General features: G+C 45.4%; 5 protein-coding genes, 1 long non-coding RNA gene and 1 pseudogene across 112 annotated transcripts; 4 read left to right on the forward strand and 3 right to left on the reverse strand.

Annotated features, from left to right (window-relative positions):
• The first annotated feature begins 6,353 nt into the window (after positions 1–6,353).
• Positions 6,354–38,912, forward strand: LOC127913675 (mucin-5AC-like). Of its 50 annotated transcripts, XR_008086395.1 has the most exons (15): positions 6,354–6,569; positions 8,317–8,568; positions 8,786–8,905; positions 9,005–9,058; positions 9,236–9,315; positions 9,502–9,595; positions 10,222–10,293; positions 21,346–21,561; positions 22,677–22,768; positions 34,911–37,647; positions 37,906–37,948; positions 37,992–38,077; positions 38,272–38,314; positions 38,358–38,400; positions 38,599–38,912. XR_008086395.1 is itself a non-coding variant. In XM_052486785.1 (10 exons), exons 1-9 carry the CDS (start codon positions 6,524–6,526, stop codon positions 22,727–22,729), a joined length of 987 nt encoding a protein of 328 aa, XP_052342745.1. In that variant the 5' UTR covers positions 6,354–6,523; the 3' UTR covers positions 22,730–22,768; positions 29,967–31,827. The 50 variants fall into 50 exon arrangements, 1 of the variants encoding a protein (XP_052342745.1); XR_008086385.1 differs by having other exon boundaries at positions 37,906–38,077; positions 38,272–38,323; positions 38,367–38,400; XR_008086400.1 differs by having other exon boundaries at positions 37,906–38,077; positions 38,272–38,323; positions 38,367–38,400; positions 38,642–38,912.
• A 15,420-nt stretch (positions 38,913–54,332) lies between these two features.
• On the forward strand, positions 54,333–119,682 carry LOC118375841 (FRAS1-related extracellular matrix protein 2-like; annotated as a pseudogene).
• A 111-nt stretch (positions 119,683–119,793) lies between these two features.
• Positions 119,794–134,786, reverse strand: LOC118363039 (SWI/SNF-related matrix-associated actin-dependent regulator of chromatin subfamily A member 5). The gene is made up of 23 exons (XM_052486788.1): positions 134,492–134,786; positions 133,524–133,634; positions 133,273–133,439; positions 133,033–133,133; positions 132,461–132,561; positions 132,062–132,241; positions 131,519–131,674; positions 131,229–131,360; positions 130,952–131,020; positions 130,542–130,651; positions 130,208–130,434; positions 129,863–129,984; positions 129,491–129,643; positions 129,113–129,245; positions 128,844–128,992; positions 128,418–128,645; positions 127,845–127,958; positions 127,422–127,544; positions 127,102–127,234; positions 126,815–126,933; positions 121,000–121,212; positions 120,718–120,831; positions 119,794–120,468 (listed from the first exon to the last, which is right to left on the reverse strand). Exons 1-23 carry the CDS (start codon positions 134,564–134,566, stop codon positions 120,400–120,402), a joined length of 3,099 nt encoding a protein of 1,032 aa, XP_052342748.1. The 5' UTR covers positions 134,567–134,786; the 3' UTR covers positions 119,794–120,399.
• On the reverse strand, positions 121,153–123,914 carry LOC127913676 (neurogenic locus notch homolog protein 4-like). 5 transcript variants are annotated; one of them, XM_052486793.1, is made up of 3 exons: positions 123,736–123,914; positions 121,564–122,025; positions 121,153–121,298 (listed from the first exon to the last, which is right to left on the reverse strand). In XM_052486793.1, the coding sequence occupies exons 1-3, from the start codon at positions 123,896–123,898 to the stop codon at positions 121,285–121,287; spliced, it is 639 nt and encodes a 212-aa protein (XP_052342753.1). In that variant the 5' UTR covers positions 123,899–123,914; the 3' UTR covers positions 121,153–121,284. The 5 variants fall into 5 exon arrangements, with proteins under 5 accessions (XP_052342753.1, XP_052342752.1, XP_052342751.1 ...); XM_052486792.1 differs by having other exon boundaries at positions 123,637–123,914; XM_052486791.1 differs by lacking the exon at positions 123,736–123,914 and having other exon boundaries at positions 121,564–121,629; positions 121,828–122,570.
• A 112-nt stretch (positions 134,787–134,898) lies between the features above and the next one.
• Positions 134,899–144,559, forward strand: LOC118363040 (ubiquitin carboxyl-terminal hydrolase 38-like). 2 transcript variants are annotated; one of them, XM_052486786.1, is made up of 11 exons: positions 134,899–135,262; positions 135,805–136,540; positions 137,165–137,300; positions 137,459–137,588; positions 138,248–138,349; positions 138,940–139,098; positions 139,357–139,550; positions 139,741–139,840; positions 139,971–140,077; positions 140,664–142,026; positions 143,549–144,559. In XM_052486786.1, exons 2-11 carry the CDS (start codon positions 135,859–135,861, stop codon positions 143,711–143,713), a joined length of 3,138 nt encoding a protein of 1,045 aa, XP_052342746.1. In that variant the 5' UTR covers positions 134,899–135,262; positions 135,805–135,858; the 3' UTR covers positions 143,714–144,559. The 2 variants fall into 2 exon arrangements, with proteins under 2 accessions (XP_052342746.1, XP_052342747.1); XM_052486787.1 differs by having other exon boundaries at positions 135,838–136,540.
• A 4,278-nt stretch (positions 144,560–148,837) lies between these two features.
• On the forward strand, positions 148,838–225,699 carry LOC118361876 (GRB2-associated-binding protein 1-like). Of its 50 annotated transcripts, none has more exons than XR_008086428.1 (17): positions 148,885–149,580; positions 149,691–149,820; positions 204,531–204,659; positions 205,003–205,168; positions 208,207–208,423; positions 211,145–211,815; positions 212,951–213,045; positions 213,292–213,604; positions 216,731–216,820; positions 218,037–218,130; positions 218,531–220,426; positions 220,467–220,706; positions 220,747–220,826; positions 220,907–221,066; positions 221,106–221,185; positions 221,460–221,579; positions 221,658–222,272. XR_008086428.1 is itself a non-coding variant. In XM_052486794.1 (13 exons), the coding sequence occupies exons 2-13, from the start codon at positions 149,749–149,751 to the stop codon at positions 223,752–223,754; spliced, it is 2,244 nt and encodes a 747-aa protein (XP_052342754.1). In that variant the 5' UTR covers positions 148,884–149,580; positions 149,691–149,748; the 3' UTR covers positions 223,755–225,699. The 50 variants fall into 50 exon arrangements, 1 of the variants encoding a protein (XP_052342754.1); XR_008086433.1 differs by having other exon boundaries at positions 220,467–220,666; positions 220,707–220,786; positions 220,827–221,066; XR_008086437.1 differs by having other exon boundaries at positions 220,467–220,626; positions 220,667–220,826.
• LOC127913677 (uncharacterized) lies at positions 214,138–215,214 on the reverse strand. 4 transcript variants are annotated; one of them, XR_008086475.1, is made up of 5 exons: positions 215,109–215,214; positions 214,849–214,978; positions 214,604–214,733; positions 214,409–214,473; positions 214,138–214,278 (listed from the first exon to the last, which is right to left on the reverse strand). It is a non-coding gene; the product is annotated as an uncharacterized LOC127913677 (long non-coding RNA). The 4 variants fall into 4 exon arrangements; XR_008086476.1 differs by having other exon boundaries at positions 214,144–214,278; positions 214,604–214,668; positions 214,914–214,978; positions 215,109–215,202; XR_008086477.1 differs by lacking the exon at positions 215,109–215,214 and having other exon boundaries at positions 214,144–214,278; positions 214,604–214,668; positions 214,914–215,044.
• Positions 225,700–288,358: the final 62,659 nt, after the last annotated feature.

A 288,358-nucleotide genomic window follows, 5' to 3' on the forward strand; every position in this document is an offset into this window, starting at 1 on the left:
TGTGTGTGTGTGTGTGTGTGTGTGTGGTGGGGGGCGTTCTGGCAGGGACGGAGATGGGCACAGTTTTAATTAGTTCTGTATTGGAAGTGGAACAGTGGGAGCGTTGTGGAGCGGGACGGAACAGCTGCAGCGGGGTGCAGGGATCGCTTGCTGGCCGACTGGCTAGAAGTCTGGCTGGGCTCTCCCTCCCTCCATCCCTCCATCCATCCCTCCTCTCCTTCTCTGCTGTGCCAGCTCAGGTGTCTGTGTCTGCCTGGGGAGCGCTGGGTGGCACGGTTGTGTGGCTTTGCGTTGGTTGGCAGCGGGTGGGTAAAGGCCTGGAGCTGGGGGCGGTGTGGGGGAATGTATGAAAGGGCTGGTGGCTCGCTGGGCAGGCTGCCCCGAGGGGATCACTGTATGAGAGAGGCTGGGAGCCAAGGGCCTGTCACCGGCCAGCCAGCCCGGCACTCTGCCCTGCTCTTACAGGGCCAGGGCCCAGGGGCCGACACAGACAGGGAGACTACAGTGCATTCGGAAAGTATTCAGACCCCTTCCCTTTTTCCACATTTTGTTACGTCACAGCCTGATTCTAAAATAGATTAAATTAAAACAAATTCCTCATCAATCTACACACAATACACCATAATGACAAAGTGAAATAAGTTTTTTTGAACTTTTCCAAATGTATTTCAAGTAAAAAAACAGAAATACCTTATTTACATAAGTATTCAGACCCTTTGCTATGAGACTCGAAATTGAGCTCAGGTGCATCCAATTTCCAATGATCATCCTTGAGATGTTTCTACAACTTGACTGGAGTCCACCTGTGGTAAATTCAATAGATTGGGCATGATTTGGAAAGGCGCACACCTGTCCATATAAGATCCCACAGTTGTCATTGCATGTCAGAGCAAAAACCAAACCATGAGGTCGAAGGAATTGTCCATAGAGCTCCAAGACAGGATTGTAGAGTGGCCAGAAGGACTTTTACTCCTCAGTAAAATGCACATGACATTCTCTTTGAGTTTGCCAAAAGGCACCTAAAGGACTCTCAGACCTTGAGAAACAAAATTCTCTGGCCTGATGAAATCAAGATTAAGCTCTTTTGCCTGAATGCCAAGCTTCACGTTTGAAGGAAACCTGGCACCATCCCTACGCTAAAGCATGGTGGTGGCAGCGTCAAGCTGTGGGGATGTTTTTCAGCGGCATGGACTGGGAGACTAGTCAGGATCAAGGGAAAGATGAACGGAGGAAAGTACAGAGAGATCCATGAAGAAAACCTACTCAAGAACGCTCAGGACCTCAGACTGGGTAAAGGTTCACCTTCCAACAGGACAACGACCCTACAATCACAGCCAAGACAACACAAGGGTGGCTTCGGGACAAGTCTTTGTCTTTGAGTGGCCCAGCCAGAGCCTGGACTTCAACCCGATCAAACATCTCTAGGAAGAGACCTGAAAATAGCTGTGCTGCGATGCTCCCCATCCAACCAGACAGAGCTTGAGAGGATCTGCAGAGAAGAATGAGAGAAACTCCCCAAATACAGGTGTGCCGAGCTTGTAGCATCATACCCAAGAAGACATGGGGCTGTAATCGCTGCCAAAGGTGCTTCAACAAAGTACTGAGTAAAGGTTCTGCATAATTATGTAAAATGTGATATTTCAGGTATTTGAATTTTTTTGAAAACATTTCTAAAACCTGTTTTTGCTTTGTCATTATGGGGTATTGTGTGTAGATTGATGAGGGGGAAAATCAATTTAATCAATTTTAGAATAAGGCTGTAAGGTGGAAAATGTCAAGGGGTCTGAATACTCATGAATGTTGTTCTGGAGGCAGCTCTGCAGAGTGGTCACTATCTGGCGCAGCCACAAAGTCATGACATCTGATTTTAAACCGAACCTTAACCACACTGCTAACCTTAATGCCTAACCTTAACCTTAAATGAAGACCAAAAGGCATATTTTTGTTTTCATAAATGTTTACAATGTAGCCAATTTTGACTTTGCAGCTGGCCTATCTAGCGGATATCGCTAAATTCTGTATTCATCCCAATAAACGGCAATCTGCCACGCACACACGCACACACGCACACACGCACACACGCACACTCCTTCACACTGCATTCCTCCACCCATCAAAGCGTTTCTATACACAGGCACAGCAACCTATTACATCTAGACACGTTTCGTTATTTTTTTATTCTGCCCTGTGTCGCTGTTGTTAGCCTATCAAAATATCATATCAAAGCCTATCAAAATATCATATCAAAGCCTATCAAAATATCATATCAAAGCCTATCAAAACATACATTTTTTTTATCTTTAAAATATTTTGGCATGACAAAAGAACATGAAAACTAAGCTTACAGTAATGAGCCCTAAAAGGTTAACTAGTATTCCTCCATGTTATAGCAACCAGGCCAAATAGAACCTCAACTTCCACTCAAGTCTAAACCCCAGGAACAACCCACAACCCGAGACCTCACCTCGACCTAACCACATAGCACCACACTCGCACTCCGGTCCAATGTTGAGATCTTATGAACCAATTGGTTTAGATATTATTTTACTTTAGGCCTCAACTCTGTCTACTTTGGCTCCGTAGACATCAACACTGGCCTGTACTGACTGTACGTTTAGCTACATGAATTACTAGCACATTATTTGAGATTAAAAGGGTTTCTCAGAACTTTGGCTTGTTTTAATGGGGAAAGTGTAAATCATTTGGTGTAAATCATTTGGAATGTTTCTTGAGGACTGAGTCAGAGTCCAACTTTCCGCCCAAAGGTACCAGCAGCGTCTGTCTCACTGTTGGGTCAGATGTTGCCAAGACACTCTCAAAAGCTCCATTGACAAAGCGTTTTGGATTTAGAGGAGAGAGCTGTGGTGATGGTTTTATTTGCCTATGCTGACCTCTTGTGGATAAAAATAAAACCCGCATTCTGATCTCCAATCCAATCAAATCACATACACATGTTTAGCAGATGTTATTGCGGGTGAAGCGAAATGCTTGTGTTTCTAGCTCCAACAGTGCAGTAGTATCTAACAAGTAATATCTAACAATTTCACAACAATACACACAAATCTAAAGTAAAGGAATTGAATTAAGAATATATAAACATTTGGACGAGCAATGTCAGAGCGGCATAGACTAAGATACAGTAGTATAGAATACAGTATATGATGGCCAGTCTGATGGCCTTGAGATAGAAGATGTTTTTCAGTCTCTCGGCCCCAGCATTGATGCACCTGTACTGACCTCGCCTTCTGGATGATAGCGGGGTGAACTGGCAGTGGCTCGGGTGGTTGTTGTCCTTGATGATCTTTTTGGCCTTCCTGTGACATCGGGTGCTGTACGTGTCCTGGAGGGCAGGTAGTTTGCCCCTAGTGATACATTGGGTAGACCGCACCACCCTCTGGAGAGCCCTGTGGTTGTGGGGGGGTGAAAATCAAAATATTATTTGTGCATCAGCGCATGTGACAAATAATATTTGATTTGATTGTATCTGACATTCACGCCCTGCATGCGGTTTTGCGCATGTGTTAGGTGATAGAAATGCCAGTGTTAACAATTATATTGCCTCAAATTTCAAGCAGTTGAAGGACCAATCGCATAGGATGTCACGCCCTGATCTTAGAGATCCTTTTTATGTCTCTATTTTGGTTTGGTCGGGGCGTGAGTTGGGGTGGGTATTCTATGTTTTGTGTTCTATGTTTTCTATTTCTGTGTGTTTGGCCGGGTGTGGTTCTCAATCAGAGGCAGCTGTCTATCGTTGTCTCTGATTGAGAACCATACTTAGTTTATAACTGTTTCGGTTTAGTTTGTTCTCGTTGTTATTTCAGTGTTTCAGTTCAAATAAAAGTATGGACACGTACCACGCTGCACCTTGGTCCTCTCCTTCCAACAGCCGTTACAGAACTACCCACCACCAAAGGACCAAGCAGCGTGGAAGAGAGGACTGGACATGGGAAGACATTCTGGATGGCAAGGGATCCTACACATGGGAGGAGATCCTGGCTGGAAGGGATCGCCTCCCATGGGAACAGGTGGAGGCACCCAGGAGAAAGGAACCAGCGGTATGAGGGAACACTGCTGGCAAGGAATCCCAAGAGGCAGCCCCACATTTTTATGGGGGGGAGGCATACGGGGAGTGTGGCGGAGTCAGGTTGGAGACCTGAGCCCACTCCCCGTGCTTACCGGGGTGAGGATGTGACTGGTCAGGCCCCGTGCTATAGGGTGATGTGAACTGTGTCTCGGTCGAGCATTCACAGGCCGGTGTGCTCGGTGCCAGCGTCCCGCATTTGCCGGGTGGAACCTGGCATCCAGACAGAACGGGTGGGGCCAGCTCTGTGCTCGAGACCGCCAGTGCGCCTCCACGGCCCTGTGTATCCGGTGCCTCGGCCAAGGAAGAGGCCTCCTGTATGTCTCCCCAGCTCCTGTGCTGCCCGCCTGTCCGGAGCTGCCGGAGTCGCCCGCCTGTCCGGAGCTGCCGGAGTCGCCCGCCTGTCCGGAGCTGCCGGAGTCGCCCGCCTGTCCGGAGCTGCCGGAGTCGCCCGCCTGTCCGGAGCTGCCGGAGTCGCCCGCCTGTCCGGAGCTGCCGGAGTCGCCCGCCTGTCCGGAGCTGCCGGAGTCGCCACCTAAGTGGGCCAAGCCTGCCTAAGGTGGACCGGGGTCCACGTCCCGCACCAGATCCGCCACCGCGGATAGATGCCCACCCAGACCCTCCCCTATAGGTTTAGGTTTTGCGGCCGGAGTCCTCACCTTTAGGGGGGGTACTGTCACGCCCTGACCATAGATCCTTTTTATGTCTCCATTTTGGTTTGGTCAGGGTGTGAGTTGGGGTGGCATTACACTCTTAGAAAAAAGGGTTCATCTGCTGTCCCCATAGGATAACCCTTTTTGGTTCCAAATGGGTTCTACCTGGAACAAAAAAGGGTTAATTCATGGGTTATCCTATGGGGACAGCTAAAGAACCCTTTTAGGTTCCAGACAGCACCTTTTTTTTCTGTGAGTACTGACTACTGCTATTGTAAGTAAATATTTAGTTATTTGTCCTTAAAAAGATTGCATGAGCTCCATCGTCGCTGTATGTGCCTGCTGTCTGTTGCCTTCAAAGGAAAGAACAGAGGTTACAAGGAAGTTATATATATACAGCTTGATGACTCAGATCAACAACAAGTATCTGTGGCAACCTGATAAAGACAGACATGACCCAATGCAGTCATAAGATGAGGTAAGATAAGGGTGTTGTAAGGGTACTGTATTACACACACACACCACAACACACAACACAACACACACACACACACACACACCACAACACACACACACAACACACACACACACACACACACACACACACACACACACACACAACACAACACACACACACACACACACACACACACACACAACACACACACACACACACACACAACACACACACACACACACCAACACACACACAACACACACACACACACACACACACACCACACACACACAACACACACACACACACACACCACAACACACAACACACACAACACACACACACACACACACACACACACACACACACACACACACACACAACACACACACACACACACACACCACACACACACACACACACACACAACACACACACACACACACACAACACACAACACACACACACACACACACACACACACAACACACACACCACACACACACACAACACACACACACACACACACACACACACACACACACAACACACACACACACACACACACACACACACACCACACACACACACACACACACACACACACACACACACACACACACACACACACACACACACAACACACACACAACACAACACACCACACACACACACAACACACACCACAACACACACACACACCACACACACACACACACACACACACACCACAACACACACACACACACACACACACACACACACACACCACACACACACCACAACACACAACACACACACACACACAACCACAACACACAACACACACACACAACACACACACACACACCACAACACACACCACACACACACCACAACACACACACACACACACACACACACACACACACACACACACACACACACACACACACACACACACACACACACACACACACACACACACACACACACACACAACACACACACACACACACACACACCACAACACAACACACACACACACACACACACACACACACACACACACACCACAACACACACACACCACAACACACACACACACATCAGGAATCAAATCCAGCGTCCACTTTTGTATAAAAATGTGTCATTTCCCCCAGTACTTTTTGAGCAACGCAATTTCTCTATTATACATCCTGTGGCGGTGAATGTTCTCTGTGGCTTCATGGCCCAGCATCCTGAGAGGGATGCACTAGACTGCACTGCATTTCCTCACTCTGTTAATGACACAGTCTACAGCAGGCTACTAGAGTGACAGGGAAAGAGAACTACACACAAGGGTTACTCAAAATGGACAAAATGCAGTTGACTTTTCCCTGTCTGACTGTCCTTTTGGGTAAGCTGCCTCTCTGCCTTTCTCTGTTTTTGTGACATTTCCAGTATGTTTACATTTGAGTCATTTAGCAGACGCTCTTATCCAGGGCGACTTACAGGAGACGTGTTGATGTGCCCTTGTGCAAGAGCACGTCACCCTGGTCGGCTCGGTGATTCGAACCAGCGACCTTTCGTTTACTCTCAAAGTTATTTTTTTTACCTTTAAAATAATAACAAAAATAGATTTCATTTTTTGGGGCCAAACACTCTTAACCACTAGATTACTTGATGAATTTTTATCTAGTATAATATTACTTTGATGTACTTTGCTTGTTTTTGTATAGTTAAGATCAAGTCTTTGATTATTTTGCACAGGTTATTGTACAAATACGAGATTGTTTTCTCAACTGGTTTTGTTTTCTCAACTGGTTTTGTTTTCTCAACTGGTTTTGTTTTCTCAACTGGTTTTGTTTTCTCAACTGGTTTTGTTTTCTCAACTGGTTTTTGTCAATTCAGTTTATCTGCCCAAAAAAGCTGCTGATGTAATCAATGCTCTATCTATGCAATGATTTCTTCTCTCTATTCTAGACAGTGTTGGGGAAGCTACTCTGATATTATAGTCTACCAAACTCCCAATTACTTTACATTGGAAGAAGATGAGCTACACTAAAGCTACCCCTACAAATCAAATCACATCAAATGTTATTTGTCACATACACATGGTTAGCAGATGTTAATGCGAGTGTAGCGAAATGCTTGTGCTTCTAGTTCCAACAATGCAGTGATAACCAACAAGTAATCTAACTAACAATTCCAAAACTACTGTCTTATACACAGTGTAAGGGGATAAAGAATATGTACATAAGGATATATGAATGAGTGATGGTACAGGGCAGCATATAGTAGATGGTATCGAGTACAGTATATACATATGAGATGAGTATGTAGACAAAGTAAACAAAGTGGCATAGTTAAAGTGGCTAGTGATACATGTATTACATAAGGATGCAGTCGATGATATAGAGTACAGTATATACGTATGCATATGAGATGAATAATGTAGGGTAAGTAACATTATATAAGGTAGCATTGTTTAAAGTGGCTAGTGATATATTTACATCATTTCCCATCAATTCCCATTATTAAAGTGGCTGGAGTTCTACGAGGAGCATGTGTGCACCTAAGTTGAAAAATGCAGGCGCACACAAATACATTTAGAAGCACAATGAAAGATATTTGAGATATTACATCCTTGATTTTTCTATTCCAGGTCTCACAGCAAAATAATTAGGTGCATATGCGAGTTAAAAGGTGGTGCTGTAGAGCCCTACCTCAAGGGAACTATAGTTTACTTAAACTTGTTGTGGATCGGTGTCCCGTCTACGGGACAGTTGCTGCTCAATATGCATAATGTGCCTACAACGTCGTTTTAACTTAAAAAAAAAAAAAGTTGTTCACTACATCGAAGCTACTTTGTGAAAATGATCATTTCTAAATTAAAAAAAGAAAAAGAAAGGAGATTTATTTCCTACTTCACCCATACTTAATTTTCTTATTGCAAAAACAAGTAGTGTGTAGTTCCAGTAGTTAGCTACACCACTACATGTCAACAAAGTAATGAACTACTGAAAACACTACCAAGATGTGAATTTAGTTAAACTACAGTACCACCAAGCTACAGCAAAATGTCATTAATAGGACCAGTTGAACTACATGTAGTTCACTACTCCCCAACACTGATTCTAAACCATACCCATGTCTTTTTCCAGGTCTCGTCCTGGCTTCTACCACCACAGCCCAGACACAGCCAGTCAATCCCACTGTAACCCAGCCCACCTCAGCCTCCAACCCAGCCAACAACACAGCCACTCCAGGACACACCACAGTTGTAGACAACAATAATTTAACATTATCCGCCATAACCCCAAACTTTACTGATCTCATTTTTGATAACGTCCCTATAACCAATTCCACCGGGAGGCCTAACCACACGGTAACCACACCACTGAAGACCAGTTCAGGTAGGTTGGAGTTGCTGCTTTCACTGTATGGTCAGTTTATGGTCAGTGGTCGATACTGGAGATGGAGTCTTGACCTCGTTGTCTTGGGTCTTGAGACCCCTCAAGACCAGTCGATACAGTCTCGGTCTCAAGGGGTCTAAGTCTTGGCTCCATCTCTGATCGATGCTAATTTCCTACCTGCTTTGGTGGAGGTAAAGTAACAGCCATTTTTCTCAAGATGCCTCTCCAGGACCGACATCCTGGCCCTCACCAATGGACGTCTCTACATCAAAGCTCCCAGCAGAGGCCAGGAGCACAACTGCTAGCACTTCTGCTACTAGCACCACCGAGAATAGAAGTGAGTTGATCTCACCAGAGTGAAGTGAATCCACTGTGAAGTGAATCCACTGTGAAGTGAATCCATCAGTACACAACTTATCTTCTCTTTAATCAAAAGGTTTGGCGGGAACTGCTCAACCAAAACCCTCTGCGAGAAAATCGCCCCACATTGGTAACATGATTGCATTTAAAAAATGTCTCAAACTTGCCCAACGGTGTGTGTTCTGACACCAAATCTGAATTGGTTATCATTTGTCAGACTAACCTACATTATAAATGACATGAACATTTAGGTCCAGAATGACTTATCTTGTTGCTCAACAATTGATTGTTTTCTGTTTCTTGATAGGGTTGATCATCTTTCTTGTGCTCATCATCGCTGCCTGTGTGCTTGGAGCAGCATGCTTCTTTACTAAGAAGACATCAAGGGTGAGTAAGGTATATGCTGTTTGTCCAGTTCAATTCTGTGATTTAATCCATTCTAACATTCTATGATATATCTTCAACTTCACTTTGTACAAACACCAAAACGCTAGCATTCAATGATTGTCTGTAGATGCCTGTCTGTTTTCTAGCCCGTTGAGGTGTGTGTGTTGTACCCTGCTGTGTTTCCAGAGGTACTCCGTAGATCTCCGAGACAGGCATGAGGATCTGCCTCTGAGTACTGCGGATCCCGATGCCGTGTTTGACAACTCCTCAACACAGAAGGGTGACAACAGAATTACATAGAATATGTATAGAATAAAACATGCAGTATTATACATCTGTATGGATGAGAATACACTACATTCATTTACATTACATTACATTTAAGTCATTTAGCAGACGCTCTTATCCAGAGCGACTTACAAATTGGTGCATACACCTTATGACATCCAGTGGAACAGCCACTTGCATCTAAATCTTTTTGGGGGGGAAGGGGGGTGAGAAGGATTACTTACCCTTACTTACCCTTTACCCTTACATTCATTTACACTCTCCTCAATAACGATAATTTACTACACATTAATAGGGAAACTTAGACATCACCAAAACACTTCTGTAAATGTTGATTTAGATTTGATTCATCCCATGCTAACAGTGAAATGCTTCCTTATGGGCCATTCCTAACAATGCAGAGAGAAAGAGAAACTGAACGACCCCAAAAATAATAATGAGCATCTAGCTAATGTACATTAACTTGTGGTCAAACTGATAATACGTGTTAGACTAGTAGTAACCATTTTTTTATTTAACCTTTATTTAACTAGGCAAGTCGGTTAACAACAAATTCTTGTTTACAATGCCGGCCTATAAACCATGGCTAACGCATGTTGTCTTTGATCACCACTCCAGGGATGGACACCTTTACCGTCGTGGATCTCAACAGCACCGAGGTCCTGGTTAAGGGAAGTGAGGGAGAAAGAGGTGAGCTTGATGAAGTAATGGACAAGTGCATGTACTGTCCTCTCGTAGGGTCACTTTGCTGGGTCTATGACAATGTGCCCCCAAAAGAGAAACAATTCTCTATTGAGAATTCTATATTTGTAGTGTTTATGAGTTGAGTTGTTGCACAGTGATCTGTCAGGTGTAACGTATTGTTTGGTTACTGGAATGGATTTTGTGTTCAGAGTGGATTTCCTCTTTTGCAACAGAGAAGAGAGAAGGAAGTCAATGTGTGCTGATAACTATACTGTACATTCATAGTTATCTACGTTTTAAAATGGCCAGAGTCACAGCTGAAATAATACATTTTTTCAACTTAATTTTAAAACTTCATGATGTCTTGTGTGGGAATAGTGAGAACTTCAAAGAAAAGAGAAACCCACACACTGCTCTCGCCGGCTCTTGCTCATATGACTGTTTTTAGTCAAGTTTGATTCAAAACAGTGAATTGAGCACTGTGTGAGGTTTAGAGTCCCTAAGAGCTTACATTTACAGTCACGACCGAAATCATTGGCACCCTTGATAATGATCAAAAGAGTGTAAAACTGTGTAAAATAAATAATGCAAATACTTTTTAATTGTTTTATTTAACCAGGTAGGCCAGTTGAGAACAAGTTCTCATTTACAACTGCGACCTGGCCAATGTATTAGTAATATAATGTTCCCATACAACTGCTCACAGAAAAATTATTTGTTGAACAAGTAATAAAACAAATTTTTAAAAATATCAATATGATCAGCACCCCTAAAGATTCTTATAAATAAAATCAAACAAAATTGAATCAGCAGTAACTTAGTATATATATTTTTTTATTCATCTCAGTTTAAAGGGGAACTCTGGTTTTGTTTTTTCTTTAGTCCAATGTTGATACAGTCCCAAAATGTTTAGCATGTTAAGCAGTCAAGTTTTGAAGATATTTGTCCTGTTACACACGTGTGTTTTCTTGCATATTACAACTCCCCCTGAAGCAAAGTGTCCCTGGCCACTTATTCATGGTGACAAAAAATTGCATCATTTAAAGAACTGTATTGTGGCCTTTCATGACTTCCTGTTTCACTGGGGTAAAAATTAGGTAATACACATGTAAAAATCCATTTGTCATCCATCACAATGGGGAAAAGGAAACTACTGGGCAACATTTACAAAGTTTAAAACCACTGGAACAGCGGTTAGCATGTCTGGTAGAAGACTCGAGTGTAACTTGTCCCCAATCACAGTGAGGAAGATGGTTAGACAAAGAAAAGACCAAGGGTCACCGTTGGAGAATTACCGAACTTGGTCGCATCCTGGGGTCACCACCTGGGTGTCTGTAGTGCCTCCAGCACTGAGATGCAGTGCCTTAGACCGCTGCGCCACCTGGGAGCCCGAAGTTACAGTACATCTTTACCAAAAACCTGATTGCTGCTACCAGGAGGCTGAAACTTGGCCGCAAGTGGATCTTCCAGCAAGAGAATGGACTCAAGAATACATCAAAATCCACAAAGAAATAAAACATTTGTGGTAGCCATCCCATCTCCGGACTTTCAATAATTTTGATACCCATTTTTTAAATTATTACTTGTTCAACTAAATATTTTTTCCGTGAGCAATTGTATTAATATAAAATAATATAATTTCCCCAAAATGTTGAACATACAATATACAGTGGGGCAAAACAGTATTTAGTCAGCCACCAATTGTGCAAGTTCTCCCACTTAAAAAAGATGAGAGCCCTCATCATAGGTACACTTCAACTATGACAGACAAAATGAGGAGAAAAAAAATCCAGAAAATCACATTGTAGGATTTTTTATGAATTTATTTGCAAATTATGTTGGAAAATAAGTATTTGGTCACCAACAAACAAGCAAAATTTCGGCTCTCACTGTCCTCCACTCGTTATCTGTATTAATGGCACCTGTTTGAACTTGTTATCAGTATAAAAGACACCTGTCCACAACCTCAAACAGTCACACTCCAAACTCTACTATGGCCAAGACCAAAGAGCTGTCAAAGGACACCAGAAACAAAATTGTAGACCTGCACCAGGCTGGGAAGACTGAATCTAAAATAGGTAGGCAGCTTGGTTTGAAGAAATCAACTGTGGGAGCAATTATTAGGAAATGGAAGACATACAAGACCACTGATAATCTCCCTCGATCTGGGGCTCCATGCAAGATCTCACCCCGTGGGGTCAAAATGATCACAAGAACGGTGAGCAAAAATCGCAGAACCACACGGTGGGACCTAGTGAACCAAAGTAACAAAGCCTACCATCAGAAACACACTGCGCCGCCAGGGACTCAAATCCTGCAGTGCCAGACGTGTCCCCCTGCTTAAGTTGGAGTTGGAAGTCCGTGTTGCCCAGCAACAGCCCCAAAACATCACTGCTCTAGAGGAGATATGCATTGAGGAATGGGTTAAAATAACAGCAACAGTGTGTGAAAACCTTGTGAAGACTTACAGAAAATGTTTGACCTCTGTCATTGCCAACAAAGGGTATATAACAAAGTATTGAGAAACTTTTGTTATTGACCAAATACTTATTTTCCACCATAATATGCAAATAAATTCATTTAAAAATCCTACAATGTGATTTTCTGGAGAAAAAAAATTGTATCCCACTGTATCTCAGTATTTATGTTATTTATACATTCTTTTTTTCATCTTTAGCAAGGGTGCGAATTTCGGTCATGACTATACATTGTTTAGATAAGAGCTTCCCCACTGGGCAGAACTGGTTGAATCAACATTGTTTCCAAGTAGAAAACTGATTGGATTTGAAAGAAGTCATCAATGTTAGGGATTTTTATATTTCTCCTTACTTTTTAACCTAAATCCAATGAGATGGTGACATTTTTTGTCACATTGAATTCACGTTAATTAACAACTCAACCAAATGCACTGTAAATCAAAACTAGATGTTGAACTGCCTAGTGGGTCAGCTCTCATTGTCCACTCCTTTGGGACACCATGGTCACCATCCATCCAACACATTTGATTTGTTAAATGTTTTCTCACACCCCAGGCTAACTCTGTCCGGTGTCAGATCATTCTTTGAATAACAGAGCCGCATGACTCATGGAGGTTGATATGCGAGAATAGACTATATGACACGTGTATGTCTGTGTATGTCTGTGTGTGACTTCAGTCTGATCTCAGTGTGATAACCTCCAGATAAGGGGGAGACTGACCTCTATGCAGCAGACCTGGGTTCAAACAGTATTCATTTTCTTGCCAAAACGTTAAGCGTTAAGCATTTGACCGAGCTTGCCTGCCAAATGGGAAGGGTTTACGCATTTGGGACTTTTACAAAATGTCAAATGATTAGCTTTTCAGTGCTTTCAATCTGTTGAATGTATTACAAGAGACACTAGAAAATGGAATGTCCTGTCTTGCTCCATTGAATGACAGCACCCAACGTACTCTGTGTAATGTCATCTTTGTGGTGAGGTGCCGTACCAACGTCCGCCACTGGATGGAAACAAAACCCTAGAGAATGAACAGGAGAGTCAAAGCACAGAGCGAGTTGTTCATTGGTCTCTGATGGATATGTAACTCCACCTTTAATATGTTATTGTGTTATAAGACATTACCTTTTATACTGTGGTCTATTGGTCTCAGTGCTTTAAACAGAGGACATTTCAAAATAGTGACAGGTTTTGTGTCAGAAAATCCCATAGATCTAATATGCTGCTCAGCTGGTTGTGGATGACCATATCCCCTTTTACCAGAGTGCTATCTTGTCAAACAAGTGTATTGTCCTCAACCCCATCTTATCTGCAAAGTAAACATGTTTAAATAGGGATGGCTTTACACAGACCTTTTTTTTTTAGTAAGAGCACGTGTGCACCTATGTTGAAAAATCTAGGCGAGCTCACGCAAGAACATTTAGGAGCACAATGAGAAATATTAAAGCTTGAATGATATTTTTTTTAAATATGTGCACTGTTGTTCCTAAATAACAAGTCCAGGTCGCACAGCAAAATATTTTGCCACATGTGAGAAAAATGGTGGCACTGTAGAACCCTACTAAAGAATCCTGGATGTCAGGCATCAGACACCTGTGTAATAAAACACACAGTGAAATAATGGAAACATCAACCGTTATAGTAAGAGAAGAGAACACCATGCAGCATTAGCTGTTTTAATTTATTCTCAATCTGTGATAGCCCTTCCTTTTGTCGTAACTTTTCATTTAGGTTGAAAGTGGTTGAATTCTTATTTCTCTCAGAGGTCTTCCCAGGCTTTGTGACTGTTGTGGACATGTCTGAGCCTGTCTTTCTCTCTTTGCTCTGGGTCACACTTTGTGGAAAGGGTCAGTTTTGATTGGCCCTTTAAAAAGTAACTACCTCGAGTAGTTTTTTTTCCCCCTCTCCTTTCTTTAAATCATCAACTCAAGACGTTGCACTGGCATCATGTGTTACTACTGTTTTGATACAGCTCAATAGCGACAGACGTCTGCTTCTTTTTGAAGTTCTCCCGGCCATGACCTTTCACCTTTACTTTTTTCTGTGCTCTTTCTAAAAGGGATACAAGTCAAACAAATGAAACCATGGCCTGGAGAGGTGTGAATTCCACTGTTGTGAAAGCATACTGCTGCCCCATGACTATAAAGTCAGTCTGTTAAAAATGATTGACAACTGTCACTAGAACTGGGTTTGAGATGGACACAATGGAAAGGATAGACAACTGTCACTAGGACTGGGTTTGAGATGGACGCAATGGAAAGGATAGACAACTGTCACTAGGACTGGGTTTGAGATGGACGCAATGGAAAGGATAGACTACTGTCACTAGGACTGGGTTTGAGATGGACACAATGGAAAGGATAGACAACTGTCACTAGGACTGGGTTTGAGATGGACGCAATGGAAAGGATAGACAACTGTCACTAGGACTGGGTTTGAGATGGACGCAATGGAAAGGATAGACAACTGTCACTAGGACTGGGTTTGAGATGGACACAATGGAAAGGATAGACAACTGTCACTAGGACTGGGTTTGAGATGGACACAATGGAAAGGATAGACAACTGTCACTAGGACTGGGTTTGAGATGGACACAATGGAAAGGATAGACAACTGTCACTAGGACTGGGTTTGAGATGGACACAATGGAAAGGATAGACAACTGTCACTAGGACTGGGTTTGAGATGGACACAATGGAAAGGATAGACAACTGTCACTAGGACTGGGTTTGAGATGGACACAATGGAACGGATAGACAACTGTCACTAGGACTGGGTTTGAGATGGACACAATGGAAAGGATAGACAATTGTCACTAGGACTGGGTTTGAGATGGACACAATGGAAAGGATAGACAACTGTCACTAGGACTGGGTTTGAGATGGACACAATGGAAAGGATAGACAACTGTCACTAGGACTGGGTTTGAGATGGACACAATGGAAAGGATAGACAACTGTCACTAGGACTGGGTTTGAGATGGACACAATGGAACGGATAGACAACTGTCACTAGGACTGGGTTTGAGATGGACACAATGGAAAGGATAGACAACTGTCACTAGGACTGGGTTTGAGATGGACACAATGGAAAGGATAGACAATTGTCACTAGGACTGGGTTTGAGATGGACACAATGGAAAGGGACTGTCACTAGGACTGGGTTTGAGATGGACACAATGGAAAGGATAGACTACTGTCACTAGGACTGGGTTTGAGATGGACACAATGGAAAGGATAGACAACTGTCACTAGGACTGGGTTTGAGATGGACACAATGGAAAGGATAGACAACTGTCACTAGGACTGGGTTTGAGATGGACACAATGGAAAGGATAGACAACTGTCACTAGGACTGGGTTTGAGATGGACACAATGGAAAGGATAGACAATTGTCACTAGGACTGGGTTTGAGATGGACACAATGGAAAGGATAGACAACTGTCACTAGGACTGGGTTTGAGATGGACACAATGGAAAGGATAGACAACTGTCACTAGGACTGGGTTTGAGATGGACACAATGGAAAGGATAGACAACTGTCACTAGGACTGGGTTTGAGATGGACACAATGGAAAGGATAGACTACTGTCACTAGGACTGGGTTTGAGATGGACACAATGGAAAGGATAGACAACTGTCACTAGGACTGGGTTTGAGATGGACACAATGGAAAGGATAGACAACTGTCACTAGGACTGGGTTTGAGATGGACACAATGGAACGGATAGACAACTGTCACTAGGACTGGGTTTGAGATGGACACAATGGAAAGGATAGACAACTGTCACTAGGACTGGGTTTGAGATGGACACAATGGAAAGGATAGACAACTGTCACTAGGACTGGGTTTGAGATGGACACAATGGAAAGGATAGACAACTGTCACTAGGACTGGGTTTGAGATGGACACAATGGAAAGGATAGACAACTGTCACTAGGACTGGGTTTGAGATGGACACAATGCAAAGGATAGACACCTGTCACTAGGACTGGGTTTGAGATGGACACAATGGAAAGGATAGACAACTGTCACTAGGACTGGGTTTGAGATGGACACAATGGAAAGGATAGACAACTGTCACTAGGACTGGGTTTGAGATGGACACAATGGAAAGGATAGACAACTGTCACTAGGACTGGGTTTGAGATGGACACAATGGAAAGGATAGACAACTGTCACTAGGACTGGGTTTGAGATGGACACAATGGAAAGGATAGACTACTGTCACTAGGACTGGGTTTGAGATGGACACAATGGAACGGATAGACAACTGTCACTAGGACTGGGTTTGAGATGGACACAATGGAAAGGATAGACAACTGTCACTAGGACTGGGTTTGAGATGGACACAATGGAAAGGATAGACAACTGTCACTAGGACTGGGTTTGAGATGGACACAATGGAAAGGATAGACAACTGTCACTAGGACTGGGTTTGAGATGGACACAATGGAAAGGATAGACAACTGTCACTAGGACTGGGTTTGAGATGGACACAATGGAAAGGATAGACAACTGTCACTAGGACTGGGTTTGAGATGGACACAATGGAAAGGATAGACAACTGTCACTAGGACTGGGTTTGAGATGGACACAATGGAAAGGATCTGATGTGTATGAAGCAGAGTAATGAGAACAGTTGAACTTCTTTTAGAATGAATTACACACGCACACACCAACACACAAAGACACACAGATACACAATTAGACATGGTCTCTATTTCTTAACCTCTCTATGGTCTTTACGGGTGTCAAGATCCTTGCAGTGCAGTCCGTCTCCTTTTTTGAAATATTTTGGTTGTTGTCGGTCCTTTATGTATTTGTTCCTTTTTATGGTTTTGCTTGACCAAAATGTCCTACATGTCCTGATCGATTTGGTCGACTTCCACTTTGTAGGATTGTTTTTCAATACCATGATGTAAGGGTTAGATTGCGTTACTATGTACTTGGTATGATGTTGTAAGAACCTCTTGTTTAGGGAGATATGTTCTCTGCAGAAAAAGGGTAAACTTTGCTATTCTTGTTTTCAAGAGTGCTCTGCTTGCGGAAGTACACACACACACACACACACACACACACACACACACACACACACACACTACTGGTCAAAAGTTTTAGAACACCTACTCATTCAAGGGTTTTTATTTTATTTGTACTATTTTCTACATTGTAGAATAATAGTGAAAACATCAACACTATGAAATAACACACAGGGAATCATGTAGTAATCAAAATATATTTGAGATTCTTCAAAGTAGCCGCCCTTTGCCTTGATGACAGCTTTGCACACTCTTGGCATTCTCTCAACCAGCTTTACCTGGAATGCTTTTCCAACAGTCTTGAAGGAGTTCCCACATAGGCCGAGCACTTGTTGGCTGCTTTTTCTTCACTCTGCGGTCCAACTCACCCCAAACGATCTCAATTGGGTTGCGGTCGGGTGACTGTGGAGGCCAGGTCATCTGATGCAGCACTCCGTCACTCTCCTTCTTGGTCAAATAGCCCTTACACAGCATGGAGGTGTGTTGGGTCATTGTCCTGTTGAAAAACAAATGATAATCTCACTAAGCGCAAACCAGATGGGATTGGCGTATTGCTGCAAATGCTGTGGTAGCCTTGTTGGTTAAGTGTGCCTTGAATAATATATAAATTACCGGCATTGTCACCAGCAAAGCACCCCCACACCATCACACCTCCTCTTCCATGCTTCATGGTGGGAACCACACATTCAGAGATCATCCGTTCACCTACTCTGCGTCTCACAAAGATACAGTTAGAACCAGAAATTGCACACGGACTCATCAGACCAAAGGACAGATTTCCACCGGTCTAATGACCATTGCTTGTGTTTCTTGGCCCAAGCAAATCTCTTCTTGTTATTGTCCTTTTAGTAGTTTTTTTATTTTATTTAGAAATTCGACCATGATGGCCTGATTCACTGTCTCCTCTGAATAGTTGATTTTGAGATGTGTCTGACTTTAACTCTGAGGAATTTTTTGGGCTGAAATTTCTGAGGCTGGTAACTCTAATGAACTTATCCTAACTCTGGGTCTTCCTTTCCTGTGGCGGTCCTCATGAGAGCCCGTTTCATCGTAGCGCTTGAAGGTTTTTGCGACTGCACTTGTAGAAACTTTCAAAGTTCTTGACATTTTCCGCATTGACTGACCTTAATGTCTTAAAAAAATGATGGACTGTCGTTTCTCTTTGCTTGTTTGAGCTGTTCTTGTCATAACATGGACTTGGTCTTTAACCAAATAGGGCTGTCTTCTCTATACCACCCCTACCTTGTCACAACACAACTGATTGGCTCAAATGCATTAAGGAAAGAAATTTGACAAATAAACTTCTAAGGCACACCTGTTAATTGAAATGCATTCCAGGTGACTACCTCATGAAGCTGGTTAAGAGAATGCTAAGAGTCTGCAAAGCTGTCATCAAGGCAAAGGGCTACTTTGAAGAATCTCGAATATATAAACAAATATATATAAATAATAAACAAATCAAAACATATATAACACCTTTTTTGGTTACTACATGATTCCATGTGTTATTTCAGTTTCGATGTCGCCACTATTCTACAATGTAGAAAATAGTAAAAAATAAAGAAAAACCCTTGATTGAGTGGGTGTGTCCAAACTTTTGACTGGTACTGTATATATGTGTAACCATATTTGACAAACTATGAAAAACCCTAACATTATCATTAATTCTTGCTAGCATGCAGAGCAATACCTTGGCCTCTAATTAGTCAGGCACTCTCAACTTGTACCTCTGCCTGTCACTCTCTCATTCTTAGCTTTGGCTCCAGCTGTGAGGGATGACTTGAAACGACCTTAATCTCTACCAACTGCTCCGGCGACCGACCTTGACACTTTATTTTCTCAATTATGGAGTCTGGTCCCAGAGACTGATTTTTAGCTCTCATCAAGGCTAATTACAGATCTCACTCTCCATTCCCACATTCCTTTGGACAGTATATTAGCGTGTCAGGGGCCTGGAAGAAACTGAACTAATGACGGGGATTAGCTTTAGCAACCAGCCACTGAGTGCATTTTCAGGACATTTTCAGGGGTAAAAATGTATTCCCGTTCAAAATCCTATTTTCCTAACCTTAACCCCAGTCCCAAAACCTAACCCTTAAGCCAAAAATAGGATTTGAACAAATTCAGGACATGAAAAGGACATTGTGGTCCTGATATGGTAGGAAAACATGTACACACACAGTAGCCAGAGGTGTCACACCCGCTCCCCCTCCCCCTCTCTGGCGCTCGAGGGTGCCAAGCTGCCCATCATTACGCACGCCTGTCACCATCGTTACGGGCATCAGCGCTTCATTGGACTCACCTGGACGCCATCACTTTATTGATTGCCTCCTATCTATATATTCAATCAAATCCAATCAAATGTATTTATAAAGCCCTTCTTACATCAGCTGATGTCACAAAGTGCTGTACAGAAACCCAGCCTAAAACCCCAAACAGCAAGCAAGGTGTAGAAGCACGGTGGCTAGGAACAACTCCCTAGAAAGGCCAGAACCTAGGAAGAAACCTAGAGGAACCAGACCATGAGGGGTGGCCAGTCCTCTTTTGGCTGTGCCGGGTGGAGATTTTAACAGAACATGGCCAAGATTTTCAAATGTTCATCGATGACCAGCAGGGTCAAATGATAACAATCACGGTGGTTGTCGAGGGTGCAACAGGTCAGCTGGAGTAAATGTCCTCAGGAGTAAATGTCAGTTGGCTTTTCATAGCCGATCATTCAGAGTATCTCTATCACTCCTGCTGTCTCTAGAGAGTTGAAAACAGCAGGTCTGGGACAGGTAGAACGTCCGGTGAACACGTCAGGGATCCATAGCCACCGTTTGATCCCTGTGTCAGCAATAACGTTATGTTTCCCTTGTCCAGACGCTGTCCGTGTTTCATGTCTGTTATCTATTAAATATTCACTCACTGTACTTGCTTCTGGTCTCCCAGTGTCTGTCCTCACAAGAGGTAGCAATGGTGCTTAACAAATAGTGGTTTACAGATCTGAATAATGCTGCAGATATGTCCAGAACAGCAGTGGTGTTACCCTCCCCCTCCCCAGCCTCCCCAGCCTCCCCAGCCTCCCCAGCCTCCCCCCCTCCCCAGCCTCGTAGCACCCCTGTCCCCACCATCCCCCTCAGCCCCCCTAATAACGAGGCGGCCATACTTTCCCACAGCTCTTAACCAGCTGTGTGGTGCTGCTCTCCCAGCAAGGCCTGGTCAGTAATCAGGACCTCATTAGGCGACCAACCAGAGGCCTGGGCCTGGATCAGCTGGTTCAGTAGAGGAGAAATCCCCCAACAGTCAAAGTGAGCAGAAACTTTCTTGTAGGAACAGAAAGAGAAACACTGCCGGCCAGGAGACTCAGAGGAAATGCTATCATTATAGTAATGCTTAGGGGTAATGACAAAGCACAGTCTTTCAGAGCAAGGTAAATATGCCTTTCTTAGCCGGAATTTGGGTGAACATGTGTTAAATACAGGTTTATGCATTAATGGGTGTGTTGAAATGTGCTGTGGCAAGCTCTTCAGAGATATTAAACTCTGTACTCTCTCTGCAGCAGATAGTGAAAAAATCTCTGACTACCCACCTCCTGCCAGCCCTGTGGACGAACCTGATGATGGGGCCCCTGGAGATGTGGCCCCTGAGGCCCCAGCGGGGGAGACTGATGACGAGAACACAGTCTCCAATAAGACCTCAATGGAGTCAGTGGAGGCCAACAACAACAACAACAACACCATCATCACCGCCAGGGTCGCTTCAACAACTCCAAGAGGTTGGTATAGTTCAATATCTGCTACAACCTCTGTGTGTATGTGTGTCTTTCTGACGGCTTGGGGTAAAGAAGACACATTTCCGTTGAACATTTGTATACATCTTCTTCTAACGTCATGGTATCTATGTCTATTGATGCCGTTAATTGAAAACTGTTCCTTGCTGTTTAAAAAAACTGGCCAAAAACAAATCGCACCTCTTTTCGCTTCTTTGCGTCATTTGAAAACACAACGAGACAGATTGGTTTATCCACTTCCTCTTTCTCTGTAATTGACTCAGGGATACAATGTTGAACAGAAGTGTTCTACTATGCCTTGAACATGCCTCTCCTGGGGAGAATGTAATTAACACAGCATGGTGATAGCACCACAACTCCCAGACTATGTCCATATCTCAGCGTGGAGGATTCTTCTATAATTGGGTGGTGAAGACTGAACCAACAACTCAACACAACAGTTAGTTCAAGCTGTCGTTTTCTAAAGCAACATTCAGTTGGGCTCTAATAGCAGTGGCGTTTCTCACAGCAGTGGAACATAAATGAACGCTGGGGACACTTGAGTCAGTTTTCAATGTCTGGTCAAAACCGATGGAAAGCATTACTATCTGGTCAAGCCATGGCAAGTGAAAGGCAGTGGTTAGCAGCAGATGTGTGTGTTTGACCCTTCCCCTTTACTAAGACATGTCGCAGAGCTCAAACCAAGAGAGAACACCAGTTGTCCTTTCAGCCGTTCAGCGGTCCAAAAATGCATGAAACATTTGTAAACTGTGGCTGTAGGATTCCATTTTTTAGTCCCACTACTGTCAGATGGTTCCACAGTATATGATTCAGAACACATGTTCTACCATCGCATCAGTATTGAATGTTCTACTTTGGCAGGGAACCTGACTGTAGGTCTGCTGCCATTACTCAAGCATCCTTCAGTAACCATTAGCAGGTGAAATGTAGCCATAGATCTATGGTTAAAACTCCCCACGGTCATCACTTCATCTATGCCCTGTCTCCTCATTATTATTTTTCTCTCTCACACACTTCTTCTCTCTCACACACTTTCTTCTCTCTCTCACACACTTCTTCTCTCTCACACACTTTCTTCTCTCTCTCACACACTTTCTCAGGACGGGCAATGACCAGCAGCTTCTCTGAGGTTCCTCTGGACAACCCGGCCTAAAAGAGATCCTCCTTTATCTGCAGCCCCTTTACAACCACGGTAAGCCCCCATCGAACCCCCAACCTCCCCCCTGCAGCTGCTGAACTACTTCCCCAGCTCAGGTGTTAGTAAACGGATCAGCCCCCCCCACCCCCCCCTACCAGCCAGGTCAGCAGGCCGCAAACGACTTCTGCTGGAAGTGCCAGATATGTTACTGAACCGGTCTCCCTGAATTAACATTGCAGTATAAATAGGACGTCATCACCACCAATCTACTGGTACCGCTGGCCGTTATCTATCAGTCTGCATTAGATTATGGGTTCCCATCTTCCTAAGTCTTCTTGACGTGGCTAATCCACATTGATATATATATATATATTCCTTGAAGGAATGTTTGTGGTTGTTGATGCCTCTGGACTCAACTCTCCATTGGGTTGGAGAGTTGCAGATATAAGATATTGCAGCATATATCAAAGTTGAATTTTTGGTGTAGGGAGGATTTATATAGGCTCCAGGTTGAGTGAGAGGGACACATGTAGGCGTATTTGTTATACCTCTGCAATTTTATAACTTATTTATTGGACAGAGGTCGTTTAGCCTCTACAAGAACAAGTCATGCAGTTAGAAGGAAACGACCACAACTTGCACATCAAATCTTTCACAATCTAACAAACAGCTCCCAACCCTCTTCAAGATCTCCTTGCCCACTTGCCACTAAACAATGCATTTCCGATTTCCACTCATCCTCTCTCATACAGTTGTTCTGCTCATAACTCTGCCTCTTATCTCATTTCGATCAGGCAATCCAGGGAGATTCCTCAGACAGACCCCAGCAGCTTGGGTCCTCTCAGCCAGTCAGCTAGCCAGTCAGTCAGACAGGAAGTTGTAATTATAGCCCCCTGCACCTGTGTCTCTTCTCTCTGAAGCCTGCCGCCACAGGGCCTGGACCCGGAAGACCTGAGAAATCCACCGCTCTTAGCAGCCGATGATAGGCCCAGATCTTAGGCCCGCTGCCGAGACGCAACTTGTTAACAGTCACAGGTCGCGTCGAATTTCACAAAAAAGCAGACCCCCATAAATCTCTGTTATGTCACGTCCATCAGGGGTTGTCAGTCCTTCACTTTTTCTCACCTCTCTCTTCCTCCCCTCTTTCTCTATCGCTCAGTCAGTAGTTTTGCTTGGCCTGGTTTTTTGGGTGACCCTTAAGATGACGTGTAGTGTTGACATTTCCTCATACAGTATAGTAGAATCACATAATGTAGAAAGATGTCTAGTGACCATCCCTCATAAAATTACATTTACAGCAGAATGAATTAAGTCTCATAAAACTACATTTACAGCAGAATGAATTAGGTCTCATAAAACTACATTTACAGCAGAATGAATTAGGTCTCATAAAACTACATTTACAGCATTTATAGCAGAATTAATTAGGTCTCATAAAACTAAATTTACAGTAGAATGAATTAGGTCTCATAAAACTAAATTTACAGCAGAATGAATTAAGTCTCATAAAACTACATTTATAGCAGAATGAATTAGGTCTCATAAAACTACATTTACAGCAGAATGAATTAGGTCTCATAAAACTACATTTACAGCAGAATGAATTAGGTCTCATAACTAAATTTACAGTAGAATTAATTAGGTCTCATAAAACTAAATTTACAGCAGAATGAATTAAGTCTCATAAAACTACATTTATAGCAGAATGAATTAGGTCTCATAAAAACTACATTTACAGCAGAATGAATTGTCTCATAAAACTACATTTATAGCAGAATGAATTAGGTCTCATAAAACTACATTTACAGCAGAATGAATTAAGTCTCATAAAACTACATTTACAGCAGAATGAATTAGGTCTCATAAAACTACATTTACAGCAGAATGAATTAGGTCTCATAAAACTACATTTATAGCAGAATTAATTAGGTCTCATAAAACTAAATTTATAGCAGAATGAATTAGGTCTCATAAAACTACATTTACAGTAGAATGAATTAGGTCTCATAAAACTACATTTACAGTAGAATGAATTAGGTCTCATAAAACTACATTTACAGTAGAATGAATTAAGTCTCATAAAACTACATTTACAGCAGAATGAATTAGGTCTCATAAAACTACATTTACAGCAGAATGAATTAAGTCTCATAAAACTACATTTACAGCAGAATGAATTAGATCTCATAAAACTACATTTACAGCAGAATGAATTTGGTCATGTAGGAGAGTGCAATTAGAAGAGAAGGCTACTGCCTAGCACCACTGACAAACCTGTCCCTTTTGGGTATTTAGGAAAGGCTGGATAAGAAGCGTGGGGATTTGTAACGCAGCCCGTTGCTCCATCCCGGTGGGAAGAATAATCAGGGTCTCCCCTTTTTCTCCCTCTCTCTTCCTTTATTTCTTCTTTCTCTCGCTCTCCCCTCTCCAGGATGGTTTGAGCAGGAATGAGGGTCAGTAGGGGGAGAATAGAGGCAGTGGACTAATGGATACATTTTTTATGAGCATTTTTATGTTTTTGCAGGCATGCATGTGTACACTATGCATGTACACAAATATGCAGTGTAACCATAGTCATTCTTAAAGACTACTGACATGTCTCCAATCTCAGTCTTTAAGGTAGGAGAAAACGTGAGAGAAAGTCTTGCTAGCTTCAAGTAAGGTGGCTATGCTGTGGCTGTGTATATAATTACAATCATTGCCTTCAGGCTGCCATAATTAGTTCATTAGAGGATTGGATAATTGGTCCAGACAGAGCCACTCTCTGAAGAAATGACTACATTGGTTCAGAGTATTTTACAGTACACAAGGCCCCATGCACCTCATCGTCCCGGGATCCATTTCATGTCATTTATTTACATACGTATTTAACAGAATCGTTGGAGACAGAGTTGACCATGTAGATGGAGAAGAACTAACCGTAGATAATATATGATGACGTTAATAATCCCACATATGTAATGTAGCAAAATACAGCTGTTAAAATAACATGTTTTATGCTAGTTTCTATTTACCTATGTCACAGTTGTATATTATCACATATACACACCGTTTAACATTTTAGTTCCTGGAGATTCTGGTACGTAATTGCTCCTATACCATTGCCTTCCAGAACTTTCGTTTGACTTACACAAACAGTGAGAGCTGAGTCTACCAGGGCTACCTTCTAGCAGCAGGTCATTGATATGGTTTAGAGTTTCACACTGGGGGAGTGGTATTGGATCACGGCAACTAAAGCGACATGATTTATATTTCGGCAATGGAAAGCAAGTATGCCCACTGATAGGCTTGGTAGTTACACTCATAAAAAAAGGTTTCCAAATGGGTTATTTGGCTGTACCCATAGGAGAACCCTTTTTGGTTCCAGGTAGAACTCATTGTGTTTTCAGGTAGAACCGTTTTGAGTTCCATGTAAAACCCTTTGTGGAAACATTCTACATGGAACACAAAAGGGTTCTTCAAAGGGTTCTCCTATGTCACGTGTCAAACTCATTCCACGGAGGGCTGAGGATTTTCGCTCCTCCTTTGTACTTAATTGATGAATTAATGTCAACCTGGTTGTCTAGGTCTTAATTGAAAGGAAAAAACAGCAGACACTAGGCCCTCCATGGAATGAGTTTGACACCCCTGTCCTATATGGGGACAGCCAAAGAACCCTTTTAGGTTCTAGATAGCACCTTTTTTCTAAGAGTGCAGCCTATTATTCTCACTGAATTGTAGTTATTAACTCTATATTCTCAATACAGTGGAAAAGACTGGATGATACAGCTGCTTCAGTTGTGGATTTCACATTTAGCACGAGGAGAAAATGCCCTTCTTGGAAGGCAAGCTGGGCCTTGCTCATAAACAATAACAAAAGCGGTCTATTTTGTGCTTTACATACATAGAAAACAGAATGAATCGACCTTGAAGGAGACATAAAGAGAAAAGCAAGAAACAACCAGTCCTTTCTTCCTTCCACCTGGTTTAGGTAGTGATGAGCAAGCTGGAAAGCCTGAACTTGAAAGGTCTCTTGTCTCCCCCATCCAGGGGAGATAATGGACATGACCTGACAGCTCATGAAACAGCATAATTAGCTGGTTAGGCCGGCTGTGTTATTTTCTAATCGGGTTTGCTTTCATGCCGTCAGCTCACAGGGGTTATCTTAAATTTGACTGGAATAGACCTTCGGTCCAGAGAGCAAGTGGAGAAAATGTGGACAAGCCTAGCTAGTAATTAGTGTGGCCTGTTTTATTGTTCGAGAGGGGATTTTGTTCGATGTGATTGGACACACAGGTTCAAAGACAGGGCAAGGCTGTGTAAGACTCAGAGGTCAAGGGTCAGATTATATCTCATGTGCTGATGAACAGGTCTAACTTTGCTTAGATATATTTGTCATTCATCGGCTCCAAAATAAATATTTTTCTTGTTTATGTAGTGGCAATGCTGTCCCCAGTAATAAAAAAGAAACCAGACCTCCATTTTGGGGTTTGAGACCACCGTTTTGGACGTCCCAATGGCTCTATGGCAGTGTGAGAGGGGGCCTGGTCTCAGTAATAACAGTGGCTGGGTGCTGCTGGGTGGCGTTTCCTGCATGTGTGTTTTGATGTGGTGATGGAGATGACAGGGCTCTGTCATGTCACCTGACTGGCTTGATGTTTTATCACAGGGAGGGACTAGTGGAAAGGCAGGCTGGAAAGGTCCCTTACACACACACACACACACACACACACACACACACACACACACACTGGACAGAAACATCTGGTGTCAGCTAATCCCAAATCTGCCTCGTGTCCTGCACAACACAACAATGTTAGCCCACTAAGCTAAAGGCCTAAGCATTCGCATGGGGAGCTAACACAAGTCTTCAGGCCTCAGACAAGCTTGATTCCCCAAACCATGACATAAGCAGTGTACTCTCTGCCCTGGCTCACCAACTGAGTTAGACATTGTGCAGGGCTCCACACTGAGAATCATTCAACAATAGACCAGCTCAGGCTGTGTAGTATGACAACAGCTGCATGTATCTACAGACTGATATTTCTAATGTTATATCAGATTAGATTAGTATTAGGTCGTATTGTGTGGCTCACATAGCACGAGTAGTCCTCTACCCTGACAATGATCTAGTTATTACAGTATATAGCCATGAAATGAAACACTTATTGTGTTTGAATGAGATTAAAACACACACACGTTTGTGTTAGTGGTTGACTGCTGCCTGTGACCGAAGTTTGAAGGTGGAGAGCGTGGAGTCAGGTTTCAGTGTTGATGGTACTTAACTGTCTGAGGGTCCCAAAAGCCCTATGACAAAATGGCGTCTCTGGCGTCTAGTTTTTAATGTGATACATCCAAAGGCTGTATATAAAAGTAACTGTTAGCTAATGTTCTGTCAAAACACATTTCTTTGATCATGAAATGCATGCATCTGGTTTGACATGCATTCCTGACTTGATGTCAACTTGTAATCCCTAAATTCCATTACTGACTGAAATACCACATAATGAGCATCTTCATAGCCATTGTTTATCACACAACACTGTCAAATGACACCCCACATCTCATTTTGTAAAGCCATTACCCTCAACATTTCGTACACCCCTTCTTTAATCCCTTGTGCCCTACTTATTTAAACCAGCGCAACACAGAAGGTCTTGAATTGCCTCCCTGTCTCCGTGGTTATACTCAGCCAGTTGTGTTGAGAGATGCAGAGTAAAGGTTCCCTTTGATGCTCAGATAATGAGTTAAAGGCCTTCAGACACGCCCTATGCTGGCTGGGCTCCGCAAACACTCTCTCACACACACACACACACACACACACACACACACACACACACACACACACACACACACACACACACACACACACACACACACACACACACACACACACACACACACTGGCCTGGGTCCCCTCCTACGTTGAAGTCACTGGAGGCTGCTGAGGGGAGGACGACTCAAAGTAATGGCTGGAATGAAGTCATTTAAATGGTATAAACCACATGGAAACCACGTGTTCGGTACCATTCCATTGACTCCATTCCAGCCATTATTTTTGTGCCGTCCTCCCCTCAGCAGCCTCCAGTGCTTGACGTTGCTGTGCTGCATCCATCACAGATTGTTGATTTCTCTGTAAGTCCTCACACCTTGTTTGTTTGCCTCTATTTGTAGTGCTGATCCAGGCCGGATTGTAACAGTGGATCTATTGACATATACAGGACCAGACACACCTACTCATTCAATGATTTTTCTTTATTTTTGCTATTGTCTACATTGTAGAATAATAGTGAAGACATCAAAACTATGAAATAACACATATTGAATCATGTAGTAACCAGAAAAGTGTTCAACAAATCAAAATGTATTTTATATTTGAGATTCTTCAAAGTAGCCACCCTTTGCCTTGATGACAGCTTTGCACACTCTTGGCATTCTCTCAACCACCTCCATGAGGTAGTGACCTGGAATGCATTTCAATTAACAGGTGTGCCTTGTTAATTTGTGGAATTTCTTCTTAATGCCTTTGAGTCAATTAGTTGTGTTGTGACAAGGTAGGGGTGGTATACAGATATAGCCCTATTTGGTAAAAGACCAAGTCCATATTATGGCAACAACCGCTTAAATAAGCAAAGAGAAACGATAGTCCATTACTTTAAGACATGAAGGTCAGTCAATACAGAACATTTCAAGAACTTTGAAAGTTTCTTCAAGTGCAGTCACAAAAACCATCAAGCGCTATGATGAAACTGGCTCTCATGAGTTACCTCTGCTGCAGAGGATAAGTTCATTAGAGTTACCAGCCTGAGAAATTGCAGCCCAAATAAGTGCTTCACAAAGTTCAAGTAACAGACACACCTCAACATCCACTGTTCAGAGGAGGCTGCTTGAGTCAGGCCTTCATGGTCAAATTTCTGCAAATAAACCACTTCTAAAGGACACCAATAATAAGAAGAGATTTGCTTGGGCCAAGAAACACGACCAATGGACATTATACCAGTGGAAATCTGTCATTGTGAGATTTTTGGTTACATCCACTGTGTCTTTGTGAGACGTAGAGTAGGTGAACGGATGATCTCTGCATGTGTGGTTCCCACCGTGAAGCATGGAGGAGGAGGTTCGATGGTGTGGGGGTTGCTTTGCAGGTGACCCTGTCTCTGCTTTACTTAGAATTCAAGACATACTTAACCAGCAAGGCTACCACAGCATTCTGCAGCAATACGCCGTCCCATCTGGTTTGTGCATAGTGGGACTTTCATTTGTTTTTCAACAGGACAATGACCCAACACACTTCCAGGTTGTGTAAGGGCTATTTGAACCAGAAGGAGAGTGACGGAATGCTGCAGCAGATGACTTGGCCTGATGTCTTCACTATTATTCTACAATGTAGAAAATAGTTAAAAAAAAAAAAAGTTGGTGTAGGTGTGTCAACTTTCGACTAGTACTGTACATATACAGTGCATTCGAAAATTATTCAGACCCCTTGACTTTTTCCACATTTTGTTACGTTACAGCCTTATTCTAAAATTGATTACATCGTTTTTTTTGTCATCATCAATCTACACACAATACCCCATAATAACAAAGCAAAAACAGGTTTGCAAATAACTGAAATATCACATTTTACATAAGTATGCAGACCCTTTACTCTGTACTTTATTGAAGCACCTTTGGCAGCGATTACAGCCTCATGTCTTCTTAGGTATGACGCAACAAGCGTCTGGTACCAAGAGATCTGGTACCATTCCCCAGATCTCTGCCTCGACACAATCCTGTCTCGGAGCTCTACGGACAATTCCTTCTACATCATGGCTTGGTTTTTGCTCTGAAGTGCACGGTCAACTGTGGGACCTTATATAGACAGGTGTGTGCCTTTCAAATCATGTCCAATCAATTGAGTTTACTATAGGTAGACTCAAATGAATTTGTAGAAACATTTCAAGGATGATCAATGGAAACAGGATGCACCTGAGCAAAGTTTTGAGTCTCATAGAGAAGGGTCTGAATACTTATGTAAATACATTATTTTCCTAATACATTTCTAAAACCTGTTTTCTCTTTGTCATTATGGGGTATTGTGTGTAGATTGATGAGGGGATAAAATGTAATCCATTTTAGAATAAGGCTGTAAAGTAACATGTGGAACAAGTTAAGGGGTCTGAATGCTTTCCGAATGCACTGTTTATTCAATTTTTGACACTCTTACTGACAGTTGTGGCTGCTTTGTGTGATGTATTGTTGTCTCTACCTTAGCCTTTGTGCTGTTGTCTGTGCCAATAATGTTTGTACCATATTTTGTGCTGCTTCTATGTTGTGTTGCTACAGTGCTGTGTTGTCCTAGGTCTCTCTTTATGTAGTGCTGTGTTTTCTCTCTTGTCGTGATGTGTCTTTTTGTCCAATTTTTCTTTTTAATCCCAGCCCTTGTCCCCGCAGGAGGACTTGTGCCTTTTGGTAGGCCGTCATTGTAAATTATAATTCGTTCTGTAGTGACTAGCCTGGTTTAATAAAGGTTAAATAAATAAATAAATAAATATTCCACGTGGGAGTATATTCACTTTTTTTGGTAGACAGAAACACTTCTTATAACTGCAACCCAGCTGTCTTTTCCTTTGGCTTTAGCAGTCAGGCATGTTTCGGACGATCTAAATGTGTTTCGAATGCAAGAGGGTAAATTTACAAGAGGGCCACTTACAGGTGCTAATTAATGTACTATAAACATTTGGCTCACCCAAGGCTTCCTGTTAGCTTTGCATCTGTCATGACCTGGTCGTAGCCCTTTCGCCCTTTTCCTGTTTTTTTATTATAATTTGTTTTTACCAACACCATTAGTGTATTTAACCATTACTATATTTAAACGGTAGGATGCAGCCCTGCCTCACAGTACCGTACACAGCTGCTGGTGTGGGTGGAATGTAGCGAATGTAGCGAATGTAGCTAGCGAGCTGCTCGCTATTGAAACACTTACTTTCTGTGGCAGAGGTCAGAGCAACCTGGGTGTCAAATTCATCTTGTGAAAAATCCAATAACTGAGTGAAAAAGACATTTGCTAGTTCAGCCAGTTGATTTAGTGGCAGTTGTTTGCTGTAAAAACCCTAAGTATACAAGTCAATCAAAGACTAAATTCAGATAACCCCTTAGCTAGTTTAGATACCGTTAGGCTCATTGACTATTATGGAGCTCCACCAATGTTAACACCATGTCAACCTTCATGTGTAGCCTATGCTAGAGGACATGGCTTTCCAAACAATTTAGAGGCAGGTTGTTTTGAAAGCAAGCCCCATTATGTTCTCACGGCTTGCCTTTGTAGAAGAAGCTGAAACCTTGACAAATGGGGTCAAGTCAAACAGATTCTTGAGAGCTATCTATAACCAATGAGGAACTACAACCTCCTCCAACCACTGTCTCTTTCTCGCTCTCTTTCTCTCGCTCTCTCGCTCTCTCACTCTGTGTTTGAATTATAGTTTAGCTGTTTAATCATACTCATATAGTCGCCTAAAATATAGCCTTCCGTTGCTATCAAACTCTTGTTGCGTAGTAAGCTGATTAGCCTTGTTCATTAGCTTTCTGTAGAATATAAGGGATTATAATTGAGACATTTATTTGAGTATCTATTGCTAGCCCTGGTCTGTGATATTTTTTACACACTATCTACTGTGCCTCTCTTTATGAAAGGAAGTATCTCACCTTTATGTGACCTGAAACCTTGCCCCAACCCATTAGTCATATCGGCAGTGTGTTTACCACTGCTATCTGGTCCAGAGGTCAGTCAGATCTAGTTTGTATAATACCACACACATCTCACGTGTTCACTTCCTGAACTTGTCTCCACATCACAAACCGCTAGGTGGGGTCGGTCCAACTTCCTGCTTGGGTTCCTTGACCTCCAGTGACCCTTTGCGGTGAAGCTAAATGAAAAGGTCAGAGGTCAGCGCAACCTAATTAAAGGGTATACGCTGACCACAAGGAGGAGAGTGATGTACTCCCTGTGTCCTAGGAGACACACCCACATTCTTTAGTGGTCACTGAGACCTGTCCATGCAGAGGTTGAGCTAGAGGGAATTGTCCTCAAGGAACATCTAGACCTGCACACACTTAAAGTTGCAATATGTAACTGTTTGGGGGACACGACAAAATTCACATTGAAATGTGTCATTCTCAACTCTAAGAAGTGGTAGATATGTTCTAGGTGCATTATTTCTATGCTTCCCGTTCTTACCTTTTCGTTGTTGCGAATTTTACTTTCTGTTTCATACACCAGCTTCAAACAGAACATATTTTTTTGTATTTTCACAAGATATTTCACAGCGGTTTAGATGGTATAATGATTCTCTACACTATACATTGCTTGTTTGGTCACATAAACTAAAATAGGCTAACTATTAGAATTTTAGCAACCAGAGAATTTCTGCTTATTGCACCTATAAAATAAAAAGATGCCACACACACACACACAAGCCAGGTAAAGGAAGATAATTCTTAAGAGCTCACTTTTACAATTTCACTGTTCACCATACCCTCTACCTTACCCATCTTTCATGGATGTCAGAGGACTGTGACCGCTGACCTTTTTTGAGTGTTTATTTTGGACTCTTCCCAAGAGTTCCACCGTAGCTGTCACATTTTCCCTTCTCTCTCTTGTATTCCCGCCATGCTAGCAGACCGCTGGTTGCCAAGTGCTGTAAGACACACACCATTATTGACTTCGCTTATAATAATAATAATAATAATACCGGTCTGTCAACAAAGGAAAGCAGATGATAGAAAGGCAATGGCAATAAAATAATATGGCTATAAGTTTGATATGCTATATGGAAATGGTATTTACACCTTGGTAGCTTAGCTTATCAGGGATCGCCCAGTTCTCTAAATAGGGGCCAGTTGTTCGACACAGGGTTTTCCGAATAGCACCTACCTTCATTGCGGCTAGCAGTAGCCCTTGACATTGTGTGTGTGATCTGGTAGTATGCTATGATGTGATGCCCACTTTGCCCAGACACTATTCCTAGAGATAGAGGCTACTACTCTATTCTATTATTGCATCCGGATGTTCCATTGAGCTTTACAAAGGAGACCAGGCCAAAGGGCAGTCTATTGCAGATGTAGGATCTTCATTTGAGACAGTTTGCAACAGGAAATGTGGATTATAATTCATTTTTGTAGGGGTAAATACATATTTCGTAAGGGAAAATCAAGTCTGAAATTTCATCGTGGAATTACAAAACCTTTTTGAACCTCAAATAGTCCACGAGTTTTAAATGTCATGTATTGCAGGAAAGTTCTCCTGCAACAGGGTGATCAAATTAAGATCTATACTATACGTATCTATACTCTGAAGTTGAAATCTGGTATCCTAGACTAACAATGAAGGACAATAATCCAGCCATTGAACAAAACCCTTACAGTTCCTCTGACCAACACCATCTGTCACTTCCAGTTGTTTTACAAACAGTCAGTGCTCTGAGTACCTACTAAGAGTTCAGAAAATCATTTGTGGGGAGTTGGAAGGTGCAGTTAGTCAAACGTCTCTAGTAGTCAGCAGAACTAATGTCAGGCTTTGTTTACTGAACAGAATTCCCCTGGGGCAGGATTATCCAGATAATCTCCGGGGAATTGAGTCCGCCTGCCAAATGCCGGATTAGGGAAGTGGCCGATCCTTTCAGCTCCTCTAGAGTCCCTAGGCTCAGTTTTTCAAAAGTTATCTAGCCGGATTTTGGCAATCGGATACCATTTAAATTAATAGAACGGGTGTCCCAATTCAAGTCAATAATTACTATGTTCTATTCATTCTATTTCTATGCATTTAATCCTATCCGATAGGTGAATTGTAGATGGATAACTGGGCCCTGGTGATGCCTTCTCCACACTCGTTCACAAATACTGTCACCTTTCTATGTACAAAGCAATAAGTACTGTGGATGGATTTAGTCTTAGTTCCTTAGTTCATGAGCCATAACCAAATATCTACATCTGTCAAGAGAAAGCATGGTATTTCCAACTATCTTACTATCTCTGGATGGACTGACGTCATAGTACCAAACCAGTCATCGTTCTGATCTCATTGACAGTCCCCATGTGGTCAGATTCTGTCCTGGAGGCACACTGTTTGGAAGGAGCAGCAGCCATAACAGTTTAATGCCCATCCCCATAATGTTATACTGTCTGTGACTTCAATAGTATGTATAGACCTGTCACCATCTTCTGCTTGTTGTATTTTCAGCCGGTGTCCCCATCCAACAAAATTGGTTGTTTTAGCATTCCTGTCCACTCCTCCTGGGTCGAACCTACTCCCCGGGCCTCTGGGCCTACTGTGATCAGAGACTTGGTGAAAGATGGACATTCACCTGCTGGTATCGCCTCAAGCATCAGCTCCAACCTCCAACATTCCTTCCTCAGGCCCAAACTGACGAGTCACACCACGGCTTAATATGCCTGTGTCTTTCAGTGTGTTAGTCATCTCAGTTGGGGGACTTTTTTCCCCACTCTCCAGGTGTAAGAACAGTTTACTTTAAATTAACGCTTTAGGTATGTTACACTTCTGCCACTATTGCTACATTTTGATGTGTGTTTATGGTTTTAAAATGGAGATGTTTGATAGTGAAATGTTACTAGTTGAGAAATAGTCATGCGAGTTGACGCAGGGCTGTGCATATTCATGACTATGATGAATTTGGCTTTTGTTGTTGTTAATGTAATGCACTATGTTTATATTACACATAAACCTATTAGAAGAAACACTGTACCTTTAAATAAACTTGCGGCTGTGTTCTTCCTCAGCAAGCTTTCACATTGATATTAACAACTGCATACTAAATATGTAGGAAATCGCTGCATTGCTAAAAGATATTACGATTAGCTATTAAACTTTTCAGCACTTAACCTTTCAGTTGTTAATCTGTCAGATCAAACAGGTTTTGCGTCCCTAGTTATTTTCTCTCATCGGTTATTTAGCTGTTTTTACATGCCCATACTAATAGGTAGGTAATTAGCTTAGACACATGCATTGCTCTTTCATTCAAAGTGTTTCCAAAAATGTCTTTATGGAAACGTCTTCTGACAAAATGGACAATTACAGTTCTATTGTATTCTACCATGCAGTGTAGGAATATTGACTGCGTGGAACAGGTAGTTTAGAGGAGACCATTGTGATGACGAGTGGACGTTTCCAAAAGGCCAGATCTGCTTTACTGCACGCTGTAAAAGCCCAGAGGAGATGGAAAGAGCGGTGATAAATTGTCATGTTTGAAACTTTCCCTCTGTGATGTCATAAAGCAATAATAAAACAGGTATATAGTCAGTTTAGGACAAAGGATTTTGGATTTCACTTAGTTTCCAGACGGTTTTTAGAGGGGGTAAAGGTGAAGGTAGTAAACAGGTTAATGCAGGTTGTAGGTAATGAGACTGAAAACCGGCTGAGGTTTTGGTCTATTACTATCCGTTAACAAAATGATAGGTGGAAACTTACCTCCGCTACAGTTCAAACACTTGACTCCTAGGCCTTACTACAATGTGAGCAATCTAATCAATTGTAATCACTACTTTTGTAACCCAGCATTTGAGCTCTTGTTCAGAGACCAGATTGAGGAGGTGGTAGTCTCTCGCTGGACTCAGGTTAGCCTTATTAGCATTTCCCCCAGAGTCACTAAATCCCCAGTGGAATGTCAAGCCTTTCAGTGACTAGGTTTCTCCTTCACTATAGTAACTGCCTAACTGGGGGTTCTCTCCACACAGATCCCTATCTGTTCCTATATGGCTCAACTTTAGCTCAGTTTAGCCCAGCCAGAGCTGTGCGAGAGCTCACCTGACCTGCAATATGCAATCAGACCCTTAGTAATCACATAAGCTCTGCAATATGCAATCAGCCTCTTAGTAATCACATAAAGCTGTTCTCTGTTACCTGGTCTCCTTTTTATTGCATGCTTTTGAGATTACCGGGGGGTCACATTTTAAAGTGCAATGGCAGGATATAAGAGCTGTGCGGATGAGACACTCCTACAGCATGGTCGGTTTCCATTGATTTGGTCATGTACTCCACTCCATAGATATCCAATAAGCATCTGTTAGCTGCCTTCAATTCTTATTTGGGTATGTAGGAGTTTTATGTATGAAATCTGTACACGCAGCTTTTTGTCAACCTTGAAGTTGATCTAGTCGTAGTCATCAATGTCTTTTTAAGGAGTTGAACCACCTCAACTCCACGGTCTTCACACCTAGGGGGCATACACCAGATCGAAGAATCCATAAAAGGGTCATCATAAATCAATTCAATAGTTTCCCCCCCCCCCCATGTCCGCTATCCTGTCCCGCAAACAGATGTTTCAGCACAGGTGTCAAAGGTCAGAGGCCACGTAAACATGGTCAAAACAGAAGGTATGGCAGGGGGTTACAGTTGACGAGAGCCAGGATAGTGGTGTCACAGGATGACTAAGGACACAACTTTCCAGGAAAATCCAGCCAGGTAGAAATATAGATGGAGAAAACTGAGGAGAAAGTTAAAAAGCCCTGAAAGGTAGCCCAGTTTGATCTCCCCATCGTGACGCTCCCATCGATTACAAAGCAGGATTAGCAAAGGTTGAAGCTAAGTGCTTTACAGATGAATAACTGTTCTGCACAACAAAATGAATCATAAGTGACCCAATGACTTCATGCTGACTTCCACATTGTTTTCTTTGTGTTCTTTAGACTGAAGAAATTCATCGGAAACGCCTGAAAACAAAGTATTTCTTTCAATTCATATATATAGGCTAGTTGATGTTTTCTCTGTCTATAAACAATTTAGCTAAGAAGATAGCAGTGTTGGTTCATGATCCAGGGGAAATTAAAGTGATACTGTTATATAGCTTCGCTATGACAAAGAAACAGCTGGGAGAGGTGTAATAGGAAGTATGTCTTTAGGGAGAAAGAGCTGGGAGAGGTGTAATAGGAAGTATGTCTTTAGGGAGAAACAGCTGGGAGAGGTGTAATAGGAAGTATGTCTTCAGGGAGAAACAGCTGGGAGAGGTGTAATAGGAAGTATGTCTTTAGGGAGAAACAGCTGGGAGAGATGTAATAGGAAGTATGTCTTTAGGGAGAAACAGCTGGGAGAGATGTAATAGGAAGTATGTATTTAGGGAGAAACAGCTGGGAGAGATGTAATAGGAAGTATGTCTTTAGGGAGAAACAGCTGGGATAGATGTAATAGGAAGTATGTCTTTAGGGAGAAACAGCTGGGAGAGGTGTAATAGGAAGTATGTCTTTAGGGAGAAACAGCTGGGAGAGGTGTAATAGGAAGTATGTCTTTAGGGAGAAACAGCTGGGATAGGTGTAATAGGAAGTATGTCTTTAGGGAGAAACAGCTGGGAGAGGTGTAATAGGAAGTATGTCTTTAGGGAGAAACAGCTGGGAGAGGTGTAATAGGAAGTATGTCTTTAGGGAGAAACAGCTGGGAGAGATGTAATAGGAAGTATGTCTTTATTGGGGAGAAACAGCTGGGAGAGGTGTAATAGGAAGTATTTAGGGAGAAACAGCTGGGAGAGGTGTTCATGGGAGAAACAGCTCGTGTCAATAGGAAGTATGTCTTTAGGGAGAAACAGCTGGGAGAGGTGTAATAGGAAGTATGTCTTTAGGGAGAAACAGCTGGGAGAGGTGTAATAGGTAGTATGTCTTTCTGGAGAAATAGCTGGGAGAGATGTAATAGGAAGTATGTCTTTAGGGAGAAACAGCTGGAAGAGGTGTAAAGGAAGTATGTCTTTGGGAGAAACAGCTGGGAGAGTGTAATAGGAAGTATGTCTTTGGAGAAACAGCTGTGTAATAGGAAGTATGTCTTTAGGGAGAAAGAGCTGGGAAGGTGTAATAGGAAGTATGTCTCCAAGAAACAGCTGGGAAAGTGTAATAGGAAGTATGTCTTTAGGGATGAACAGCTGGGAGAGGTGTAATAGGAAGTATGTCTTTAGGGAGAAACAGCTGGGAGAGGTGTAATAGGAAGTATGTCTTTAGGGAGAAACAGCTGGGAGAGGTGTAATAGGAAGTATGTCTTTAGGGGGAAACAGCTGGGAGAGGTGGGACATGGGCAACAACTGCAAACTATTTCCTTTAAAGGATAGTTTATCCTCTTTCTACACACTCATTCACAAACATCCCAATGTAGTGTGTCACTTTTTTAAGTCTGAAATCTTGACACAAATAAAATGTAAAAGCTAAGTTGTCTAGAAGACGTTTTCAATAAATAATGCTCTGTCTAGAACACCTGTTTCTCTTGTTTGTACATTTTAATAAATCTATCAAAAAACATCTGCAGCATCTAGTTGTGGTTTTTCTAAAAGCGTGGAGACAACACTTCCTTCTCTTAGATTATTCAAGGGGGAAAAAACATTTCAAGAAACCTTTTTAAAATAGCTGTCATTGTAACAAGGTTCCCATAGTCTCAAACATGTCATTTCTTCTTGCTGACCGGCCAACTGTCCAGCATCCCACCTCCGGTCCAGCCGGTCAGGTTTTGGTAAGTGTAAACACGGGCCACAGGTGCAAATGCGTTCGCTTCAAAGTGACAGCGTTAAAAGACAGGAATTCCCTGACACTCTGCCACACATTCCTGGGACTGCAGTGCAGCACTCCCTCAAGTCTCTAGCAGGGCTCTTTTAGCTGGACTGGCATTCAAGAGCTAGCTCATCATGACCTTGAATATAGCCTTGGAACATGGATGGACCAGGACATTGTAGCTACAACTCCTCCAGGGTGAACTCCTTTGGCCCGTGTGCCTTCTCACACCACTGGAGGTGTAGTTATTCCCTGACAATGCACAGTCTTGTGCATTAACGCTTATGACTATCGTTATCATACATACTTTTTAAAGTCTTATGTAATGTAGTTATAGTACCACCCATCTAGTGCCTAGTTTTTGGGCCTGTTCAAGGTGCTATATGAAGCTTGTCTCCAGGGCTTCTGTCCTGTTCTGCCTAGTGACAACGCCAGGTGATAACACCAGTCCCTACAGCCAGCGGACCAATCGGGTGGTTTTTACATCTTAATCCACCATTAAGAGCTGAAATGCTGCGTTGGGCCTTGTGGTGAATTCGTGACGGCAGGAGAGGCACTGGAATGCAGGCTCATACCCTTCAAACCTGACCACAGTCATTGGGGCCTCGCGCCAACCAGCTAAAGGAGGTAGAATACTACCCTCCTCCTCCCATCCTCTCCCTGAACTGAACCGGATCCAAATGTATTCGGATCCTTCTTGGTATCCCCTATTTATATGCTGTTTATTTTTACAGGAGGGCCGGATGATTCGGATGCTTGCGTCAAAGGGTGAAAGCAAAGAGAAAGGGGTTATGGTGGACCCTCTTTCTGGGTGCTATTCTGAGGATGTGGAGGGGGGCTTATCAGAGGTGATCAGGGCAAGAAGGTGGCCACTAGAACTTCTCCCTGTTCAGAATCTGGTATATTGGACCTTCTAAACATACACTACATGACCAAAAGTATGTGGACACCTGCTCGTTCGAACATCTCATTCCAAAATCATGGGCATTAATATGGAGTTTGTCCCCTTTTGCTGCTATAACAGCCTCCACTATTCTAGGAAGGATTTCCACTAGATGTTGGAACATTGCTGCGGGGACTTGCTTCCTTTCAGCCACAAGAGCATTAGTGCGGTCGGCCATTAATGTTGAGCAATAAGGCCTGGCTCACAGTCGACGTTCCAAAGGTGGTTGATGGGATTGAGGTCAGGGTTGTGCAGGCCAGTTAAGTTCTTTCACACCGATCTCGACAAACCATTTCTGTATGGATCTCTGTTTACGAAAGGGGGCATTGTCATGCTGAAACAGGAAAGGGATTTCCCCAAACCGTTGCCACAAAGTTGGAAGCACAAAATGGTCTAGAATGTAATATAATAATAATAATATATGCCATTTAGCTGACGCTTTATCCAAAGCGACTTAAGTCATGTGTGCATAATTCTAATGGGTGGTCCGGGAATTGTCGCCCAATGTCATTGTATGCTGTAGCGTTAAGATTTCCCTTCACTGGAACTAAGGGTCCTAGCCCAAAACATGAAAAACAGCCCCATTACCATTATTCCTCCTCCACCAAACTTTACAGTTGGCACTATGCATTGGGGCAGGTAGCATTCTCCTGGCATCCGCTAAACCCAGATTTGTCCGTCGGACTGCCAAATGGTGAAGCGTGATTCATCACTCCAGAGAAAGTGTTTCCACTGCTCCGGAGTCCAATGGCAGTGAGCTTTACACCACTCCAGCCAAACGTTTGGCATTGCGCATGGTGATCTTAGGGTTGTGTGCGGATGCTCTCCTATGGAAATCCATTTCACGAAGCAGTCCCGTTCTGTCAGCTTGTGTGGCCTACCACTTTGCGGTTGAGCCGTTGTTGCTCCTAGAAGTTTCCACTTCACAATAACAGCACTTACAGTTGACAGGGGCATCTCTAGCAGGGCTGAAATTTGACAAACTGACTGGAAAGGTGGCATCCTATGATGGTGTCACATTGAAAGTCATTGAGCTATTCAATAAGGCCATTCTACTGCCAGTGTTTGTTTATGAATATTGCATGACTGTGTGATTTTATACACCTATCATCAACGGGTGTCTGACAAAAATCCACTAATTTGAAGGAGTGTACACGGGTTCAAAATAGCAGATTTGGACACTGATAAGCTTTTAAATTGGATGCGATGGCTGTACAGTAACATGCTATACATGGAGTCAGAGTTCAAGGTCTACACTTCACAGTTCAGTATTGGTTTTGACTGACAGCGGTTCTGAATTTGAACACTGCACGCAACAACAACAAAAATGGTGTTGTCTGAGTGAGGGAAATGCTGTAAATAAAGAGGACTCCATGTATTTTGAAAGACGAGGTGATTAGGATTATAATAAATATACCGGTTTGATGTCATACAAGCCAAACACCAGTTAGTCCAAATGTGTACTTCACACTTCCATATCATAAAACTCATGTCATATACAGTGTCAACGTTTATGATCACTAAGCTTGATGTACAGTTACAAGATGACATGGCGTCATACCCTGGGTTGTTCTGAACAGAATGAGCTTGTTTCTACATCTATTGATGATATCTTCTGATTTTTGGGGAAACCTTGCTGAATACGTATTTACCATGTATTTACCGTTTTGAACACTACTCGTGTTTTTAACAAGGAGGATATAATATGTTACTATTGCAATGATAACAAGACCATTGAAATGATAGTGATTTTTAAAAATTCTTGTTGCCAAATACTTTATACACAAACAAAAATGACAAATAATTTTGATTGAATTTAATCATCTTGTTAAGACATTATCCATAGTGAATAACAAAGAATAACATCTTACTGAATCATTATAATGCCATTTTTTTTTCAGTGAATACAATTGCACTTTAATATATATATTTTTTAAATTTTAATGTATTTAGTTTTTTCTTGTTTACCTGTGTTTTGTTTTTGTTAGACATGTTTTATGTAGAGATGTAAGTTGTTGATAATTGTGTATAATAATTAAAAATATATATATGTTTGTCATGTTGTTGTAAGGACGTCCCCTTCCCGTTTGTCGAAAGAGAGTCGGCCTAAATGCAGCTGGTTTTTCCTCCCCCTCCTTATGTATTTAATGAAGTGACCTGTTTTGAGTTAGGTAAAAAGGCTTTATACAAATACAAAAACAACAAACGGTTTCCTTGAAACCTGATTAAGCCTATCTGTGAAATACGTCTGTTTGGAACAATACACGAAATGTGTGAAACCCAGGCTATGGGTTTTGTGTTTTCCCATTTGTGGGTTTTTTCCTGGACAGTTTAAGCTCCCCTGTTTGGGGCATTTGTTCGTTCAATACAGCAAGCCTGTGTTTTTGTGAGGGTTGGCTTAAAAAACCCGTTTCTCGACAATAAAATAAACCCATGTCAACCTCTGCTGAACAAATGACTCCTCACCCAAAACACAAAATACTAAGACCACTGTTTTGTCATATTGTGAAGAAATTTGGAGTGGAACAAGCATCCGAATGCACTCGTGACTATTCTATGCACACCAAAATTACAATCTGAATTTCCTTGTGAAAGCCTAACACTGTAAGATCGTAAGAATGGCTTACCAAGAAAAACCCTCCTAAAGGACTCATTCAAGATAAAAAGGAGTTGGAGCACTCAACAACAAAAAAAGGCATTTTGTAACTTAGTCATGTTGGCAACAGAACACACTTTCAAATGATGCCCACCTGACCAGATGTGGATTCATAATGGACCTTTTTTGGAATGTGTAAACAACAGTACTTGTGATGCTGGGAAACCGGGGCAGTGTACAACAAGTCTTCTTGTTCCTCAACAGCAGCTAGGAGAGCTGAAAAACAACAACTTATAGGTAAAGACTCTTTGAGTCATAAAACTGAAATTATTTAGGAAGTGTGTACACTTTGGAGAGGGGTGTGGGCGCTTGGAAGGGTGTGCATTACTTTGGAGAGGGGTGTGGGCACCTGGGGAAAGAAACCATTTAGTCCCTCACTCAAACACTTTGGGGTCTTTTTGTTGTCTTATGTTGTACCTACCCCAAATGTCCCATGAATATTCTTATGTTACTGAATGTGCCCAGAGTGTTTCAGATTTCGTTATCAACAAATGTGGGGGAAAGTACAGTAAATGTCAAATGCACATAAAATCAACACTAATTTTTGGATTCAGTCTTGTGTCAGATTGACTGTTTTGTCCTTTAGTCTAATTTAGTCTAACATATGCTTTCCATATTTCTTCTGTAAGAAACATCTTCATTTTGCCCGATCCATATAGGCCAATTCCCACGAGTGTAAGCCATTACAGTAACTTTATACCTGACAGAATGGGGACAGCATGGACAAGTGGGCTAGTCTGGTCATTCAACGACACAGTACAGTGTAACATTCCTATGTAATATACTGTAACTGTGGCAGACAGCGTCCTGGCAGGGTGCATGGCTCTTGCCTGGACAGCAGCTGCAGACCCAGCTCTGCTATATAGGACACTCCATGCACAACTAAGAAAACATTCCACCCCACTGCAACTGTACTGTCCCCTTCCCTCTTCCCCCAAGATGCAGGGTTTGACCCTCATGTAGATTACAGTTCCAGGTTTTCCACTAGAAATGCCAGGGCCCATAGGTTCACTGATGTAGGATTTTCTATGACAAGATCCAAGTATGAGGCGACTGAATTTAGTGTGAAGTAGACACAGAAACAAATGATTGGTTTGAGAAAGACTCTTTATTAATTGTCACTGCAATGTATCGCCAAGAAGTAGTAAAGCTTCAATTCAATATTTTTATCAAATAATGTTTGTTTTTTATAGCTACAAGGGACCTAAAATTCTAAATCAAATATCTAAATGATCCTTGGTATGACCATCTTAAAACAATTCCATATGTTATCTTAGTAGAACCCCCAATGTGTCCATGTGAAATTATGGAAAACCGTTGTTTATGATATGTTGGGATGTCCATGTGAAATTATGCATTTGTGATAGAAAGGTATTGTGGGCTATCATGTTGGAACATTCCTGAAAGGAGTTCCTGGAGTACAGGCTGGGCAGGCATCAGGTTAGCTAGAGTAGAGCCATACGTGAGTTTTGTTATGGGCAAATAGTTGTTGCCTGAATAGTTTTTACTGAGAATATCTTTGATAAAATAAAAAAATTCAAGTCTTTGTCAACGTCCTGTTTGTTATTTTCTGTACAATGTATATTGGCCAGTTTGTCCTGCACCTGTTAATATTGTAAATAAAAGCCTCTGAGTGGTGAGCACCAGAACATCCTGTCTGTCTCCTCACTGTCCGATCCCCCACCTCAGCATCTGCTTCACATTTATTAACAGACCTGACTAAGCTTGCTCACTTGAGTGCAAAACTGTGGGTGATTAGGGCTGCGTTTACACAGGCAGACAAATTCGGATCATTTTCCACTGATTGGTCATTTACAAATCACATCAGATCTTTTTCAGAACTAATCTGATTGGTCAAAAGACCAATCAGTGAAACACAAATCAGTATTGGGCTGCCTGTGTAAAGGCAGCCTCAGCTGGCGCAAAGGTGACAGCCAGAATGCTGCCATTAGTCACAGCAGCTGTTGCCATTCATCAACACCATGATGTAGAGGTTTTGAGATGTTCAGCTATAAAATTTACAGACTTGTTGAGAATGCAAAGAATGTTTTTAAACACGGCGTGAACACAGTGTGACAGATATGACCAGACAACCTACACGACTACACAACAGACAGAAGTAAGTGGTGTCATGGACATGGGGATACAGACATATATCCTAAAGTAAAACAAATGTTTATGTCCTTATATGGTAGCCTAACAACCCATTCATCAACACCATGATGTAGACACTTATGGTGTTCTAAGTAGCTAAAAAAAAGGTTTAAAGGACTTGTTCAGAATGTCCCCAATAGGAGAAGCCTTTTTTTAGGTAGAAACCTGGGTGTCATCTAGAACCCTCTGTGGAAAGGGATATGGAACCTAAAAGAAAGGGTTATCCTATGGGGACAGACGGAGGTGCTTCAGCACCTTTTTCCACAGAATGTAGATTATATAATTAAATGATTTTTCATGGACATTGCTAGGTTATTTATGTCATTTTCGCTAAGAATAACTTTGTCGATACAAATTTGATTACAAAGTGGAGAAAGTCATCTTGGGTCAAGATTTGTGGTTCTGCCCTGGGCACACAGGTGTATTCCCCATACAAAACAGGAGAACACCTGCTTTTCCATGACCAGGTGAAACTATCTCCTTTATTGATGTCACTTGTTAGAACCAGATCTGTGGAAAGGGTCTAAGATTTGGAACCTGAGACATGGATTGTGTATGTGTGCCATTCAGAGGTTGAATGGGCAAGACCAAAAAGGGTTATCCTATGGTAGTAGCTGGCAGGCGCACAGGTTTGTGTCAAGAACTGCAAAGCTGATGGGGTTTTAGCACCAACAGTTTCCCATGTGTATTAAGAATGGTCCACCACCCAAAGGACATCCAGCCAACTTACACAACTGTGGGATAATTAGTCAATGATGGGCCAGCATCCCTGCGGGAACGACCTTTATAATCTTTGCCCTGATGAATTGAGGCTGTTCTTAATATCCCAACTCAATGTTAGGGAGGTGTTCCTAATGTTTGGTGTACTCAGTGTACATGATAGATGTTTGGCAATGTATATGCATGACTAGTCATTTATTAGGGACTTCTGTAAATCAAATTCATTGAAGATAAAGACAAAATTATGTGAGCACTTGGGATTATCAATCAATCAAATGTATTTATAAAGCCCTTTTTACATCAGCCAATGTCACAAAGTGCTACACAGAAACCCAGCCTAAAACCCCGAACAGCAAACAATGCAGATGTAGAAGCACAGTGGCTAGGAAAAGGTCCCTAGAAAGGTCGGAACCGAGTAAGAAACCTAGAGAGGAACCAGGCTCTAAGGGGTAGCCAGTCCTTTTCTGGCTGTGCCGGTTGGAAATTATAACAGAACACGGCCAAGATGTTCAAATGTTCATAGATGACCAGCAGAGTCAGATAATAATAATCACAGTGGTTGTAGAGGGTGCAACAGGTCAGCACCTCAGGAGTAAATGTCACTTAGCTTTTCATAGCCGATCATTCAGAGTTAGAGATAACAGGTTCGGTAGAGAGAGAGAGTCCAAAACAGCAGGTCCTGGACAAAGTAGCACGTCTGGTGAACACGTCAGGGTTCCATAGCCGCAGGCAGAACAGTTGAAACTGGAGCAGTAGCACGATCAGGTGGACTGGGGACAGCAAGGAGTCATCAGGCCAGGTAGTCTTGATGCATGGTCCTTGGGCTCAGGTCCTCAGAGAGAAAGAGAAGGAGAAAAATAGAAAAAGAGAGAGAGAGAATTAGAGGGAGCATACTTAAATTCACACAGGACACCGGATAAGACAGGAGATAAAACAGACTGACCCTAGCCCCCCGCACAAAGCATTGCAGCATAAATACTGGAGGCTGACACAGGAGGGGTCGGGAGACACTGTGGCCCCGTCTGACGATACCCCTGGAAAGGGCCAACTAGGCAGGATATAACCCCACCCACTTTGCCAAAGTACAGACCCCATACCAATAGAGAGATATCTTCAACCACCAACTTACTACCCTGAGACAAGGCCGATTACAGCCCATGAAGATGTCGCCCACGGCACGAACCCAAGGGGGGCGCCAACCCGGACAGGAAGATCACGTCAGTGACTCAACTCACTCAAGTGACCCACCCCTCCTAGGGACAGCTTGGAAGAGCACCAGTAAGCCAGTGAGAGAGGGGAACCGGCCAGGCAGAAACAGCAAGGGGCAGTAGTCGCTCCAGTGCCTTTCCGTTCACCTTCAAACTCCTGAGCCAGACTACACTCAATCATAGGACCTACTGAAGAGATGAGTCTTCAATAAAGACTTAAAGGTTGAGACCTAGTCTGCATCTTTCACATGGATAGGCAGACCATTCCATAAAAAATGAGCTCTATAAAGCCCTGCCTCCAGCTGTTTTCTTAGAAATTCAAGGGACAATAAGGAGGTCTGCGTCTTGTGACCGTAGCGTACATGTAGGTATGTACGGCAGGACCAAATCAGAAAAATTGGTAGGAGCAGGACCATGTAATGCTTTGTAGGTTAGCAGTAAAAACATTGAAATCAGCCCTAGCCTTAACAGGAATCCAGAGTAGAGAGGCTAGCAGTGGAGTAATATGTTCAAATGTTTTGGTTCTGGTCAAGATTCTATCAGCCGTGTTTAGCACTAACTGATGTTTATTTAGAGCTTTATCCAGGTAGCTGGAAAGTAGAGCATTGCCGTAGTCTAATCTAGAAGGGATAAAAACATGGATACATGTTTCTGCATAATCTTTGGACAGAAAGTTTCAGATTTTTTCAGTGTTGCGAAGATTAAAAAAAGCTGTCCTTGAAATATTCTTGATATGTTCGTCAAAACAGAGATCAGGGTTCAAGAGTAACACCGAGGTCCTTCACAGTTTTATTTGAGACGACAGTACAACCGTCAAGATTAATTGTCAGATCCAACAGAAGATCTGAGATAATTGGATTTAAAGTACCGAACCCTCATTGGCTTGAATGGTGTCAGTGATTTGTATCTTGTATTCTTTGGAACTTAACAACATGAATTGGGGTATTTAGAGTACTATATAGGCAGAGAACATTGAACAGAACAAGGCTATGGCAATAATTCAATTTGGACTAAAATGCAGATAGAACCTTAAAAGTCCTAAAATCTCGATGGTTGTAATGGGAAAATGTGGAACATGGGGAAAATATACATTACCGGAAAGCATGAGTCATGTAAGCTTCTGCCTGGACCTCAATTTGACTTCACCTTAGTGGAACGAACAACTGCTGCAAAAGTCAAGCATGACATAGACAGTAGGAATCCCCAATCTCTTCTAGGGAGGAAAGAGGGGGATTTGAGAATACACTTCGGCTTTGTTCTCCATCCATCATGGGTCATTAAGGGTCTGTCATCGTGTGCCTGTCCCCAGGATGGTGAAGTGAGACCTGGCAGCAGCAGGAGCTGAATGCCCTGGCCCCTGCCCAACCTCTCTCTGTTTACCAAAGGCCATCATTAAGAACATGGTTCCAAGGGAACAGAGAAGGTAAACCTCACAAAACTAGGCCATTGATACAGTACAGTCAAGCTAATGAGTCAGTCAGCACTATGCCATGTGTTATATACTGTTACTGTACTGTGACTCAACAGCTATGGCTAATGCTATCTCTAGGCTAATGCTAGGCTTGTGCTAATGCTAGGCTAATGACCCTTATTAGCAGCATCCACAGGCAGCACATATACTCAGCGCAACTCTTTTGGCAGTCACTGCTAGCATTTTCTACTTAGCATTTAACCCCTGGAACAATCTAATGGTCCATAATGAACTACAGTACTGCCTGGGTTGGATGACAACTAGAGAGGAAACACTATCCTGCTTGGAGCGAAACAGAAATAGTTTCTTAAACCGTAGAAATAAAGTAAATAACCATTGGGGTTATACAGTTATATAAAAAGCTTGGTTTGTTTGTTTCTATAGTTACACCATTCGGACACACCCACCGTTCCATTCCTATAACTGTCCAGACGAGCGGAGGTAATGCAGGACTTATTTAGGAGATGTAATGAAAGGACCTAGATGCAGAATGAATGCCATGCTGGGTATTCGGCACACGTTAGGGGCGTTTGTCACGGGAGGAGGTTGCTAATTACCATGCAGTGTTGTCCGAAACGCGGCATCTCCAGAAACAGTACAGACTTTTATTTTTATCTGCGTTATTTAAGGTATAAGTTCAGCAGCTCACCCAGAGTTCACCCACTCATGCGTTGTTCAATGGGCCCCCATATAAAAATCTCATCCCGGGGGACCGAGTGGCGCAGAGTTCTAAGACCCGGGTTTGATCCCCGGCTGTATCACAACCGGCCATGATTGGGAGTCCCATAGGGCGGCGAACATTTGGCCCAGCGTCTTCTGGGTTAGGGGAGGGTTTGGCCGGGGTAGGCCGTCATTGTAAATAAGAATTTGTTCTTAACTGACTTGCCTAGTTAAATAAAGGTTAAAAAAAATACATTTTAAAAAATGTACAAAAGATTTATGACCAGTGCATCCTATCCGTATTAAAGAGATTTATAGATTGAGCCCATTTCACCAGAAAGTGATTCAGTGAGAGAAGAGCCATATTAATCACTTGAAACTGTATTTCATTTGTACCAGCTGTGGTAGATTGAATGAATGAGAAAGTATTGCTACACTTACATTTCTAGAACAGTAAGTTTGGGTTTCTGCAATAATAATTCCTTATTCTCCTTGACTATACTTGGTAATCATGATAAAAGAGAAAGAAGTATAGAAGACTTGCGTTTTAAAAAATTGAAACTGTGTGGACCAACGTCATCATGATTATAGCTTAATAGCTATCATACACGTATGTTACTCTATAAAAGGTCACTAAGTATATTTATCTTAACGTGACCTTGCGCCGCGCCATACCGAGGGTGCATTCTCACATTCTCCCTGGATTCCCAATCTGACCGCAACACGCCTCTCTGTGTCATGCTGTGTCATCGTGACCCACCGTCATGAGAACCCAGCGAACCCTCAGGCTTACTGTCGTCCAATCATGGTTTAGGTGAAAAATATAATAATCATTAAAAATCTAAGACATTGACGTGAGAATGCTGAAGACTTGGCTGCTGGCATAGATGCCTAGATCATGTGTCGCGTCAACTCCTCTCCATCTCTCCATATCCAGGGAGGACGGGCCTCGGAGGGGGGTTTCCATCATTGCATGGCTTTAAATCTGATGCCAGTGACAGCCCACCGCAAAGGATATATTTGGACGTTCTACTAATCATTTATAGGAAAGGTCATCCAGTGCTTTTTCAACTACAGTAGAGACATGGTCTATCGAATTCTGCAGGTCACTTCCAATCATCAGTAATATAGCCTAGCTATAAACAATTATGACAAGAATCATAAATATGATATTTACTCATTCACATATGGAAAGCCTGGTTCCTCTCTAGGGTTCTTCATACCTGGGAGTTTATCCTGGACACTTTGGTTCTGCTTCTGCTTGGACTTTGGGGTCTAGGACTGGTTATTGTAATTTATAGATTGACTGACTGATTGATTGAAATGGCTTTTTGCTTACTGTATCTGTCTGATTGTAAAATAAGCTGTTTCTAGTCTAGTGTCATTAAAGGAAGGGGTTTGTTAGGCCAGTGTCCCAGGGTCACTGTCACCCCACCTGTCCTGCTAGGCCAGCTGATGCCAGGTGCTGGGTGGTTCTCAGTGTGTGACCGAGAGGAGTTTGGTGCCGAGTTGTCCCAGAGACCTGACCCTAAAGGGCACCAACCCCTTGAACAGATCATAAACCGCCACATGACCAGGTCACACATGTCACATTGTTTAACTTATTGAAGCGTTCAATATTTGCCCTGTAGGCCTGTAAACCTGGTGCCATTTTGTTTTGCTGTTAACAGTTGCAGTTGAAAATGTATTTTGCTCAAGCGAGTGTTGATGTTGAGTTAGGTCAATGTGTACTGTTTGAGTGGACTAAGAGGCTGAACATCCGTTTTGTAAACTGATCCTCCAATCTCTACTGTTGTCCATGTCTATTTCCCAGGGATGAAGGATAATGTTAAAACATGGCTCATGTTACCAATAAAATCCTCTCCCTTATAGTTCATGTTATATTACACAGGGGTCATATGGAGGACTACATGCAGTGCATTCAGAAACTTTTGCAGACTCCTTCCTTTATTCAACATTTTGTTACATTACAAACTTATTCTAAAATGGATTAAATAAATGTTTTTCCTCATCAATCTACACACAATACCCCATAATGACGAAGCGAAAACAGATATTTAGACATTTTTCCAAATGTATTAAAAAATAAAACAATTTAGACCCTATGAGACTCGAAATTGAGCTCAGGTGCATCCTGTTTCCATTGATCATCCTTGAGATGTTCCTACAACTTGATTAGAGTCCACCTGTGGTAAATTAAATTGCAAAAACCAAGCCATGAGGTAGAAGGAATTGTCCATAGAGCTCCGAGACAGGATTGTGTCGAGGCACATATCTAGGAGAAGGGTACCAAAACATGTCTGCAGCTTTGAAGGTCCCCAAGAACACAGTGGCCATCATTCTTATTCGGAAGAAGTTTGGAACCACCGATACTCTTCCTAGAGCTGGCCATCCGGCCAAACTGAGCAATAGGGGAGATGGCCTTGGTCAGGCAGGTGTCCAAGAACCCGATGGTCGCTCTGACAAATCTCCAGAGTTTCTTTGTGGAGATGGGAGAACCTTCCAGAAGGACAACCATCTCTGCAGCACTCTACCAATCAGGCCTTTATGGTAGAGTGGCCAGGACATCCCCAGTAAAAGGCACATGAGAGCCCTCTTGGAGTTTGCCAAAAGGCACCTAAAAAAAGATCACCTAATCTGGTCTGATGAAACCAAGATTGAACTCTTTGGCCTGAATGCCAAGTGTCAAGTCTGGAGGAAACCTGGCTCCGGCCCTACGGTGAAGCATGGTGGTGGCAGCATCATGCTGTAGCAATATTTATCAGCGGGAGTTACTGGGAGACTAGTCAAGATTGAGGGAAAGATGAACGGAGCAAAGTACAGAGGTCCTTGATAAAATAAATAAAAACTGCTCCAGAGCGCTCAGGAACTCAGACTGGGGCGAAGGTTCACCTTCCACCAGGAAAACGACCCTAAGCACACAGACAAGACAACGCAGGAGTGACTTCGGGACAAGTCTCTGAATGTCCTTGAATGGCCCAGCGAGAGCCCGAACTTGAACCCAATCGAACATCTCTGGAGAGACCTGAAAATAGCTGTGCAGCGACGCTCCCAGTCCAACTTGACAGAGCTTGAGAGGATCTGCAGAGTAGAATGGAGAAACTCCCCAAATACAGGTGTGCCTAGGCCCCAGCTTGTAGCATCATACCCTGTTGTTATAATCTAGAAGTCCCTTTAATAACTCTACCCTACATTTTTACACCACCGCTGACTCTCTGTGGTTATCATCAATGCATAGTCACTTTAGTGTTAACTCTACCTACATGTACATATTCAAACCCCGAGCTGACAAGGTACAAACCGGTGACCCCTGAACAGGCAGTTAACCCACTGTTCCTAGGCCATCATTGAAAATAAGAATTTGTTCTGAACTGACTTGCCTAGTTAAATAAAGGTAAAAAATAATCAAATCAAATTCACACTATTGTTATTTTACTGCTGCTCTTTAATTACTTGTTACTTTTATTTCTTATTCTTATCTGTATTTTTTTTAAACTGCATTGTTGGTTATAAGTAAGTAAGCATTTTACTGTAAGGTAATACCTGTTGTATTCGGCGCATGTAACCAATAACATTTCATTTGATTGATTTGATTTGTAGCGTCATACCCAAGAAGACTCCAGGCTGTCATCGCTGCCAAAGGTGCTTCAACAAGTACTGAGTAAAGGGTCTGAATACTTATGTCAATGTGATATTTACGTTTCTTTATATATACATTTGCAAAAGCTTCCAAAACCCTGTTCTTGCTTTGTCATTATGGGGTGTTGTGTGTAAATTGATGAGGGATAAAACAATGTAACGTGGAAAGTCTTTCTGAATGCACTGTATAGGATGTCTTGGGAACAACACTTCAAGGTTTTCCTTGTGCATATGTTATCTAGTGTTTTCTGCTGTATTACACATGAATGCTTTGTCTGATGATATTCTAAACCTTATCAAATATCATCCCATGCAGCGAAAAATAGAATAGAAGCTTGTTAACCCCAAGGTGTGAGGGGTTGTGGTATGATGATACACCAGGGCCCCTGAACACAGGAATAGAGTAGATGGGAGGAAGAGGACATTACGTTACTGACCTTGGCTTTGGGTATTCTCTGGTAGCCTGTCTGTCAGGCCACCGTATGATAAGAGAGATGTCATGGTTCATTAGCATTGGACCTGGCCCTTCTGAAAGACCCCACTGTCCATGTGAAGCACGATGTGAAATTACCATGGCGATCGCTGATGATATAGCCTATCAGAGCACCGAGTTGACTTCAAAGTGTCTCCGGAACTAATGGGGCAGGTTATCTGCCTACCAATACCTCATAATATCTGACAATGAAAATACCCTGAGGACAACTTTATGTATGTGATATTTTAAAACTCGTATTACTTTGTTTTTTGCATCACATATTTAACTGATCATGTTAACTGACTAAATGGGATTTTGGGGGGGTTTCTATTTTGGTTGCAATGTAGTTCAATAACCGTAATTTGTGTAACCTGCACCAGGTGACCCAATAGAGGGCACTATCGTCAGTGTTTCACAGTGTCATTGCCTTGCACTTCAAACACTCCTGTTCAATGTGTGATCATGTTTAATGCACAATGAAAGCGAACCTCTAAATCAGCACTGGTGTTTGAATCTGAAACATTTAACGTAATACTCCACAAAATCATCACATCCTCCTTAATCTGAGACTCATTCAAAATAAATATGCATTAATCAAACTGTGTCTTTATTTAAGGTCTATTATCAATGTGTTTAGGCCAGGGGTTCTTCAACTTTTTCAGCTCGAGACCCAAATAAGAAATTGATGTTCCTCCCGTGACCAAAATCGTCCTTCATCAACTCAAATTAAGAATAAATAGTGTGTGATTATTTTCATAACCCTTCTCTCACGTACATGCCCAGGGCCCACTTTGGGTCTCAACCCACATTAAAGCCAATTCTGCATGTGTTGTCTTGAAAACCTGGACACAGCATTTTTGGAGGTCTTCAACTGATGATTTAGGTTTCTTTTGGAGAGGGGGAGTTGTTTAGGTAGTTTGTTGGGGGGCAGAGGAGGATGGGGGCTAAGACAGGGAAAGCTGGGGGGGTATAGAGGAGGAGGGAAGGCTGGGAGGGGATAGGCAGGGGGAAGAGAGTGGGGAGGGAGGGGATAGGCAAGGGGGGGTGGGAGATAGGCAAGGGTACTGGAGGGGCTGTCCAATGTGCTTTCTTAAATTAGCTGTTGGGGGCAGGAGACATTCTCTCCGTGTTGTCAGAGGGAGGAGTCTGGGGGCGCTGTCACTGTCTCCTGCTTCAGTATTACCTGCACCATAAGATCAACTACACTTTTCCTGTGTGAGTGGACAGAGAGAGAGAAAGAGGGAGCAGAGAGAGAGAACCAGAGACCCAAGCTTCAACTTTTCAACTGCCAGAGTGGAGTTGACTTTTTCTCATCTTTTTTCTTCTCAGGAGAGATTTGATTTGAAGGACATTTATTTCTGCTGAGTTATACAAAGTTGCAGGGCAACTGGCAGTGGACATGGCTGGTTGTCTGCAAAGGACAGGACTTTGTAAAGGGCAGGCACGTTTGTTGAGATGCCTCTTTGTGCTTTTCACTCTTGTCTTTTGCTTTTCCTCTGTGGACGCGGAGCCCCACCAATTCGATTCGGCTTTCCTTTACCGACAACGACAAGGACATCATGCTGACAGCATCATTGTGGCCAACAATGGCCTCCGTGTTCCCTTCGGGAAGTCTGTGTACCTGGACGCTGTCAATGACCTGGTGACTGAGGTGCAGCCCGGAGACCGCTGCTCCATCACGGTCCTGGAGAATGACCCACTGGCCCAAAAACCTGGAACGCTTAGCCCTAAGAAGTTCCCCTGTGCGTTTGGCGGTGATGAGGTGAAATACACTCATTTTGGTTCCCGGAGCCCCAGTAAAGACAGGGTGAAGCTGCAGCTACGCTACGACTCCCAGACGGACACGGTGGTCATCCCCTTCATGCTGGAGGTGGAGGTGGTCTTCCAGCAGCTGGAGGTCCTCACCAGGAACATGCCCCTGGCTGTGGACAAGCTCAACGGCAACAGTAACCCCATCGACAAAAAGGGCCTGGACTTTTCCTTTGAGGATGGTGTCACTCAGTGCAAGGTCGCCACGCTGGTCGGTGCCGGCGGTCTCCCCAGGTATGGCACCCTTTTAAATAATTCCACTAATGGCCAGATGATGGACTGTGATGAGTTTCTTAAGCAAGGCATTCGCTACAAGCACACATCCACCACCAACTCTCCTAACAGAGACTATATCCCCATGTTGGTAGAGCTGCAGGATAATGAGGGAAACACCATTATGCAGGAGCATTTCCAGATCATGGTTAGAATCAGAGAGGGTACAGAGAACACCCCTCCTAAGCCTAGTTTTGTTGCTATGATGATGATGGAGATTGATCAGTTTGTGATGACAGCTATCACCAGTGATATGTTGGCTGCCGAGGATGTTGAATCTGATCCAGACGACTTAATCTTTAACATTACTTCCCCCCTGGGCCATCAGCAAGGCTACATCATCAGTACAGATGATCAGAACCTCCCCATCACCTCGTTCTACCAGAGAGACATTCAAGATTTGAAGATAGCCTATAAGCCTCCGTCCGAGGATTCAGAAGTAGAGAGGATTTTCCAGCTCGAGTTTGAAATTGTAGATACAGAGGGCGCCGTCTCTGATACGTTTGCCTTTATGATTGTGGTGAAGCCTATGAATACTCTTGCTCCCGTAGCAACCAAGAACACAGGGCAGCTTTTGTTTGAGGGCCAGTCCAGAACTCTCTCCAGCTCTCACAACTTAGAGATCAGTGATGAAGATAACCTGGACAATGTGAAAATCACAGTGGTGGACGGCTTGAAGCACGGCGAGCTGACGGTGCTCGGCGCGCGCAGGAAATTCTTCACACCGGCCGATTTAGATGCCGGCATCGTGGTTTACCAGCACGACGGCAGCGACACCTACAGCGACAACATCATTTTTAGAATGACTGATGGCAGCAATGAGGTCGAGTTTTTGTTCCCTATCACTATAGCCCCCACTGACGATGAACCCCCTATTATCAATGCAAACACCGGCCTGGTGCTCTTCAAGAATGAAATCATGCAGATTTCCCCCTTCATTCTGAGCGCCACAGACATAGACTCAGAGGATTCTACCATTAAATTCACCCTTGAGGCCCCATACTCCACTGTAGGGGAGCTTATCCTCAGACAAGTGGAGCTTCCCTCTAACCCCTCTCTCTGGAAGTTCAGTGAGACAGATGAGATGTTTGAACAGGTGGTAACCGAATGTTTCCAGCAGGACATTCTAGATGGGAAGCTCTTCTACCGCCACATTGGGCCTCACAGCACCACCACTGTGATGGATCAGTTTGTGTTCCGCGTCCAAGATGACAATAACCCACCAAACCAGTCCGGTGAGCATACCTTCACCATTAAAATCCACCCGGTGGATGACCTCCCACCAGAGCTCTACCCAGGGACCACGCTTCACATGACAGTGCAAGAGTATGAGCTGACTCACTTCAAGAAGACGTTTTTGCGTTACACAGATTTGGACTCGGATGACAGGGATCTAAAATACACCGTCACCAAGCCCCCCACTGACACAGACGAGAACAACCCAGCCCCCCTGGGTGACATTGTTCTGACTGACAGTCCCGACTCTGTGATCAGTGAGTTCACACAGGCGCAGGTCAACCACCACAAAGTGGCCTACAAGCCCCCAGACCAGGAACTGGGTATCACTCCAAAAGTCCTTCAGTTCACATTCATTGTGGAGGATACTGCTGGGAATACAGTAGATGGACTATTCACTATTTTCTTACAGCCTGTTGACAACAAGCCTCCCTTTATCACCAACACTGGTTTTACTTGCCAGGAGAGAAGCACGTACATCATCACTAAGAAGGAGCTCGATGCCACTGACCAGGACACAGAATATGAAAATATTCTATTCACTGTGACCCAGATTCCTCGCTATGGGCAGTTGCAGTATTTAGGGATCGATATGTCGAACAGTGAGACATTTGTCCTGGAGGACATCGAAAATGGCCATATTGCCTACATCCATGGCGGGGAGGAAAGCCTCAGTGACGTTATCAAGTGTGACGTCAGCGACGGCTTCCATGAGGTACCTATCATCATCAAGATCTCCATTAACCCAGTTGATGACAAGACCCCAACCATCATGCTCCCTGCTGGCCTTCTAGGGGCATCCATCGATGTCCTGGAGAACGGGGCAACTGAAATCACCAGCAACGTCATCCAGGGCCGTGACGAAGACACCGACGACCTCATGTTGACCTTCATCGTTGAGGAGCCCCCCAGGCTCGGTGAGATCCTGGTGAGCGGTGCCCGAGCCGAGAGGTTCACCCAACAGGACATCATCAACGGCGTGGTGATGTATGCCCACACTAGTGGTGAGATCGGCTCCTTCAAAGAGCATGACTCCTTCAACCTCACCATCTCCGACATGTCCGATGAATGGGTCGTCGGGGGCAACAAGGTCCAAGGAGTCCGGGTGCTCGTCACCATCCTGCCTGTCGACAGCATCCCACCCATTGTCAGCGTCGGGGAGCAGTTTGTGGTGATAGAAGGGGAGAAGAACGTCATTACTCTGGATCACGTTATGACTGAGGATATGGACACAGACAACAATGACATCCTGTGCACCGTTATTGTCCAATCAACATCCGGGTACGTGGAGAATATCTCCCCAGCTCCAGGTTCTGAGAAGTCCAGAGCAGGCACCGCCATCACCGCCTTCAGCTTCAAAGATGTCTTCCTCGGTCATATCTACTATGTCCAGAGCATCCACAAAGGTGTGGAGCCTGTGGAAGACAGGTTCACCTTCCGTTGCTCCGACGGCATCAACTTCTCTGATCGCCACTTTTTCCCCATCGTCATCATCCCTGCCAATGATGAGAAACCAGAGATCTTCATCCGTGAGTTTGTTGTGATGGAGGGCATGAGTCTGGTCATCGACACACCCATCCTGAATGCGGCCGATGCAGACATTCCAGGGGACGAACTGGAGTTTGAGATCATAAAGAACCCCAAGCATGGCAAGATAGTTCAGCAGCTTACAACGGGCACAGTCCCTGTTGTCAGGTTCTCCTTGGAACAGATCAATGAGGCCTCCAACATCATCTATGAACACGACGACTCAGAGACCAAAGAAGACAGCTTCGAAGTTAGGCTCACAGACGGGAAACACACAGTGGAGAAGAAGATTCTCATCATGGTGATTCCTGTCGATGACGAGACACCGAGAATGGCCATCAATGACGGACTGGAGGTTGAGATCGGAGAAACCAAAATAATTAACAACAGGGTCATGAAGGCTACTGATCTGGACTCGGAAGACAAAGAGCTCATCTACGTTGTGCGCTACGGCCCAAGCCAAGGCTATCTCCAGCGTATCACCAAGTTCGGACACGTTGTGGGTAACATCACCCTCGACATGAACTTCACTCAAAACGAAGTCGACAAAAACCTGATCCAGTATGTGCATACGGGCCAGGAGGGTGTCCGTGACCTGCTTAAGTTCGACGTTACCGACGGCATTAACCCCCTTATCGACCGATACTTCTACATCAACATCGGGAGCATCGACATGGTTTTCCCCGATGTCATCAACAAAGGCGTGACCCTAAAAGAAGGGGGCAAAGTGACTCTCACCACTGACCTGCTCAGCACCACTGACATCAACAGCCCGGATGAGTTCCTCAGCTTTAGCATCACACGTGCCCCTAGCAGAGGCCACCTTGAATGCACTGACCTCCCAGGTGTGCCCATCTCCACCTTCACCCAGCTGCAGCTGGCCGGCAACAAGATCTACTACATCCACACCTCAGACGATGAGATGAAGATGGATAGCTTTGAGTTTGAGGTGACGGACGGCTACAACCCGGTCTTCCGCACCTTCAGAGTGTCCATCACGGACGTGGACAACAAGAAACCTGTCCTGAGCGTCCACAAGCTGCTGTTGGGAGAGGGCGAAAACAAGCTCATCACCCCATTTGAGTTGACGGTGGAGGACCGTGACACCCCAGACAACCTGCTGCGCTTTGTGGTCACCCAGGTGCCGGTTCATGGCCAGTTGCTGTTCAACGGCACCCAGCCAATCAACACCTTCACCAAACAGGACCTGAACGAGAACCTCATCACCTACAAGCACGATGGCACCGAGTCCAACGAGGATAGCTTCTCGTTCACCGTCACCGACGGCACACACAACGACTTCTACGTATTCCCTGATACCGTGTACGAGACACGTAAGCCTCAGATGATGACCATTCACATCAGCACTATTGACAATGGGGTCCCCCAGATTGTGGTCAACAAGGCTGCCCCGTCCCTAAGGGTTCTGCATAGCGGTCACCTTGGCTTCCTGATCACCAGCAAGGCCCTGAAGTCTGAGGATCGAGACAGTCCTCACAAAGTCCTCAAGTACTCCGTGGCCGAGGCCCCACAGCACGGCTTCATCATGAACACCGCCCTGGGCAATGACAGCATCAAGGCCTTCACACAAGGTAAGACTAGCATTTAATATTACATATATACAAATTAAAAAGACAATTGAGGAAAAAGTGAACAAACATTCAATACAATCTAAATCTGAGAAATGTACTTTTTTTTCATTTTATTTTAAATTGATTGAAGTTCTGTACTTTGGGAAAATTATGTTTACAATATCAGTAAGACCAGTATTCACACTCCTGCCAGAATCAGTATTGTAATGCCTTTGTCTTTGACATAATCTAAAGTGATGCCTGAGGGCTGTAAGTAACCTTCAGTAGAAAGTGGAGTAATCATCTCAGATGTTCTAAAGAATGTACAGATTCTCCTCCTTACATTTCCAATTCACCCTTTCATGTCATCAGCTGATATCGACGAAATGAAGATTTGCTACGTGCTGCTTGATGGTAGCAACGCCACAAGTGATATCTTCTACTTCACAGTAGAGGATAAAGGTAAGACCCTCTTTTTTAATATTTGAACCTCATGCTCATTGACGTTGTCGTGTCCCATTACTGCAGACTTATATCACATGGCCTGCAGGCATTCTTTTCGGCTTCAGCCTTCTTTTAAGATTGAATCTCTTTGAGATTGAATCTTCCTGCTCTCTGTCAATCTCCAAAGTGTTTGCATCACAAAGACTTAAACGCAGTTCGCCATGACTGACAGCTAGCACAGAGCCCCTTCTCTCTCCTCGCCCCACTGCTGAGGGTGGCAGGTTTAAAGAAGGGGTGGAAGAGGTCAGTGGGGACATGGGCCGAACAGTGTCCCTGGGTGTGTTAGGAGTGAAATGGATGGAACGCCCAGCAATTAAAAAAGCTCTGAACTTTATTGTATCATGAACAATGGGGGTTTTCCTTTGTGGTTTTTGTCTTGGGTTTGCTTCAGTGTTTGAAGTGATAGCATGAAACCAAATTTGCCACCTCCAATGCCTCCAAGGCATTCCAAGTATTCATCAAACCATATGTCCGTTTTTATGGAAGTCGATCCTAGATAAGTGAGAACAGCATGAGCCTTTGACCCTGTGTGTAGAGGAAACTACACATTTTGAACAGCAGTTTTGTAAGGATCAAGGTGACTGTTAAGGTCATGACCTGCTTCATTGCTTCTCTAGGTTAGTGGAACAGAAACGTGTGGCTTCTCAGACACACGTAACTGTTTCATAGCGAAGTTAGCAAGTTTTGCATCACAACCCAAAATTCTCATGGAATCGTTTTAAGTGCTTCTATTTTTTGGATTCTATTTTCTGTTTGACTTGTCATCACCATCCGATATGGTCTTCTGCGTTTTGCTGCCAGATCCATTCCTTACCTTCTCTAGGGATCCTTTGCCTGGGAGGCTTTGGATTTCAGTAGCTGTGTGTATTTATATTCCCCTGGAAATGATCTTTTGGTCCGATGTCATATTGGATTTCATAACTATCCACACAGGTTGCATTTCTATCGTGACAATCCTATTGGTGTTTTCAGTATACAGTAATTAATATGCATGATTATGATGTTAGTGTTTATATAACGTAGCTTTTCTATCGTATTGTCGGTAGATTTCAACTATTGGAGTAAAGCATGTATACCATAAAATATGTTTTTGGTATCAAAGTATATTCTACATATTCTACACTTTTGTTGTATCACACACAGGTTGTAGAGTTTTGAAATGAATCAATTGTTGGATATTTGTTTGCGCTTTGTTATGGTTCACTTCGTCCAAAGTACCATTGTGGACCTAGTTTATCTGCATCACGGATATATATAGCGAATGCAAAGCAAAGGATCAAAATATAGCAGGTGGGGATGGGGACATGCTTTGCTATTTTAACATCTGCTGTAAATGCTTAACACATTCTGAGGTTTTGAAATGCATCCCTCCATGACACACTGTAAGAAAAGTTTGGGCTATATTTATGCTGGATTGAGGACTAGCTAGCTAGCACAATATCATCGTCATCATCATCATCACCATGTTTGATGGCCACGGAGGGTTTAGGTGTCATGGCCTTTTGGTCAATTCCTCTTGTTGTTTTCACCAAGTTGAACCCCTAAATTAACCCTTTCATCTTCATGTTAGCGTTCACGCCCAGTAATTAACTCTCCTGTTAGGACAGAGAATTGACTGTGAGAACAGAGTGGGAGAAAGGTTGTTAACTAGTTTCTGAAGATATTGCACAACAAGGAATTACATTTCCTGTCCTGTCCCGATCCACACATGCTGAAATACTGAGACTTATTTGATTAATTATTTATATTTTTTAATGCATGTGTCTTCCCAAAGTGTCCATTTGTTTTGGATGGACACGTCCTCTTACTCTGCTAAAGCAGAACATGCTGAATTCCAGTAGGCCATAAATGGCTGTCGCTCTCAGACAGTATGGCCTTAATGGATATAACAGGGCTTTCTTTCTCAGGGCTGTCTGTAATTGAGGGTCTGGCTACAACAGGAAGGGGACACAAGGGCTTCAATTAGCTCCACAATCCCCTGTGTTTGTAGTGTAGTCTGTCCCACTGTTCTGTTTGAGATTCCAGCCAGCACATCTGAACCAGGTGCAGGGTTGGCTCTATACCTCTCTGCCATCTGTCTCATGTGACTTTGTTTCTGTCTGACTACGTTTAACATGTGCAGAGCACTGAGTCAGGGCTGGTAGGACACACACCACACACACACAAACACACACACACACACACACCGAGTAACATCAAATAAAGGCATGAAAAGGCAACAATTGCCTGAGCCTGTTACTGGCATGTAGGTACAAGTTGACACAGCATTCTGTTGGTCAGCGAATATGCACATAAAAGTTTAGTGTTTTTTATATGTGTGTGAGAAACACCACTGGACGTTCTAGATTCTATAGAGTAAATGTCTGCAGCAGAAGTGACCATGAACAATACCTTAAAATTAATACTATTTACAAGTGTGCAAAATTCACATAGAAAATAGTCCAAATGGCTGCATTGTCTCCCTGTAGAGTTGTATTGCTGTACTGAAACAACATGTCATAAATAATGTGTTATGGGTAAGAGGAGAAAGAGCGAAGGGTCAGGGTATTTCCCCTGGGTGTTGGTCAGGAGGGGGTGTTGGTCAGGAGGGGGTATTGGTCAGGAGGGGGTGTTGGTCAGTAGGGGGTATTGGTCAGGAGGGGGTATTTGTCAGGAGGAGGTGTTGGTCAGGAGGGGGTGTTGGTCAGGAGGGGGTGTTGGCCGGCCCTAGCCTTTTGGGGGCCCTATGCGAGAGTGTAGAGACTGAATAGTATGTTGAGACCCTGACTGAATTCCTTTGAATGAAGCTCTCCCCTCATCCCTCACCTTGATGGGAATGTAGTGATATAGCATAGCAAAGTGTTAGCATAACCTGTATGTGTGAAGTGGTGATGTAGCGTTAGCATACCTCGGTGCGTTAGCATACCTCAAGAGAAAGGAGATTATTGTAGACTACAGGAAAAAGAGGACAGAGCACGCCCCCATTCTCATTGACGGGACTGCAGTGGAGCAGGTTGAGAGCTTCAAGTTCCTTGGTGTCCACATCACCAACAAACTAACATGGTCCAAGTACACCAAGACAGTCGTGAAGCGGGCACGACAAAACCTATTCCCCTCAGGAGACTGAAAAGATTTGGCATGGGTCCTCAGATCCTCAAAAGGTTTCACAGCTGCACCATCGAGAGCATCACTGCCTGGTATGGCATCTGCTCGGCCTCAGACCGCAAGGCACTACAGGGGGTAGTGCAAATGGCCCAGTACATCACTGGGGCCAAGCTTCCTGCCATCCAGGACCTCTATACCAGGCGGTGTCAGAGAAAGGCTCTAAAAATATACCAGCCACCTTAGTCATGGACTGTTCTCTCTGCTACGGCACGACAGCAGTACCGGAGCGCCAAGTCTAGGTCCAAGAGGCTTCTGAACAGCTTTTACCCCTAAGCCATAAGACTCCTGAACATCTAGTCAATTGGATACCCAGACTATTTTTATTGCCCCCCCCCCCCTCTCCACACCACTGCCACTCTCTGTTGTCATCTATGCATAGTCACTTTAATTAACTCTACCTACATGTACATACTACCTCAACTAACCGGTTGACTAACCACATTGACTCTGTACCGGCAACCCCCTGTATATATTGTTATTTTTTACTGCTGCTCTTTAATTACTTTTATCTCTGTATTTTTTGAAACTGCACTGTTGGTTAGGGGCTCGTAAGTAAGCATTTCACTGTAAGGTCTAAACCTGTTGTATTCAGCATATGTGATGAATAAATTTTGATTTGATTTGATTTGCTGAACTGTGTCATGAGCCAGGCAGGCTCAACTGGCTGCAGGCAGGCTGTACTGGGTCCAGGCAGGGTGGCGGTGGCTCTGGTCCTGGGTGTTTTGGAGGGAGAGACCAGAAGAGAGAGGGGGTTCAGCTGAGTCAGATACTGTGTGAAATGTGCCTTTTACTCTATGTGGTACCACACCTTTTACACTTTCTAGCTGCACACCAAAATGAATACGTGTCATTACTGAGTTGAATCCTTTCATCATTCAGATAAACGTGTTTCCAATGAGGAAATAGACCTGCAGATACAGTACATTGATAGTTGCAGCTGTCTTTAACCTTTTACTGCAGTGGGCTAAAGTTGCAGCTGTCTTTAACCTTTTACTGCAGTGGGCTAAAGTTGCGGCTGTCTTTAACCTTTTACTGCAGTGGGCTAAAGTTGCGGCTGTCTTTAACCTTTTACTGCAGTGGGCTAAAGTTGCGGCTGTCTTTAACCTTTTACTGCAGTGGGCTAAAGTTGCGGCTGTCTTTAACCTTTTAGGGTCATACAGAGTGATTCTTGGTAGTCTTAAACAAATATACTTTGAAACAAAAGTATACACCTCACACACATGGTTATGGGCTTAAAAAAGAAGATATCTGTACCATGTCAGATATAGAGTTGAAATGTGGGGTGGGGGGGGGGGACACTTCCCAGTGTCTCTACATTGTTCAAGGAAGGGGTCAGCAGTTGCCACACTGCGGGAAGTCTTGTCTCTTGAAATGGACAGTGGCCACATTCCAAGTCCTGATAGCATATGCTGTCCTTTTTCTGTCAGGACCCCAGAGGGAGGCCCTGCGGAGTGCCTGATTAACTCTTCACCCTTCGGGGAGATCCAATGGATGGAGGAATGTGTAAATCATCAGTCAGCCCTGAGGAGTAGCAATTAAAAAATGTAAATGCATTTTGGAAATGGTTGTTTAGAAACAATAAGCAGACTGACTGAATCATAAGTGACATTCAAGCCTTAATGTATTATTTGATGAGGGAATACCTTACCTTGAGGCCCATAAGGACCCAACCAGCCCACTGGTTCTGTTCTGAGGGGCGATTATAAGGTACTCTGATGGATAAAGTGAGCAGAGGTATAGACCTACTCCCTCGTCTCCAGGCATACGGCCATGTAGAGATGTCCTCTTCGTTGAGTGATGGACTCAAGTTGTTAGAACAGGTTAGAACGGTTAGGTTTAGGAGGACGGGGTATTATTACCATCACTACACAGATAACTGATTATTGATCTAGTGTCAACCCTCCGTCCCTTCACCTAATCCTGCTGAAAGACACAGCAAAGTCCTGACCTGGAAGTGAGGGAATTCTGCCTCGCTCAAAATGGCCACCTTTGAATGTTTCCTCAACACTGTTTTTGTTATTGTTGGCTATCCCTGTGTGATAATAGGTTTATGACAAGGTGCTTGGATGAAAGGCAGTGTCATTCTATCATAAAAAAGGACAGATGTATTTTTCAATTTCCATATAGCCTCTTCAAAGGAAACTAGTCTAACGGCACAACTATTATTAGCCTCTGAGCTCTATCCCAATAATGAATAAGTTCAGTGTGTCAGTTGGGGTTACTCCTCTTCTGTCATCCATACAATCAGCACAACAATACGATCCAATCAGTACAACAATGCATTACAATCAGCACAACAATGCATTACAATCAGCACAACAATGCAATACATTCAGCACAACAATGCAAGACAATCAGCACAACAATGCATTACAATCAGCACAACAATGCATTACAATCAGCACAACAATGCAATACATTCAGCACAACAATGCATTACAATCAGCACAACAATGCAAGACAATCAGCACAACAATGACAATCAGCACAACAATGCATTACAATACAATCAGCACAACACAACAATGCAATACAATCAGCACAACAATGCAAGACAATCAGCAACAACAATGCACAACAATGCAAGACAATCAGCACAACAATACACCAGCAATACAATCAGCACAACAATGCATTACAATCAGCACAACAATGCAAGACAATCAGCACAACAATGCAAGACACAATGCAAGACAATCAGCACAACAATGCAAGACAATCAGCACAACAATGCAAGACAATCAGCACAACAATGCAATACAATCAGCACAACAATGCATCAGCACAACAATGCAATACATTCAGCACAACAATGCAAATCAGCACAACAATGCATTACAATCAGCACAACAATGCATTACAATCAGCACAACAATGCAATACATTCAGCACAACAATGCATTACAATCAGCACAACAATGCAAGACAATCAGCACAACAATACGATAACAATTTACACTCCTCCTGAACAGAGTCTTGCATCAGAGTTTTAAACTCATCCAGGTAGTTGGATAGATATGGAAAGTCTACATCAGATTTTTTAAAGAGCGCTCATTAAGAAAATGATAGGCTATTGAGTAGATAGTGAATATTAGCTTCCAGGCAAACTCTGCCAAGGTTAATACGTTATGCAAGAGGAAGTTGTGCCGTTTTAGGTTTCATAGCAATAGCAATGATACAAATGTACATATATAGTCATGCTAATTGGTTGTATTTTGAAAGTACCCTCCCTGTGTTGAATCATTCTTGGTTTTATAATCTTGTAGCTTCCCCTTTCACTCCAGGCTCCTGCTGCATGGGGAATGACAGTAGACCAGTGGCAGAGGTAACAGTGTTATTCGATCATTCCCTGGGAACAAGGAATGTGCTTCCTGCCTTCAAGACTCCCGTCTCCTGCCACACACACACAGACATACCTGGAAGTGAAGTGGGAACCCTAGTAGACAGGTGTATGGGACTGGGAGAGTTCCAGGACCGGCAGTATCCCCTTTCATAGTCCCCCACAGACCCCACTCACAACCCCCAGAAATCAAAGCCAATACTCAGATAGGAACGTTTGACTGCATCACAGCCCCTGCTCTGTTCCAGAGGGGTAGAATGGCACTTTTTCAGAGGAGGGGAATAGTCTTTTTTTTAGAGAGAGAGAGACAGAGAGACAGAGAGACAGAGACAGAGAGAGAGAGACAGAGAGAGAGAGACAGAGAGAGAGAGAGAGAGAGAGAGACACAGAGAGAGAGAGAGACAGAGAGAGACAGAGAGACAGAGAGACAGAGAGAGAGAGAGAGAGAGAGAGAGAGAGAGAGAGAGAGAGAGAGACAGAGAGACAGAGAGAGAGAGAGAGAGAGAGAGAGACAGAGAGACAGAGAGAGAGAGACAGAGAGAGAGAGCATGTATGATGTTCCATAGTTGTTTCCATGCTAAAACATTTGTGGCAGTGAGAGACAGTGAATGAGGCTTGAGTGGGTCGCGGCCATTTTACACAGCAGGCACCATGACTTCCTAAGTGTGTGTTCGGATCTAACCTGTCAGCTATGTCAACAGCCGGCCAACGATTTACTGTCCCCTGGTGCCAGTTGAAGGTCTACCTACATGTATACTGTGACTGTGAGGCGGAGGCTTCTTCCTCTCCCTCTCTCTCGCTCTCGCTCTCTCCTTGCCTCCTGACACGGGGCAGATAGATTTATTGGGGTTGGGAGAATGTTGGTGTTATGATGTCTGGCCCCTAGAGGTTATTCATGTCTGCTTCCATATGGCAAAGCTGTCTGCTGCTCCCCATACTTTCTTTTAAACCTGTCTTTATATTCTATACTTTACATTATATTCTACTCTCTCGCTGTCTGTTTAAAGACATGTCACTTGCACTTCAGAGTGTAAATGGCAAATTTCAGAAGCATTTTTCAAACCTCAAATACACTACATGTTTTAAATGTCCTACATCGCAGAAAAGTTCTCCTGCAACAGGGGGATCAAATTAAGATCCCACATCTGTATGTCTTCCACTTAAGCTATCCTCTCCTTCACTTATATTGACATTTTAGTCATTTAGCAGATGCACCTTTCCTTTCCTCTCTCTCTCTTCTATCATTCCCTTCCCTCAGTCTATAGGTTCTGTGAGGATTCACTAAAAATCCTGACACCACTTAGTCGTTTCATTGAGCTCAGTTGGTATAGCATGGCTCTTGCAATGCCAGGATAGGGTTCGATTCCCGGGATCACCCACGTTAAATGTATGCAAGCATGAGTGTAAGTAGCGTTGGATAAGTGTCTGCAAAATGGCATATAGACTGAGTGTGCAAAACATTAGGAACACCGTTCTATTATTGAGTTGCACCCCTTTTGCCCTCAGAACAGCGTTCCACAAGGATGCTGGCCCATGCTGACTCTAATGCTTCCCACAGTTGGCTGGATGTCCTCCCGGTGGTGGACCATTCTTGATACAGACGGGAAACTGTTGAGCGTGAAAAACCCAGCAGCGTTGCAGTTCTTGACACACTCAAACCAGTACCCCGCTCAAAGGAATTTTTTTCTTGCCCATTCACCCTCTGAATGGCACACATACACAATCAATGTCTCAAGGCTTAAAAATCCTTCTTTAACCCGTCTCCTCCCCTTCATCTACACTGATTGGAGTGGATTTAACAAGTGACATCAATAAGGGATCATAGCTTTCACCTGGATTCACCTGGTCAATCTATGTCATGGAAAGAGCAGATGCTCTTATTGTTTTGTACACTCAGTTTTGTGTATATATATGATTAAATTATTCATTTTGGCCAGTTGCCATGGACAGTTAGGTTCGTTTTCTCCAAAATGATGCAATAAGCGCCAGTGGCACCATTGGGGGTGTCCCAGTCTCTCTGTCACCTTGTGATGTGCGGCATGCTGCCTTTCCGGCCCAGATCAGGTCACTGTTCTGGAGTCAGTGTTATTTTACAGTGCACGGCAGTGGCCAATAGGATCTATTAATATGCCTGGCTCCTCCAATCCAAAATCCCAACCATGGGATCTTCGGAATGCCCCAGAGGAAACTAAGTTGAGCACTCTGGCATTTGAGAATATACTTTCTGTACTGTAGCGCCAACGTTAAAAAAAGAGAAAGCTGTTGTAATTGAATAAATTGTATAAAAATTCTGATCATACACCTCAATATAATGACTAAATGAATGGACCACATGTGAAATCTATATTCACACAGGTGTTGTTGATGGTTTTAGCTGTAGGGACTGTAATAATAAGGGCCATAGGTAGCCGAGCGGTTAGAGTGTTGGGCTAGTAACCCAAAGGTCGCTGGTTTGAATTCCTGAGCTGACAAGGTGAAAAATCTAGCGATGTGCCCTTGTGCAAGGTACCTAACCCTTATTTGCTCCAGGGACGCCGTACTACCCTGTAAAACAACCACAGGAGGTTGGTGGCACCTTAATTGGGGAGGACGGGCTCATAGTAATGGCTGTAACGGAACAAATGGAATGGTATCTAACTCATCAGACAAATGGTTTCCATGTGTTTGATCCCATTCCAGCCATTAATATGAGCTGTCCCCCCCAATATGAGCCGTCCTCCCCTCACCAGCCACCAGCCTCCTTTCACTGCACCTATCCGGTGTATGTGACAATAAAACATTATTATTGTTTTTGTATATATGTGGTTGTTTTGCCTACTTTAGTTGACTGCAAATCACTCTGGATAAGGGAGTCTGCTAAATTACTAAAATGTACATTTCTGCAAGTTTATACCGGGCCATGTTGCAGAGTGCAGAGTGCAGTGTGACCCAGTATAAATAAAAAGAGGAATGAGGAAATGTAATAATCATGGTCCTCATTCCTGTCACTCAGCAGGGATATACTTACATGGGCGCCGCTTTCTGTTGCTCACCCTTGCATCATTCACTTGGCTGTCAAAACCTCATTCTGACCAATGATACCCCCCCCTCCTCCTCTTGAGTCCCACCCACTATCCTAAGTATATCTATGTATGGCTATGAATACTGTAGCAATGTAAATAGGACCTGATGACCTGATGAAGAAGGTGGGATGAAAGGACACTGGGGGTGGGGGGTTCTGTAGTGCTGCTGGTTGCTGACCATGGTCGAGGTTGAAGATGACAAAGGTTAAAACAAGGGTATCTAATATCCCATAACTCTTTGCAACAATGGGACCTAGTTAGCTAAGTGTGCTGGTAGTTAGCAATGGCGGACAGGCTCATTGTAATGCCTGGAATGGAATAATGGAACGGTATCAAACACATCAAACATATGGAAACCACGTTTGACTTCGTTCCATTTATGCCACTTTAGCCATTCCAATGAGTCCGTCCTCCTATAGCTCCCCCCACCAGCCTCCTCTGATGTACAGTCAGGAGATACAATCAAACATGTTTGGAAACGGAATGAACCTAACTGATGTCTCCATTATATCCTTAGTCATCGAGGCTCACAGGAGACCATCTTGAGAATCTTGGCAAATCCCCTGACAGGTCATTAAAATGACAGTGGTAAATTAATTTGACCTGTTAGCCACTAAAGTTACATGTTGTTGGAGCATAGGGAGGCAAGCTAGCTAGCTACCGTGTGAGTTAGTTATCCAAAGATGGATGCACCGTAGGGAGCCCCATACTTGGAAAACATCCAGTCTTCTCACTCAGGTCGAAGAACATGAAAAATGTCCAGGGGCCAACACTTAGCAGTGGCTGTGATATACTGTCCGTGCTTACTGCTTACTCAAACGATTAGCCTCGCATTAATAAATCACTCTAAGGATAATTGTATTAAGAGTCTGAAACAGGGGCGTTTCAAAATGCCGTCTTCTATAAAACATTTCATCTGATGGTGAGAACTAGTATTATTGTCAGTTTGAAACGCAAAAGAAATGTGAGCTGGGAGTGTGGTTGATATGTTAGTTGTAAAGATTGTAATAAATGAATTCGTAAATCAGTTAGAGACATCAGAACCCCTCCATTTTGATCTATTCCTGTAACTTTCTGAAAGTCCCAGCAGAGACACCTGGTTCAGAGGGAATGTGGCCATTACTTAGCCTTACATACTCTATCCACGTTATTGCTCTCATAAATACCAAGGAAGGCGTCCCTCTCCACTTCTGCAAGACGCCTCAGTTCATTTAAATAGGGAGAAGCGCTGAGCACTAATCAGTCTATATATCATTTGAAATGGAGTTTTATACAAACACTGGAAGGCTACCACTCAGTTTCACTTTAGGTTTATCTGAATCAGTGGTATTGATGTGAACTTCTCTAATGGAAAGCAGAAAGTGTATAGTGTGCTTGACAAGACACCACTGGATCAGTGTCTGGTGTGGTTGGATTCCATGCCAGGTCTGGACACGGTATCTGACAGGATTCACAAAAGGAGCCAGAAGAGGATCCCCTCCTCTGAGTTTGAGAAAGGAAAGCAGGCAGGCAGGGAGGGAGAAAGAGAGACATGCCAGAGCAGTGGGCTGTGGGCCACCCAGACAGTGGCCTGCTGTCCCTTGTTCATCCTGGAGGGACAAAGCCAACATAGGGACAGAGGTGATGGGGTGGGAGGGCGCAGCTGTCACTCAGCTTCTTTTTCCAGAATCTGAAGCTCTGGCAGGAGTTTTCTGAGACAGAGACAGAGACAGAGACAGACAGAGAGAGAGAGAGAGAGAGAGAGAGAGAGAGAGAGAGAGAGAGAGAGAGAGAGAGAGAGAGAGAGACAGACAGACAGACAGACAGACAGACAGACAGACAGACAGACAGACAGACAGACAGACAGACAGACAGACAGACAGACAGACAGAGAGAGAGAGAGAGAGAGAGACAGAGAGAGACAGAGAGAGAGAGAGAGAGAGAGAGAGAGAGACAGACAGACAGACAGACAGAGACAGACAGACAGACAGACAGACAGACAGACAGACAGACAGACAGACAGAGACAGACAGACAGACAGACAGACAGACAGACAGACAGACAGACAGACAGACAGACAGACAGACAGACAGACAGACAGACAGACAGACAGACAGACAGACAGACAGAGAGAGAGACAGAGACAGAGACAGAGAGAGAGAGAGAGACCATGGCTGACTGAAGTGTCACACCGGCCGGATCTGAAGCCCCCTATCTCACGGTCATGTCTATGGCTCTGATCATGTCCACCTGGGGGATGGAATGTGATATCAGTGTAATCGATTATACACAGACAGCTCAGATTGTAATGATATCACCTTGTCATTTTTTAAAGGGTATGTTTGTGTGCTTGCATCATCATTGTAACAGGTGCTGATTTGTTTTTGAGGCCTGCCCGCCAGCCAACTCTCTTGGACGACACACAAAATATATGGTATGATGACGACATTGCCTTTGTCATAGTCGTCATAGAGTTTTCAAAGGCTCAGATATCACACAGCCAGGCCTTTGAGGTCCCCTCCACTGGCTGTGCGTCTATGTATAACATGATGTATGTAACATTGACTCCCATCCGCCCCCCCAATCCCTCCCAATCCCCCCCCCCGGTCGGAAATCCAACTCTGTTCTTTTAACAGGCGCCAGGTCAGGTGGTAAATGCTAGATGTCCTTAAATCTCATCTGTCCTATTTTATCGGCCTGTTGATTTAGGTTATTCTGAGGATTTCAACTCAAATGAGCTCCAAGTTCTTATTATCACCCTGATAATTGAGTGACAACTGAGAAATAACAGCAGCTGATCAATTCAATTAAATATGGTCATTAGCGCATTAATTAATTTCCCGAGTGCAGAATGGTCTGCTTCTAATTCTTACATGTCAATTGACTCCTTCGTTTTCAATATTATTTTACTTACATAGTCTCATCATCTACAGTATTTCACCAGACAAACTACACCATGTTAGAAATTGAAGGTATTTCTATGCAATACTCAAGACAAAATGGTATTATTATATGTCTTGAGGGTAACAGTGTCAGAGCTGAAACCAGAAGCTGTCAGATAGGCTGCCAGTCTGGATGCCAGAACGATAGTCTTTTTGTTGCTGACTATGTTCATATGACAATCTTATCTATCTGACACACAATACAGGCTCACTAAGCTCAATATCAGCTCTGTGTAAACTGGGCAGCCTGCCTAGGAACACGTGCCTTTCTGAACAGAAACACTCCTTCAGATTCTGTGGGTTTGAGGAGATATGAGCAGAAATGTATACAGGTTTGATAAATCAAGTATCTTCCTTGATAAGTGATTATTATACTTTATGTGATGGACTGAGGTGTGACTAATGTGCCATGTAGCATTTAGTTGATGTGCACTGTACGTTATAGGTACAAGTGACGGACGAACGTCAACAGTCACTGCACTTCCATTTTACATTTCAAAGATGCTCAAGAGGTGTTTGATATTTCCACTCAGGCTAAATGCAAATACACTTAATCAAACACTCAAATCTTCTTTGGAAGTTAACTGGCTCATCTTGTCTATCAATTGGCCACATGCACACTCATCAAGCGTGGTGGAATTTGTGGCAGGCAAAGACAAACATGATGAATGCTTCCTGTATTTTTAGCCGGAGCTGTCAGAAACATGAGCCTGGTCAAGGATAGACACCGTTTGGTGCTAGGGGCTCCTATGTCAAACTGGGACTCCATGGCTACTATACTATAGCATTGGGGGATGGCTGGGGTGGGAGGGTGGCGGGTTCTGTGTGTGTGTGTGTGTGTGTGTGTATGTGTGATTTACGTGAACAAGTGTGAAACGAGTGAAACGATCCAATTTAATCAATCCCCCGGAACAATCCACTAGTTGGTATCAGTTCAATTCAATCCACCGTCATTGACATCCAGGCTTGGTGGAGTGTGGTTTATCCCTGGCCCTGTTATGGCCCGGCGCGCCATGTTGACATCCAGGCTTGGTGGAGTGTGGTTTATCCCTGGCCCTGTTGTGTCTCGGTTATGGCCCGGCGTGCCATGTTGACATGTGGGTTTGGCGGAGTGTGGTTTATCCCTGGCCCTGTTGTGTCTCGGTTATGGCCCGGCGTGCCATGTTGACATCCAGGCTTGGTGGAGTGTGGTTTATCCCTGGCCCTGTTGTGTCTCGGTTATGGCCCGGTGCCATGTTGACACCCAGGCTTGGTGGAGTGTGGTTTATCCCTGGCCCTGTTGTGTCTCGGTTATGGCCCGGCGTGCCATGTTGACACCCAGGCTTGGTGGAGTGTGGTTTATCCCTGGCCCTGTTGTGTCTCGGTTATGGCCCGGCGCGCCATGTTGACATGTGGGTTTGGCGGAGTGTGGTTTATCCCTGGCCCTGTTGTGTCTCGGTTATGGCCCGGCGCTCCATGTTGACATGTGGGTTTGGCGGAGTGTGGTTTATCCCTGGCCCTGTTGTGTCTCGGTTATGGCCCGGCGTGCCATGTTGACACCCAGGCTTGGTGGAGTGTGGTTTATCCCTGGCCCTGTTGTGTCTCGGTTATGGCCCGGCGTGCCATGTTGACATGTGGGTTCGGTGGAGTGTGGTTTTTCCCTGGCCCTGTTGTGTCTCGGTTATGGCCCGGCGTGCCATGTTGACATGTGGGTTTGGTGGAGTGTGGTTTATCCCAGGCCCCCTGGCCCGGCGTGCCATGTGGGTTTGGTGGAGTGTGGTTTATCCCTGGCCATGTTGTGTCTCGGTTATGGCCCGGCGTGCCATGTTGACATCCAGGCTTGGTGGAGTGTGGTTTATCCCTGGCCCTGTTGTGTCTCGGTTATGGCCCGGCGTGCCATGTTGACATGTGGGTTTGGCGGAGTGTGGTTTATCCCTGGCCCTGTTGTGTCTCGGTTATGGCCCGGCGTGCCATGTTGACATGTGGGTTTGGCGGAGTGTGGTTTATCCCTGGCCCTGTTGTGTCTCGGTTATGGCCCGGCGTGCCATGTTGACACCCAGGCTTGGTGGAGTGTGGTTTATCCCTGGCCCTGTTGTGTCTCGGTTATGGCCTGGCGCGCCATGTTGACATGTGGGTTTGGCAGAGTGTGGTTTATCCCTGGCCCTGTTGTGTCTCGGTTATGGCCCGGCGCGCCATGTTGACACCCAGGCTTGGTGGAGTGTGGTTTATCCCTGGCCCTGTTGTGTCTCGGTTATGGCCCGGCGTGCCATGTTGACATGTGGGTTTGGCGGAGTGTGGTTTATCCCTGGCCCTGTTGTGTCTCGGTTATGGCCCGGCACGCCATGTTGACATATGGGTTTGGCGGAGTGTGGTTTATCCCTGGCCCTGTTGTGTCTCGGTTATGGCCCGGCGCTCCATGTTGACATGTGGGTTTGGCGGAGTGTGGTTTATCCCTGGCCCTGTTGTGTCTCGGTTATGGCCCGGCACGCCATGTTGACATATGGGTTTGGCGGAGTGTGGTTTATCCCTGGCCCTGTTGTGTCTCGGTTATGGCCCGGCGTGCCATGTTGACACCCAGGCTTGGTGGAGTGTGGTTTATCCCTGGCCCTGTTGTGTCTCGGTTATGGCCCGGCGCTCCATGTTGACATGTGGGTTTGGCGGAGTGTGGTTTATCCCTGGCCCTGTTGTGTCTCGGTTATGGCCCGGCACGCCATGTTGACATGTGGGTTTGGCGGAGTGTGGTTTATCCCTGGCCCTGTTGTGTCTCGGTTATGGCCCGGCGTGCCATGTTGACACCCAGGCTTGGTGGAGTGTGGTTTATCCCTGGCCCTGTTGTGTCTCGGTTATGGCCCGGCGCGCCATGTTGACATGAGGGCTTGGTGGAGTGTGGTTTTATTCCTGGCCCTGTTGTGTCTCGGTTATGGCCCGGCGTGCCATGTTGACACCCAGGCTTGGTGGAGTGTGGTTTATCCCTGGTCCTGTTGTGTCTCTGTTATGGCCGGCGTGCCATGTTGACATGTGGGTTTGGTGGAGTGTGGTTTATCCCTGGCCCTGTTGTGTCTCGGTTATGGCCCGGCGTGCCATGTTGACACCCAGGCTTGGTGGAGTGTGGTTTATCCCTGGCCCTGTTGTGTCTGTTATGGCCCGGCGTGCCATGTTGACACCCAGGCTTGGTGGAGTGTGGTTTATCCCTGGCCCTGTTGTGTCTCGGTTATGGCCCGGCGCGCCATGTTGACATGTGGGTTTGGCGGAGTGTGGTTTATCCCTGGCCCTGTTGTGTCTCGGTTATGGCCCGGCGTGCCATGTTGACATGTGGGTTTGGCGGAGTGTGGTTTATCCCTGGCCCTGTTGTGTCTCGGTTATGGCCCGGCGTGCCATGTTGACACCCAGGCTTGGTGGAGTGTGGTTTATCCCTGGTCCTGTTGTGTCTCTGTTATGGCCGGCGTGCCATGTTGACATGTGGGTTTGGTGGAGTGTGGTTTATCCCTGGCCCTGTTGTGTCTCGGTTATGGCCCGGCGTGCCATGTTGACACCCAGGCTTGGTGGAGTGTGGTTTATCCCTGGCCCTGTTGTGTCTCGGTTATGGCCCGGCGTGCCATGTTGACACCCAGGCTTGGTGGAGTGTGGTTTATCCCTGGCCCTGTTGTGTCTCGGTATGGCCCGGCGCGCCATGTTGACATGTGGGTTTGGCGGAGTGTGGTTTATCCCTGGCCCTGTTGTGTCTCGGTTATGGCCCGGCGTGCCATGTTGACATGTGGGTTTGGCGGAGTGTGGTTTATCCCTGGCCCTGTTGTGTCTCGGTTATGGCCCGGCGTCCATGTTGACACCCAGGCTTGGTGGAGTGTGGTTTATCCCTGGCCCTGTTGTGTCTCGGTTATGGCCCGGCGTGCCATGTTGACATGTGGGTTCGGTGGAGTGTGGTTTTTCCCTGGCCCTGTTGTGTCTCGGTTATGGCCCGGCGTGCCATGTTGACATGTGGGTTTGGTGGAGTGTGGTTTATCCCTGGCCCTGTTGTGCCCTATGGCCCGGCGTGCCATGTGGGTTTGGTGGAGTGTGGTTTATCCCTGGCCATGTTGTGTCTCGGTTATGGCCCGGCGTGCCATGTTGACACCCAGGCTTGGTGGAGTGTGGTTTATCCCTGGCCCTGTTGTGTCTCGGTTATGGCCCGGCGTGCCATGTTGACATGTGGGTTTGGCGGAGTGTGGTTTATCCCTGGCCCTGTTGTGTCTCGGTTATGGCCCGGCGTGCCATGTGGGTTTGGTGGAGTGTGGTTTATCCCTGGCCCTGTTGTGTCTCGGTTATGGCCCGGCGTGCCATGTTGACACCCAGGCTTGGTGGAGTGTGGTTTATCCCTGGCCCTGTTGTGTCTCGGTTATGGCCCGGCGCGCCATGTTGACACGTGGGTTTGGCAGAGTGTGGTTTATCCCTGGCCCTGTTGTGTCTCGGTTATGGCCCGGCGTGCCATGTTGACACCCAGGCTTGGTGGAGTGTGGTTTATCCCTGGCCCTGTTGTGTCTCGGTTATGGCCCGGCGCGCCATGTTGACATGTGGGCTTGGTGGAGTGTGGTTTTATCCCTGGCCCTGTTGTGTCTCGGTTATGGCCCGGCGTGCCATGTTGACACCCAGGCTTGGTGGAGTGTGGTTTATCCCTGGTCCTGTTGTGTCTCTGTTATGGCCGGCGTGCCATGTTGACATGTGGGTTTGGTGGAGTGTGGTTTATCCCTGGCCCTGTTGTGCCCTCGGTTATGGCCCGCGTGCCATGTTGACACCCAGGCTTGGTGGTGTGTGGTTTATCCCTGGCCCTGTTGTGTCTCGGTTATGGCCCGGCGTGCCATGTTGACACCCAGGCTTGGTGGAGTGTGGTTTATCCCTGGCCCTGTTGTGTCTCGGTTATGGCCCGGCGCGCCATGTTGACATGTGGGTTTGGCGGAGTGTGGTTTATCCCTGGCCCTGTTGTGTCTCGGTTATGGCCCGGCGTGCCATGTTGACATGTGGGTTTGGCGGAGTGTGGTTTATCCCTGGCCCTGTTGTGTCTCGGTTATGGCCCGGCGTGCCATGTTGACACCCAGGCTTGGTGGAGTGTGGTTTATCCCTGGCCCTGTTGTGTCTCGGTTATGGCCCGGCGCGCCATGTTGACATGTGGGCTTGGTGGAGTGTGGTTTTATCCCTGGCCCTGTTGTGTCTCGGTTATGGCCCGGCGTGCCATGTTGACACCCAGGCTTGGTGGAGTGTGGTTTATCCCTGGTCCTGTTGTGTCTCTGTTATGGCCGGCGTGCCATGTTGACATGTGGGTTTGGTGGAGTGTGGTTTATCCCTGGCCCTGTTGTGTCTCGGTTATGGCCCGGCGTGCCATGTTGACACCCAGGCTTGGTGGAGTGTGGTTTATCCCTGGCCCTGTTGTGTCTCGGTTATGGCCCGGTGCCATGTTGACACCCAGGCTTGGTGGAGTGTGGTTTATCCCTGGCCCTGTTGTGTCTCGGTTATGGCCCGGCGTGCCATGTTGACATGTGGGTTTGGCGGAGTGTGGTTTATCCCTGGCCCTGTTGTGTCTCGGTTATGGCCCGGCGTGCCATGTTGACATGTGGGTTTGGCGGAGTGTGGTTTATCCCTGGCCCTGTTGTGTCTCGGTTATGGCCCGGCGTGCCATGTTGACACCCAGGCTTGGTGGAGTGTGGTTTATCCCTGGCCCTGTTGTGTCTCGGTTATGGCCCGGCGTGCCATGTTGACATGTGGGTTTGGTGGAGTGTGGTTTTTCCCTGGCCCTGTTGTGTCTCGGTTATGGCCCGGCGTGCCATGTTGACATGTGGGTTTGGTGGAGTGTGGTTTATCCCTGGCCCTGTTGGCCCGGTTATGGCCCGGCGTGCCATGTGGGTTTGGTGGAGTGTGGTTTATCCCTGGCCATGTTGTGTGTCGGTTATGGCCCGGCGTGCCATGTTGACACCCAGGCTTGGTGGAGTGTGGTTTATCCCTGGCCCTGTTGTGTCTCGGTTATGGCCCGGCGTGCCATGTTGACATGTGGGTTTGGCGGAGTGTGGTTTATCCCTGGCCCTGTTGTGTCTCGGTTATGGCCCGGCGTGCCATGTTGACATGTGGGTTTGGTGGAGTGTGGTTTATCCCTGGCCCTGTTGTGTCTCGGTTATGGCCCGGCGTGCCATGTTGACACCCAGGCTTGGTGGAGTGTGGTTTATCCCTGGCCCTGTTGTGTCTCGGTTATGGCCGGCGCGCCATGTTGACACGTGGGTTTGGCAGAGTGTGGTTTATCCCTGGCCCTGTTGTGTCTCGGTTATGGCCCGGCGCGCCATGTTGACACCCAGGCTTGGTGGAGTGTGGTTTATCCCTGGCCCTGTTGTGTCTCGGTTATGGCCCGGCGTGCCATGTTGACATGTGGGTTTGGCGGAGTGTGGTTTATCCCTGGCCCTGTTGTGTCTCGGTTATGGCCCGGCACGCCATGTTGACATATGGGTTTGGCGGAGTGTGGTTTATCCCTGGCCCTGTTGTGTCTCGGTTATGGCCCGGCGCTCCATGTTGACATGTGGGTTTGGCGGAGTGTGGTTTATCCCTGGCCCTGTTGTGTCTCGGTTATGGCCCGGCACGCCATGTTGACATATGGGTTTGGCGGAGTGTGGTTTATCCCTGGCCCTGTTGTGTCTCGGTTATGGCCCGGCGTGCCATGTTGACACCCAGGCTTGGTGGAGTGTGGTTTATCCCTGGCCCTGTTGTGTCTCGGTTATGGCCCGGCGCTCCATGTTGACATGTGGGTTTGGCGGAGTGTGGTTTATCCCTGGCCCTGTTGTGTCTCGGTTATGGCCCGGCACGCCATGTTGACATGTGGGTTTGGCGGAGTGTGGTTTATCCCTGGCCCTGTTGTGTCTCGGTTATGGCCCGGCGTGCCATGTTGACACCCAGGCTTGGTGGAGTGTGGTTTATCCCTGGCCCTGTTGTGTCTCGGTTATGGCCCGGCGCGCCATGTTGACATGTGGGCTTGGTGGAGTGTGGTTTTATCCCTGGCCCTGTTGTGTCTCGGTTATGGCCCGGCGTGCCATGTTGACACCCAGGCTTGGTGGAGTGTGGTTTATCCCTGGCCCTGTTGTGTCTCGGTTATGGCCCGGCGTGCCATGTTGACATGTGGGTTTGGCGGAGTGTGGTTTATCCCTGGCCCTGTTGTGTCTCGGTTATGGCCCGGCGTGCCATGTTGACATGTGGGTTTGGTGGAGTGTGGTTTATCCCTGGCCCTGTTGTGTCTCGGTTATGGCCCGGCGTGCCATGTTGACATGTGGGTTTGGCGGAGTGTGGTTTATCCCTGGCCCTGTTGTGTCTCGGTTATGGCCCGGCGTGCCATGTTGACATGTGGGTTTGGCGGAGTGTGGTTTATCCCTGGCCCTGTTGTGTCTCGGTTATGGCCCGGCGTGCCATGTTGACATGTGGGTTTGGCGGAGTGTGGTTTATCCCTGGCCCTGTTGTGTCTCGGTTATGGCCTGGCGTGCCATGTTGACATGTGGGTTTGGCGGAGTGTGGTTTATCCCTGGCCCTGTTGTGTCTCGGTTATGGCCCGGCGTGCCATGTTGACATGTGGGTTTGGCGGAGTGTGGTTTATCCCTGGCCCTGTTGTGTCTCGGTTATGGCCTGGCGCGCCATGTTGACATGTGGGTTTGGCGGAGTGTGGTTTAGCCCTGGCCCTGTTGTGTCTCGGTTATGGCCCGGCGCGCCATGTTGACATGTGGGTTTGAGGAAGTGGCCCCATCTCCTCCCTCCAGTGTTTTCATTCTCCCCAGTCACATAGCAGAACGCCCACAGCTCCTTTCTCCCTCAGCCAGGCAAAACCAGCCCCAATGCAGGCTCATTGTATGAATGAACCAGATGCTCCATGCTCTTGTCCTCCATAAAGCCTAGTGAGAGCCTTTAGTTCCTCTCACAGGTTCTCTGTCACCCCTCAGAGGATTGGTTCTGCTTCCTTTCCTTAGTTTTCTGTTATGTAGGGGTTCATATCCGAAAGGGTATTTTCTCCGCATTGATCTACCAAATCCTCGACTCTGGTGCTGCAACCATCATGCTACAAGAGTGTGATAATAATGATATGAATAACACATAATAATACATTGAATTTAGAGCACCTTTCAAAAACCCCAAGGACACAACAGGGTTAATAATATCAAGGGTATTTACTTCTTGCCACGGACCTAACCAAATCCACCACCGTATGTTGGCAACCACTATGCTACTAGGCTAACACTAGCACTCCTCTGCTAGAGGGAGATCAATGGTTAATATCACACAGCCTTTTCTCAGTCTACCTACCAAATCCTCAACTCTGGCGCTACAACCATAGAAATAGAGTGATATTCTGATGACCACAACCACCATGGCGCTACACTAAAGGAAGTGAAGGGTTAATATGAAAGGGTCTTATCTTGACATTGACCTACTTCCTCCATGGCTGCTCAGAGTTAGACTCAGGGGTCAGGTTAATAACAGGCTAATAAGGCCTTTCTGCCACTGTGACCAGTGGTGCAAAACCGACCAACACCTCTCTAACCTCTCTGAACCCACTAAGCTCTGGCCAATCAGACAAGGTCAAGGGTCCTCCTGGGGCCTGTCAGAGAGGGGATAAGCCAAGGTGTTTGGACGTTTGGCCGCAGTTATTAAAGAGAAGCCTGGGATTAAGATTTAAGCATTAAGAAAGTTACCGGCTAAGTAAGTAACTCCGTCTGTCCAGAGTGGCCAATGTCAAGCGGCGAGTGGAATACTTTCTTTTGAAGGATAAAGGAGTCATGAGATAGTATGGATTAAGGGCAGAGGAAGCAACGTATAGTCAATGGTGATCAGTGCCAGGTGACTACGAGCTTCAGACCTGGGTTCAAATACGGTTTGATATCTTATTTAATGGGAGGGCTGTACTTTTGGGACTATTAAATTGGTCCCATTGCATCAGGTAAGCTTAATAGAGACCAGGCAACATGTTTGAAATGATGAAATTATTTAGAATAGTATTTGAACCCAGGTCTGGTTCATATGTGTGTTTTATGGCACCTGTTCTCTTCATGGGGCCTAATGAGGTAGATACACTTCAAGCTGAGAAAAATGACCTAGATATGAAGTCTTAATCGCTTGAAATCTGAGGTTTTACAGAGGGTCCTGTCCAGGTGCAAATCTCTTGTCAGAGGTTTCAGTGTGCATAGTGTCAGTGTGCATTAACTAATTAGTTAATCTTTCTGTTTTTCACCACAACAAATGTGAGCTACTTTCACAATACTAACGTTTAACACCAAGGGGTAAAAGGTCTATTTTAAGCCTATAGACATGAAGTTACCCTTGTCCCTCAGAGGTGCTGCTGGTGCTTAAAGGGATACCGCCGGTGCTTAAAGGGATAGGGCTGGAGTCACCAGGAGTAATGGAGCCTCTCTCTGCACCTCACCTTTAACCCCTCTCTGTTCGGGTCAGAGGTGTGTGTGTGTGTGTGTGTGTGTGTGTGTGTGTGTGTGTGTGTGTGTGTGTGTGTGTGTGTGTGTGTGTGTGTGTGTGTGTGTGTGTGTGTGTGTGTGTGTGAGAGAGAGAGAGAGCGAGAGAGAGAGAGAGAGAGAGAGAGAGAGAGCAAGAGAGAGACAGACAGACAGACAGACAGACAGACAGACAGACAGACAGACAGACAAAGAGAGACAGGGATTCCCTTGAACAGACCGTCACTTACAGTAGCTATGAGTCACTGTCAGCAAGTGATCCATTTAAATCTGGTCTCTCTCTCTGTCCTGTTTTGGCCCATTCCCTGAGACTGGTAAGGAGGTAAGAGTCTAGCCAGGAGCTATCCAGGAGCAATCCTGCCAAAGGAGCCAGGGAACTGACACACATATCTGGGTGAGGAGGTGAGAAACCCTAGCCAGGCACTGACTGAGAGTGGGTGGGGGGAGAGAGAGAGAGAGAGAGAGAGAGAGAGAGAGAGAGAGAGAGAGAGAGAGAGAGAGAGAGAGAGAGAGAGAGAGAGAGAGAGAGAGAGAGAGAGAGAGAGAGAGAGAGAGAGAGAGAGAGAGAGAGAGAGAGAGAGAGAGAGAGAGAGAGAGAGAGAGAGAGAGAGAGAGAGAGAGAGAGAGAGAGAGAGAGAGAGAGAGAGAGAGAGAGAGAGAGAGAGAGAGAGAGAGAGAGAGAGAGAGAGAGAGAGAGAGAGAGAGAGAGAGAGAGAGAGAGAGAGAGAGACAGAGAGAGAGAGAGAGAGAGAGAGAGAGAGAAAGGGGAGTGAGAGAGTAAATTAGAAACAAGGCATCACTCAAGAGGCCTGTGATGGAGGATTTGGGGGTAAGCCCTGACATTGAGTTATCAAGTTACCCATCACAATTTAAAATATCTGTCTTTTGTCATAGGGCTCAATGAGTTTACAAAAACTGATGTCAAAGTTTTGTCTTCCAGGTGGAAACAAGCTGAAGCCGCAGCCATTCCGGCTCAACTGGTCGTGGATCAGCCTGGAGAAGGAATACTATCTGGTGGATGAGGACGCCAAATTCCTGGAGGTGACGCTCAGACGCAGGGGATACCTGGGAGAGACATCCTTCGTCAGTGAGTATTGGAAGTCTTACACAGTATTTACCACAGATCTACAGCAGCCTTTACCTAAACAGATAAACCCAATGACTAAAATGGGACCTATAGCAATATTTACCTCTAGACATAGATATAGAATGACTAGAATGGGTCCTATAAACATTGAAATAGAATGACTAGAAGGGTCCCTACAGCTGTATTTACCTATAAACATAGATATAAAATGACAAAAATTGACCCTATAGCAGTATTTACCCCTTGACCTGGAAATACAATGGGACATATGAATTGTGATTTTCCACATGTGAAACCATGTGGTTTTTATGTAAGGGAACATAGATATAGAATGACTAGAATGGGGGCTCATTAGCAGTATTTACCTCTAAACATAGAAATAGAATGAATACAATGGGTACAAAGCTCCTCAGTGATTTTACAGAATACTAATGGGTACATGCAATATGGCTGACATGGAGATTCTATGTCTATGGTACTGAATGTCTTGAACAGGATTTACATCAGATCTATAGTATTTTGGTTTGATTTTTGATTTATTAGGATCCCCATTAGCTGACGCCAAGGGCGTGGACTCTTTGACAAAAAGGTGCTATCTAGAACCATAAAGGGTTATTCAGCTGTCCCAACCCTTTTTATTGCAGGTAGAAAACCCTTTTGGTGCCAGGTAGAACCAGGCACCAAAAAGGGTTCTCTTATAGGGACAGCTGAAGAACCCTTTTTCTAAGAGTGTACCGTGTTCCTGTTGGAACTGGTTTGCACTTCGTTGGTTAATCCCCCAAGTGATATATCTGAGTTAGTACATTTCTCCCATTGTTTTCTCTGCTTGCCATTCAGATAAAGGTAGTTTTAAATTGCCACTATTTTATCCCTAATGGGGTGTAAATATTTCAATCATCCACCACCATCAACTCTGACTAGGGGTACTTCAAAAAAATGCAAATGTCATTGGAGAGACTATTCAGAAAGCAGGACCTATTAAGCTGTCATTGTGTTAAAAGACTGATTGGCCCTTTAAGGGTCTTCATGGAGTGTATTTGTCTGTTATTACACTGCCATTAGAAGAAGCCTAAGAATAAAACAGACCCCCTGGTTATCAATCTGCCCTCTGTGTGTTCCTGTTTGACTGATGACCCATTTCCTGTCTCGCTGGTGAAAAACCTAGTTTGATTGAGGTGTCAGATAGACCTTCCTCATAGAGGTCATAAGGTCATGTCAACATGCTTGTCTGTTTGGCTACATCCAACACACAAGCTTTTATACATAGGCTCCTATATTTACAGTTGTCTTTGACGATGCAGTAGTGGGCAAATATGAACAAAGACAGACAATGAGAGCTCACCAGGCAACTACAGTCTGTAAATCACAGTCAACCTGCAGTCAACTCACATCCTCTGAGGCCCTACAAACGACACAGTGCTACGTGCCATTATTATAAAGCTATTCAGTTCAATTAGGTTCAGTTCAGTTCAATTCCAATTAAATGTAATTAAATGAGGTTCTATTTAGTTCAGTTCGATATGGTTCTATTCAGGCATCACCACCAAGGATGGCACGGCGGAGAAGGACAAGGACTTCCGGGGCAAGGCCCAGAAGCAGGTCCAGTTCAACCCAGGCCAGACAGTGGCCACCTGGAGGGTGAAGATCTTCACGGACCAGGAGTTTGAGACCAGCGAGACCTTTGAGATCCAGCTGTCGGAGCCTGTCATGGCCGTGCTGGAGTACCCCGATACAGCCACTGTGGAGATAGTGGACCCTGGTGATGGTAAGAAAGAACGGCCTTATCTGCAGATTGTCTGTTTGATTTGCCCTCCGACATGAAATCCTTTATGAATAGTAGACAGGCTTTAAGTCAATTGGAAAGGCTACATTCATTTACATGGATTGACACATGAAAAAATATAATCATTTAAGATTCCGAATCAGATCATGTTTATTGTTCCATTGTTGGGCAATTTGATGACAGCAGCAAAATATGCATGGATCAAATTTTTATTTTTTTTATTTTCATTTTACCTTTATTTAACCAGGCAAGTCAGTTAAGAACATATTCTTATTTTCAATGACGGCCTGGGAACAGTGGGTTAACTGCCTGTTCAGGGGCAGAACGACAGATTTGTACCTTGTCAGCTCGGGGGTTTGAACTCGCGACCTTACGGTTACTAGTCCAACGCTCTAACCACTAGGCTACGCTGGGCTTGTAAACTCTTCTTCTCTTGTTCTCTATGGCCAATCCTCTGTGTTTCTCCCATAGAGATCCTATTACATTACTATTCTAATTCTGAATTCTATGGTTTCTCCCTCTTTCCTCTGCAGAGTCCACGGTGTTCATCCCCCAGGCAGAGTATAAGATAGAGGAGGACATTGGGGAGCTGCTGGTGCCTGTTCGCCGCTCTGGAGACCTCAGCCAGGAACTCATGGTCGTCTGCTACACTCAGCAAGGTGAATACAGTCAAATATATCATTCAAATGGGTTTTTACAAAGATGAAATACATTTTTCCACATTTTGTTACATTACAACCTCTTTCTAAAATGAATCAAAAATATTAATAATCTCATCAATCAACACACAATACCCCATAATGAAAAAACAGATTTTTAGAATTGTAATTAAAAAAAACAAACAGAAATAGCTTATTCATTATTCAGACCCTTTGCTGTGAGACTCGAAATTGAGCTCAAGTAAATCCTGTTTCCATTGATCATCCTTGAGATGTTTCTACAACTTGATTGGAGTGCAGTTGTGGTCAATTCAATTGATTGGACATGATTTAGAAAGGCACACACCTGTCTATATAAGGTCCCACAGTAGACAGTGCATGTCAAATCAAAAACCAAGCCATGAGGTCGAAGGAATTTTCAGTAGAGCTCCAGGACAGGATTGTGTCGAAGCACAGAGCTGGGGAAGGGTACCCAAGAACACAGTGGCCTCCATCATTCTTAAATAGAAGACGTTTGGAACCACCAAGACTGAGCAATCAGGGGAGAAGGGCCTTGGTCAGGGAGGTGGCCAAGAACCCGATGGTCACTCTGAAAGAGCTTCAGAGTTCCAGAAGGACAACCATCTCTGCAGCACTCCCCCAATCAGGCCTTTATGGTAGAGTGGCCAGATGGAAGCCACTCCTCAGTAAAAGGCACATGACAGCCCGCTTGGAGTTTGGCAAAAGGCACCTAAAGGACTCTAAGACCATGAGAAACAAGATTCTCTGGTCTGATGAAATCAAAATTGAACTCTTTGACCTGAATGCCAAGCGTCACGTCTGGAAGAAACCTGGCACCATCCCTACGGTGAAGCATGGTGGTGGCAGCATCATGCTGTGGGGATGTTTTCCAGCAGCAGGGACTGGGAGACTAGTCAGGATCGAGGGAAAGATAAACGGAGCAAAGTACAGAGCACTCCGGACCTCAGACTGGGGCAAAGGTTCACCTTCCAACAAGACAACGACCCTAAGCACACAGCCAAGACAATGCAGGAGTGGCTTTGGGACAAGTCTCTGAATGTCCTTGAGTGGCCCAGCCAGAGCCCGGACTTGAACCCGATCGAACATCTCTGGAGAGACCTGAAAATAGCTGTCTAGCGACACTCCCCATCCAACCAGACAGAGCTTGAGAGGATCTGCAGAGAAGAATGGGACAAATTCCCTAAATATATGTGTGCCAAGCTTGTAGCGTCATACCCAAGAAGACTCGAGGCAGTAATGGCTGCCAAAGGTGCTTCAACAAAGTACTGAGTAAAGGGTAAGAAAACTTATGTTAATGTGATATTTCAGTTTTTGCTTTGTCATTATGGGATATTGTGTGTAGATTGATGAGGGGGGAAAAAAACAATTTAATCCATTTTAGAATAAGGCTGTAACATAACAAAATGTGGAAAAAGTCAATGGGTCTGAATGCTTTCCGAATGCACTGTAGATATATTGTAACATAAAACTACTCTCCTTCCCCCACAACTGCCTGTCATTCTTCTATTGACCCTTAACCATTGACCCCTGAACTCCTTTTCCCAACAGCCAGTGCGACGGGCACCATCCCCAGCACAGTCCTCTCCTACAGCGACTACATCACGCGTCCCGAGGACCACACCAGCGTGCTCCGATTCGACAAGGACCAGAGGGAGAAGCCCTGCCGCATCATCATCATCGACGATTCGCTCTACGAGGAGGAAGAGAGCTTCAATGTGACCCTCAGCATGCCCATGGGTGGCCAGGTGGGAGCCACCTTCCCCAGTGCGAAGGTCACCATCCTGGCCGACAGCGACGATGGTGAGTGGGGTTGTTGGGCGTATGGTGGGTGGTGGCATCTATAGTCACCTGTTGAATACAGAGGTCAGTCAATTGTCATTAAACCCTACTTGAAACTTGAAATCCTAGCTCAAATAGTTCAACACACAGGTTCAAGTCAACTTGAATGCTACTTGTCAATGGCAACAGACTCGATGTTTCCTGACCCTTTACTATATTGACTATAAAGGAAACTCTACCAGTATCAGAATTACTTCCTATTTGACCCCCCAGTCTCTTGGGTTCAGTGAACAGGGGTACACTCTTTTAAAAAAAGTGTGATCTAGAACCTAAAAGGGTTCTTCGGCTGTCCCCATAGGATAACCCTTTAATAAAAAAGTTTGGTTCCGGGTAGAACTCTTTTGGGTTCCATGTAGAACCCTTCCACAGCGGGTTCTACCTAGAACCAAAAAGGTTTATCCTATGGGGACAGAAGAATAACCCTTTATGAACCCTGTTCCTCTCAGCATTTCTCTATGATTTATTGGGACTTCCTATTGGCCACTCCTAATGATATGACTTCCTGGGACTTCCTATTGGCCACTCCTAATGATATGACTTCCTGGGACTTCTTATGGGCCACTCCTAATGATATGACTTCCTGGGACTTCCTATTGGGCCACTCCTAATGATATGACTTCCTGGGACTTCTTATGGGCCACTCCTAATGATATGACTTCCTGGGACTTCCTATTGGCCACTCCTAATGATATGACTTCCTGGGACTTCTTATGGGCCACTCCTAATGATATGACTTCCTGGGACTTCTTATGGGCCACTCCTAATGATATGACTTCCTGGGACTTCTTATGGGCCACTCCTAATGATATGACTTCCTGGGACTTCTTATTGGCCACTCCTAATGATATGACTTCCTGGGACTTCTTATGGGCCACTCCTAATGATATGACTTCCTGGGACTTCTTATGGGCCACTCCTAATGATATGACTTCCTGGGACTTCCTATGGGCCACTCCTAATGATATGACTTCCTGGGACTTCTTATGGGCCACTCCTAATGATATGACTTCCTGGGACTTCTTATGGGCCACTCCTAATGATATGACTTCCTGGGACTTCCTATGGGCCAATAATAATGATACGACTCCCTCTATGTTTGTTAAGAGGGCTTAACTGTTGGCCGAGACCCTTTGATGTGCCCAGTTACAAGTGTACTGGTGTGTGTGTGTGTGTGTGTGTGTGTGTGTGTGTGTGTGTGTGTGTGTGTGTGTGTGTGTGTGTGTGTGTGTGTGTGTGTGTGTGTGTGTGTGTGTGTGTGTGTGTGTGTGTGTGTGTGTGTGTGTGTGTGTGTGTGTGTGTGTGTGTGTGTGTGTGTGTGTGTGTGTGTCTTTGTCTCCAGGTTTTGGTGTGTCAGTCTCTGTCTGTGATGGGTGTTGTATGTCAGTGTGCAACTGTGATGCCGTAGCAACCAAAACCCTTTCACCACATTGATTTATAATATTATCATTTGATCTCCCAGCAGTTGTCTAATATTCAACACAGTCGCTGAAAACACATAGAGTCGTGCAACTAGATACAACACTATTGAACTGATAACAGGGTCATTACTTTTCACTGACGATAAACGCGTATCAATAGCTTTACTTTGCTTCACTCTTTGTTCTCCTGTTAGTGAGGTAGAATAAAGGAACAATTGATGCAGCCATGCCAGAAGCACTAAGGTAAAGAGGAAAGATAGGAGACTGAAAGAGAGAGAGAGCTGGTGCCAAACAGTAGATGAAAGGAGAGAAGAAAGGCAAGAAAGATGTGGTTAGAAGTTGGTTTATCAACAACAAAAAACAACTGTGCCACATAGGAACTACAGTAAGGCTTGTGAGAGCATGTAGACTGTAGGACTGTACAAAGCCTAGTGAAGCCTCTTTGGTGAGAGTGTTACCATCAACACCATAACTCAGAGGCCGGGTGCTGAGGATCCTCCAGCCACCATCAACACCATAACTCAGAGGTCGGGTGCTGAGGATCCTCCAGCCACCATCAAAACCATGACTCAGAGGCCGGGTGCTGAGGATCCTCCAGCCATCATCACCATAACTCAGAGGCCGGGTGCTGGGGATCCTCCAGCCATCATCAACACCATAACTCAGAGGCCGGGTGCTGGGGATCCTCCAGCCATCATCAACACCATAACTCAGAGGCCGGGTGCTGGGGATCCTCCAGCCATCATCAACACCATAACTCAGAGGCCGGGTGCTGGGGATCCTCCAGCCATCATCAACACCATAACTCAGAGGCCGGGTGCTGGGGATCCTCCAGCCATCATCAACACCATAACTCAGAGGCCGGGTGCTGGGGATCCTCCAGCCATCATCAACACCATAACTCAGAGGCCGGGTGCTGGGGATCCTCCAGCCATCATCAACACCATAACTCAGAGGCCGGGTGCTGGGGATCCTCCAGCCATCATCAACACCATAACTCAGAGGCCGGGTGCTGAGGTGCCATCATCAACACCATAACTCAGAGGCCGGGTGCTGGGGATCCTCCAGCCATCATCAACACCATAACTCAGAGGCCGGGTGCTGGGGATCCTCCAGCCATCATCAACACCATAACTCAGAGGCCGGGGTGCTGGGGATCCTCCAGCCATCATCAACACCATAACTCAGAGGCTGGGTGCTGGGATCCTCCAGCCATCATAAACACCATAACTCAGAGGCTGGGTGCTGGGGATCCTCCAGCCATCATCAACACCATAACTCAGAGGCTGGGTGCTGGGGATCCTCCAGCCATCATAAACACCATAACTCAGAGGCCGGGTGCTGGGGATCCTCTAGCCATCATAAACACCATAACTCAGAGGCCGGGTGCTGGGGATCCTCCAGCCATCATCAACACCATAACTCAGAGGCCGGGTGCTGGGGATCCTCCAGCCATCAAACACCATAACTCAGAGGCCGGGTGCTGAGGATCCTCCAGCCATCATCAACACCATAACTGGGTGGAGGATCCTCCAGCCATCATCAACACCATAACTGAGATCCGGGTCTGGGATCCTCCAGCCATCATCAACACCATAACTGAGAGGCCGGGTGCTGAGGATCCTCCAGCCATCATCAACACCATAACTGAGAGGCCGGGTGCTGAGGATCCTCCAGCCATCATCAACACCATAACTGAGAGGCCGGGTGCTGAGGATCCTCCAGCCATCATCAACACCATAACTGAGAGGCCGGGTGCTGAGGATCCTCCAGCCATCATCAACACCATAACTCAGAGGTCGGGTGCTGGGGATCCTCCGGCTCGGGTGATGCCCTTCTTTACTGTAACCACTGGTCTCTATGTGTAATCTATTCCACTACAGGTCCACTCATGGATGGTACCATTCCCCAAAGCCACACACAGACAGACAGTGGCACACAAACACACTCAACCCAAGACAAAAGCACCTCTCACCACATGTTTGTCTTGACTTCCCTCTCTTTGCCGGGTCCTTCCCCTTCTCCCTGCTCCCTCCTCTCACTCTACCCCTGACTACACACTCCATCTGTTCTATCCTATACTTCTAGTAACAGGTGGTAGAACTGGGAAGAGAGAAAATAGAATAGAATAGAAACTCCAGTCTTAACTACACTGGACAGCCCTCTGTCATGACACATAAAAGAGCTCTCTGAACGTGTTTTGTTCTGAGACACTCCTCCAACTCCACCGTTCAGTGGAGCTGGGGGGAAACAGAGGGCTTCCCTTTGTGTTGCAGGGGCCAAGAGGCAGGTGGGGAAACAGGGGTTTGTGGGAGAGGAATGTCAAATGACAGGCATGTTTTTCCTCCGGCTCCTGTTTGATGGCGTTCAGCCTCCATTTTTGTTTTAATTGTGTAGCTGTTATCTGAGATGGGGGTGATGGTTTGAACCCATCACCATCACCATTTTCCAATAGATAATGATTGTTAATCCAGGACCAGTCTTAAAGGTCCAATGCAGCCGTTTTTATCTCAATATCAAATCATTACTGGGAAAGAATGAATTACCTCACCATGATTGTCCTTCTGTAGCTCAGTTGGTAGAGCATGGCGCTTGTAACGCCAGGGAAGTGGGTTCAATCCCCGGGACCACCCATACGTAGAATGTATGCACACATGACTGTAAGTCGCTTTGGATAAAAGCGTCTGCTAAATGGCATATATTATTATTATATTATTATTATTGTTTTAAATTAAAATGGACAAAAATACACAAAAATTGCTTCTTAGCAAAGGGTCATTTCTCAAGCAAGAACTTTTCTAGGAATGTCTGGGAGTGGTCTGAGTGGGAAGGGGAAAACTGAAAATGAGCCATTACTGGTAGAGAGGTTTAGAAATCTCTTTCTTATTACCACATGGTGATGTCATCATGGAAGGCCAAAACTCCATCCCACCAAAACAGGCTGAAATTTCAGGTGGCCTTTTCAAACAGCTCTTACACTAACAGCTATTTCACAGTATTATTCCAAACTCAAAGTGTGGAAATATATAGAAAACACAGAAAAATCATGAAAATCAGCCTTTAATCTGTGTCTGGCAAACTGCCCCTTAGTGTGCAAGTGATTTACTTTCTGAATCTGAAGCCACTCCAGTCCTCCCCATCCACTCTGACTGAATGAGTCATTTATCTCTCTTTAGTTGTCTCTCTGAGCCATTCCTCTTCTTCTCCTCTTGCACTTCTCTCCTCCTCCTCCTCCTCTCCTTCCTCTCTCCCACCCTTCAGAGCTCATTCATTTCACTAACTGGTTTGTTCTAATGACAGACACACTCACAGTCTGGGCTACACTCCCCACCCTGTAATTTGGATTACAATGGAAACGTTATGTCTAAGTAATCAGCGTGCATTCCCAGACATGATCTCCAGGCGACAAGAGGAGATTTCTTCTCAATGTAAAGATCCATTCCTCCATTGTGCCACAAACTTCTTGGTGGGTCCTGATATCTAAAGTGACAACACTGTGTGTGTGTGTGTGTGTGTGTGTGTGTGTGTGTGTGTGTGTGTGTGTGTGTGTGTGTGTGTGTGTGTGTGTGTGTGTGTGTGCGCGTGCGCGTGCGTGTGTGTGTGTGTGTGCAAACCCATCTCCCTGGCTGAGCAAACCTGTGGTTGGGACCCCAGCCAGCATTAGGCTTCATTGTTATTAGTCTGGCTCTTCCTTCTCAGTGATCCTTTAGGGATTGCCATGTCTCCTTCCCCCTAACCAGCCACCCCTGTTACGAAACAGTATCTTTGGTGATTGAGAGGCATTGAGAGTAAGCCAAGTTTTAGCGGGTCAGCGGTGATTGTCTGACTGCGGCTGTACAAGCCCTAGTCTAAAAACATCTCTAAACCACCTCTTAAAATCCTCTTCACCTAACAGTCAGTTAAATGTGTACATACTTCCTATTCTCCATGTCTTACTTTTACTATTTTATCCAGCTATAGACTAAATAATCACGAGTGTCACAATATTGTATCTGCCCCTTATAGAAGTGGCAGAAAGCTCAATTATAGATCAACCTCATTAGTGGATGTACAATAGACAGCAGTAGCTTGTCAGTGATGATGAGTCTGGCTGTTATAGAGGGGTGGACAGTAGACAGCGGTAGCTTGTCAGTGATGATCAGTCTGGCTGTTATAGAGGGGTGTACAGTAGACAGCGGTAGCTTGTCAGTGATGATCAGTCTGGCTGTTATAGAGGGGTGTACAGTAGACAGCGGTAGCTTGTCAGTGATGATCAGTCTGGCTGTTATAGAGGGGTGTACAGTAGACAGCAGTAGCTTGTCAGTGATGATGAGTCTGGCTGTTATAGAGGGGTGTACAGTAGACAGCAGTAGCTTGTCAGTGATGATGAGTCTGGCTGTTATAGAGGGGTGTACAGTAGACAGCAGTAGCTTGTCAGTGATGATGAGTCTGGCTGTTATAGAGGGGTGGACAGTAGACAGCGGTAGCTTGTCAGTGATGATCAGTCTGGCTGTTATAGAGGGGTGGACAGTAGACAGCGGTAGCTTGTCAGTGATGATCAGTCTGGCTGTTATAGAGGGGTGGACAGTAGACAGCGGTAGCTTGTCAGTGATGATCAGTCTGGCTGTTATAGAGGGGTGGACAGTAGACAGCAGTAGCTTGTCAGTGATGATGAGTCTGGCTGTTATAGAGGGGTGTACAGTAGACAGCGGTAGCTTGTCAGTGATGATCAGTCTGGCTGTTATAGAGGGGTGTACAGTAGACAGCAGTAGCTTGTCAGTGATGATGAGTCTGGCTGTTATAGAGGGGTGTACAGTAGACAGCGGTAGCTTGTCAGTGATGATCAGTCTGGCTGTTATAGAGGGGTGGACAGTAGACAGCAGTAGCTTGTCAGTGATGATCAGTCTGGCTGTTATAGAGGGGTGGACAGTAGACAGCGGTAGCTTGTCAGTGATGATCAGTCTGGCTGTTATAGAGGGGTGGACAGTAGACAGCAGTAGCTTGTCAGTGATGATGAGTCTGGCTGTTATAGAGGGGTGTGTACAGTAGACAGCGGTAGCTTGTCAGTGATGATGAGTCTGGCTGTTATAGAGGGGTGTACAGTAGACAGCAGTAGCTTGTCAGTGATGATGAGTCTGGCTGTTATAGAGGGGTGTACAGTAGACAGCAGTAGCTTGTCAGTGATGATGAGTCTGGCTGTTATAGAGGGGTGTACAGTAGACAGCAGTAGCTTGTCAGTGATGATCAGTCTGGCTGTTATAGAGGGGTGTACAGTAGACAGCAGTAGCTTGTCAGTGATGATGAGTCTGGCTGTTATAGAGGGGTGTACAGTAGACAGCGGTAGCTTGTCAGTGATGATCAGTCTGGCTGTTATAGAGGGGTGGACAGTAGACAGCGGTAGCTTGTCAGTGATGATGAGTCTGGCTGTTATAGAGGGTGTACAGTAGACAGCAGTAGCTTGTCAGTGATGATGAGTCTGGCTGTTATAGAGGGGTGTACAGTAGACAGCAGTAGCTTGTCAGTGATGATGAGTCTGGCTGTTATAGAGGGGTGTACAGTAGACAGCAGTAGCTTGTCAGTGATGATCAGTCTGGCTGTTATAGAGGGGTGGACAGTAGACAGCAGTAGCTTGTCAGTGATGATGAGTCTGGCTGTTATAGAGGGGTGTACAGTAGACAGCAGTAGCTTGTCAGTGATGATCAGTCTGGCTGTTATAGAGGGGTGTACAGTAGACAGCAGTAGCTTGTCAGTGATGATCAGTCTGGCTGTTATAGAGGGGTGTACAGTAGACAGCAGTAGCTTGTCAGTGATGATCAGTCTGGCTGTTATAGAGGGGTGTACAGTAGACAGCGGTAGCTTGTCAGTGATGATCAGTCTGGCTGTTATAGAGGGGTGTACAGTAGACAGCGGTAGCTTGTCAGTGATGATCAGTCTGGCTGTTATAGAGGGGTGGACAGTAGACAGCGGTAGCTTGTCAGTGATGATCAGTCTGGCTGTTATAGAGGGGTGGACAGTAGACAGCGGTAGCTTGTCAGTGATGATCAGTCTGGCTGTTATAGAGGGGTGGACAGTAGACAGCGGTAGCTTGTCAGTGATGATCAGTCTGGCTGTTATAGAGGGGTGTAGAGAGATTAATCCGCTGTGTGTTCCAAAGATATGCATTCCTTCCCTCTAGTCTATTACTCAGAGAGGGAGAGGTAGAGAGATCCTCCTGTCTGTGCTGCCTCCCCCGTCTCCTCCTTCTTATCAGTGCTACTGTCATCAGACAAGGTGGACATCCCATCCCTCTTCTCCCCCCAACTCATCCCCCTTTCACTTATCCACCATTTCTACCTGGCTTTTCAGGTGTGCACTGTAGACCTCTGGCACTGAGTTCAGACGACACTGTCTGGCCTCGATGAGGGGAGGATGATGAAGGGATGAGTGGGGTGACAGGTCTCTTCCTTGAAAGAGAGGGAAAGAGGGGGGTGACCCTGTCAGCCGTACCAACTGTATCTGACAAGCAGAGTTCAGACCAGAAATGTGGATTATCCCATGACAGCTTCTTCCCGAAAGACATCCTTAATTGAAACCACATGTTTGTAGCTTAATGTTCATATCTGTAAGATGTAGATGATAATATACTGACCTGACCTCTCTCTCTCTCCCCTCCCTCCCCCATCTCTCTCTTTCTCCCTCTAACACACAGAGCCCTCTCTGTATTTCGGAGAACTAGATTACATTGTGGATGAGAGTTCAGGCTATGTGGAGGTCAGGGTCTGGAGGACTGGCACTGACCTCTCCAAGACGGCCACAGTGACCGTCCGCTCCAGGAAGAGTGACCCCGTCTCTGCTGAAGGTCAGAAGAACGTGAATGTTAGATCTATTATTCCTATCCTCTTTGTGGTGTAGCATTTCCAGAATACAGTGCCTTGCAAAAGTATTCATCCCCCCTAGCGTTTTTCCTATTTTGTTGCATTACAACCTGTAATTTAAATGTAATGTAATGGACATACACAAAATAGTCCAAATTTGTGAAATGAAATGAAAAAAATAACTTGTTTCAAAAAATTCTAAAAAATAATACATATATATATATATAAAAAGGAAAAGTGGTGCGTGCATATATATTCACCCCCTTTGCTACGAAGCCCCTGAAGAAGATCTGGTGCAACCAATTACCTTCAGAAGTCACACAATTAGTTAAATAAAGTCCACCTGTGTACAATCTAAGTGTCACATGATCTCAGTATATATACACCTGTTCTTAGTGGTGTTGCAGGCCCCAGAGTCTGTAGCACCACCAAGCAAGTGTCACCATTAAGACCAAGGAGCTATCCAAACAGGTCAGGGATAAAGTTGTGGAGAAGTACAGATCAGGGTTGGGTTATAAAAAAAAATCAGAAACTTTGAACATCCACAGAGCACCATTAAATCCATTATTCAAAAATGGAAAGAATATGGCACTACAACAAACCTGCCAAGAGAAGGCCTTAATCAGAGAGGCAACAAAGAGACCAAAGATAACCCTAAAGGAGCTGCAAAGCTCCACAGTGGAGATTGGAGTATCTGTCCACTTCAAGCCGTACACTCCACAGAGCTGGGCTTTACGGAAGAGTGGCCAGAAAACAACCATTGCTTAAAGAAAGAAATAAGCAAACACGTTTGGTGTTTGCCAAAAGGCATGTGGGAGACTCCCCACACATATGGAAGAAGGTACTCTGGTCAGATGAGAATAGAATTTCACTTTTTGGCCATCAAGGAAAATGCTATGTCTAGCGCAAACCCAACACCTCTCATAACCCAGAGAACACCATCCCCACAGTGAAGCATGGTGGTGGTAGCATCATGCTTTGGGAATGTTTTTCATCGACAGGGACTGAGAAACTGGTCAAAATTGAAGGAATGATGGATGGCGCTAAATACAGGGAAATTCTTGAGGGAAACCTGTTTCAGTCTTCCAGAGATTTGAGACTGGGACGGAGGTTCACCTTCCAGCAGGACAATGACCCTAAGCATACTGCTAAAGCAACACTTGAGTGGTTTAAGGGAAAACATTGAAATGTCTTGGAATGGCCTAGTCAAAGCCCAGACCTCAATCCAATTGAGAATATGTGGTATGACTTAAAGATTGCAGAACCCATGCAACTTGAAGGAGCTGGAGCAATTTTGCCTTCAAGAATGGGCAAAATCTCAGTGGCTAGATGTGCCAAGCTTATAGACACATACCCCAAGAGACTTGCAGCTGTAATTGCTGCAAAAGGTGGCTCTACAAAGTATTGACTTTGGGGGGGGTGAATAGTTATGCACACTCAAGTTCAGGTTTTTTGTCTTATTTCTTGTTTGTTTCATAATAAAAAATATTTTGTATCTTCAAAGTGGTAGGCATGTTGTGTAAATCAAATGATACAACCCCCCCCCCCTAAAAAAAATATATATTTTAATTCTAGGTTGTAAGTCAACAAAATAGGAAAAATGGCAAGGAGGGTGAATTATTTCGCAAGCCACTGTATGTGTCACAGTATTTACAATTCCCCTGGAGTCCCTCAATCTCTGTTTTCACATTACTCACAATCTCTCTATCAGTGTAATTACACAGAATTCCCGATCGTCCCTAATATTTCTCAAACATTCCGGTGTCATCTCTTTCTCTGTTATGGTAGTATTCCAATGCCCTTGCTGGCTCTCTCTCCATAAAGATATATGTGTAATGTTCTATTTCTATGTTCCCCGTGTCCCCCTGCCAGCCGGCCTGGACTACGTGGGCATCAGCCGTAACCTGGATTTTGCCCCCGGGGTGACCATGCAGACATTCAGAGTGACCATCCTGGATGACCTGGGTCAGCCAGCAAGACCATCATCACTATTAATGGAGCTGGAGGGGCCGGAAACCTTTGACCTGGTGCTGAGGATGCCCATGAACGCTGTGCTGGGAGAGCCCAGCAAGACCATCATCACTATTAATGATACTGTTACTGACCGTGAGTTATACACACTCTGTAACACATCCCCACACATGTAGATATATAGCCCCCAGCAAGACCATCATCACTATTAATGATACTGTTACTGACCGTGAGTTATACACACTCTGTAACACATCCCCACACATGTAGATATATAGCCCCCAGCAAGACCATCATCACTATTAATGATACTGTTACTGACCGTGAGTTATACACACTCTGTAACACATCCCCACACATGTAGATATATAGCCCCCAGCAATAGCCCCAGCAAGACCATCATCACTATTAATGATACTGTTACTGACCGTGAGTTATACACACTCTGTAACACATCCCCACACATGTAGATATATAGCCCCCAGCAAGACCATCATCACTATTAATGATACTGTTACTGACCGTGAGTTATACACACTCTGTAACACATCCCCACACATGTAGATATATAGCCCCAGCAAGACCATCATCACTATTAATGATACTGTTACTGACCGTGAGTTATACACACTCTGTAACACATCCCCACACATGTAGATATATAGCCCCCAGCAAGACCATCATCACTATTAATGATACTGTTACTGACCGTGAGTTATACACACTCTGTAACACATCCCCACACATGTAGATATATAGCCCCCAGCAAGACCATCATCACTATTAATGATACTGTTACTGACCGTGAGTTATACACACTCTGTAACACATCCCCACACATGTAGATATATAGCCCCCAGCAAGACCATCATCACTATTAATGATACTGTTACTGACCGTGAGTTATACACACTCTGTAACACATCCCCACACATGTAGATATATAGCCCCCAGCAAGACCATCATCACTATTAATGATACTGTTACTGACCGTGAGTTATACACACTCTGTAACACATCCCCACACATGTAGATATATAGCCCCCAGCAAGACCATCATCACTATTAATGATACTGTTACTGACCGTGAGTTATACACACTCTGTAACACATCCCCACACATGTAGATATATAGCCCCCAGCAAGACCATCATCACTATTAATGATACTGTTACTGACCGTGAGTTATACACACTCTGTAACACATCCCCACACATGTAGATATATAGCCCCCAGCAAGACCATCATCACTATTAATGATACTGTTACTGACCGTGAGTTATACACACTCTGTAACACATCCCCACACATGTAGATATATAGCCCCCAGCAAGACCATCATCACTATTAATGATACTGTTACTGACGTGAGTTATACACACTCTGTAACACATCCCCACACATGTAGATATATAGCCCCCAGCAAGACCATCATCACTATTAATGATACTGTTACTGACCGTGAGTTATACACACTCTGTAACACATCCCCACACATGTAGATATATAGCCCCAGCAAGACCATCATCACTATTAATGATACTGTTACTGACCGTGAGTTATACACACTCTGTAACACATCCCCACACATGTAGATATATAGCCCCCAGCAAGACCATCATCACTATTAATGATACTGTTACTGACCGTGAGTTATACACACTCTGTAACACATCCCCACACATGTAGATATATAGCCCCCAGCAAGACCATCATCACTATTAATGATACTGTTACTGACCGTGAGTTATACACACTCTGTAACACATCCCCACACATGTAGATATATAGCCCCCAGCAAGACCATCATCACTATTAATGATACTGTTACTGACCGTGAGTTATACACACTCTGTAACACATCCCCACACATGTAGATATATAGCTGTAACACATCCCCACCATATAGATATATAGCCCCAGCAAGACCATCATCACTATTAATGATACTGTTACTGACCGTGAGTTATACACACTCTGTAACACATCCCATCACACATGTAGATATATAGCATCCCCACACAAGACCATCATCACTATTAATGATACTGTTACTGACCGTGAGTTATACACACTCTGTAACACATCCCCACACATGTAGATATATAGCCCCCAGCAAGACCATCATCACTATTAATGATACTGTTACTGACCGTGAGTTATACACACTCTGTAACACATCCCCACACATGTAGATATATAGCCCCCAGCAAGACCATCATCACTATTAATGATACTGTTACTGACCGTGAGTTATACACACTCTGTAACACATCCCCACACATGTAGATATATAGCCCCCAGCAAGACCATCATCACTATTAATGATACTGTTACTGACCGTGAGTTATACACACTCTGTAACACATCCCCACACATGTAGATATATAGCCCCCAGCAAGACCATCATCACTATTAATGATACTGTTACTGACCGTGAGTTATACACACTCTGTAACACATCCCCACACATGTAGATATATAGCCCCCAGCAAGACCATCATCACTATTAATGATACTGTTACTGACCGTGAGTTATACACACTCTGTAACACATCCCCACACATGTAGATATATAGCCCCCAGCAAGACCATCATCACTATTAATGATACTGTTACTGACCGTGAGTTATACACACTCTGTAACACATCCCCACACATGTAGATATATAGCCCCCAGCAAGACCATCATCACTATTAATGATACTGTTACTGACCGTGAGTTATACACACTCTGTAACACATCCCCACACATGTAGATATATAGCCCCCAGCAAGACCATCATCACTATTAATGATACTGTTACTGACCGTGAGTTATACACACTCTGTAACACATCCCCACACATGTAGATATATAGCCCCCAGCAAGACCATCATCACTATTAATGATACTGTTACTGACCGTGAGTTATACACACTCTGTAACACATCCCCACACATGTAGATATATAGCCCCCAGCAAGACCATCATCACTATTAATGATACTGTTACTGACCGTGAGTTATACACACTCTGTAACACATCCCCACACATGTAGATATATAGCCCCCAGCAAGACCATCATCACTATTAATGATACTGTTACTGACCGTGAGTTATACACACTCTGTAACACATCCCCACACATGTAGATATATAGCCCCCAGCAAGACCATCATCACTATTAATGATACTGTTACTGACCGTGAGTTATACACACTCTGTAACACATCCCCACACATGTAGATATATAGCCCCCCCCCATGCAAGACCATCATCACTATTAATGATACTGTTACTGACCGTGAGTTATACACACTCTGTAACACATCCCCACACATGTAGATATATAGCCCCCAGCAAGACCATCATCACTATTAATGATACTGTTACTGACCGTGAGTTATACACACTCTGTAACACATTCCCCACACATGTAGATATATAGCCCCCAGCAAGACCATCATCACTATTAATGATACTGTTACTGACCGTGAGTTATACACACTCTGTAACACATCCCCACACATGTAGATATATAGCCCCCAGCAAGACCATCATCACTATTAATGATACTGTTACTGACCGTGAGTTATACACACTCTGTAACACATCCCCACACATGTAGATATATAGCCCCCAGCAAGACCATCATCACTATTAATGATACTGTTACTGACCGTGAGTTATACACACTCTGTAACACATCCCCACACATGTAGATATATAGCCCCCAGCAAGACCATCATCACTATTAATGATACTGTTACTGACCGTGAGTTATACACACTCTGTAACACATCCCCACACATGTAGATATATAGCCCCCAGCAAGACCATCATCACTATTAATGATACTGTTACTGACCGTGAGTTATACACACTCTGTAACACATCCCCACACATGTAGATATATAGCCCCCAGCAAGACCATCATCACTATTAATGATACTGTTACTGACCGTGAGTTATACACACTCTGTAACACATCCCCACACATGTAGATATATAGCCCCCAGCAAGACCATCATCACTATTAATGATACTGTTACTGACCGTGAGTTATACACACTCTGTAACACATCCCCACACATGTAGATATATAGCCCCCAGCAAGACCATCATCACTATTAATGATACTGATACTGACCGTGAGTTATACACACTCTGTAACACATCCCCACACATGTAGATATATAGCCCCCAGCAAGACCATCATCACTATTAATGATACTGTTACTGACCGTGAGTTATACACACTCTGTAACACAACACATAGCCCCAGCAAGACCATCATCACTATTAATGATACATGTAGATATATAGGCCCCAGCAAGACCATCATCACTATTAATGATACTGTTACTGACCGTGAGTTATACACACTCTGTAACACATCCCCACACATGTAGATATATAGCCCCCAGCAAGACCATCATCACTATTAATGATACTGTTACTGACCGTGAGTTATACACACTCTGTAACACATCCCCACACATATAGATATATAGCCCCCAGCAAGACCACCATCCCATAACCACTGTTTTAGCTCTAGCATAACCACTGTTTTAGCTCTAGCATAACCACTGTTTTAGCTCTAGCATAACCACTGTTTTAGCGTTAACATAACCACTGTTTTAGCGTTAACATAACCACTGTTTTAGCGTTAACATAACCACTGTTTTAGCGTTAACATAACCACTGTTTTAGCGTTAACATAACCACTGTTTTAGCGTTAACATAACCACTGTTTTAGCATTAACATAACCACTGTTTTAGCTTTAACATAACCACTGTTTTAGCGTTAACATAACCACTGTTTTAGCGCTAACATAACCACTGTTTTAGCGTTAACATAACCACTGTTTTAGCGTTAACATAACCACTGTTTTAGCGTTAACATAACCACTGTTTTAGCGTTAACATAACCACTGTTTTAGCGTTAACATAACCACTGTTTTAGCGTTAACATAACCACTGTTTTAGCGTTAACATAACCACTGTTTTAGCGTTAACATAACCACTGTTTTAGCGTTAACATAACCACTGTTTTAGCGTTAACATAACCACTGTTTTAGCGTTAACATAACCACTGTTTTAGCGTTAACATAACCACTGTTTTAGCATTAACATAAACACTGTTTTAGCGTTAACATAACCACTGTTTTAGCGTTAACATAACCACTGTTTTAGTGTTAACATAACCACTGTTTTAGTGTTAACATAACCACTGTTTTAGCGTTAACATAACCACTGTTTTAGCGTTAACATAACCACTGTTTTAGCGTTAACATAACCACTGTTTTAGCGTTAACATAACCACTGTTTTAGCGTTAACATAACCACTGTTTTAGCGTTAACATAACCACTGTTTTAGCGTTAACATAACCACTGTTTTAGCGTTAACATAACCACTGTTTTAGCGTTAACATAACCACTGTTTTAGCGTTAACATAACCACTGTTTTAGTGTTAACCACTGTTTTAGCGTTAACATAACCACTGTTTTAGCGTTAACATAACCACTGTTTTAGCGTTAACATAACCACTGTTTTAGCGTTAACATAACCACTGTTTTAGCGTTAACATAACCACTGTTTTAGCGTTAACATAACTACTGTTTTAGCGTTAACATAACCACTGTTTTAGCGACCTAACATAACCACTGTTTTAGCGTTAACATAACTACTGTTTTAGTGTTAACATAACCACTGTTTTAGCGTTAACATAACCACTGTTTTAGCGTTAACATAACTACTGTTTTAGTGTTAACATAACCACTGTTTTAGTGTTAACATAACCACTGTTTTAGCTTTTTCTGTTTTATGTTAATTGTTTGTGTTTTAGTTATCCATACAAAAGTAGCTTTGAGATGATTGTCTAAGGCACATTTAGTCAGTGAGCAATGAGAAACCCTATGCAAAGCCATGAAAATAATATTGAGCTCACATAAGAAAACCACAGTACTGATAGCGTTAACAAACCAGTATTCTGTTCTTTCAGAGCCTAATTCAAATCCACTTATCATTCCAGTGCCCAAGGTTCAGTTCAAGGATGCTGCACTATAAGGTGGATAGGCGGACGGGGAGATGAACCAGTGTTTTAGCGCTAGACAGTCACAGGTCTACGGTAGCGCTGCTACACCACTGCCAAGGCTCTGCCCAGACCATCATCACTATTAATGTCACTGATTTTATGATGCTAAGGCCCAACACGGACGGGTCACTCTCATCACCTTCTTCCCAGGTAACCCACTCTTTCTGTTACTCTACACACTCTCTCCATATCCCTCACCTGTTCTCTGTCTCTAACACTCTCCCTCTCTCCTTCTCTGTGAGTTTCTCTTAACCTCTTTACCCCCCTCACTATTAATGATCTACCACTACCCCTCTTCTCTTAACCACTGTTTTAGCTCATCTCTCTCCTTCGTTAACTCTAGCGCTAACTAACCACTCCCTAACATAACCACTCTAACTCTCCCTCCTTCCCTAGCTCTAACCCACTGTTTTCTCTCCCTCTGTTTTCTAACATAACCCTCTCTAACCACTCTCCCCCTTCTAACATAACCACTGTTTTAGCCTAACCACTGTTTTAGTGTTAACATAACCACTGTTTTAGTGTTAACATAACCACTGTTCTCCCTCCTGTTTTTTTGATCCCTGTTTTAGCTCTAACCCCTTCTCTCCCTAACTGTTTTTCACCCCTCTGTTTTCTCATAACCACTCCCCTTAACTCCCTCACTCTCTTCTCCCCCTTCTCATCCCTCATTGTTTTAGCGCTAACATTGCCAACATAACCACTGTTTTAGCATTAACATCACTCTAACCACTTTAGCATTAACATAACCACTGTTTTAGCTCTCCCTCCTTCCCTAGCTCATAACCCCTTCTCTCCCTCTTCTTCCCTCTCTTAACCACTCTCCCCCTTCTCTAACCCCTCATAACCTGTTTTCTCTCTGTTTTAGCGCTAACATAACCACTGTTTTAGATTCTCTCACTCCCCTCTCTCTGTTTTAGCGTTAACATAACCACTGTTTTAGCGCTAACATAACCACTGTTTTAGCGCTAACAAAACCACTGTTTTCCCTCCTTCCCTAGCTTTGAGATGATTGTCCCCATTTAGTCAGTCTCTAAACTGCCCTCTCTCTCTCTCTCCCTCCTTCAGAGCCTAATTCAAATCTACTTATCATTCACTGCCCAAGGTTCAGTTCAAGGATGCTGCCTCCTTGGATGAGGCTCTGAAGGCCGTTCTCTCACTCTAGTGGAGACATCAGTCTCTCTCTCCCTCCTTCCCTAGCTCTGCCCCTTCTCATCACTCCCTTCTGATGAGAGGCCCAACCTCCTTCCCTAGTCACTCATCACCTTCTCTCACTAACCCCCTCTCTCTCTCTCCCTCCTTCTCTAGCTCTCCCCCTTCTCTCACTCCCTCTCTCTCTCTCTCCCTCCTTCCCTAGCTCTCCCCCTTCTCTCACTCCCTCTCTCTCTCTCTCCCTCCTTCCCTAGCTCTACCCCTTCTCTCTCTCAATGTCTTTTTATATGCCAACCCCCCATATCCTCATATTTCTATGTGTTAACGCTGTGTTCCCCCTGTCCGCCTGTCCTACAGGGGAGAGTGAGAAGGAGTGTGTGGTGAACCTGGTGGATGATAACCTATACGAGGAGGACGAGGAGTTCCGTCTGGTCCTGGGAACGCCCAAGAGCAAGTCACCCTTCGGAGCCTCCACAGGGGAACAGAGCGAGGCGGTGGTCACCATTACTGACGAGAAAGACAGTAAGCTTTACCCAAGGAACACGGAGATATCTAGCACACCGAACATTGGGCTACATTGTATAGATCTATCTAACAAAGTATTACAAATTAAATGCCAAAACACTCTGTTTTATTAATTATTTGATTCAGTCTCTAGAGAGTTAGAGTCAGTAGTTTGTTCTGTTTTGTATCAGGAGTCTAACCGTATTCTCTCTCCTTAGAGCCCATCATCCGTTTCAGTGAGATAAAGTACAGTGTACGGGAGCCTAAGACCCAGGGGAGACAGCCGTGGTGAAGATCCCTATCCTGAGGCTAGGAGACACCATTAAGGTCTATATAGTTTAATCAGGGTCCACACAGACGGGTAACCCTAACCTCCGGAGAGGACTACAACCTGCTGTCGGAGGGTGAGTCCTAGCATTAAGTTATCATATAGTTATAATCATGTAACACAGACATAACTAACCCTAAGGTCCAGAGAGGACTACAACCTGCTGTCGGAGGGTGAGTCCTAGCATTAAGTTATTATATAGTTTAATCATGTAACACAGACATAACTAACCCTAAGGTCCAGAGAGGACTACAACCTGCTGTCGGAGGGTGAGTCCTAGCATTAAGTTATTATATAGTTTAATCATGTAACACAGACATAACTAACCCTAAGGTCCAGAGAGGACTACAACCTGCTGTCGGAGGGTGAGTCCTAGCATTAAGTTATTATATAGTTTAATCATGTAACACAGACATAACTAACCCTAAGGTCCAGAGAGGACTACAACCTGCTGTCGGAGGGTGAGTACACATACAGGAACTGTAGTCTATGTTCCATTATCCACTCTAACATCCTTCTTAGATTGTCCAAAATATTGCTTCATTGTAAGTGGGATGTTAGTATGGGCGTTAGAACATAACCATATGAGAGAAGGGTAGGGGCCTTTACCACAGTAACAGAATGATGCTGAGACTCAGATTTGACGCTTTAAATGAATGTCAAAGAATAAAACAATGATTGCAAAGTCAAATAAACCATACGACTCTATGCACAAGGACGACATTTAATAATGTCCACTGAACATTTGACAAAAACACATTTAGTTGAAGAAACAGCACATACCGTCATTCTGTTACCAAACTTTGCATCTGCACTGTTCTTCAAGTAAATTCGTTTTTTTGGAAAATTTTCAGTGTAAATTGTTAAAAGTAGTCATTGTCAGAGAGTTGTATGGTTTGTTTAACTTTGCAATGATATGTTTCCTGTTTGACATTTTAAATTGTCAGCATTAATCTGTTTTCTGTCACCGTAGGATTGCCGCTATACAGCCATCGTTGTCATACTGTGATGGGCATCGTCGTGTATAACCCATTCACTCCAAAAATGACCTGATACATTTTTAATAAAGATCCTTATTAAGCTCTTGTTTAACCTTGTGTGTGTCTCTCAAGATGTGGAGTTCAAGGAGGGCGAGACAGAACACTTTGTGGAGGTGCAGATCCTGTATGACGGCCAGAGAGAGATGAGAGAAGCCTTCGTCGTCCACATGAAACCTGATGAGTACATGGTTGCAGAGATGCAGGTAAGACTGAGGGCATGGGATCTCTCTCTCACTCTCTCACTCACTCACACACACACACACACACACACTTTCTCTCTGCATTTATTTAACTTTATGCATTTATCTCCCTTATTTTACCAGGTCAGTTGACTGAGAACACATTCTCATTTACAGAAACAACCAGGGGAATAGTTACAGGGGGGATGAATGAGCCAATTGTAAACAGGGGATGATTAGGTGACCATGAAGGTATGAGGGTCAAATTGGGAATTTAGCCAGGACACCAGGGTTAGCACTCTTACGATAAGTGCCATGGGATCTTTAGTGACCACAGAGTCAGGACACCCGTTTAACGTCCCATCCGAAAGATGACACCCTACACAGGGCAATGTCCAATCACTGCCCTGGGGCATTGGGATCTTCTTAATTTTAGTCCAGAGGAAAGAGTGCCTCCTACGGGCCCTACAACAGCACTTCCAGCAGAATCTGGTCTCCCATCCAGGACCAACCCTGCTTAGCTTCAGAGGCAAGCCAGCAGTGAGATGCGGGGTGGTATGCTGCTGACACCCACCTAGATCACCCACCGAGACACACACACACCATATAAATACCCTCAGCAGGTCTCAGGGCATGCACACACACACTTGAACACACAAATAGTCAGGCAGCAGCTGCCACTTTCAACGGCCCCAGCACCCAAATCACCAGCTATTATAAAAAGACTTCCTGGTTGAGTCCATGCTATGAGAATGTCCCTCAAGTCAACCCACAGAGCAGTGTGACCTATAAACACAGCTATGTGGCATCCCAGACATGTACTGTACCATACCACTAACCTGACACAAATAATGCTAGAGGTGTACGCTCACTTTAACTCACTTTTCTCCTTTGGTATTACAAATATGCTGTTCTAAGGAGGACTCCACCTTCTCAAACGTCCAAGTTTACAATGTAGAACACCATAAAGTGTACTATACCCACGGAATGGTGTTTTGAATCTCTCTCTCCCGTTCATCAGATGAGTAAGGCAATTGTGTACATCGAGGAGATGGACAGCGTGGCAGATGTCACCTTCCCGGCTGTGCCTACTGTGGTGTCCCTGCTAATGTACGATGACACGGCCCACGTCAGGGACAACCCTCACCCCTCTACTGGCTACCCCATCGCCTGTGTGACGGTGAGTGGTGGCCACTGGGCCTAGACACACACGCACGCAGAATGCAACCCCCTAGACACACAGACACACACACCTCATATCCAGGTGTTTAACCATGTAAAGCTAGCGACAAGGTCGGAATACTTTCATCCAGTCGAAAAAGCCGAGGCTTCAAAGTGAAGGTCTTTGTGTTTCATAGTTTCAAAACCTGTTGTTTAAGTGGAAAATCAAAATGCTTTCTCCAGTTCTGACTAAATCCTAAACATGAGACCCTTTCGCCGGCATAACAAATGTACACGTGTATTCTCAAATACATATTACCGATATACCATTGCATATAGCCTCGTAAACTTCACTTCACGAGTTGAGCACTGTTTACAAGACGACTGTGTATAGACCTATTACATACCATAATGCCACGTATCTGTGGCCCCTCCCTCACCTGCAGGCCTGCAACCCCAAATACCACGACTTTGACAAGACGGGCTCCATCTGCACGGCGGAGAGCATCAACGACACCCTGACCCAGTACCGCTGGCTGGTCAGCGCCCCCAGCGGGTCGGACGGGGTCACCTCGCCCCTGAGAGAGGTGGACACCAACACCTTCTTCACCAACACGAAGTCCATCACCCTGGACTCCATCTACTTCCAGGCTGGGTCGAGAGTCCAGTGTGCTGCCCGGGCGTTCAATACGAACGGGGATGCTGGTCTGGAGCTGTCCAGTCCCATCCTGGTGGTCAGCAAGGAGGAGGGTGAGTGGAGACTGGGGGGGGACTTCAGAGTTCAGTGACATCAACCTTTATGACTGTTGATGACATCTGTTATATGTCCTTATTAGGACAGAGTTACGTAGGCCTTGTGATGGAGAGTTCAAGGATGATTGTCTATGTGACAATAATATGTCTCGTGTGTCTGTGTAGGTCTGTGTCAACCACGTATCTCTGGCACGGTGGGAGCTGAGCCCTTCTCTGCTAAGATCCGCTACACCGGCCCTGACGACCCTGACTTCCCCAACCTCATCAAACTCACCGTCAACATGCCGCACATGGACGGTGAGTAACAGGCTCTGTCATGTCCTTACCTACTGGTCTAGAGTCAGTTTGATTGTTGACAATCGATGACAATAGGACTGAGGTAGAAAGAACTGATTCAAGATCAGTTGTCAAGGGTAAAAAGTTACCAGGTCATTAACATATTTATTAATAATGCAATGGATTGATGATGTATTGAAACCGTCTCTCTCTCACCCCTCTTCTCCTCAGGCATGTTACCGGTCATCTCTACGCGGCCCCTGTCCAACTTCGAGCTGACCCTGTCTCCGGACGGCACGCGCGTGGGCAACCACCGCTGCTCCAACCTACTGGACTTCAACGAGATCCAGACGGGCCACGGCTTCATCACCGACGCCACCAAGAACCCCGAGATCATCGGCGAGACATCGCCCTACCAGTACAGCGCCGACATGCGCTCCACCAACAGCCTGAGATTCTACAGGAACCTGAATCTGGAAGCTTGTCTGTGGGAGTTTAATAGTTACTACGACATGTCCGAGCTGCTCACAACCTGTGGAGGTTCTATCGGGACGGATGGACAGGTACTGGAGAGAGAGAGACATACACACATATGCACTGATGCAAACACACATACACACACAAACTGACACGCTGGCTGTTCTCTGTGTGCAACTCTCGATTACTCAGTCTGCTGTCGTTGTTTTTTCAGTAATCTGTCAAGTTGAAAGTAGACATTTGGAAATTCCCTCTGTGTTAAATTCCCTCTATGTGACCTTTCATGCTTGAATGCTCTGAAGTGTTCCTATCCTTTTGTTTTGTACTGTGGTATATGCTGATCCAGGTACAGTTGAAGGTGACCCTGACTATGTATCTCTGTGTTGCTCTTCCTCTAGGTGCTGAACCTGGTCCAGTCCTATGTGACTCTGCGCGTGCCTCTCTATGTGTCCTACGTCTTCCACTCCCCCGTCGCCGTGGGAGGATGGCAGCACTTTGACCTGCAGTCAGAGCTCAAGCTCACCTTTGTGTACGACACCGCCATCTTGTGGCAGGACGGAATCGGCAGCCCGCCGGAGGCTGAACTACAAGGTACAGCCAATTCGGCCCACTCTTGGCTATTTTAAGTACTACAGTGAGGTGGATGGCTTGCAGTATTACTCAGTTAATACCTGTATAATTAATAGTCTGCAGGCACATTTGATTAGAATCTCCGAGCAGACGAGGTGAAAAATCTGTCGATGTGCCCTTGAGCAAGGCACTTACCCCTAATTGCTCCTGTAAGTCACTCTGGATAAGAGTCTCTGCTAAATTACAAAAATGTAAATCATGTCTTATGCATTATTTCACCAGTGAATGATAGAGGTGGACAATAACCCTGGTATGATGTAACTGTGTCCCTATAGGATCCATGTACCCCACCAGCATGAGGATCAACGAGGAGGGACGTCTGGTGGTCAACTTCAAGACTGAGGCCCGCTTCAGGGGACAGTTTGTCATGTCCCACCCAGGTATTACGCACGCACCCCCCCCATCTCTCCTATTGTGTTGCACTATTACCCAGATCCTGTACCACTATTAGAATGGAACCGTCTAAGGGGTTGTTCTGCCAAATGTCAACATGACATTACCCTTTTCATTAAGAATAAAACTACCGTCAACAACGTGAAATGTGTATACCTTACAACGAGGTGCGTTCATTTTGAACTTCGACATACAGTACAACGTCGGTCTTAAGATGTTGTGTTCATGTATGCCCTTTGTCAGACACATCGAGCAAAGAAACGCTCAACAGAAGTGTACGTGTGAGACTAAAGAGAGGTTTGACTGTGTGTTTCCAGGAACCACTCTGTCGTCCATGGTGATGTGTGCTGACCTCTCTGGCCTGACCTTCACCCTGGCCCTGATCAGGACTGAGCCCACCTACAACCAGCCCATGCAGCAGTGGAGCTTCGTCTCGGACTTCGCTGTGAGCTGCCATCTTGTTCATTGTCTGTCTTAGAGGTAGACTCGGCGATATGACGTGGCCACGAGCTGCACCGTAGATATTGCGATGAGCGAGAGACAAGACTTCACTGTCACATACGGTATCTGCGTATGTGCACCGGTTCAATTCACGCTGTCAGAGCGTGGTAGATGCAGGACCAAAACAGCACAGCGCTCTTAGTTGTTGAGGAAATGGACCCACAATGCTGTTTACTTTGTGTACCTACGTCATATCGCTGAGTCTACCTTTAACTTTGTATTCTTAGTGTTTGTGCTGAAGCCAACTGGTAGACGGTAATGACAGAAGACTAGGTTTAGCTTTAGCAGCACGTGCAGTATGGATACCAGACCAGCAGTAACTACCTTAAATGGTTGGTGTGTTTTAAAGTTGTTTTAATGATGTTGTAATGTTGTTGTCTGTAGGTGCGGGACTACTCTGGCACGTACACAGTGAAGATGATCCCCTGCAGTGCCTCTCCCAATGGGGAGTTCAGCATTCCCCCTGTGTGTCACCCACGAGAACCCCTCACCTTCCACATGGACATCCGCTTCCAGCAGGTCACCACCACCACTGCATACCCACAGTCTCTGGCAGACTAGCATACCCAAGACAATAGAATCAAGAGGAAACTTTGTCATTCACCAATGCTGATTTGTCTTGGTGTTGTATGAGGCTAAAAACAAGTAGTAGCAGATGTTGATTAAATGCATTGAACCAAACGTTTAAATCTTATCAGCGCTCCTGTGTTTGACCTTTGCCCTCTGACCACCCCAGGTGAGTGACCCGGTGGCGGCTGAGTTCAGTCTGAACACCCAGATGTTCCTGCTGTCCAAAAGGGAGCTGTGGCTGTCAGACGGATCCATGGGCTTCGGAGAGAGCACCGACACAGCCTTCTCAGAGGGTACTGGACTACTACTGACCCCTAGTGGACACTCTAGGAACCACTAGTCAACATATAGATAGAATCACCACAAGTCAACATATAGATAGATACACCAACAGTCAACATATAGATAGATACACCACTAGTCAACATATAGATAGATACACCACTAGTCAACATATAGATATATACACCACTAGTCAACATATAGATAGATACACCACTAGTCAACATATAAATAGATACACCACTAGTCAACATATAGATAGATATACCACTAGTCAACATATAGATAGATACACCACTAGTCAACATATAGATAGATACACCACTAGTCAACATATAGATAGATACACCACTAGTCAACATATAGATAGATACACCACTAGTCAACATATAGATAGATACACCACTAGTCAACATATAGATAGATACACCACTAGTCAACATATAGATAGATACACCACTAGTCAACATATAGATAGATACACCACTAGTCAACATATAGATAGATACACCACTAGTCAACATATAGATAGATACACCACTAGTCAACATATAGATAGATACACCACTAGTCAACATATAGATAGATACATCACTAGTCAACATATAGATAGATACACCACTAGTCAACATATAGATAGATACATCACTAGTCAACATATAGATACATCACTAGTCAACATATAGATAGATACATCACTAGTCAACATATAGATAGATACACCACTAGTCAACATATAGATAGATACACCACTAGTCAACATATAGATAGATACAACTAGATACATCACTAGTCAAGATAGATAGATACACCACTAGTCAACATATAGATAGATACACCACTAGTCAACATATAGATAGATACACCACTAGTCAACATATAGATAGATACACCACTAGTCAACATATAGATAGATACACCACTAGTCAACATATAGATAGATACACCACTAGTCAACATATAGATAGATACACCACTAGTCAACATATAGATAGATACACCACTAGTCAACATATAGATAGATACACCACTAGTCAACATATAGATAGATACATCACTAGTCAACATATAGATAGATACACCACTAGTCAACATATAGATAGATACATCACTAGTCAACATATAGATAGATACACCACTAGTCAACATATAGATAGATACACCACTAGTCAACATATAGATAGATACACCACTAGTCAACATATAGATAGATACACCACTAGTCAACATATAGATAGATACACCACTAGTCAACATATAGATAGATACACCACTAGTCAACATATAGATAGATACATCACTAGTCAACATATAGATAGATACATCACTAGTCAACATATAGATAGATACACCACTAGTCAACATATAGATAGATACACCACTAGTCAACATATAGATAGATACACCACTAGTCAACATATAGATAGATACACCACTAGTCAACATATAGATAGATACATCACTAGTCAACATATAGATAGATACATCACTAGTCAACATATAGATAGATACACCACTAGTCAACATATAGATAGATACACCACTAGTCAACATATAGATAGATACACCACTAGTCAACATATAGATAGATACATCACTAGTCATCATATAGATAGATACATCACTAGTCAACATATAGATAGATACACCACTAGTCAACATATAGATAGATACACCACTAGTCAACATATAGATAGATACACCACTAGTCAACATATAGATAGATACACCACTAGTCAACATATAGATAGATACACCACTAGTCAACATATAGATAGATACACCACTAGTCAACATATAGATAGATACACCACTAGTCAACATATAGATAGATACATCACTAGTCAACATATAGATAGATACACCACTAGTCAACATATAGATAGATACACCACTAGTCAACATATAGATAGATACACCACTAGTCAACATATAGATAGATACACCACTAGTCAACATATAGATAGATACACCACTAGTCAACATATAGATAGATACACCACTAGTCAACATATAGATAGATACACCACTAGTCAACATATAGATAGATACACCACTAGTCAACATATAGATAGATACATCACTAGTCAACATATAGATAGATACATCACTAGTCAACATATAGATAGATACACCACTAGTCAACATATAGATAGATACACCACTAGTCACCACTAGTCAACATATAGATAGATACACCACTAGTCAACATATAGATAGATACACCACTAGTCAACATATAGATAGATACACCACTAGTCAACATATAGATAGATACACCACTAGTCAACATATAGATAGATACATCACTAGTCAACATATAGATAGATACACCACTAGTCAACATATAGATAGATACACCACTAGTCAACATATAGATAGATACACCACTAGTCAACATATAGATATATACACCACTAGTCAACATATAGATAGATACACCACTAGTCAACATATAGATAGATACACCACTAGTCAACATATAGATAGATACACCACTAGTCAACATATAGATAGATACACCACTAGTCAACATATAGATAGATACATCACTAGTCAACATATAGATAGATACACCACTAGTCAACATATAGATAGATACACCACTAGTCAACATATAGATAGATACACCACTAGTCAACATATAGATAGATACACCACTAGTCAACATATAGATAGATACACCACTAGTCAACATATAGATAGATACACCACTAGTCAACATATAGATAGATACACCACTAGTCAACATATAGATAGATACACCACTAGTCAACATATAGATAGATACATCACTAGTCAACATATAGATAGATACACCACTAGTCAACATATAGATAGATACACCACTAGTCAACATATAGATAGATACATCACTAGTCAACATATAGATAGATACACCACTAGTCAACATATAGATAGATACACCACTAGTCAACATATAGAGATAGATACACCACTAGTCAACATATAGATAGATACACCACTAGTCAACATATAGATAGATACATCATAGTCAACATATAGATAGATACACCACTAGTCAACATATAGATAGATACACCACTAGTCAACATATAGATAGATACACAACTAGTCAACATATAGATGGCATGGCGCTTGTAACGCCAGGGTAGTGGGTTCGATCCCCGGGACCACCCATACGTAGAATGTATGCACACATGACTGTAAGTCGCTTTGGATAAAAGCGTCTGCTAAATGGCATATATAGTATATATATATAGATATATACACCACTAGTCAACATATAGATAGATACACCACTAGTCAACATATAGATAGATACACCACTAGTCAACATATAGATAGATACATCACTAGTCAACATATAGATAGATACACCACTAGTCAACATATAGATAGATACACCACTAGTCAACATATAGATAGATACACCACTAGTCAACATATAGATAGATACATCACTAGTCAACATATAGATAGATACACCACTAGTCAACATATAGATAGATACACCACTAGTCAACATATAGATAGATACATCACTAGTCAACATATAGATAGATACACCACTAGTCAACATATAGATAGATACACCACTAGTCAACATATAGATAGATACACCACTAGTCAACATATAGATAGATACACCACTAGTCAACATATAGATAGATACATCACTAGTCAACATATAGATAGATACACCACTAGTCAACATATAGATAGATACACCACTAGTCAACATATAGATAGATACACAACTAGTCAACATATAGATGGCATGGCGCTTGTAACGCCAGGGTAGTGGGTTCGATCCCCGGGACCACCCATACGTAGAATGTATGCACACATGACTGTAAGTCGCTTTGGATAAAAGCGTCTGCTAAATGGCATATATAGTATATATATATAGATATATACACCACTAGTCAACATATAGATAGATATACCACTAGTCAACATATAGATAGATACACCACTAGTCAACATATAGATAGATACACCACTAGTCAACATACATGCTCTTTCATGACATAGACTGACGTAGACTGATCAGGTGAAAGCTATGATCCCTTGTTGATGTCACTTGTTAAATCCACTTCAATCAGTGTAGATGAAGGAGAGGAGACCGGTTAAAGAAGGATTTTTAAGCATTGAGATAATTGAGACATGGATTGTGTATGTGTACCATTCAGAGGGTGAATGGGCAAGACACAAGATTGAAGTGCCTTTGAGTGGGGTATGGTAGTAGGTGCCAGGTGCACCGGTTTGTGTGTCAACAACTGCAACACTGCTGGGATTTTTCACGCTCAATAGTTTGTACATCAAGAATGGTCCACCACCAAAAGGACCTCCAGCCAACTTGACACAACTGTGGGAAACATTGGAGTCAACATGGGCCAGCTTCCCTGTGGAACACTTTGGACACCTTGTAGAGTCCGTACCCCTGACAAATTGAGGCTGTTCTGAGGGCAAAAGGGGGTGCAACTCAATATTAGAAAGGTGTTCCTAATGTTTTGTCCACTCATTGTACATTATTAGCTGTTTTATCTTATAGAACTCACACAGCTTTCTGTGTAACTGCTTTCTGAGTTTGAATGTAAAGATCATATTTAACAGTCTAATAACCATTTAATGAAGCTTTCAGTGCTTGGGACACCACCCTCCTCTCATCTCTCCCTCCATCCCCCTCTCCAGGCTCCTCTATCTACGGCCGTGTGATGGTGGACCCAGTCCAGAACCTGGGTGACTCCTTCTCCTGCAGTATAGAGAAGGTGTTCCTGTGTACAGGAGCTGACGGTTACGTCCCCAAGTACAACCCCACCAACAAGGAGTATGGCTGCCTGGCCGACGCACCTTCACTGCTCTACAGATTCAAGATCCTGGTGCGTACGCCAATCACTTAACACATGATGCCTCCAGTCAGGGGCAGATTCCTCTGGAGTTTTGTTATGGTCACTTTGAATGCAGTTTGGTCAGTTTTGCTATATCAATTAATTAATTCACAAGTAATTTCTTGCTTCAACCATGTACAACCATTTGTGTTCTTGCCATCTCAGTACAGGTGAGCCATGCTGCTGTTAGGCTGTTGAAATACATTTGACGTTTCAGTCATTAAAGCAGACGATCTTATCCAGAGCGACTTACAGGAGCTATTATGGTTAAGTGCCTTGCTCAAGGGCACATCGACAGATTTTTCACCTAGTCGGCCACGGTATTCGAACCAGTTACCTTTTGATTACTGGCCCAATGCTCTTAACCGCTAAGCTACCTACCTCTAATCCATAGACATCCTATACAATATTTCTAAGTTAGGTTCCTACTGTAATGATTTCAGTGGTCTAACCTGTGTGTGTTTTCCTCCTCAGGACAAGGCTCAGCCAGAGACCCAGGCCACAGCGTTTGGAGATGTGTTGTTTGGTGCCACTCTGGCCCTGGACACTCCTGGAGGCCTGCCTCTGGTCAGGCAGCCTGGTTCAGACGGATTCGCCCTGTCCTCCTCGCCTCTCTTCCAGGTCAGCCCTGTCCCGCCCCCCCCCCCTAATCGTACCTAATATGGTCTGTAAACTGGATAACAATGGGAAAATAGTCTCTGTATGGTTGAATTAAATCTGGTTTCTGAAATCTGAGTTTGATTACTTGCACACAAAAACACACACATTTTGTTTGAAATCACACACTGAAGGGTATAGGCCAATGTGTTTATCACTAACCTCAAGCTCCACTGTGTCTGGATGTTCCAGGTGGCTGCAGGTCGGGAGTGGTTCATCCACACCATCTACACCGTCCGCTCCCGAGACAACGCCAACCGTGGCATCGGCAAGCGCAGCCTGGAGTACCACCACAGCCTGTCCTCCGTGGCCGACCCTCAGCCCGACCTCGACACCTCCTCCCGGGGTCGCTACCGTCGTGCCGCCCCCGCTCCGGACCTGGCCCAGGACATCGGCACCGACAACAATCGGGGAACCAACATCCAGCACATCGCTCTGGACCGCACGGACCGCCTGGTGGTGAGCCAGCGCCAGCCATGGGGTGGACGTGACCGGGCTGGGTCGGACCGCGACTCACCCTTCCTGGAGCGCCCCCTCCTGGAGAGCTCCGGCAGGGAGCCTGTGGACACCTCCACCCTGCCCACGCTGGTAGGCCTGGCCGGGTTGATCCTTCTCACCTGCCTGGTGGCCATGGTGGTTATTCTGCTGGTGCGGCGCAAGAGGAAGAACCAGAAGAAGAGCCAGTTCCCTCCCTACTCCACCTCGTCGTGCTCGGCCTACAGCGGAGGGAGTGGCAACAGCAGAGAGGGCATGATGGGTACTGGGAGCAGCAGCTTGGACAGCTCGGAGGTCTAGGCTCATGACTAGAGACAGCCCTCCTACCAACACCACCCCGTCCCCGTGGCCTTCTGATAAGACATTGACAGTTGTCAACGGTTCCACCCTCTACCACTGCGGTGCCGTCTAATGGCTCTATCCAATCCTTACCGCTGAAGCGCTATAGATTGCGTGATAAAAATGCAAAGGTCATTTCCGATTGAGCCGACATATGCAGGGTTTACCGTGAATACAGTCTCCGCTAACTCGGGAACACTGGCTTTAAATTTCAATTGCGCTGTAACACTTGAACTTCAGCAATACGGATTGAATAGAGCCCTAAAACAGGGCTAACCCTGCCTTCTGCTAGCACTGAAGACAGCACAGCCAGTTCGTGGGACAGTTGATGTCAGTTGATGTGTGTTGTGGGCCTATAACCAGAGTATGAATGCATGCATGGCTGGCCAAGCCTGGAGAGAAAGTCATGATCCATGAACCCTCAATGAAGTGTTTTCACCCCTTTTCCTGTGGTACAACATGGGTTTTAGTCCCCCTCAACAACTCAATTGTCAGAACTCCATTCAGGTGTGCTTTAGTTCAAGTGTCAAATATTAGGAGTCCCCAAGGGCTGATGTTGTGGAGAATACCCTTTCCAACTATGCTAACTGCCATAGCTGAACATCCCAATTAAATCTTAAAAACAGTAATTGCATCTACAGAAGGTAAAAGCAACTAAACGTCCCCCTTGATAGTGCAAAGCAGCATATTGTGTCCTGTTTTTCTTTAGAGAACTAGCCTATCATGTTATTTTTGTTGTCGATCGTTCAATCCGTGTCAACTAATATTTGTTTTTTTGAGTGCGAGATAGAGAGCCAAGTGGATCGAATGTTGGGTTGTGTCGGTCCGGTCGAGGCTGGCTGTATCATATGTGGTAAATGTGTGTATTTTCTAATATTGATTGATGCACTGCTATGCTTTACAAAGCCCTCGGTAGTCAGCAGGTGTGCCCACTGCAGCAGAGCACAGACATGGTGCTATTCAATGGGATTGTGATGTTGTCCATTTTAGTCATTCGAGTGCATAAACTATTCATTCAGAATGTTTTTATACATTTTTGTTTAAAGGAGGTTTAAAAAAAAAAAATCACATGTATATGTATATTATTAACTCTTATAAGTCTGTGTACATACCTGCATGTATAGGATGTTCAAAGTCAACACAGGACAATGCAAACAAGAAAGGTATTAATTACTAAACCCTGGTGCAACTTGAAGAATATGTTAACCCCACATTTGATGCTGTTTCTCAACTGAAGTATGTGACTATCTTGATCTTATGCAAGTGACAGTATAAGTTAATAGGTGCCAACTAGAAGGTATAGAAATTTGTCTCTGACCAATTTAGATTAAATTGGTGACTTATCAATTTTGTGATAATTTCAATCAATTGTTTGATGTCCTCCAACTTTAACTGCCAAATACAAAATGTACTTTTCTGAATGATTTTGGTCCTAGTCTTCACTTAGACTGCTTGTGAACGTCCACTGCTCTTTGTGTGAAAAGCTTTGCACAAATATTCAACACAAGTATATATTTTTTTGCATAAGAATAGACTTATTTAAAAAAGGGGAAGTTTATTAGTGACACGTTCCAAAAATACATTTTCTACAATGTAGGTCGGTAACATAACAGAGTGGGAGGGGGGATAGATACAGGTATCGGTACATACAAGTATCGGTACAATCAAAGGAATGTGATAACATAACCAAAAGGCATAAATTAATCTCTCGTCACCTCAAGTACTAGTAAAAAAAGGGTAGAAAACTAAAACAACAAAAAGAAAATTCAACTAAATCAGCGCAGCTGCAGTATGTCAGTTAGTCCCTACTAGCAGGCCTGTGAATAGAAGGAATACAACAGGGAGAGGGGGATACCTAGTCAGTTGTATAACTCAAATGTCTCTTCCGCATTTAACCCAACCCCTCTGAATCAGAGAGGTGCGGGGGGCTGCCTTAAATCGACACTAAGAACATCGGTTCCCTCCTGGAATCTTCTAGATCGAACAACACGCTATAGTGAAGAAAAGTTCAGTCCTTTTGGGTTTTATACAGTAAATCATCATCATCATCATGTATCACCACGGTAACCCGTACAAAACAAACAGACGCTAAGACTACTATACTGCTGCCTGCCGCTGCCCTCATTGTGACCACCACCGCCTCACAGCTTTAGCTTTTTCCTGCGGCCTCCTCGCGGGTCTGGGGTCCCTTCTCCCTTACGCTTCTGAGCCTGAGGAAGTGTGGGGTGAAGAGGAAGACAGAAACGGAGTGTCAGCTCAAATGATCATAAAATTCATCACTTCATACAATAACGTCTGCTTACAATGGAATATTGGTTTAGACAAGACTATATAGTGGAAAAGAACATTGTGCGATATTGTTAGTGCCGTGTGTGTCTTCCTGCACAATGCACAGAGATAGAGGACTGCATGACCAGAGAATTCAGTGATGGGTAGGAAGTGGAGCGTTGTGGTCTTACAGAAGACTGACTCCGTGGTCCTTTCTTCTTCTTCTCTGCCTTCTCCCTCTCCTCCAGCTCCATGTTCTCTCGTTCAATCAGGGTGATCAGGGTGTTGCATCGCCTCTGGAGCTCCTACACACACACAAGTATACAACCACAACATGTGTAATGTTTTGAATGAATGGTTATCATGTTACTGAAGAAGTAAAAAGACACATTTCCATTTACAGGTTGTACTCTATTGATTCTACAACAAAGTTGTACTTAATTCCACCGTCGGCCCGGGGCCACTCCGCTCACCATGGCGGTCCTGGACTTGAGGAACCAGTCGAAGCGAAACTGGGGCGAGTTGCGGATGCACTGACGCAGCTCGTCGTAGACTGACTCCTTTTCGAAGCCCAGCTTGTGCAGCATGCAAATGAGGAAGCGGTCCTCCTCCTCCGTGTAGTTCTTCCCCTTGTTGGTGCCGTACGAGATCCTCAACTGGTGGAACGGCGCCTTGTAGCGACCAATCTACAACGAGGGAGAGAAAATATGTCCTTCAGGGTGTATGGTAAGCCTCTGGTAGACATGATCAGACACCAGCTACAGACACATACCTTCATAAGGGTTGGGAGTGCCCAGACACATACCTTCATAAGGGTTGGGAGTGCCCCAGACACATACCTTCATAAGGGTTGGGAGTGCCCAGACACATACCTTCATAAGGGTTGGGAGTGGCCAGACACATACCTTCATAAGGGTTGGGAGTGCCCAGACACATACCTTCATAAGGGTTGGGAGTGCCCAGACACATACCTTCATAAGGGTTGGGAGTGCCCAGACACATACCTTCATAAGGGTTGGGAGTGCCCAGACACATACCTTCATAAGGGTTGGGAGTGCCCAGACACATACCTTCATAAGGGTTGGGAGTGGCCAGACACATACCTTCATAAGGGTTGGGAGTGGCCAGACACATACCTTCATAAGGGTTGGGAGTGGCCAGACACATACCTTCATAAGGGTTGGGAGTGCCCAGACACATACCTTCATAAGGGTTGGGAGTGCCCAGACACATACCTTCATAAGGGTTGGGAGTGCCCAGACACATACCTTCATAAGGGTTGGGAGTGCCCAGACACATACCTTCATAAGGGTTGGGAGTGGCCAGACACATACCTTCATAAGGGTTGGGAGTGCCCAGACACATACCTTCATAAGGGTTGGGAGTGCCCAGACACATACCTTCATAAGGGTTGGGAGTGCCCAGACACATACCTTCATAAGGGTTGGGAGTGCCCAGACACATACCTTCATAAGGGTTGGGAGTGGCCAGACACATACCTTCATAAGGGTTGGGAGTGGCCAGACACATACCTTCATAAGGGTTGGGAGTGGCCAGACACATACCTTCATAAGGGTTGGGAGTGGCCAGACACATACCTTCATAAGGGTTGGGAGTGGCCAGACACATACCTTCATAAGGGTTGGGAGTGGCCAGACACATACCTTCATAAGGGTTGGGAGTGGCCAGACACATACCTTCATAAGGGTTGGGAGTGCCCAGACACATACCTTCATAAGGGTTGGGAGTGCCCAGACACATACCTTCATAAGGGTTGGGAGTGCCCAGACACATACCTTCATAAGGGTTGGGAGTGCCCAGACACATACCTTCATAAGGGTTGGGAGTGCCCAGACACATACCTTCATAAGGGTTGGGAGTGCCCAGACACATACCTTCATAAGGATTGGGAGTGCCCAGACACATACCTTCATAAGGATTGGGAGTGCCCAGACACATACCTTCATAAGGGTTGGGAGTGCCCAGACACATACCTTCATAAGGATTGGGAGTGCCCAGACACATACCTTCATAAGGGTTGGGAGTGCCCAGACACATACCTTCATAAGGGTTGGGAGTGCCCAGACACATACCTTCATAAGGTTGGGAGTGCCCAGACACATACCTTCATAAGGATTGGGAGTGCCCAGACACATACCTTCATAAGGGTTGGGAGTGCCCAGACACATACCTTCATAAGGGTTGGGAGTGCCCAGACACATACCTTCATAAGGGTTGGGAGTGCCCAGACACATACCTTCATAAGGATTGGGAGTGCCCAGACACATACCTTCATAAGGATTTGCCCAGACACATACCTTCATAAGGGTTGGGAGTGCCCAGACACATACCTTCATAAGGGTTGGGAGTGCCCAGACACATACCTTCATAAGGATTGGGAGTGCCCAGACACATACCTTCATAAGGGTTGGGAGTGCCCAGACACATACCTTCATAAGGGTTGGGAGTGCCCAGACACATACCTTCATAAGGATTGGGAGTGCCCAGACACATACCTTCATAAGGGTTGGGAGTGCCCAGACACATACCTTCATAAGGGTTGGGAGTGCCCAGACACATACCTTCATAAGGGTTGGGAGTGCCCAGACACATACCTTCATAAGGGTTGGGAGTGCCCAGACACATACCTTCATAAGGGTTGGGAGTGCCCAGACACATACCTTCATAAGGGTTGGGAGTGCCCAGACACATACCTTCATAAGGGTTGGGAGTGCCCAGACACATACCTTCATAAGGGTTGGGAGTGCCCAGACACATACCTTCATAAGGGTTGGGAGTGCCCAGACACATACCTTCATAAGGATTGGGAGTGCCCAGACACATACCTTCATAAGGATTGGGAGTGCCCAGACACATACTTTCATAAGGGTTGGGAGTGCCCAGACACATACCTTCATAAGGGTTGGGAGTGCCCAGACACATACCTTCATAAGGGTTGGGAGTGCCCAGACACATACCTTCATAAGGGTTGGGAGTGCCCAGACACATACCTTCATAAGGGTTGGGAGTGCCCAGACACATACCTTCATAAGGGTTGGGAGTGCCCAGACACATACCTTCATAAGGGTTGGGAGTGCCCAGACACATACCTTCATAAGGGTTGGGAGTGGCCAGACACATACCTTCATAAGGGTTGGGAGTGCCCAGACACATACCTTCATAAGGGTTGGGAGTGCCCAGACACATACCTTCATAAGGGTTGGGAGTGGCCAGACACATACCTTCATAAGGGTTGGGAGTGCCCAGACACATACCTTCATAAGGGTTGGGAGTGCCCAGACACATACCTTCATAAGGGTTGGGAGTGCCCAGACACATACCTTCATAAGGGTTGGGAGTGGCCAGACACATACCTTCATAAGGGTTGGGAGTGCCCAGACACATACCTTCATAAGGGTTGGGAGTGGCCAGACACATACTTCATAAGGGTTTCATAAGGGTTGGGAGTGCCCAGACACATACCTTCATAAGGGTTGGGAGTGCCCAGACACATACCTTCATAAGGGTTGGGAGTGCCCAGACACATACCTTCATAAGGGTTGGGAGTGCCCAGACACATACCTTCATAAGGGTTGGGAGTGCCCAGACACATACCTTCATAAGGGTTGGGAGTGCCCAGACACATACCTTCATAAGGGTTGGGAGTGGCCAGACACATACCTTCATAAGGGTTGGGAGTGGCCAGACACATACCTTCATAAGGGTTGGGAGTGGCCAGACACATACCTTCATAAGGGTTGGGAGTGGCCAGACACATACCTTCATAAAGTGGCCAGACACATACCTTCATAAGGGTTGGGAGTGCCCAGACACATACCTTCATAAGGGTTGGGAGGGTGCCCAGACACATACCTTCATAAGGGTTGGGAGTGCCCAGACACATACCTTCATAAGGGTTGGGAGTGCCCAGACACATACCTTCATAAGGGTTGGGAGTGCCCAGACACATACCTTCATAAGGGTTGGGAGTGCCCAGACACATACCTTCATAAGGGTTGGGAGTGGCCAGACACATACCTTCATAAGGGTTGGGAGTGGCCAGACACATACCTTCATAAGGGTTGGGAGTGGCCAGACACATACCTTCATAAGGGTTGGGAGTGGCCAGACACATACCTTCATAAGGGTTCATAAGGGTTGGGAGTGGCCAGACACATACCTTCATAAGGGTTGGGAGTGGCCAGACACATACCTTCATAAGGGTTGGGAGTGGCCAGACACATACCTTCATAAGGGTTGGGAGTGGCCAGACACATACCTTCATAAGGGTTGGGAGTGCCCAGACACATACCTTCATAAGGGTTGGGAGTGCCCAGACACATACCTTCATAAGGGTTGGGAGTGCCCAGACACATACCTTCATAAGGGTTGGGAGTGCCCAGACACATACCTTCATAAGGGTTGGGAGTGCCCAGACACATACCTTCATAAGGGTTGGGAGTGCCCAGACACATACCTTCATAAGGGTTGGGAGTGCCCAGGCTTCAGTTGGGAGTGCCCAGACACATACCTTCATAAGGGTTGGGAGTGCCAGACACATACCTTCATAAGGGTTGGGAGTGGCCAGACACATACCTTCATAAGGGTTGGGAGTGGCCAGACACATACCTTCATAAGGGTTGGGAGTGCCCAGACACATACCTTCATAAGGGTTGGGAGTGGCCAGACACATACCTTCATAAGGGTTGGGAGTGGCCAGACACATACCTTCATAAGGGTTGGGAGTGGCCAGACACATACCTTCATAACACAGTGGCCAGACACATACCTTCATAAGGGTTGGGAGTGCCCAGACACATACCTTCATAAGGGTTGGGAGTGCCCAGACACATACCTTCATAAGGGTTGGGAGTGCCCAGACACATACCTTCATAAGGGTTGGGAGTGCCCAGACACATACCTTCATAAGGGTTGGGAGTGCCCAGACACATACCTTCATAAGGGTTGGGAGTGCCCAGACACATACCTTCATAAGGGTTGGGAGTGCCCAGACACATACCTTCATAAGGGTTGGGAGTGCCCAGACACATACCTTCATAAGGGTTGGGAGTGCCCAGACACATACCTTCATAAGGGTTGGGAGTGCCCAGACACATACCTTCATAAGGGTTGGGAGTGCCCAGACACATACCTTCATAAGGGTTGGGAGTGCCCAGACACATACCTTCATAAGGGTTGGGAGTGCCCAGACACATACCTTCATAAGGGTTGGGAGTGCCCAGACACATACCTTCAGACACATACCTTCATAAGGGTTGGGAGTGCCCAGACACATACCTTCATAAGGGTTGGGAGTGCCCAGACACATACCTTCAGACACATACCTTCATAAGGGTTGGGAGTGCCCAGACACATACCTTCATAAGGGTTGGGAGTGCCCAGACACATACCTTCATAAGGGTTGGGAGTGCCCAGACACATACCTTCATAAGGGTTGGGAGTGCCCAGACACATACCTTCATAAGGGTTGGGAGTGCCCAGACACATACCTTCATAAGGGTTGGGAGTGCCCAGACACATACCTTCATAAGGGTTGGGAGTGCCCAGACACATACCTTCATAAGGGTTGGGAGTGCCCAGACACATACCTTCATAAGGGTTGGGAGTGCCCAGACACATACCTTCATAAGGGTTGGGAGTGCCCAGACACATACCTTCATAAGGGTTGGGAGTGCCCAGACACATACCTTCATAAGGGTTGGGAGTGCCCAGACACATACCTTCATAAGGGTTGGGAGTGCCCAGACACATACCTTCATAAGGGTTGGGAGTGCCCAGACACATACCTTCATAAGGGTTGGGAGTGCCCAGACACATACCTTCATAAGGGTTGGGAGTGCCCAGACACATACCTTCATAAGGGTTGGGAGTGCCCAGACACATACCTTCATAAGGGTTGGGAGTGGCCAGACACATACCTTCATAAGGGTTGTGCCCAGACACATACCTTCATAAGGGTTGGGAGTGCCCAGACACATACCTTCATAAGGGTTGGGAGTGCCCAGACACATACCTTCATAAGGGTTGGGAGTGCCCAGACACATACCTTCATAAGGGTTGGGAGTGGCCAGACACATACCTTCATAAGGGTTGGGAGTGGCCAGACACATACCTTCATAAGGGTTGGGAGTGGCCAGACACATACCTTCATAAGGGTTGGGAGTGGCCAGAGGTTTTCACAACTGTATCGATCATCTGATCAAAATAAAAAGGTCTTGGCTCCCCAATGTTGTTCTTGTTAACGATGACCTCACTGAAATGGCTTACCTTTGTGTCCAGTGCTTTCTTGATGCTGATCCTCCTCTGGATGCGGGCCTCTCCCCTCTCGATCTGAGCCATGATCTTCTCAATGTCCTGCAGCTCGTTGCAGCGCTCCCAGAACACAGCTGTGTGTACACACACACACACACACACACACACACACATTTAGATCATAATACTCTAGATCTCGGTCATACACTTGGGAGTAATGTCCACTAGCTATATAAGAAGAAGATTCAGATATTTTTCTTTTCAAATTGCGGAAATGTAAGGATTTTTTTTTCTTTTCTTACCGGAATATTCCATGACTTCCTCTGGGGTTTTGCCCTCCACCTCTCTGGCGATGTTCTCGATGTCGTCTCTCCCCCACTTCTCATTGGCTTTGATGAACTGGTTAAAGTCACGCTTGTTCCAGATGGTGAAGCCCTGTGGAGAGATCGATGACAGTTTGTAACGACACAAGCCACAAATGCTAACATTTGTCTCTAGTTTGTAGTTGAAGCCATTAAAGAGTATCTCAACTGAACTACATGTAGTTCTATAAATATGACAGAGTAGGGCCCTATGATGAATGTCTAGTGTTTAAGTTTGAGGTCTTGTTTCAGCCAATTACCTGTGAGAGGAGGTTCTCCTTCTCCTCCAGCTCCTCCTCTGATAGGCCCTCGGCCTCGTCAATCTTGGCCTGCTCCTCCTTCTGGTGCTGGGCCGAGTTGGGCAGTTCTGGGTTACGAGGAACCTGGAGAGATAATGTATATCACATATACACTTAAACACTCAACAGATACATCCCATTCTAAATCAAAACGACTGTGTTGGTTTGAAACTGCACAGCGGAGATCCAAAATGTCCGCCGTCTGATGGAACATTATCACACTAACGGCGTCATAATTGACCACAGAGGAGGCTGGTGAGGGGAGGACGGCTCAAACACATATACACCATTCCAGCCATTAGTATGAGCCCATCATTCGATTTTAAGTGGCACCTACCATCACTGATGTACAAACAGTTACACTAGTAACAGTACATGTTGTACCTTGTAGCCGATAGTCTTCCTGTAGAATAGGATCTCTTTCTCCAGCAGTTCAAACAGCCTTGGGGGGAAGAACTGGAAGTCCTGCACATTGGGCTGCTTAGGTGGACGAGGAGCCTGGAAGAGGAGAACAGCAGTTTTAGTCATGGAGAAAGATGGCCTGGAAGAGGAGAACAGCAGTTTTAGTCATGGAGAAAGATGGTCTGGAAGAGGAGAACAGCAGTTTTAGTCATGGAGAAAGATGATCTGGAAGAGGAGAACAGCAGTTTTAGTCATGGAGAAAGATGGTCTGGAAGAGGAGAACAGCAGTTTTAGTCATGGAGAAAGATGATCTGGAAGAGGAGAACAGCAGTTTTAGTCATGGAGAAAGATGGTCTGGAAGAGGAGAACAGCAGTTTTAGTCATGGAGAAAGATGATCTGGAAGAGGAGAACAGCAGTTTTAGTCATGGAGAAAGATGGTCTGGAAGAGGAGAACAGCAGTTTTAGTCATGGAGAAAGATGGTCTGATTCATTCCACACAGCTATCCCAGTGGCGTGTGTATACATAGCCAGAGGCCGGCGGTAGTGAGGCTTACCTTGGGTGCTTTAGGCTCGCTGACACGCAGGGCCTCTCTGAAGTAGGCATCCACTGCGTAGTTGGCCTTCCTTTCTCTCTTGGGTGGCTCGATCCAGTTGGTGACCACCTTCTTCTTCTCCCTGTAGTCCTCTCCTTCGAAGGTGTACACACTGTTGTCGGACTCCATGGTGAAGTTCCTCAGGGAGCTCTCGCCCATGGTGTTCATCTTCTCCTTCAACTCCATGGTCTGTCAGATACAAACACACAGCAAAGCGTTAGCATCTAGCTACACATTGCTAATGTGTTTGGCCTCTAGATACTGCCATATCAACCCACATATAGCAATGCTAATGCTATCACATATTATATAAATAATCTGAGTGCAGATAAATGCTAATGCTAGGCCCAATGCTAGCGCTAGGCCCTTGTCCGTCTGTGTTCTGACCTTCTTCTCGCCTCGCTCCAGGATCTCGTCGATGTCATCGTCGGTGATGTCGCTCTCCTTGGAGGCGAAGACGTGCGTGGCGCCGTGCCGGATGATAGACAGCATCTCGTCCTTCCCCAGCTTGTTGGCATTGGGATCTACTAGCCTTCCTGCAGAACAGACACAGTAGACACAGACAAGTCAGCCAGTTGCATTGCCAAGGCATTGACTTCAATAGCGTAGGTTTGAAACTGGGAAGAGGAGATTCTAAATGGCCACCGGTGCAGTACCTTGCTGGATGACGATGGAGTCCAGTTGGAGCTTCATCTCGGCTCGCTCCACGATCCTCTCCTCTACTGTGTTTTCCGTGATGAAACGGAACACGCGCACCTGCTTCTTTTGACCAATCCTGTGAGCTCGGTCCTGAGAAGAAAAGTTAAATGAACCACTCAGGTAAGTGTCTAACAGTTACCAGGTAGAAGCATATTGATCAATTAAGTTACTGATGAGAGATTCTATTGAATGTAAACTCACTTGTTGTGATATGATTCAAACTAGGGGGTATTGAACATGTTAAATCTGTAGGGCAAATTCCAATTAAAGTAATAGTAAAATGTAATGTAAAAGACTAATTAGTCCACTAACGTGGGTGAATGAGAGGTACTGACCATGGCCTGTAGGTCGACCTGAGGGTTCCAGTCTGAGTCGTAGAGGATGACCACGTCAGCTGTGGCCAGGTTAATACCCAGCCCTCCGGCCCTGGTGCTCAACATGAAGATGAACTTAGGGCTGTCCTCCTCATTGTACGCGTTGATGGAGATCTAGAGGAAAATGGGAAATGTAGTGTTAAATGAAGTGTGTTCAAACTGCAACGAGTTAAATTGTTTGAATTTACAAGCCATTTATTAGCCTGGTCCCAGATCTGCGTGTGCTGCCCTGCCAAATCCTATGGTCAATGTCACACCAAGGCAGCACAAACAGATCTGGGACCAGGGTAATAAGCCAGTGCCGTTAATGAGATCCAGGAGTGGGAGTCATACCTGTCTCTCCTCGTGGGGAGTCTGTCCGTCCAGGCGACAGTAGCCGAAGTTGCGCCACATGCAGTAGTCCTCCAAGATGTCCAGCATCCTGGTCATCTGGCTGAAGATCAGCACACGGGAGCCTGGGAGAGGGAGGGTTGTTCAAAATGGCCGCCAATTAATCATCCACCATGCCTACACTGCTGCAACTTTAACATAGTAGTTTGAATCACAAAAAGTCTGAAATAGCCTTTACACAACACGGTCTCCATATCAACTTTAAAGTTGGGCCACAGGGCCATCAAACAGGCCATAAAAAAAACAATTTGGTAACTGGTCTTAGAGGGGAGTCTTTCGTCCACCCACCCTGAGCCTTCATCTTGGGCAGCAGCTTGTCAAGGACGGCCATCTTGCCGCTGTTGACGGCCAGGTGCAGGTCGGTGGTGTAAGGCGGGCCGGGCTCGGCCCCATCAAACAGGTACGGGTGGTTGCAGCACTTCCTCAGCTGCATCAAGACGTTGAGCAGGCGCATCTTGTCCATCTTCCCTGCAGAGTTCAGGATGTCTATGTCCTTCATCAGGATCTTGGTGTACCTGAGGAGAGACGGGACAGTGTTTTCAAAAGCACGTTATAGTGCATGGGGCTGAAGAATTTGTTTGGCAGGGAAAGGGCATACGTTGACTGTGTGTGGGCTACTCACCATTCTCTCTGCATCTTACTCAGCCCCACGTACATCTTGATCTCTTTCTTAGGCAGCAGAGACTTCTCCACCTCATTCTTGATACGACGCAGCAGGAAAGGACGCAGTACCTACACACATGTACACAGAGAGAGAAGAACCAATGAAAGGTAAGGGAAGGCCCCATAACACTATTTGATAAAAACCTACATGGATACATGTTTAGTTCATTAGGATCCCCATTAGCTGTTGAACATGCAGCAGATACTCTTCCTGGATCCACAAAAAAACAGTTATAGACAAGAACAACACAAGATGTTACACATTGTAAGGCACCAAGAGACAAAAATACTATTTACTCACTATTCATATGTACACAGTACACATTCATACAGTACAGTTAAATGTAAGGAAGTGTTTCAGATACTTACAGTGTGAAGACGTTCCACCAACTTCTGATCCCCCAGGCAGTTGTTGGTGTCAAACCATGAGTCAAAGTCCTTCGAGAGAAAAACAAAAAGGTTAAATCAATCCATATTTTCGGGGCCCTTTAAATAAGTGAAAAATAGAGAATATTGTTATTTCCACTGAGTGTTATTAAGCCTAAATTCCTAAACTGTAGTATTAATGGAGGGCAATTGTCTGTGTGTTCAACAATTTGTTCCCCCCGGGTACATTACAGTTCATCCTGTTTTATCTGCCTCTTACCTCTGAGGAGTTGAAGACGTCTGGCAGCAGGAAGTTGAGCAGGGCCCAGAGCTCGTGGAGGTTGTTCTGCAGTGGAGTGCCGGTTAGCAGCAGACGGTTGGTGGTCTTGAATTCACGCACTATCTCAGACAGCTACAGTACAAACATACACGGGTCAGACAAACCATCTAAGAGTCTTTTGTGAGTTGAGCTCATTGATGTTTTGTTAGTGTATATACACATTTTAAATCACATATTTACATTTTATCAAATATGTATACAGTGTGTGTCAACTTTAGAAGCTACCCAACCTTTGACTTCTCGTTCTTGATCCTGTGGGCCTCGTCGATGACCAGGTACCTCCAGTTAAACTTCTTGAACACAGCCTTCTCTATGATGAGCATCTCGTAAGAGGTGACACACACATCCCACTCCCCTGGCAGCAGCACATCTCTGATCAGGGCATTCTGGGGGGAAAAAAATAGGGTGGAGATACAGGGTTATCGGTGGGCACAAGACCAAAGCCCCAGCAACATCACCAGTCTAACGCGCAGCAACTGCTGTAGTACAAGTTATTGAAAAATGACTGCCTTGCATTGGTTTGCATTATGCAGAATATCCATTTATGTCACAGGAAATCTACGTGTTACGTTTTCAGTTGCAGACGGAGAGAGAGATTAACTGACTATTTCCATGACAACATTTCTTCCCATATGGAGCATTTGAAAACACATAAGCCTCAACACTGTCCCACAGTCACCACCTAATGCTTTCCAGCTGATCTACCGCAATCAACATGCCCTGTTCATTTTACATCAGAGAATTCATGTGGTCTGCTGCTGCTCATAGCTCACCCTCTGCTCTCGGTCTCCGATGAGGCAGACTGCTTTGAGGGAGGGGACCCAACGTTTGAACTCGTTCATCCAGTTGTACAGGGTCGACTTGGGCACCAGCACCATGTGGGGCCCGGGGATGCTCCTGTAGTGCTTCATGTACCCCAGCAGAGAGATGGTCTGCAGGGTCTTACCCAAACCCTGAAGGACAACAGGCAAGGTGAGAGTATATATAAAAATAAAACACAATCATTTGAATACCAATTTTTAGCATGAATGGGTATTTGGATGCTGTTAATGCTGTAGTCCAGGAGTAATCTTCATGAGTCTCACACACACACACACACACAGACCAAGAGATATGCATGTACTACCGGAATACAAAAATATTTTTCACTTTAGTTTGAAACAAGAACCTACCATTTCATCAGCAAGGATCCCGTTGATTCCGTTCTCGTACAGAGAGATGAGCCAGTTCAGACCACGGACCTGGTAGTCTCTCATTGTACCCCCTTTTACAACTGTTGGGAGATAGATACAGCACAACATACTCAGTATTGCACAAGTTTGAGATACTTCCCATTCAGATATGGACTATAGTAGTCCCGGTCAGAACTTTGCTACATTAAAGATGCACTATGCAGCAGCCATTTCCTGTTTGCTAAAATTCTAATAGTTCACCTAATTTCAGTCAGTGACAAAACAAGCAAGTTTAGTGTAGAGAATCTTTGTACTATCTAAACCGTTGTGAAATGTATTTTCCATAACTAAAACATTTTGTATTTTCAGCTGTTTGAATCTGGTGTACAAAACCGAAAGTAAAAGATGCTAAACTTAACCACGGATAGCATAGAAAATGAGAACCTAGAACAGATATACCGCATCTTAGACTTTCTTTCAATGAGAAGGACAGATCTATAACAGAATTTGGTCGGGTCGCCCAAGAAGCTATATATTGTAGCTCTAATAAGTAAAACCATGTGACTGCTTACAGGAGGGAGATTCGTCGAAGCGGGTGCAGACGTTGGTGGTCTTGCTGCTTTCGCTCAGCAGCTCTTCATCCTCTTCCTGCTCTGTGCGACGATGACGGTTACTGTCAAAGAGAGAAAGGGGTACCCGCAATTCATCAGAGACAGCATATCAAATGCCCCACACGTACACCCAATGTATTCCCACGGAAGACTGACGAATCATCGGGTCAAGTTCTTCTGCGTGTTGTGTTGTATACTCACTCGCCGACCGAGAGGAGATTCTGTTTCTCGTCCTTCTTGACACGAGGGCGCCCTGGCTTCATCTTGAGCGGGGAGGTGGGGGTCTTCTGGGCCGCAGGTTGGATGAAATGGGCAAACACCTCTGTCTGCTTCAGTAGGTACTCAAATCTGTTGGTCCGGTCTGATGCCTACACACAGAAAAGCAGTGAAACTTTGTGAGCTACAAATTACATATTAAAACTGTAAATGAACATCTAGCAGTGTGCCATTACCACTTTCTCCTCATAGGCTGGCGCTGTAGATGAAGAGGGGTCCTCATCTTGGGCATCCTGTCCGGCTTCAGAAGACTCCTCCTTGCTGGCCTCTGACACATCATCCTTTTCCTGGAAAAGAGGAATGCAATGCCACTTTCAAAACAACTGGGAACTCAGAAATCTCAGACTTCCGACCGACCCAAGAGCCTTCAAGATTGGGGAACTCCAAAAAAAAAAAACGAAGAAAAAAAACATTTGACTGGGAAAAATATTTTGAATTCCAAGTTGGAAACTTGGGCATCTTTCTAGGGCAGTGTTTCCCAACCCTGGTCCTCGATTACCCCCAACAGTACACCTTTTTATTGTAACCCTGGTCAAGCATACCTGGTTCAACTTGTCAACAAGCCCTAAATGAGTTGGATGAGGTGTGTTTGTCAAGGGGCTACAACAACGAATCTGTTGGCGGGTACACGAGGACCAGGTTCGGGAAAAACTGCTCTAGAACTCCGACTTCCCAACCTGAAGATCACTGACGTCACGACTTGACTGGGATTTCCCAGTTGTCTTAATGTGAGATAAGCTGCACAAGTATACAGAGGATCGAATGCAGCGTCAAACAGATGTAAACAACTGCTACAATTGTATAGAAACCCTTGATGCGTATTCAAATAAAGTGTATCAGGTGTAACGTTAGCTAGCATAGTTAGATGAGTGTTTATTAAACAGCCTAGCTGATAGCTCTACTATACAGTACTGCGAGACACACTCTCCGGGAAGATGGGTCGGAGCTGTTGATTAACGTTAGCTAACGACGCTAATGCTAGCTAGCTAAACAACTCGAGCTAGCAAAGACAAAGTTTGAGATGGCTCGCTTTGGAAGTGACAAATGACATATGGTTGATTTTAGCATAATCTAAAAGTTGTTGAGCCATTTTTTCTAATGATGGGCTCAGAATTTGTATTATTATTATTTTGTTCAGGCTCACCTCCACTCCTCCGGTTTCTTCAAGTTCAACTGCTTGCTCTTCCCGCAGCTCCACGCCGTTTCCAGTCTCGGACATTGCTACCGAATTTCTTCCTCGATTTAAATCGATCGTCTGTTTATTCGATTACTTCGTCCGCCTATAAATGGCAGATATGGTTTTCAAAAGCTTTATTTCAGAAAATACGCTGCTATTGTCCTACTGTTTATTATGAAAGAGACTGGCTGGCTACAAGTGATTCATTCGCTAGCTTCCTTTCCCCGCTACCCGCGTTCTCAAAGGTTCCGCTTTGTCTCGCGATACTTTGTTAGCGAGGCCGCGTGTTTTCCCCCCGAAATGCAAAATCTGCACAAATTTACAAGTTATAACCCATCTGCTATATCTACCAGTCTAACTGCTATGCCTATCCAATGGCTATGAGCTCAGTTAATGCGTAAAAGAAGTCCGTGGAATAATACATTTCGTTTTAAGTCATTATAAACCATTGTCAGTATGTTTATATTTGTATTTAAACAAACCTGTAATTCACAAAAAGTTTATATATTTTATTTTATAGTCGCATTTTCGTTCTTTATTAAACAGGCAATGAGATCGTCAACAGCAGAAGACTCCTAGAAAAATTCGTGGTCCATCGGAATGACGTTTCTGTAGGGCTTTTAAATTAGCTGATTTTATAATGTCAAAATAAGAGATGAATGAGCTGTTAACCAGCGACTAATGTCAACTGGCTTTTTATGATATTTTCATCGGATGCTGGTGTTATGAATTATATTGGTACGTGATGTTTGGGAAGATACATTTCTGCAAGCTAAGTTAGTGACATCTCCGGCCTGCTTTGTTGCAATGCCATACACAGCTAACGTCATGCTAGCATCGCTAGCTAGTTTGTTAAAGAACGTTAACTAGCTAGATTACGAAAAAAAGTTTGTTATCCACACATGTTTTATTTGTGCATCAATGCATTTAATCTAAGTTCATTTGAATTCGATTACATGCCGCTTGTGGTTACTGTAACTTGCTCAATGTGTTAACTTGTTTAGCTAGCTAAGTTAGCTAGCTTTGTGATGATAAGGCAAAAGCATGATGCTGTGTTTTTGTTTACCTGTGGCTAGCTTCATAGCCGTGTGATATTGCTATGCTTATACAACTTTTCAGCAATGGTAAAAACGATTACAGTTTGTTATTTACAAGTTGTTGACCGAATCATACGTCTAGCTAGCTAGCTGTGGTAGACATGCCATGAAGAAATGGAAAGCTAGCCAGAATAAGTAACTGGTCACTAATGGTGGTTGATGTCCTGCTCGCTCTCGTCTTAGGTGTGGACTGCTCTCTGATCTTTCCCCTTACAGCTCTATAGATCGCCTGCCATCATGGACAAGATTCTAGAGGCGCTGGTTAGCTCCTCTCACTCAGTCCCAGTGAAGAAGGCCATCGTGAAGAAGGTAGTTGAAGCCGCAGAGAAAGAGGTTACGGCGGAGCAATGTCAGGCCCTGTACACTCTCACCACTCGCCTCATCTTTTTGGGCGAAGACGCCTTCCAGAAACAGGTGGGCTTCCAGGTGCTGGAGGCCTATGCCCGCTACCACCGTGCTGATTTTGAGCTCTTCTTCAGCAAAGACTTTGTCCTGGGCCTGTTACAGCAGGGCTACGGCCCCCTGGACCGCAAGGACCCGGCCGTGGTTGACTACATCCATGGCTGCCTGCGGCTGCTGATCAGCTGCCCCTCGGTGCTGGATATCTTCTCCATCATCCAGACAGAAATCCTAAGGATGGTGTGTGAACGGCCTGAGCCAGCCCTGTGCGCCCGTCTCGCCACCATGCTCTCAGACTTCATACAGTGCATCCCCCGGGAGAAGACGGCCATTTTGTTCTGCCAGCAGTTGGTGAGGACCATTGGGTACTTCCACTGTCCTGCCAGCCAGGAGCGGGAACTGAGGGAGTACGTGGACCAGGTGACCAAGGTCAGCACGTTGCTGCAGAACATCTGGAAGGCGGAGCCGGTCACACTGCTGCCATCTCTGCAGGAGGTGTTCGCTATAATCTCCTCCACTGGTGAGACTGAGGGAGGGAGCACCACACACAGTCACAGATGAGCACACACGCACAACTTGCACTGTATGTGTCTATGCATCAATGTCCCATACAAGTTGGAGCGGCAGGTAGCCTAGTGGTTAGAGCTTTGGGCCAGTAACCAAAAGGTTGCTACATCGAATCCCTGAACTGACAAGGTAGAAATCTGTCGTTCTGCCCCTGAACAAGGCAGTTAACCCACTGTTTCCAGGTAGGCCGTCATTGTAAATAAGAATTTGCTCTTAACTGACTTGCCTAGTTAAATAAATAGTGTTATAAATAATTTGAACAAAATGAGCAGTTTCAAATACAATATCAATTTTTACTGTACAGAAGTAGAGTACACTATAGTATTTTCTAGTGCAGCCACTAATTTACCTCTACCTTCGCCCACCTGTGGAAAAATGAGGAATGTCAGGCTTGTTAGCACATGCTTGAGACTTGGAACAGTAACTTCTTTGTCATTTTAATGATCCAGGGTGGTGGAGAGTTCATGCACTGCTCAATATCATACTTGATTTGGGTCACTTGGTTAGGGTAGAGGTTGTAAACAAAAAAAAAATCCATCAGTCAATTATACTCAAGTTTTTTTTGTGTTCTGCACAGACCCGTCCTTCGAACCCTCCATTGCCCTAGCCAGCCTGGTCCAGCACATACCTCTCCAGATGATCACAGTTCTCATCAAGAGCCTTACCACCGACCAGAACGTCAAAGACACCAGCATGACTCAAGCACTCTGCAGGTCACTGGGTGCCTTTTACTGTGTTTTTTCATTAGCTAAACTGAATAAATAAATCCGTTGTATTTGCAGTGTGTATACTAGATGGGATGTCGTGATTTAATAGCGCTTTTCTGCCCTTATTTACCGTTCTCTCCATCTCGCTCTCTTTCCTTCCTCAGGATGATTGACTGGTTGTCTTGGCCTCTAGCCCACCATGTGGAGATGTGGGTCATTGCCCTGCTGAAGGGGCTGGCTGCGGTGCAGAAGTTCACCATCCTCATAGATGTCACCCTGCTTAAGATTGAACTGGTGGGTAGTGTACTGACCACCATTACCTCAGCAGGGTGTGTCAATGCACCAATGAGCTAAGATGGTAGTTACACATGGTAATAGCAAATACAGTACTCTATATGAAGATGGGCAGAAACTGCTTCTCCAATAGAAATCACTGATGACACTGTAGGTGATGTCATGGCGACGTTGGCTAGCTAAGCCCATGCTCAGAAACATGTCATTGTGTCGAACAGTCGTCTAGGCACTCCTTCGATATAAAGTAGTATTTGACAAAAATGAAAATGTGTCAGTTTGTCACTTTCACAAGGTTGGAGTAATAACATGTTCAACAACTGGTTGGAATCTAGGCTGTGACTTTAGATTTTGAGACAAGTCACAACGAAGGAACAATTTTTCACTTCTCTCATTGACTCACAAACCCCGGCCTAATCTGTTTCGCAAGCGTTCCCGGAAGTCTTGCGATGTTGCGTCTCTGGGTTTAGAAACTCTGTGGTGATGGCATCTATAACTACATATTAACTTCAGTTAGAACTGATGAATAGATGATCACATGAACGAAAATGTGTTCCTGTAGTTTGGTCAGTATGGTGTCTAGCTATATCACTTCTGAATTGTGTGTTTCTGTGTCAGTGTGTGTACAATACATATGCTGTATGTTTTATCTTTGTGTGTAGGTGTTCAACCGTCTGTGGTACCCCATCGTGCGACAGGGGGCCCTAGTGGTTCTCTCCCATATGCTGCTGAGTTTCCAACACTCTCCTGAGGCCTTCCACTTGGTAAAAAACACACAATACAACTCGATCTATTGCGCACAGCATGTCTTTCCCTCCCTCATTCCGCCTATTTAGCTGAAATACCTTCAGGCTCCATTAAACTCCATTTCCCAGATGCACTCTCCTCTCAGCAGGGCTCTTCCACTAATGAGGTTTAAAGTGTTTAAAGCACCAAGATGGTCCTTTAGTTGACTGGTGGTGGTTTCATCTGCCATGATTGTCAATTCATTTCAAAAGGTTGATTACATTTAAGTCAGTGTGAACCCCCCCCATGACAAAAAGGGAGGTTTAATGTAGCATGTGAAGGTTGATGTTTCCACCAGTCACTACATCAGTGTGTTTAGTGCTATTCTACTGCTATATGCAGTGCCTAGTTTCCTACACAGCACCTTTCCACCTTGTAACAGATTAGAACAGATGTGATGTGCACATGACCAAGAACATCATGTGTACCAGCACTGACTTTGCTGATGAGGATAAATTGACGTACCACGACTGTGATATGTTGGTTGTCTCACCTAGCTAACTGTACGTCTGCTAAACGACTTTACTGTAAATGTTTGTCGACAATACGTTCAATGTGTGTTCCCCAGGTCGTGCCACACATAGTGGACCTGGTTCAGAGTCTGAAGCATGACGGCCTGCCCACCAGTAAGGCTTTCCTGCTGCACTTCACAGAGCTCGTCCACTGTATGATGTACCAGTACTCTGGCTTCCCTGACCTCTACGACGACATCCTGGAGGCCATCAAAGTAAGACACCTTCACAACGAGTGATCACACGAGTGTTGCCCTTTTTTTAATGTATCAAACATTTACTGTCCTTATATTATGATCCACCTGACATTGGGGGCGGTAGGTTTACGTTATTTATGTGAGTGTTTGTGGCGTCGTGAATAATGTTATTATTGAAGGATGGACCTTCAAAATTCAGACAGTGTACAATACTACACAGCTCGTGTAGTAAATGTGGTGTATGGAGTGTCTGAACGCTGTCTCCCTCCCCTCTAGGAGCTACCTGGGCCCGGTGAGGAGAAGATCAAGCTGGTTCTGAACCAAAGTGCCTGGACATCCCAGTCCAACTCGTTTGCCTCAGGCCTGCTGAGGCTGCCGGGCAAGTCTGAGACGGGCAAGACTGGCCTCATCAACCTGGGAAACACCTGCTACATGAACAGTATCATACAGACACTCTTCTCAGCCACAGAGTGAGTAGTGGATTTAATACACACACAACTACACGTTGCATTTATATTGAGTTGACCGCATGGTTAACAAAGCTGTGTATATACATTCTGACTTGAATCCTCTCACAATAGAATGATATAATGCTGCAATATTTATGCAGGGAGTTCTTATGAAATGCTCTGCACGAACCTTCCTATGGTCCTGTCCCAGTTTCAGGAGGCTTGTCTTATCGTTACGTCTGAATGATGCCACTGCCAACACACTGATGAAGAAACTGCAGCTCCTCTTCACCTTCCTCTCACACACCCAGGTTTGTTTCCTGCTGCTGTTAGTGGCCATCAGGTTTTTCAATGGAAATGACTATGGATCCATCCCTGACGTTTCACTTGGTGTGTGTATTCGGTGAGTGGTCATTCAGTTTGTGTGTGTCTCTCCTGCAGAGGGCAGCGTACGCCCCCAGAGTCTTCTTTGAGGCGTCTCGGCCCCCCTGGTTCAATGCAGGATCCCAGCAGGACTGTTCTGAGTATCTCCGCTTCCTCCTGGACAGGTAGTACACCATCTAGTAGACTGCTGGAGCACCCTACAACTCATTCCTCCTGGACAGGTAGTACACCATCTAGTAGACTGCTGGAGCACCCTACAACTCATTCCTCCTGGACAGGTAGTACACCATCTAGTAGACTGCTGGAGCACCCTACAACTCCTTCCTCCTGGACAGGTAGTACACCATCTAGTAGACTGCTGGAGCACCCTACAACTCCTTCCTCCTGGACAGGTAGTACACCATCTAGTAGACTGCTGGAGCACCCTACAACTCATTCCTCCTGGACAGGTAGTACACCATCTAGTAGACTGCTGGAGCACCCTACAACTCATTCCTCCTGGACAGGTAGTACACCATCTAGTAGACTGCTGGAGCACCCTACAACTCCTAAAACCTGTATGACTCCAGGTATAGATGGAAAGAATGTATGTATAAATCTAGTGTTTTGAGAGAAGGATTTTAAGATTTCATGTTCACTCGAATGGGTGTTATTGAAAAGGACAGCTCCATTTATTATGCTGTTTACATTCATTTGCATGTTGTATTTTTGGTTGAACTTTCTCTTGTCTCCTTGTGTTCTGTTGCCAAGATTACACGAAGAGGAGAAAACCATCCAGGTTCTCATGTCAGCCAAGTCAAATGTTGTCTCCCCTGGCAACGACACCGGAGGTGAAACCTCTGCGGAGGATGCCAGAGTGTCACCTGTGGCCCCTGTGGAGGGGAAGTCCGAGGGGAATGATGAGAGGACGCTGATTGAGAGGATGTTTGGAGGCAGGCTGAGCACGGGTATCCGCTGTATGACATGCAACAGCGTCTCGGAGAAAGAAGAACCTTTCACTGACCTATCCCTGGCTTTCTGTCCCTCCTCCACCTCCACCCCTCTTCAGACTGAGGGCCCCTCAGAGGAACCCCGGGGCCCCTGCCAGGGGGCTGTCAACGGGGGCAGCGAGGCTCCTGAAATAGGCCCTTCTCCCAAACCCGTCACGGCCTCCACCACCGGCGTCCAATTTGTTCCAGGGTCCAGCGAGCCACCGCTGTCTGTTCCTGACCTGGTGGACTACTTCCTGGCGCCAGAGATCCTGGACAAGGAGAACGCCTACTTCTGCCAGAAGTGTGGCTCGCTGCAGCGGGCAGAGCGGGGGATGAGGGTGGTTGCGGCGCCCGAGTACCTCATCCTCACGCTGCTGAGGTTCTCCTACGACGCCAAGTGCCACGTGCGCCGCAAGATTCTGGACAACGTCACCATCCCGCCGCTCATGAGACTGCCTGTGCACGCCCCTCCACCCAAACACTCTTCGTCCTCTTCCTCGCCACCATCCTCTCCACTCCAAGTGGACTCGCCCGAGAGCAGCGAAAACCTGGCCAAGAAACTGAAGCCGTCGCAGAGAGAGGAGGAGGAGACTGGGCTAGAGGGCGACAACGGGATGGCAGGAGGAGAAAGTGAGGTAGGGGTGTGGCCAGCGGCCCGGTTCGTTCCCTACGTCCTCAGCTCTGTAGTGATGCATTCTGGGATGTCGTCGGAGAGTGGCCATTACTACTCCTACGGCCGCAACCTCAATGGGGCCGACGGAGCCCAACACCACCTAGCCAATCCCCTCGCCCTGGGGGAGGATCCTGGCAACGGGCAGACTGAGCCCATTGCACTCACTTGCTCTGGGGCGACTCATCCCAAACAGGAAGTGGAAGAGGTGTGCGGAGGCCAGGTGGCCGGGGATTGGCTGCTGTTCAACGACAGCAGGGTAACGTTCACTTCATTGGGGTCGGTTCAGAACGTCACCAACCGTTTCCCCAAGGACACGGCCTACGTGCTGATCTACCGGAAACAGGACGTTACGGGGGGGCAAAACAGTACCGGGGGAGTGACAGCCAATGGCATGAGACTGGGCTCTGAACCTCCGCTGCAGAAAGAACTGATGGACGCCGTCACCAAGGACAACAAGCTCTTTTTACAGGTGAGAGAAGAGGGTGTGAGGAGTTACAGTATAGTGAATGAGGCGTTTTCTGTTTGCTCATGTTTATCCAAGGGCTCTACTCAATTTCATTTACAGTATGTTCATTTTTGGTTTGAAACCTTAAGGAAATCGCCTCTTTAGTTATCAGAGCAATTTTTTGTTTAATCGAATGAACTCTTAAATTGGTGACGTGTAAGCAGCCTCTTCCATTGGATTAACAAGTAGGACAAGCCTCACCTTTGACCCCCACCCTCTTAACCACGAGGGCAACAACTCATATTATAATCTACTTTCATCTCTCTCTCAATGACCAGTTTTAGATAACAGAGTAGCAGAAGGGTGAAAATCTGATTCACTCCAACCAATTATCTCTACATAAAAAGCACTCTTGTGTCGGCGCCTGTCATTTCTGTCACTAAATACAGGCCAAGGAGGGGTGACGCAGCCATTAGCATAACCGTTTAGTGTGATCCTGACCTAAATGATGCATCAGGCTATGCTAATGTATTGGCCCAGGGAAGTGGACTGTGTTCACTTATGATCACGCAAGCCTCCAATAACCTTCCTCTAATTGCTTGATTAGCATGGGACGCTGAGGTGCATGCGTATTTACATTTTAGTCATTTAGCTCTTCTCCTGAGCAACTTACAATTAATGCATTAATCTTAAGATAGCTAGGTGAGACAACCTATCATAATCGTATCACTACATTTTCCCTCAACAAAGTAGTTCTCAGCAGGGGTGCAACTTTCACTGGTGATGGGGGGGGGCATGCCTCCCCCCACACACTCTGAAATTGCATTTTTGTCCCCCAGTTTTATCATTGGAATGTGATTCAAAGCAAGGCAACAGTGTGCTTTAGGACCATGCGATCGGTAGGCTGTTTGGCGTGTTTACCTTGATTGGATAAATTTTAACTTTTTTATAAATGATGCCCCCCCCACTTCTAAAACCAAAGTTGCGCCCCTGGTTATCAGTGATGGTGGGGAAAAGTTTTTTTTTTTGTGGGGATGGCATTGGAATGTCAGACACGTTTTGCTCTTCTCTTTTGGACTTGTTTTTGGAATTTGTCCTTTCAATTTGTGCCCATGTTCAAAATTTAACAGGACCCTGTTTTCCATGTATCCATTGATGGGATTAAAGTAGTTCAGAACAAGCTTTGATCAAAACATGTTGCAAGTATTCAGAAAGCAAACCATACACATGTTACACATTTCCCTTGTGCTTTCAAGATGCAATTAGTCAAGTGAAATTTAATGAGTCGTTAATCTCTCAAAAAAATAAGACTTCAACCACACATTTGCAGTAACCACAAGAGGACAGCAGAGCTGCATTTTCTTGCTCAGACAGAATACCCAAACTCCTGGGTCATGTTCATTAGGACAGGTAACATTTTAAACCATTCTGCATTGGAAAATTAAACTCCAGGTAGTCCCTGCCTGTTTCTAATTTCTTCCATTTGGTCCCTAATGAACGACCCTCTGAACAGTGGTTAATGGTCCCGAACTCCTTTGTCCAATAGGAACAGGAGTTGAACGCGCGGACCCGAGCTCTCCAGGCGGCCTCTGCCTCCTGCTCGTTCAGGCCCAATGGATCAGATGACAACGAACCCCCAGGCAGCTGTGGTCCCTCGGGGGGAGGAGGAGGAGGTGGGGGGTTCAACACTGTCAACAGACTGGTCTTCTGATGGAGGAGGGACTGGGAAGAATGAGTGAGAGACAAGTAAATATAGCACTGAAAGACCACTGGACTCTATATATGAGAGACATGCACAGAGAAGTCTGGTTGGCTACTCATCCAGTGGAAGGTGAAGCACATATGAACGTAAAGAGAGAGAGAGAGAGAGCGCTGAATATCTTGGAGGGAGCACTTGAATACAGCGCATAATGTACACGCCCACATGGACTTAAATCCAACACAACACTGAACTCAACACTGGACTCAACCTTACAGTGAGGGTCTTCTCTCTCATGTCTGTCTCTGTCGTTTTATTATCGTCCATAACTCACAACTTTCTGCCTCGGGACAAGCTAGACCTCATAACCTTTTCTGGTTTGCATGCATTTCTTTCTTCTTTTTCAAGCGGTGGGTTTGATTTTTGATAAGGAGATTCATTGATGTGTACTTGTCTTAAGACATTTTCATATGCAATAAAATGTACAGATATGGGTGTGAAAGTATATTCAATAAACATGGAATATGATCAACTAATGCCATGAATACTGTATACAAAAAGTTTTAGATGCGATTAATCTTTTAATACAAAATGTGTGTGTTAATTGCATGCTGAACGTTTGACAACTTTCTTAAGGTGGGGTTATGGTTACTAACATTGACTCTAATAATTAAGTTATTCATTCAGGGATACTTTTCTTTTGTTGCAGATTTTGTGCCTTTTGTTAGATATTATTAAACCCGAATTTACAAAAAGACTTTGACTGGAAAGACACAAACCTCAGCCTTGCTGTACAGTGTTTTAAATGTATGTACAATACATGATTTTCCCCAATATTAAAGATGAAAGGGTCTTGTTTGTGTCTGCCTGCTCTGTCCACCTAGCACTACCTACAAGCCCCTCTGGTGAGTTTTACACCTTCATGTTTCACATTCTCCCACAAGTGTCCTTTAGATGCTCTTGTATTATTGTCTTCTCTGAACACACTGCAGTAGCTAGCTATCGGCCGTATGAATGCATGGCCGTGTTCAGCTTCATGTGTTGTCAGTGCCCAGTCTGCCCACACACAATCAATGCCTCCTACCTTTTGTCTTATTCAACATTAAAATCTTGTAGGTTAGGGTTGCTATGTGTATTGTTTATCTTTTCATGGCATTCCTCTGCTGTAGTCATACTGAACATTACATGTACTGGCTATGGTTCTTAGGTTTCCAATTGGACACTTGATGTTTGAGTGAATGTTAAGACTGGTTTTGAGGCACTGTTAATGATTGAATGTCCAGACATTTACCTTTGGGCGGTGTTCCCAATTAATGAAGTATGTTGCTGTGATACAGATGAACGGCATGCTAAGTTGCGGTAACATTTCCTCTGCCAGTGTGGATGTGATTTCATCAGAGAACCTGGAGGGGTTGGGTTGAATGCATTCAGTTGTGCAGCTACCTAGGTATCCCCTTTCCCTTCCCTAGATCAAAGACGGAGCAGAGTGGCTTTGAAGCTGTAGCCAAGACCACCTGCTTCAGATGTGGTGCGTTTATCACTGCTGTGGCGTCTAGATGTTTCTCATGCACAGTCCCGGCATAAGGTCAATTACCGGTGCTCTTCTAGGTGAATATGTTTGAGTAAGACTGAAGGAGTGTCCAGGAAGAAGGAAATAAATCCGTCCTCCTTGACAATCTTGTATAATACCACGGGTCGTGTTCATTAGGCACCAAACGGAGGAAAACATCCTGAAACGGGGAGGTACTATCTGAAAATGTCTTTTAAAAAAAAGCTCATTTTTGTTTTACGTTGCACCACATTTTGAAATGTTTTGTTACGGTGTGCCCTAATGAACATGACCCAGTGGAGAGATTATAGGAGTAACAGAAGGGAGAGTTCACGGTGATGTCAGACAGACCTCCCATGGGAAAGCCTCATCATTCAAGTTACCAGCCAGGATAGGTTTCCTTACCCAGTGGAAACTGACCTAAAACCTCTTAGACGGGACCGACATGTTATAGAACCCTTACCCTCACCAAAAGGAGATTGAGAAGCATCTTTATGTAATGGGTCTTAAAACAGTAGCGTCAGACTTGCAATAGTGGCACTACATGAATAGAGAATGGTATGCAACGGTTGACCCTATCAGCACACTTGCTGTTGCTAATGGCATAGCCAATATGTGTAATGTAGCAATGCAAGCTTGTGGTTTTCAAATGGGTCATTTCTGTGCTATTCGGTATCCCTGCCATTAGGTTTACAACACACTGTAGTAGTAGCACTGCAATCGCCTCAAGCATTTGGGAAAAATCAATGACACTCAATTATTAATTGACCGATCCATTTGCGTTTCACTTGTACAGTTTTGTAAGGACACATCAAAAGTTTTATTGAGCAATGGCATTCCCTGTAAGTTACACAACTCAGTGTTGTATGATATCAAGTGTGGCCTTTTTTTGATAACACCAGAGCAGCTTCATCAGCAGGTTCAGATTGCCCAAATATACTGAACAAAAATATAAATGCAACATGTAGTGTTGGTCACATGTTTCATGAGCTGAAATAAAAGATTCCAGAAATGTTCCATACTCACAAAAAGCTTATTTCTCTCAAATTTTGTGCACAAATTTGTTTACATCACTGTTAGTGAGTATTTCTCCTTTGCCAAGATTATCCATCCACCTGACAGGTGTGGCATATCAAGAAGCTGATTATTACACAGGTGCATATTGTGCTGGGGACAATTAAAATTCACTCTAAAATGTGCAGTTTTGCAATGCCACAAATGTCTCAAGTTTTGAGGGAGTGTGCAATTGGCATGCTGACTGAAGGAATTTCTACCAGAGCTGTTGCCATATAATTGAATGTTAATTTCCCTACCATAAGCTGCCTTCAACGTAATTTTAGACAATTTGGCAGTGCGTCCAACCGGCCTCACTACTGCAGAACAAGTGTAACCACGCCAGTCCAGGACCTCCACATCCAGTTTCTTCACCTGCTGGGTCGTCTGCGACCAGCGACCCGGACAGCTGATGAAACAGGAGTATTTCTGTCTGTAATAAAGCCCATTTGTGGGGGGAAACAAATTCTTGTTGGCTGGGCCTGGCTCCCAAGTGGGTGGGCCTATGCCCTCCCAAGCCCACCAATGGCTTGATTAGGGCCTAATTAATGTATTTCAATTGACTGATTTCCTTATATATTCCTTATAACTGTAACTCAGTGAAATTGTTGCATTTATACATTTTTTCAGTATTGTATGTAGATTTGCCTGGCTGCACTTTTTGGGAGCAACTTTTTCAGTCTATTGTATTTACTGCCATTGTGGCAAAACAACTTCCCTCTGGCAACATGAAGTACACTACAATTCAATTCAATTGAAGTTATGAAATACTATTATTGTGGCGGTGGGCTTTAAAATGGATGCTATAACCCCTATTATTGCAGAGATTTCAATGTGATAACAATGAAGGCAAAAACCAACGTGGGATGAATTGATGAGCAGCTAACATCCCCACACAAATCACAAATGCATATTGTTTGATCCCTGTTTTGAATGTTTTTATTTTTCTGTGGTTGGTCTCTACCCACGACACGTCAAATGCAATTTGTTTTAATGCCTTTCTCATAAAAGTTTAAGTCCATTGCAAAAGCATGAACTCTGGAACCACTCATTTAAAATGTAATTTAATAAACATAATGCCTTCTCTGTCTCCCTCCCTCCATTCCTCTCTCTTTTTCCATTTCATTCTATTGGGGACCATGAAGTTGGGATTTATGCTCCTGTTAAGTTCCCCAGTGACTAGCATGGCTCAGCAAAATGCCAGTGACTAGAGCAACTTTTACCACAGCAATATCTTTCTTTCAGCTCTATGGTGTCATAGACCCATCTCGAGGAGCACACAGTAAAAAGGAAAAATTATCTCCCAGGCTGAATGGTATTTTAGAAGACATTGACAAGTAGGATCAATAGTATTATGGATGGTAGACTGACAAATGTACTCAATTGTTGTCCTCACTGGTTGGGCTTGCCTGCTGTATGGAGCTATGCTGTGACAAATATCTTTAATGGCTATGTGAATGTTTAAATTGATTAATATTAGAATGTAAAGTCTCACTCACAACTGGGTGGGTCATGACTGTATTTAGTTGTGAATCTGCATATGATTAATACATTGTTTGAATGTTATTGTGTTGCTTGAGTCATACATTGACATTTTTTTTAAACTAGGAAAGTCAAATAAGAACAAGTGATTAATTACAACAACAGCCTAGGAACAGTGGGTTAACTGCCTTGTTCAGGGGTGGAACAACAGATGTCTACCTTGTCAGCTCGGGGATTCGATCCAGCAACCTGCCGGTTTCAAGTCCAATGCTCTAACCACTAGGATCCCTGCCGCCCTGTGATGGCTGTTGTGCACAATAATAGTTATTAATTTGTATTAGTAAGTTATATGAAAAGTTAATATTTGTTTTGGTACATCAGTTGACTATTTGTTAATCACAATATTGACCTTCATGTATACTATGCTCAACCCCATTAGAAATTGGCAGTCAAACATTTTAGATGCACTTACAAATACAGGTTAATAGCCAAAAAACCTGGAGAGCTTTTTAGCATTACAATAACATTCCAAGATTCCACAGATACTTTAACCCTCATGGGAACTCATCTCTGTCAAATTGACAATAGTCAGGCTCTGGGTCTACAAGAACAACACTACTAGTCTTCAAGGGATAGATAGCCTACTCTTGCAATGAAGGAACAAAGACATTTGCCTGCGTGGTGCAGGGGTCTAAGGCACTGTGTCTCAGTGCTAGGGGTGTCACTACAGACACCATGGATCGAATCCAGGCTGTATCACAACCGGCAGTGATTCGGAATCCCATAGGGCACCCGCAGAATTGGCCCAGCGTTGGCCAACATTGTAAATAAAAATGTTTTCTTAACTGACTTGCCTAGTTAAATGAATGTAAAACATATGATGAGATATGTTTTATTTATTGTTGCTGAAATTATAATATTCCTACTAAGAGTTTTGTTGTTTCTGGTTTTGGTGCTCACACTTACACACATAGATATAATGTAATGGCAATCGCCAACTTTCTAATTGTACGGTGATTTCTACACTGTCCTCGAGGTTGCATGACTTCGAGCGCACAAATGGCGCGCATTGTGGTAAGTGTAGTTTCCACGTGCACATGGTAGGAGAGGTCCTACATTGAACACTGGAATGCAGGTTCTTTGTTATTCCGTTCAATCATAAGAAAGCCATATTTCCCCCCGGTATTCAGTCAGATGGGTGTAAATCTATACTATCCATATGCAAAAAATAATTTATCAAAATGCGGTTATTTGTTTTAGGGGGAGAAATGCCAAACAATTGAGAACTACATGTCCCATGGTGTGTTGGTTAATTTTTCCTGCACGCCGCCTCTCCCTCTGCCTGCGTGTTCCAAAGGAGGCTGTCAGGCTGAGTTCAGGGAAAACACAGAGTTTCCTATCTGTCAATCATAATTAGCAACCACAGGGAGTGAAACTGGGAGGAAGGTCGGTGAAACGCTACGTTTTTGGGTGAAAAGGCATTGTACTTCCCGTGAAACAATTATGCTTCGGAAAGGAGAGGGAAATAAGTATCCTAGTGTGCTTAAAAATATTTGATCTACTTTGGAAGGAATTGCATAAAAGCGCGTTCACTGAAAGCCAAACTCGGCGAGTTTCACTTGCAAGCAACTATTCTGCTTGGAGTACGAAACATATCCAGAAGAAGGTAACCACGGACGCACGACACGTTGGGATTTAATTTGGCTATTTAACACACTTCTTGACAAAAGTGGTTGACACATTTCAGAGGACTGTCTTAAAGTCGCTGTTGGTGACTCGCAGCGCAGACTAGGAGGTGTGACGGTATTTATCGCTTACCCAAATCATAAAATCTCAACCAATGCGACATTGTCATTTTTTTCATATTATTTTTTTCCATTGACCGCTCCCTGTCAATATTTGCAGGTTCACTCAAAACAATCTCGGCCCAAACATCCAGACGGCGAGGAAGAAAGGAGGAAAGATGAGCGGGGGAGATGTGGTGTGCTCGGGCTGGTTAAGAAAATCTCCTCCAGAAAAAAAGTTGAGACGTTACGTAAGTCTGAGCTTGATCATATTCATGTCTTGTTTTGGATCCTTACCACAGAGCGGATACATTGTAGCTATGCAAATGTAACACTTTCGATTATTTCGAATTTGCGTACTTTGCTTGCTAATCACCTCCCCCAGCTGCACAAAGTTTATGCAGCATCTCCAATCTTAGTTTTGTTGTAGCAAACAATCGACAATTCATGAATCGCAAGAAGTGGATTTAAAATCCGATTGTAGTATTGTCAGGTGACAATGGCCTCCTTGGCTACATCTTGTTATGATGACAGCCTGCATGCTGTCGAACTTTTCAGTGAATTGATGCAAATTCCAACACGGGGCCTATTTCAAAGCATTCATGAAAATGGTCCTATACTGTGCAACATTCGCATTCCACGGCAAGGCAACTGAAATGCTCGTCTGTCTAGTCATAGCATAATAGTTTATGAGCACATGCTTTAATGTCAAAATCCTAAGTGTAGGTTTGACTAATGTACGAATGTAACAAACAGATCATGTCGACAACTCTCACAATGTCGTGAAATAATTCCAATTGACTTGTGTTCTTAAAAGGAATGCTTGTGAAAGCAGTTTCTGGTTGTCACAGGAAATGAGAATGTTCAGTCTTCTCCATTGTCTAGTCTATGTAGACTATGTAGACTCACGCCACCTCAATACCGAAGTGACTTTTTTTTTGTAGCAGGTTAGGAGACTGAGGTTAAGGTTACCAAAAATGCTCTGCTAACCTGCAACGACAATCACTTTGTATCAAAGTGGCGTGAAGAGTGTCCCATGTTGACTCGAGACTCGGCCTACTTACGAGACAGGGAGGTATGCCCATATAAATCAGTACAGTATTGAAATGATATGAAAATGCATTTCAATCACAGTTGCATAGCTAGAACACAGTTATGCAAAATAATGGGTCTCTCTATGAATCACACACTTCTTTGGAAGCTGGATGTCATTGTTCATAGTCTTACATGACCTTTTGTTTTTTAAAATCTGAAAAGTATTACCATTTTCACACCCATAATGAAATTGCCACCCTGTATATGTCCCCTTTCTTTACTGTGTGAATCAGTGGGCGAATCAGTTGGCTGTATATTAGTTCCCATGATATTGGATCTGTTATCTATCCAAAGAACATCTATCACCATTGTATTTGTGGGCCCTCTATCAGTTGTATTTGCTCCTAATCTACAAAGATGGCGTATTCAAGCGACTGCACACCACAACTCTGAGATACAAATGACCATTTATAAAGGTCTTGCTGTGTCCAAAAGGCTGTTAAGTGTTGTATTTGTGGCTTATTGGATATCTCTATTGATGTTTGCATTAGGAACGGGACGGCCCTGCGCTCTACATGTTTTCGCAGCAACCACAGTTCTCCTCAACCGATCTCTGAGAGAATCTCGATTGTATACCCCTCGCATCCTCAACCCACTGGAGGCGAAGGACCTCTGGCTTTCTCAGCCAACGGGGTTTTGAGAAGGAGGTGGGGCAAGAGGAGGATGTGAGGAATATGCAATTGAGATTCTCCCAATGTCTCTGGTTGGCCATACTGAACCAAGGCATTGCCTGCCAAATACCATTCCTTCTGTCCTCCCTCCACTGATGTTATGATCAATCTGAATCTGCACAGAACTCAGTTCATTGTTCTCCTTGTAACTACATGCCTAGAACAGGAGTTTTTCCTGACTGCAGCCCTACTTAGAGCCTTTTTTAAAAAGGTTATTTAACCTTTTATTTAACTAGACAAGTCAGTTAAAAACAAATTCTTATTTATAAGGACAGCCTATAGTGGAGCAGTCTGTTAACTGCCTTGTTCAAGGCCAGAATGGGGATTCGACCCAGAAACCTTTCGGTTACTGGCCCGACGCTCTAACCACTAGGCTACCTGCCGCCCCAAAGTTAGAACCTGTATCGAGGTCCCAGAGCGTTTCCTGTTCAGGTCACATGGTCAGGATAAGAAGTCCAGCCCCTAGTCGTGATCAATCGGCACCCGGAGCTCAACACTCCCTCTGTCATTGTGAAGTATGACAGTCAGTCAGCCAGGGGGGTGTAGGGGTTACTATGGAGTGGTTAGTGGTGGTGACACAGTAACCATGGTAATACAGTAAGTAACTATGCCTTCCCACAGCAGGAACAGATGAGACAGGAGACTCTGATCACATGGCACTTAGTGACCAAGACACTGTGTGTGTGACGTTTTAACTGGAGGGTAGTGTATGGAGCCAGCCCAGCTGCTGTACACACTGAGGGTGTGTAACTGCTAACTTGGTGGACTGCAACACCCCGAGGTGTTCATTCATCAAGTCCATCTTACTTACAGCAGGCCACTCTGAAGTGACAGACTGGGAACACTTATCCTTATGTGAATGGAGCACTGAGAACGGTCTACTTCCTTAAAAAGTGGACATTTTGTTAAGGGCATAATCTAATGGGTAAATGCAGTGTGTTGCATTTCACCAGGCCCCTGAGCAAACTGATTGTGACCTGATTGCAATGTAGCCTACTACTTGACTACCCTCAGGTCTATAGACTAGTGTGTATTTATCTCACCCTACATTCATTAGACCCTAAGAATGTGTTCATCTATTTGTATGATTTGGTACGTGTCCATTCTGGCCTAAATGGCTTCATTGTGCCCCTATAACAGCCTGTTCTGCTGCTGCCTCTTTGTGGCCCTGTAGGAACAGCCTGTTCTACTGCTGTCTCTGAACAACTCTTTGACCCAATTCATCTGATTCACACTTCTGCTAAAGCCTGGCGGCGTCAGTTTAAACACCGCTTTTGTGACCTATTGTGTGTGTAAGTTTTGGAACTGTGTGTGTAACTGTGTGTGTCCTTAATGGTGTTCGACAATATGAATGGCTGTATTTTGACCGTCCAGTGTTAATAGGATCTGTGTGGTGTAGATGAGGCCCGGCATGCAGTATGAGAAGGAACACTGATCACTAGTGAATTGTTGTTTCTGGTTGAAGCTGTTAGCTGGAGCCCCCACTGAGTTACACAGGGCCGTGTGTGTGTGTGTGTGTGTGTGTGTGTGTGTGTGTGTTGCAGTGGCTGACGACAGCGGCGGTTGTGGGTGGAGGCGACCTCACTTGAGCCCTCTCAGGACAGTCTGGGACTGTGAATAACCGAACCCAGTATGCCTAATACAGCCTACTGGTCCTCAGGATTACGCCGTAACCACGACATCATGGCCTGGTTTCAGGTGCCCATCCAGATTATAGGCCAACCTTCTAATATACACTACCGTTCAAAAGTTTGGGGTCACTTAGAAACTTCCTTGTTTTTGAAAGTAAAGGCCTTTTTTCGTTGTTTTTTTTTGTCCATTTTAAAATAACATCAAATTGTTCAGAAATACAGTGTAGACATTGTTAAAATTTTAAATGACTGTTGTAGCTGGAAATGGCTGCTTTAAAAAATGTTTAATGGAATATCTACATAGGCATACAGAGGCCCATTATCAGCAACTGTCACTCCTGTGTTCCAATGGCACGTTATGTTAGCTAGTCCAAGTTTATAATTTTAAAAGTCTAATTGAATATTAGAAAACCCTTTTGCAATTATGTTAGCACAGCTGAAAACTGTTGTTCTGATCAAAGAAGCAGTAAAACTGGCCTTTAGACTAGTGGAGTATCAGCATTTGTGGATTTGATTACAGGCTCAAAATGGCCAGAAACAAAACTTTCTTCTGAAACTCGTCAGTCTATTCTTGTTTTGAGAAATGAAGGCTATTCCATGCGAGAAATGGCCAAGAAACTGAAGATCTTGTACAAAGCTGTGTACTACTCCCTTCACAGAACAGCGCAAACTGGCTCTAACCAAAATAGAACGAGTGGGAGGCCCCGGTGCACAACTGAGCAAGAGGACAAGTACATTAGTGTCTAGAAACAGACGCCTCAAGTCCTCAACTGGCAGCTTCATTAAATAGTACCAACAAAACACCAGGTCTCAACGTCAACAGTGAAGAGGCGACTCTGGGATGCTGACCTTCTAGGCGTCTTTCACAAATTAGACACTAATGTACTTGTCCTCTTGTTCAGTTGTGCATCGGAGCCTCCCACTCCTTTTTTCTATTCCAGAGCCAGTTTGCGCTGTTCTGTGAAGGGAGTAGTACACGGCATTGTACGAGCTAATCCAAGTTTTATCAAACACGCCATGATGGTTGCTGATAATGGGCATCGGTACGCGTATGTAGATATTCCATAAAAAAATCCGCTGTTTCCAGCTACAATAGTCATTTACAACATTAACAATGTCTACACTGTATTTCTGATCAATTTGATGTTATTTTATTGGACAAAAAAATGTGCTTTCAAAAACAAGGACATTTCTAATTGACCCTGAACTTTTGAACGGTAGTGTAAGACTACCTCTGGCAAGGGTTCTGAATGTAAAGGTGACAGATACAGGGATGGGTATTTCGGTTGTGTGTGTGGAGGTGTTAACTGAGGGGGGGGTCAGAGAGGTGGTTCTGCTGCTTGTTTGTCAGGGAGACGGGTCATCTATAGACTCTACAGGTTGATCTAAGTAGACCTTCTGTTTGTGTGCCCTCTTATTCTCCAGTGTTGACCCTGACTGTCTGAACATTCAGCCTCTACTCTCCACAGTAGCTCCAGGCCAGACACGTAGCCCTGCCGGCTGCCGGGAGGTTAACCACTCTGGGCAAAGTTTGTCCCCAGCTGGCCAGCTCAGCCCCTGATTGGACCAGATCAAGGGTTAAACTGTTCAGCGGCCTGCCTGTGTCTGCAGCACCGCCCTGTTTACCGGCAGGCAGAGCACTGGGCAGCTCAAAGTGCACACTTAAGGCCTTTTTTCTATTTTGTGGAGACATGTAGGCACACAGACAGCGTATATAGTGTGAGCTTAACCATGACTGTGCAGGGCCCCAGAGAAAGGGGTCTCTGTCCCATCTAGGGGCCATACACTGGCATATAGACTTCATGGACCACAGTGTTGTGGGTGTTTAGTCTGTTACAGGTTTATCCATACACAGGATAGGTATTTTTTTCAATTTGATATACTATAGCCATCAAATTCAACCCTGGTCCTCAAAGCCAGTTCTGCTGCTTTTGTCATTGTTCCCCTCTAATCAGGTGCTGATTTCGACCTGGGGGACACCGGGTGGGTGTCATTCATTATCAGGTAGAAGAGAGAACCAGCAGGCTCCGGACCTCGTAGAGTAGGTGTTGAATACCCCTGGCCTATAGGATGTATTAATGTAAGGTCACCTTCAGAACCGTTGCGTTTTCCTTTCTTGTCAAGGGTGAGATGGTATGAGGAAACCTACCACAACCACTCCAGTCTTTTTTTTTTTTCCCCCAGCCGCAGAAATGTAAACGTTTGCTCTGAACATGCAACTTTGTTAGGTTTTCATTTCATTGACATTGCACGTTCCATCTTTCATTTTTAGACTTCCTCTTTCGTTTCTCGCCTCTCTCGCAATCTGGGAATTTATGGAGGTCCCACTTGTAAAGCGTTCATCAAAGGGAGAGCCCTGCAGGTTGTGTGTCTTGAGACATCTGTGCTGTGTTTTCTAAACTACCCAAGGAAATTAAAGGGGATAAAAGTTGGTTGTTACTTCGTCAGCTCCACTTAATGTGCGGAGACAGTTGAGGCCGGGAGGCAGCAGGGGGAATCTCTCTCGGTGTCCCCTCCCCATATGGCGACATGGATCGCTCCTCTCCTCATAGGAAGCTCAAATGGTTGGTCCCATCCAAAGCATTCAGAGGGGTTATTCGTGCTGTGCTTTTCCCATCCTTTCCCTCACAGGGCCTCCGTGTTTGAACAAAAATACTCCAGAGACAGGCTGACACAACGAGTTGAGAGGGAAAATGTTGAACCCTAAAGGTCCCTATTTTGAGTGTCTCTCTCTCTCTCTCTCTCAGCAGCTTGAGGGAGTCTCTCCTGACCTGAACCACTTACTGTACGTAGCTTGCTGCAGCGCCCTATAAGCCATTACTCGTGCTCAAGCCTAATTTAACATTTTTGATTTGTGACCAACCAAGGAGGGAATTCTGCGACTTCTGAACAAACGACAGAGCGGACGGATAGACAGATGGGAATCAGTGGAGTGGTGAAACGAAACAAAGGAATAGCTTTTTTGAGTACAGGATTAATTTGCTCAGCAAGTGGAACAGAGAAGCGCTTGTGTGGAGTTAGCGTAAGAGGCTATTCCTAGCCAGCAGCCAGCATGCATTATTGTTGAAGACCAGGGCTCTCCAACCCTGTTCCTGGACAGATACCCTCCTGTAGGTTTTCACTCCAACCCCCGTTGTAACTAACCTGATTGAGTTTATCAACCAGATATTTATTAGAATCAGGTGCGCTAGATTAGGGTTGGAGTGAAAACCTACAGGACAGTAGATCTCTAGGAGCAGGTTTGGAGTGCCCATGTATCCCAAACAGCACTATTCCCTATGTATTGCACTGCTTTTGACCAATAAGTAGTGTACTGTATAGGGAACAGGGTCCCATTTGGGATGCAGAGTATGTCCTCCTGGCTACCACGACAACAGAACAGTCCATTTTGAAAAGCAGCAGACTGCTGCTGTTGTGTGGGAGCAGTCATGCCCAGAAAATAATGGATTGCATCGGCCATCAATTATTTAAATGTCCATTATAAATATAAAGAAAACGAAAGGCATACAACATTAATGCAGGGTGATATCTTGTTGACACAGCAATTACAATGCTGTTACGTACCACACACACCCTGTTTATCCCTCTTTTCAGTCGTTTCCAAAGGCTGCTGAAATATTAAGGTTGAAATATTTTCCAAACAGATTAACTGTCTCAGACCCATTCATTGTTTGTATTTGAATGATTCTCCAAAAAAGAAAATGACCACCTGACTAGTGTTTATGTACCCAGAGCTCCACCAGTATCGCCAGACGACCCAAGGCGCTTTTCGGTTGTCTTAAGTTTTCATTTGCTTGTTTGCGTTGCGGGGGCCGCTTGAAACGCAATCACGAGAAGATAAACAATGCGCACAGCCACAATAACACAGCATCCATTTAAAGCTAAGCCCTATGAATAACGTTTTGGTTATTTTACAGGGACACACACACACATGGGTGAAAACCTCCGCCAGTGTTTTTCAACATCGAAGAAGCCTGATTTAACATGAGCTGTGGTGTATTTGAGCGTCTTGTTTTTCACCCAGGTGTGTGTGTGTGCGGCAACGGTTCGCCTGATTTGGTTTTATTGGTGTAGTTAACAATTCAGTGATGAAAGCCATAGGTCTTTTATAACAGACACTAGACTGTTAATCTATGCACACGTTCTGCCTGATAGTCTGTCTGGGACTCAGGGACCAAGAATAGGCCTGGAGTTGACCCACGGCCAAAAACCCACAGGCTTAGTGCTACAGCAGGCACGTGTAGCCGGTCAGACGAGTGTGATGATATAGCAGGGATAAGATCCTTTCAACTTTTAAATTCTAACTATTCAAACATTTATCTGTATTTCCTTGTGGTCTGACTTGTCCTATTAGTGTTGTGGAGTGGGAAAGCCCACCAGCACAGACCCCATCCTTCCCCATATGTAACCATTTCCTTGTGTCACTCACTACCACTGTGTGGACAGTCCTGGTGACCAGTTCTCTGTTTCTGTGGCTATTCTCGTCAACTGCGGTGGTGGTCATGTGGCGTTCTAGGCCCATGTCGTCTTTCCAAAGTCCCTGTTATAACTCATAACGTGCTCTGCTGACAAACACTGCTAATAACGCTACCACCATCCACCCCCCTATTCTTCTCTCCCTCTCTCCTTTACCACTCCTCCTGGGGAAAATAGCAACAAGTTGGAAGTTAATCCCCCCTTGTTGCTTGGTGGCTGGGCTGCTGGCCTCGCTTGGTGCAGTCTGTTAACAGATGTGTTCCTTTATTGCCTGGCTCTTGCTGTTTATACTGCCATTGAGTCTTTTATCTATCTCCTGCTGAATGTACAAAACTTTACAAACACCTTCCTAATATTGAGTTGCACTCCACTCCCCTCAACATCCTCAAGTCGTCAGGGCATGGACTAAAAGGTGTCGAGCGTTCCACAGGGATGCTGGCCCATGATGACTCCAATGCTTCCCACAGTTGTTAAGTTGGCTGGATGTCCTTTGATGGTGGACCATTCTTGATACACACAGGAAACTGTTGTTTGAGAGACCCTACAGCTTTGCAGTTCTTGACACAAACCAGTGCACCTGGCACCTACTAACATACCCCAATTGAAAGGCAATTAAATTGTTTGTCTTGCCCATTCACCCTCTGATTGGCACACATACACAATCCATGTCTCAATTATCTCAAGGCTTGAGAATTCTTCAACCTGTCTCACCCCCTTCATCTACACATGAAGTGTATTTAACAAGTGACATCAATAACTTTCACCTGGATTCACCTGGTCAGTCTGTCATGGAACAGCAGGTGTCCTTAATGTTTTGTACTCTGTGTGTATACACACTTTCTGTTTTTTTTGTGTGGAAACTCTCCTGTGGTTGTAGAGCTCCACAGTCACATGGCGTTATGGTTGAATATGCCAACTCTTAACACTATCCAGACCCAGTTCTTATGAAGCACAGATAACACACTTCTCCAGACTCTTGGCTGGATATGTTTAAATGCCTGTATCCAGGGCAGATGATTAAGACAGATTTATACAATGCAGGCTACATAAATGCAACTTGCAGTACGATACAATATGAACGTGTTCAGAGTTCAACTTTAGAAATCGTTATTTATTGTCCCATGTTAAGCCCGTCCAGTGATGTCTGGCTGTAAAGATATTGCCTGGCTACCCAAACGCTACGCCACGACCACTGATGCTAGTTTCTTCTCTGCAATTTATGAGTACCTACTACCTCCCTGACGCAAACATTCTAACCGGTCTGATTGGTCTCAGAAACCGCCAGGTTGGGCTGGGACACTCATGGGTAAAGTGCCGTTTAAATTAAAAAAAAAATGTTTTAAACATTTGTCATTGGCTTTGATACTCTGATTGGATAGAGATGATCCAATCGCTGATTACTTTGTTCTGTACAACACCCCTTATTTTGACGTTGCCATCGTTGAAGTAGTTTGTTGCGGTCTCAGACTGAATTATGCAGCAAACAGAGCAGCGCTAGAATTCAGTTGGAGTCATCGGGCTAGTAATAATAGACCTTATGACAGACAGAGAGAGGCTATTTCCAGCCCCAACTTTGAGTCCTACTGCTGCTCCAGAGAGAGGGGGCTGCTGCAGGGACCCAGGAGCACACAGATGTCCAAAGATGGTCCCTTTGCTTTGGCCTCTCAGGCAGATCTGGCTTCCCCTTCCAGCAGCTCACGGGACCAGACTATAGAAATACAAATATGATCTGCAGGCCATCCACCCATCATAGAATATTGACTTGAATGGGAATGCTTTTTCTAGTGATCCTGTTTCTATGGTCCAGACCACTGGATTGTTTGTGCAGTCATGGGAACAAGTCTCTAAAGCTGAGAGTGTATGGAGCCTGTGTATAAGTGAAATCGTCCTGGAAGGTGTTCAGAACCAGTTTCGAGGCTAAGTGAGCAAGGTGTGTGTGCATGTGTTTGGTGTGTGCATTTTGGGATATTCCAGAATGTCAATCAATAATCCACTCCACCTCCTCATAGGCCATCAGTAGGCAGAGAGAGTGGGAGGGGGAGAGAAAGGAAGGAAACTAAAAGATGCACCGAGCTAGCCTCAAACCCACACCATTAGCCAGCCTCAGTCAGCCTGCTCTCTGTCCCTCTCCCTTCCTCAGGGCTCCTCTTGGCAGGCTGTGGCAGTAGGAATGTGAGCCTCTTCTGTGCTTCTGCTGTGTTCAGTGAGGGCTGGCCTCTGCTGCCTGATTTGTTGTTTCTGCTGAGCGCAGCGCTGAGTCTGACGGAGGAAAAAGGCGCAGCTCCCTGGCGCCCCAGCACGGCATGGCGGCCGCTTCCTGTGTGCAGTGCTGATGGCTACCAGATGTCTGGAGGGAAGAGAGAATAGTGGTCTACCACGCTGGTGTCTTGTGCTTTTCGTTCTGTTTCACTTTCGTGCTACCACTTTATTTTATTTTATTTTTTATTTTTTTTCCACTCTCTGACAACTCCTCTCTGGGTCGCTCGCTCACTCTCTGACAACTCCTCTCTGGGTCGCTCGGTCACTCTCTGACAACTCCTCTCTGGGTCGCTCGGTCACTCTCTGACAACTCCTCTCTGGGTCGCTCGGTCACTCTCTGACAACTCCTCTCTGGGTCGCTCGGTCACTCTCTGACAACTCCTCTCTGGGTCGCTCGATCACTCTCTGACAACTCCTCTCTGGGTCGCTCGGTCACTCTCTGACAACTCCTCTCTGGGTCGCTCGGTCACTCTCTGACAACTCCTCTCTGGGTCGCTCGGTCACTCTCTGACAACTCCTCTCTGGGTCGCTCGGTCACTCTCTGACAACTCCTCTCTGGGTCGCTCGATCACTCTCTGACAACTCCTCTCTGGGTTGCTCGATCACTCTCTGACAACTCCTCTCTGGGTTGCTCGGTCACTCTCTGACAACTCCTCTCTGGGTTGCTCGGTCACTCTCTGACAACTCCTCTCTGGGTCGCTCGGTCACTCTCTGACAACTCCTCTCTGGGTCGCTCGGTCACTCTCTGACAACTCCTCTCTGGGTCGCTCGGTCACTCTCTGACAACTCCTCTCTGGGTCGCTCGGTCACTCCTCTCTCTCTGACAACTCCTCTCTGGGTCGCTCGGTCACTCTCTGACAACTCCTCTCTGGGTCGCTCGGTCACTCTCTGACAACTCCTCTCTGGGTCGCTCGGTCACTCTCTGACAACTCCTCTCTGGACAACTCCTCTATGGGTCGCTCGGTCACTCTCTGACAACTCCTCTCTGGGTCGCTCGGTCACTCTCTGACAACTCCTCTCTGGGTCGCTCGGTCACTCTCTGACAACTCCTCTATGGGTCGCTCGGTCACTCTCTGACAACTCCTCTCTGGGTCGCTCGGTCACTCTCTGACAACTCCTCTATGGGTCGCTCGGGTCACTCACTCTGACAACTCCTCTATGGGTCTGCTCCTCTCTGGGTCACTCTCTGACAACTCCTCTCTGGGTCGCTCGGTCACTCTCTGACAACTCCTCTATGGGTCGCTCGGTCACTCTCTGACAACTCCTCTATGGGTCGCTCGGTCACTCTCTGACAACTCCTCTCTGGGTCGCTCGGTCACTCTCTGACAACTCCTCTCTGGGTCGCTCGGTCACTCTCTGACAACTCCTCTATGGGTCGCTCGGTCACTCTCTGACAACTCCTCTATGGGTCTGACAACTCCTCTCTGGGGTCACTCTCTGACAACTCCTCTCTGGGTCGCTCGGTCACTCTCTGACAACTCCTCTCTGGGTCGCTCGGTCACTCTCTGACAACTCCTCTATGGGTCGCTCGGTCACTCTCTGACAACTCCTCTATGGGTCGCTCGGTCACTCTCTGACAACTCCTCTCTGGGTCGCTCGGTCACTCTCTGACAACTCCTCTATGGGTCGCTCGGTCACTCTCTGACAACTCCTCTCTGGGTCGCTCGGTCACTCTCTGACAACTCCTCTCTGGGTCGCTCGGTCACTCTCTGACAACTCCTCTATGGGTCGCTCGGTCACTCTCTGACAACTCCTCTATGGGTCGCTCGGTCACTCTCTGACAACTCCTCTCTGGGGTCGGTCACTCTCTGACAACTCCTCGGTCACTCGGTCTGACAACTCCTCTCTGGGTCGCTCGGTCACTCTCTGACAACTCCTCTCTGGGTCGCTCGGTCACTCTCTGACAACTCCTCTATGGGTCGCTCGGTCACTCTCTGACAACTCCTCTATGGGTCGCTCGGTCACTCTCTGACAACTCCTCTATGGGTCGCTCGGTCACTCTCTGACAACTCCTCTATGGGTGACAACTCCTCTCTCGGTCACTCTCTGACAACTCCTCTCTGGGTCGCTCGGTCACTCTCTGACAACTCCTCTCTGGGTCGCTCGGTCACTCTCTGACAACTCCTCTCTGGGTCGCTCGGTCACTCTCTGACAACTCCTCTATGGGTCGCTCGGTCACTCTCTGACAACTCCTCTCTGGGTCGCTCGGTCACTCTCTGACAACTCCTCTCTGGGTCGCTCGGTCACTCTCTGACAACTCCTCTATGGGTCGCTCGGTCACTCTCTGACAACTCCTCTATGGGTCACTCTCTGACAACTCCTCTCTGGGTCACTCTCTGACAACTCCTCTATGGGTCGCTCGGTCACTCTCTGACAACTCCTCTATGGGTCGCTCGGTCACTCTCTGACAACTCCTCTATGGGTCGCTCGGTCACTCTCTGACAACTCCTCTATGGGTCGCTCGGTCACTCTCTGACAACTCCTCTATGGGTCGCTCGGTCACTCTCTGATAGAGGTCGACGGATTAATCGGAATGGCCGATTTCAAGTTTTCATAATCGGAAATCTGTATTGTTGGATGCCAATTTACATTTAAATTATTATTATGTTTTTTACAATTGTTAACACCTTTTTATTTAATCTTTATTTAACGTTAACTAATTTTCAATGGCGGCCCAGGAACGGTGGATTAACTGCCTCGCTCAGGGGCAGAACGACAGATTTTTTTACCTTGTCAGCTCAGGGATTCAATCTTGCAACCTTACGGTTAACTAGTCCAACACTCTAACTACCTGCTTTACATTGCACTCCACGAGGAGCCTGCCTGTTACCAAGGTAAATTGCCAAGCTAGCTAGCATTCGTAAGCATTCCTTCAAACAGCACTTTCGTGCATTTTGCCAGCAGCTCTTCCTTGTGCTTCAAGCATTGTGCTGTTTATGACTTCAAGCCTATCAACTCCCAAGATGAGGCTGGTGTAACCGATGTGGCTAGCTAGTTAGCGGGGTGCGCTACCTCTACTCTCTGACAACTCCTCTCTGGGTCGCTCTGTCGCTCGGTCACTCTCTGACAACTTCTCTCTGGGTCGCTCTGTCTGTCGCTCTGTCTCCTCCTTTCTCTGGCCTAATCACACACCCACAAACTGTGGATCAGGGTGTGAGCTGCTGCTGTGGGCTGTTTAACCCAGTAGAGGTTAACTCTGCCTGTCTGTCTTAGTCCTCTTAGTCAGCTTATAGTTGAGCCTCTTCCCAGATCCGCTCTCATGGAAAAGACATGCTTCATTAGAAACTACCATTAAATCATCTTCTGCATGCCTTGGCCACATCCCATTTTGGGACGCAGACATGAACTAGATGAGCATAACTGGGCCGTAAAGCCTGTAATGCTACATTTTAATATCCAGACCTCGTACATTTTACAGCCGCTGTAATTCATGGTCGTTGAGAGAAAAAGGTGTGCCCTTCACATTTCAGTGTTTAGTGACTTTACTGTTTGTTCTAGAGATCTGGACTGTTTGACTCTTATCAATCCACGTGAGTGGTCTACTGTTGAGAGTCGACCACAAGGGACCGTGTGTAAGTGGCTTTACCTCATTACATAACTAAATATTATGAGCATGTTTCAGTATGTCACTCATTTTATGGTTTGTCAAACGTGTGCGCATGCAGCCCCCCCTGCCCCCCCTCCCCCCAGTGGTGGCTCGCCTGTCGTCTCTGCCACATGGACACCTGTGCATCTGCAGGGCCTTCATACAGCCTCTAGACCCACTGCTGCTGTGGCCCAGCCCCTCTTTGTGTGGACCAATCTCCCCTTTTGAGGATTCCTATGTGTGTTTGTGCGACGGGGGGAGGGGGCACCCTGGAGACAAGCTGTGAAATGCCCACCGCCGCCCCGTGTAATTTCTCAGGTTACTGCGAGTCGGCCGGCCCATACGGACAGACCACACACTCCTCCCTACCTCTATCGCTCTCTTTCTCTCTATTTTTCTCTTTTCGTCTTGTTCTTTCTCTTTTTTAAAGTCATTTTCGAAATGCGTTTGTACCAGAGATATGAGATGCGGCTAGTCAAGAGGGAGACTGCGAGAGGGGCAGGCCAGTCCTTTCTTAGCCTGTCCCCAATGAGTGTCCTGCGGGCAGCCTGATTTGTATTATAGAGCTCTGCTCTGGTGCTGCTCGATATCTCCGGCCTGGCTACCAGCCAGAGGAAGGGGATGAGACCCCCCCACTCCCTGTGAAGACCCTGTTGTGAGAGTGGGCTAGTCTACACTCCCTCTGATTGGTGGCTGAGAGACGGTGAACTCCCACCTTCTCTCTCAGTATTCCTGTGAACTCTCCCAACGTTATTTCCGTATATCTCTCGGGTACATCTCGGAACCCTGTGGAATAGCTTGAGTGCTCGACCCGTCAACATTTTGTAGGGCCGACTTCGTCTCTCGCTCTGTTATACCAATGGCATTTGGCTAGGCGACTGGACTGGTCGATCAGGCATTGAGTTCCAGGTCAGTACTACTATGCAGAATGTAAGCATTTTTGTTGTATTTATTGTTGAGGGACTTCTATTGAGTTTACTGCTGCTTATCTAGACATTTTGGGGATTTCCAACTATAGACCCTGGCTTTATTGTTCCCAGGTGGATTGACGAGCTGCAGGTGTTCACACAACTCAAGCTCCGTTGGAGCTTAGCTCTTACCTTCTACTTCAACACACATCAACTCAGCTTCCCCTATTAAGAAACCATACAGCCTGTGACAAGAGCCTCTAAGTGTTGGGATGTGGTTTTGAGCTGAACAACGATCCTCCCAAAAACAAAAGATACTTCCTCATAGTTTATTCGTAAAGTACTGACAACATTCCACAATGTATTCTGACATGCTGATTGTCTGGAAGGGATTTGTTGTTTACAGTAGATAGGCCTCAGCCAGATACTGCTCTTTCATCTAGAATTTATCGATCAACAGGCCATTATGTTGATCAGTGTTAAGCCCATGCATGTGGTTGTGTGGCTCCCGAGTGGCGCAGCGGTCTAAGACACTGCATCTCAGTGCAAGAGGCATCACTGCAGTCCCTGGTTCGAATCCAGGCTGCATCACATTCAGCCATGATTGGGAGTCCCATAGGGCGGCGCACAATTGGCCCAGCGTCGTCTGGGTTTTGCCAGGGTAGGCCATCATTGTAAATAAGAATTTGCTCTTAACTGACTTGCCTAGTTTAAAAAAGGTCTGGCAAAGGTCTGGCATTGGCCATGCATTCATTGTCATACTTCCTTAACATATAACATAACACATGGCCATTGTCTTGGTCTGTTTTGCGTGTTCAGCTCCACTATGCCAGTGTGTGGTTTGGCCCACTTGTGTGTACAGACCAGACACTCACTCGCAGGCCGAGACAAACCACGGCAGAACTAAGAGGGGAATTGTCTGGGCTGCTGGTCTTCCCCCTCAGCCTGGCTGCTTGCTCTCTGCAGCCAAGAAACACTGATCATGTGAACGGCCCAGCCTGGCTGCTTGCTCTCTGCAGCCAAGAAACACTGATCATGTGAACGGCCCAGCCCTGCTAATGGAATGTGTTGAATTCCTAAAGATTCAGTTTTGACAAACACATGTGACTTGGGGGAATTATACATTTAAATTCTAAACTAATCTGAAACATGGATTACTGTTGCATAATTTATTATTCAGGCAAACAAAATTCTCTTGTTTTCTGTAATACAATTGGAGTACAACCCATCTGATTTGATGACGTAGGCCACACATGGACTCCCTTCGCGTAGTTGAAGTATTCTCCCATACATATACAATAGATGACTCTCTCTCTGTGCTTTCCCTACAAACATGCATCAAGAGAACACATGGACTCTACCTCTGTTCAGTTGCCAGTGGGTGTTGTGTTCTCCATTGGGCTAATCAGTGCTTAACTTTGGCAGGAGCTCACCGGAGCTGAGTACTGGCACATCAGATTTTCTACTGCTTGAGCTCCTGCTCCTCTTATAGAATATTAGCTCAAAAGTATTGTGGAGCTCCTGCACCTAAATATAAGCAGTACTGGCCCCCAAAACGAGTACTTGAACCTATTTCAGTCAATGTCAAGCACTGGTGATAATAGCTATTGAGCTTTGGTTTCTGTTGCTCCATCCCTCTACCACAAACCAACATCTATACAGCTTCACCAGCCAATAGCGAAAGTGCATGAAGATGGCGGCCATCGTGTACTTACCACAAGTCACATAAGTTGCATGGACTCACTCTGGGTGCAATACTAGTGTTTAACGTAATTTTTGAATGACTACCTCACCTCTGTACTCCCCATATAGAATTATCTGTAAGGTCCATCAGGTGACAAATAACATTTGATTTGACTGTGTTGGATGCTACAGGTGTAGTGTGAAATGCTTACAAAGCCCTTAACCAACAATGCAGTTCAATAAATAGTTAAGAAAATATTTACTAAATAAACTAAAGTAACACAATAAAATAACAATACCGACGCCAAATATAGGTGGTACAGAGTCAATGTGCGGGGGGGTACAGGTTAGGTCATTTGTACATGTAAGTAGGGGTAAAGTGACAATGCATAGATAATAAACAGTGTGTAACAGCAGTGTAAAAACATAGGGGGGGTGTCAATGTAAATAGCCCGGGTGGTCATTTGATGAATTGTTCTGGGGGGGGGGATAAATGAATCACTTACCTTTGATTTTCATATGGGTGCACTCAGACATTCATTTATTCAATAAATGTTCCTCTTGTTCATAGTCTCTCTTTTATATCCGAAAACCTCAGTTTTGTTTGCGTTTTCTTCAGTAATCTACAGGCTCAAACACAGTCACAACAGGCAGACAATCAAAATTGTATCCGTAAAGTTAATAGAAACATGTCAAACGATTTTTTTCAATTTCCGCCTGAAGACATACCAAAATCTAACTGCCTGTAGCTCAGGCTCAGAACCAAGGATATGCATATTCTTGGTTTCATTTGAAAGAAAACACTGAAGTTTGTGTAAATGTGAATTGAATGTAGGAGAATATAACACAATAGATCTGGTTTAGATAATATAATGAAAATCATGTTTTTTTCATTTTTATTGTTGTATCATCTTTAAAATGAACAAGACAAAACAAACATTCAGATAGGATGATGGGAAAAACATAAGAGGGCAACAGTACTTGTGCAAAGTTTCAGAATGATAACTTTCAAAATGACTGTGCTACATGACATTTATCATGAAGTCACCCAGGTGTCCCAAACAAGTAGCCCAAATGTACCCAAGTGGCCAAATTGGTGAAGTTATACATTTTGAATGGAATAACTATATACAAAATACCAAAATGGTATTCTAACACCCCGCAAAAAGAAAAAGATAAACATTTACAAAATAACACTTTCAATATTTGGAAGACCCTCAGTCTTCTACACAATATTGTGCTGCTGATGCCAGGTGCCATAGCAGTCCCTGTAAAGCAGAGGGTCACCAAGCATGTGGTGCATATGATGGGGAACTTAATTTTGCAAAGAACACAGCAACGCCTCCATGCTGTGCCCTTTTGGCCTTGAGGCACATCCATGCCTGCAGAAATACATTTGGGCAGATGAACACCACTTGTGGCAGGAGCAGAAGGGACAGAGGTAGAGGGGCCAGAACGTGGTGCTGTAGCCATAAGCTCCTCGATGAGCAGCTTTCTGAAGGCTCGCTGTGAGATGGGGGGCTTTCCACAGCTCTTAGCCATTTCCTTGTGTAGGATGAATGCATTCACCACAGCAATGGCGATGAAATGATAAAGGTCTTGTACCATTTCATCGTCTTATGGAGAACATTGTAATAGCCTATCAGCGCATCTGATAGGTCCACACCTCCCATGCTCTTGTTGTAGTCCTTTATTGCAGTTGGAATGGGGACATTTTTTGCAGTTCATACCCCAGTAGTGCTGAGACAACAGGTGTCCGGCTGGATGAACCAGCTTCAGTGGGGGATGGAGACCTTGGCACTGGTGGCTCCCATTCGGAGTAAGGTTGAATATATTATTATAGACCTGCTAGATCTACTGTCTCATTTATATTATGACAGACCAGCTAGATCTACTGTCTATTTTATATTGACATTTCAGCTAGATCTACTGTCTCTATTATATTACAACAGACCAGCTGTATCTACTGTCTCCATTTCACTTTGGCCATTGTTGTGGGCCTGCCCTCCACTCAACAGCCTCAAATAGGCTATTTAATGTGGGGGTGGGGTGGAGCGGCAGACACACGCATCTCGGCAATGCTCCCTCTAATTCACAACAGGTTATGGGTCATTCACATACAACCAAACCCCCACCCACAATGTATAGCCAACGTGAACTTTACACATTTCATTACATTTTTATATATTGCTACCAAAATGTTAAAAAATCACAATAGTTTATGTTATTAATTTCAAACAATGGCATTAGCATGAGAAGAACTTACCAGTCCAAAACGATGTTCTCTCTGTTAAAAAAATATTTAGCTATGTTAGCTAAATGAATCGTCCTCCAACAATCTCTCTCACTTTCCCGATCAATTTCTTCTAAATTTGTGTGTACATCTGTATATAGATTTAGTTTTCCCTGACTGAGTCGCCATACTGATTGATATATAAACGGCTGAAGTTGCGCATTACCAAAGAAGTGCTGTGCGTAACTCTTTACACCGGAGTTTACTACATGGGTTGGTCTTCCAACACAACCATTACATATTTCCGTTTACCTCAGCTCATTGGCTATCTACCCAACTAGATTTCAAGACAATCAGAGGTCATATCATTGGTGCACCATGATGTCATTACTTGTTGTCTTCAAATCGGTTTCTTTCAGTCAATGCGTCTCGCGAAATGACCCATCACGTTTGGTTGTGTTACAAACAAATGACCGGAAAAGTCACGTTTAGTGTTTTGTATTTACATCGACTGTGTCGTCAAATTGAATGAGACGGAATTCATGACACAAGCGGTTCACAAAATGTTTCGTGTTCGGCTATAAAAATTGATTTTATCAAACAAAAGACCATTCATTGTGTATCAATGAGCATTGGGATTGCAAACAGAGGAAGATCGTCAAAGATAAACAATTTATTTTATTGCAAATTGTGATTTTTGTTACACCTGTGCTGGTTGAAATAGTTACATTTTTTTTATCTTCAGATAATCGCATCGTATTCTTTCGCAGTAAATCCTTTTTTACATCTGACAATGCAGTTGGATTAGCAAGATTCTAGGCTTTCGAAACATGTGAGACACTTGTATTTTCATGAATGTTTAATATGACTATTTATGTAGTGATCACCGTATGTTGTCAAATTTAATCCCGCTAACGGGTTCGGTGTGCAGAGAGGTTAACAGTTTTGGAAACTTCAGAGTTTTCTATCCAAATCTACTAATTATATGCCTATACTATCTTCTGGGCCTGAGTAGAAGGCAGTTTAATTTGGGCAGGCTTTTCATCCAAAATTCCAATTGCTGCCCCCTACCCTAGAGAAGTTAAGGAGCTTTTTGTACCTAGACTTGGTGATCTGTTACCGCTTGCAGAGAGAAGTCTATGACTTGGGTGACTGGAGCCTTTGAATTTTTTGGGGGCCTTCCTCTGACACCGCCTAGTATATACAGTTCAAGTCAGAAGTTTACATACACTTCGGTTGGAGTCATTCAAAATCATTTTTCAACCACTCCACAAATTTCTTGTTAACAAACTATAGTTTGTTTCGGCAAGTCAGTTAGGACATCTACTTTGTGCATGACACGAGTAATGTTTCCAACAATTGTTTACAGACAGATTAATTCACTGCATCACAATTCCAGTGGTCAGAAGTTTACATACAGTAAGTTGACTGTGTCATTAAACAGCTTGGAAAATTCCAGAAATTATGTCATGGCTTTAGAAGATAGGCTAAATGACATAATTTGAGACAATTGGATGTATTTCATGGCCTACCTTCAAACTCAGTGCCATCTTTGCTTGACATCATGGGAAAATCGAAAGAAAATTCACCCAACTTATTGTGGGAAGCTTGTGGAAGGCTACCTGACACGTTTGACTGAAGTTAAACAATTTAAAGGCAATGCTACCAAATACTAATTGAGTGTATGTAAACTTCTGACCCACTGGGAATGTGATGAAAGAAATAAAAGCTGAAAGAAATAATTCTCTCAACTATTATTCTGACTTTTCACATTAAAATAATGTGGTGATCCTAACTGACCTAAGACAGGGAATTTTTACTAGGATTAAATGTCAGGAATTGTGTAACTGAGTTTAAATATATTTGGCTAAGGTGTATGTAAATTTCCGACTTCAACTGTTGGTCCTGAATAGCATGAAGCTTGGCCACAATGATCTACTGGACCATATGCACTACCCTCTGTAGCGCCTTATGGTCGGATGCTGAGCAGTTGCCATACCAGGCGGTGATGCAACTGGTCAGGATGCACTTGATGGTGCAGCTGTTGAACTTTTTTGAGGATCTTGTGACCCATACCAAATCATTTCAGTCTCCTGAGGGGGAAAAGGTGTTGTACCCTCTTCTCGACTGTCTTGGTGTGTTTGGACAAGGGTTGCAAAGTGTCGGAAACTTGCCGGAAAATGTTCCATTGGAAGTTAAGCCCTGAAATTTTGCTTAAATTCATTTACAAAAGTTAGCTTATAAGTGAACCTTTTTTGTGGGATACACAAGGCATATTTTGGTTAAACTATCCCCAATTGAATTGCAACCCTCTGCATGCAAAGTGCATTCTTCCATCACATGTTCAGCTGATTCTCAAGATCGTGCACACTAATGAGATGCTATTGAGCCCACACTACATGCTTTCGGGTAAGTTTTGATTATTATAATGGGTGGGGTGAATATATTTTCTGACATGTTTTTTTTAAAACTAGTAAATAGTAGCCTACAGCAGTGTTTTAGATCATTTCATACTTCTTAACCATTTCTTCTAGTTAGTTTTTGCTACCATGTGGGTTTTAGCTTGAGTTTGCTAACTGAGTGTTAATTCACCTGTGTCCATACATGTTACATTTTAAAACATTTATCTTACAAAGGAGTTGTTTAATATAACTGCTTAACTATTTATCTGTATGTGGAATTGCATTTATTTTTTTACTAATGTTTTACAGGAAAATGCCACGGGCACTATCTGATGTGTGGAGACATTTCACTGCAGCTAATGTAGAAGGAAAAGCTGTGTACATGTGCACATACTGTTCCAAATCATATGTGAAGAATGCAACAAAGACGCAGAATCATCTGGCCAAGTGCATAAAGTTTCCTCACCGCTCACGAAATGCAACCTCTGACAAGTTCCTCTACTTCTATTCGAGGTGAAAATGGTGAATCAGACACCTTATCGATGGCAACAGCTCATGGTCCTCCTAGAATCAGACATGTTTATGACTCAGTGGAGGAACGTAGTCAGAGAAATGCTGATGAATGTCTTGCTCGAGCTGTGTAAATCAACTGGTTTACCTCTGATGCTCACAGGCAATGTGTATTGGAAGACATTTCTGAATGTTCTTCGCCCAGCATACACCCCTCCAACCAGACATGCTTTATCTACTAATTTGCTGGATGCAGAGTTCAGGTGAAGGTCAAGCAAATCATATAGAAAACAGACCATATTGCAATAATCTCTGATGGGTGGTCAAATGTTCGTGGGCAAGGAATAATTAACTACATCTCCACCCCTCAACCAGTATTCTACAAGAGCACAGACACAAGGGACAACAGACACACCGGTCTCTACATTGCAGATGAGCTGAAGGCAGTCATCAATGACCTTGGACCACAGAAGTTATTTGCACTGGTGACAGACAGTGCTGAAAACATGAAGGCGGCTTGGTCTAAAGTGGAGGAGTCCTACCCTCACATCACACCCATTGGCTGTGCTGCTGATGCATTGAATCTGCTCCTCAAGGACATTATGGCACTGAAAACAATGGACACACTCTACAATCGAGCCAAGGAAATGGTTAGGTATGTGAAGGGTCATCAAGTTATAGCAGCAATCTACCTCACCAAGCAAAGTGAGAAGAATAAGAGCACCACATTGAAGCTGCCCAGCAACACTCGCTGGGGTGGTATTGTCATCATGTTTGACAGTCTCCTGGAGGATAAGGAGTCTCTCCAAGAAATGGCCGTATCAGTCTGTTGATATGGACAGCCCCATCAGGATCCTCCTATATGATGTATTTTGGGAGAAAGTGGTAAGCAGCCTGCAACTCCTGGAACCTATAGCAGCTGCCATTGCATGTATTGAGAGACTATGCCATTCTGTATGATGTTCAGACTGCTTGCAGATATAAGAGAATACATCTGTTGTTGCCCTGCCCACTTCACTGTTGCTCCAAGCAGAGGTAACTGCAGTTCTGGAAAAACATCAAAAAGCGTGAAGACTTCTGCCTGAAGCCTATACACGCTGCAGCATACATGTTGGACCTCAAGTATGCTGCCAAGAGCATCCTGTCTGGTACAGAGATCAACAAGGCCTATGGTGTCATTTCTACCATGTCTCTCCACCTTGGCCTGGATGAGGACAAGGTTCTTGGCAGTCTGGCGAAGTACACTTTCAAGCAAGGACTTTGGGATGGAGACGAAATATGGCAGTCGTGCCAACATATCTCATCAACCACCTGGTGGATGGGACTTTATGGATCTGTGGCTCTTTACCCTGTTGCCTCTTCTCCAAATCCCACCAACATCAGCCACCTCAGAGCGCAACTGGTCCTTATTTGGGAACACACACACCAAAGCATGCAACAGGCTGACCAATACAAGGGTTGAAATTGGTGGCCATCCGGGCAAATTTGAGACTTTTTGAGCCTGACGAGCCATCATCAACAAAGTTGGAAAGTGACATTGAAGACGAGGCCTCAGTCTGATGTTCAAGAGCTGGACATTGAGGTCGTTCCAGGGAGAAAGACATGTAAGCCTGAGAGAAAGACGAGCAAAGCTTTAGTTTCTAGACTATCATTTTACAGATGTATGTTAAATATTTTTGAGAGATGCGATGTATCTTTGGGATCATTCAATATTCCCTTTTTCTTCAGTGAAATCATCCCATGTGAAGAGTCAACTCATTTACTTAAAGTTCAATTTGTAACAAATGTTTTTTCTTCAAGGCACTCACTAAATTAATACTGCAAGAACTTTTTGTCCTGAATAAAGTGTTATGTTTGGGGCAAATACAACATTGAGTACCACACTCCATATTTCAAGCATAGTGTTGTTTGCATCATGTTATGGGTATTTGTGTAATTTTTAATGACAGGAGTTTTTCAGGATAAAAAAAATAACAACGTAATGGGGCTAAGCACAGGCAAAATCCTAGAGGAAAACCTGGTTGTCTAATTCACCAGTGTTTAGTAGAAAGTAATCTCCCATTCAGCTGGACAGTAACCTAAAACGCAAGACCAAGTCTACACTGTAATTGCTTACCAAGAAGACAGTGAATGTTCCAGAGGCCAAGTTAGTTTTGATTTAAATCTACTTTAAAATCTATGGCAAGACCTAAAAATGGTTGTCTAGCAATGATTAACAACCAATTTGACACAGCTTGAAGAGTTTTGAAAATAATAATGTTGAAAATATTGTACAATCCAGGTGTGGAAAGCTCTTGGACTTACCCAGAAAGACTCAAAGCTGTAATCACTGCCAAAGGTGCTTATACAAAATATTTGCTCAGGGGTGTGAATACTTATTAAATTAAGTACTTCATTTTCAATATTTGCAAACATTTAAGCAAATATATATATTTTTCACTTTTGTCATTATGTGGTATTGTGTGTAGATGAGTGGATATATATATATTTTTTTAATTCGGGCTGTAACAAAATGTGGAATAAGTCAAGGGGTAAGAATACTTTCTGAAGGCACTAATTGAGAAGACTAGGCCACCAGGCTTATTGGCACTTTGTGTGTGGGCGTATGCACACAAGTGTTTATTTGCCTCCACTCTCACTTCCCTACAATTCCTCCCAGATGCAAACAAATGTAAACAACAAAATTGTGTCACAATACTGATGTAAACATGGTCATATAGAAAGCAAAAACCAGCCCATTGTTATGTGGCAGAGCGTAATATAGTGCGTAGTAAGACATTCCAGTGGCTTGGGGGAAATTGCTGTAACACAGTAGGCTGTCATTAGACTAGCCTTGTTCTATCTATGGGAACACATACACAGCAGACTCACAGCCTTTGCTTTAATTATTTTAGATGATTAAAGTTTGTCCAGTGGGTTCACGGAAACCCTCTCTCCTGTGGGCCAAAATAGTCAGTAATGTTATGGAGGGAGTAAAGGCCTGGGGCTGGGCCACTGCTTTATTTGGTGCTGCTATGGCTTATGCCATTAAGAGAACGAGAGACTGTCTGGCTCTGTTGTGTAGCGGGATGGAGACATTTCCTAGTGGTTTGGTGGAGTGGGATAGGAGGAGGGAGGGTTGCTGTGGTCATGGAGGGGTGGGATAAGAGGAGGGAGGGTTGCTGTGGTCATGGAGGGGTGGGCGGTGGTAGTGGGGTTTTCTTGATGGATCACTGGAGAGGAGACTCAGACAGAAAAAAACAAAATCCCATTTGGATTGGTTAGTCCGGAGAGAGTCTGGTCTCCAGCAGCAGTGTAAGCAAACTGTTATGCTGTCTGTCCTAACTACTGTAAACCACATAGACAGCCGCACAGTTCTCTACTCCTGTCTTCTCATTGTCCATCAAGGTGTCTTGGCTCTGTTAGTCACTGTCTGCTCCATGAGGAGCAGGCTCTGCTCCACTGTCTGCTCTTCTTCGGATCCCCGTAGAGTCCTAGTTGTGTCTTTAATCTACAGTGGACTGTTGCGCTCCACCACTGTCAGATACATTATGCTTGGAAAAGTTCTCGTTCCATGTAAAAACAGTGCTGACCTCATGCAGTTCAGCTGTGCCCATAGTTTCTCACATCTGCAGTGTTATGAACGGTTGCACCACTGGTGTTTAACAGAGTAGCATGTCAATAGCCCACTGCTCATAGTTCCAGAGAACTGCTTCAGGAGTAGGAAGTGGGTTGGTTGCTGTTCTTTCCATGAACACAGTGGTGTTTACCCCATTAAGGAACTGAAACCCCCTGCAGGTTCTCAGCTGTGGTGTGCAGAGTTTAACAGGAGAGACACATCATGACACAATTCTCAGGAACACACACACACACACACACACACACACACACACACACACACACAGACGCGCGCATCCCAGTCAGGAACGCGCATCCCAGTCAGGAACGCGCATCCCAGTCAGGAACACCCACACCAGACAGAGATAATTTGATTTGTCACATGCTTTGTATTTAACAGGTGTAGACTAACAGTGAAATGCTTATTTATGGGTCCTTTCCCACAATTGATAACTTAACTCGTTGCACACGTCATAGCACTTAGTCACACCCCCATGTGTACAAGCCTCCTGGGCCTGAGTAGGCACAAGTCAACCCCCATGTGTACAAGCCTCCTGGGCCTGAGTAGGCACAAGTCAACCCCCATGTGTACAAGCCTCCTGGGCCTGAGTAGGCACAAGTCAACCCCCATGTGTACAAGCCTCCTGGGCCTGAGTAGGCACAAGTCAACCCCCATGTGTACAAGCCTCCTGGGCCTGAGTAGGCACAAGTCAACCCCCATGTGTACAAGCCTCCTGGGCCTGAGTAGGCACAAGTCAACCCCCATGTGTACAAGCCTCCTGGGCCTGAGTAGGCACAAGTCAACCCCCATGTGTACAAGCCTCCTGGGCTTGAGTAGGCACAAGTCAACCCCCATGTGTACAAGCCTCCTGGGCCTGAGTAGGCACAAGTCACACCCCCATATGTACAAGCCTCCTGGGCCTGAGTAGGTACAAGTCAACCCCCATGTGTACAAGCCTCCTGGGCTTGAGTAGGCACAAGTCACACCCCCATGTGTACAAGCCTCCTGGGCCTGAGTAGGCACAAGTCAACCCCCATGTGTACAAGCCTCCTGGGCCTGAGTAGGCACAAGTCAACCCCCATGTGTACAAGCCTCCTGGGCTTGAGTAGGCACAAGTCACACCCCCATGTGTACAAGCCTCCTGGGCTTGAGTAGGCACAAGTCACACCCCCATGTGTACAAGCCTCCTGGGCCTGAGTAGGCACAAGTCAACCCCCATGTGTACAAGCCTCCTGGGCCTGAGTAGGCACAAGTCAACCCCCATGTGTACAAGCCTCCTGGGCCTGAGTAGGCACAAGTCAACCCCCATGTGTACAAGCCTCCTGGGCCTGAGTAGGCACTTAGTCACACCCCCATGTGTACAAGCCTCCTGGGCTTGAGTAGGCACAAGTCAACCCCCATGTGTACAAGCCTCCTGGGCCTGAGTAGGCACAAGTCAACCCCCATGTGTACAAGCCTCCTGGGCCTGAGTAGGCACTTAGTCACACCCCCATGTGTACAAGCCTCCTGGGCTTGAGTAGGCACAAGTCAAACCCCCATGTGTACAAGCCTCCTGGGCCTGAGTAGGCACAAGTCACACCCCCATGTGTACAAGCCTCCTGGGCCTGAGTAGGCACAAGTCAACCCCCATGTGTACAAGCCTCCTGGGCCTGAGTAGGCACAAGTCAACCCCCATGTGTACAAGCCTCCTGGGCCTGAGTAGGCACAAGTCAACCCCCGTCCTCTGTAAAAAATAAAAAGGGCCAAAAAACATCTATAGAACTATTTGAGAAATTGCTGCCATTGTTTTGGGGCTGCTTGCGTTAGGCCTGACTTGGGAAATGGTTCACATTTCTCCTCCTGCTGCTGCCTCTGCTTCCTCGCAGCTCTAATCACAGACACACTATGCACGCGCTCACAGACAATCGAAAGTGAAGCACGGTATGGTGTGATAATCTGGGCCAGTGAGCAGGGTTCCTAGGGACTGGAGGAGAGGGGGAGGTGTCTCTCTCCTTGGTGTCTGAACAACATGCCTCAACAGGCCCAACATCTTTTAACGCTTCTTAGAGGAAACACACAGGAACGTCATGTGACTGGAGTTACTATAGAAAGGGCAGGATTATGATCCTCAAAGGGATGCACTTGTAGGAGGAGACAGGTGTGGTATAACTTGATTTAAAATAAACTGCTTCTCACTTACTTGTTGAAGCGTTCACATTTGCAAGCTTTTAGCCCCCATAAGGAGTGTTTGATTATAGAAGGTCACGTATTGCAGTCGTGTTGGTCGCTATATTTTTTTTTTTTACCAAATCATTTGTAAATACTCATTTTACACAGTGTACAAAACACCTGCTCTTTCCATGACATAGACTGACCAGGTAAATCCAGGTGACAGCTATGATCCCTTATTGATGTCACTTGTTAATTCCACTTCAATCAGTGTAGATGAAGGGGAGGAGACGGGTTAAATAAGGATTTTTAAGCCTTGAGACAATTGAGACATGGATTGTGTTTGTGTGCCATTCAGAGGGTGAAAGGGCAAGACAAAAACATGTAAGTGCCTTTCAACGGGGTATGGTAGTAGGTGCCAGGCACAACATGTTCCAAGAACTGCAACGCTGCTGGGTTTTTCCACGCTCAATAGTTTGTCAAGAATGGTCCACCACACAAAGGACCTCCAGCCATCTTGACACAACTGTGGGAAACACTGGAGTCAACATGGGCCAGCATCCCTGTGGAACGCTTTCGACGCCTTGTAGTCTAAGCTGCGATGAATTGAGGCTGTTCTGAGGGTAAAAAGGGGTGCAACTCAATATTAGGAATGTGTTAATATTTTGTACACGGTGTACTCTAATGGTTTGGTGAGGAAACACTAACGTGATGTCCCTTGCGACATCAAGCACATCCACAAACCACATGCCTGCGACTGTCCGTTCCATTTCCTTATCTTTAAATATAGTCAGTGACTTCAGGCCCATTTCCTTATCTTTAAATATAGTCAGTGACTTCAGGCCCATTTCCTTATCTTTAAATATAGTCAGTGACTTCAGGCCCATTTCCTTATCTTTAAATATAGTCAGTGACTTCAGGACCATTTCCTTATCTTTAAATATAGTCAGTGACTTCAGGCCCATTTCCTTATCTTTAAATATAGTCAGTGACTTCAGGACCATTTCCTTATCTTTAAATATAGTCAGCGCGACTTCAGGACCATTTCCTTATCTTTAAATATAGTCAGCGCGACTTCAGGCCCATTTCCTTATCTTTAAATATAGTCAGCGCGACTTCAGGCCCATTTCCTTATCTTTAAATATAGTCAGCGCGACTTCAGGCCCATTTCCTTATCTTTAAATATAGTCAGTGCGACTTCAGGCCCATTTCCTTATCTTTAAATATAGTCAGTGCGACTTCAGGCCCATTTCCTTATCTTTAAATATAGTCAGTGCGACTTCAGGCCCATTTCCTTATCTTTAAATATAGTCAGTGCGACTTCAGGCCCATTTCCTTATCTTTAAATATAGTCAGTGACTTCAGGACCATTTCCTTATCTTTAAATATAGTCAGTGACTTCAGGACCATTTCCTTATCTTTAAATATAGTCAGCGCGACTTCAGGACCATTTCCTTATCTTTAAATATAGTCAGCGCGACTTCAGGACCATTTCCTTATCTTTAAATATAGTCAGCGCGACTTCAGGACCATTTCCTTATCTTTAAATATAGTCAGCGCGACTTCAGGCCCATTTCCTTATCTTTAAATATAGTCAGCGCGACTTCAGGACCATTTCCTTATCTTTAAATATAGTCAGCGCGACTTCAGGACCATTTCCTTATCTTTAAATATAGTCAGCGCGACTTCAGGACCATTTCCTTATCTTTAAATATAGTCAGCGCGACTTCAGGCCCATTTCCTTATCTTTAAATATAGTCAGTGCGACTTCAGGCCCATTTCCTTATCTTTAAATATAGTCAGTGCGACTTCAGGCACATTTCCTCCTTTGTCATAGAGCAGAGGAATTGGATTATGGTTGAATCAACGCAGCCCGGGGCAGTAAATGTGATTTAGTCTGGGTTCGCTCTGCTCTCTGATTGAATTAGAGACGGTCTGTGTCGTCTGCTGGTCACTGTCTTCAGACACTCAGGATGGGACCCAGGAGAGAGAGAGAGAGAGAGTGTGTGTATACCGGCCAGGGATTCCCCGTTACATGCATACACTCTTATGCAGACATGTAAACACATGCATTCACTATGGCTGCCACAGTAATCGTATGAATGTCTAACTGACAATTATGGACAGTAAACGTGTGTATATATTTGTCATCGTCTCAATATATTCATTTTAGGAAGAGGGGGATTTGAACTTTACCCTCTTCACAGAAAAATGGAAAATGGTTAAGGTTCGTAATTATTTTACGAGCAGAACCACATGGTCGGGAGTGAAATCTTTAAGAAAGTATGTCATAGCTCAATTTTGAAGATTCATTAGAAGTGCACATTTTTTTACAAATAAAAAATGACCATGACTGTCATTTGCATGAGAATGAATCGTTACCCAAAATCATGTAATCGTCACAGCCCTAGCATTCACACTCAAGCACGCAAACCCACATGTCACAGGCATGCACGTACAAACACGTACACACACACACCCTCGGTGGGCAGTGAGACGGTCTAGTCGTGTCTGTCTGGCTGGCTTCTCCACCATCCACAGCCTGCTGCTGTAGTGTGGAAGCTCTACTGATCAGTGCTGTCTCTGGTTCCATCAGCTTCATCAGCGTAGCCTAGTGGTTAGAGCGTTGGACTAGTAACCGGAAGGTTGCGAGTTCAAACCCCCGACAAATCTGTCGTTCTGCCCCTGAACAGGCAGTTAACCCACTGTTCCCAGGCCATCATTGAAAATAAGAATATGTTCTTCACTGACTTGCCTGGTTAAATAAAGGTAAAAAAAAAATATATATATTCTGTAGTTGTGTCTGTCAGAAGTTAACCTGTCATTCATGGGTAGTGGTGAAGCCCTGACTTATTAGGCATATGATTATCTTTTGACCATCTGTTAGTAGGATCATGAACTTTGCATGACAACAGGTTGGATCGGACTCAACAGGTTGTCAGCAGGCCTTTTGGGCCAGACATAAGGAGAACTAAGGTCCTGACTCCATTTGGCCACAGCCTGGCGAGGGGCGGACGGCGAGGGTGTTTTCTGTCCTGCCTCACCGTTGTACCACTGGCCTAGCTAGTGTAGGCCCCTCTCCTCTCGGTGGAAACAGCCTGTCGTAGCTGAGCGGGGAATAGGAGGTGGTGGGTGGAGGGGAGGTGGCCTCTGTTATTTTCAGTCCATTGTGTCTACTTCCTGTGGGCCAGTGGTTATTGGAGCAGGGTGTTAGGCTTGACGGAGGTGGGGAGGAAAGGAACCAGACTTGGTCGGCTCAACGCTGGCTGGCTGGCAAGCAGCTTGGATGAATAGCTACCACGCTCCTGTCTTCGCTTCCCTATACCCGTCTCCACTCCGAATCGGCACCACCAGGTAAAACTGCCCCCTGATTTCGTATACTAGTGGTAGCCATGTTTTCCTCTGGTTGCTATGCAGTTTTTAAAAGCTTGTTGATGGGGAAATGATGTTCGAACCACCCATGTCTGGCGGGTAACACCTACCCTCACTCGGCGTCTATGGTGCCTCTTTCTTTAAAGTCAGACGTTGTAGATCCGTCTGTCCGCAGTTTGTTTGTTTATCTGTTGCGTGTGGACAGTGTTTGACGCCGCCGCCAAAAACCCAGTAACGCGGGAGACAGGAAGTGGGCGGTGGAAGTGTGCCATCCGCCCTCACTCTTATGTAAGGTGAAGCCTCCTCCAGGGTGGCCGTTGTAGGCGACGTGTATTATTTGAAGACTAGGAGAGGAAGCTGGGCAGTACCTGTGGTAATAACACTCTCAATAAGAGCCTTTCTGTCTGGTAGCAAATCTCATTAGGTTTACTTGCATGTCCATGTCAATGGGGGTATTGAGTTTGTAACCTGCACTATACAGTATATTATCTAACTTGTGTAATCAGTGTGTGAATCCTTTCCGCTCCGTATTGCATTGAGACAACCAAATGCCACATTTGTGAAGTTGTGGGGACCCAAGGGGACATTGATTGGATGCATGGACAGACAGGACATCCCCAGTTCCCCCTCACACTCAGGACAGGGCCCCTCTCCTGAAGGATTCCCTCCTCCCATGGGTCCAAGCCCAACAGAGAGGGGGGGGGGAATCTATAGTTAGCCCTGACCAATGGACCCCCTGCCGCGTGACAATAGGAGGCAAAACAGGAAGTATTTTTGCTGTGTGTGTGTGTGTGTGTGTGTGTGTGTGTGTGTGTGTGTGTGTGTGTCGGGAACAGATGACCAGGAAGAAAAAAAAAAAAAAGATGAGAAAATGCCAACAAAGTGGAAACTTCCAGCAGCAAGGGATGGTTTTTCCTTGTGTGTTTCTCTCTCCTCTCTCGCTCTCGTGTTTTTCTCTTCTAAAAGACCCTGTTTCCTGGTAAACATTGAGAGGGGGGGGGGGGTTTATTTGGTTTGGCGTTCGAGGAATGGAATAGTACCTACTGTTCAGTCGCTGTGTGAGAGCTGTTACTTAACCACGCTCTCTCAGCCATGAACAATGGGAAATCAACCAACACGGTAATGTTTAAGCCCACTCACTCATAGTTAATGCTTTACCCGCCTTAGGCCTCTGCAGCCTAACCTGGGCTGACTGGAGCTGTACGTACTGGGGGATGTGGTGGGGAGGGAGGATTTCTCCACTCTGGCAACCATCAACCCTGTCTGGCGCTGGGGGTTTCGGGTTGCAGGTGGTAGAGAAAACAGAACCAGTTGAAGAGGGAGATGAAAACGGTCCTCTGTTTCTAAAACCAGGCCATTCCCACGGGAACACTGTTACTGTTCAGTGCTATTGATCTCCCACTCTCCCTTGTTCTCTTTCACCCCCCTATCATTCTCTCCCCCCTCCTCCCCCTCTTTCTTTCTCTGCCTTTCCTAATGAATGATTGTGGCCTGACCCCTGACTGAGAGCTCCCCTTGTCTCCGACCTTAAGAGTCAGTAACAGTCAGTCACACAGTACTAACCTAACCTAGCCGTCCCAGCAGCAGTAGTACGGCGTTGGGTGACAGTATGACAGAGGGACAGCAGCAGAGATGGGACATTGGGAAAGTGGGATCTGGTGGACAGGGGAACTGCCTCTAACTGGGCCTCTTTGGATAACACCTCCCAGCTGACCAACACTCCCACAGACCGGTAAGAACTAAAGCACCTCCGTTATCTCAACTGGGAAGAAACCGAATGTGTTGTTCCAGTACTGCACACTTGTGGTCCCAAGACTACAGGAAAGCCTTTGAAGAAGTGTGTGTGTGTGTGTGTGTGTGTGTGTACTGTTTGGCTGGATAGCAGGACTATCCAACATGGATTTGTGTTCTTTGGACTGTCAGTGTAGAGGGTCCGACGGTGACGGCGTCTCGCTGGGTGTGAATTTCACAGCTGCACATCAAAGAGCGGGACTGTGGGACGGCAGGGAGGGAGGGAGGGAGGGAGGGACTGCCGGCGGAGAGGGACTGTGGAGAGGGAGGGAGGCTTGTTTTGTTCATCATGGTAGATCAATACAGTGATCACATCCAGCCAGCCAGTGCAGCTCAGGGTCTGATGCATACAGCTACAGCACCATACTGGAAGGCTATGTAGATGGGATGCTCTCTCTGCATCCTCACTTAGGATATATCCTCTCAACAGGACATGGAATTGTAAGGTGAGGATGTTTCTCTTGCTGTTTGTGTGTGTGTAGGGCTTTTTTGGCAGAATACTGTACCTTGGCTGTTGGGTCACTTAATTGTTAGCGTCATATGAAAACAGGATGAGAGAAGTGGAGCTCCTGTTTTCAGTTTTTATTATTATTTTTATTCTGCTCTCGCAACGTTGCAGAACTCCTCATTAGTCAGTCTTAGTCTCAGCAAAGCAAACGTTTTATGAACTCGTCTGGGGGTTTTGGGTCGCCATATTCTCCAGTCTGTCTCCTCCGTTGTTATTGCGGCCTCATGTGTATGAAGACTTATGCTGATTCCATGCCTTTTTCTGTTGCTGTTAGCAGTGCTCTGCATAAACTGTAGGCTATTTTTACAGCTGGCCTTTCCCTTACAGAGAGGAGGAGAGAGAGGATCGTCCTTATGTTACACGGCAGATGTAGGTCCTGCCAGTGTTTTTCTAGGGGGAGGAAATTGTTTAAGGTCACAGTATATGATGATGACATTAGGTGGACTGGCCACTGTTTTTCCTTTTGATGTTGGCCCTTATTCAGAAGAGCCCATCCAGAGTCAAATCTTGTCTCCTGGCTATTTGTCCATCTCTGTTGTGTTACTGACTAGTGTAGGAAGAAATGGAGCACAGAGAGAGGAGTTGGATGTGATCTTATTTCTGTAGTCCTATTCCACAGCAGGATGAGCTCTCTCTCTCCCTCCCTCACCACTGAGAGAGAAAATAAACATGTTTCTGGTTGTTTATCAAAGTTTGCTTTCTAACTCATTGATCTTGCTTGGTAGTATACCCCTCTGGTATTAGCCTACACCTGGTATGGTTGTTGTTGTTGTTTACAAGGTCGCTGTAATAGAAGGTCACGGGTGCTCCTCAGCCCATTCCTCCTCCTATCTTTCCTTACCAGTTTGACTTCATTTTTCTCTCTCCTTTTTCCCTCTTTTCCCCCCCCCCCTCTCTTTTGCTTAAACACACACAGGAATTGAGGGGGATTCTCCATGATTCATATTAGCCAAGGGCTGTGTAATGGAAGTGTGTGGTCTCCATCAAGCCTGCTGCTGGCTCACATATCAGTGCAGGTGCTGGGGATAGGAACTAGGGACTGACTCTCTGTAGAGTGGTTGTGTTAGGGCTATGGGGCAATCAATATATGGTCCTATGTTGGTTTTCCTGGAGACAGTGTTACTTAATGACCTCAGACTGGATGTGGTAGTCCAATAAGATTTTCTTTTCTCCTGCTTATGATGTGGGAGAGTTTTTATTTTTTTTATTGGAAGCAAAATTAGTTTGAACTGAAGTTTTGTAACTGACCGAATGTCAAGTTAATCACGATGGGTTGACCGAATATATTTATTTTTCCTGTTTCATTGTAATGCCTCAAATTAGCCAGTTAAACAGAGGAATTTATGCAGTGATGGAAAGAAAGTGAGAAGGTATAAAAAGTAAGCACCTTAGTCAGTATGCACAGAGCTGCAGTCTAGACTGTCATGCGTGACCTCTCCCTGGGTGCTCGGCAACGTCACTCGCTGTGTGCCTTTTTTGTTTTTAGAGGGCCACTTATTCTATTTGGACAAAAATCTCCTTGCCCCTTGTATGTGTTCTAAATGAGCACGTAGACTTTGTGCCCATAGAATATTCTGTTAAAGGCAGGCAAAGCCTTGGTATCAACCACTCTCTTACCCAGCCCCCTGTTTCAATCAATTATCAACTAAGTGCGTGTTTGGTTTTAAATATGAACTCTTTGTTCAGTTCATGCTAGTCCATTTCATATCAGTCAGTCGACACTAGTGGACTTGAAAGGACCACAGTCCGCCCCAGTAACTCCCCCAGTAAGAGCTTTGGTGACGTAACGTTACTAGAGTGCCTCTGACGATTAGCTATGAAATGACCCGCTGTAAACAAGCACAACAGAGCAGTGGATTTATATTAATAATTAACATTCAGGATAATGTGTATCCAAGTCTTTACTGTGTTGTAATGTCCAGTGAAAGCAGGATGTACAATTTGTTGACATCTTCATTGTTTTCTAAAACAATCAGAAATAAACAGCGCAATGAGGAAGTGTCAATTTTCAGTTGGCAACGGAGCTGATAAAGAGGTGACGCTCTAGCAGGGGCCGTGTGTGTGTGTGTGTGTGTGTGTGTGTGTGTGGGCGCTACTGTGAGTGAGCGAGTGACATGAACAGTGAGGAGCAACCAACCAATCAGACGTGTTCTATAGTAGACTAATAGTATAGCGTGAGTCCTACACAGTTACAAACAACTCCATTTAGAATATAAACGTAGCAGCCTACTGTTGTACTTGGTCATTGTAGCCTAACCTTCTCTCCTTTTAATTTATAATTCCAATATCTCCTAATTTGATTTCCTACTTTTTGCCCCACATGAAGGCTCTGACTGTACCCTATTGCCACTTTGACTTATGATTGGCCAACAACAACAAGCTACGCTCACCACTCTCATGAAAAGCAAAGAGCTGCAGCATAAATAAGTCTCACGGTCTCTCTTTGTCATGGGAAACATATGTTTACATTGCCAACGTAAGTGAAATAGGTAATAAACAGTAAGAAATGAACAAACATTACTCAAGTTTCAAATGTCATATTATGGGGATATACAGTTGTAACAATGTGCAAACACACTGAACAAAAATATAAACAACATGTAAAGTGTTGGTCTCATGTTACTTGACTGAAATAAAAGACAAGATAATACATCCACCGAACACCAAGCTCTGGGTGACATTCCTGCAGTCAGCTCTGGGTGACATTCCTGCAGTCAGCTCTGGTGGACATTCCTGCAGTCAGCTCTGGGTGACATTCCTGCAGTCAGCTCTGGGTGACATTCCTGCAGTCAGCTCTGGTGGACATTCCTGCAGTCAGCTCTGGGTGACATTCCTGCAGTCAGCTCTGGGTGACATTCCTGCAGTCAGCTCTGGGTGACATTCCTGCAGTCAGCTCTGGGTGACATTCCTGCAGTCAGCTCTGGGTGACATTCCTGCAGTCAGCTCTGGGTGACATTCCTGCAGTCAGCTCTGGGTGACATTCCTGCAGTCAGCTCTGGGTGACATTCCTGCAGTCAGCTCTGGGTGACATTCCTGCAGTCAGCTCTGGTGGACATTCCTGCAGTCAGCTCTGGTGGACATTCCTGCAGTCAGCTCTGGTGGACATTCCTGCTGCAGTCAGCTCTGGTGGACATTCCTGCTGCAGTCAGCTCTGGTGGACATTCCTGCTGCAGTCAGCTCTGGGTGGACATTCCTGCTGCAGTCAACTCTGGGTGGACATTCCTGCTGCAGTCAACTCTGGGTGGACATTCCTGCTGCAGTCAACTCTGGGTGACATTCCTGCTGCAGTCAACTCTGGGTGACATTCCTGCTGCAGTCAACTCTGGGTGACATTCCTGCTGCAGTCAACTCTGGGTGACATTCCTGCTGCAGTCAGCTCTGGGTGACATTCCTGCTGCAGTCAGCTCTGGGTGACATTCCTGCTGCAGTCAGCTCTGGGTGACATTCCTGCTGCAGTCAGCTCTGGGTGACATTCCTGCAGTCATCATGCCAATTGCACGCTCCCTCAACTTGGGACATCTGTGGCATTGCGTCGTGACACAACTGCACATTTTAGTGGCCTTTTATTGTCCCCAGCACAAGGTGCACCTGTGTTATGATCATGCTGTTTAATCAGCTTCTTGATATGCCACACCTGTCATGTGGATGGATAATCTTGGCAAATGAGAAATGCTCACTAACAGTGATATAAACAAATATTTTAGAGAAGCAAGCTCATTGTTCATATTAAACATTTCTGAGATCTTTTATTTCAGCTCATGAAACATGGGACCAGCACTTTTACATGTTGGGTTTATATTTTTGTTCAGTGTAAGAGGGGGCTGTGCTCTGTTAATGGGGAGTGTCTGGCGACCAGGCCCGGGAGCAAACTGACCACGCAGACCGTGCCGTCTCCAACCTCTTTTATTGACCGTGCAGGAACAGGACCATAAACTGCACAGGAAGGAGGACTTCGCTGGCTCAGGATTCAGGAGATTGGTTGAAGTCTGAAGATGTGACACTGTCTGGAAAAATACTAAAATCCTGCTTCTTTGTCTGCAAGGAATGTGGCTGTCTTACTGAGAAGCAAAAGTCTTTGTCTTTCAGTTTAGGTCTTTTAGTCACTGGTAGTGCTGAGATGTTGTTTTGTGGTTGTGATGAGGCCTGTGAAGGTTAATGAAATGACCGCACTCAATAACAAAAATTACGATTTTTTTTTGGGGGGGGGGGCGTTGCATAGGCAAACCAAATTCTTCTTGTTTGCCGCAACATCTTGCTTGTTTCAGCAAGGAGCAACAAAGTTATATAATGTTTAGAGGTCATGTTTCGGTGGAAATGGCCTGAACCGCATGAATGGCCGGCCGTCTCCTCTTCAGTCAGTTGTTCGCTATGCGATTCTACAGTAATTGTGGCAACCCGAGCAACCAAGCCCAGGATGAAACTAACCGAGCACAGGAAGTAAGACTTACCTGGCCCAGGATTCAGGAAGTAGGATAAAGTCTCAAGAAGTGACACTGAGCATGTTTACATGCACATTAATATTTTGATATCAAACTGATTATGACATTAGTCACGTAAACACATTTATCTGCTTGTCTTACATTGTTTAGGAACTTAACCCAATTAACACCTGGTTCTGTGCAATATTTTGAATTATTGGGATATGTAAACAGCTTTTTCGGCGTTCCAGCTGTCTATTTGTTCCGTGTATGTGCCAGCACCGGTAGCGCAAACCTCATGAAGTGTGTTCGGAAGAACTGAACGGATTCACACTTGGTCAATTTCAGCCAATTTTTGCCAACTCTGCATGTGCCAGCACATTGATGGCTTAATTTGTTGTGCGGTGTGAGCACTCCATTTTGAGAGGTGGCTTGAGTTCGGTTCGCTTGAATTACGAGGTCCGGTTCCCTTTTTTGGGGGGAAATGTGAACAGAGCTCCCCAGGTTCGTGATTATTCCCACACCACAGCGACACTGTTTACCCTACCATAACCTCTCACTTTGGTACCACAACAAAGAGAACGTGTGGGTTTGCAGAAAAATGCCAACAAGGTTTTAGTTCAAGATTATTTGTTGGCCATATGTGATCTATAGTATAGGCTTAGAGCTTCATAAGCTGTTTATTGATTTGAAGGGTTTGATTTGAAGGGTTTGAATAGTGTGAGAAGACAACATATTTGGTGAAAGTCATAACAGGGTACAAAATCGATCTCTAGTTGTCACATACAAACGTTATGTCTGAACTGCGAATCCGAATATTCTTTGCAAAAATGACATGGTCACTGTAGTAGAATGTTTTATTTTTGTCGATTTTTATATATTTACTCGAGTCCCATGAGGTAGCCTGATGTCCATAACAGGATTATTAGGGATATTTTTCTGCTTGCAAAGCATGTAAACATGTCTTACTGAGAAGGAAAGGGGATACCTAGTCAGTTGCACAACTGAATGCGTTCAACCGAAATGTCTAACGCGTCTAACTCAACCCTTCTGAATCATCCGGGGAGCAGTTGATGTTGGGTTAACTGCCTTGCTCAAGAGCAGAGCGGCAGATTCCTACCAGCGATATTTTGGTTACTGGCCGGAAGCAAGGTTTGTCTTTCAGTTAGTCTTTTAGTTACTGTTAGTGCTGAGGGTAATTTTGAAAATGTTGTGGTTCTGATAAGTAAGTCGCTCTGGATAAGAGCGTCTGCTAAATGACTTAAATGTAAAATGTAAATAAGTTGTGTGTGTGAAACGATGGCCATATCCTCGTTCTCAAAGAGGAGGAAAAGAGTGCCAATATTAGAGGAAGACTCATGACTGCTGAAGTCCGTTATCCATCAATGTCAGTGAAATAAAACATAATCAACTTTTTTAGTGGAATGGGAATGTGTGTGTGTGTGTGTGTGTGTGTGTTTTTGCTTTTCAGAGATGCTCTTGGGTAATCGTTTCACTATCTTTCCAAATATATGTGTGTATTGGGGTGCATTTTAATTTTTTTTAACACACACACTCCACCCCTGCCTGTCTGGCCCTCCCCCTCTGATTTAGTGGTGGGTTGCTGGCTAGTGGCTGCTGCTTTCTGCTGTGTGCTGCTGGCAGTTAAGGAGGTCTGGGACCACCTGATTACACTACACAGGAAGTCAGAGGAGGGAGAGGTCACACTGCAGCCCTGCGCAACACACTGCACATCTCCATAAAGAGAGCAGACAACAACACTCTCACAATTTAACCAGACGCTCAAGGAGACTCTTCAAAACCCTGCGCGCAGCACTCTTAAGGTACATTAAAGGGAACGCTCGGTCTCCTGTGTGTTTGTTTGGACAGTGTGTCAGCCAGGGGAGGTAATATCAAATACCTAGAGATTGTGTGTGTGTGTGCGTGCAAGGGGATTAAAGCTGCCAAGAGGGTTGCTGGGAGAGGCCAGGTGAGATGACTGAAACTCACCTGTGGTGTGTGTGTGTGTGTGTGTTAGTGGAGCAGCATGGGCTGAAACTCTCACTCATCTGTGGTGGAAGGCGTTTGGGGTGGAAGAACGGGGTCACAGAGGGTTCGAGGTGTTTTGCGGTCTCCTTTTTGGCTTGATCTCTCTCAACGTAACAGGAGCTTCTGTTCTGCTCCTGCTGCTTTGTATTTGACAGGGTCTGTCTCGTTGACTTTGGGCGACATGTGAGAGGCTGGCGTAAGGAGGACCAGGCAGCCATACACTACTTTTACTGAACAAATAGATCCAGATGTTTGTTCTATTCAGTTGTTGGAGGGAGTACTATTAAATCCACTCATGCTTGTTTAGGTGTTAGCTCAGTATTTTATTACTGATTGAAAACCAATGGCTTTACAATAGCTGTGAACTGAAACACTTGCCTCCTTTTTGTTTAACTATTTTTTTCCTATGTCCGTTTATGACACGAACTGTACCAGTGTATGTCTGTTTATGACAGGAACTGTACCAGTGTATGTCCGTTTATGACACGAACTGTACCAGTGTATGTCTGTTTATGACACGAACTGTACCAGTGTATGTCTGTTTATGACAGGAACTGTACCAGTGTATGTCTGTTTATGACAGGAACTGTACCAGTGTATGTCTGTTTATGAACTGTACAGTGTATGAACTGTACCAGTGTATGTCTGTTTATGACACGAACTGTACCAGTGTATGTCTGTTTATGACACGAACTGTACCAGTGTATGTCTGTTTATGACACGAACTGTACCAGTGTATGTCTGTTTATGACACGAACTGTACCAGTGTATGTCTGTTTATGACACGAACTGTACCAGTGTATGTCTGTTTATGACACGAACTGTACCAGTGTATGTCTGTTTATGACACGAACTGTACCAGTGTATGTCTGTTTATGACACGAACTGTACCAGTGTATGTCTGTTTATGACACGAACTGTACCAGTGTATGTCCGTTTATGACACGAACTGTACCAGTGTATGTCTGTTTATGACACGAACTGTACCAGTGTATGTCTGTTTATGACACGAACTGTACCAGTGTATGTCTGTTTATGACACGAACTGTACCAGTGTATGTTTATGACACGAACTGTACCAGTGTATGTCTGTTTATGACACGAACTGTACCAGTGTATGTCTGACACGAACTGTACCAGTGTATGTCTGTTTATGACACGAACTGTACCAGTGTATGTCTGTTTATGACACGAACTGTACCAGTGTATGTCTGTTTATGACACGAACTGTTTATGACACGAACTGTACCAGTGTATGTCTGTTTATGACACGAACTGTACCAGTGTATGTCTGTTTATGACAGGAACTGTACCAGTGTATGTCTGTTTATGACACGAACTGTACCAGTGTATGTCTGTTATGACACGAACTGTACCAGTGTATGTCTGTTTATGACACGAACTTACCAGTGTATGTCTGTTTATGACACGAACTGTACCAGTGTATGTCTGTTTATGACACGAACTGTACCAGTGTATGTCTGTTTATGACACGAACTGTACCAGTGTATGTCTGTTTATGACACGAACTGTACCAGTGTATGTCTGTTTATGACTGTACCAGTGTATGTCTGTTTATGACACGAACTGTACCAGTGTATGTCTGTTTATGACACGAACTGTACCAGTGTATGTCTGTTTATGACACGAACTGTACCAGTGTATGTCTGTTTATGACGAACTGTACCAGTGTAACTGTACCAGTGTATGTCTGTTTATGACACGAACTGTACCAGTGTATGTCCGTTTATGACACGAACTGTACCAGTGTATGTCTGTTTATGACACGAACTGTACCAGTGTATGTCTGTTTATGACACGAACTGTACCAGTGTATGTCTGTTTATGACACGAACTGTACCAGTGTATGTCTGTTTATGACACGAACTGTACCAGTGTATGTCCGTTTATGACACGAACTGTACCAGTGTATGTCTGTTTATGACACGAACTGTACCAGTGTATGTCTGTTTATGACACGAACTGTACCAGTGGTTTAGATGGGTTTTGAATTCCCCTAACTACTGTGCCAGGTTGGACAGAGGCAGATGCTGACAGTGCTATCACAGAGACCATTTTCTCTCTGTTCGGTCTCTCTCCCGCTCACTCGCGGGAAAACTGCCATTGCTCCTCCAGCTCCCAGCCCTCATTTCCTGCCCCTGCGTGGCTCTTTCCCTCTTTCCTTCTCTCTTATTCTCTGGCTCTGTGTGTGTGTCTGCAGGGGCGGCTGGCCCGCACCCTGTACCTCTGTCTCTCTTCTCTCTCCCTGGGTTTCCTGTCTGGCCAGGGAGGATTGTTAGGACACATACCGACTCCCACTGATTAGAACAGAAACAAGGGAGGCCTTTTCTCACTTCAGAGGAACCTTGAATAAACTCACATTGTGGCAGTTGGGTGGTTTGTCAATGGCCTTTCGACACACTGACGGTCACCTTCTCTAGTAGAAAACTGTGATAACACTGTTCAATGTATCAGCACCAGTATCATCACTATGTTTTGTTTCCCCAAACCTCTAGAGGTGCCATACTCATGTCTTTGTGTGCACAATTTGCCTTTTAAAAGCAGATCCAGGACCTGTTATGTTGTTGCTAGTGATTAAAGTGACCGTTGCTGGCAGGCGCAACTGATCCCAGGTCACATGTTGATGGCAGTGAATAACAGGAGAAGGGACTGACCACTGACCACCAGTCTCCAGGCAGCTGGACCTCAGGCCGGCCTGCCTGCAGATGGAAGTCCCCCTTCCCTCCAGCGGAGGAGGGGGATGACGCCTGGACAGACACTCAGCCAAAGGGCATACACACTGCTCGAGCGTCAACTGGCCTTCGCTGACCGCCATATTATCTCTTGTGGCCTATGAGGATGTAAAAATAGCTGTTTAGCAGCAAGAATCTTAGACATGCCCAGAAAACAAAGACTTTTTTATGCAAGCTGCTGGGCTAAGCATAGAGAGGCTTTTGTGCCCCCAACCTCCCTCTCTCTCCAGACCTCATCACCAAGGCCGCGAGCGCCAAAACCTCTGACGCTCTCTAATACTCTACTTTAAGAACGGGCATTGTTTGGGACGGCCTTGGGGTCCTTGCTGATTGGTTTGGCGTACCACAACGGTGTACGCGATTGCATTTGTTTATAAGCCCTGACGTTGGACTGCGGCGTCATTCAGAATGTGTGGTTGGTTTCAGGACATTTTTGAGTAGGCAGAGAGCTATTTCACAATTTTAAAATAATAATAAATACATGTTTATCCTTATCTGGTGGTGGGGGTTGATTCTCACTAGTGCTTTCACATCTAGTTCTTCTAATACTATTTCCAGCAGGTCTGTGTCATTACTGGAAAGCTTGACTTGTATACCTGTTACAACACTGAGCTTTTAAAGAGGACAGCATTATGATGAATGCCAGAGCCAATGGTATTGCAACTGAATGCGTCTCGCATCTGTCATGAACAGGAAAGGTTCCAGAATGGCTCCTCCCACTGTCTTTCCCTTTTCCCAGCACTGTTGCACAAACACAGTCCTGCGGCCGGCCTGCCTGCCTGCATGAGCAGATCTACAAGAAAAACAACAAATGCTCCACTACCCAGAATGCCCCATAGAATCTAGGCTACTTAAGCTCTGAAACGCACTTGATTAGAACACATGCTTGCTGGGAAACCAAGATCTCAACGAGGGTTATTGTGTTGAAATGACCTGCGTCACGGCACCGTCTTTGTTTGTGGGACCTTTTCAAAGCACAGTTCATGAGTTCACAGTCTGGAAAAGCAAAGCGTAATCAAAGGCAAACCAACCAACGTGTGAGAGATGACTGCAACGTATCGCTGTGTGGCTTCTAATAAGAAGGGCCAATGACGCGTGTACACCGTGGACGTGGTCTGTGGGTTTTCCTAATCTTGTTCTATCCTGGTGCTCGAGCGGAACCTGACTTGAGAATAAACAGACCTGTTTGTTCAAGGTAGAGGGAGCAAGATGGAGAGCGGGAGGGAGAGGGGAACAAGTTGGTAGTTTGGTTTACAGGCAGAGCTGAGTGGAGGTTGTTGTCGAATGGGGGGTGGCAGCTGAACGCTTGGTTCTCGGGTTACCGCACCTGACTGTCAACTAGCTCCCTGCTCCTTTCTCCCTGGCTGCTGCAAGTCTCCACTCAATTCACCACAACACATGAACAGAGGCTGCTACTGTTAGTCAGGGCTAGATATGTAGTCGAAGTTAGAAGTTCACATTGGAGTCATTAACTCATTTTTTAACCACTCCACAAATTTCTTGTTAACAAACTATAGTTTTGGCAAGTCAGTTAGGACATCTACTTTGTGCATGACACAAGTAATTAGATTATTTCACTTATAATTCACTATCACAATTACAGTGGGTTAGAAGTTTACATACACTAAGTTGACTGAGCCTTTAAACAGCTTGGAACATTCCAGAAAATGATGTCATGGCTTTAGAAGATCCTAATAGGCTAAATTACATAATTTGAGGCAATTGGGAGGTGTACCTGTGGATGTATTTCAAGGCCTACCTTCATACTCAGTGCCTCTTTGCTTGACATCATGGGAAAATCAAAAGAAATCAGCTAATAACTTCGATTTTTATTTTATTTTTATGAACCTCCAAGTCTGGTTCATACTTGGAAGCAATTTCCAAACACCTTAAGGTACCACATTCATCTGTACAAACAATAGTACGCAAGTATAAACACCATGGGACCACGTAGCTGTCATACCGCTCAGGAAGGAAATGTGTTCTGTCTCCTAGAGATGAACGTACTTTGGTGCAAATCAATCCCAGAACAATAACAAAGGACCTTGTGAAGATGCTGGAGGAAACGGGTAATAAAGTATCTCTATCCACAGTAAAACGAGTCCTATATCGACATTACCTGAAAGGCTGCTCAGCAAGGAAGAAGCCACTGCTCCAAAACCGCCATAAAAAAAGACTATGGTTTGCAACTGCACATGGTTACAAAGATTGTACTTTTTGGAGAAATTCCCTCTGGTCTCATGAAACAAAAATAGAACTGTTTGGCCATAATGACCATTGTTATGTTTGGAGGAAAAAGGGGGAGGCTTGCAAGCCGAAGAACACCATCCAAACCGTGAAGAACTGGAGTGGCAGCATCATGTTGTGGGGGTGCTTTGCTGCAGGAGGGACTGGTGCACTTCACAAAATAGATGTCTTCAATATATCCACAATTTTCCTGACTCACGATGCAACATCTCAAGACATCAGTCAGGAAGTTAAAGCTTGGTCGCAAATGCGTCTTCCAAATGGACAATGACCCCAAGCATACTTCTAAAGTTGTTGCAAAATGGCTTAAGGACAACAAATTCAAGCTATTGGAGTGGCCATCACAAAGCCCCGACCTCAATACTATAGAAAACTTGTGGGCATTACTGAAAAAAACGTGTGCAAGCAAGGGGGACTACAAACCTACACCAGCTCTGTCAGGAGGAATGGGCCAAAATGATTTTGGGAAGCTTGTGGAAGGCTACCCGACACGTTTGACCCAAGTTAAACAATTTAAAGGCAATGCTACCAAATTCTAATTGAGTGTATGTAAACTTCTGACCCACTGGGAATGTGATGAAAGAAATCAAATCTGAAATAAATCATTCTCTCTACTATTATTCTGACATTTTACATTCTTAATAAAGTGGTGATCCTAACTGACCTAAGACAGGGAATTTTTACTAGGATTAAATGTCAGGAATTGTGAAACTGAGTTTAAATGTAGTTGGCTAAGGTGTATGTAAACTTCTGACTTCAACTGTACCTCTCTGGGTTGGGTCTCTGCCTGGTCTTTTCCCCTTGGATGACTGACTGCTTATTGTTTCTTTATGGCTTAGGTTAGGCTATGTAGTCCATATGAGAGGGTATGGTCGTACGTCACCTCCAAGTGACCTAATCTGGAAGAAAAGCCGTCACTGGCCGGCCTGAAAATATGTAACCCCGTTTTTTTGTTAGTGTCACCAAGCCATTTTGTTATGGCATCATCGATACCATGACCTTCTCCACTCCTTTCCTCTCCCTCTCTCCTCCATGCTCACTCCTGCCCCCTCTCTGGTTCTGTCCTTTCTCTCTCGGGTTCTTTCCCCCTCTCTCTCTCTCTGGGCTTGGAGAGAAGCTGTTTTCAGAGGAACAAACAGAGAGGCTGTTCCCAGCCGGAGATGAGTCAGTGCAGCTGGAGCTGCAGGTCACTCCCCCGGCGCCCTCTCTCCCTCTTTCTCCATCCCACGTCCCGCCAAGATTGTTTTTGCTGGGCCCAGCGCTAAATGCTAACACACCCAAAGCCACTGAGGGAGCTATGCTAGGCTTATACTGCTAACAACCATACCAGTCACTGAGGGAGCTAGGCTATTATAATGCTAAAAACATGTGCAAAGTGAGTTGTGCCAATGCTATGCTACAAATGCGTAATCGCTTTTTGCCCCATGCTTTTGCTAATACCAAACACAGAAAAAACGAATAAATCTATTGCATTCCACAGGTCTGATTTTAAGCGGAGTTCTATGCTAATGCTAATCGGAGTAAGGGATCGTTCCAGAGTAATACTGACAACTGACTCAGTAATGGGAGCAAAAGGGTTCAGGAGACGATCATCCAGACGTTTCCTCTTTTGTCAGTCTCTCCCTTTGAAACTCTTAAGAGAAAAGATGGTTTACAATTGTATCATTATTTTCCAGTCTTGACCTGAATGATATGTCCTCGCCTCACCCCTTACTAAGCACACACAATGTCCGAAAGGACAAAGGGATATTTCATGAGGCACCTGCTGTCTTGAGTGTAGGAGAGAGACCGTAAAAACTTAACTTTAAATGAATGGAGAAGCTAACATATGCTCTTGTTTTGAACCAGAGAAATGGATAGAGAGGGGGAGAACACTGGACCAGAGGGGTAATGGTTGACTCTCCACTACGCCACTTGCTTAACCCATTAGCTTGGCCGCTCAAACATAATAGCCTCAAAGCTAACCACAGGGCGTGTGCCTGCAGTTTTACCTCCGGAGTATCGTCTAGGCAGAGGCAGTATGACCTATTCTGGCCCTTGGAGCACTGGGAAGTGGGAAGGAAGGGAATCCCAATCCATCTGGTAATGACTAGATGGGGAAATGAGGAAAGTGGCTTTTGATGTGGTTGAGGTTGGTTAGGGTTTACCATAGTGTCACTAGTGAGTGACATCACTCCCCTCCAGAAACTGGGTCTCAGCCACTACGATGCATTTAATTGATGTACTTTGAAAGGTGAGGCAACGTTTTCAGCGGTCAATTGCCTTTGTAAATTGCAACCTTATTTCCTTAAAACAGTTATCTACTTTTTACGAGACTTGTGTGTACAGTAAGTCGCTCTGTATGAGGGTCTGCTAAATGACAAAAACATTTAAAAGAATGTGAACTCGGCCTTGATTTTTGTTTTCATATTGTACCAACCCACATGCGTTGACTTGTCACTAAGCAGCATAGGCCTGCAGCGTTAAATATAATGGAGCAGGAGGCGAGAGAGGTGGCTGTTGTCAGCGACGGTGACTGTCTGACTGTGTTGTAGCTAGGCAGACTGCTGCAGCTGACACACTGTAACCCTGTGTTGGTGGCAGTGCCAGCAGTACGAGGGGTGGTGGCCCGGGACTCTGCCCTGACATGTTTGACACACACTGAACACAAGCCAGCGTGCCTGGCTTAGTCTTTCCTCTCAAAGGTAGCAGCTGTGTGTGTTTATATATGTAGTTGGGACAGCTGGACTCTGGTCACAAATTCCTACACAAACAGCCCCAGTAACCTCTGTGATCAGTTATGTAACCCAGTCAGTCAGTGGGTTATGATTCGTCTCGTGGTGTTACGTTGGTTCGCTACACTTACCAAGACCGATTTAAACCCTTCAAGTTAATTTCCTGGTTTACTGTAGTGCATATCCGATTCCAGTGCCAAGTTTGTTTTCGGTCTTCTTTGTGTGTATCTCCTGTTCTTGGCTCATGCCTGGGTGAGTCAGTTGATTACGAGGCCAATCTGTGGTACTCCTTGTTGAGCTGCTGACATCGTAACACACCCCCTGAACCATTCACCACCCCATCTGGCTCAATGTGGGAATATATGTCCAATGTGCAGGTAGGCCCTTTATGAAGAAGCAACCAAGCTAAAGTTGGCTGTAACAGCTATATAATAGACAGCTAATTTCCCCCCTTATGGTTAGCAGTGGCTATGTGGCTCCTGTTGTTGCTCCAAACGGACTGGACTCTGCTGTTCCAGCCCATTGGTCCAGCAGGGCACATGCTGTGCCACATTAGCCCTCGTTGGCACACGAGCCAGGGCCCATTTCACACTTACAAATGACTTCAGCGTCACCTTTCGCCTGCTAGTCAGTTGCTGGCGCTGGTATCCTAGGAACAACACCGTCCTATCTGTTCAGTTGACGGTTCTCTCTTTTGCTCCAAATGCTACTGTGGCAGGCATCCCAAAAAGCCCAAGCCCTGCCTTGCTTAAAGTTGAACTATTTGTTTGAAACAATAAAACCTCCACCCGCCTCTGTTTTGTTAAAGAATGGACCTAAAGAAATAGAACCATTCATTAGTCTCATTCATAGACCGACCAGTCAAAATGATAGTTTTAACCGTGTTTTGAGGCTTGTTTGTTTACATTTACTTAGTTAACAAACATTGGAGTAAAACAAGCTGATATTCTGGGTGCTGATGGGTTATGACAGTTGAACTAAGTTAATGGATATATATCATTAATTTATAAGACCAAAAATGATTGTAGTGCAATTAAGGATTCTAGCTTTAACTCTCAAACCATCAGATATGTAGAGTATATGGATGTGTTTTAAGTGTGCCATTTATCTACCCTGGAGGACCATCCGTAGCCATCTGTGCTCTTAAAGGCTCTTCGGGTGCATTAGTAACCTTTTTAATTGCAATAGAATTATCCCTCATAAGTGCAGGAAGAAGCTACTATGTAGTTAGCAATGATAAAGAATATATTGAATATTATGTTTGCTGGGACCATATTCACATAGTATCTCAAAGTAGGAACGCTGATCGAGGATCCAGGTCTGGCCTGTCTATGTAATCATATTCATTAAGATCTATCTAAAAGGTGAAACTGATCCTAGATCGGCAGCAGTCCTACTCAGAGGTGCTGCCGTCTCACGGTTGTTAATACACCAGCCAGCTCCTCCAGCTGTCTGGCCTCATTTCTAGCTACAGTACCGGAGCTTGTCATTAATCACTGTCCTCAATGGCGGCATAATGTCCCATTCTTCTAGTCTCTTCCCCTTCCAGAACATTCTTTGATTAGGATTAGAGCCCGGTGGAACTCCCCAACCAGCTGGTGCGCTTATCCTTCTGGAATGTTCACTTTCACTATTACATCATCATTTGGTTGTTTATTATGAGAGGTGCCACAGTTAGACTATGTAATAGATGTTAGTATGTTAGAACAGTCGAGGGCGGTTGCACAGAGATTAAGCCCACGCCTGGACTACTTTAAATAGCTTTCAAAGAAGATTCTCCATTATAAACACTAAGTACAGGAGTGGTTTTAATCGGGGTCCGTGTGGATCACTATTATAAACCAGACGCTAGGCTACATCATGCTGTATGATGGGTTGGTATTGTTGCCAACTTCCCAGTATGTCAGTGTTGGTACAGTAATCAAATCAATTGATTACTGGTCATGTACACAATTTAGCTGATGTAGCAGATGCAGAGAATGGTTTACTAGCTCCTAACAATGCAGTAAAATGGAAACTATCTTTTTTTTTTTTTACACTGGAAATCTAGAAATATCAGCAGAAATCCAATTATCAGCCAAATAGCACTGCATGAATTTACACAAGATCTACTACATCATATGTACAGCAGTAGATATGTAAATACATATGAATGGGCAGACGATTAGGTAGTTGGGAATCTCTAAAACTCTGGGCCCCTTTTGGCCCCTATCTATCAGGCAGAAGGTTCAAGCCCTGGAGCTCCAGATATTCCAGGGGGCAGCTTGATAAAGTCAAGCCCAACAAAGGCCACTGTTCTCTGGATAGGAGGCCAGGGCCGAGGGCAGGACCAAGGCCATAGCCAGGAATGTGGCGGTTGAGGGCCCCGTGCCCCACCCACTGTTACCCCCTTCCCTAACGTCTGTCCCTGTCACTCTGATTCACCCCCCACACCCCATAACCAGTCTTCAATGGAGGAGAAACCCCCAATGTGGTAAAGTGCTTCAAGTATATTGTATTAGCTTTCTCTCTCACTCTTTCCTTCATTCTCACTCACTCTTGTCTTCCTCCTTTACCTCTCTCTTCTCTCTATACTGTTCATCCATCTCCCTCTCGGACACTCCATCTCTCTCCCCTTCTCCCCCCTCTCTCCGTCTTTGTCTCTGGGTCAGTGGGGCCCTGATGGCAACAGTGTGACTCCACTCGGATGGCATTCCCCCATCCAGCCCTCCCGGTCATCCCCTCAATGGTGTCTCTGTCTGGCTGGAGGCTGGAGCGGGCACATGGGTCTCTTCCTGCATCACACCCTATCAGAGGGCAGGGGAGGGCGCTTGGAGAGAGGGAGGAGGGGGGGACAGCTGCTGCACCAGGGGCTCCTCTCTTGTCACACCCCGTCCCAATCCACTCCCCCGGACAGTGAGGAGTCAACACACACTTGGTTACTACTTGGATTGTTTGGTTGGTTGGTATGTAAGGACTGATTTGTGATCAGTTGAGATCTACTCTATCGTCTTGGGCCTTGTGAAGTAGATCAACCTGGATTAGCTGTGTTCTGTGACCAGTAACGACTGCTCTCAGATCAGTTTGGGGACTATTGGATTATTGACTGTTCTGTGCCTCATTGACTACAATGGAGGAGAGGACAGTAACAGGGGTTCAGCACTGAGTCCTCATTGCCCCTGCTGACCTTTTCAGGATCGATAGCACAAGGTAGGTCTGTGCTGGCCTGCCATCTCTTATGGTAATTGTCACAAGGGCCATAAGAGTTGGCAAGATGACACAAACTGATCTGGAACCAGGCTAGGTCTGTGGACAGTTACTGTCTAACAGTGCTGCTATTCAGCTACTGTGTGCATCACTCACTGTCATGTGTGGTTGTTGTGAAGAGCTTTTTGGCCTGTTTTCCACTGACAATAGAAAGTATGTGTCAGCGAGATGCCATTGGCTGTCTGGCTGGAGACACCAATGGCATTTCTGGTTGTGTGCAGTTTCACTGGATAGGAACCTGGCAGGGGTTTACAGGGACCAATTCAGCTAAGTTTTAACTAGAGTCAAGGTGTGATGAATGGACTGGCCACATGGGGTGTGTGGGTCGGTGGAGAAAGAGCTTTTGAGAGTGATTCTCATTGCGCATGTTCTCACACAGCTCTCCATCCCTGACTGTTTTCCTCGCACCACTACACACTGTCTACTATCATGCTAATATGGGAAAAGCACCCATGAATCAAGTAGGCTTGCAAAACTCACTCCGTATTGAAGCTGCAATGAAACACAACTCAAACAAGGCTTCTTCAACAAGCTCTTAACCAGCACCTTTGAAAGTAGTCAGACCAGCTGGTACTATGGACAGCAGCAGAGTGGCAGGTAGCCTAGTGGCAAAGAGCGTTGGGCTCGTAACTGAAAGGTCTCTGGTTCGAATCCCCAAGCCAACTAGGTGAAAGATCTGTCGACGTGCCTTTGAGCAAGGCACTTAACCATAATTGCTCCTGTAAGTTGCTCTGGATAAGAGCATCTGTCAAATGTCCCCATGTCTGTTTTAAACCAGGGTTGTTTTCATTAGGCACCAAACGGTAGAAAAACTACTGAAACGGGAAGGGACTACCTGAGCTTGTCCCCCCAGTGTAACCTCACCCCATGGCCCTGTCTGTGTCCCCACAGGGTAACCTGAGCCCAGAGTGCTTTGTCATGTACTAGAGAGGGGTCGCTCTCCTTTTGTCTGACCGCAACAGAGCAGCACATCAACAACATGCTAATGTGTGCTGCTTGGGTTAGGTTAGGCTGCTGTTCATGCTGGACAGGACCAGTTCTACACAGTTTATTGCTCTGTGTATTGATATCTAGAGGCTGTTTTTGGTTGTTCATGTTTTATGGTTGAATAAACAGTGATTTATTAAATGTTGATATTTTAGGGCAGAGTTTCTTGTGGAGCATACTGTGTGGGAGCAGGGTGGGGTCAAGCAGACCTCTTGAACCCTGCGCCGGCATGTTTACTTCATTACTGTAAGGAGTGTTAGGGTTTTTTTCAGGGTTGTGCCATGAATGTAGGTCTATTAGAATTTCGAAGTGTGTGTGAACGTGCATTTCTCTGTTTGCGTTTCTCCGTGCACGGCTGCATACGTGTGTGTGTGTGTGTGTGTGTGCGCCTCCTCGCCCGCCCATGTATAGTTCCTCTTTCAGCCAGCCTGTTTATTTCTCCAGGGTCGACTCTCCTGTTGACAGAGTAGGACAGCAGGACGATGCTCTTCCCACCCGGAGTTCTCTCTCCTCTCCTCCTGGCTGTTCGTCCCTACTCAGAGCTTGGCCCGCTAACAAAGGGAACTCTGTGGATGGAAAAACAATTGAAGGGAGGGCGAAAAAAACACACAGCATTGTTAATCCGGTTAAAATCTTAACCCGAAAAAACAACAACAAAGCTTTTAGTTTGCATTCCTCACAGGCCATTGCTGGCTGTGCTCGGGTGAGGCCAGGGCTCTGATCTGCTCGGGAGAGGCCAGGGCTCTGATCTGTTCGGGTGAGGCCAGGGCTCTGATCTGTTCGGGTGAGGCCAGGGCTCTGATCTGTTCGGGTGAGGCCAGGGCTCTGATCTGTTCGGGTGAGGCCAGGGCTCTGATCTGTTCGGGTGAGGCCAGGGCTCTGATCTGTTCGGGTGAGGCCAGGGCTCTGATCTGTCTCGGGTGAGGCCAGGGCTCTGATCTGTTGAGGCCGGGTGAGGCCAGGGCTCTGATCTGTTGAGGCCAGGGCTCGGGTGAGGCCAGGGCTCTGATCTGCTCGGGTGAGGCCAGGGCTCTGATCTGCTCGGGTGAGGCCAGGGCTCTGATCTGCTCGGGTGAGGCCAGGGCTCTGATCTGCTCGGGTGAGGCCAGGGCTCTGATCTGCTCGGGTGAGGCCAGGGCTCTGATCTGCTCGGGTGAGGCCAGGGCTCTGATCTGCTCGGGTGAGGCCAGGGCTCTGATCTGCTCGGGTGAGGCCAGGGCTCTGATCTGCTCGGGTGAGGCCAGGGCTCTGATCTGCTCGGGTGAGGCCAGGGCTCTGATCTGCTCGGGTGAGGCCAGGGCTCTGATCTGCTCGGGTGAGGCCAGGGCTCTGATCTGCTCGGGTGAGGCCAGGACTGATCTCCAAGGGGAGTTGTTTTTCTACTGGTTTGGTTTCCCTTCCTTGTTTGAAATTCCATGAATAGCATTTGTTTTCTGTTATGTCATCTTTTGTATCCAATTTCACTGTTCAATATTCAATAGCTCTATCAAGTGTCCATTGATAGGCAGAGTCTATTTCGCTCCACAATATTGCTCAACCTGAAGCGGAGTGATTAAGCACAATTAAAGCTGCAATCTGGGAATGAATCCTTCCCAAAAACTTAAGCTTAGCATAAGTGACTCAGCGAATCAGAGTTGGTGGCTCATAGCAATTAGCCACAGTTTGTTTTCATCATGTGCTTTTTAGCCCCTCTTATCCTTGAGTTAGCTTCTCCTAGTTCAGGGAGCAGGTTTCATTGAACAAGTTAACCATCTTTATAAGTTTAAGCTACACAGTTTAGGTGACAAGACATCTAGATGGGCCGGGCCTCATTTATAAAACATAAAAGCATTAGTGAGCAGACTCCTGTTTAGGCATCTCACTTGGTTCTATCTCGTTCCCTTCTCTGACTGACTTTCAGATGGTAGTGCCTGACGGTCACTGACACCCAGGGTTTATTCTTAGTGCCTTTGTGCAACTAAAACTAAACCATTCCACATTATCAACCCTATCCATCCCGCAGTCTTAAGTCTGCCATAGAAATAGAATGTTGTTCTATTTGGATAATTGTTCTATGCTATATCCCATTGTCTGGGTTTTGTGCCCTGTGTTTACACCCTATCTGCCTTGGAAGCTCTGTGGTTGTGTACCAAATGGAACCCTATTCCCTATAGGCCCTGGTTAAAAGTTTGGCACTATATAGGGAATAAGGTGCCATTTCGGACGGAACCTGTGTCTCATAGACAAATTCTATTGTAAAATCCTAATTGCCTGTGGTCCTTTTTAGAGTGGTTGGTTGTGCTCTTCCGCAGTCGGGCTACTAGACCTAACCAGACCAAACTATGTCTGTCTGTGGTGACTGTTGGTTCTGGGTGTTCCAGACACACAGTTCTGGCATGTCTGTCCTAGTCGGGCTCAGAGGAGAGAGATGGAGAGGCTGTAGAGGGATGGATTGGGATATAAGAAGAGGGGGAGAGTGGGTGAATTTTGAACACAGGCCTGTCCTTGTGTGGCTTACAGGACCAGAGGAAAGAGTGATAGATAGAGAGGGTGGGATAGCTAGAGGGAGAGTTAGAGAGAAGGACCAGAGGAAAGAGCGATAGATAGATAGAGAGGGTGGGATAGCTAGAGGGAGAGTTAGAGAGAAGGACCAGAGGAAAGAGCAATAGATAGATAGAGAGGGTGGGATAGCTAGAGGGAGGGTTAGAGAGAAGGACCAGAGGAAAGAGCGATAGATAGATAGAGAGGGTGGGATAGCTAGAGGGAGAGTTAGAGAGAAGGACCAGAGGAAAGAGCGATAGATAGATAGAGAGGGTGGGATAGCTAGAGGGAGGGTTAGAGAGAAGGACCAGAGGAAAGAGCGATAGATAGATAGAGAGGGTGGGATAGCTAGAGGGAGAGTTAGAGAGAAGGACCAGAGGAAAGAGCGATAGATAGATAGATAGATAGAGAGGGTGGGATAGCTAGAGGGAGGGTTAGAGAGAAGGACCAGAGGAAAGAGCGATAGATAGAGAGGGTGGGATAGCTAGAGGGAGAGTTAGAGAGAAGGACCAGAGGAAAGAGCAATAGATAGATAGATAGATAGATAGATAGATAGAGAGGGTGGGATAGCTAGAGGGAGAGTTAGAGAGAAGGACCAGAGGAAAGAGCGATAGATAGATAGAGAGGGTGGGATAGCTAGAGAGAGAGTTAGAGAGAAGGACCAGAGGAAAGAGCGATAGATAGAGGGTGGGATAGCTAGAGGGAGAGTTAGAGAGAAGGACCAGAGGAAAGAGCGATAGATAGATAGAGAGGGTGGGATAGCTAGAGGGAGGGTTAGAGAGAAGGACCAGAGGAAAGAGCGATAGATAGATAGAGAGGGTGGGATAGCTAGAGGGAGAGTTAGAGAGAAGCACACAGAGGCCAGGGTGGAAAAACAAAGCCCCTGTCCAGCCTTTGGTCAGCCAGGAATGGAGCCGTATGAGCGAACACAGTGACCTTTCTCTCTCGGTCCGTCTCTCTCTGTCCCTCTTTCTCTCTCTCGGTCTTGTCTGATCCCCTGAGCCACTCTAGGACAAGGCCATGCCCAAAAATGTGGGTTGTTGTGAAGTCTTCAGGGGTTTGTTAAGCTTTTCAAGTAGGGGTAGGGGAGGTTTTAGGGGTGTACTGTGGAATTGTTAAGTAAGGGATGATATGTGAACAGATCATCAACATTAAAATGTCTCCCGTCTCTCTGCAGGCATGGAAGAAGCGGTGGTTTGTTCTCCGCAGCGGCCGTCTCTCGGGCGACCCAGACGTGCTGGAGTACTACAAGAATGATCACGCCAAGAAGCCTATCCGCGTGATCGACCTCAACCTGTGTGAACAGGTGAAACACTACTTATGCTACGGCTGATTAGGGCCCAGAGTTTGTTAATCTGGACCCTAGTTATGTAATACGTTTTTTGTCAGGTCATGTGATCAGGGAAAACTAATGGTCCTAGTAATGCTACAGTACCACTAGCTAATACTGCTAAAAGGCAGTTATAACAGTAATGACATTGACTGTGGCTTATTGCTACTGTGGCTACAACGGATATTGTTACCCCTATTGTTTGTTATGCTACGTGCTAATGCTAAGCCCTATTGTTATGTGGTTGGTAATGCTACTTGCTAATGCTAAGCCCTATTGTTACATGGTTGGTAATGCTACAGCTACATGCCCCCCACAGGTGGACGCAGGGCTCACGTTCAACAAGAAGGACCTGGAGCACAGCTTCATCTTCGACATCAAGACCATCGACCGCGTCTTCTACCTGGTGGCCGACACGGAGGACGACATGAACAAGTGGGTCCGCTACATCTGTGACATCTGCGGCTTCAACCCCACGGACGACGGTAATGATGCTACACATCCCTGCGCAGGCACGCACACACGAGAGGAACTCTGAGATGTGTCTATACAGTGAGAGAAAGGCAGAAATGCAACAGAACAGTGATATGCATGAGGAAACGGTAGTCGTTCCCCACACGTATTATTCTCACATAATGATCATATCCTGTTGTAGTGTAGGTTTGGACACTGTGCCAAGGGGCCTTTGTTTCCAGCACAGGCTTAATGAGGCCTAATGAGCCGTGTCTTCAGGTGGGTTCACGTTACCACATGTTTCCCTGTACTGTATAATTAAAGCATTGTGTGCCCCCCCCTAAGCTGAGCCCCACTGCCACTTTCTCTCCTTCTCTACCTGTGTTGTTCCCCCTTTCTCAGTTGCTCATTTGTTTTCTCTCGCGGTCTTTCTGTCACTCATTTGTTCTCCCTCTCATTTGTTCTCTCACATTCGTTACTACGTTTACACGCGCGCACTTACTCAGGGAAAAGCGAGTGAGTGGGGCCCACCAAACTAGAATTGTGGTTTATTTAGAGTTCCTCTTTCTACATCCATTCCCACCGTCATCAGTGGGGCCACATACAGGTGCCTCCGGACCTGAACTTCCCTCTCAGCTGACATGGGAGGTACTGTCGAGTTCAGGGCCTAAAATTACCTCTATTTTTTTAGATTGAAAACTCTACCAGCCACTCAAAACGGATGAGCTTTGTAATGTTTCTAAAACATTACATGTATTACTAGTAAGAAGTAATGTGGTAAATTTAATGACATTTTTAACATAACTATCACAGATGAGATCGATGTTAACCTGTCCCTTTAAGCGCGGGGGTTACCGTGGAAACGCAAATCCAGTCTTCATGTTTGTGCCTGTGAGATTGAGTCTGACTAGTAAGAGAGTGTCTTTTCCTCTCTAGCTGTTGAAACCCAAACATAGAAAAACAACCCAGCTTGTGAACAAAACAATGAAAATGGCCAAAAAACACAAGGACAAAGTCTCGCATCAGTAGACTCACATTTTTCTGTAAATTAGACTTTATGCCTGTGCGTAGCGCTTCTAAAAATGAATCTTTCACTCTTCAGGTGCGCACAGCCTCTAGCCCAGGCAGTGTTGCAGCAGAGGTGGTATGGGCTATATATGATTCGTAGTTCTTTTGACTTTGTGCGATTCATTTACTAGCTAGGAAACAAAAGCAATGCCAAAATCTACCTGCATTTTGCAGCTGGTGCATGTTAATTTTAGGCCGTGGTTGAGTTGCAGAAATGGACCCTATAATCTAAACTCACTATTGTAATGCATGTGGGTTTAATCAGAATGTTAGAGGCCCTAGTCGAGGAGAAATGTCCTGGACTATGATATCAGCAGTACCCACTACATCTATGACAATGGGGAGACCATGTATCCAACAAGGTCCGCTTCACTCCTTCCTCAGTGTTGTGGCTGTATCCTACCCTCCCTGCTCTAGTGTAACTTCAACCACAATGTATCTATGGGGCCATTTTGGAATGTTGAGTTTATTATGGTTTCAAGCAGCAAGTTTGTCTTAATAACCAAGCAGACTTCTGTGGTCGAGCGGTGTGGCTCTCATATGGCCTTGGCTACTGCTCGCGAAGTCTCGCTCGCTGATCATACAGCCCAAACAAAGAGGGGACAGTTCAGCCTACTCCCGCGCCCAGGCGAGGGTGTACCGTGGCTGGGGAAATGTCAGCGAGTGGAGGGGGCTGGAGAAGCGGGGCTGGAGCAGCGGGGCTGGAGCAGCGGGGCTGGAGCAGCGGGGCTGGAGCAGCGGGGCTGGAGCAGCGGGGCTGGAGCAGCGGGGCTGGAGCAGCGGGGCTGGAGCAGCGGGGCTGGAGCAGCGGGGCTGGAGCAGCGGGGCTGGAGCAGCGGGGCTGGAGCAGCGTGGCTGGAGCAGCGGGGCTGGAGCCCAGTGGTGTGGGAGGGGGAGATTGAGGAAAGGGATTTTCCTGCTGCATGGGTGAATCGGCACATAACACAGACAAACAAGGGGATGGAGAGAGTGAGTGATAGTGTATAAACCAGTATAGTAGTGAGTGGAGTGAGAGTAGGAAGGGAGAGAACTGAAGAGGGGAATGGGGAGAAGAGACCGGAGAGATGAAGGGATGCAATGTATAGGGAGTGATTGAGGGAGAGAAGGAGAGTGCACAGGATAAAGCAGGAGAATAGTGACTGATTGGTGCGCGATTGAGTGAGAGGGTGTACAAGAGAACACAGTGGAGGAGAGGAAGAGCGGGACGGGACGAGAGGGAGAGTAAAGATTCAGAGAGCAGCTGTCATCTCAGGGTGCGCATCCTTGAGCTTGAGCACTTAGGGAGCCACTCAAAGACGGTGTGCGTGTGCGTACACTGAGAAGTGTAGGTGGGGAGTAATGCAGGCAGAGAGAATACATTATGAATAGAGCCCAACCAAGCACAGTCGTCTCCACACAGACCTTGAGGAAATGCTGTCTGGCCATGGTTGGGATTCAAAAGGCAAAACATAGATTTGGATAAAAATACAGCTGAGTATTAATGGTGTGAGTAACATTGGCAAATACAACAGCTGTAGGAAGGAAGGAAGCATTTGGGTTTATTTTCCTCAGTAGAACCCATCAAACTGTAATGTACATGTAATGGTACATTTTAATTTCATGGTTTGTACTTCTCATGCGTAATCATTGATTGTGAAGACCTGACAGTTTGCGTGGTTCACATACGTGTGTGTGTGCGCATGCATGCCTGTGTACGTACAATGTGTCCTTCAAGTCTGACTCATCACCTGTTTTGTACTGATGTATCTTGCGGTATCTCAATCATGTGTTCGGTATACTATTCCCACTACTCTGTAGTGCTTTTATAGAACATTATACTGTATACAAACAAGTCAGAAATCTAACCATACAAACACCTATAATATCACAACAGAACATGTACGTTTCGGAAATAACTGTTATGCATGGCAGCATTCTCAACATTGTCCTAACTCCGGTGTACAATGCATAGATGTTCTGACTGTCTCCCCTCTTCTCCCTCCCCCATCTTTTTTCCCCACAGAAGCGGCAAAGGCTGCCCACCAGGCGGCCAGCGGTGGCTCTGTGGTGGACACGGCCCCTCACCCTGGCCTGGGGGGTCCTCCGGCCATGCTGACCAACGTGCCTCCTCCCTACCAACCGGTCAGCGTGCGCCACCTGGACTCTGAGTCCAGCCTGGACGAACCCCAGGACTACCTGTGGCTGGTCAACTGTGAGAGCAAGAAGCCAGAGCCCAACAGGTGGGTGTGGGGTCCATGATGTGACAGGGCAGCACTGCCATCAGTACAGAGTGGAGAGGTGTTGTGACATTTCCCTCTGTTTCTCTGACATCTCATCTCCATCTGTCTCCAGTTAGAATGTACTTTAGGTTTGTCACTCTCGTTTTTATTTTTTATATGAAGTATGGTGTCTTTAGCCTCACCCCGCACTGCACCCCGCCCCTCTTGCTCGACCCCGCCCCTCTTGCTCGACCCCGCCCCCTCTTGCTCGACCCCGCCCCCTCTTGCTCGACCCCGCCCCCTCTTGCTCGACCCCGCCCCTCTTGCTCGACCCCGCCCCCTCTTGCTCGACCCCGCCCCTCTTGCTCGACCCCGCCCCTCTTGCTCGACCCCGCCCCCTCTTGCTCGACCCCGCCCCTCTTGCTCGACCCCGCCCCCTCTTGCTCGTCCCCGCCCCTCTTGCTCGACCCCGCCCCCTCTTGCTCGACCCCGCCCCCTCTTGCTCGACACCGACCCCTCTTGCTCGACCCCGCCCCCTCTTGCTCGACCCCGACCCCTCTTCGACCCCGACCCCTCTTGCTCGACCCCGACCCCCCCGACCCCCCCTCTTGCTCGACCCCGACCCCTCTTGCTCGACCCCGACCCCTCTGCTGACCCTCTTGCTCGACCCCGACCCCTCTTGCTCGACCCCGACCCCTCTTGCTCGACCCCGACCCTCTGCTCGACTCGACTCGACCCCGACCCCTCTTGCTCGACCCCGACCCCTCTTGCTCGACCCGACCCCTCTTGCTCGACCCCCCTCTTGCTCGACCCGACCCCTCTTGCTCGACCCCGACCCCTCTTGCTCGACCCCGACCCCTCTTGCTCGACCCCGACCCCTCTTGACCCCTCGACCCCGACCCCTCTTGCTCGACCCCGACCCCTCTTGCTCGACCCCGACCCCTCTTGCTCGACCCCGACCCCTCTTGCTCGACCCGACCCCTCTTGCTCGACCCCTCTTGCTCGACCCCGACCCCTCTTGCTCGACCCTCTTGCTCGACCCCGACCCCTCTTGCTCGACCCCTCTTGCTCGACCCCGACCCCTCTTGCTCGACCCCTCTTGCTCGACCCCGACCCCTCTCGCTCGACCCCTCTTGCTCGACCCCGACCCCTCTCGCTCGACCCCTCTTGCTCGACCCCCCCGACCCCTCTTGCTCGACCCCTCTTGCTCGACCCCGACCCCTCTTGCTCGACCCCTCTTGCTCGACCCCGACCCCTCTTGCTCGACCCCTCTTGCTCGACCCCGACCCCTCTTGACCCTCTTGACCCCGACCCCTCTTGCTCGACCCCGACCCCTCTTGCTCGACCCCGACCCCTCTTGCTCCGACCCCTCTTGCTCGACCCCGACCCCTCTTGCTCGACCCCCGACCCCTCTTGCTCCCCTCTTGCTCGACCCCTTGCTCGACCCCTCTTGCTCGACCCCTTGACCCCTCTTGCTCGACCCCTCTGCTCGACCCCGACCCCTCTTGCTCGACCCCTCTTGCTCGACCCCGACCCCTCTTGCTCGACCCCTCTTGCTCGACCCTCGACCCCTCTTGCTCGACCCCGACCCCTCTTGCTCGACCCCTCTTGCCGACCCCCCCTCTTGCTCGACCCCCTCTTGCCCGACCCCTCTTGCTCGACGACCCCTCTTGCTCGACTCCCGACCCCTCTTGCTCGACCCGACCCCTCTTGCTCGACCCCTCTTGCTCGACCCCTCTTGCTCGACCCCTCTTGCTCGACCCCTCTTGCTCGACCCCTCTTGCTCGACCCCTCTCGCTCGACCCCTCTCGCTCGACCCCTCTCGCTCGGCCCCTCTCGCTCGACCCCTCTCGCTCGACCCCTCTCGCTCGACCCCTCTCGCTCGACCCTCTCTCCTCCCCGCCCTCTCTTGCGCTCCTCCCCGCCCTCTTGCGCTCCTCCCCCGCCTCTCTTGCGCTCCTCCCCCGCCCTCTCTTGCGCTCCTCCCCGCCCTCTCTTGCGCTCCTCCCCCGCCCTCTCTTGCGCTCCTCCCCCGCCCTCTTGTGTGCTTTAGTAGGTATAGGAGCATATTGTCCATATTTCAGTGCCTCTTGTTGATGTGGTTCTCCTCCTCCTCTCTGTGTGTGGTGGTGTAGCTCTGTGACTCCTCTCCTCCAGGAGTACCTCCTCCTGGAGGAGTGTGAGAGCAAAGGGGCTCCTTCTCCTCCCCAGGTTAATCAGTGAGTCTGGAGCAGCCTGTCTAGTGTGGAGTGACACACGCATGCATGTATACACACACACTTGTGCACAAAGTCACACAGGTTCATAAACATGCACATATACATGTAGACACACACATACACACACACACTGTAAATACACACAAAACTAACCCAGCACTTAACCTCTGGGATTGATGTGTTTGAGAAGTGATCATTAATCCAAAATGCAGCACCTGGCTGTTCTCACAGGGAAGTGAGGAATGATCCAGAATAGCTTAATATGTAAATAGACCTTTGGCAAAGGACAGTGCAGTGTTTGACCCTGCATGTTTTGAAACGATCCACAGGATGAAACATGGATCATTATACTGAACCTACAACTCAATAAGATCTGTTCAACAACATATCCAGTGGGCCTCAATAGGAGTTATTGGTGGTTCTGTTGCTGTAACCCATATCACTAATCTATGTTGAAGTGTGTGTGAAATGTTCACACATCATTCAGCCTTCTGATGTTTATATATCTGTGCCGTTGCCACAGAGCCCACGCCGAGTGTTCCAAGTCAACCTCGTCAGAGACGGACCTGAACGACAACGTCCCCGCCCACCGCACGCCAACCTCCACTAGCTCCTCCTCTAAGCACGCCAACGGCTTCTTCTCCTCTGTCCTGCCCCCTCACCCCTCCTCCGCCTCCTCCATCTATGACTCTCCTCCTTCCCGCGGAGGCGACCTCTCTTCCAGCCTCTACCACCTCCCCCGCTCCTACTCCCAGGACACTGTGCTCCTTCCCAAGTCAGCCTCCGCCTCCTCGCCCCCCGTCCCGGTCGACGGCGACGCCCCGGAGCTTTATGTCTTCAACACGCCCTCGCGGAAGCCCTCCATGGAGACTCAGATGAGGAACCTGTCGGTTAGCTACGATATTCCTCCCACACCAGGCAGTAACTGTACCTATCAGGTGCCTCGAGGTCCAGCGAGTGGTGGGTCTGAGGGTGGGGATGGGATGCCTCCGCCCCGGCCCCCCAAGCCTTCCCTCAGCTCCCTGACCCCGGGGTACCCGCCGCCCCCCGCGGAGCGCTCGCCCACGGACACATATTGCGTGCCGCGCTCCATGTCGGAGACGGATGGGAACTACTGCGTGCCCACCAGCGCCGGGAACAAGGCCCTGAGGAGCAACACCATCGGCACCATGGACTCATCACGCCTCAGGAAAGGTATGGCTCATTGATTGATCTTGATTCATTGTTCCTGATTAATTAGTCCTGTCGAATAGATGAGAAACATATATAATTGATCACAAGCATTCCATTTCACTCTCACTTTTTGCTAAGTGACAGGGTACCACATTCTTTCACTAATCATGAGGCTAAGTGATATATGTGTGCATCATTATAAAGGCTAAATACGCCAGCTAGCATCGACAGGATGTTCATAATGACACATGGCTGGTGTGTGCTGTTGTCAGCCAACACTATCATCTGCAGTGCAAAGCAAGTGTCTAATCCTCCAGGATAATTATCTTGACGCGACAGATGTGTTTTTGAATGGCTAATTACAAATACTTTTTCACAGCTGAAGACTGCCTTGCCTCCAAGGACATCTGGTGTAGCAGTATTAGTGGTGTTCGTTTACCATGCAGACAGACAACACATACTTCAGAGTTTAGGAGAAAGCAGTTTGGTGCCTTAGTCCCAACCTCCATGTACAGTCGATGCTCCCAACCCATTTTTCTCGACTAGCAATAGAGAAACAACACTGAGGCCCTCTCCTCATCACCCCCTCTGGTGGTGGCCTCTGGTAATCCCCCCTCCCCCCCAAAAAATGTAATAATATTTTACTTGTTGAAGGGCAATCATTTACACAACTAAAAAAGCATCAGAGGTTAAAGTTCAAGATAAAATATTATGCCCAGCTACATCCGGTCCAAGTCTGTTCCTATCATTTAACATGAAACGGGTCTGTTAAACTAACACAAAGACATTTTGCAAATGTCCCGGGATTCCCCGTTTGTCTAGTCCGTTGTGTACCAGAGTAGGCTTTGCTTGCCTTGGCTTTAGAGTCTGGCGACCTTCCAAGTCGTATCATCCTGTTTGTCTGAAATCCATTAGTGTGAAGTTACACATGATGACCAGAGCAAGAACGGCAACTATAGTCCAGCTGTCTTAGTGCCGAGATGACAGACTTCACATATCCCTGTTCAACACTGTGGTTCCAATGGTTCATTTGTTTTCCCTTTTTATTTAGTATTTAACCCCATTTTGATTCATACTGCTGTAAGCCCTACCTGGACTACTATACTTTAGGTTGTTGTTTTTACACTGGTTTTAAATGTTCTGTCATGTTTTGCAGATTTGGGCTCCCAGGACTGTTACGATATCCCTCGGACGTTTCCCTCTGACAAGAGCTGCTCGTTTGACTTCAACGAAAGCTTCAACAGCTACTTGGTCAGTCTTTACACGACATGCTCCTGAATCAGTTTAAAACGATCAACGTAAAGGACCTCTCACATTGATACTGATCCTTCCAAGTATTGGACTGTTATGACTATGGAGTTTTGAAGTGCACTAAGGTTCAGATAAGGGAAGCTTGTATGCTCTTACTACTTTTCGTGTGTGTGTGTGTGTGTGTACGTTCTTTTTGTCTATGCCCTCATGTTGCCTGCCTCTCTCTCTGCCCCCCCTCCCTTCCAGAAAAACAAAGGCATGATGCCAGTGGGCAGCCAGTCCATGGAGGAAGTTGACCAGAACTACGTACCCATGAGCTCCAACTCCCCGTCCCACCACCGCTCCGGCAGCCTGTCGGGCTGTGAACCCATCATGGAACCCAACTATGTCCCCATGACCCCGGGCCCGGGCACCTTAGAGTTCTCCCTGGGCAAGCAGGTTCCCCCGCCGGCCCACATGGGGTTTCGCTCAAGCCCCAATACCCCACCCCGCAGGCCCATGCTCATCAGCGATTGTCAGCCCCCGCCTGTGGACCGCAACCTCAAACCGGACCGCAAAGGTGAGAGGGGGGCAGGGAGGATGGGTGGATGGCTGGGGGGTGAAGGGGAATGGAAATGGGAGTGTAAAGGGGTGTGTCTTTGAATGAGAGAGAATCTTGGTACGTTTGTCTTTATCTGCTGTTGCATCAATGTTTTCACAACTGCTCGTCTCTCTACATCCTGGCATTCAACTCTAACTCACGCACATTTACATGTGCTGGCTCATGGTTATGAAAGGCAGATTACCATTGCATTATTTTGAATTATAAACTGGGTGGTTCGAGCCCTGAATACTGATTGGCTAAAAGCTGTGGTATATCAGATCGTATACCACGGCTAAGGACTGTAGCCAGGCACTCTGCATTGCGTCGTGCTTGAGAACAGCCCTTAGGTGCCCCTGAGGTGCCTTATTGCTTAAGTACAACACTTCAAAATGTGTCATTATACAATTCCTGTATGGCATCAGACAGGGGTGCAGATTGTTGAGGCTCACCCTTTGCTCCTCTCCTCAATGTTGGCAGTGTTCTAGACCTCTCTCAATGTACACAGTGTTCTAGACAAAGCCTCCTCCACCCTCCTCTCAGCCTTCTCTTTTAGTTTAGCCCAGTAGCCTATCCTCTCCCTCTCACCTCATCCACCCTCCTCTCAGCCTTCTCTTTTAGTTTAGCCCACTAGCCTATCCTCTCCCTCTCACCTCATCCACCCTCATCTCAGCCTTCTCTTTTAGTTTAGCCCACTAGCCTATCCTCTCCCTCTCACCTCCTCCACCCTCCTCTCAGCATTCTCTTTTAGCTTAGCCCACTAGCCTATCCTCTCCCTCTCACCTCATCCACCCTCCTCTCAGCCTTCTCTTTTAGTTTAGCCCACTAGCCTATCCTCTCCCTCTCACCTCCTCCACCCTCGTCTCAGCCCTCTCTTTTAGTTTAGCCCACTAGCCTATCCTCTCCCTCTCACCTCCTCCACCCTCCTCTCAGCATTCTCTTTTAATTTAGCCCAGTAGCCTATCCTCTCCCTCTCACCTCATCCACCCTCCTCTCAGCCTTCTCTTTTAGTTTAGCCCACTAGCCTATCCTCTCCCTCTCACCTCCTCCACCCTCATCTCAGCATTCTCTTTTAGCTTAGCCCACTAGCCTATCCTCTCCCTCTCACCTCCTCCACCCTCATCTCAGCATTCTCTTTTAGCTTAGCCCACTAGCCTATCCTCTCCCTCTCATCTCAGCATTCTCTTTTAGCTTAGCCCACTAGCCTATCCTCTCCCTCTCACCTCCTCCACCCTCATCTCAGCATTCTCTTTTAGCTTAGCCCACTAGCCTATCCTCTCCCTCTCACCTCATCCACCCTCCTCTCAGCCTTCTCTTTTAGTTTAGCCCACTAGCCTATCCTCTCCCTCTCACCTCCTCCACCCTCCTCTCAGCCTTCTCTTTTAGTTTAGCCCACTAGCCTATCCTCTCCCTCTCACCTCCTCCACCCTCCTCTCAGCCTTCTCTTTTAGTTTAGCCCACTAGCCTATCCTCTCCCTCTCACCTCCTCCACCCTCATCTCAGCCTTCTCTTTTAGCTTATAGCCTGCTCTCCTCATTTTCTATCCCCCTCACCCCATTCAAAGGGACCTTTGTCCCTGAGTTCAGGGGGCCCTCTCCGGGGCTTTAGGGGGGGGTGACCGGCCTGGGCCACCATCACCATGGAGCGCCCAGAGCGGTCACCTCTATCCCCATTGTCGTGCCCCCCCCCCTCTGAAAGGGCCTCTTTGATGGAGCAACAGCCCCCTCCTGACCCACCAGGGGACATTTAATCTAGAGCAGGAAGGATTTGAATATCCCACGGGGGAGGCAGACCCAAAGCAGAGGTCATTACCAGTCACTGTCAATGGTAGAGAAGAAAGGGGGAATATGTTCGAAATCGTGAAGTCAGTCCCTCTCTGTTCACGGCTTAGAGCTTTAACTTTCAGGTCACTGACTCTTGGTTATTTTCATTCCCGTGTCATCATGGGGTGCTGGATGTGAGTGGTTCGGTGCAAGGACATGTTACTGTAGTCAGGGGCTCCTTATTACGGCGACAAAGGGATCGGCAAACAGTTACTTGAGTTTTTCATAACCATGGGCCATCACCGTGAACTTCCATCTCAATGCAATCTCTGTCCTCACCTAACCACCACTGCTATCCACCTGCTGAGTTTGTGACCTCTGTCCAGCCTGTGTGTTCTTGTAGGGCTGTTGTGTTCTGTTGGCTTCAGGGTTAATCTCTCGAGCCTTCCCTCTGGCTCACCGGCTCTGGTACAAATCCCAAATCAAATCCACCGCTAGACCCTATGCACTTGGTGGAAGTTTGACCATATTGCTTTAACAAATCAATTCCTCTCAGATCTCCACAATTGAATAGGGTCCAGGGGTCCATTTGGGATTGGGCCTCTCTTGCTTGGTTTGATTCTGTAGGCGAGGTCTTGTGAGGCTGAAGCATCTGTGGTCGATGCCAACACGTAGCATCATTCACTTTCCTTATGGCTCTGTTCTAAATGTCTGCCATGGTTTTATCTGGAGTGCGCTGTGTTCTCTGGCTATAGTGAGGGTTATACATACGGTTATAACGTCGGTCTGCTGGTGTACAGATACATGTGCGCTTTTATTGTCTGCTGTTGTGGATGTGTTGTTGCACTAAAAATGATCTTCCACACTCATACTGGTGCATGTTGTTGTCCTGTCAAGTCTGAGGCCAGCCATGTTACAGGGTTCTGACTAGAGGGAGTACAGCTACGACTGGAAGTTAGTTTTTCATAGCTGGTTAGGAGAATTGACCCAGCAGGTTAGGAGGCATAGGTTAAGGTTAGGAAAATGCTCTCCTAACCTGCTATGAAAACTCACTTCCGGTCGTAGCTGTACTCCCTCTAGTCACAACCATGTTGCGTGGAGTGAGGTGCATGATGGGAAATGTTAGCGTCTGCTGTTGCCATGGCGATGGTCCTGTCTATACTGGTGTATACACCAATAGGGATGAAGCAATGGTAGGGTGGAAGTAGTGAGTTGTCTCTCAACAAAGTCTGTTGATCTGTCGGCTTTGCATGGCAGGGTTTTATTAAAATAGGGGTTACAATGATGTCATCGTTTTATCAATGATGGTAATGTGAAAAGTCTTCTTTTTTTAACCAATCAGGTCAGAGTCCTAAAATAATAAGAGCAAAGGGGGTTGGTTTAGAGCGAACCGACTCTCAGACCGTAGGGGAGTTCCCAAGACGACGCAAGGGTAGGTACTACCAAACAACGACGCCTGAAACTTGGTTCTGAATACTCATCTCTCATTCTGTCCGAACGTGTTTGAACTCAACGCATGCTTCTGAATGTTCTCCTGTGACATCACATGGTATCCTGTCTCATCCAATCAACTAACTCCTGGACCAGCGGGGACCCTCTTCTGTTCAGTTGTTGTTTCCGATTCCACATTTTGCTCTCATAACACGTTTTTGAACCTCACCAACACCCTAGAGATGTTATCCTCTAGGCTTCTTCAGGAAATGGTGCAAAGATCATATCTCCGGGTGGAAGATCTCCAGTACGTAGAACGTTGTCAGTGTACTAGTGTACCGCACCAACAACCAAATCTCAAGCCCACATATTCAAAGTAATCAATAGCATTAATGATTTACACCAGTACAGTAATTGATTCTTAGGTTAGTGACACACACAAACACACCAGTGATGGACTGTTCTAACCAACTACCTCTTGTATTTTTAACACTGTTCCGCATGCTCCTGTTTCAACATGTAATTCTATCATGTGCTCTTTATTGTATTTGTAATGGAAGAAAGTTTATTGCTCAGGTACGATGAATGATATTTTCCCCTCTTTATGTTCTGTTCAGATATGTATGTATGTATGTATGTATGTATGTATATGTATGTATGTATGTATATGTATGTATGTATGTATATGTATATGTATATGTATATATGTGTGTATATATATATATATATATACACACATACCCTTCATGCAATCCGGAGATATATATATATATCTCCGGATTGCATGAAGGGTGTTTAGTACTGTAGGCTGAGAAGTGTTAGTGCTGCTGTCCTGTAGACTGCAGCACCAGATGGTGTTTTCTAGCCAGGCTGAGGGAGCTATGCTGACTGTGTTTCTATAGCACCCGGGTTGCCAGATTGGGCTCTGTTAAGTTAACCATGCGGGAGCAGTTGGCTGTGGACACTCAATGTGGACGTGCTCTATAAACCTATAACCAATTGATTACATTTTTGTATTACACTCAACTTCTCATATTGGAATCTAGCCTACAGTTTTAGTCTTGCAAGGAGGTATTGTGGCTTTTAGGGACCTCTGTTGGACAAATGAAAGCCTACATCCACACCACCTTTTGTATGGTGGAATGGAATGTATTGTGTTGCAATGATGGTACGTGATGAGAGAGATTGACGGGGGTGTTTGCCCCTCCCCTCTACAGCCAAGCCCGCCCCTTTGGAGATCAAGCCCCTACCTGAGTGGGAGGAGTCATCGGCACCCGTCCGCTCGCCTGTCACCAGGTCTTTTGCTCGGGAGTAAGTGTCTTACCCTTTGACCTTTCACCTCTACAGCAGCTCAGGGTCAAAGTGGCCCTTAGAAACACATCTAGGATTATTGTCGCTCACCGCATCCTAACCATTTGGGAGTAAAATGTAAAGCTGACCTTAGGTCAACGTCAACTTAGTTGAATTCCTTTCTACTGCATGTGACTATAGGTTTGGTATTCTATCAGAACATTAACCCTCCACGCATGACTTTAGTCACCTCATAACATGTCAAAGTAGTCATGTCTTAGAAATTAGCTTTTTGTCTTTTTCCAGTGAGTCATTTTTTCTCTGCAGGGAACTCTGCAGGCACTGCTGCAATTTGTGTGTGTGTGTGTGTGTGTGTGTGTACCGACGGTGTGTTAAACACAGTGTGTGTGATGCTGCTCAGTCCCTCCAGGTTCCCCATGCCCCCCAGGCCTCCCTCGGTGCATAGCACCGCCTCCAGCACCGACTCCGAGGACTGTGATGAGAATTATGTAGCCATGGTCTCTAAGGCAGACGAACTCGTATGTAACACACGTCCTCAACTACTCTCTTCTAAAATATTAATGTTAAATCATACAGTGATTTATGTACATTTTACAAAAAAACAACTTGTCACAATAATAAGCTAATGTTCCACATACAGTCAGTAGCCAATGAATGTATTGCAATTAAATTATATATATTTTTTTATTCATGGTAAAGTGCACCATTTGCAATGTAATTTGTCTGATGGCATATCTTAGTGGGCTGAATATCCATAGAACAGCAGTATGCAGAAGAATTTAAATACACTACATAACCATAACCAAAGGTATGTGGACACCTGCTCTTCCAACGTCTCATTCCAAAATCATGGGCATTAATATGGAGTTGGACCCCCTTTGCTGCTGTCACAGCCTCCACTCTTCTAGGAAGGCTTTCCACCAGATGTTGGAACATTGCTGCGGGGACCTGCTTCCATTCAGCTACAAGCATTGGTTAGGTCGGGCACTGATATTGGACGATTATGCCTAGCTTGCAGTCGGCATTCCAATTAATCTGAAACGTGTTCGATGGGGTTGAGGTCAGGGCTCTGTGCAGGCCAGTCAAGTTCTTCCACACAGATCTCGACAAACCATTTCTGTATGGACCTCGTTTTGTGCACGGGGGCATTGCCATGCTGAAACAGGAAAGGGCCAAACTTTTGCCACAAAGTTGGAAGCACAGAATCATCTAGAATTTCATTGTATGCTTTAGCATTAAGATTTCCCATCACTGGAACTAATGGGCCTAGCTGGGAACCATGACAAACAGCCCCAGACCATTATTCCTCCTCCACCAAACTTTACAGTTGGCAATATGCATTGGGGCAGTTAGCGTTCTCCTGGCTTCCGCCAAACACAGATTTGTCCATTGGACTGCCAGATGGTGAAGCGTGATTCATCACTCCAGAGAATGCGTTTCCACTGCTCCAGAGTCCAATGGTGGCGAGCTTTACCCCTCTCCAGCCCACGTTTGGCATTGTGCATGTGTCTCCACGGCCATGGAAACACATTTCATGAAGCTCCCGGTGAACAGTTATTGTGCTGACCTTGCTTCCAGAGGCAGTTTGGAACTCTGTAGTGAGTGTGGCAATCGAGGCCAGACGTTTTTTACGTCCTACATGCGTCCGCACTCAGCGGTCCCGTTCTGTGAGCTTGTGTGGCCTACCACTTCGCGGCTGAGCCGTTGGTGCTCCTAGACGTTTCCACTTCACATTAACAGCACTTACAGTTGACCGGGGCAGCTCTAGCAGGGGAGACATTTTATGAACTGACTTGTTGGAAAGGTGGCTTCCTACGATGGTATCATGTTGAAAGTCAGAGCTCGTCAGTCAGGCCATTCTACTGCCAATGTTTGTCTATGGCGATAGCGTGGCTGTATGCTTGATTTTATACACCTGTCAGCAACGGGTGTGGCTGAAATAGCCAAATCCACTAAGTTGAAGGGGTGTCCACATACTTTTGGGTGTATATAGTGTAGTCTGACTTCACTTCAAAACATACTACTGTTTTTTTGTTAGTGTGATGACATTGAAATGATGAGTCCACGTTTCTTGTTTCTAATTTCCCATGTTAGTATAGTATACCTAGTAAAAATCATAGTCTGTTATCATCCTCCTCGGCCTCCCAAGAGGAGAAAGAGGAGAAAGAGATGGTTGCCACAGAAGGACTCCTCTTCAACACTTCTATTTTCTTCACCTCTTCTTTCCCTCTTCATCACTTGTCATCCTGCTTTTTTTGACTTTTTCATTTGCGCTTTCACTCTCTTCCCCCTGTAGGTATTCAGTCCATCTGGTGGACATCTCCTTCCCCCTGTAGGTATTCAGTCCATCTGGTGGACATCTCCTTCCCCCTGTAGGTATTCAGTCCATCTGGTGGACATCTCCTTCCCCCTGCAGGTATTCAGTCCATCTGGTGGACATCTCCTTCCCCCTGCAGGTATTCAGTCCATCTGGTGGACATCTCCTTCCCCCTGCAGGTATTCGGTCCATCTGGTGGACATCTCCTTCCCCCTGCAGGTATTCAGTCCATCTGGTGGACATCTCCTTCCCCCTGCAGGTATTCGGTCCATCTGGTGGACATCTCCTTCCCCCTGCAGGTATTCAGTCCATCTGGTGGACATCTCCTTCCCCCTGCAGGTATTCGGTCCATCTGGTGGACATCTCCTTCCCCCTGCAGGTATTCAGTCCATCTGGTGGACATCTCCTTCCCCCTGCAGGTATTCAGTCCATCTGGTGGACATCTCCTTCCCCCTGCAGGTATTCGGTCCATCTGGTGGACATCTCCTTCCCCCTGCAGGTATTCGGTCCATCTGGTGGACATCTCCTTCCCCCTGCAGGTATTCGGTCCATCTGGTGGACATCTCCTTCCCCCTGCAGGTATTCGGTCCATCTGGTGGACATCTCCTTCCCCCTGCAGGTATTCGGTCCATCTGGTGGACATCTCCTTCCCCTGCAGGTATTCGGTCCATCTGGTGGACATCTCCTTCCCCCTGCAGGTATTCGGTCCATCTGGTGGACATCTCCTTCCCCCTGCAGGTATTCGGTCCATCTGGTGGACATCTCCTTCCCCTGCAGGTATTCGGTCCATCTGGTGGACATCTCCTTCCCCCTGCAGGTATTCAGTCCATCTGGTGGACATCTCCTTCCCCCTGCAGGTATTCAGTCCATCTGGTGGACATCTCCTTCCCCCTGCAGGTATTCAGTCCATCTGGTGGACATCTCCTTCCCCCTGCAGGTATTCGGTCCATCTGGTGGACATCTCCTTCCCCCTGCCCTCTGCAGGGGTCCAGGTATCTCCTTCCCCCTGCAGGTATTCGGTCCATCTGGTGGACATCTCCTTCCCCCTGCAGGTATTCGGTCCATCTGGTGGACATCTCCTTCCCCCTGCAGGTATTCGGTCCATCTGGTGGACATCTCCTTCCCCCTGCAGGTATTCGGTCCATCTGGTGGACATCTCCTTCCCCTGCAGGTATTCGGTCCATCTGGTGGACATCTCCTTCCCCTGCAGGTATTCGGTCCATCTGGTGGACATCTCCTTCCCCCTGCAGGTATTCGGTCCATCTGGTGGACATCTCCTTCCCCCTGCAGGTATTCGGTCCATCTGGTGGACATCTCCTTCCCCCTGCAGGTATTCGGTCCATCTGGTGGACATCTCCTTCCCCCTGCAGGTATTCGGTCCATCTGGTGGACATCTCCTTCCCCCTGCAGGTATTCGGTCCATCTGGTGGACATCTCCTTCCCCCTGCAGGTATTCGGTCCATCTGGTGGACATCTCCTTCCCCCTGCAGGTATTCGGTCCATCTGGTGGACATCTCCTTCCCCCTGCAGGTATTCGGTCCATCTGGTGGACATCTCCTTCCCCCTGCAGGTATTCGGTCCATCTGGTGGACATCTCCTTCCCCCTGCAGGTATTCGGTCCATCTGGTGGACATCTCCTTCCCCCTGCAGGTATTCGGTCCATCTGGTGGACATCTCCTTCCCCCTGCAGGTATTCGGTCCATCTGGTGGACATCTCCTTCCCCCTGCAGGTATTCGGTCCATCTGGTGGACATCTCCTTCCCCCTGCAGGTATTCAGTCCATCTGGTGGACATCTCCTTCCCCCTGCAGGTATTCAGTCCATCTGGTAGACATCTCCTTCCCCCTGCAGGTATTCAGTCCATCTGGTGGACATCTCCTTTTTTGCTCCTTCTATTCTTCTAACTTGTTTTTCTTCCATCAGTTCTCAAGGACCCTTTTTGTTGACTGGTCAGATAAATTATTTTCCCTGGCTCAGACTCCATGATCTGGTGGTGTAGGCATGTGAACACAACCACGGGTCTCCACATTTCCCACTTTGTCTCCCAATTTGTCTCACCGCTGTTTAGTCTTCCCGCTGTTTCTAATCTGTCTGAATACAGCAAAAATGTCCTAAATACATATAAATATTTTCCCGGTTGGTGTCAATAAATTGAACAGCACAATCACTGTTTAACGTTGTTCCGTTCTCTCCTAAAGGAAATTCTTAACTATACTAAATTGACTGGTTAACTTCACCAACAACAAAAGGGGTAATTTCCTGTATAGTATGTCTGCTTGATTGTTTGTTTTCCAGGTCTTTATGACCTTTTTATTGATATGTTTTCCCTTATCGTTTCTTCGCCTTTACCTAATGTTTACTTCCTGTTGCTTTTTTCACTCATATTTTTTCCTAGTCCCTCTCTTCCTCTTTCCCCTCTCAGTACAGCCTGTGTTATTGTTTGACCTCTGACCTTTCCCTGCTGTCTCTGTAGAGAGGAGTCCTTCTACTGCACTGTCCCCATCACCCCTGTTAAGAGGGAGATGGAGGGCCTTGACACCGTAGAGGAGGTGAGACGGGTTGCCAAGTGTGGTTAGACAAGCTGCCTGGGTTGCCAGTTTGGAGCCTAACCGGAGATGCCCATAGAGCCTATGCTCTCACTGCATGGTGTGGGTTGTGGTGTAATTTCCCCCCCAAACCCCACTAAGATTTCAGACACCGTCTGCAGTGGTAGTGTACATGCTGACGTGACTTGAGGTTTGCGTAATAACTCAATGTAGTGTTTTGTAGTAGACTGTCCTAGAACTGTCTCCATTGTAGCTGTACTACCACTCCTCTTGCCCAGTCCTAGAGTGTAGCACTAACATTTAATCATGCTCAGGGGGATGATGACACTCACAATCTCCACTGTAACATGGTATCTCCCTTTTTGCTTAGAACATGAAGCTGGGTGCGCCCATGACGGCGGACGGGGGGAGCAGCCCAATGGTGAAGCCCAAGGGAGACAAGCAGGTGGAGTACCTGGACCTAGACCTGGACCCCGGCAAATCTACCCCACCACGGAAGGTGAGACCACTCACTCACTCACTCACTCACTCACTCACTCACTCACTCACTCACTCACTCACTCACTCACTCACTCACTGTGACCTGTGTTTCTTCCTTTCCAGAAGAAGATTAATGGGATTGGTCTGGCGGTGTCAGATGAGCGGGTGGACTACGTGGTGGTGGACCAGCAGCGGACGCAGGCCCTCAAGAGCACCCGGGAGGCCTGGAACGATGGACGCCAGTCCACAGAGACAGACACCTCTACCAAAGGGCCCAAGTGACCCCCAGCTCACCCAGCTACAGCCCCACACTGCTGGGCCGCAGACATTACTCCAAGCCCGGGCCCCGGCCTTCACCTCCTCCAGACTCCTAGTGCCGAAGTGAAGGGGCTGGCGGACCTCCAGGGCCGCTGAACTGTCTTTAGTTTACACTGCCATCAGTCAGTCTGAGGACAGAACCGCGACAGCACAGCGCCCCTCTGTGGCAGACAGGGGGTATGTGCCAGGAATAAGCTGAATGCAGTATGGATGCAAGTAGGTTTGATTGATGTATCGGTCCTCCCCTGCCTGATATGGGGACTCTGTAAAGACATTACCACATCCACAAAGACTTGGAGTCTGGAACACTTACTGCCACTTATGGTAGATTTTTCCTCTAGTTGGTTGGAGAATGACCAGGAGACAACTTAAAGACATTTCCTTTATGATTAAATCACAACACTGTGGGACACTGTTTTGGGAGAGAATGAGTCATCTCTCTTTCAGAATGCTGAGTGTCTACTTAATACTTTACTGCCAAGGTTGCCTAGTTTTGCTGGTAGGAAATTGGGCCATTTTTCTCTTGTACAGGTCTAATATTATCCAAAACATTGTAAGAGAGAGAACCAGGTTTTCTTAGTGAAAACTTGTTGTGTGAATGCAAGAAAATAGAAAACAAGTAACTTTTTTCTGAAACGCAACTGACCAAGTGTTCAATCAAAGGTTTGGATTCACTGAAACGTCATTTAATCGACTGAGGAATGATTCTCTTCCTCGTTTAGTTTTTAGTGGAAGAGGAAACGGCTTGACATTTGCAAAACAAAAAGAGTTGTACAAAGTGTTATGTATATAAACAGAAAGTGTCCTTTATTCAACACTATATACGGTGTGTGGTAATTCTGCAGGGTGGAATTCTATACGCTCTCCGAGATGGTATCGGGACATGTGATATGAAATGACAGAATCAACTGTGACAGCTTTTAACGGGAAGCTCCCCGACACTTTCTGTGAGTTATGCAAAGGTGTCAAACGTAGGTTTATAGGAGAGAGAAATCAGGTACTCATTCAAATACTAATAACAGCTATTTCCATTTCTAATTTATTTTGAGTTATCTCAACGATAGATGTCCAAATAATCTATAAACGGACAGATTTGATGCTATAGAGCAAAGTGCTGTTGAAAATGCCTTCTCAACGTGCACCAGTCAACTTGTTTCAGGAGTTTATTATTGTGATGGTGTGTCGATTTCATTCTCTCTTAGGTTTTAATTTATTTCAAAAGGATTTACACGCACACCTTCTGGGGTCTGATGTATGTATGCCTTACGATCTACTTTACTTGATATGTCTTTGTAAATAGTGACAAATTGTGATGTTTTACCTAAAAAGAAAATACTTCAGAATCGTAGTGGTTTTTTTTTTCATGACTATTGGCTTTATTAACTTTCCAGGGACCCTATTCAGTGTCTTGAGTAGGAGTGCAGAAGCCGCTTTCCCGGAAGCATCTTAAGGCTAAATTCATTGTTAGAACCATAAGATCCTACGGTTCTAATGATGAACTTAGCCTTGAGATAGTTTTGGGAACCCGGCCCTGGTTTAGGATCAGGTCTCCACTGTTCATGTAATCTTAGTCATTGTAAAAGGCAAACAACTGATTCTAGAGCAGCACTCTTACGCTGAGATTCTTCATGAATACAGGCCCATTTCTCTCTCAAAGTCCTAAGCATGTTATACCAGGAGAATTAGTCTTTGCTGTATATATTTGCACCAACTATTCCAGCATGTATCATTTGAATTGAAAAACTGTGCCTGTACTGTCATTTCCATACTACTTAATTCTCACCATCCCATTGCAGGGTTGTCTTGTCTCGAGACCAACTGCAAAACGTTGATGCTTTCTTTTCTTTAACGAATCAAAAGAGAAACATTTCCATTTGAAAGTAAACTAAATAAAACAACCTTTTTTGAGTCTCTTTGTCACCGGCAGTATGTCACCTATGTTAAAAAAATGTTGGCGTACTATAGGGAGGAAAACAATGACAGAGGAAAGAGAAAATAACAAAGGCCAGGAAGTCCCACCCACTGAGGTTGATGGGAGGAGCTAGAGGACATGCTCATTATAATGACTGGAATGAAGTCTAACATGGTTTGTGTTTGACCATCTATTCCATTCCAGCCATTACAATGAGCCTGTCCTCCTGTAGCTCCTCACACCAGCCTCCTCTGGACCACAGACATTTCTATAGAGGAATGAGAAATGCACGCACAAAGTGATGTGCTGTACTAAATTGTGCCATTATGTTTCAGGAAGTGTCCAAATGCCTACCACTTCCCCAATCAATGATTACCTCACCTGTTCACTATTCTCTCATTTTAATTTGATAGCTCTCCATTTAGCCACCAAGGGGAAAAAAATCTTCAACATGCAGTAATTTACATACAAATCTCTCACATTTCAGCAATTTCCCTTGAAGATTTGGAGCAACGTGTAATCTGGATGAAAAAGGGGACAGTTGTCAATGTATGGGAAGTGTGCTTAGACTGAGTGGGTAAGTGTCTAGAAAGATGAGAGAATTAATTGCACTTAGGGTTTTTGTACTACATTGACTGCGTTAAGACAGGCAGCCCAATTCTGATTTTTTTCTTCACTAATTGGTCTTTTGACCAAACAGATCAGCGCTGAAAAACATTGTGATTGGTCAAAAGACTAATTAGTGAAGAAAAATCAGAATTGGGATGCCTGTGTAAACGCACCCTTCTCGCCTTTACTCGTCTTGTCACTGTTTGACACAGTAGCTTGCAGAGACTTATGTGAACTAATTCATTTGCATGTTCCTGTCATTTTGACACATTTAAATGGGAATCCAATTATTATAAAAGGACTGTAATCATGTACTTGAGGAGCATTGTAAATGTGGTTGGTGGAGATGTCCTGAAGTATTCCAGTTTCTTCTTTGATTAATCTTCAACACATTCTTATTTTATCATTTCTTTATGCGTCTGATTTTTTTTTTTTAGCAATACCTGATTCGAACAACCAAAAATGAGATGGAATCGGATATTTCAAGGTACACTTCACCATATGTGGTTTAAAAATCAGATAAAAGTATTATTCCAGGCCTTGCGACTTGTCTGAACAGTCAAATTTACCATCAAGTGGTTTTTAGACTTACGTGGCATATCTTGTTGCTTGCTAGCTGGTTTGTTTACTGAAACGTGGTAGCTAACTAGCTAACTTGTTAATTGTTTACAAACGAATTAGTGAATGTGCTAAACAGCTACCTAGGTAGCTATTTGATTGCTGTGACTTGCCAAAAAATAGGGGTTTTGAAAGTTGGATCATCTTATCCTTCGAGGTTTTAAAAGCATTTTAACACTGATTTTGAACATTGAACTTGACTTTTCTTGTCACTGTTTGCCACAGTAGCTTGTAGAGAGACTTCTTACGCGTGCACTCATAATAAATGAGCCTTTCATGTCATTTTTGACACATTTTAAATGGAAATCAGCAGAGGACCCTAATCATAATTAGTCTCAAATTGAACTTGTTGAGGAGCAGTGGAAATGTGACAGGTGGAGATGGCCTGAAGTACTCCGGGTTCTATTATGATTAGTCTTCAACACCTTATTTTTATGTCTGTGTTTGTCTTCCATAGTTACCCAATTTATTTACTTCTACTGTCGATCTTTAAGTTGGGTGTATTCCATAAATTATGAGCATGGCATTGTTCTTGGATGTCTAAAGTTGTTTTGTTCTATTTTGTCTCACTGCTCCTCTGGTTGAAAAATAATGGTTAGACTTGTGGACTTATAGGAACCACCACGTAAACTAGTAATTTATCAATGTCAGTCTTGCCCTTGCTGTTGATCAATTACACCACTAGGGGGCATGGTTGCTTGATAAATCAGTGAAGAAGTTGACGGGCCACAATGGGCATCACGTTGTGTGCGACAGGGTGCTGCAGTACATTCTGAGAGATTGATGGACATCGTTTCTTTCTTGACAAAAACACTCACCCGAGTTGAATGTTCAACTATGTTTATTATGGAGGATGTGTATGTGATAAGTTAAGGCTACATATCAGAAGATATTTTATTTTATTGGACTTGATATACATGGGAATATGGTAGAAACACCTTCAGGACCAGTATCCTAGACACAGATTAAACCATGACTAAAAAGTGTCCTTAATGTAGAATCTCAACTGGAAGGGTTTTTAGTGGAGGACTAGACAGGGAAACTGTCCATCTGTGTACATTGGAAGCTGCAGGATCAGCTAAAGGTTGAATTTGATAGGTTCTACTCCAGTGGTTATGATGAAACAACTGGCACCACTTCAATGAATCCACATTGTTTTCCAACCCAAGTCCTGTAGGTGGACAATAAACCAAGACACCCTCTTAAATCTCACAATTTTACTTTTAGCCACACATAACATCAAAGTAACTTTGCAAAGGGCATACATACTATATCACAACATAGTCCACTAATACAATATATCACTGTCGATATATCACGGCAGAATTCTCCCCTTTTCCCAGTCCCAAAGACATTCGGCAACACCTCAACATAAATCTCGGAGTACTTCCTCTATCCCCCGTCATACAGATTTATGGCGTTGAAACCGGCCTCCCAGTTATTCCTCAAATACAGAAGTGCTAGAGCAAATGGCGCTAGGCTAGCTACCGTTGGGCGGCCATCTTTAATCCTATAAATCACTACTACTCCACATCTGATGATAGATTTACTCCTTGGCTTCAGTCACAGATGTCTGTGTTTTGCTGTACTGCATTAAGACTCTGATTGCTGAGTAAAGACCCTAATTGAAGTAAATTAGTTGTGATTGACTGTAGTGCATGGGTGTCAAACTCATTCCATGGGGGCCTAGTGTCTGCTGGTTTTAGGGTGTTCCTTTCAATGAGGACCTAGACAACCAGGTGAGGGGGGCTCCTTACTAAATACTGACCTTAATTAATCAATCAAGTTCAAAGGAGGAGCGTAAACCCACAGACACTCGGCCTCCATGGAATGAGTTTGACACGTGGGACAGAGTGGGAAGCTGTGATATTGCTACTGGGTTAGCGCCATTACCTGGGTTGTCTCTACCAGGGCTACTGTATGCAAGCATTCATATTGCTGTAACATCATATACCCAAATGTTATGTTTGTCTCAGCTGTTTACCACGAAAAGTGACGTGGTGTCCACTTTGTTGTTTGAGTCACAGATGGCCCCTTTAATTTCCCTGCTTTCGTCCAATAGGTGACTAAGCCTGTTGACTGTCACTCTGCTACTCGATGCTCATGACCGTGTTTTTTTTAGTTGTACTAAAACATAATACACATTTCCATAGATTACAGTATACGAGCTGGTGTCTGTCTTTTTTTTTACCTCACATTCTCTGTGGTGCTGAATGTGCGAGGTACTGATATGTCTCGTTGTGATAAGAATAATGGCATACATTTGTTTGGAGAATGTAGAACCCATTTAGCGTTCCTTGATCAGTGTTATTCTGACTTCAAACACTTTGTAGTCGATAGAGATGAAGGATAAAGGTGTTTTGTTTTAGGTTGCTGACAAGCATTTTAATGTAGAGATGTTAGATATCAAACCAGCCTGGGATGTTGAGAAGCCACTGTGTGTGTGTGTGTGTGTGTGTGTGTGTGTGTGTGTGTGTGTGTGTGTGTGTGTGTGTTTGACAATGTGTTCATGTTGAGAAAGATATTGAGACAGGATGTGGGTGCATTTTTGGGAGAAAGAGCGGGCAGTAGAGGGAGTGTGAGTGTGTGTTTTTGACACTGTTTGAGAGATGGAGAGAGACTGTGTGCATATTTTTTGGGAGAAGGAGAGAGAAAGACTGAGGAGGAGGGAGTGTGTTCCTGTCTCTGTGTGTGTGTGTGTATGCTTCTCCATGCAGATTGGGATGTGAGGCTCTCTCTGCCGTATCTTTGACAGTGTGTGAGTAATGGAACAGTCCCTCGGTTCCAAACAGGGCCAACAGAATAATGATGAGGCTGGGGAGGGTGAGAGCTGCTCCTGGGTGAGCTGTGAGCTCCGGGCCTGACTGTCCTGCTGGACATCTGCCTGGACTGATGGGAGCTGTCAATAACTGAGCCCGAGACTCGCTTGCGCTGCACAACCCTGCCAGCATGTCTCTGGCTGTGGGTCTGCCGGTCTGTCTGTCTATCTGTCTGCCAGCCTCTTCTCTAAGTCTGACTGTTTGCCTGCTGTTTGCCTGATTGGGGGAGTGTGTCTGTCTGTCTGCCAGCCTCTTCTCTAAGTCTGACTGTTTGCCTGCTGTTTGCCTGATTGGGGGAGTGTGTCTATCTGTCTGCCAGCCTCTTCTCTAAGTCTGACTGTTTTCCTGCTGTTTGCCTGATTGGGGGAGTGTGTCTGTCTGTCTGCCAGCCTCTTCTCTAAGTCTGACTGTTTGCCTGCTGTTTGCCTGATTGGGGGAGTGTGTCTATCTGTCTGCCAGCCTCTTCTCTAAGTCTGACTGTTTGCCTGCTGTTTGCCTGATTGGGGGAGTGTGTCTGTCTGTCTGCCAGCCTCTTTTCTAAGTCTGACTGTTTGCCTGCTGTTTGCCTGATTGGGGGAGTGTGTCTATCTGTCTGCCAGCCTCTTCTCTAAGTCTGACTGTTTGCCTGCTGTTTGCCTGATTGGGGGAGTGTGTCTGTCTGTCTGCCAGCCTCTTCTCTAAGTCTGACTGTTTGCCTGCTGTTTGCCTGATTGGGGGAGTGTGTCTATCTGTCTGCCAGCCTCTTCTCTAAGTCTGACTGTTTTCCTGCTGTTTGCCTGATTGGGGGAGTGTGTCTGTCTGTCTGCCAGCCTCTTCTCTAAGTCTGACTGTTTGCCTGCTGTTTGCCTGATTGGGGGAGTGTGTCTATCTGTCTGCCAGCCTCTTCTCTAAGTCTGACTGTTTGCCTGCTGTTTGCCTGATTGGGGGAGTGTGTCTGTCTGTCTGCCAGCCTCTTTTCTAAGTCTGACTGTTTGCCTGCTGTTTGCCTGATTGGGGGAGTGTGTCTATCTGTCTGCCAGCCTCTTCTCTAAGTCTGACTGTTTGCCTGCTGTTTGCCTGATTGGGGAGTGTGTCTGTCTGTCTGCCAGCCTCTTCTCTAAGTCTGACTGTTTGCCTGCTGTTTGCCTGATTGGGGGAGTGTGTCTGTCTGTCTGCCAGCCTCTTCTCTAAGTCTGACTGTTTGCCTGCTGTTTGCCTGATTGGGGGAGTGTGTCTGTCTGTCTGCCAGCCTCTTCTCTAAGTCTGACTGTTTGCCTGATTGGGGGAGTGTGTCTGTCTGTCTGCCAGCCTCTTTTCTAAGTCTGACTGTTTGCCTGCTGTTTGCCTGATTGGGGGAGTGTGTCTATCTGTCTGCCAGCCTCTTCTCTAAGTCTGACTGTTTGCCTGCTGTTTGCCTGATTGGGGGAGTGTGTCTATCTGTCTGCCAGCCTCTTCTCTAAGTCTTACTGTTTGCCTGCTGTTTGCCTGATTGGGGGAGTGTGTCTATCTGTATTGGGTGTATTATCCTGTCAGTCAGTCTGTCTAGCTTATCAGAGTCTATGTGTCCACCTGTATGTCCTTGTGCGTGTCCATGTGTCTCACTAGCAGCCTGCCTGTCTGTCTAGCTTATCAGAGTCTATGTGTCCACCTGTATGTCCTTGTGCGTGTCCATGTGTCTCACTAGCAGCCTGCCTGTCTGTCTAGCTTATCAGTGTCTATGTGTCCACCTGTATGTCCTTGTGCGTGTCCATGTGTCTCACTGGCAGCCTGCCTGTCTGTCTACCTCTCTAACGCTCTTTCATTCTGCCTGTCTGTCTGTCTGTCTGCTTCCCTCTCTCCCTCCAGACTCCCACCCAGCCGTCTCCCTCTCTCCCTCCAGACTCCCACCCAGCCCTCCCTCTCTCCCTCCAGACTCCCACCCAGCCGTCTCCCTCTCTCCCTCCAGACTCCCACCCAGCCGTCTCCCTCTCTCCCTCCAGACTCCCACCCAGCCGTCTCCCTCTCTCCCTCCAGACTCCCACCCAGCCGTCTCCCTCTCTCCCTCCAGACTCCCACCCAGCCGTCTCCCTCTCTCCCTCCAGACTCCCACCCAGCCGTCTCCCTCGCTCCCTCCAGACTCCCACCCAGCCGTCTCCCTCTCTCCCTCCAGACCCCCACCCAGCCGCCTCCCTCTCTCCCTCCAGACTCCCACCCAGCCGTCTCCCTCGCTCCCTCCAGACTCCCACCCAGCCGTCTCCCTCTCTCCCTCCAGACTCCCACCCAGCCGTCTCCCTCTCTCCCTCCAGACTCCCACCCAGCCGTCTCCCTCTCTCCCTCCAGACCCCCACCCAGCCGTCTCCCTCTCTCCCTCCAGACCCCCACCCAGCCGTCTCCCTCTCTCCCTCCAGACCCCCACCCAGCCGCCTCCCTCTCTCCCTCCAGACTCCCACCCAGCCGTCTCCCTCTCTCACTCCAGACTCCCACCCAGCCGTCTCCCTCTCTGCATCTAAAATGTTTGAATCCCATTAAGACCCGAACAGTGTCGGGGTGAATCTCAAACACTTCCAGATGCGTCATCAATGTTGTGGGCCTCCAGTCAGACAGAATCGATCCATTCATGTGTCTCCCAAATGGCACCCTACTCCTACTTACTTCTTTCAATAGGGCTCTTGTCAGAAATAGTGCACTATGTAGGCAACCTCCCCCTCCTGGCTCACTTCACCAAGCCAAAACCCTCCTCAGGCACAACTCTCCCTCCTAGCCTGTCTATCCTGTCAACTACACTTCACATCATCGCCTCAATTCCTCAACTTCCTGGAAACAAGTTAGTTCTTGTTAGTCCATTCTATTCATTCTATTTCTATGCATTTGATCCTCTCCAATAAGTGAAATCCGGATAGATAACTTTTGAAAAACATGGCCCAGGGGATGCGGATTGTTCTGTTCCACCCTCTCACATATAGGCTGGTTGTAATGAGATTTAGGGAGGATCAAGGACCGTGTTGTGTGGGAATGGAATATAATTAGAGCTTTGGAGAGGAAAGACATTAGTATATTCTAAATAGTAATAATAGTATTTAAAGTGTGGGATTGAATGAGGATTCATAGTTCAAGTTATGAGAACAATGATTTGAGTCATTATCCACTCTGCAATTTGTACTGCAGTTATTATGCGTTGGTTTTTAGGCCCATTAAACCAGGTTATGCTAAGTCACTGAGCTGGAACTGCTCTGGTTTGAGGAAAAAGTTTATCTGCTGTGTCTTAAGCGCAATGTAATTAGTATATAACGACTCTATCATTGTAAAACTATCCGCTTCTTTCTCTTCTAGAATGCCAGTAGTTGTCGTTCAGCAGTTATGATGATGGCATTACTTCCTCATGTAAAGTAGGACTAACTTTTCTGTACGTGATCAATGATTGGTTGAGAAGACACGTTTGCACCAATTAGTTAAGAAGTGAATTAGTACAGAAACATGAGCCGAGCACAGCTTCACTCATCCGCTCCCTGGTTGAAAGCTACATTATTTGTTGACTTGATTTCACCGACATTCAGTGACAAATGGGCATCAAAGAGTGTGACATATTGGCAGATGAGATCAACTGTTAGTATTCCATTGATTGCAGAGAAGAGAAATAGACATGCCACGTGTGCTCATTCACTCTCCTTCGTCTACAGTGAGGAGGAGGGTTAATTGCGGGTGAAGAGTGAGGGATCTGTGATGTGTGCAGATGGATTTGTCTCTAATTGCTCAGCTGCATGATCTCTGTGTGACGGGATATCTTCTCTGTTTCCAGACCACGCACTAAAGTAAGTCATCTAGCCTACAGCAGGACTGTACTCAGAAGTGGATATATATATATATATAGATATACACAGTGCCTGTCAAAAGTTTGGACACCTACTCATTCAATGGTTTTTCTTTATTTGTACTATTTTCTACATTGTAGAATAATAGTAAAGACATGAAAACTATGAAACAACACATGGAATCATGTAGTAACCAACAAAGTGTGGAACAAATCAAAATATATTTTATTTTCAGTAGCCACCCTTTGCCTTGATGACAGCATTGCATAATCTTGGCATTCTCTCAACCAGCTTCATGAGGTAGTCACCTGGAATGCATTTAAATTAACAGGTGGACCTTAGGTTAATTTGTGGAAGTTCTTTCCTTCTTAATGCATTTGAGAATAATAAGAAGAGACTTGCTGGGAGCAATAGACATTAGACCGGTGGAAATCTGTGCTTTGGTCAAATTTGAGATGTTTGGTTCCAACCGCTGGGTCTTTGTGAGACACAGAGTAGGTGAACAGATGATCTCTGCATGTATGGTTCCCACCGTGAAACATGGAGGAGGGGTGTAATGGTGTGGGGGTGCTTTGCTGGTGAAACTGTCAGTGATTTATTTAGAATTCAAGGCACACTTATAAAGCATGGCTACCATAGCATTCTGTAGCGATACACCATCCCATCTGGTTTGCGCTTCGTGGGACTATCATTTGTTTTTCCAACAGGACAATGACCCAACACATCTCCAGGCTGTGTAAGGGCTATTTCACCAAGAAGGAGAGTGATGGAGTGCTGCATCAGATGACCTGGCTTCCACAATCACCCGACCTCAAACCAATTGAGATGGTTTGGGATGAGTTGGACCGCAGAGTGAAGGAAAAGCATCCAACAAGTACTTATATGTGGGAACTCCAAGACTGTTGGAAAAGCATTCCAGGTGAAGCTGGTTGAGAAAATGCCAAGAGTGTGCAAAGCTGTCCTCGAGGCAAAGGGTGGGTAATTTGCGAATCTAAAATCTATAATATATTTGATTTGTTTAACACTTTTTTGGTTACTAAATGATTCCATAGTTTTGATATCTTCACTATTATTCTGCAATGTTGAAAATAGCAAAAATAAAGAAAAACCCTTGAATGAATAGGTGCGTTCAAACATTTGACTGGCACTGTATATATAGAGAGAGCTTTCTGGGTTAGTTTATTTGCTTTTGTCAGCTAAGTCTACGTATAGTCTCATAGCAAAGGGTCTGAATACTTATGTCAATTATTTGTATTTTTAATACATTAATACATTTGCAAACATTTCTAAAATCTGTTTTTGCTTTGTCATTGTGTGTGTGTGTGTGTGTGTGTGTGTGTGTGTGTGTGTGTGTGTGTGTGTGTGTGTGTGTGTGTGTGTGTGTGTGTGTGTGTGTGTGTATTGATTGATGAGGGAGAAAAAGTATTTAATACATTTTAGAACAAGGCTGTAATGTAACAGAATGTGGGAAAAGCCAAGGGGTCTGAATACATTCCGAATACACTGTATTGTAGCTAAAAGCCATGCACAGCATTTTGGACATTCAGACCGTTCAGACAATGTCAGCAAGTGTATTGTCACATGCCTCCTACCAGGAAATAGCAACTCCAGGGTCAGGGAAAATGTACTTGTCACTGAACGTCCATTGTACCCGAGAGGGTCTGTAGTTTTGAGCTTAAAGGAATAATCCACTCAAAAATATATAACATATATTTTTTTCATTAGTTCACTGTTGATACATTGCCAAAGTGTTTTGCATGTCAGCAATCAAGTTTTCAAGATATTGGACTTTCAAGAAGCAAATTGTCACTTGCCACCATCATGATGATGCAACATCCATCATATGATGCAGAACGCAGTGGATTTTTCCCTTTAATTCAGAGGGATGGGTCTAAATCTTTAACTACTCTACCATCCTAAGAACCAAACTATTTACAAGGGAATACCCCTGGGCCCTAAATCAAATGAGGTTTATGTTAATACATAGCTAGATAAGTCTACAAGTCCATTTCTGTTCATCTATCTTCCCTACTGAGAAAATGTTGTCTCCCTGTGACAGCCATTTTAGCTAAGTGCAGATCCTTTTCCAAATGTCCAACTCCTTTATTCAAATCATCTTCATGTGAATGAACAGATAAGTCCCATATCAGTGCACTTATCTTCCCCAGTGAGAGAATGTTGCCCTGAAGGTGGCCATCTTGGCTGAGTACTGCTGAGCGCAGGTTATTTTCAAATACATTACCTTTATTACACTCCCTTTATTCAAATCATCTTCATGTGAATAAACAGAAAGATAAGTCCCATATCAGTGCATCTTTCTTCCCCCAGTGAGAGAATGCTGTGGCCCAGTGGCGGCCATTTTGTCTGAGCAGTGCAGCATTGTCCTAGTGAATGACAGCTCCAGCTGCATTATTGATTATTAGTGCTCGGGGGGGAGCGCCACTTTCCAGCACAGCAACTTGTGTTGATAAAGCAGACACATCAGATAGGAGTTGACTGGAGCTGCTTTTAGCAGCCCTTGAGTGTCTGTGAACGTAGGAGACAGACGGCTGGTGAACGCAGCCCGGTGCGCAGCGGTAGGAGACAGGTGGCTGGTGATCGCAGCTCGGGCTCCGCAGCAAATACCCATCCGTCTGTGTAATAGGGCTTGTCAAAGTTTTAAAATGGATCAGCAGTTCACTTTGAGCGGGGCGCGTTCTTTCCGAAACGAGAGGCTGATCAGCTGTGAAAGCCCCATTGAGGGCTCTCTAAAAACGCTGTTGATGCGGAACGATTTTATTTTTGTCAGTGTGTGACTTCCTTCCTGTCCCATTCTCATTCTGTCACTGTTGTCAGGCCAGGTTTTTCTATGTTTAATCTGTACCATTCATTCGCTCCTCTCCTCTCCTCAACCGCATTGGTTATTTACCAACAAACGGAAGCGGAATGAATTAATAATTGAATTAGTTTTCTGCTCTTCTTGAAGCCTTATGTAAATGGATGACATTTATAATTGGGCTGCCACATCCCATCAGCGGTATAGGGACCTTTTTCTCTGTGGTTAGTTTCTTTTCAAAATAGATCCTAGTTGTGCTTGGGGTGAAGAGACTTGTTGCTGCTATCCCTGTCTTATTTCTTGATCATTCTTCTTCTCACTTTCACACACACACACACACACACACACACACACACACACACACACACACACACACACACACACACACACACACACACACACACACACGCACCTGCGTGCGCACACGCTTTCCACCTCTGTTAGTCGAACGGTATGCCAGCAGGATACCACCCTGCGTCCCACTGCTGGCTTGCTTCTGAAGCTAAGCAGGGTTGGTCCTGGATGGGAGACCAGATGTTGCTGGAAGTGGTGTTGGAGGGTCAGTAGGAGGCACCCTTTCATCTGGTCTAAAAAATAATATCCCAAATCCCCAGGGCAGTGATTGGGGACATTGCCCTGTGTAGGGTGCAATCTTTCGGGTGGGACATTCAACAGATGTCCTGACTCTCTGTGGTCACTAAAGATCCCATGGCACTTATCGTAAGAGTAGGGGTGTTAACCCTGGTGTCCTGGCTAAATTCCCAATCTGGCCCTGATACCTTCACGGTCACCTAATCATCCCAAGTTTACAATTGGCTCATTAATCTCCCTCCTCTCCCCTGTAACTATTCCCCAGGTCGTTGCTGTAAATGAGAATGTGTTCTCAGTCATTTACATTACATTTACATTTACATTTACATTTAAGTCATTTAGCAGACGCTCTTATCCAGAGCGACTTACAAATTGGTGCATTCACCTTATGACATCCAGTGGAACAGCCACTTTACAATAGTGCATCTAAATCTTTTAGGGGGGGGGGGGTGAGAAGGATTACTTATCCTATCCTAGGTATTCCTTAAAGAGGTGGGGTTTCAGGTGTCTCCGGAAGGTGGTGATTGACTCCGCTGTCCTGGCGTCGTGAGGAGTTTGTTCCACCATTGGGGGCCAGAGCAGCGAACAGTTTTGACTGGGCTGAGCGGGAACTGTACTTCCTCAGTGGTAGGGAGGCGAGCAGGCCAGAGGTGGATGAACGCAGTGCCCTTGTTTGGGTGTAGGGCCTGATCAGAGCCTGGAGGTACTGAGGTGCCGTTCCCCTCACAGCTCCGTAGGCAAGCACCATGGTCTTGTAGCGGATGCGAGCTTCAACTGGAAGCCAGTGGAGAGAGTGGAGGAGCGGGGTGACGTGAGAGAACTTTGGAAGGTTGAACACCAGACGGGCTGCGGCGTTCTGAATGAGTTGTAGGGGTTTAATGGCACAGGCAGGGAGCCCAGCCAACAGCGAGTTGCAGTAATCCAGACGGGAGATGACAAGTGCCTGGATTATGACCTGCGCCGCTTCCTGTGTGAGGCAGGGTCGTACTCTGCGGATGTTGTAGAGCATGAACCTACAGGAACGGGCCACCGCCTTGATGTTAGTTGAGAACGACAGGGTGTTGTCCAGGATCACGCCAAGGTTCTTAGCGCTCTGGGAGGAGGACACAATGGAGTTGTCAACCGTGATGGCGAGATCATGGAACGGGCAGTCCTTCCCCGGGAGGAAGAGCAGCTCCGTCTTGCCGAGGTTCAGCTTGAGGTGGTGATCCGTCATCCACACTGATATGTCTGCCAGACATGCAGAGATGCGATTCGCCACCTGATCAACTTACCTGGTGAAATAAGGGTAAAACAAAAGAAGTCGGTAAGATGAAGAAGCCTGCCCTTAGGCAACCCAGACAGCCCACACACTCCCCCTCAAACTAGACATGGGATGTCTGTCTGGTTCTGTGTTCAGCAGTGTGGGGTTGGCAGAGGGGCTTATGTTATGAGGAACAAGACAGACAACCCAGAATGGCCAACCACGAGTGAAGGACTTTGTAAAAGGTGGTAATTCAGTCTAATCATCATTACACAGTCATTACATTAAGACATCACTTATTCGTTTCTCTCTCTGTGTGTGTGTGTTCTCCGAGGCTCTGCCTGTCTCTCCTATTAATTCTCAATCCTCAATGTAATCACCAGTCTTTGCTGCAGCAACCAGAAGCCTACTACTCAGACATGTTCTGAAAATTGAACTTTTCAAGCTTTGATGCATGTTTACTTGGCTTTTTGCCGGCCTTGGAAGAAGTGCTGGGAGTTGTTGTTGTTGTAAAAATTCTGGAGGCAATAATTGTTTGTCTCAGAGAGAGCGAGAGAGACATAAGTGAGATATTTTAAAGCAGCGTTGTCCTTCGGTTAAAGATGGAACTACTGACATCATTATTGCATCATCTATTTGGACTAAGAGTACTGTACAATACAACAAGATAACTTTGTGACATCTGCTGATTTGATTTTCTGCTTTATCTCACTAACACGTTCTACACGTATTTCACCCGGTAGACGGTTATGGGAGATATTTTCTTTTGACAGTCTCGTTACAATCAATTGAGGAATGGTTTAATCTAATCAGGGCGGCAGATAGAGGGAGAGAAACATGCTCAGTCATTCTCCACACACTTTTGAACCGCTGCCATCCACTTCACACAGTCTTCACTCCTAGATTGCCAGGACATGACAAGCAAGAGTAACTCCTAATGCAACAGAGAGGGGCAACGTTGTTACATCCAATGCCTGTTTGCCTGAGGCTGATGCCGATGCCGCGCAGGTACTTGTACGCATCTACACATGCATATACACACACATGTAAATAGTACTCAAGCTTATTGAGCTGGTCTTGCTGTTTTGCTTTCGTTGTCCTTGCTGTTTTGCTTTCGTTGTCCTTGCTGTTTTGCTTTCGTTGTCCTTGCTGTTTTGCTTTCGTTGTCCTTGCTGTTTTGCTTTCGTTGTCCTTGCTGTTTTGCTTTCGTTGACCTTGCTGTTTTGCTTTCGTTGACCTTGCTGTTTTGCTTTCGTTGACCTTGCTGTTTTGCTTTCGTTGACCTTGCTGTTTTGCTTTCGTTGTCCTTTTCATTTTTTGCATTGTTGTTTTCTTTTTTAATTTCTATTTTTCTTTTGTTCTTTTTGTTGGTTCATTGTGGGACTGTGGCTTGGATGGGTGGGAGGGAATGTAAGGAGATGTTTGTTTTTCGGGGTGGGGTGGGGGGGATCTTGAATGGTTGGTGGCCTGGTGGTTGGGAGCTTGGGCCGGTGACCGATAGGACACTGGTTCGGGTCCCCGTTTTGACTTTGTGGGAGTTCTGTCGAGGTGCCCTTGAGCAGGGCGTTGACACTGGTTGCTCCTGCGGGTCGCTCTGGATGGGAGTCTGTTAGATGACTGAATGTAACGTAAATGTTGAGTGGCTTCACTGCAGGTAGATTGTATGTTTTAATTTTCGATAAATCAAAAATGATAATCAAAACATTCTAATGTAACACGGTTGTGTGTGTGGACACATGTCTGTGTGTGTGTGGACACATGTCTGTGTGTGTGTGGACACATGTCTGTGTGTGTGTGGACACATGTCTGTGTGTGTGTGGAAACATGTCTGTGTGTGTGTGGACACATGTGTGTGTGGATACATGTCTGTGTGTGTGTGGACACATGTCTGTGTGTGTGTGGATACATGTCTGTGTGTGTGTGGACACATGTCTGTGTGTGTGGACACATGTCTGTGTGTGTGTGGACACATGTCTGTGTGTGTGTGGACACATGTCTGTGTGTGTGTGGACACATGTCTGTGTGTGTGTGGACACATGTCTGTGTGTGTGTGGACACATGTCTGTGTGTTTGTGGACACATGTCTGTGTGTGTGTGGACACATGTCTGTCTGTGTGTGGACACATGTCTGTGTGTGTGTGGACACATGTCTGTGTGTCTGTGTGTGGATACATGTCTGTGTGTCTGTGTGTGGACACATGTCTGTGTGTCTGTGTGTGGATACATGTCTGTGTGTCTGTGTGTGGATACATGTCTGTGTGTCTGTGTGTGGATACATGTCTGTGTGTGGATACATGTCTGTGTGTCTGTGTGTGGATACATGTCTGTGTGTGGATACATGTCTGTGTGTGGATACATGTGTGGATACATGTCTGTGTGTGGATACATGTCTGTGTGTGGATACATGTCTGTGTGTCTGTGTGTGGACACATGTCTGTGTGTCTGTGTGTGGACACATGTCTGTGTGTGGATACATGTCTGTGTGTGGATACATGTCTGTGTGTCTGTGTGTGGACACATGTCTGTGTGTCTGTGTGTGGACACATGTCTGTGTGTCTGTGTGTGGACACATGTCTGTGTGTGGATACATGTCTGTGTGTGGATACATGTCTGTGTGTCTGTGTGTGGACACATGTCTGTGTGTCTGTGTGTGGACACATGTCTGTGTGTCTGTGTGTGGATACATGTCTGTGTGTGGATACATGTCTGTGTGTGGATACATGTCTGTGTGTCTGTGTGTGGATACATGTCTGTGTGTGGACACATGTCTGTGTGTCTGTGTGTGGATACATGTCTGTGTGTCTGTGTGTGGATACATGTCTGTGTGTCTGTGTGTGGATACATGTCTGTGTGTCTGTGTGTGGACACATGTCTGTGTGTGTCTGTGTGTGGACACATGTCTGTGTGTGTGTGTGTGTGGACACATGTCTGTGTGTGTGTGTGTGTGTGGACACGTGTGTGTGCGGAAACATGTCTGTGTGTCTGTGTGTGGATACATGTCTGTGTGTCTGTGTGTGGATACATGTCTGTGTGTGTGTGTGTGTGTGGACACATGTCTGTGTGTGTGTGTGTGTGTGGACACATGTGTGTGTGTGGACACATGTCTGTGTGTGTGTGTGTGTGTGTGTGTGTGTGGACACATGTCTGTGTGTGTGTGTGTGTGTGTGTGTGTGTGTGTGTGTGTGGACACATGTCTGTGTGTGTGTGTGGACACGTGTGTGTGTGTGTGTGTGTGTGTGTGTGTGTGTGTGTGTGTGTGTGTGTGGACACATGTCTGTGTGTGTGTGGACACATGTTTGTGTGTGCATTTGTGTGCGTGTATTCGTTGTATGTATCTGCATACACACCTGCTTGTGTGTACATGAATCCATGTATTTCTGTCTAGGCATCTCTCCAGACACTACAGATCCTAAAAAAAAAACCCATCTGGAACAGAAAGAGAGCATTCTATATGACTTTATTATATACATATAAATCATATCCATGAGGTAGTAAGCGCATATTCTCCAGTTATGGCCGGCCCACAACAAAAGCAGTTAAACACTTGGCCTGGCAAAGTATCTGTGAAACGCCCGGGCCGAGGAACTTTGAGTGATACATTTTATGCGTCCTTAGCTGCCTGTGGTAAAAACGCATTTTAAAGCTGGAGTCTGTCCAGTGGTCAATGATGCTGATTTATTAGGAAAGGGAAGCGAAGGGGTAAGAGGGAGTCCGACGGGATTCGTTTGCTTCTTAAGCACTTTGTTTGGGAAATGACGCAGAGAGAGGTGGGTATGGTGATGTCTCTCCTAGGACACATTGCCCCTCCAAGTACAGTTGCATCATCTGCATAGAAATAGATTGGGTAGAAATGCTTGGTTGAATGCAGAGCAGGCAGAGCACAGTGAGAAAGCTGTGGTCAGTGGAATACTCCAAATGATTCCATCCTGATTCCCATCTGGTTGGCAAACATCACTTCTCCCATATGTGATAACAGGTCTATGGATTCCATTTCTAGTTCTGCCTCTCTAAAAGGGTTACAGACAGGAAATGTTTAAAGACATTTTCAACAAGCAACACTTGAAACATAATCTGTGTGTGTGTGTGTGTGTGTGCGTGCGTGCGTGCTCCATCTTTACTGATTCCTTTGCCGCTGCCCAAGGAGAGCTTATGAATTTTACATAGCTGTTCGCTATCACACACACACACACACACACACACACACACACACACACACACACACACACACACACACACACACACACACACACACACACACACACACACACACATAAGCATTCCCTAGTGTGGTGCCCTCTACAAGAGCAGCATGTCAACCACCCCCCTTCCCTCCTCTCTCTCACACACACACTCCCTTGCTCAAGAAGGGGCCATCTATCTCTACTCTGGACAGAGGCAGCAGGAGCCAATGAAAATAAAGTTAGTTTGTGCTGCAGTCACCACATTGCCAGAGCTGCAGCGAACCCACACGGCCATCTGGGAACCTCTCTGGTGTTCAGCTGCACGCCTGCCTGTCCAACCCCAATGCTCCCCTCGCTCCCTCGCCGCCGCGCCACTGCCAGGGCACCAATCGTTAACAATCTCCCTTTCCCCTCCTCTCTCCTCTGTCTTTCCCTCGCTTCCTCCCTCCCTCCCTCCCCCTCCCTCCGGTCTCTCCCCTGACCTATCCCCTCCTCTCTCCTCTGTCTCTCCCTCGCTTCCTCCCTCCCTCCGGTCTCTCCCCTGACCTATCCCCTCCTCTCTCCTCTGTCTCTCCCTCGCTCCCTCCCCCTCCCTCCGGTCTCTCCCTGACCTATCCCCTCCTCTCTCCTCTGTCTCTCCCTCGCTCCCTCCCTCCCCCTCCCTCCGGTCTCTCCCCTGACCTATCCCCTCCTCTCTCCTGTCTCTCCCTCGCTTCCTCCCTCCCCCTCCCTCCGGTCTCTCCCCTGACCTATCCCCTCCTCTCTCCTCTGTCTCTCCCTCGCTTCCTCCCTCCCCCCTCCCTCCGGTCTCTCCCCTGACCTATCCCCTCCTCTCTCCTCTGTCTCTCCCTCGCTTCCTCCCTCCCCCCTCCCTCCGGTCTCTCCCCTGACCTATCCCCTCCTCTCTCCTCTGTCTCTCCCTCGCTCCCTCCCTCCCCCCTCCCTCCGGTCTCTCCCCTGACCTATCCCCTCCTCTCTCCTGTCTCTCCCTCGCTTCCTCCCTCCCTCCCCCTCCCTCCGGTCTCTCCCCTGACCTATCCCCTCCTCTCTCCTCTGTCTCTCCCTCGCTTCCTCCCTCCCCCTCCCTCCGGTCTCTCCCCTGACCTATCCCCTCCTCTCTCCTGTCTCTCCCTCGCTTCCTCCCTCCCCCCTCCCTCCGGTCTCTCCCCTGACCTATCCCCTCCTCTCTCCTGTCTCTCCCTCGCTTCCTCCCTCCCCCTCCCTCCGGTCTCTCCCCTGACCTATCCCCTCCTCTCTCCTGTCTCTCCCTCGCTTCCTCCCTCCCCCTCCCTCCGGTCTCTCCCTGACCTATCCCTCCTCTCTCCTCTGTCTCTCCCTCGCTCCCTCCCTCCCCCTCCCTCCGGTCTCTCCCCTGACCTATCCCCTCCTCTCTCCTCTGTCTCTCCCTCGCTCCCTCCCTCCCCCTCCCTCCGGTCTCTCCCCTGACCTATCCCCTCCTCTCTCCTGTCTCTCCCTCGCTTCCTCCCTCCCCCCTCCCTCCGGTCTCTCCCCTGACCTATCCCCTCCTCTCTCCTCTGTCTCTCCCTCGCTCCCTCCCTCCCCCCTCCCTCCGGTCTCTCCCCTGACCTATCCCCTCCTCTCTCCTGTCTCTCCCTCCCTCGCTTCCCCCCTCCCTCCGGTCTCTCCCCTGACCTTTCCCAGGCAGTGTGTTTCTCCGCTCCAAGCGGGTGCTTCTGTCCAGTCAGCCAGCCAGGCTATAGGACAGCTGCTCTTGCTGCTGCTGTTGACATTGTTCTCAGAATCTCTGTCTGTACTGTAAACACAGCAACATAGATCTGTAGAGTAACTAGTGCAGTGCCTAGAGGTGCTCTGTGTGAGGCTGTCTGTTTACCTCCGTGTTCTCCTCTCCATCAATAGCACATCGACAAGACCCAGAGGCCGGACACACACGCAGAGGGACGGACGCAAGCTTTTTGTCTTCCTGGAGACGTCATTCGACACCAGGTAGGAGAAGTTTATTTCATGAATTTGCTGAGCGTGTGGGATGGTGACAGTGTGTTGGTGAATCTTGTGGCAGAATTTGAAGCCGAAGTGAGGGGCGTGTGTACATTTCTATGTGGAAGTGCGCGGACCTATCAGCAAGCAGATGTGCATTACTGTGCCAGTGTTTGTGTGATATTTCCTGCATTGGAAAACATTGAAAAAGTCCACTACACTGCTGCAACCATCATCCTTTGTATAAAGACAGTTGTACATTTCACATAGAGTTGCAAGGTAAGTCCATTTGTGCAGTAGTGGCTTCATTTGTTGCTGGTAAGATGCAAAATCAATTGTCTTACATGTCCCTGGCTCTATCAAAATCCTGCCTCAACTCAGGCCCTGGTCATCTTCCCTGGTTTGGAGTGTTCCCAACAACATTGTCAGTACTACTGTAGCTTCCATTCTGCCATGTCATTCCACTCTCCGATGTGCTCTAGTCATTTCCAGATTTTCAGTTTCTACATGTAATGAAAGTGTTCTGACCTGAACAGTGGTCAGGCCACCAGTGCAGTGTTCTGATGTTGTGGTGGGTTCTGGAACCCACATGTAGTGGTTTGTATCCTCCCGTACCCTCCAACGGCAACCAAGTGCAGAAGCAGGTTGTAAGAACGTCTCTGGATTCCTTTTGCCCCCTGGCCGGTACAGCGGTCACCCAAGGTCCTTTACCTCATAATCCCTTGCACCACTAACTCACTCAGGCTGACTCAATGATACAGTGAGACAGTGGCAATAGGGATTAAGCCGTGGGTTGTAAGAGTGCGCAAGATGCTAACCCACTCGGATGAGTGAGTTTTCCCCTCAGCATTTGGTAGCCAGTGCCATTAGCATCCGGGTTTATAGCTAGCAGGTTGTCTAAGTGTAGTCTGTCGACAGAGATGGACTGCTTCACTAGGATCAGATAAACCCGCACTCAGAGTTCCCCGGCAAGATGGATGAGAACATTTGCATGCTGGCGTTGTCTGTTTCTCCACCTCTTCTCCTCCTCCTTTCCAGTTTCCATCCGCTCTTTCTTTTCATCCCTGCTCGGGCTTCTTTATTTCTTAAAGAAGCGACGGCTGCCACATAAATTACGGGTTATTCAGGAGGGATATCATGACGGTTAATGTATTATTCACAGTTGACTGGTGTTTAATTAATTGCCCCTGCAGTGAATAGTACTTGAGCACATGGGGTAGAGAAAGACGAGTGGGCCCATTCCAAATAAAACCCAGGTCCTCTGGTTAATCAACGGGCCTCGATAGCGAGCCAGTGGAAGACGCAGCGTTCGGAAAACCAGAGGTTTAATCTGACTGACAGGAAGTACACGTGCTGCACAGTCTGGATGTTAACGTCTTTGTCGTGACGGATCCTTAATTGCGGGTGGCGCAATTTGTGGCGTCGTAGCTCGTTATCAAAGGGTGGGGAACGTTTGATTGGGACTGTGAGATTTAAAGGGAGACCACTCTGACTGAAGAGATGCCCCATTGTCTTGTTATGTCGTTATTAATTATATGTCACGTGTGGTAGGATACTGTTTTCCTGAGCGCTGGCTCAGGTGGCTTGACATTCCTTGATGCCATGTTGTATCTCTCTCAGCCAGATGAAGTGGGTTATCCCATTTGGAAAACAACTGCAGAGATCCTGAAACACTCATGAGTCATGACGTGCTGTTGTTTTAAGGGCTACTTTACCATCTGTACACAACATGTTTTCCTGTAGTCTTATACATGAGATGGATTTCTTCCTACATAATCTATTATCTTTCTAAAGCCCAATGTTACATTATGTTAATGTTGTCGTAGCGCAACAGCAGTGCTTGCCGTGGTTGATTCATTACAGACAAAGCAGATGTCTTATCATCAAATCATTAAAGGCCCGGTGCAATCAACATTCTGTTTACCCTTCGTTGTGTATCATGTTGTACAACAGCTGATGAAACTAACACTGTAGAAGTGTGGAAAAAATGTGATCGGTGTTATTTTCTGATAGTTATTTCCTGGTTGAAAATATAATCTACACAGGACCTTCTAATCAGCAGGTTTGCATGGGCGAGAGTTTTGGCTTTCCATGGTGACATCACCATGAAGTGAATGAGTTATTAGACTAATAACAAAGAGAGTTCCAAACCTCTCTGCCAATAGTTTGTTTTCAGTCTCCCCCTCCCCACTCAGACCACTCCCAGACAGTCCTAGCAAAATCCTTTCTTGACAAATCGTTTTTTTTTTGCCTAAAAGCTATTTTTGCCCATTTCAATGGAAATCTATTACAGTAAGGTGCTCACTTGTACCCTCAAAAGATTTGATATTGATATAAAAATGGCTGCATTGGGAATTTTTAAGGAGGGAAAACTATTGAGTTTTCACATTCCCTCTTCCTCAAGTTTCTGTTTAATACTTTAAGAAATCTTCAAGCTGTTACTGGTGGACTTCAATGGTTTCTGAGGCAAAGCATCTCTCGCTCTCTCTCTCTAACTCTCTCTCTCTAACTCTCTCTCTTTAACTCTCTCTCTCTTTAACTCTCTCTCTCTCACTCTCTCTCTCTAACTCTCTCTCTCTAACTCTAACTCTCTCTCTTTAACTCTTTCTCTCTCCAACTCTCACTCTCTCTAACTCCCAACCACTCGTCTACTTTCTCGTGTGCACTATCTTAGTCAGATGAAATGTGTTATCCCATTTGGACCCAATGGCAGAGACCGTGAACATGGCATGCTGTATTTTAATGGTGTGATCATTGTTGCCAAAGGCTACTGTGTGTACACTGTCTCTCATGCTGTTAGATAGCATTCTGTTGTTTTACATACAAATGTCTTTCTTTTTACATCCTTTAGTGTCTTTCTAAACTATGTTGCATTATGTACATTTTTATGGAGCGCAACAGCACTGCTTGTCATGGTTTATTCATTACAGATAAAACAGATGGCCTTATCATCAAATCATTAAGGAGGGAACACTATTGAGTTGTCAAATTCCCCCTTCTGAAGTTTCTATTTAATTCTTTACCAAATCTTCAAGCTGTTACTGGCCGACTTCATTGGTTTCTGAGGCAAATTGTCCCTCCCTCCCTCCCTCCCTCCCTCCCTCCCTCCCTCCCTCCCTCCCTCCCTCCCTCCCTCCCTCCCTCCCTCCCTCCCTCCCTCCCTCCCTCCCTAGCTCTTTCTCTGGCTCTCTGTCTCTCTTTTGCCATCTCTTCATTTAACTCCCACCCACTCCCCTACTTTCTCATATCTGCTGTATTGTGTGACCTTATTCTAGTCACAGCATCACCTCCATCTCCCTAGGGTTGTTAACCTCATAACTAAACCAAACCACTATGTCCCTCTCTTGTCATAGAGCCACAGATGTAGTGTTGGTGGAGAATAGTATACAGATGCTCTACTAGTACATCATACCTATATAGCCTAGAATTTATCCTTGGATACAAAATTCACATGAAGCTACACAGAGAGACACATGACAGCTTGGTCTGCTGTCATGAACTTTCAGCGAGCCCGAGGTGTGTGGTTTCAGTGAGTCAGAGGTACAGTATGTGGTCTTAATTAAATGTTTGAATATGTTGTAAAGGGGATTGGGTTAAATGAAATGCTTTCTCCTGTTTCCCGAGGCAGGTTTAGAATGCAAGGTGTACGTGGCGACCTTCGTGTCAACATTAGCCTCGACCACAAACAAGGTGCGGCAGCCATGTTTTCTTTCTCTAGCAGTGTTTGTTCTAGTCCTGTTCAGAGTGATGATCTGACCACCATTTGTAACTTTACGACTCTGTATTAAACACTGCGGCAGAAGCCTGCTTCATTAAGAATCACTTGAAAATAAGGTCTGATGCATAAAAGCCTGACAGACTTTTATGCGCTCATTAATAAACATTTATGACTTAATTCTAATGTGACTGACAGCCTATTTATATGTAATCGTTGCTCATGCATAAAAGTCCTTTGAGTTCATCATAGTGGAATGCACTGTGAAAAGTAACTGCCTGATTCATTAAAGAAATCGAGTAGTGGCTACTCAAACATCTCCAACGGGCAGGTGAACTCAAACCATATGAGTGGTACTAACTGCTGACTATCTCAATAAGATCTCTTATCGCTTAACGTTTTTGAGAACTGTTAACAAGTTTTTAAGTTATTGAGTAAAATTTTATTTGTTCTGCAAATCTAAAGTTGAGTTATTACAAGTTATGATTATTTAATATTTTAAAGTCAATCTAACATTTATTAAATAAGTTGTTCTTACTTGATTTTATCACATTTTACGTCTTTACTTAAAATAAAGTAGTAGTCAGACACTGATATTTGAGTAAAAAACACTATCTGTGTAGTGCTGGGATAGAATTCTAATGTTTTTACAAGTTCTGAATACTTAACAGTGTCATTTGGGTCTGTTTTTAGAGGATTGTGGGTAATTCAACATTTTTAGACTATGATACTTTCACACAATGTTGTATGCATATGTGAAGTATATTTCTAAAATAGTATTAAGCGGTTTGTTGTGTAATTGTTCATGATGATTGGATATCAAAACTGTCGGACAAATTGATGTTCAATAAAGAGACAAGCCATTCCCACCATCAACAAGGTCATGTGCACCACTCTTAATGACTGTGGCTAATGCATCATCCTGTAATGCTTACAGTCAGTGGTGATTGGCATGCTTACAGTCAGTGGCGTGCATGTGGGATGCATGCCACTACACAACACTCAACAATACATTAATTGCACTATACCACTGTTACACCTGACAGTTAATTCAGCCTCATTTACTGCCTTTAAAAAAACATAGCTGCTAAAACAAACGTGGTTTCTACTGACTATGGCATAAGGGAATGTTGAGCGGATAAGAGGCAATCCGTGATTTTGATTAAGACATCAATGAGCGAGCTAGGACAGAAGTAGTCAATATAACTATTTGTTCAGCACTTTTGAAATGTACAGCGACAGAATTCAAAACTTGGGCTGTTCTTACAGTGTTCTCCCTGTACACCAATTCAGAACCATTGGATAAATAAAGGGGGCATATAAGCAAACAATGAAAGCTCTTACAATTTTCAATGATTACATTTCTCAAAAACAGGTTATAGGCTTCATGTGAACCAACAAGTCAGAACAGTAGGTGAAAATAAGAGGTGAAAATAGACCAAACTATTAGAGTGAGGCACATTGGCTACTAACAGCTTACTACACAACATACACTTAGTATTGCTTTCTTAGCTACAGTATACATATCTCCCAAGCATATTACATAATTTATGCAGCAGCATACAAGACATTTTTTGGACTCACCTTGTTGTGCTGTGCTCACTTGAACAGGAAGGTGGCACGGAGGTCCTTCGTGGCAAATTTTGTCATCAAACTTTGTCATCAAATCTGGCATTCTCTGGATTTATTGTGCTTTCAAGACAACTGGGAACTCAGGAAAAAAGGTTTGAATAACGATGACGTCAGTGATCTTTAGGTCGTAACTCTAGAAAGAGGCCTGAGTTCCCGATTTACAATTTCCAGTTGGATGAAAGTTCAAAACATATTTTCCCAGTCATAGCTCATTTTTCCCGAATTACCAGTTGTCTTGAACTCACTAAAGTCAGAATTTGCAGTTCTGAGTTAACAGTTGTTTTGAGCACGGCACAAATCATGCTTCATTGACAGCATGGCCAATGTTGAATGTTTATCATTTTTAACTAGGAAAAGAGACCCTTAATCGTAGTCTTGGGACCTCACAGCCACTCCACTGAATAGCAGACTAATGATTGATTTGCAATGCTTGCAGATAGTTATGGATTCCTTCCAAACCACTCATTGTAGAATTTGCGATTTCCAACTGGGCTCCACGCCAGATCTCACCCCGTGGGGTCAAAATGATCACAAGAACGATGAGCAAAAATCCCAGAACCACACGGGGGGACCTAGTGAATGACCTCCACTGAATAGCAGACTAATGATTGATTTGCAATGCTTGCAGATAGCTATGGATTCCTTCCAAACCACTCACATTTCCAACTGGACATAAACATTGTGTAATGTTTATGTCCAATGGCCGATGAGCACCGATACGTTTTATCTATAATTTCTCCTTATTATTTATCTTCATATGACAAGGATTAAATGGGATTTACTAGTAGATTATCGACTTGATGACTGCTAGCTAAGATTTTGAAAGTATGATGTTGACATGATCAGTCCAATCAAAGCAACTGTAGATATAACGTGATTTGATGTCATTTTATCTGTGGCCTATGACCTTGAGCCTTCTTGGATGGGCACTTCTAATGTAACTCTTTGGCAGCATCCAAGGGGATAGAATTTTAGAGCTCTACCCTTAGACTTGGCAGTGACGTAGTGTCCCCATGAGTGACAGAACACTAAACCAATCATGGCGCAACGCTCCGTATTTTCTGCTGGCTTTCCCCACCACCACAGAAAGCACATAGCTAGGCTGAAACATCTGCATTTTTGAGCTGCCTTACTCAAGACAACAAAAAAGAGACCATGTTTGTATGCGTCTACATTAACTCAATGATATACAGTTGAAGTCGGAAGTTTACATACAGTACACTTACAGTGGGGCAAAAAAGTATTTAGTCAGCCGCCAATTGTGGAAGTTCTCCCACTTAAAAAGATGAGAGAGGCCTGTACTTTTCATCATAGGTACACTTCAACTATGACAGACAAAATGAGAAAAATAATCCAGAAAATCACATAGTAGGATTTTTAATGAATTTATTTGCAAATTATGGTGGAAAATAAGTATTTGGTCACCTACAAACAAGCAAGATTTCTGGCTCTCACAGACCTGTAACTTCTTCTTTAAGAGGCTCCTCTGTCCTCCACTAGTTACGTGTATTAATGGCACCTGTTTGAACTTATCAGTATAAAAGACACCTGTCCACAACCTCAAACAGTCACACTCCAAACTACACTATGGCCAAGACCAAAGAGCTGTCAAAGGACACCAGAAACAAAATTGTAGACCTGCACCAGACTGGGAAGACTGAATCTGCAATAGGTAAGCAGCTTGGTTTGAAGAAATCAACTGTGGGAGCAATTACTAGGAAATGGAAGACCACTGATAATCTCCCTCGATCTGGGGCTCCACGCAAGATCTCACCCCGTGGGGTCAAAATGATCACAAGAACGGTGAGCAAAAATCCCAGAACCACACGGGGGGACCTAGTGAATAACCTGCAGAGAGCTGGGACCAAAGTAACAAAGCCTACCATCAGTAATACACTACGCCGCCAGGGACTCAAATCTTGCAGTGCCAAACATGTCCCCCTGCTTAAGCCAGTACATGTCCAGGCCCGTCTGAAGTTTGCTAGAGAGCATTTGGATGATCCAGAAGAAGATTGGGAGAATGGTCAGATTAAACCAAAATATAACTTTTTGGTAAAAACTCAACTCGTCGTGTTTGGCGGACAAAGAATGCTGAGTTACATCCAAAGAACACCATACCTACTGTGAAGCACGGGGGTGGAAACATCATGCTTTGGGGCTGTTTTTCTACAAAGGGACCAGGACGACTGATCCGTGTAAAGGAAAGAATGAATGGGGCCATGTATGGTGAGATTTTGAGTGAAAACCTCCTTCCATCAGCAAGGGCATTGAAGATGAAATGTGGCTGGGTCTTTCAGCATGACAATGATCCCAAACACACCGCCCAGGCAACGAAGGAGTGGCTTCGTAAGAAGCATTTCAAGGAGTGGCCTAGCCTGGAGTGGCCTAGCCAGTCTCCAGATCTCAACCCCATAGAAAATCTTTGGAGGGAGTTAAAAGTCTGTGTTGCCCAGCAACAGCCCCAAAACATCTGCATGGAGGAATGGGCCAAAATACCAGCAACAGTGTGTGAAAACCTTGTGAAGACTTACAGAAAACGTTTGACCTCTGTCATTGCCAACAAAGGGTATATAACAAAGTATTGAGAAACTTTTGTTATTGACCAAATACTTATTTTCCACCATAATTTGCAAATAAATTAATTAAAAATCCTTCAATGTGATTTTCTGGATTTCTTTTTCTCATTTTGTCTGTCATAGTTGAAGATTACAGGCCTCACTCATATTTTTAAGTGGGAGAACTTGCACAATTGGTGGCTGACTAAATATTTTTTTTTACCCCACTGTAGGTTGGAGTCATTAAAACTAGTTTTTCAACCACTACACAAATTTCTTGTTAATGAACTATGGTTTTGGCAAGTCTGTTAGGACATCTACTTTGTGTATTCATTTTTTCCAACAATTGTTTACAGACAGATTATTTCACTTGTAATTCACTATCACAATTCCAGTGGGTCAGAAGTTAACATAATCAAAGTTGACTGTGCCTTTAAACAGCTTGGAAAATGACAGAAAATTATGTTATGGCTTTAGAAGCTTCTGATAGGATAATTAACATCATTTGAGTCAATTGAAGGAGTACCTGTGGATGTATTTCAAGGCCTACCTTCAAAATGCTTGACATCATGGGAATATCAAAAGAAATTAGTCAAGACCTCAGCATTAAATTGTAGACCTCCACAAGTCTGGTTCATCCTTGGGAGCAATTTCTAAACGCCTGAAGGCACCACATTCATCTGTAGAAACAATAATATGCAAGTATAAACACCATGGGGACCCCGCAGCCGTTATACTGCTCAGAAAGGAGACGCGTTCTGTCTCCTAGAGATTAATGCACATTGGTGCAAAAAGTGCAATCTCAGAAGAACAGCAAAGGACCTTGTGAAGATACTGGAGGAAACAGATACAAAAGTATATTTTTCAACAGTAAAACGAGTCCTATATCGACATAACCTGAAAAGGCCGCTCATCAAGGAAGAAGCCACTGCTCCAAAATCGCCATAAAAAAAGCTAGACTATGGTTTGCAACTGCACATGGTGACAAAGTACTTTTTGGAGAAATGTCCTCTGGTCTGATGAAACAAAAATAGAACTGTTTGGCCATAATGACCATCGTTGTGTTTGGAGGAAAAGGGGGTGGCTTGCAAGCCGAAGAACATCATCCCAACCGTGAAGCACGGGGGTGGCAGCATCATGTTGTGGGGGTTCTTTCCTACAGGAGGGACTGGTGCTCTTCACAAAATAGATGTCATCATGAGTCAGGAAAATTATGTGGATATATTGAAGCAACATCTCAAGATATCAGTCAGGAAGTTAAAGCTTGGTCGCAAATGGGTCTTCCAAATGGACAATGACCCCAAGCATACTTCCAAAGTTGTGGCAAAATGGCTTAAGGACAACAAAGTCAAGGTATTGGAGTGGCCATCACAAAGCCCTGACCTCAATCCTTTTGAAAATTTGTGGGCAGAACTGAAAAAGCATGTGCGAGCAAGGAGGCCTAGAAACCTGAATCAGTTCCACCAGCTCTGTCAGGAGGAATGGGTCAAAATTCACCCAACTTATTGTGGGAAGCTTGTGAAAGGCTACCCGAAACGTTTGACCCAATTTAAACAACAAGGAAATGCTACCAATTTCTAATTGAGTGTATGTAAACATCTGACCCACTGGGAATGTGATGAAAGAAATAAAATCTGAAATAAGTCATTCTCTCTACTATTATTCTGACATTTCACATTCTTAAAATAAAGTGGTGATCCTAACTGACCTATGACAGTGAATTTTTACTAGGATTAAATGTCAGGAATTGTGAAAAACTGAGTTTAAATGTATTTGGCTAAGGTGTATGTAAACTTCTGACATCAACTGTATATATTTTTGTTTCATTGTTTGCAAACTGACATGTGACATGTATTAATGCCAAAATAACATGCAAACCATGCAAGCCCCCCAAAACATGCAAGCACCCCACCTTCCCAGAATGACGGGTCGCCACTGCATGCAGCTATACCTCCAGTTACTGCTAGAGGAATGAGCATTGTGCTCAACAAAGCCTGCTAGAGTGGGTTAAAATTACAAATCGTCAAATACATAAAACAATGGTAAACATGGAATGATGACCACTGAAAATTACTGATCAGAACAACCTACTACTTACAAATAGTATTAAAGGTTAAAACATTTAAGTAGAAGGGACCCTTCAATTTTATGTTCACTACATCAAATATTCATGTTCAATTAACTTCAATGGTTATGGTTCAGAATACATAATGCAATGTAAAAAAAAGTTCATAGTACACAAAAAAGTTAAGTATTTTACAACTTTGAAAAGATAACCATATGGGTGACTGTCACGCCTTGACCATAGAGAGCTTTTATTCTCTATGTTGGTTAGGTCGGGTGAGATTTAAGGGTGGGTTATCTTGGTGAATTATATTTCTATGTTGGCCTAGTATGGTTCCCAATCAGAGGCAGCTGTTTATCGTTGTCTCTGATTTGGGATCATATTTAGGTATTTTCCCATTGTGCTTTGTGGGATCTTGTCTATGTATAGTTGCCTGTGAGCATTATATTAGCTTCACGTTTCGTTTGTTGTTTTGTTCTTTAAAGTTTTCTATTCCAAAAATAAAGGATGGAAACATACCACGTTGCATCTTGGTCCACTCCTTATAACGATCGTGACAGTGACGATGTCACTTTATTATATTATTTATTGGACACTGGAATACTTGGAGTTGGAATACTTGGAGTTGGGTAACTCAAATAGTTCTAGGCAACGAAGTTTCCACAAACAGTTTTTGTTAGTTGAACTAAATGTTTTTTGTATTTTTTATTTTACCTCCTATTTCTATCATCTCATCGCTGCAACTCCCAAAGGGGCTCGGGAGGCAAAGGTCAAGTCATGCATGCTCCGAGATATGACCCGCCAAATCGCACTTCTTAACACCCGCCGGCTTAAACCGGAAGCCAGCCGCACCAATGTGTCGGAGGAAACACTGTTCAACTGACGACCGAGGCCAGCCTGCAGGCGCCCGGCCCACCACAAGGAGTCGCTAGAGCACGATGAGCCGCGTAAAGACCCCCCCGGCCAAACCCTCCCCTCACCCGGATTACGCTGGGCTAATTGTGCGCCACCCTATGGGACTCCCAATCACAGCCAGTTGTGATACAGCCTGGGATCGAACCCAGGTCTGTAGTGATGCCTTTTAGCACTGCGATGCAGTGCCTTAGACCGCTGCACCACTCGGAGGCCCGAACGAATGACTTTTTACGGTGTACAAGTCTCAGAATCTTTCTCAAGCATTCTGTTTTAGCAGTTAATGGAAGCTCACTGACTTGGAAGGTTGGTTTGGGAAGATGACGGAAATAGTGCGGGATACTACATTGTTTATCCAAAGTCTTGTCATAGTACTAACATGAACTTCTTAAATTGAATAAACTTGGTAAGGCTGGCAAAGAAGAAAACTTGCCATATTGAAAGAGGTCATTTTGAATTCTTCTCAATAGGACTGTGGCTTTGTCTGGATTGAGTGTTGAGCTTTGGAATGCAACTCATGTCTCACAATGGAAAGCTAACAGTGTCCCCAGAGCATCCTGTTGTCATTGACATTGACAGACAGAAGCTGTTGATCACAGTCTTAATGAGATGATCCAAAAAGGCTCTGTTATCATGGATCCTACATTTACCAGGTGTGTGTTTGGATGATGACAGGGGTGCTGGTCTTTGGGGAGTTATGTGGAGAAGCGAGCCTCGCTCAAGCCTCTGTATGAAATATCCGCTTGAGAAGACAAGTTGGCATTAAACGGTAGGACAGGAAAGGAGGCAGTCTGGAACACATTGACGACTGGCAAAAAATAACTCTAGACTCATTTTTCTTAGTTTCTGTCAAATCCCCTTTTCCAGCGTTTCCTTTTTAGAATCCATTAGTGTTGGCAGACGTCTTTTAGAGGAGAAAACAAAAACACCCACATGATTCTGCCTAGAAAGTGGCCGCCAGTCATTTTGACAGTTTTCCACAGCCAAGTCCAGGCAATAAATCATGTATTACCTAAGTCGTTCATTGTAAAAGTTGGAGTTTGCCGCAGGCTCCGTGGGCGACGGACCAGGCACACTAGCTTCCCTTTGGGAAGAACGGAGGGAGACAGAGAAGCAGAAGAGATTAGTTCCTCTGTTAAAACAACCTCAATGGAAATAATGGACATTCTCTCACTATTAATTCTCCCTGTCAATATGAAGTATTGCCGCACCTCTCTGTCTCTAGGCACTCTTCTTCTCCAAACCCAGAAGGGCCTTCCCGTGGGACTTATTTTGAGAACGCACTGGCACTAACTACCTCATTAGTAAGACGAGGCTGTCCAACTTGAAGGACAGATGTATTGTCGGTCTTGTTTTACCTACGGGGTCATGTGGATCTACCAGAGAGAGAGATGATCACTTTTCTGTCCGTCCCTTTTAAAACAGCAATATATTTAAAAGAAGTGAATTGATATTTAGCTTCAAATCAAAGTGAAGTCTTACAATTATGAGGGTGTTTGCTAACGTGTTTGCTAACTAAATCCATGATGATTTGGAATCCAAACCACAGGAGCTCTATTCTAATTAACCAACAAACAAAAAAATAACTTGCTTTGTACCGAGGACTCAGGAAGGAAGGATGCTCTTCTCGCGCCGACTACAGATCACTAATTAATTTACATTAATGCAAAGTTTATCATATTCTGCTGCCTGGCACATCTCCTCAATGTGTGGGTAGCTCTGCAGTTATATAAAGAGAATGCAAAGCGTACATGCATACATACGTACATACATACATACATACAGATTTAAATTCTGTTATCACAGATGGGATCTGCAACAGTGTTAGTCTTTGGAGATGGGAAGTAGCTGCCAAGCCACCTCCATCAGCCTTCCTAGAACCCTCTATCTAGCCCTTCCTCGTCACTCTCTCCATCCCACCTCTCTCTCTCGCTCTCTCTTTCTCGCTCTTTCTCTCTTTCTCGCTCTCGCTCGCTCACTCTCTCGCTATCTCTTTTTCTTGCTCTCCCGCTCTCTTTCCCTCCCTCCTCTCTCTGTCTCTCTCTGTCTCTCTCTCTCTCTCTCTCTCTCTCTCTCTCTCTCTCTCTCTCTCTCTCTCTCTCTCTCCCCCTCTCTCTCTCTCTCCCCCTCTCTCTCTCTCCCCCTCTCTCTCTCTCTCTCTCTCTCCCCCTCCCTCCCTCCCTCCTCCCCCCTATCAGCTTAGAGGGAAATAGATTGTCTCCTGGCTCCCAAAATCAATTTGTGTCAGCACACCAGGCCTTCTTTCTGGAAGTGCCAATGCAGGGGAACACTTGGTATTCACAAAATGAAATAATGGGTGACCGTAAATCCTGCCGAGAGAGACCCTGTCGGCTTCACTTAGGTTTAGGGGAGATCTCTTCTACAGATGCATCTTGTTAGCATCTCCTGTTGGCATGCTCCTTCAGTCTGGCCCTCTTCCCCCTCTCTCACTCCTCCATCTTCAAAGTGTTACCCTGAACGGCTTGATGAGGAAGAGTTATTTAAGGCAATGGACAGGATGTAGAAGCGTTGGCTGAGCATTTTTACTTTGATTGGATGTGTGTGTGTGTGTGTGTGTGTGTCTGTGTGCTTTAATGGTGGCCTGTGAGTGTCAAATTGGCTTGGTTTGGCTTGGACGTGTGTGTCTGTGTGCAGAAAGCATTTCTCTCCTCACCGCATTATGCCAAGAGATTAATTGACTATGTCTACCCGGGACATCTGCCTCAATGTCCCCTGACAATGCCTATCGTTTTTAACAAACGACCTCACGCTGGGATATTTCTGACCACCCTAAATATAGCCATTCCTCATGTTCCTTTTACCCTGGGCACAATAACAAACGCCGGCTACTGCGGTAACGGCCGCTCCACGACGTTCCGTCATTGAAATTCACGGGGGGGGAAAAACAAGGCACGTTATTTCAACAAGGAGGTTCAGGAGCAACGCCATGGCGCTTGAGCCATTTGTACAATCCCGTTCAGATGAATTCACATGAAATAAATGTTAAGTCGCCTGACAAGCCATTAATAAGGACTGCGTTTTGATTTAGAGCCACGGCGAGGGGGGATGCCAGGGAAGGGAGAAATGCTATTAGTGGACACTGGGAAGGAGAAACCTTATCTCCGTCTAACCGCTGTCTCTGGGCTCCTTCCCTCCCCTTAGGGTGGCTTTGTAGTCAGCGATACACACCACACAGGTGGGATTAGTGGGCCTAGCAGGAAGTGGGGGCATTGGAGTTAGACAACGTAGATGAGATGTCATTCTCATTGCCTGACAACTCACCCTGAATGCAGTTCCACAAAATGACGGGCGTTGTACAAGACAAATTCATCAGTGATTGGATCATCTCTAACAAATTTAACCAATCATAGTGTCGAAGTTGATAACGTGATGGAGGCAGGCTCTGGCCGAACCCATCGGTTTCTGGGATCAATCAGAACGGTCAGAATGTGTCCATATTGTAGAAATCGTAGGGCTAGGAGGCAAATCCAGACTCATCGTGGAGAAGAATTGTCAGTTTGGACAGAGCGATGTGGATGGGTAGACAGGAAACTCTCCAGATCAATTACGTCCTCAAATACTTATTGAGATGAACCCAAGATCAGATCTACTAGATGGAATTACATTTCTGGGAAGTATTGGGGTCTCAATGTGATGCAGTGTGGGACTTGGAAGTAAGTGCATGGCTGTGTGGTGTTTTCAGTCGGACAAATATAAACCCACACATACCCTAGCTGATACGTGTTTTTGCAATTTTGGGGTCCTTGTTTGAAGACTTTGTTGGTTCATGCGAATGCACCTCAGGTGTCCTTATTATTATTAAAACCACTCCCCTCCCAAGCAAGTGTTTCGAGGATAGAATTTTGATTAAGGTGTTTGTTTAGAAGCAAGGTAAAACGACCTGTTTGAAACCCACCTCTCACACACAGCACTCAACAAACACATTTGAAATAAAACAAATACCTTCCCCCAGCCTTCTGTTATCCAGAGAAAATCCATTTCCTTATTTGTTTTTCAAGTGCTTACTCATGGAAGTGGACGGTAGAGTACCTCAGCGTTTTTAAAAAGATGAAATAAGAAATAATCCCATCAGTGCGAGAGAGAAGTGCCCGAGGTGGCGCCAACCAGACGGGCAGCAGTCAGGAGCCTCATGCTGGGGAGGCTGACAGAGCCAGGCTTCATCCCAAATGGTACCCTATTCCCTACATAGTGAACTATGTTTGACCACAGCCCTTTGGGAAGCCTATGGGTCCTGGTCAAAAGTAGGGCACTATGTAGGGAATAGGGTGCTATTTGGGATGCAACCCCAGTGTTGATGCTTAGGGCTGTTGATTAAGTGTAGCAGGGGAGGCATGACTGGTGTTTACCTTGCAGTGGCCCTGAACGTTATTCTCTGCTCTCGATAACCTGCTGTGGCGGCTGATTCAGGATGTCTCTCTTCCAACCTGGAAAAGCAGCGTGTTTGCGAATATTAAAGCACATCTGCCGGTCTCAGCGTGTCACGGCCTAACAGGCCACTGTAGGCTGTTGGTTCACGACTGTCTCTGTCACAACAGACTCCTGACAGGTTCAAACTCCTGTTTAGAGGGTGTGAGTAATGGGGCGTAATGATGGTTTAGAGCACATTGGATCTCAGAACAAGTTCAAAGCTTGGTAGAAGCCTCTTCTGCAACCCAAGCTTTGCATATCATCAGTCCTGTTTTACTTGGTACTTATCTAACAACGTGCACTCTGGTATTACCTTCAAATAATTCAACGAAATACCTAATGACCCTTTCACCGTGTTATTACTAGGTGAATATCTGATAAACACGGGACTATACAATGAAGTCTAGTCCATTATTGCCCTAAAGCGAGACATGCATCTCAGACATTAGTGATCGGTAAGGGAATGCTAGTGGTTGTAGCATGTCACCAGGAAGAGAACGAGACCGCTAAGAGTCCAGCAGAGAAAATACAGCATGCAGGAGAGAGAAGTTCAAAGCAAGATGAAATATCCTCTGTAATGTACGAAAAATGGGACCCTACTAATGGGACTCTACATTAAAAATTTTAGGTCAACAAAATATTCAAAAGCAATAGCAGTGTTTTTTTTACAGTGGATAATAGCTCAGATACAGTGCACTACTTTGGAGTCCTGGTCAAAATGTGTGCACTATACAAAGGGAGCAGGGCGTACCCTCCAGCTATATAGGCCCGGGGCATGAAACTATTATTCGCTCATGTTCAGAAACAACCGTCATGGATTAAAGCTTAGTGGGAACTGACTGGGCTGTTCTTAAAATGGAGAGAGAGCGAGACTGTTGATTAGCATATACTCAGCAAATACCGGCGACTAAGCAGTTTTGGGGCCGAGCGGAAGCTACTCAATCCTCCTAAGTTTTGTTAGCAAATCCTGTACTAGGAATGTATTTTCCAAGCCCTCCATACTGTGTGTCACTCGCTAATTCTCTGAGGAGGAGTTGTGAGTTCAGTGCATATGTAGTGGATGTGTCGTCTGCAGTAAATCCATGAAACCTGCGTTGTTCAGTTGTTTCATGTAACGTAGGCTACCTGTGCTTGATTGACCTTCTTAATGGATCGGTCTTAATAGATTTCAAAGATTTCAAATAGTTTGATATACATTGGAGTCTTCGTTTTTTTAACTCCTAAGTCACGTAATGAAAGGTTTTGTGACATTATGGTTGTGTTGATGGAGACTAGAGAAGCAGTTGGGCTTCCCTTCTTATGGGACTGACCTTTTTATGGGACTGACCTTCTTATGGGGCTGACCTTCATATGGGGCTGACCTTCATATGGGGCTGACCTTCATATGGGACTGACCTTCTTATGGGACTGGCCTTCTTATGGGACTGGCCTTCATATGGGGCTGACCTTCATATGGGACTGACCTTCATATGGGACTGACCTTCTTATGGGACTGACCTTCTTATGGGACTGACCTTCATATGGGGCTGACCTTCATATGGGGCTGACCTTCTTATGGGACTGACCTTCATATGGGACTGACCTTCTTATGGGACTGACCTTCATATGGGACTGACCTTCTTATGGGGCTGACCTTCATATGGGGCTGACCTTCTTATGGGACTGACCTTTTTATGGGACTGACCTTCTTATGGGACTGACCTTCATATGGGGCTGACCTTCATATGGGGCTGACCTTCATATGGGGCTGACCTTCTTATGGGGCTGACCTTCTTATGGGGCTGACCTTCATATGGGACTGACCTTCTTATGGGGCTGACCTTCTTATGGGGCTGACCTTCATATGGGGCTGACCTTCTTATGGGGCTGACCTTCTTATGGGACTGACCTTCTTATGGGGCTGACCTTCATATGGGGCTGACCTTCTTATGGGACTGACCTTCTTATGGGACTGACTTTCTTATGGGACTGACCTTCTTATGGGACTGACCTTCTTATGGGACTGACCTTCTTATGGGGCTGACCTTCTTATGGGACTGACCTTCTTATGGGACTGACCTTCTTATGGGACTGACCTTCTTATGGGGCTGACCTTCTTATGGGGCTGACCTTCTTATGGGGCTGACCTTCTTATGGGACTGACCTTCCATCAAGTGTCCCTGTGGAAAACTATTGGGGCCTTGTGTTCAGGTCTATACTCATACAGTTTTCAAAACATACACATTCAAATTCTTTAGTTATGGGTTAAACTACATGAAGTACATGAAAAGCAAAATGATCCACTTGTTTATCCCGACCAGATGATCAATTGATAGGATATTAAAAGGCATGATTGTAATAAAAACATGATTTGTTTCAGTCTTTAGTGTGGGACCAGTGTCTCTGGTAGTGCTGTGAAAACTTGCCTGTTTGTTACCAAAGCAAATGTTGTTTTTGAAGTCAGAACGGATATGAACCAAAATAAAAAATTTGAACATTTTCTTTAATCATAAAAGGAACCGTTTTGCTGTAAAAGTCTAAACTATTTTGCAACTCCTCTTTGGTTTTAGCATTCATGCTTCTTCAGATGTGTTTAAGTATCACACATACTTATTAATAAGTAATTTGTGTCCTGTAGCCCTGGCTAATCTTCTAACAAGTTTAATTTGATTCTGTTGGATTTGAATCAGGGAAGCACGTCAACCTTCTAAGAGTACATTTATAATATCTGCAGGCCTAACTTAACTCCTGAATGCTTACTAATCTGACATGTATTATGCAACAATAAGATAAATAGTCCGAAAAGTGGACGATCAAAACATTGGTGAAACAACAACAGCAACCCATTGGGTTACAACGAAGGTCTAATTTCCTCTTATTCATGAGCTGTAAAGAAAACACACAGAGCTGCCTGTCATCCATTGACCCTTTGGCTGAGGAGCTGCCTGTCATCCATCATCCCTTTGTCTGAGGAGCTGCCTGTCATCCATCGACCCTTTGGCTGAGGAGCTGCCTGTCATCCATCATCCCTTTGGCTGAGGAGCTGCCTGTCATCCATCATCCCTTTGTCTGAGGAGCTGCCTGTCATCCATCGACCCTTTGGCTAAGGAGCTGCCTGTCATCCATCATCCCTTTGGCTGAGGAGCTGCCTGTCATCCATCATCCCTTTGTCTGAGGAGCTGCCTGTCATCCATCGACCCTTTGGCTAAGGAGCTGCCTGTCATCCATCATCCCTTTGGCTGAGGAGCTGCCTGTCATCCATCATCCCTTTGGCTGAGGAGCTGCCTGTCATCCATCATCCCTTTGGCTGAGGAGCTGCCTGTCATCCATCATCCCTTTGGCTGAGGAGCTGCCTGTCATCCATCGACCCTTTGGCTAAGGAGCTGCCTGTCATCCATCATCCCTTTGGCTGAGGAGCTGCCTGTCATCCATCATCCCTTTGGCTGAGGAGCTGCCTGTCATCCATCATCCCTTTGTCTGAGGAGCTGCCTGTCATCCATCATCCCTTTGTCTGAGGAGCTGCCTGTCATCCATCATCCCTTTGGCTGAGGAGCTACCTGTCATCCATCGACCCTTTGGCTAAGGAGCTGCCTGTCATCCATCATCCCTTTGGCTAAGGAGCTGCCTGTCATCCATCGACCCTTTGGCTGAGGAGCTGCCTGTCATCCATCGACCCTTTGGCTAAGGAGCTGCCTGTCATCCATCGACCCTTTGGCTGAGGAGCTGCCTGTCATCCATCATCCCTTTGGCTGAGGAGCTGCCTGTCATCCATCGACCCTTTGGCTAAGGAGCTGCCTGTCATCCATCGACCCTTTGGCTGAGGAGCTTAGAAGACCGACACAACAGACTCAACAGCAGAGCCCTCAAACACCTTCTAATATTTATCTGTTGAGCACACTGAGTTCACACAGAGAGATACACACATAGTGAGAGGGAGTGAGGGAGAGACGGACATAAAGGGGGAGAGACGGACATAAAGGGGGAGAGACGGACATAAAGGGGGAGAGACGGACATAAAGGGGGAGAGACGGACAGAAAGGGGGAGAGACGGACATAAAGGGGGAGAGACGGACATAAAGGGGGAGAGACGGACATAAAGGGGGAGAGACGGACATAAAGGGGAGAGACGGACATAAAGGGGAGAGACGGACATAAAGGGGGAGAGACGGGCATAAAGGGGGAGAGACGGACATAAAGGGGGAGAGACGGACATAAAGGGGGAGAGACGGACATAAAGGGGAGAGACGGACATAAAGGGGAGAGACGGACATAAAGGGGGAGAGACGGACATAAAGGGGGAGAGACGGACATAAAGGGGGAGAGACGGACATAAAGGGGGAGAGACGGACATAAAGGGGGAGAGACGGACATAAAGGGGGAGAGACGGACATAAAGGGGGAGAGACGGACATAAAGGGGGAGAGACGGACATAAAGGGGGAGAGACGGGCATAAAGGGGGAGAGACGGGCATAAAGGGGGAGAGACGGACAGAAAGGGGGAGAGACGGGCATAAAGGGGGAGAGACGGACATAAAGGGGGAGAGACGGACATAAAGGGGGAGAGACGGACATAAAGGGGGAGAGACGGACATAAAGGGGGAGAGACGGGCATAAAGGGGGAGAGACGGACAGAAAGGGGAGAGACGGACACGGACATAAAGGGGGAGAGACGGACATAAAGGGGGAGAGACGGACATAAAGGGGGAGAGACGGACATAAAGGGGGAGAGACGGACAGAAAGGGGGAGAGACGGACAGAAAGGGGGAGAGACGGACAGAAAGGGGAGAGACGGACAGAAAGGGGAGAGACGGACATAAAGGGGGAGAGACGGACATAAAGGGGGAGAGACGGACAGAAAGGGGGAGAGACGGACAGAAAGGGGAGAGACGGGCATAAAGGGGGAGAGACGGACATAAAGGGGGAGAGACGGGCATAAAGGGGGAGATACGGACATAAAGGGGGAGAGACGGGCATAAAGGGGGAGAGACGGACATAAAGGGGGAGAGACGGGCATAAAGGGGGAGAGACGGACATAAAGGGGGAGAGACGGGCATAAAGGGGGAGAGACGGACAGAAAGGGGGAGAGACGGGCATAAAGGGGGAGAGACGGACATAAAGGGGGAGAGACGGACATAAAGGGGAGAGACGGGCATAAAGGTGGAGAGACGGACATAAAGGGGGAGAGACGGGCATAAAGGGGGAGAGGCGGACAGAAAGGGGGAGGCGGACAGAAAGGGGGAGAGGCGGACATAAAGGGGGAGAGACGGACATAAAGGGGGAGAGACGGACATAAAGGGGGAGAGACGGACATAAAGGGGGAGAGGCGGGCATAAAGGGGGAGAGACGGACATAAAGGGGGAGAGGCGGACATAAAGGGGGAGAGACGGACATAAAGGGGGAGAGACGGGCATAAAGGGGGAGAGGCGGACAGAAAGGGGGAGAGGCGGACAGAAAGGGGGAGAGGCGGACAGAAAGAGAGAACGTTTGTTTTGGGACTAGTTGTGTGTCTTTTGGTTCCACAAGTAGTGTGACCCAAAATGACTGTTGGGCCCCCCCCCACACACACCAATCAGTAGAAGCAGGTCTCAGGAAACCCAATCAGACTGGAGAGCTCTCCCCAGTAACACTCTAGGAGGTCGCTTTGATAGCATGAGAAATGAGGGTCCTCTTTCTTCTGTCTGAGAGAGAGAGAGGAAAGGATGGAAGGAAGGAGTGATGGAGAAAGAAAGGGAGATGGTAGGGGTAATGGGCCACCCCACCGGTTTTCTTAATCTCATCCCCTGTGAAATTTAAGCGCCCTTATGTTTTTCATCAGGTCTGGGACGGGGGGCCAATCGCCTGCAGGCACTTCAGGTAGTGTGTCCTAAAATGACACTTGGCCTGGAAAAAAAGACTAAAAGACACACAGCACCACAGTCTTCCATCATGGTGTTTTGTAGTAGCCGGCCTCTGTTTCGGTTTGTCGCAGGAAACCCAATCGGGCTGGAGAGATCTCTGCTGAAACACTGGGAGTCTGGGTGGCCCCTTTGACAGCACGTGAAAAGAAGAGGCCTCTTTCCACACACACACACACACACACACACACACACACACACAGAGAGAGAGAGAGAGAGAGAGAGAGAGAGAGAGAGAGAGAGAGAGAGAGAGAGAGAGAGAGAGAGAGAGAGAGAGAGAGAGAGAGAGAGAGAGAGAGAGAGAGAGAGAGAGAGAGAGAGAGAGAGAGAGAGAGAGAGAGAGAGAGAGAGAGAGAGAGAGAGAGAGAGAGAGAGAGAGAGAGAGATGGAAAGAAATGGAAAGAAGGATAGAGAGAGAGAGATGGGGTAATGGGCCACCCCACCAGTCTTGTCAATCTCATACCCTGTGAAGTTTAAGCCCTCTTCTGTTTTTCATCTTGACTTGGTCGGTGGGGGCCAATGTGAGATCTCTCTGGCAGACCTTTTCATTATCCGGTCCAAGAAAGCCCTTTGGTTGTTGCGTTTTGAACACCTGCATGTTAGACATTGGAGTGTTAATAAAAGGCTGTAGGTCATTTGCTGCATTTAATAGAGGAGAGGTTGAGAATGAAGGTAATGGTTGTGTGGATAGGGCATTAATGATGATCCCCACGTGCTCAAGTTGAAGGATGTCTCCTTTTGATTTTGGGGCGCTGAGGATCTTCAAAGGACTTTTTCAGGAGGGGAGAGTTTGGGATGAAAGTGCAGTGAGGAGGGGAGGGGGATTAGGGCAGCACCCCTGTGAGGTGGACCAATTTCCAAGTCTGACACAGATCTGAAGGGGGTTTGATCATGTCCTCTGAAAGATAAGGTGTCGGCACGGCCGCCGCTCCCATGGCGACCGTTGATCTCGGCGACTGTCGGGGGCTCTCTCACACCACACTGTCATCAAACGGCCATTAAGATGTCATTGTGTTAAATGAGATGCATTAGCCTGTGAGAAAGGCCCTCTTCATTGGACTGCCTTTAAACGCAAGTGATTAACACATCCTTGAAGAGTTGGACACGCGCACAGAGACACACAGAGACACACACACACACACACACACACTGGGAAGGGGGGAGGGATTGAAGTGGAGGGCCAGTGCTCCCATTTTGCTCGTCAGTCAATTTGTCTCCCGGCATCTCCTAAATCATTATCTAGCCTCCATAACTCACAGGCTTCTAACCACAACGGAAAAGACATTTAGGAATCCGCCACACACGTTGTTTTACTTGGTCATGAGTTTCAATGAAAAGTCAATGAGCTACGACATCAATTAGCAATTAGCAACCTTGATGTAATTGCATTTTTTTTCTTTTTCTCGTGACGAGAGACCTTCATTTTTGCATCATTCATTAAGTAATTATCAAACCCAAAGGGATCATTGCATGTTTAGCATCCGTGCTATGAAACAGTCAATTTGAATAACACTTTGACCTCTCAATTCTTTGTTTGCTGTTTATTTACATGATATGCTAATTGAATGCGAATAGTGTGTCAAATAAACCATGCTAGCTACCTCTTTAGAACCTTGGTTGGGAATGGGTTATGGAAGTGTGGAGAAAGCAACATTTACATGGTCAGGTTCAAAAAAACTTTCTCTGCTTCAATATAGTGAGGAGAACTTTGTATATTATAATCACAACATGTGGCAGCCATTTTGCTTTTTCCTCTTATTGTAAAGGCCTTAGTCTTCTCAGACTTTAAAGGAAAATTCAGAATAATGGAACCCAAGCCAAGAAATTAAGCATATCAAAGGCAATTTGGTCGTGTTTTAGTGATTGGGTATAGGCGTAGACTAAGGGCCTGGGATATGGGAGCGATAGGTTGAAATAAACATGTCACGTCAGCTTGTTTTATCTCATTTAGGCTCGAGTTACATCAAATGGCGTAGAGAGGAGAAACTGCATGGGAAAAATGGGGAGAGGGAAAAAAAGAAAAAGAACCTTTTGCTTTCAGCTGAAATTCTATTTAATGTTGAATCTCTATCTCCCTCTTTTTTTTCTTTCTCTCTCTTTTCTCTCCATCCCCACGATTTCAATATTTTCCCTAAGACGGCCCATTTCAAAGAGATTTCTACGCCTTAAGAGGGGGTTATTTGTAATAATCATCATCTCTAGTCTGCGTTTGGACTGACAGACATCACCCTGCAGGCAGCGTAGCTTTTGAAATTATTAATTGGAGTCTGATGTTGCAGCATCCCAGTAATTTGCTGTCAGAGCGCTGGCATTTTGCTGGACGCTTTTTGTCAAATAGTCCATTTCGCTGGAAAGTAACATAGAAACTATCAAGCAATTCATGGCTTTGCCAACCGGCCATGTCATATTCCTTTATCCCACTCTGCCAGGCTCTGTCACTCTAACTACAATGTGTTGAGAAATACAATACATTTTGAAAGTGTGTGTTTGGATATGCATGTGCGTTTATTTGGCATAATTTCTCTTACAATCACTTGTTTCCAAGGCTACACTAGTTTAATATTCAGTTGGTGTATGACAGAGTGAGTGGGATAAAGACGAGTGGAAATATCTCAGACACTAGAGCACTATAGGAAGACTAGCCTATGTGCTACTTCCTCAAACCTAAACCACACTAGTCATCGCCTCACTACCAATTCTACCTTTAAACTGTTAACGCTTTTACTGTGATGACAACCCAACCGAACACATCATTACACACACCTGCTACCATCATTACGCGCACCTGCGCCTCATTAGACTCACCTGGACTCCATCACTTCTATGATTACCTCCCCTATATCTGTCATTCCCTTTGGTTCATTCCCCAGGCAGTATTAGCTTTCTTTTCATGTCCAGACGGTACTCTTGTTTTGTATTGTTCCATGTTTATTGTTTTATTAAATTCACCCCCTGTGCTCCCAGAGTCTGCGTTACACATCAACGTGACACACATCAGAAAGCCTACCTAGTAACAATACTCTGTTTTCAATATAAACTTAACTCTAATAGTACCAAACAGTGGGTTCAAATAGAGTGTAACAACCAAAGCACACCAACATCTCTCCAGGCACGCAACACACATCTTCAACACTCTCAGCAGTCATACACTCCTTCACTTCTGTCTGTCTGTCCAAAAACTGTGATTGTTAGATTTGTTCTTATTCTTCTTGATTTCTCACTTTGCCAACAGCCCTTCCCCCTGACAGTTCTTTGAAAAGTCTTCAACCCTCAGCAATAAAATAATAATTGAAGAACATAATCCTGATGCAATGGTGGGGAAGGAAGAGACAAAAGCTCCCTCTGCATAGAAAGAAAGAGAGGGGGAGTGGAAATCATTTAGGCACCACCGAGAGGCATTGTAGTGTCTGTGATGTGGTAGACAGTGAGAGAAGACAACAGCAGCAGTCATGTGGTGGGTACGTGACTTCTCCCAGAGTGCAAAGAACTAGAAACAAACCAACAATACTATCAGGCAGATAGAGCTCTAAGACAATGTGGGAGTTTTCTAGTAATGAACTCCTTGGCTAATAAACCTTCACTTTGTGTAAGAGAGAGAACCAGCGGGTGTGACGGCGTTCATTTTGGTTGTCTTTACTTGTAATTATTTCAAAGTACCTCCCAGATTGGGTCACCCCAAATGTGACCCGCGCAATGAAGTGTCTCTTTATCTTCATCTCTCTCTCTCTAACTCTCTCTCTCTCTCTCCCCTCTCTGCAAAAACATGTCAAGGGAATTCTGTAGTCTGCTCTTAAATTTCATAATTAAATTGCATATAGGAACAAAAACTCAGAGGTTGGACTAACTATTTTTAGCCACCAGAACTATTAATCACAGAACCTTAGTGACCTTCAGAGGATGTTCAGAGGCTGTATGCAGGTAGCAGCGGCTGAACAAGTTTCATTCCAGTCCAAATTATTAATGGACCAGGGCTTCCAGAAGAGGCCAGTGGGGCTCAGACGTAACCCGCTCTGCAGGCCTCCCACCTGGGCCCCTCCTCAGCTCTCCACCACCTCTACCATAAATCAACCAGTGCACAGGCAAGCCCTGCATCAGGTCATTCAATCTCTCCTCTGCCTTTCCCTCCCTTTATCTTTTCCTCCCAATCCTTCTCTCCCCGCCTCATTAACGAATGTATTGTCATGTTTTAGTCTCTTCTCCCTTCTCCATCCTCTCTCTCTCTCCCTCCCTCTCTCTCTCTCCCCCTTTCTCTTGGCTTCTCCTCTCTCTCTCTCTCCCCTTTCTCTTGGCTTCTCCTCTCTCTCTCCCCCTTCTCTTGGATTCTCCTCTCTCTCTCCCCCTTCTCTTGGCTTCTCCTCTCTCTCTCCCCCTTTCTCTTGGCTTCTCCTCTCTCTCTCCCCCTTCTCTTGGATTCTCCTCTCTCTCTCTTTCTGTAAGTGTAAGGGTTCTTTTTCCTCTGGGCTCTGTCCAGGAGCGGACTGGGACTAGGATTGAGCCGGTCTGTCCAGGAGCGGACTGGGACTAGGATTGGGGCGGTCTGTCCAGGAGCGGACTGGGACTAGGATTGGGGAGGTCTGTCCAGGAGCGGACTGGGACTTCATTGAGTGTCTGTCCAGGAGCGTCTGGGACTTGGATTGGCATGGTCTGTCCAGGAGCGGACTGGGACTAGGATTGGGGCGGTCTGTCCAGGAGCGGACTGGGACTAGGATTGGGGCGGTCTGTCCAGGAGCGGACTGGGACTAGGATTGGGGCGGTCTGTCCAGGAGCGGACTGGGACTAGGATTGGGGCGGTCTGTCCAGGAGCGGACTGGGACTAGGATTGGGGCGGTCTGTCCAGGAGCGGACTGGGACTAGGATTGGGGCGGTCTGTCCAGGAGCGGACTGGGACTAGGATTGGGACGGTCTGTCCAGGAGCGGACTGGGACTAGGATTGAGGCGGTCTGTCCAGGAGCGGACTGGGACTAGGATTGGGACGGTCTGTCCAGGATCGGACTGGGAATGATTGATCTCTATCAGTTTTGCGGACTGGGACTGACATTTTTGCGGTCTGTCCAAAGTTGGACATTTGACTGGAATTTGAAGTCTGTCCAATTTACTGGACTTCAATTGGGGCGGTTTCCAGGAACGGACCAAAATACTATTTGGAGAATGGTCTGTCCAGGAGCGGACTGGGACTAGGATTGAGGCGGTCTGTCCAAGCGGACTGGGACTAGGATTGGCACGGTCAATGTCCAGGAGCGGACTGGGACTAGGATTGGGACCTCTGTCCAAGCGGACTGGGACTAGGATTGTGGCGGTCTGTCCAGGAGCGGACTGGGATCAGAGAGCGGACTGGGTAGGATTGGGACGGTCTGTCCAGGAGCGGACTGGGACTAGGATTGGGCGGTCTGTCCAGGAGCGGACTGGGACTCAGGACTTGTGGAACGGCTGTCCAGGAGCGGACTGGGACTAGGATTGGGGCCTCTGTCCTAAATGGACTCGGACTGGGACTATATTGAGGCAGTGTCTGTCCAGGAGCGGACTGGGACTAAATGGACTCATCCAGGAGCGGACTGGGACTGCATATACAGCGGTCTGTCCAGGAGCGGACTGGGACTAGGATTGGGGCGGTCTGTCCAGGAGCGGACTGGGACTAGGATTACATCTGTCCAGGACCGGACTGGGACAAGGATTGGGGCGGTCTGTCCAGGAATGGGACTCAGGACTTGGGAACTGCTATCCAGGAGCGGACTGGGACTAGGATTGGGGGCCTCTGTCCTAAATGGACTCATTTACTTGTGGAACTGTCTGTCCAGGAGCGGACTGGGACCTCATCCTAAATGGACTCTTTCCAGGACGGACTGGAACTGCATTGGGGCAGTGTCTGTCCAGGAGCGGACTGGGACTAAATGGACTCAGTTTACTTGGGGAGGCTCCTAGAAAGATTTATCAAAGAATGATGAGGGGTGATGCTTAAAGGGGGATCAGGGAAGGAGAGAACTGCATATACAGTGTGCATGCACACTATAACCTTGTGTAAATGTGACTGTAGATCTGTGTGGTTTCTGCAGATTTATGTAGTTTCTGCAGATCTGTGTATTTTCTGCAGATCTAAATGGACTCAGATCTGTGTGGTTTCTGCAGATCAGTGGTTTCTGCAGATCTGTGTGGTTTCTGCAGATCTAAATGGACTCAGATCTGTGTAGAACTGCAGATCTGTGTGAGAGAAGACAACAGCAGCAGTCATAAATGGGTCATTTACTTCTGGAGAGTGCAAAGAACTAGAAACAAACCAACAATACTATCAGGCAGATAGAGCTCTAAGACAATGTGGGAGTTTTCTAGTAAGTGAACTCCTTGGCTAATAAACCTTCACTTTGTGTAAATGGAACCATTTACTTGTGGAACTGCATTCATTTTGGTGTCTTTACTTGTAATTATTTAAATGTACTCATTGGGTCACCCCAAATGTGACCCGCGCAATGAAGTGTCTCTTTATCTTCATCCTCATCTCTAAATGGACTCTTCTCTCTCTCCCCTCTCTGCAAAAACATGTCAAGGGAATTCTGTAGTCTGCTCTTAAATTTCATAATTAAATTGCATATAGGAACAAAAACTCAGAGGTTGGACTAACTATTTTTAGCCACCAAGCTATTAATCACAGAACCTTAGTACCTTCAGAGGCAATTCTATTGCAGGTACGGTACAAGGTAGCAGCGGTCAAATTATTAATGGACCAGGGCTTCCAGAAGAGGCCAGTGGGGCTCAGACGTAACCCGCTCTGCAGGCCTCCCACCTGGGCCCCTCTTCACCTCTCTACCACCTCTACCATAAATCTAGCGGAGCGTGAGCCTCAACCGTAGGTTTGGTGGCATCAATATCTCAGGTGCCTTTTACCACCGATGTTTCCTTGAGACAGAAACTTAACTCCCTAAACTGCTCATTGGGCACCTTGTTCAAGCAAGGCCAGGCCACCCTTGTTGTGCATGTCTAAATGGACTCAGTCCCCTTTGTGGGTTGCTCCCACGAGGAGGTAATACCGCCACAATAACGAGGTTGAAACGGTGAAATCATTTAAGTTAGATCCTGACATACCAGCAGCTCTGAATGAGAGCTGTGTTTTTGTTTTCTCTTTTCTGTGGACACACAGATGAAGTTCAACCACTTCAAGGACATCCTAACTGGAGTGAGCAGCCCGCCTCGCCATGCTTAGATCTACAGCGTCGGTCTCTATTAAAACATCTATGGCTGTAAATGGCGCTGTTCTTCCTCTGTGGAACGCTCTTTATCAAATCAGCACAGAAGTCCCCCATGGTGTGTTAGTGGCTGACAATGGGCTCACAGTGTAATACCACTAGGAGCACCCTCTTCAAGTGCAGGAAATGGAGCGTCTGATTGTGGCATGGGATGCCTTAAGCCCATGAGCTTCAGCTCGTAAATAGGAGCCGTTTTTTGGAAGAGGGGGAAAACAGAGGGAGGGAAGGAGGGGGTAACAACCTCATCCTAAAGGACCTGGGGGGTGAAGTACTGTAACAATGCAGCAACAACAGTGTCTCTCTCTCTTCTTTACGTTCCACTGTCCCCCCTTTCTTTACTCTCTTTGTTTTGGAGCTTGTTCTGTCTCACAGTGTGGGTGCCATGGCGACATTAGAATCAATGATGATGAATGAATGATCTCTATCAGTTTTGCACATCGAGAGACTGACATTTTTTTGAATATGGCAAAGTTGGACATTTGCTGGAATTTGAAGTTAATTTACTGCACTTCAACACAGTTTAGAAACACCAAAATACTATTTGGAGAATGGCAAAAAAAGAAGATCCCGGCCATGAATTATCACCGCAGGTTTAAAGTCTGTGAAACGGCATATACAATGTCAACCACTACAACCTCATCCTAAATGGACTCATTTACTTGTGAAACGGCATATACAATGTCAACCACTACAACCTCATCCTAAATGGACTCATTTACTTGTGGAACTGCATATACAGTGTCAACCACTATAACCTCATCCTAAATGGACTCATTTACTTGTGAAACTGCATATACAGTGTCAACCACTATAACCTCATCCTAAATGGACTCATTTACTTGTGGAACTGCATATACAGTGTCAACCACTATAACCTCATCCTAAATGGACTCATTTACTTGTGGAACTGCATATACAGTGTCAACCACTACAACCTCATCCTAAATGGACTCATTTACTTGTGGAACTGCATATACAGTGTCAACCACTACAACCTCATCCTAAATGGACTCATTTACTTGTGGAACTGCATATACAGTGTCAACCACTACAACCTCATCCTAAATGGACTCATTTACTTGTGGAACTGCATATACAGTGTCAACCACTACAACCTCATCCTAAATGGACTCATTTACTTGTGGAACTGCATATACAGTGTCAACCACTATAACCTCATCCTAAATGGACTCATTTACTTGTGGAACTGCATATACAGTGTCAACCACTATAACCTCATCCTAAATGGACTCATTTACTTGTGGAACTGCATATACAGTGTCAACCACTATAACCTCATCCTAAATGGACTCATTTACTTGTGGAACTGCATATACAGTGTCAACCACTATAACCTCATCCTAAATGGACTCATTTACTTGTGGAACTGCATATACAGTGTCAACCACTATAACCTCATCCTAAATGGACTCATTTACTTGTGGAACTGCATATACAGTGTCAACCACTATAACCTCATCCTAAATGGACTCATTTACTTGTGGAACTGCATATACAGTGTCAACCACTATAACCTCATCCTAAATGGACTCATTTACTTGTGGAACTGCATATACAGTGTCAACCACTATAACCTCATCCTAAATGGACTCATTTACTTGTGGAACTGCATATACAGTGTCAACCACTATAACCTCATCCTAAATGGACTCATTTACTTGTGGAACTGCATATACAGTGTCAACCACTATAACCTCATCCTAAATGGACTCATTTACTTGTGGAACTGCATATACAGTGTCAACCACTACAACCTCATCCTAAATGGACTCATTTACTTGTGGAACGGCATATACAGTGTCAACCACTATAACCTCATCCTAAATGGACTCATTTACTTGTGGAACTGCATATACAGTGTCAACCACTATAACCTCATCCTAAATGGACTCATTTACTTGTGGAACTGCATATACAGTGTCAACCACTATAACCTCATCCTAAATGGACTCATTTACTTGTGGAACTGCGCACACAGTGTCAACCACTATAACCTCATCCTAAATGGACTCATTTACTTGTGGAACTGCGCACACAGTGTCAACCACTATAACCTCATCCTAAATGGACTCATTTACTTGTGGAACTGCATATACAGTGTCAACCACTATAACCTCATCCTAAATGGACTCATTTACTTGTGGAACGGCATATACAGTGTCAACCACTATAACCTCATCCTAAATGGACTCATTTACTTGTGGAACTGCATATACAGTGTCAACCACTACAACCTCATCCTAAATGGACTCATTTACTTGTGGAACTGCATATACAGTGTCAACCACTATAACCTCATCCTAAATGGACTCATTTACTTGTGGAACGGCATATACAGTGTCAACCACTATAACCTCATCCTAAATGGACTCATTTACTTGTGGAACTGCATATACAGTGTCAACCACTATAACCTCATCCTAAATGGACTCATTTACTTGTGGAACTGCATATACAGTGTCAACCACTACAACCTCATCCTAAATGGACTCATTTACTTGTGGAACTGCATATACAGTGTCAACCACTATAACCTCATCCTAAATGGACTCATTTACTTGTGGAACTGCATATACAGTGTCAACCACTATAACCTCATCCTAAATGGACTCATTTACTTGTGGAACGGCATATACAGTGTCAACCACTACAACCTCATCCTAAATGGACTCATTTACTTGTGGAACTGCATATACAGTGTCAACCACTATAACCTCATCCTAAATGGACTCATTTACTTGTGGAACTGCATATACAGTGTCAACCACTATAACCTCATCCTAAATGGACTCATTTACTTGTGGAACTGCATATACAGTGTCAACCACTATAACCTCATCCTAAATGGACTCATTTACTTGTGGAACTGCATATACAGTGTCAACCACTACAACCTCATCCTAAATGGACTCATTTACTTGTGGAACTGCATATACAGTGTCAACCACTACAACCTCATCCTAAATGGACTCATTTACTTGTGGAACTGCATATACAGTGTCAACCACTATAACCTCATCCTAAATGGACTCATTTACTTGTGGAACTGCATATACAGTGTCAACCACTATAACCTCATCCTAAATGGACTCATTTACTTGTGGAACTGCATATACAGTGTCAACCACTATAACCTCATCCTAAATGGACTCATTTACTTGTGGAACTGCATATACAGTGTCAACCACTACAACCTCATCCTAAATGGACTCATTTACTTGTGGAACTGCATATACAGTGTCAACCACTACAACCTCATCCTAAATGGACTCATTTACTTGTGGAACTGCATATACAGTGTCAACCACTATAACCTCATCCTAAATGGACTCATTTACTTGTGGAACTGCATATACAGTGTCAACCACTATAACCTCATCCTAAATGGACTCATTTACTTGTGGAACTGCATATACAGTGTCAACCACTACAACCTCATCCTAAATGGACTCATTTACTTGTGGAACTGCGCACACAGTGCAACATGGAATAGATGCATATTACACACTATCAAATCACAACCAGTCCAACTTCCAGTGTTCCTCAAACTTGAAACTCACACAGCCCTTATGGGCCACATCCATAAGTTTCAAGTTCGAGGAAACAATTTTTTCACCATAAATTGCACCTGTATAATAAAGGACTGCATGCATCTGTCCTCGCCTTTGCAGGCTAATGTAAGACCTCATGTGATGAGTCGATTGAATCGTCATCATTTAGGTTCATAATATCACTCAATCACTGTTTGCAAAATAGACAATTCTGAACAACACATGACATAGTCCGAGACGTTTCTTATTTGTGGGGGAATAATGTGGAGGTTTATGAACTCATTTTATGCAATTCTACCACACTTTATATGACTGGAGACACAAGCAACGTCTTTTTTTATTACGACAGAAACGACTAGCCTACCCTGCCGACACTTACAAACAGACCTGTGCAAACGGCCTTGTCTTGAATTCAACCATCTCATCGAGGCCGAGGAAAAGGAGAGACACAAACTGTGCAGTGAGACGTCCATCTAGCCTGGAGGAGGGAGTTACTGTCCCCCAGAAGAACCTTTCCAGTGGTTCTGATCCAACCATAAAGACAGTGAATGTGGATGCCCTCACCTTGTGGTACTGCTGATGTGTTCTGCTGGTGCCGTTAAGACAGTAAGATGCCAGGTCTCTCTTGGAAAAGAGATGTTATTTCAATGAGAAAAACCTGTATGAATAAAGGTCAAATAAAATAAATAAAAAAAGATAGGCTACTGTTCGCTCAGTTGGGAGTAGAGAAGTTTGATAATTAGAGACAGATTAGTATTTTCTTTGTCTTCTATTTTCAGCAATAGGCATTTGCTTTCTAAATGGTTTTCCTACTCAGCAATCAGCTATTTGGTAGGCCATTTGCTGCCCTCGCTGCCCAAATTGCAGGCTTAAAACAATCCACAGCACATTTTGAAAAGAAGCAAATGATCCTCTGTGGCCAAATCATGCTCTCTGGTGTAGTATGGTGAATGATTTGATTTATTTCTGTGTAGGCACCAGTAATTATACAGCACATTTTGGCAGATTTGTATTCAATTTACTTTAGGGGAAGTGTATATTCCCCGAGCCAATTGGACACGTCGCTGATGCTGACATCAGTGTGAAAGTTACCGGTGCATAAAGGAAAGCTTACAAGGCCCAGTACAAATGCCGACATTAAATTCAAAGCAGTTGGCCAGGCTGGTAGCACTACCCCACCCCCCAGGCACCGTAAGGGTCCTGTGTGTGTGTGTGTGTGTGTGTGTGTGTGTGTGTGTGTGTGTGTGTGTGTGTGTGTGTGTGTGTGTGTGTGTGTGTGTGTGTGTGTGTGTGTGTGTGTGTGTGTGTGTGTGTGTGTGTGTGCACGCTTTTGTGTGTGTGTGACTGTTCCAGGTCTGTGGGACCCCAGAGATGACATGCCACTCTTTAAAAAGCCCACGTCCCTCCTCCTCTTACCTGTCTGACAGTCCCATTAACAGACAGTCAGAAAGCTACAGGGCCCCGTTTGAAACACTGCAGTTGTGTGCACCTCAAAGACCTAGTACTGTACAGTAACGTATGGAAAGTGACTTTGAGGTCAGGCCCACTCAAATCTGGCCTCCAACTAAAAGATCTACCTTTGTTTCTCGACCTAAGCTAATAGGTTTACGGTGGAACCAGAAAGAGATATATTTGTGTCCTCTAGCGTGATGAGGATAAATGCAGAGCTTTCAGGACAGTCTTGTTTGTACATGGAACATTTCTCTCTGAAGGCTGCTGCAGTAAGATGGATGGTCGGGGAGATTGTTCCATCTGTTGACCTTAGAAGTCATGAAGAATTATGAGGCTTTGCTTTGTGTGTGTGCGTGTGTGTGTGTGTGTTTAAACCTCTCTCCCTGGCAGATAAGTCTGTTGTTCTTTCTTCTTCGTCAGTAGTTCAACATGCATGTAGTAAAATACACACACACACACACACACACACACACACACACACACACACACACACACACACACACACACACACACACACACACACACACACACACACACACACACACACACGTGGTATACGCAGCACACACACTTTGAATCCACACACACAACTACACACACTTTGTACTTGTAAACTCATGAGTACACACATATATACATGTTGTACACTATATAGTGCATTCGGAAAGTATTCAGACCCCTTGACCTTTTCCAGATTTTGTTACACTACAGCCTTTTTTCTCTAATCAATCTAAAGTTTTAGAAATGTTTGCAAATGTATTAACAGTAAAAAAATAGAAATATCACATTTGCACAAGTATTCAGACCTTTTACTCAGTAGTTTGTTGAAGCTTTGGCAGCAATTACAGCCACAAGTCTTCTTGAGTATGATGCTACAAGCTTGGTGGTGCTTCGGAGATGGTTGTTCTTCTGGAAGGTTCTCCCATCTCCACAGAGGTACTGTGGAACCTTCCTGACCAAGGCCCTTCTCCCCCCGATTGCTCAGTTTGGCTGGGTGGCCAGCTCTAGGAAGAGTCTTGGTGGTTCCAAACTTCTTCCATTTAAGAATGATGGAGGCCACTGTGTTCTTGGGGACCTTCAATGCTGCAGAATGTTTTGGAACCCTTCCCCAGATCTATGTTTGTGTTCTACGGACAATTCCTTTGACCTCAAGGCTTGGTTTTGCTCTGACATGCATTGTTAACTGTGGGACCTTATATAGACAGGTGTGTGATTTTTTCCAAATCATGTCCAATCCATTGAATTTACCACGTGGTTGTAGAAACATCTTAAGGAGCTCCATTTTGAGTTTCATAGCAAAGGGTCTGAATACTTATGTAAATAAGGTATTTCAGTTTTAGATGATTCATAAATATGCACAAAAGAAATTGACCCCGTTTTCGCTTTTGTCATTATGGGGTATTGTGTGTAGATTGATGAGGAAAAGGCTGTAACGTAAAATTTTTGGGGAAAAAGTGTAGGGGTGTGAATACTTTACGAATGCACTGTACACACAAGTATTCAAATTAACGGATTTGGCTATTTCAGCCAAGCCCATTGCTGACAGGTGTATAAACTCTCCATAGACAAACATTGGCAGTAGAATGGCTTTCCTGAAGAGCTCAGTGATAGGATGCCACCTTCATAGGATCTCACCTTTCCAACAAGTCAGTTCGTCAAATTTCTGCCCTGCTAGAGCTGCCCCGGTCAACTGTAAGTGCTGTTATTTTGAAGTTGTAACATTTAGAAAAATCAATTGCTCATCTGCGAAGTGGTAGGCCACACAAGCTCACAGAATGGAACCACCGAGTGCTGAAGCGCGTAGCGCTTAAAAATAGTCTGTCCTCGGTTGCAATACTCATTGCCGAGTTCCAAACTACCTCTGGAAGCAGCATCAGCAAAATAACTGTTCGTCAGGAGCTTCATGAAATGGCTTCCATGGCCAAGCAGCTGAACACAAGCCTAAAATCACCATGCATAATGCCAAGCGTCGGCTGGAGTGGTGTAAAGCTTGCCGCCATTGGACTCTGGAGCAGTGGAAACGCGTTCTCTGGAGTAATGAATCACGCTTCACCATCTGACGGACAAATCTGTATTTGGAGGATACCAAGAGAACGCTACCTGCCCCAATCCATAGTGTCAACTGTAAAGTTTGGTGGATGAGGAATAATGGTTTGGGCTAGGCCCCTTAGTTCCAGTGAAGGGAAATCTTAACGCTACAGCATATAATGACATTCTAGACCAAGGGTGGGAAACTCCAGACCTCAGGGGTCTGATTGGTGTCACACTTCTTCTCCATCCCTAGCAAACACAGCTGATTAATCAAACTCCATTCTAAACTGAAGATCATGACTAGGTGATTTTTGGAGTCAGGTATGTTAGCTGGGGCAAAACTGTGACACAATCAGGCCCTCGAGGACTGGAGTTGCCCACCTCAGTTCTAGACGATTCTGTGCTTCCAATTTTGTGGCAACCGTTTGTGGAAGGCCCTTTTCTGTTTCAGCATGACAATTCCCCTGTGCACAAAGCGAGGCCCTTACAGAAATGGTTTGTTGAGATTGATGTAAAGAACTTGACTGGCTTGTACAGAGCCCTGACCTAAACCCCATCAAACACCTTTGGGATTAATTGGAATGCCGACTGCAAGCCAGGCCTAATCGCCCAACATTGGTGCCCGACCTCGCTAACGTTCTTGTGGCTGAGTGGAAGCAAGTCCTGACAGCAATGTTCCAAGATCTAGTGGAAAGCCTTCCCAGAAGAGTGGAGGCTGTTATAGCAGGAAAGGGGGGACCAACTCCATATTAATGCCCATGATTTTCAGATATTCGACGAGTAGGTGTCCACATACTTCTGGTCATGTAGTGTAGTTTGGCAGGGTTTCAAGCAAGCGTGTGTGTGTGTGTGTGTGTGTGTGTGTGTGTGTGTGTGTGTGTGTGTGTGTGTGTGTGTGTGTGTGTGTGTGTGTGTGTGTGTGTGTGTGTGTGTGTGTGTGTGTGTGTGTGTGTGTGTGTGTGTGTGTGTGTGTGTGTGTGTGTGTGTGTGTGTGTGTGTGTGTGTGTGTGTGTGTGTGTGTGTGTGTGTGTGTGTGTGTGTGTGTGTGTGTTTGTTTGTTTGTTTGTTTGTTTGTTTGTTTGTTTGTTTGTTTGTTTGTTTGTTTGTTTGTTTGTTTGTTTGTTTGTTTGTTTGTTTGTTTGTTTGTTTGTTTGTTTGTTTGTTTGTTTGTTTGTTTGTTTGTTTGTTTGTTTGTTTGTTTGTTTGTTTGTTTGTTTGTTTGTTTGTTTGTTTGTTTGTTTGTTTGTTTGTTTGTTTGTTTGTTTGTTTGTTTGTTTGTGTTTGTTTGTTTGTTTGTTTGTTTGACCCAGCAATATAGGCAAAAATGCTTAACCTCAATCGCTATTAGCTTTTTACTGTTTCACAATTAGTGTCTTGAAAAACAGAACACTCGTCTTCGTGTGTGTGTGTAGCCTGTAGTAATGACAGGCTGAAAAGATTTTGTGCTCAAAATGTCTCTCCTCTCCCCTGTTATGGTACATCTGGGATCAGGGAAACGATGGAGACTCACTTCGTCTGGTTTGCAGCCATGAGATAAACTGGAAGTTAAATGGCTATTGAATGGCCACCTATCTTTTTTTGTCCACTGCAGTTTGTAGATGAAATACTCACTGGATGGATGGACGGAGTGTATGCAGTGCCTTCACACCCCACAGCTCTTTGATCGTTATTCACCTCTTCTTTTTTTGTCCACTGCAGTTTGTAGATGAAATACTCACTGGATGGATGGACGGAGTGTACGCAATGCCTTCACACCCCACAGCTCTTTGATCGTTATTTCACCTCTTCCTTTTCACCACTTAAACTGTGGTTTCATTCACCGCATGTACAGTAGTACTTTACTCGTTCTATATCTTCCACACATTGATTCATAACTATTGATCTTTTGATATACTGACCGAACACAAACTCGTTCCTGAACGCACCTATTAGCCGTCACACCGCGCTACTGCATAACAATGTCTACTCCTCCCAACAATTCATCTCTCTTTTCTAAATGTCCCCGCTGTAATGGCATTAAACGGTGCCAATATTGTCTTCTGTGTGTGATCGATTTAAGTGTAATTTGCAATGGCAGGTATACCCCAGACATTTCGTTTGCAATATGCACCAATATTGTTATTCTACTTAGCACGCTACGCTAACACTGTGGATGCATCCCCAGTGGTACCCTATTCCCTTTATAGTGCACTACTTTAGACCCGAGCCCTATGGGTCCTGCAGGGAATAGGGTGCCGTTTGGGATGTATACTCTGTTAATTTAAAGTGGCTATCCTGCAGACAGAATTAGAAGTCCAATTCCCGTCTCCTACCGCTATCTGTGTAATGATTCATTAGAGTGTATTTCCCAAGGGTGCAATAACTCACCCCCACAGTGTGTGACGTGAAACCAGTCCTGTAATATTACACCATCTGATTGGGTCTATAAATGTCATGGAGCAGTCAACGCAACGCAGGGCATAGCTCAGAGTAGAATGGCTCGTTTATGCAGTATTTCCTCAACAGACGTACGGCAATACATTGTGCATATAGCCTTAAAACAACCACCCATGCTCATAAACGAGACAACACAGAGCCTCTCACTGTAAATATGACACCTTGATTGCGCACAGCACACACCAGAACGCGTCCTCTACGTGTCTTCCACGCGACAATGCAGCTCGCCATTGTGTGTGTGTGTTTTGTAAAGTGGGTTAAGAATGCTAACTGAAGGTCAGTAGAGCTTTAAACCGAACAAAGCGCCGCACAGTCAGACAGCAAAGGTTAATTACATGACATATGAGGACAACACGCCACACTTTTCTCCCCACAGTCCTCCATACCGTCTCCTCTTTTTTTACATCCTTTCTAATCTTCCCTCATCTTTTCTCCCCACAGTCCTCCATCCCTTCTCCTCTTTTTTTACATCCTTTCTACTCTTCCCTCATCTTTTCTCCCCACAGTCCTCCATACCGTCTCCTCTTTTTTTACATCCTTTCTACTCTTCCCTCATCTTTTCTCCCCACAGTCCTCCATACCGTCTCCTCTTTTTTTACATCCTTTCTACTCTTCCCTCATCTTTTCTCCCCACAGTCCTCCATACCGTCTCCTCTTTTTTTACATCCTTTCTAATCTTCCCTCATCTTTTCTCCCCACAGTCCTCCATCCCTTCTCCTCTTTTTTACATCCTTTCTACTCTTCCCTCATCTTTTCTCCCCACAGTCCTCCATCCCTTCTCCTCTTTTTTTACATCCTTTCTACTCTTCCCTCATCTTTTCTCCCCACAGTCCTGCATCCCTTCTCCTCTTTTTTACATCCTTTCTACTCTTCCCTCATCTTTTCTCCCCACAGTCCTCCATACCGTCTCCTCTTTTTTTACATCCTTTCTACTCTTCCCTCATCTTTTCTCCCCACAGTCCTCCATACCGTCTCCTCTTTTTTTACATCCTTTCTAATCTTCCCTCATCTTTTCTCCCCACAGTCCTCCATCCCTTCTCCTCTTTTTTTACATCCTTTCTACTCTTCCCTCATCTTTTCTCCCCACAGTCCTCCATACCGTCTCCTCTTTTTTTACATCCTTTCTACTCTTCCCTCATCTTTTCTCCCCACAGTCCTCCATACCGTCTCCTCTTTTTTTACATCCTTTCTACTCTTCCCTCATCTTTTCTCCCCACAGTCCTCCATACCGTCTCCTCTTTTTTTACATCCTTTCTAATCTTCCCTCATCTTTTCTCCCCACAGTCCTCCATCCCTTCTCCTCTTTTTTTACATCCTTTCTACTCTTCCCTCATCTTTTCTCCCCACAGTCCTCCATCCCTTCTCCTCTTTTTTTACATCCTTTCTACTCTTCCCTCATCTTTTCTCCCCACAGTCCTCCATCCCTTCTCCTCTTTTTTTACATCCTTTCTACTCTTCCCTCATCTTTTCTCCCCACAGTCCTCCATCCCTTCTCCTCTTTTTTTACATCCTTTCTACTCTTCCCTCATCTTTTCTCCCCACAGGCCTCCATCCCTTCTCCTCTTTTTTACATCCTTTCTACTCTTCCCTCCATCTTTTCTCCTTGTCTCCCCAGTCCTTTATCTTCTTTTCTCATGCTTTCTCAATCCCTCCTTTCTCCTCTTCCCAGACTGGAGAGCCCCATTTTAAAGATGATGTGGGTTGACTCAGGGCCTCCATCTTAGTTTCAAAAGGGACCCAGGGGCCCCCTCTGCAGGCCAGAGTCATCACCTTTCACTGATAAAACGTTAGATACAATAGTGTTGTTGTCTATCATGACATGTAGAAAAACAATGGCCGACAGTATCTTGGTACAGGAGAATGAAACATGATGGTATAAAAACCTAATTCGAAGTCTACTGAGGCGCTAACTAATTGAGCTGTTTGCTAACAATTTATCATGTTTAATCAAAAAATCTAATTTTATTTGTCACAATCACTGAATACAACAGGTGTAGACTTAACAGTGAAATGCTTGCTTATGAGCCTTTCCCAACAATGCAGTTAACAATAAAATATATTTTTTAAATGTATCACAAGGAATAAAACACACATTGATATGTACATGAACGCAGGGTAAAGTCACTTGGCATCAAGATAGATAATAATAAGAGTAAAATAAATAACAGAGTAGCAGCAGCAAAAGATGAGTGTAAAAGTGTGTGTATGGTGGGTGGGTGAGTGAGTGTGTATGGTGGGTGGGTGTGCGTGTGTGTATGGTGGGTGGGTGAGTGAGTGTGTATGGTGGGTGTGTGTATGGTGGGTGTGCGTGTGTGTATGGTGGGTGTGCGTGTGTGTATGGTGGGTGTGCGTGTGTGTATGGTGGGTGTGCGTGTGTGTATGGTGGGTGGGTGTGCGTGTGTGTATGGTGGGTGTGCGTGTGTGTATGGTGGGTGTGCGTGTGTGTATGGTGGGTGTGCGTGTGTGTATGTAGGTGTGCGTGTGTGTATGGTGGGTGTGCGTGTGTGTATGTAGGTGTGCGTGTGTGTATGGTGGGTGGGTGAGTGTGCGTAGGGTCAGTGCAGATAGTCTGGGTAACCATTCATTAACTAAGAGTCTTTGGCCATTTTTGGGGTCTTCCACTGACTCCGCCTGGTATAGAGGTCCTGGATGGCAGGGAGCTCGGACCCAGTGATGGACTGGGCTGTCCACACCACCCTCTGTAGAGCTTTGTAGTCGGGGGCAGTGCATTTGCCATACCAAGCGATGTTGCAGCCAGTCAAGATGCTCTCGATGGTGCAGCTGTAGAACGTTTTGAGGATCTGAGGGCACCATGACAAATCTTTTCAGCCTCCTGAGGGAGAAGAGGCGCTGCCGTGCCCCCTTCATGACTGTGAGGGTGTGTGTGGACCATGTTAAGTTCTGAGTGATGTGAACACCAAGGAACTTGAAGCTCTCAATCCGCTCCACTACAGCCCTGTTGACGCGGAGGGGGGGCGTGCTCTCCCCCCTTTCTCCTGTAGTCCACGATCAGCTCCTTGGTCTTGCTGACGTCGAGGGACAGGTTGTTGTTCTGGCACCACACTGGCAGGTCTCTGACCTCCTCCCTGTATGCTGGACCCAGTTGCAAAGGAAGGGATTCAGTCCCAGGATCCCTGGCTTGGTGATGAGCTTGGGTAGGACTCTGGTGTAGTCTATGAACAGCATTCTCAAGCATTTATTTCCCCTCTTGAGAGAGGGCAGTGTGAAACGCAATTGAGATTGCGTCATCTGTGGGTCTGTTGGGGGCAGTATGCGAATTGGAGGGGGTCCAGGGTGTCTGGGTAGATGGTGTTGATGTGTGTCATGACCAACCTCCTCAAAGCACTTCATAGCTACAGATGTGAGTGCTACAGGGTGTTAGTCATTTAGGCAGGTCACCTTGGAGCTCTTGTGTACCACTACTACTAGTGTGTTTTTCTACGTCTTCTGTTCTGTCCTCATCTCCTCTGTCTCTCGTGTGTCCTAATCATTTAGCCACACGCCAGCAGGAGAAATGACTCTGCCAACTAACCCCCCAAAAAAGGAGGAGAGACTCTTCTTTGTGTAGTTTTCTTTCCTTCTCTTTGTGTCTTCATCCCTCGCTCCCAGTAATAGTGGATACGAGAATTCTCCATTTCCCTCTTGTTTTCTTCTCCCCTGAACGAGGGAGGGAACCTCAATGGAGGGAAGGATGTTTCATCTTCGTCTGGGTCTGAATCAGGTAGAGGTGTTAGAGGACTGCTGAGGATATTTTATATTTATGTTTCAAAATTGAAAGCAGATCCCGTATCCGCAAAGCACCTCAAAGTGGGAGTGCTGATATAGCCTTTTATTTCATAATGAATAAGATTGTATGGACAGATCCTAGATCAGCACTCCTGCTCTGAGAGGCTTTGTGGATACAGGCCTTTTAGGTCTCATTGCCTTGCTTAAAACGCCCAAGTCAAATCCCAATTCCTTCCTTTGCATTTTTCGGTACCTCTTGACTGTTGGAAATCGCTTTGGAAACAGTGAAGAGTTGGATGAACTTTTACCTAAAAACCTCCTTTAACACCAAAGAAACACTAGAATAATACAGTACAAATGAATTGGAAGTGCAGTGCTTTTCCAAGTGAAATCAATTGCCTGTATTGCCTTACCTTGTAAGGACACCAACTCCCCTGCACGTCATTCACAACCAATGGAAAATTGGTGTTAAATGATCTCTAGGTAGACTAAACAAAGAATATTACAGTACCAAACAACCCTGTATAAAGTCACATCCCATGTTTTGAATGAGTACGGTGTCTCAGGAGGTCCATACAGCACCAGAGATGTTTCAGTTTTGAAGGGGAGAAATGCAGGGGATAATACTAAGGGTTCCAGTGGTGTCGTCTTGTGAACCCTCCGAACTAATGTTTACAATTACAGAGTTAGAGTATCGGAGCTCCGCGGAGAGATTGCATATTAAACGATGCAGAGATGGGAAGACTCAGGCTTTTGTGTGGAGAATGTGTTTACTCAGCAAATGGATTTTAATTGGGAAAATACTTCTTCCAGCTGCTCTTGGTGTGTGTGTGTGTGTGTCTCTCAGTGTGTGTGTGTGTGTGTGTCACTCAGTGTGTGTGTGTCTCTCTCAGTGTGTGTGTGTGTGTGTCTCTCAGTGTGTGTGTGTGTCTCTCAGTGTGTGTGTGTGTGTGTGTGTGTGTGTGTGTGTGTGTGTGTGTGTGTGTGTGTGTGTGTGTCTCAGTGTGTGTGTGTATGTGTGTCTCTGTGTGTGTGTGTCTCAGTGTATGTGTGTCTCAGTGTGTGTGTCTCAGTGTGTGTGTGTGTCTCAGTGTGTGTCTGTGTCTCAGTGTGTGTGTGTGTCTCAGTGTGTGTGTGTGTGTCTCAGTGTGTGTGTGTGTCTCAGTGTGTGTGTCTCAGTGTGTGTGTGTGTGTACACAACCTGTAATATCCACAACAGCTTCATTAATAAGTAAAGACCCTAGTTTGGAGAGAGAGCTAATGGGGTCTGCATGTCTTAGTGAACCATCCTGAACATTCCCACCAACCATACACTCCTCCAAATGGACCTGCCAGCCTCTCTGGAAGTGGCAGTTACCATGTATGGGTCCCAAATGACCCCCTCATCCCTATAAAGTGCTCTTCTTTTGACCAGAGCCACATGGGCCCTATATACTGTTGTGCCATTTGGGACACAGATCTTCCCTCTAATTTCTCTCCTAATTGATCCTGATGAAGCCAGCATGCAGAGTTGAGCAGGATGGGCTTTTTATTTCAGCTCTGGGGAAGTATAGACAAAGTGTTAGGAAACTCAGACTGAGGTACAAAGAGGTATTGATGTGGACAGAGAGGCTTCTGATGAAGCCATGTACAGCAGATCAATAGGACAGTTACAGTATTGGCCTAATGGATAGAAAGCTGTGTGTGTGTGTGTGTGTGTGTGTGTGTGTGTGTGTGTGTGTGTGTGTGTGTGTGTGTGTGTGTGTGTGTGTGTGTGTGTGTGTGTGTGTGTGTGTGTGTGGCCCTGTTGCAACTGTACAGCAGTTGATAAAACATGTAATAGGACTAATGGAGAATGTTATTAAATTGGTATATTTAATTATTTAGGCTATGTCTACTCTTGCTTAATGGTCAAATAATAGCTGAAGGATATGTGCGTGGGTAGGTGAGGGCTGTGTGTGTGTGTGTGTGTGCGCGCGGTCACACGTACGTATACAGTACTTTGCCCCCTGATGGCTGATCCACTCAAACTCTGTGGGATTCTGAGTGTGTGAAGCTTTTCAGGTTTTGATGATTTCTGGGATTATTCCCCTTTTTAAAGGACCACTGTCACTCTGTGTGGATGTCAGGTCTGAGAGGAATATAAGGCTAAGTGATGCTCCAATGCTCCACTCTTCACACACCATGTTTCTCTCTCTCTCTCTTTCCCCATCTCTCTCAATCACTCCCTCTCTCCCTCTCCTCTCCTTTCTCTCCCTCCCCTCTGCCCCCCGTGATTGGGGAGTGATTACAGAGCGGGGAAGCTGCACTTTGTCACCATGGCCACCAAGTCCCTGGGCTGTCAGGCAGAGCTAGTCTGGCCCGTATGGGGACACCCCACTGACAGCATGGGGAAAGAGAAGGGGAGAGAATGGAATTGATTGAAGGGAAAGGCACAGGTATATGAG

The sequence above is a fragment of the Oncorhynchus keta genome, chromosome 29 (genome assembly GCF_023373465.1).
Source record: "Oncorhynchus keta strain PuntledgeMale-10-30-2019 chromosome 29, Oket_V2, whole genome shotgun sequence".
Taxonomy (NCBI): domain Eukaryota; kingdom Metazoa; phylum Chordata; class Actinopteri; order Salmoniformes; family Salmonidae; genus Oncorhynchus; species Oncorhynchus keta.

What these genes read in the sequence shown, in the direction of transcription:
- LOC118363039 (XM_052486788.1), bottom strand. Translation starts at nt 134,566, where the DNA reads ATGTCCGAGACTGGAAACGGCGTGGAGCTGCGGGAAGAGCAAGCAGTT. An exon ending in GGAAGACTATCGGCTACAAG is followed by an intron (nt 127,545 to 127,844) that starts GTACAACATGTA and finishes TTATCTCTCCAG; the next exon opens with GTTCCTCGTAACCCAGAACT. An exon ending in TCAAGTCCAGGACCGCCATG is followed by an intron (nt 120,832 to 120,999) that starts GTGAGCGGAGTG and finishes GTGTGTGTGTAG; the next exon opens with GAGCTCCAGAGGCGATGCAA.
- LOC118363040 (XM_052486786.1), top strand. Translation starts at nt 135,859, where the DNA reads ATGGACAAGATTCTAGAGGCGCTGGTTAGCTCCTCTCACTCAGTCCCA. An exon ending in CCCTGCTTAAGATTGAACTG is followed by an intron (nt 137,589 to 138,247) that starts GTGGGTAGTGTA and finishes CTTTGTGTGTAG; the next exon opens with GTGTTCAACCGTCTGTGGTA. An exon ending in ACACTCTTCTCAGCCACAGA is followed by an intron (nt 139,551 to 139,740) that starts GTGAGTAGTGGA and finishes GTCCTGTCCCAG; the next exon opens with TTTCAGGAGGCTTGTCTTAT.
- LOC118361876 (XM_052486794.1), top strand. Translation starts at nt 149,749, where the DNA reads ATGAGCGGGGGAGATGTGGTGTGCTCGGGCTGGTTAAGAAAATCTCCT. An exon ending in CTTCAACCCCACGGACGACG is followed by an intron (nt 205,169 to 208,206) that starts GTAATGATGCTA and finishes TTTTCCCCACAG; the next exon opens with AAGCGGCAAAGGCTGCCCAC. An exon ending in GTTCCCAAGACGACGCAAGG is followed by an intron (nt 216,821 to 218,036) that starts GTAGGTACTACC and finishes TCCCCTCTACAG; the next exon opens with CCAAGCCCGCCCCTTTGGAG.
- LOC127913675 (XM_052486785.1), top strand. Translation starts at nt 6,524, where the DNA reads ATGGACAAAATGCAGTTGACTTTTCCCTGTCTGACTGTCCTTTTGG. An exon ending in CAACTCCTCAACACAGAAGG is followed by an intron (nt 9,596 to 10,221) that starts GTGACAACAGAA and finishes TCACCACTCCAG; the next exon opens with GGATGGACACCTTTACCGTC. An exon ending in GGGAAGTGAGGGAGAAAGAG is followed by an intron (nt 10,294 to 21,345) that starts GTGAGCTTGATG and finishes CTCTCTCTGCAG; the next exon opens with CAGATAGTGAAAAAATCTCT.
- LOC127913676 (XM_052486789.1), bottom strand. Translation starts at nt 122,551, where the DNA reads ATGTGTCTGGGCACTCCCAATCCTTATGAAGGTATGTGTCTGGGCACT.